Source organism: Arabidopsis thaliana, chromosome 5 (genome assembly GCF_000001735.4).
Source record: "Arabidopsis thaliana chromosome 5, partial sequence".
In the NCBI taxonomy this organism is placed as follows: Eukaryota; Viridiplantae; Streptophyta; class Magnoliopsida; order Brassicales; family Brassicaceae; genus Arabidopsis; species Arabidopsis thaliana.
Genome location: NC_003076.8, coordinates 10,972,948 through 11,194,537, shown reverse-complemented (window position 1 = coordinate 11,194,537; position 221,590 = coordinate 10,972,948). Strand labels below are relative to the sequence as shown.

The 221,590-nt window shown below is 39.3% G+C and overlaps 8 protein-coding genes and 41 pseudogenes across 52 annotated transcripts; 27 read left to right on the top strand and 22 right to left on the bottom strand.

The window, feature by feature from the left end:
- Positions 1-2,570: 2,570 nt before the first annotated feature.
- On the top strand, positions 2,571-4,124 carry AT5G29560 (caleosin-related family protein). The gene is made up of 6 exons (NM_001344085.1): positions 2,571-2,686; positions 3,044-3,193; positions 3,282-3,367; positions 3,471-3,565; positions 3,644-3,770; positions 3,845-4,124. The coding sequence occupies exons 1-5, from the start codon at positions 2,575-2,577 to the stop codon at positions 3,741-3,743; spliced, it is 543 nt and encodes a 180-aa protein (NP_001318671.1). The 5' UTR covers positions 2,571-2,574; the 3' UTR covers positions 3,744-3,770; positions 3,845-4,124.
- Positions 4,125-10,023: 5,899 nt separating this feature from the next.
- On the top strand, positions 10,024-11,832 carry AT5G29550 (annotated as a pseudogene; the record flags this gene model as incomplete). The annotated part of the gene is made up of 1 exon: positions 10,024-11,832.
- Positions 11,833-13,146: 1,314 nt separating this feature from the next.
- On the top strand, positions 13,147-16,161 carry AT5G29465 (annotated as a pseudogene; the record flags this gene model as incomplete). Its single annotated transcript has 1 exon — positions 13,147-16,161.
- Positions 16,162-17,871: 1,710 nt separating this feature from the next.
- AT5G29436 lies at positions 17,872-18,861 on the top strand (annotated as a pseudogene; the record flags this gene model as incomplete). The annotated part of the gene is made up of 1 exon: positions 17,872-18,861.
- A 1,624-nt stretch (positions 18,862-20,485) lies between these two features.
- On the top strand, positions 20,486-23,038 carry AT5G29408 (annotated as a pseudogene; the record flags this gene model as incomplete). Its single annotated transcript has 1 exon — positions 20,486-23,038.
- Positions 23,039-24,198: 1,160 nt separating this feature from the next.
- AT5G29380 lies at positions 24,199-28,533 on the top strand (annotated as a pseudogene; the record flags this gene model as incomplete). The annotated part of the gene is made up of 1 exon: positions 24,199-28,533.
- Positions 28,534-30,619: 2,086 nt separating this feature from the next.
- AT5G29337 lies at positions 30,620-33,403 on the bottom strand (annotated as a pseudogene; the record flags this gene model as incomplete). The annotated part of the gene is made up of 1 exon: positions 30,620-33,403.
- Positions 33,404-35,117: 1,714 nt separating this feature from the next.
- AT5G29295 lies at positions 35,118-36,131 on the top strand (annotated as a pseudogene; the record flags this gene model as incomplete). Its single annotated transcript has 1 exon — positions 35,118-36,131.
- A 4,461-nt stretch (positions 36,132-40,592) lies between these two features.
- On the top strand, positions 40,593-41,072 carry AT5G29210 (uncharacterized protein; the record flags this gene model as incomplete). Its single annotated transcript, NM_122795.1, has 1 exon — positions 40,593-41,072. The coding sequence occupies one exon, from the start codon at positions 40,593-40,595 to the stop codon at positions 41,070-41,072; it is 480 nt and encodes a 159-aa protein (NP_198263.1).
- A 620-nt stretch (positions 41,073-41,692) lies between these two features.
- On the top strand, positions 41,693-43,861 carry AT5G29100 (annotated as a pseudogene; the record flags this gene model as incomplete). Its single annotated transcript has 1 exon — positions 41,693-43,861.
- Positions 43,862-43,997: 136 nt separating this feature from the next.
- AT5G29090 lies at positions 43,998-44,916 on the bottom strand (annotated as a pseudogene; the record flags this gene model as incomplete). Its single annotated transcript has 2 exons — positions 43,998-44,428; positions 44,760-44,916.
- Positions 44,917-47,886: 2,970 nt separating this feature from the next.
- On the top strand, positions 47,887-58,389 carry AT5G29075 (annotated as a pseudogene; the record flags this gene model as incomplete). The annotated part of the gene is made up of 1 exon: positions 47,887-58,389.
- A 2,632-nt stretch (positions 58,390-61,021) lies between these two features.
- Positions 61,022-62,363, top strand: AT5G29070 (uncharacterized protein; the record flags this gene model as incomplete). The annotated part of the gene is made up of 6 exons (NM_122791.1): positions 61,022-61,256; positions 61,343-61,439; positions 61,538-61,654; positions 61,714-61,911; positions 61,953-62,010; positions 62,145-62,363. The coding sequence occupies 6 exons, from the start codon at positions 61,022-61,024 to the stop codon at positions 62,361-62,363; spliced, it is 924 nt and encodes a 307-aa protein (NP_198259.1).
- A 2,637-nt stretch (positions 62,364-65,000) lies between these two features.
- AT5G29060 lies at positions 65,001-66,068 on the top strand (annotated as a pseudogene; the record flags this gene model as incomplete). The annotated part of the gene is made up of 1 exon: positions 65,001-66,068.
- Positions 66,069-71,707: 5,639 nt separating this feature from the next.
- Positions 71,708-72,217, bottom strand: AT5G29058 (annotated as a pseudogene; the record flags this gene model as incomplete). The annotated part of the gene is made up of 1 exon: positions 71,708-72,217.
- Positions 72,218-73,125: 908 nt separating this feature from the next.
- Positions 73,126-76,929, bottom strand: AT5G29056 (annotated as a pseudogene; the record flags this gene model as incomplete). The annotated part of the gene is made up of 1 exon: positions 73,126-76,929.
- Positions 76,930-77,523: 594 nt separating this feature from the next.
- AT5G29054 (Gag-Pol polyprotein/retrotransposon) lies at positions 77,524-77,625 on the top strand (the record flags this gene model as incomplete). The annotated part of the gene is made up of 1 exon (NM_001125829.1): positions 77,524-77,625. One exon carries the CDS (start codon positions 77,524-77,526, stop codon positions 77,623-77,625), a length of 102 nt encoding a protein of 33 aa, NP_001119301.1.
- Positions 77,626-77,662: 37 nt separating this feature from the next.
- Positions 77,663-81,998, top strand: AT5G29053 (annotated as a pseudogene; the record flags this gene model as incomplete). The annotated part of the gene is made up of 1 exon: positions 77,663-81,998.
- Positions 81,999-82,254: 256 nt separating this feature from the next.
- Positions 82,255-82,846, bottom strand: AT5G29050 (hypothetical protein (DUF3287); the record flags this gene model as incomplete). The annotated part of the gene is made up of 2 exons (NM_122789.1): positions 82,255-82,697; positions 82,801-82,846. 2 exons carry the CDS (start codon positions 82,844-82,846, stop codon positions 82,255-82,257), a joined length of 489 nt encoding a protein of 162 aa, NP_198257.1.
- Positions 82,847-84,908: 2,062 nt separating this feature from the next.
- Positions 84,909-86,762, bottom strand: AT5G29046 (annotated as a pseudogene; the record flags this gene model as incomplete). The annotated part of the gene is made up of 1 exon: positions 84,909-86,762.
- Positions 86,763-87,888: 1,126 nt separating this feature from the next.
- Positions 87,889-91,843, bottom strand: AT5G29043 (annotated as a pseudogene; the record flags this gene model as incomplete). Its single annotated transcript has 1 exon — positions 87,889-91,843.
- Positions 91,844-93,160: 1,317 nt separating this feature from the next.
- On the top strand, positions 93,161-94,333 carry AT5G29041 (annotated as a pseudogene; the record flags this gene model as incomplete). The annotated part of the gene is made up of 1 exon: positions 93,161-94,333.
- A 1,867-nt stretch (positions 94,334-96,200) lies between these two features.
- AT5G29040 lies at positions 96,201-99,633 on the top strand (annotated as a pseudogene). The gene has a single exon.
- Positions 99,634-101,837: 2,204 nt separating this feature from the next.
- On the bottom strand, positions 101,838-107,414 carry AT5G29037 (annotated as a pseudogene; the record flags this gene model as incomplete). The annotated part of the gene is made up of 1 exon: positions 101,838-107,414.
- Positions 107,415-108,280: 866 nt separating this feature from the next.
- AT5G29034 lies at positions 108,281-108,967 on the bottom strand (annotated as a pseudogene; the record flags this gene model as incomplete). Its single annotated transcript has 1 exon — positions 108,281-108,967.
- Positions 108,968-110,794: 1,827 nt separating this feature from the next.
- On the bottom strand, positions 110,795-114,399 carry AT5G29032 (annotated as a pseudogene; the record flags this gene model as incomplete). Its single annotated transcript has 1 exon — positions 110,795-114,399.
- A 1,131-nt stretch (positions 114,400-115,530) lies between these two features.
- On the bottom strand, positions 115,531-116,142 carry AT5G29036 (annotated as a pseudogene; the record flags this gene model as incomplete). Its single annotated transcript has 1 exon — positions 115,531-116,142.
- Positions 116,143-116,460: 318 nt separating this feature from the next.
- Positions 116,461-118,308, top strand: AT5G29035 (annotated as a pseudogene; the record flags this gene model as incomplete). Its single annotated transcript has 1 exon — positions 116,461-118,308.
- A 2,212-nt stretch (positions 118,309-120,520) lies between these two features.
- AT5G29033 lies at positions 120,521-120,949 on the bottom strand (annotated as a pseudogene; the record flags this gene model as incomplete). Its single annotated transcript has 1 exon — positions 120,521-120,949.
- Positions 120,950-122,032: 1,083 nt separating this feature from the next.
- Positions 122,033-126,280, bottom strand: AT5G29030 (annotated as a pseudogene). Its single transcript has one exon.
- Positions 126,281-127,547: 1,267 nt separating this feature from the next.
- AT5G29031 lies at positions 127,548-128,012 on the top strand (annotated as a pseudogene; the record flags this gene model as incomplete). The annotated part of the gene is made up of 1 exon: positions 127,548-128,012.
- A 2,544-nt stretch (positions 128,013-130,556) lies between these two features.
- AT5G29029 lies at positions 130,557-132,014 on the top strand (annotated as a pseudogene; the record flags this gene model as incomplete). Its single annotated transcript has 1 exon — positions 130,557-132,014.
- A 382-nt stretch (positions 132,015-132,396) lies between these two features.
- AT5G29028 lies at positions 132,397-133,891 on the bottom strand (annotated as a pseudogene; the record flags this gene model as incomplete). The annotated part of the gene is made up of 1 exon: positions 132,397-133,891.
- A 1,605-nt stretch (positions 133,892-135,496) lies between these two features.
- On the bottom strand, positions 135,497-136,752 carry AT5G29026 (annotated as a pseudogene; the record flags this gene model as incomplete). Its single annotated transcript has 1 exon — positions 135,497-136,752.
- A 973-nt stretch (positions 136,753-137,725) lies between these two features.
- On the top strand, positions 137,726-139,841 carry AT5G29024 (annotated as a pseudogene; the record flags this gene model as incomplete). Its single annotated transcript has 1 exon — positions 137,726-139,841.
- A 3,787-nt stretch (positions 139,842-143,628) lies between these two features.
- AT5G29022 lies at positions 143,629-147,339 on the top strand (annotated as a pseudogene; the record flags this gene model as incomplete). Its single annotated transcript has 1 exon — positions 143,629-147,339.
- A 696-nt stretch (positions 147,340-148,035) lies between these two features.
- On the bottom strand, positions 148,036-152,587 carry AT5G29020 (annotated as a pseudogene; the record flags this gene model as incomplete). Its single annotated transcript has 15 exons — positions 148,036-148,359; positions 148,404-148,614; positions 148,636-148,709; positions 148,815-148,955; positions 149,051-149,254; positions 149,344-149,442; positions 149,561-149,688; positions 149,804-149,888; positions 149,999-150,130; positions 150,175-150,594; positions 150,827-150,916; positions 151,034-151,103; positions 151,161-151,250; positions 151,958-152,138; positions 152,293-152,587.
- A 3,133-nt stretch (positions 152,588-155,720) lies between these two features.
- On the bottom strand, positions 155,721-162,839 carry AT5G29015 (annotated as a pseudogene; the record flags this gene model as incomplete). Its single annotated transcript has 1 exon — positions 155,721-162,839.
- Positions 162,840-169,559: 6,720 nt separating this feature from the next.
- Positions 169,560-172,558, top strand: PHL1 (Homeodomain-like superfamily protein). Of its 4 annotated transcripts, none has more exons than NM_180759.4 (8): positions 169,560-169,659; positions 170,427-170,878; positions 170,965-171,160; positions 171,250-171,326; positions 171,433-171,478; positions 171,614-171,674; positions 171,789-171,858; positions 171,981-172,558. In NM_180759.4, the coding sequence occupies exons 2-8, from the start codon at positions 170,438-170,440 to the stop codon at positions 172,200-172,202; spliced, it is 1,113 nt and encodes a 370-aa protein (NP_851090.1). In that variant the 5' UTR covers positions 169,560-169,659; positions 170,427-170,437; the 3' UTR covers positions 172,203-172,558. The 4 variants fall into 4 exon arrangements, with proteins under 4 accessions (NP_851090.1, NP_001078629.1, NP_568512.3 ...); NM_001085160.2 differs by having other exon boundaries at positions 169,639-169,840; positions 171,981-172,478; NM_122784.5 differs by lacking the exon at positions 169,560-169,659 and having other exon boundaries at positions 169,673-170,878.
- Positions 172,559-173,749: 1,191 nt separating this feature from the next.
- Positions 173,750-174,001, top strand: AT5G28996 (annotated as a pseudogene). The gene has a single exon.
- Positions 174,002-177,298: 3,297 nt separating this feature from the next.
- On the top strand, positions 177,299-180,001 carry AT5G28993 (annotated as a pseudogene; the record flags this gene model as incomplete). Its single annotated transcript has 1 exon — positions 177,299-180,001.
- Positions 180,002-181,029: 1,028 nt separating this feature from the next.
- Positions 181,030-181,671, bottom strand: AT5G28990 (annotated as a pseudogene; the record flags this gene model as incomplete). Its single annotated transcript has 1 exon — positions 181,030-181,671.
- Positions 181,672-182,345: 674 nt separating this feature from the next.
- On the bottom strand, positions 182,346-184,609 carry AT5G28980 (annotated as a pseudogene; the record flags this gene model as incomplete). Its single annotated transcript has 5 exons — positions 182,346-182,776; positions 183,701-183,828; positions 183,929-184,031; positions 184,118-184,382; positions 184,472-184,609.
- Positions 184,610-185,240: 631 nt separating this feature from the next.
- Positions 185,241-192,508, bottom strand: AT5G28970 (annotated as a pseudogene; the record flags this gene model as incomplete). The annotated part of the gene is made up of 22 exons: positions 185,241-185,594; positions 187,098-187,347; positions 187,401-187,729; positions 187,811-187,895; positions 187,976-188,208; positions 188,315-188,422; positions 188,506-188,571; positions 188,710-188,775; positions 188,998-189,102; positions 189,219-189,302; positions 189,391-189,456; positions 189,580-189,663; positions 189,779-189,862; positions 189,960-190,025; positions 190,113-190,214; positions 190,303-190,368; positions 190,506-190,571; positions 190,663-190,812; positions 190,881-191,012; positions 191,098-191,154; positions 191,255-191,742; positions 192,031-192,508.
- Positions 192,509-195,636: 3,128 nt separating this feature from the next.
- AT5G28960 (alpha-(1,6)-fucosyltransferase) lies at positions 195,637-198,014 on the bottom strand. The gene is made up of 4 exons (NM_122780.3): positions 197,725-198,014; positions 197,397-197,647; positions 197,077-197,326; positions 195,637-196,641 (listed from the first exon to the last, which is right to left on the bottom strand). Exons 1-4 carry the CDS (start codon positions 197,945-197,947, stop codon positions 195,755-195,757), a joined length of 1,611 nt encoding a protein of 536 aa, NP_198248.2. The 5' UTR covers positions 197,948-198,014; the 3' UTR covers positions 195,637-195,754.
- A 3,088-nt stretch (positions 198,015-201,102) lies between these two features.
- AT5G28950 (nuclease) lies at positions 201,103-202,033 on the bottom strand (the record flags this gene model as incomplete). Its single annotated transcript, NM_122779.1, has 3 exons — positions 201,103-201,251; positions 201,663-201,891; positions 201,965-202,033. 3 exons carry the CDS (start codon positions 202,031-202,033, stop codon positions 201,103-201,105), a joined length of 447 nt encoding a protein of 148 aa, NP_198247.1.
- A 4,904-nt stretch (positions 202,034-206,937) lies between these two features.
- AT5G28940 lies at positions 206,938-209,250 on the top strand (annotated as a pseudogene; the record flags this gene model as incomplete). Its single annotated transcript has 11 exons — positions 206,938-206,958; positions 207,047-207,311; positions 207,400-207,496; positions 207,576-207,700; positions 207,802-207,886; positions 207,975-208,104; positions 208,191-208,384; positions 208,475-208,601; positions 208,697-208,903; positions 208,982-209,057; positions 209,120-209,250.
- A 1,143-nt stretch (positions 209,251-210,393) lies between these two features.
- Positions 210,394-212,724, top strand: AT5G28937 (annotated as a pseudogene; the record flags this gene model as incomplete). Its single annotated transcript has 1 exon — positions 210,394-212,724.
- Positions 212,725-214,912: 2,188 nt separating this feature from the next.
- AT5G28935 lies at positions 214,913-220,066 on the top strand (annotated as a pseudogene; the record flags this gene model as incomplete). The annotated part of the gene is made up of 1 exon: positions 214,913-220,066.
- Between the last annotated feature and the right edge of the window lie 1,524 nt (positions 220,067-221,590).

Genomic DNA, 221,590 nt, shown 5'->3' with positions numbered 1-221,590 from the left:
AAGGAAAAAAAAGTTTTGTTTTAGGNNAGGTACTNATGTTCTGTCCAGCCAGGATTGATGCTANNAGNATCCCCCCTTGTATTTTTATCACTCTTTAGTTTTTAAATCGGTATTTATTTTATATTGTACGGGTTTCAAACTGATAAGACTTAGTCCGAGTCGACACAACATTTGGGTGAAGTGAGGGTTGGCAAGCCTAAATGGATCCTAGGTGTGAAAATTGGAGATCTTGAGTGGGCTAAGGGTAGGGATGTGTTCTTGAACCTCGGCTACTTAATGAGAACTCATTTCCATTGTGGCGTCTCCGGGCCGTATCGGACTGGCCGAGTTCTAGTACGGTCTGGGTGCGTTACAAATGATGGATCTAAGCCGCCGACAAAAAATAAAACTTAGAAAAATATTCTAATGAGAATAAAGACTAAGGGCGGAACTACTTACCTATTATCTGACTAACTCAACTCTCGACCACGGCTTCTCCGAGAAGCTTCACAACCTAACTAGTCTAAATGTGATTTTTCGTGGTTTAGAGAGCAAATGGCGAGCTGAGCGATTTATAGGGGTGGGAAAACGTGGGGAGCAAGCAACGGAAGCACGAGGTGGCGGATAAACATTATCTAAAACCTTATCCTTATCTGATTTCAAGCTTACCCTTATCTAAACTCGTCTTTGTCCACTCTTGATCCTATCCTTATCCTAAACGTGTGCCAACACACGCCAAGCTTGCGACGGAGCTCCTTCCACCACAAGCACCTCCACGACATGGCCGCAAAATCCCGCAAACGACTATACAGCCAAAAATTTAAGTAATGTGGCATGTCCTCGGCCACTTACTCTATTTAACCACTCCAATAAACCTTGATAATTTTGATTACCACTCCGCTTGATCACCAATAGCTTGTTCCAGTCCAAAAATATTTTTCTCGGCAAAAATCTAGTTTTCTCCAATAAAAACTGGTCTTCAGTACTTCCTTTATTTTTTCTTTGGTAGCCTTGATCTTTCCCTCGACCAAATTGCCTAAAATAAAATCCCTTTTTAAAACCTTAATTTTTATCATTGATGGTTTGATCGGGTCCTTCGATCAAATGAACAATAACTTCGTCGATAGCATGTCAACCACATTGCCGTCATTATTGATTTTGTTCGATCATGTCCTCATGATTGAACTACCAATGTCCTCTATAGCCTAACTGTCTAATGCCGGTAATAGCCGATCCTTAACTTCTTGACTCTTAGAAATAGCCGATAAATCTCAACTCAATCCCGGTTGCTCTTGAACTTCTTCGATAAGCCTCCTTTAATCTATGATCACTTTGGGTGATCACTTTACGAAAAAATTTCAAAGTCACGATCGTACTTCTACGTTTGCGACCTTCCGTCTGATTGCCAGTCATCGTCAGGGGTATTACAACTACAATATTAAGTTATCCCATCCTTAGAAATTTCTCACCTAATTGATTTCTCTGTTTACTTACCTGCTTCATTCACTTGCTATTGAATTTTAGTTATTTCATGTTTTCAACAATTCTACTCGATCACACTCTGCTATTAGTAGTGAGTCTATGTGATAGAGTAAACAGGTCCATTTTCTGCAATTTTACTCTATGGTAGCCGTTTGTACTCGTTCACAAGGTCCCTTCTGGCAGTCGACTATGCAGCCGAGTATATCAGTCATTTTTGTGACTTTTTACTGTTATCTGCATCAAACACTAGGACTGTTCGAAAAATAACCAAATTTTGTGTGGTTTGACTTAGCAACTTCTGATCATATCTCATCTGTTCGCATCACACCCATTTGGATTGACACCTAAAATATTACAACGACAGGATATTGTTCTAGGATAATTGATTAAAAGCCTACTATCAGAATCATCCATGAAAAGATTGGATAGGGGAGATGAAGCTAGCATCAAGAAGTCATATCATACATGATAGAGTAAGCTTTGTTTCCCTCTACATAGTATCAAAAAGTTATGAACAAGTCTTAGTCCAAAATTTAATGAGTCTCTCTTGTGCAGATGGAATAGAAGATACTAGTTATTTGTTTCAAAATTACTAAATTAACTAGTGTGTGTAAGATATATTAAATCAAATAACAACTTACTAGGAAATGAATAAATTGTTGTGGCATGCTGGTAACACGTAAGTTTAAACACCCATCGAACTTGGATTCAAGACCAACTGACTTTAGATTTTCTACAAAGAAAAAAACTTATTAGGAATCCATCTATGTTATTTTTTCTCAAAAACCAAAAAGCATTTTTTGGTATTCGTAAAACAAAAATCTAATAGCAAAATTTAAACAAAAATCTACAATCCAAAAACTAAACATCAAATCCAAAAACTGAACTAAAAACAGCATCTATTTATAGCCTAACTCTTATTTAAAAAGCGATGTTAAAAAAAGAAGCAAAAATCCTTAGTCATAGGAACACGTGTCAACAAAAGAGTTCTTGTTCAATGGCGAAGCAACTCCCGCGACTTCTTTGGAATCAGTTAAGAACACTCTCTCACATCTCTTTATAAAAGAAAAATCTCTCTCCATTATCCACAATTACGCAACAAGGAAAAACAAAATGTCGACAGATCACGCAAGAGCAGATTCGATTGCTACGGTGGCTGAGAAAGCCCCTGTCACAGCGGAGAGGAGAGTCCGTACTGATCTCGATGATCGTCTCCCTAAACCATGTTCATACACTCTCTCTCTCTTTTCATCTTGGTCTTTTTCTAACAGTTTTTGTATATGTTTCCAAATTTAGAATCATATTTATGACTTTTGTCCGAATCTCTCTCTCTTTCAAGATTTTCTCAAAATTATTAACTTGATTCACAAGCTATGAAATGTTTTTGTTTGGCTACTACACAAATACAAAGTTTTGTTGAAAACAATATCCATAATTTCTCTTTAGTGGTTTGAAATGGTTTTATCATTTTGTTAGTGGTGCCTTTATTGTGAACACAATTGTAATTTGTAAATTGCATTTTTTTTTTAATTAAACGTTGCGTTTAGTTTTGACTAGGTTGTTTGGTGTTTGATCAAAATAGATGTGCCTCGAGCAATGGTTGCACCAGACATGGAAAACGTTAACGGGACAAGAGGACACAAGCACCGGGACATGTCGGTTCTTCAGCAACACATTGCTTTCTTTGACCAGGATGGTGATGGTATCATCTACCCATCAGAGACATTTAGAGGTATCTATGAAAATCATCTTTATAACAATTAATTAATGAAAAATAAAAAATGATGACTTCCTTATATAGTCTCTTTTGGATTGCTCAGGATTTAGAGCACTTGGTTTCAACTTGGTTTCTAGTATCTTTCTAACAATCATTGTGCATCTTACAATGAGTTATGCTACATTGCCTGTAAGTTCATTTCTCATGAACATCTCAATTATGATGTTGTGTTACGTTAGTGTCCTTTATATCTTTTGGTTCTCCTCAAGATGTCTTCTTTTTTTAAAACTAGACTTGGATGCCTTCTCCTACCTTCCCGATTTACATCAAGAACATCCATAGAGCCAAACATGGAAGCGACACTTCAACTTACGACACAGAAGGAAGGTTTGTCTCTCAGTTACGTTAACATTTCTCTATGATGATATTTATTGAATATGTGGTTATAAATATCAAAATTTTCAGGTACATTCCTGCAAATCTTGAGAACATGTTTAGTAAGTATGCCCGTACAGTGCCTGACAAGCTAACTCTGTTACGAGCTGTGGCAAATGACGGAAGCTAACCGCAACGCATTCGATTTCTTTGGCTGGTCAATCCCCTCTTTGTCTCTCTTTCGTATGGCCTTTTTTTGTCTCTCTCTTAATGGTGTGAAAATAAAAACAGGGCAGCGAGTAAAATGGAGTGGGGAGTACTCTACTTCCTTGCCAAAGACGAGAATGGTCACTTATCGAAAGAAGCGGTCAGGAGATGCTTTGACGGGAGCTTGTTCGACTACTGCGCCAAGGCGAGAGCTTCGACTAAAAAGACTGAATGATGGATGACACACGTACGGGTTTCTTACTCTCTATGCAGTTAAATGTCTTAAGTAACCTTTATCGAGTCTCTTAATCAAAGCACGCATTAGATCATATAAATTCAGATCGTAATGTTTTGCTTCTTAAGTTTCTCATCTTGTTATATTGTTCTTTTAGTTGCTAAATTTAGATGACTCCTTTGCTTGAGGGATATCATACAAGATGCTGAATGTGTCACCATGTTATATGTCTTACGATATTTTAAGAGACGGAAGCCTTGTTTGTTTCATCATCTGGCATTTCCATCCAAATGATCTATCTAAATGTTCCATCTAAATGCTTCATCTGAATGTTGTTCGTTTTAATTTTTGGATATTCATTTGGATGGATCATCTCAATAAATTTTTGTTTGTTTGCTTAATTTATATAAATCTTCATCTCCATCTAGATGACTTTAACAAGAAAATTACTAAAATATCCATACTTTAATCTATTTATATTTGTAATCTTAGTCTTAGCTATATTAATTTAATTCTTGCTCTAAATATATTTACAACTAAATAATTTTCATTTTATTATTTTAAATATATAAATTCATTTTTTGGGTTTTGCCAAAAAATGTGATTTTGTGGTTTTTACAGAAAACATGATTTAATGGAAAGTATGATTTTCCGGTTATGGCGGAAAATATGATATTGCAGTTTTGGTAAGAAAACATGATGTTACGGTTTTGGTAAAAAGAATGTAATTCTTTGATTGTTTTAATTTTGGCGGGAAACACAATTCCGTAATTTTTCCGCAAAAATCGTGATTGTATAGTTTTGGCAGGAAATTACTATCTTACGGTTTTGGCAAAAATTACGATTTTAGGGGTTTTGACAAAAAACTCAATTCTCAGATTTTTCTGGTCTTGACAGAAATCAATTTGGTAATTTTTCCGCCAAAATCGTTGTTTTTTTTTTGAAATGTTATTTTGCAAATTTTCCGCAAAATCATAATTAGGCAAAAACAATGATGAGAAAAAAGTAATTTTAATTTTCATAAAAAACGTAAGTTTGCAATTTTGACAGAAAATGATAATTTGTTATTTACGATATTAAAAAAAAGTTAGTGGAAATATGTAATTTTTAAATATAAAATGAGAAATTAACAATATTTTATATATATTGTAATTGAGAATAATTTGGACATTTGCAAATTTTTGCAGAATTATCTCCATCTGACTGTACCATTTAAACTAACACATTTTTGGATGTTTTTCGGATGAGTTTGACAAATACATCTAGGTGGTCCATTTGGATAATGTGTTTAAGTGCACTAAACGAAATCACCTGAACATAAAAATTAACGAACATCACAAGTATAGGAAAGTCTCTAAGACGTAAACTCCATTGTGTTAATGAGAGTTTGTCTAAACATTGACGAAGAAAGTACAAATAGCATGCAACCTGGTTTGCAAAAAAAAAATGAAAGAAGAAAAAGAAGAAGTATGCAGCCTAGTTTGAGACAAATTTAGTTCTAAGGTGAGGCAAAAGAGAGAGATATAGGAGATTTTCAACTCTCTCGATCAACTACAAGAACCATAGTAATAGCACGTCATCCATTGGATTATGAAACCTACATAAAAGAGGGATGCAACACGAGGACTTCCCGGGAGGTCACCCATCCTAATACTACTCTCGCCCAAGCACGCTTAACTGCGGAGTTCTGATGGGATCCGGTGCATTAGTGCTAGTATGATCGCATCAGTTAGTATATGCAATGCAATCGTATATATTCTTTTTTGAAGACTTGATGAACCATTCGCCGTGGGTCCCACCCGCTATGTAGGGATACACCATCTAGTCTTAACGAGCTTTGATGCATGAAAAAATTCGAAAACAATGCTTGAACAAGTAATTTTGGGTCCGTAATATAGCCCAAATCACGAAAATGCCCGAAAAAATACTTAAAGGTCAAAATTTGGGGTCGACAAAAAGTCAATGGAAAAGTTCCATTGTCCTGCTTCTTTCGTCGGAGGGCTGTCTTTGGCCTTTCCGAAAAGGTATCACATGCCAAGTTTGGCCTCACGGTATAAAAGTTATGGAGTCATAAAGTTTTAACCAAAAAAAAAAAGGTTAAACATAAAAGAGGGATGCAACACGAGGACTTCCCGGGAGGTCACCCATCCTAGTACTACTCTCGCCCAAGCACGCTTAACTACGGAGTTCTGATGGGATCCGATGCATTAGTGCTGGTATGATCGCATCCGTTAGTATATGCAATGCAATCGTATATATTCTTTTTTGAAGACTTGATGAACCATTCGCCGTGGGTCCCACCCGCTATGTAGGGATACCCCATCTAGTCTTAACGAGCTTTGATGCATGAAAAAATTCGAAAACAATGCTTGAACAAGTAATTTGGGGTCCGTAATATAGCCCAAATCACGAAAATGCCCGAAAAAGTACTTAAAGGTCAAAATTTGGGGTCGTCAAAAAGTCAATGGAAAAGTTCCATTGTCCTGCTTCTTTCGTCGGAGGGCTGTCTTTGCCCTTTCCGAAAAGGTATCACATGCCAAGTTTGGCCTCACGGTATAAAAGTTATGGAGTCATAAAGTTTTACCCCAAAAAAAAAAAAGGTTAAACATAAAAGAGGGATGCAACACGAGGACTTCCCGGGAGGTCACCCATCCTAGTACTACTCTCGCCCAAGCACGCTTGACTGCGGAGTTCTGATGGGATCCGGTGCATTAGTGCTGGCATGATCGCATCCGTTAGTATATGCAATGCAATCGTATATATTCTTTTTTGAAGACTTGATGAACCATTCGCCGTGGGTCCCACCCGCTATGTAGGGATACACCATCTAGTCTTAACGAGCTTTGATGCATGAAAAAATTCGAAAACAATGCTTGAACAAGTAATTTTGGGTCCGTAATATAGCCCAAATCACGAAAATGCCCGAAAAAATACTTAAAGGTCAAAATTTGGGGTCGACAAAAAGTCAATGGAAAAGTTCCATTGTCCTGCTTCTTTCGTCGGAGGGCTGTCTTTGGGCTTTCCGAAAAGGTATCACATGCCAAGTTTGGCCTCACGGTATAAAAGTTATGGAGTCATAAAGTTTTAACCAAAAAAAAAAAGGTTAAACATAAAAGAGGGATGCAACACGAGGACTTCCCGGGAGGTCACCCATCCTAGTACTACTCTCGCCCAAGCACGCTTGACTGCGGAGTTCTGATGGGATCCGGTGCATTAGTGCTGGCATGATCGCATCCGTTAGTATATGCAATGCAATCGTATATATTCTTTTTTGAAGACTTGATGAACCATTCGCCGTGGGTCCCACCCGCTATGTAGGGATACACCATCTAGTCTTAACGAGCTTTGATGCATGAAAAAATTCGAAAACAATGCTTGAACAAGTAATTTTGGGTCCGTAATATAGCCCAAATCACGAAAATGCCCGAAAAAATACTTAAAGGTCAAAATTTGGGGTCGACAAAAAGTCAATGGAAAAGTTCCATTGTCCTGCTTCTTTCGTCGGAGGGCTGTCTTTGGGCTTTCCGAAAAGGTATCACATGCCAAGTTTGGCCTCACGGTATAAAAGTTATGGAGTCATAAAGTTTTAACCAAAAAAAAAAAGGTTAAACATAAAAGAGGGATGCAACACGAGGACTTCCCGGGAGGTCACCCATCCTAGTACTACTCTCGCCCAAGCACGCTTGACTGCGGAGTTCTGATGGGATCCGGTGCATTAGTGCTGGTATAATCGCTCCCGTTAGTATATGCAATGCAATCGTATATATTCTTTTTTGAAGACATGATGAACCATTCGCCGTGGGTCCCACCCCGCTATGTAGGGATCCCCCATCTAGTCTTAACGAGCTTTGATGCATGAAAAAATTCGAAAACAATGCTTGAACAAGTAATTTTGGGTCCGTAATATAGCCCAAATCACGAAAATGCCCGAAAAAGTACTTAAAGGTCAAAATTTGGGGTCGACAAAACGTCAATGGAGAAGTTCCATTGTCCTGCTTCTTTCGTCGGAGGGCTGTCTTTGGGCTTTCCGAAAAGGTATCACATGCCAAGTTTGGCCTCACGGTCTAAAAGTTATGGAGTCATAAAGTTTTAACCAAAAAAAAAAAGGTTAAACATAAAAGAGGGATGCAACACGAGGACTTCCCGGGAGGTCACCCATCCTAGTACTACTCTCGCCCAAGCACGCTTAACTGCGGAGTTCTGATGGGATCCGGTGCATTAGTGCTGGTATGATCGCATCCGTTAGTATATGCAATGCAATCGTATATATTCTTTTTTGAAGACTTGATGAACCATTCGCCGTGGGTCCCACCCGCTATGTAGGGATCCCCCATCTAGTCTTAACGAGCTTTGATGCATGAAAAAATTCGAAAACAATGCTTGAACAAGTAATTTTGGGTCCGTAATATAGCCCAAATCACGAAAATGCCCGAAAAAGTACTTAAAGGTCAAAATTTGGGGTCGACAAAACGTCAATGGAGATCTTCCATTGTCCTGCTTCTTTCGTCGGAGGGCTGTCTTTGGGCTTTCCGAAAAGGTATCACATGCCAAGTTTGGCCTCACGGTCTAAAAGTTATGGAGTCATAAAGTTTTAACCAAAAAAAAAAAGGTTAAACATAAAAGAGGGATGCAACACGAGGACTTCCCGGGAGGTCACCCATCCTAGTACTACTCTCGCCCAAGCACGCTTAACTGCGGAGTTCTGATGGGATCCGGTGCATTAGTGCTGGTATGATCGCATCCGTTAGTATATGCAATGCAATCGTATATATTCTTTTTTGAAGACTTGATGAACCATTCGCCGTGGGTCCCACCCGCTATGTAGGGATACCCCATCTAGTCTTAACGAGCTTTGATGCATGAAAAAATTCGAAAACAATGCTTGAACAAGTAATTTTGGGTCCGTAATATAGCCCAAATCACGAAAATGCCCGAAAAAGTACTTAAAGGTCAAAATTTGGGGTCGACAAAACGTCAATGGAGAAGTTCCATTGTCCTGCTTCTTTCGTCGGAGGGCTGTCTTTGGGCTTTCCGAAAAGGTATCACATGCCAAGTTTGGCCTCACGGTCTAAAAGTTATGGAGTCATAAAATTTTAACCAAAAAAAAAAAGGTTAAACATAAAAGAGGGATGCAACACGAGGACTTCCCGGGAGGTCACCCATCCTAGTACTACTCTCGCCCAAGCACGCTTAAAAGCGGAGTTCTGATGGGATCCGGTGCATTAGTGCTGGTATGATCGCATCCGTTAGTATATGCAATGCAATCGTATATATTCTTTTTTGAAGACTTGATGAACCATTCGCCGTGGGTCCCACCCGCTATGTAGGGATCCCCCATCTAGTCTTAACGAGCTTTGATGCATGAAAAAATTCGAAAACAATGCTTGAACAAGTAATTTTGGGTCCGTAATATAGCCCAAATCACGAAAATGCCCGAAAAAGTACTTAAAGGTCAAAATTTGGGGTCGACAAAAAGTCAATGGAAAAGTTCCATTGTCCTGCTTCTTTCGTCGGAGGGCTGTCTTTGGGCTTTCCGAAAAGGTATCACATGCCAAGTTTGGCCTCACGGTCTAAAAGTTATGGAGTCATCAAGTTTTAACCAAAAAAAAAAAGGTTAAACATAAAAGAGGGATGCAACACGAGGACTTCCCGGGAGGTCACCCATCCTAGTACTACTCTCGCCCAAGCACGCTTGACTGCGGAGTTCTGATGGGATCCGGTGCATTAGTGCTGGTATGATCGCATCCGTTAGTATATGCAATGCAATCGTATATATTCTTTTTTGAAGACATGATGAACCATTCGCCGTGGGTCCCACCCGCTATGTAGGGATACCCCATCTAGTCTTAACGAGCTTTGATGCATGAAAAAATTCGAAAACAATGCTTGAACAAGTAATTTTGGGTCCGTAATATAGCCCAAATCACGAAAATGCCCGAAAAAGTACTTAAAGGTCAAAATTTGGGGTCGACAAAACGTCAATGGAGAAGTTACATTGTCCTGCTTTTTCGCGGAGGGTTTTCAGAATTCAGACATAATGACTGTGCTCTAGCAGCTCATTCAAGGACAAGCCACAGGAGCAATGGAAATCGCTAAGAAGCTGTCTGAAGTAAACAACAAAGTCGACCGATAAGGCATCAAACTTAACAGCAAGTTCGAATCAATGAGCACTAGGATGAGATATGTGGAAGGCATCCTCGCTTCACCATCTGTTAACAACAACCCATGCCAGCTTCCAAGGAAAGCAATCCAGAATCCAAAGGAGTATGCCACTGCCCATGCCATCACTATCACACATGATCGCGAGCTGCCAACTCGATATGTCCCTACATCAAACACTGAGGAAAGTGTAATTCTAGAGGGGGAGGATTTTTATCAAGATGATGTGTTGGCTGACAACCTAATCGAAGAGCCCATACTCACCAGTCAACCCACTCGACCACAAGCTCCCCTAGCTACTCCCTTTGTTGAAAAACTGGAAGCTACAAAGACCAAAGACACAGTCTTCGTGCCACTGCCTTACAAACCTCTGCTTCCATTCCCTGGTCGTTTCAAGAAAGTTCTGGTTGCAAAATACAGAGCCCTCCTGGAAAAACACATAAAGGATATGCCTTTAGTGGACTGTCTCGCGCTAATACCTGACGAGCACAAGTACGTGAAAGACTTGATTACAGAAAGGATCAAAGAAGTCCAAGGAATGGTGGTGTTAAGTCATGAGTGCAGTGCAATCACTCAGAAGAAGATTGTTCAAGAAAAGTTGGAAGATCCACGATCTTTTACTCTACCATGCTCCATTAGGCAATTGACTTTCAACAATTGTCTATGTGATCTAGGAGCCTCAGTCAGCTTAATGCCACTCTCTGTTGTAAAGAAGCTGGGATTCGTTCAATACAAGCCTTGTGACCTAACCTTGATTCTTGCTGATAGGACTTCAAAGAGACCTTTTGGCCTTTTAGAGGACGTGTAAGTAATGATTAATGGAGTAGAGGTGCCTACTGATTTTGTTGTGCTTGAGATGGATGAAAAATCTTAGGATCCTCTGATCTTAGGAAGACCTTTCTTGGCTTCAGTTGGAGCAGTAATAGATGTTAAGTAGGGAAAAATTAATCTTAATCTGGGAGAGGATGTCAAAATGAAGTTTGACATCAGGGACGCTATGAAGAAGCCAACAATAGAAGGACAAACCTTCTTAGTTGAGGAAATGGATCAGCTAGGTAATGAACTGCTAGAGGAGATTGTTGACAGAGATCACCTTCAAACTACTTTAACCAAAAGTAGTGAAACTGGATTTCTCTCCAGTGAGACCTTGAGCTATGAGATGTCATTAGACTCACACAACGAAGTACCAGGATCAGAGATATTTAAAGGTGACATTGCGTCAGAAACAGAGGATGTTACATTGAACGAGGAAGGCTCAACTGATACTCGACTAGAATGCTCAACCAAACAGCTAGAGTCAAGCGTGAGGGCATCAAATGATTGGTTAGAACTCAAGGAGAGGTCAAAATGGCACGACAAAGCTATAATAGAGCTAACACACAATGTGAAAGAGTTGAAGGATCAAGTCAAAGAGCTCGATGGGAAAGCCAACCAAGCTCCACTCGACATCAAGGACGTCCCAAATGATGAAGTTATTCCTATGGTTAGAAAAGAAGGATGTGAATTCACATCAAAACAGTCCAGAAAAGATGACTATCAAGATGATGAAAAAGGAGCTTACCAAGAAAGGGCCATTGAGTACTCACTTACAGACTTGTCACGAGAGCATGCTGAATTTGATGTTGTATCTACTAAGGAAGGAGAGGAGACGTCAATTCTACTCTATTACCCTCCTTGAGCCTAATGAGTGTGAGGAGTCAAGCTAGAGACTTAAAACAAGCTCACTTGGGAGGAAGTCCCATGCCTATCACTCGATCACTAGGAAGCTCATTTCAGCTCGTGAGATGCCAATGACACATTCGGTCGCAGGATCATGACGTGAAGATTCGCTATATATTTAGTTTCCTTATTTGTTTCATTTCTCGCTTATATAAATTGCCTCTTAGGGTTTTCCCTAGGGCATCCGCTATTATCCATAATTATCTCGCTTTTACATTTTCGCAACTTTGATAGCCGGAGTTTTTCTCTTGCGACTTTGTATTTTCACTTTCAAGTATTTGTAATTCAGTTTTTGTTTAAGTCTTTCGTCATTTCTGTTATCATGTTTTCAATTGTTGCTTTGCTATTGTCTTTGATTATGTTTGAGTAGTGAAATGTATTTCTGAGGATGGGATAGAATAGTTGTGGTTTACTTGGTCGTTTTAGGTGGTTGAGTTTAGAATACTAGAATCCCTTCTAGATTAGTTGCGCTTATTGCTTGTTTCACTGGCTAATCTGGAGTATGAGTCCAGACGTCCAGCGCTCAGAAGGCGTTTAATGGGCGTTGGATCCTATTAATTCTAGAGATATCTGACTCTACCCCAAGGGATTGGCTGAAGAGAGGGTATTAACTTTAACATGTTGATTCGATAATGCCTGCTTAGTTAGAGATCGCTAAAGAGATTTAGGTCAGTGTCTAGCTTTGCTTGAGGATTTCTATCACGGGAGTGAATTAATCTGTTGTTGAACTTGTTGTCTAGGGATAGCTTCTGTGAAGTTTTGTCAACCGCCTGAATAGATCAAGTAGACCACGCTATACGATTACCCCATCCTTAGGAATCGTTTATCCATTTGATTGCCTGTTATCATTTCTGCTTTGTCATTCACTTGCCTGCTATTGTCATTTCTGCTTTTAGTTTCATTTCATTTCTGTTATTGCATACTAGGACTGTTAGAACCAACCAACTCTCTGCTTGGCTTGACTTAGAGCTTTCTGATCATATCTCATATGTTTGCATCACACCGGATTGGATTGACATCCTAAAATACTACAACGACAGGATAGTGTTTTAGGATTAATTGAGTAAAAATCCTAGTATCAATTTGGCGCCGTTTCCAGTTCGGTGTTTGTTTGCTATATTTGAGATCATTAGAAACGTTAAGATCAAGTTCGTTTTTGTTACTGAAGTTACTAACATTGTGCCTTTTCTGTCTTTGTGTTTCAGGTACCTTGTAACCTGCTTTCCAAACGCATCTCTGATTCGTCGATTATAGCCCTGCTGCCATCTGTTGCATGCATACACGGTCACAAGGAAATCAGAACCTCCTATTCAACGATAACATCGACCGTATTGCTTGCCAACTGAGAGAACAGACAGACACAGACACAATGGCTAACGTTGTAGATGAGCAACAGCAACCTACCAACATTGGTGCTGGTGATTTCCCTCACAACCACAACCAGCGTCATGGAATTGTCCCACCTCCAGTACAGAACAACAACTTTGAGATCAAAAGCGGTCTCATTGCAATGGTTCAGGGGAACAAGTTTCATGGCCTGCCAATGGAGGATCCGCTAGATCATCTTGACGAGTTCGAAAGGCTCTGTGGCCTTACTAAAATCCATGGAGTTAGTGAAGATGGTTTCAAGCTTCGCTTGTTTCCTTTTTCACTTGGAGATGAAGCCCATCTGTGGGAAAAGACGCTAGCCCAGAATTCAATCACGACCTGGGATGAGTGCAAAAAGGCCTTCTTGGCAAAATTCTTCTCCAACTCTAGAACTGCAAGACTCCGGAATGAGATATCCGGATTCACTCAGAAGCAAAATGAAAGCTTCTATGAAGCTTGGGAGCGCTTTAAGGGTTATCAAACCAAATGCCCTCATCACGGATTTACCCAAGCTTCTCTTCTCAACACACTTTACAGAGGCGTCCTGCCTAAGATACGTATGCTCCTTGACACCGCTTCAAATGGAAATTTTCTGAAGAAGGATGTTGAAGAAGGATGGGAGCTAGTTGAAAACTTTGCTCAATCGGATGGCAATTACAATGAAGACTATGACAGAAGCATCTACACCAGTTCTGACACTGATGACAAGCACCATAGAGAGATGAAACCTCTCAATGACAAACTTGACAAAATCATCCAAATGCAACAGAAACATGTTCACTTCATCTCTAAAGATGAACCATTCCAAGTACAAGAGGGGGAGAATGATCAGTGTGCTGAAATCAGATATATTCATAATCAAGGTGGCTACAACAAGGGGTACAATAACTATAGACTCAACCCAAATCTGTCATACAGAAGCACCAATGTCGCCAACCCTCAGGACCAAGTCTAGACTCAGCAGCAGCAGCAGAACCAATCCAAACCGTTTGTTCCTTACAACCAAAGCCAAGGGTTCGTTCCAAAGCAGCAGTTTCAAGGAGGATATCAACAACAACAACCACCACCTGGTTTCACACCACATCAACAACAAGCACCTGCGCCTCAGAATTCAGACATAATGACTGTGCTCTACCAGCTCATTCAAGGACAAGCCACAGGAGCAATGGAAATCGCTAAGAAGCTGTCTGAAGTAAACAACAAAGTCGACCGATAAGGCATCAAACTTAACAGCAAGTTCGAATCAATGAGCACTAGGATGAGATATGTGGAAGGCATCCTCGCTTCACCATCTGTTAACAACAACCCATGCCAGCTTCCAAGGAAAGCAATCCAGAATCCAAAGGAGTATGCCACTGCCCATGCCATCACTATCACACATGATCGCGAGCTGCCAACTCGATATGTCCCTACATCAAACACTGAGGAAAGTGTAATTCTAGAGGGGGAGGATTTTTATCAAGATGATGTGTTGGCTGACAACCTAATCGAAGAGCCCATACTCACCAGTCAACCCACTCGACCACAAGCTCCCCTAGCTACTCCCTTTGTTGAAAAACTGGAAGCTACAAAGACCAAAGACACAGTCTTCGTGCCACTGCCTTACAAACCTCTGCTTCCATTCCCTGGTCGTTTCAAGAAAGTTCTGGTTGCAAAATACAGAGCCCTCCTGGAAAAACACATAAAGGATATGCCTTTAGTGGACTGTCTCGCGCTAATACCTGACGAGCACAAGTACGTGAAAGACTTGATTACAGAAAGGATCAAAGAAGTCCAAGGAATGGTGGTGTTAAGTCATGAGTGCAGTGCAATCACTCAGAAGAAGATTGTTCAAGAAAAGTTGGAAGATCCACGATCTTTTACTCTACCATGCTCCATTAGGCAATTGACTTTCAACAATTGTCTATGTGATCTAGGAGCCTCAGTCAGCTTAATGCCACTCTCTGTTGTAAAGAAGCTGGGATTCGTTCAATACAAGCCTTGTGACCTAACCTTGATTCTTGCTGATAGGACTTCAAAGAGACCTTTTGGCCTTTTAGAGGACGTGTAAGTAATGATTAATGGAGTAGAGGTGCCTACTGATTTTGTTGTGCTTGAGATGGATGAAAAATCTAAGGATCCTCTGATCTTAGGAAGACCTTTCTTGGCTTCAGTTGGAGCAGTAATAGATGTTAAGTAGGGAAAAATTAATCTTAATCTGGGAGAGGATGTCAAAATGAAGTTTGACATCAGGGACGCTATGAAGAAGCCAACAATAGAAGGACAAACCTTCTTAGTTGAGGAAATGGATCAGCTAGGTAATGAACTGCTAGAGGAGATTGTTGACAGAGATCACCTTCAAACTACTTTAACCAAAAGTAGTGAAACTGGATTTCTCTCCAGTGAGACCTTGAGCTATGAGATGTCATTAGACTCACACAACGAAGTACCAGGATCAGAGATATTTAAAGGTGACATTGCGTCAGAAACAAAGGATGTTACATTGAACGAGGAAGGCTCAACTGATACTCGACTAGAATGCTCAACCAAACAGCTAGAGTCAAGCGTGAGGGCATCAAATGATTGGTTAGAACTCAAGGAGAGGTCAAAATGGCACGACAAAGCTATAATAGAGCTAACACACAATGTGAAAGAGTTGAAGGATCAAGTCAAAGAGCTCGATGGGAAAGCCAACCAAGCTCCACTCGACATCAAGGACGTCCCAAATGATGAAGTTATTCCTATGGTTAGAAAAGAAGGATGTGAATTCACATCAAAACAGTCCAGAAAAGACGACTATCAAGATGATGAAAAAGGAGCTTACCAAGAAAGGGCCATTGAGTACTCACTTACAGACTTGTCACGAGAGCATGCTGAATTTGATGTTGTATCTACTAAGGAAGGAGAGGAGACGTCAATTCTACTCTATTACCCTCCTTGAGCCTAATGAGTGTGAGGAGTCAAGCTAGAGATTTAAAACAAGCTCACTTGGGAGGAAGTCCCATGCCTATCACTCGATCACTAGGAAGCTCATTTCAGCCCGTGAGATGCCAATGACACATTCGGTCGCAAGATCATGACGTGAAGATTCGCTATATATTTAGTTTCCTTATTTGTTTTATTTCTCGCTTATATAAATTGCCTCTTAGGGTTTTCCCTAGGGCATCCGCTATTATCCATAATTATCTCGCTTTTACATTTTCGCAACTTTGATAGCCGGAGTTTTTCTCTTGCGACTTTGTATTTTCACTTTCAAATATTTGTTATTCAGTTTTTGTTTAAGTCTTTCGTCATTTCTGTTATCATGTTTTCAATTGTTGCTTTGCTATTGTCTTTGATTATGTTTGAGTAGTGAAATGTATTTCTGAGGATGGGATAGAATAGTTGTGGTTTACTTGGTCGTTTTAGGTGGTTGAGTTTAGAATACTAGAATCCCTTCTGGATTAGTTGCGCTTATTGCTTGTTTCACTGGCTAATGTGGAGTATGAGTCTAGACGTCCAGCGCTCAGAAGGCGTTTAATGGGCGTTGGATCCTATTAATTCCAGAGATATCTGACTCTACCCCAAGGGATTGGCTGAAGAGAGGGTATTAACTTTAACATGTTGATTCGATAGTGCCTGCTTAGTTAGAGATCGCTAAAGGGATTTAGGTCAGTGTCTAGCTTTGCTTGAGGATTTCTATCACGGAAGTGGATTAATCTGTTGTTGACCTTGTTGTCTAGGGATAGCTTCTGTGAAGTTTTGTCAACCGCCTGAATAGATTAAGTAGACCACGCTATTCGATTACCCTATCCTTAGGAATCGTTTATCCATTTGATTTCCTGTTATCATTTATGCTTTGTCATTCACTTGCCTACTATTGCCATTTCTGCTTTTAGTTTCATTTCATTTCTGTTATTGCATACTAGGACTGTTAGAACCAACCAACTCTCTGCTTGGCTTGACTTAGAGCTTTCTGATCATATCTCATCTGTTTGCATCACACCGGATTGGATTGACATCCTAAAATACTACAACGACAGGATAGTGTTTTAGGATTAATTGAGTAAAAATCCTACTATCACATATTTAGGTTGATAATTTCTCGGCTTCTCCAGTTATTCTTAGCTATAGATATAGGGAGTTTTGCAGAACGCCACCTGTTATTCCATAATTAGAGTTTGAGTTTAAAAATGGTTCGATAACAACCTAGCTTTCATTAGATCTACTAACCAATAGTTTCCTGAGAATATCTTGTTCCTAGCAATTTATTTAATCGTTTACAACACAATCATGCTACTGTTTTCTTACTTTGTGTACTTATTATTTTAATCATCACCTGCTAGCTTAATCTCGACATTCAACTCACTGTTTGAACAAAAGAACTCTGTGAATTCGATCCTTAAATACTGCAATTGATCTCTTATTTTAGAGTAGTTCTAGGTAATTTGAACCATATCAAATTTAGCGTCGTTGCCGAAGTTCTTGGGAATCATTCATTGAGTTTAGTTTAGAGATTTTGTCTAGCTTTTACTTTTATTTTGTTACTCACGCTTTTCTTGTTTTCTTCTTTTCTGTGTTTCAGGTGTATGGCTAGGCAAACAAGGAGCACACAATAGAAGGAGCTTATCAACTTGTCTATTTTGGACTTGGGAAAACTTAGAGATTAGCAATGGCTGAAAGAGTCATAGGAGCTGATGAGGATGGGCAAGCCTACAATGAGGCTGGTCAAAGATTGGATTATCATGGAATCATCCTACTTGAGGACGTCGATGCAAATTAGGCGCGCCTCAACGCGCAATTAGCTGCCAGAGATGCAGTAGGGCTCGTTGTCGATCGACACCCTCGGGAGAAGAATGACGATGCGATTGATGTCGAACGAAACAACATAGGTGTCGATCAACACCAACACCAGATTCCTGCAGCTATTCCTTCAGCTGCGAAACCACGTCGTACTCTTGGGGATTTCAACTGGCCTGACCTGTTCTTTGCTAATCGATCAGCGATCGTACCCACACCCTTCCAGAGGAACGACTATGAGCTGAAGCCTGGCTACTTTGCTTTAGTTGGCCAGCATCCTTTCCATGGCTTATCTCATGAGCAGGCAATGGACCATATAGAGCGCTTTGAGGACCTTGTTCTGAGCATCAAGGCTAATGGAGTCTCAGAGGACTACCTACTGTGCAAGCTTTTTCCTTATTCACTTGTTGGGGAAGCAGCTTCTTGGCTGAAATAACTTAAAGCAGGTTCCCTCAAGACTTGGAGAAGCATCAAGATAGCCTTTTTGAACAATTTTTACGATGATGCTAAGTATGAGGAGTTGAGAAACAAGTTGTCTACCATCACACAGGGTCCAACTGAAGCTTTTAAGGCTGCTTGGGTTCGTTTCAAGGAGTACCAACGAGACTGCCCACATCATGTAACATGATATGTCCTGGTTTTTACTGATTTCTAACATAGTTTTAGAATGGTTTTTAGAGTCTTTGTAGCCTTTTTCGTATGTTTTGAGTCATTTTAGGTACACTTACACATCTGGGAACTATGGAGCACAATAAGGAATTTTGGAAGCTTTTCAGCAACGAAGATCTTGAACGACGTTTTTCAGAAGCTGGTGTCGATCGACACCACACCTGTGTCGATCGACACTCTTATTGCTGCCTAAGGAATTTTCGTTTTCGACCAAGTATTTGAGAAGCCCTGAAGTCTTGCTTATTTGCAAAGTAGTCCCTGCACGTTTTTAGTCACGAATATACCTAATTGTTTGGTCATTGTTAGACCTAAGTTTTGTTTTAGTTTTTGTTACACATTTTTGAGAGAAGAATCCAATTCTTTTAGAGAGGATTCTGATCTCTTTTACTATTATTCTTAATTCATCAATGCAAACTATTCAGATTATGATTTGTGTTTCTATTATCGTGTCTAGGTTATCACCTTGTTGGGTTTAGGAAGTCTCAATAGGGATTTAGATGGATTAGTAGATCGAAAACCCCTTTGGATTATTCTTAGAGTTCTTCATCTTGATTATTCTTATTGCTAGTTTAAGATTGATCACCTAGAACTTGATATTAGATAATAGGTATGCCCGCCATAGGTACTTGTTATTTGAACTATCATACATGAGCCTAGGCATTTAACACTACAAGAAAACAGTCGTTTTGCGAGGAACAAATTTGTGAGGGAATTGCAGGTATTTTGCTAGACCACGGACGCACGTTGCAAATCCCTCGCAAATCTTGCGAGAAACTGCTTCCTCGCAAATGTGCGAGGAAAGTACGAGTACTTTGCAATGAACTATATCATCCCTCGCAAACCACCCGCAAAAATCTCGCAAATCTTTACCCTAAACCCTAAAATACATAGAAGTGATATGGGATCTTTGATTTTCATTTATAAATGTAAATCTAAATGACTGTATAATCATACAAGTTGATTATATGGTGATGCACAAAAACATATTGTATATGTTTCAATATTAACATTTCATTTTGAAAATGTTAAACACTTATGATTCAAATTATTGAAAACACATAAGTTCATCATTGATATCTTTGGCGAAAATGCACATTTGAAGTTTTTGAGATGAAATTAGATTCTAATGTAGATATTTAACTTCCTAATGATTCAGAATAACGAATCCGAATGATTTTAAGTAAAGTTTTCTTGTATTTTTTCAAATTGATTCAACAATGCGAGGTCTCTGCGAGGGATTTGCAAGGCTGTCGTAGCACTTCCCTCGCAAATATTTACCCTAAACCTTAAATTATTTAAAATATTTAGTCATGTTTTTATTTGCTGAGAGTCTTATTCGAAATAAGAGAATCTAAATCAGATCTGAGTCAAACACTGAATCAAAATGGTGGAGTTAATTGGTTTAAGGATTGCGAGGGAATTGCTAGACGCACTCGCACTTCCCTCGCAAATATTACCCTAAATCCTAAATTATTTAAAATCAAAGGTTGCGAGGGACTTGCTAGAAGATCTCGCAATTCCCTCGCAGTATGTGGTGCATTTTAATTGGTTTAAAAATCTTCCTCGCAATTTCAAAGCAATCTATGCGAGGGTTTTGCGAGGAAATATATATCTATATATACTCGAAGACCTAGTTTGAGCAAAGCTCAAACCAGCCGCATCAAACCCTAACCCTAAAATTCTTCTTCGATTCTCTTTTTCTTCTCTGATCTCTTCGGCGCCGGATCTCTTCTTCTCCGATCTGATTCCGTCAGCGCATCTCTTCTTCTTCTCTAATCTGTTATACTCATTGCCGCCTCTCTTCTTCTCCGATCAGTATGCAATCACCGTCGCGTCTCTTCTTCTCTGACTCGATCTATTTTGCCTCAAAGGTAACCTCTGTTTCTCCGATCTAAGTTCTTCTCTCAAATCTAACTTCTTCTTCTTCTCCAATCTTACTTCTTTTTCCCAAATCTAACTCTTGATTTGTTTTTTGTGCAAGATGCCGTCGGATAATACTTATGTACGGTTTAGACAACATCAGCGTGACCTGTTGCATGTCAATTCTTCTGTTAGTGGTGGGAATATCTCAGAGGTTCCAGGTTCAGGTTCCACCAATCCACCATCGCCTCCAACGCCAACGACTCAGCCTTATGTCAATCATTCTGATGCTCAAGTTGACCGTCTCAACAATCTGACACTGGAAGAGCTCCTCGATAGTCCTGGTCGTGCTGGCTTGACAAGATAAGACCCAAAGCGTCCTACGGGAACTCTCTGGTAAGGTTAAATTCATAGTCTCTAGATTTAGGTCTTGTAAGGTTGTTGGTTCTGCCTTAGAACTTTGGTTCTCCCTTAGAAGTCTCTGGATTTAGGTTGGTTCTGCCTTAAAAGTTTGGTCCTGCCTTAGAAGTCTCTGGAATTAGGTTGGTTATGCCTTAGAAGTTTGTTTCTGCCTTAGAAGTCTCTGGAATTAGCTTGGTTGTACTTAGCATTGTAGTTTCTTAGAAGTATAAAGACATAGAGATCCTTATGTGTTTTGTTGTTGTTGTTGTAGGTTTGACGATGTCCTCGTCATAGAGATCCTTATGTGAAAGAGATTTCAAAGAGATTTTTTAGAAGAGGTTTCAAAGAGATTTCTTAGAAGTACAAACATTTCCAGAGACTTCTAAAGACATAGAGATCCTTATGTGAAAAAGATTTCAAAGAGCCTCATGCCAATTGGTCACAGACATCAAAGGCTACAATCGATCGATGGTATGAAACGTTTGCGGTAAGTTATGTGCTCTTTTGATGTTTATGCTTGTTTTGTTGTTTGGTTTCATAGTTTGATGTTTGCTTTGTCTGTTTTGTAGCAAGTATATAACTGGGACCGTTCAATTAACAAAAGAGTAAGGGTTGAGTTTGAAGCAAAGCTAAAGTCTAGGATGTCTGATCAAGTGTCACGATGGAAGGGAAATTGGAAGGAGAAGGGTGATGAAGCCAAGCCAAAATGGATTGATCCTGATGTGTGGAAAGGTCTAGTACAGTTTTGGCAAGATCCTAAGTCAGAAAAAAAGAGTACCAACAGCAGAAATGCTAGATATCATGATCCGGAAGGCAAGGGCATATATAAACACCGTTCAGGCCAGACCTCATACAAAGCTCGTGCAAGAAAACGGGTAAGATAAGTAGTCTTCTCTCCTTACCATTACTTAATCTACAATGTTATGAATCTAACTTGTTTATCTCTTTGTGTTTCAGTGTGAGAAACTGGAGAAACAACTCCTGATTTCCTTGAGCTGCTAGATGAGACACACAGAAAAGCGGATGGAACTTTCATCGATGGGAAGTCAGAGGAGATCTACAAGCAAGTGACATCTAGGATAGAAGAGGAAGAGTCTCATATGTGCTCACTGGACAATCCGGAGAGCACTGGATCAGGTGGATTATCTTTTCATGCCAAGAACAAGATTTTTACTGAGGTAAATTTTCTGTGCTTTTTCTTGGCAGCTTGTTGTGTTGTGTACTTGTCTGAATTCTGTTGTGTACTTGTCTGAATTTTGTTGTGTACTTGGCAGCTGAATTCTGTCCTGTTGTGTACTTGTATACTTGTCTGAATTCTGTTGTGTACTTGTCTGAAATGTTTGTGTTGTGTACTTGTCTGAAATGTTTGTGTTGTGTCTCTAGTGCTTGATATCAAGTTCTCGTAATCTTGGCAGCTTATTCATTATACTTTGTGTCAGAATTCTTTGTGTTGTGTACTTGTCTGATTTTGTTGTGTACTTGTGTGAATTATGTTGTGTACTTGGCAGTTGAATTCTGTTCTGTTGTGTACTTCTGTACTTTTCTGAATTATGTTGTGTACTTGTCTGAAGTGTTTGTGTTGTGTACTTGTCTGAAATGTTTGTGTTGTGTCTCTAGTGTTTGATATAAAGTTCTCGTAATCTTGGCAGCTTATTCATTATACTTTGTGTCTGAATTCTTTTGAACTTTGTTTCTCATGGTTTTTTTGTTGTGTCCTTGTAAGTTTTTGTAATCTTTGCAGGTTGCTCCACGAAAGAAAGAAAGGATTTATGGGGTTGGATCTCTGCAGTTTGAAGCATCCTCAGCCCATAGTGGTCCAACGCTTCCTAGTGATGATCCGGTTATACTTTCTCAGAAGCTGGCTGCCGCTGAAGCATGCATTCAATCTCAGGCTGAGAGGATCAATAGCTTCGACATCCTGTTTGACTATCTTGCTGATAAAGATCCTGCTTTAGCTGCAATTCTTCGACGTGGTTCCTCGACACAGACAGGACAGGCCAACGCAAATGCTCCACCTGTGGCTACTGCTCCAGAACAGCAGGTGGCTAATGAGGAGACAACAGTTGCTGCCCTAGCTAACCTTGCAATAGGATCCTCTCCTCCATCAACTGTATTTTGAAAACATTGTCTTTCTTTTTTGCCTTCTTATCTCTTTCTTTAGAACAAGTTCTTATGGTTTCAAACAATTTAGTATACATTTTTTACTTATGCAATTTCAGCTTCAATTGTGTGTTTTATCTCTTTAGAACAAGTTTTTTTATGAAATTTCAGCTTTGAATTGCATACAAAATCATCTCTAATTAACAACTAATTAACTAGGTAATTAGAGGCTAATCAGACACTAATCAAGTCTTAATATATCAGAAAACATTGCAGAACGCTTGCAAATCCATCACAAATTCTGCTAGAGATTTGCTAGGCGAAAAAAAAGAATTGCAAATCCGTCGCAGTAATTGCGAGGGAAGTACTAGTACGATAATTGCGTGTGATTTGCGAGGAAAACAGTTCCTCGCAAAATATGCGAGGGAATTGCGATATTTTACCATTTGCGAGAAGCGATTTGCGAGGAACTTGTTTTCCTCACAAATCCCTTGCTTTTAGCTGTTTGCGAGGGATTAGCGAGTAATTCTTCCCTTGCAAATCGACTGTTTTCTTGTAGTGTTTAAGAAAGAACAGGTAGGCTCATAGAAGGGCTCTGGTTTAGATACTAGGTGAATTAATCAAGCTTATTAACAATGCATACTTTAGCATAGGATTTATCGGCTTCTCTAGTTATCTTAGCTTTAAGTATAGAGAGTTTCGCGGAACGCCACCGGTTACTCTAGAATCATAGTTTGAGTTTGAGAATCGTGCGATTACAATCCTGATATTAGCTAGATCTACAATTTATATATCTCCCGAGACAATTCCTTAGACTCGATGCTTTAATCACTTGAATCTACAACTCATTTACTTGCTTATTTGTCTTTTACATTCAATTACTTCATTTAGCTTATTAAACAACATCATAAGTCCATTGTGTGAGCATCGAGAGCTCAGTGGAATTCGACCCTTAAGTGCTAAAGACGATCTTTTATTTGAGGGAGTAAGCTTAAGGCAATTTGAGCTATATCAAATTTGGCGTCGTTGCCGAAGTTCTCTTTTAGTTCACCATTAGACTAGGTGTCATATTAAGTCTAGATACTACTTTTCTACCACCTATTCACGTGTTTCTTTGTCTTTTGGTCTCTTGTATTTCAGGTACCTTCAGATTGAGAATCACGTTCCCATGGCAGACTTTCACGGTTATGTCGACCAACACCATCAGGGTGTCGATCTACACCCTCTGCAGAACCAGACTGCTACAATAGGCGATTTTAACAGAATTGACCTCTTCTACACAAACCGATCAGCATTCAAGCTACCTCCATTAGAAAGAGATGACTTTGCTATACACCCTGCCTATTATGATATTGTATCAAGAGGAAAGTTTAGAGGAGCTCCCGACGAATCACCATTAGATCATTTGGAAGTCTTCGTAGACATCGTTTCCTCTATTAAAGCAGAAGGGTTACCATGCTGATGACCTTCTTTGCAAACTCTTCCCCCACTCTCTCGCGAGCAGAGGAATATCATGGTTGCGTCAACTGGAACCAGGTTCATTAACCAATTGGACTGATACAAAGAATGCATTCATGAATCACTTCTTCGATGAATCCATGACAGAGGCAATTCGTTTGCAAATCTCTTCATTCACTCAGGCACCAACAGAGTCCCTTAGAGCATCTTGGCTCCGTTTCAGGTCTTATCAGCTTGAATGTCCCTAACATGGCTTCCAAGAGACCCAACTCATCAACCTATTCTACAAAGGAATAGACAAGCCATACCAGAATCAAATTGATGTAGCGAGCTACTGTAACTTCATGACAAGAACTACTAGTGAAGCATTACTCCTCATCACCAATGCTTTAACTTGTCTTTCGATGCAGGGATTTGACAAAGAACGAAGAATTTCAGCTGAGAAAGCTATCAAGAGCAAAGAGACTCCTGTTTTCGCAATTTCTACTCCTATCCAAGCCCCGCCTCCACCCTCATCAGAGACCAGAATGGAGTCTATGCTTGTGCATCTTCTTGCAGGCCTAACAAAGCTTGATAGCAAATATGATTCTCTCTCCACAAAGCTTGATATCAACTATGATTCTCTCTCCACAGATCTCAATAGCAAGATTGACAATCTATGCTCTCAATTCTACAATCTTTCACCTACATCAACTTCTATCAATGCAGTCACACTACGTAGTGGAAAGCAGCTCAACCCAATACTTCAGCGCGAATGATCAGCTCAGCCTTCATCTTTTCCAATTGCATACAATGAATCAGTGCCGATCGATACACCAGGGTGTCGATCGACACCAATTACTCTAGAAGACTCTGTTTTTCCTTTGTCGAATGGAATCGACAATTTCGCGCAGGAGGAGGAAACTATTCCCGATGGTGTCGATCGACACTTAGCTCTTGTCGATCGACACCCAGCTCGTTCAGACAATGTCTAAATTCCAGCTGCAACCAAGTCAGCAAATCGGCGAATTCCCTTCCCCAAAAGTCCTAAAAAGTCAAGACAAGCCTTAGATGATGTCAGATGCAAAGTTATGATTGATAAACTGATTGTTGAGATGGCTCTAGTTGAAGCTATTCATCTATCTCCCACAATTAGAAGGTATGTTAAGCCAATGGTCACTAAGAATTTGACGAAAGAATGCAGTGCTATGATGATTTCAGAGCAGGGGCAGCGACATCATTCAGGAACGAATCCCAAGAAAGCTACGTGATCCTGGAACTTTTGTACTTAGTGTCACCATCAATCACGATCCTTTCCAAGAACTTTATGTGATCTCGGTTCTAGTGTGAATCTGATGCCTCGTTCAGTTGCTATGCGTCTTGGGTATTCCAATCTTGAGCCTACCTTTATCACTCTTGTGTTGGTAGATCGTTCTACCCGGATTCCAGATGGAATTCTTATTGATGTTCCCGGGATGATTGGAAAGAGCATGATTCCTATAGACTTCGTAGTCTTGCCTTATGAGAAGGAACCTAAGGATCCATTAATCTTTGGGAGATCCTTCTTGCACACTGCTGGAGCAATCATAGATGTTCGACAAGGGAGGATAGGGCTGAATGTTGGCAATCTTACTATGCAGTTCAATATGAACACTTTGGTCAAGAAACCGATCATAGAAGGAAAAACCTTCTTGATAGATTCTTTCACTTCATCAGCTTCAGATAGTATTTCACAGATGGAATTAGAAGACCCACTAGAGCGAGTTTTGGTCTCTTCCATAGTGGATAGTGCAGATTTGGACAGTGAAACTTCTACATATACTAAGCTGCAAGATGAGACAGAACATGTGATGCAACTTACGGTTGAAGAAGCTCTTCCATCTGTGATTCCAACACCGACTATTAATTCAGATTGGGATCCAGCAAAGGCTCCTCAAATCGATTTGAAACCACTTCCAGCAGGGCTAAGGTACGCTTTTCTTGGTGAAAATTCTACTTATCATGTTATTGTGAATGTTTCTCTTAATCCCGCAGAGCTCACCTTATTGCTAAGCAAGCTGCGCAATCATCGCAAAGCTCTTGGCTATTCTCTTGATGACATTGCAGGTATATCTCCAGATGTATGCATGCATAGGATTCACCTTGAGGATGAGTCTAAGTCTTCGTTGAACATCAGAGAAGGCTGAATCCGAATCTGAAAGAAGTGGTTAAGAAGGAGATTATGAAACTGTCGGAAGAAGGAATTATCTATCCAATTTCAGATAGCAGTTGGGTTAGTCGAGTTCATGTAGTTCCTAAGAAGAGAGATGTTACAGTAGTCAAGAATGAGAAAGACGAGCTAATTCCTACTCGGACAATCACAGGTCATCAGATGTGCATCGATTATAGAAAGCTGAATGTTGCTACCATGAAAGACCATTTCCCCTTACCATTTATTGATCAGATGTTGGAGAGGTTAGCAAATCATACGTACTATTGCTTCCTTGATGGATACTCAGGATTCTTTCAGATCCCGATTCATCCAGATGACCAGGAGAAAACGACTTTCACCTGCCCCTATGGTACATTTGCTTATCGGAGAATGCCCTTCGGTCTTTGTAATGCTCCTACAACATTTCAGAGAGGTATGATGTCTATCTTCACAGACATGATTGAGGATATCATGGAAGTTTTCATGGATGATTTTTTAGTTTATGGATCATCGTTTGAGGATTGCTTAGAGAATCTCTACAAAGTGTTGGCAAGATGTGAGGAGAAACATCTAGTTTTGAATTGGAAGAAATGTCACTTTATGGTGCAGGATGAGATAATTCTCGGACACAGAATTTCTGAGCATGTTATAGAAGTTGATAGAGCTAATATCGAAGTTATGACAAGTCTTCAAGCGCCTGATAATGTTAAAGCAGTGAGGAGTTTCCTTGGCAATGCTGGTTTCTACAGGAGATTCATCAAAGACTTTAGCAAAATCGCAAGACCGATGACTGCTTTACTCTGTAAAGAAGTCAAATTCGAGTTTACACAAGAGTTTTACGATGCCTTTCAGCAGATAAAACTAGCCTTGATCAGCGCACCAATTGTTCAGCCACCAGATTGGGATCTACCTTTTGAGGTAATGTGTGATGCGAGTGATTTTGCAGTTGGAGCTGTTCTAGGACAGAGAAAGGATAAGAAACTTCATGCTATCTACTATGCAAGTAGAACTCTTGATGATGCTCAAAGGAATTATGCAACTACAGAGAAGGAGTTCTTAGCTGTGCTATTTGCTTTCGAGAAATTCAGATCTTATCTTGTTGGATCCAAGGTTTGTTAACACAGATCATGCTGCCTTGAAGTATTTGATGCAAAAGAAAGATGCTAAGCCAAGACTTTTGAGATGGATTTTGCTTCTTCAGGAATTTGACATTGAGGTTAGAGATAAGAAAGGAGTTGAGAATGGTGTAGCAGATCATTTATCACGCATTAGGATCGATGATGATGTCCCTATAAACGATTTCTTGCCTGAAGAGAACTTATACATGATTGATACAACTGAAGAAGATGACTGCAAACGTGATAGCTTCAGTGTTGATCGACACTCTTACTATGTCGATCGACACTCACATTTCAGAGGAAGTAGACATTCGAAGTTGCGCGATGGTGTCGATCGACACCACTACACTTGTCGATCGACACCACTACACTTGTCGATCGACACCCTTCTAAATCGACAAGAAATTGGTCACCAACTGAGAATTGCACCATCACAGCGATCGAGAAGGATAACCCATGGTATGGTGATATTATTAATTACCTAGCTGCAGATGTGGAACCGGATAATTTCACAGATTACAACAAGAAGAGATTCCTAAGAGAAATTAGGCGATATTATTGGGATGAACCTTATCTCTATAAGCATTGTTCTGATGGAGTTTATAGGAGATGCATTGCTGCAACAGAGGTTCCTGGTATACTGATATGGTTCAAATTACCTAAAACTACTCTCTCAAATAGGAGATCAATTGCAGTATTTTAGGATTGAATTCACGAAGTTCTTTTGTTCAAACAGTGAGTTGAATGTCGAGATTAAGCTAGCAGGGTAATAGTGAAAATAAAAGAGAACAAAGTAAAAAGACAGCAGATTGATTTTGTTGTAACCGATTTAATAAAGAGCTAGGAATAGGGTATTCTCAAGAAACTATTGGTTAGTAGATCTAATCAAAGCTAGGTTGTTATCGAACCATTCTTAAACTCAAACTCTAATTATGGAATAACCGGTGGGCGTGCCGCGAAACTCCCTATATTTATAGCTAATAATAACCGGAGAAGCCGAGAAACTATCAACCTAAATATGCATTCTTAACGAGTTCAATTGTTCATCTTAGTAGATAGGCCGATTCTTATTACGTACCTATAAACCAGACTCATCAAATAATAGATCCAACTACAGATACCTATGGCGGGCATATCTATTGTCTGGATTCAAGATCTAGTTAATTACTCCAGATCTAGCATTATGCATAATTAAAGATGAAGAATTCTACAGATAACCTAACAAGGGGGACAATCTACTAAACCATATGAATCCCTAATGAGAAACCCTATTCCTAACAAGAAGATTACTCAGACATACTGGATGAAGCAAACAACATATTTGAGTGTGAAAGCAAAAACACAGTAAATAGAGAAGGGGAAAGAATGGATCTCTTCACTGTATATAGATCTCAATAAAACTCTGAAAACAATCGACGACTGGTTTATGTCTCTCAGTAATATGGTTTGTAGAAAACTTGATAAAAGACTTGATAAAAGAAACTTAGGTCTAAAAACAATATATATAGACCCTAAAAACGTCAAGGGACTAATAATGCTAATAGGGAAATCTTCTGGGGCAAACTTGATCTTTTGTAAACTCGAAGGCGTCTAGGGTTTTTGCTGGGCCGAAACTGGTGTCGATCGACACCAAGAGTGTGTCGATCGACACTCCTCGCTGATTCCTGAACCAAAATCGTCCTTAGCTTCCTTTTCCTTAGCTTTTGCTCCAAAATGTCTCCTTATCTCCATTGTTGTCCCATTGCATAGAATACCTTAAAAGACACTAAAAAGACTCGAGAAATAACATAAAGACTCAAAATCTTATACCTAATATGTAGATAAAATCAGTGAAAATTAGGTTATATCAACTCCCCCACACTTAGCTTTTGCTTGCCCTCAAGCAAAACACAAAAGCCAAACCCGTGGAAGAGGTTTTGAAAACAAAGGAACTCCCAACATTCTCTAGCCTCTTGCCATGATCATCCAAACTAAGTCCATATGCCTAACAAGTTTAATCAAATCCTAACCAACATGTACTTCTCTGCAAGCTTACACAACATTCTAGATTCCATGCCTAAGTTCCACAACTATACCCACCAGGCTTTCATCGTTGGGTCTCATCAAACAAGCCAACATTCAAGATCTTTCTAGACTCATTCCTGTACTATACCATGATAAATTGACCATTCTTTATATATTTTTTTCTTTTTCGGTGTTCTTTCTCTCCCCAGACTTATTCTTTTTAGAGAGTAAACAAAGGGGAACTCGCATACTGGATCGACACCCTCGACATTTTTCCAACCTTTGTAATTGATTATTCCAAATAATGTATAAAAACGGGGTCATAGGAAACATTCCTACCCCTATACACTATCTGAAAGTTGTCTCAATCTCTCATTATATTTTTCTTTTTATAAGGGGAGAGGAACATATTCTTTTTATCACATTGGTCTCAATATCTGGTATTCTTTGCCATCTAGATTTTCCAATAGTCGGATTGACACAAACCTGCAGCACTCATCAATCAAGCAATAAACAAGAGAGAGATATAGATCATGATTCCTAACTAAACTAAAGAAAAGGTTTTTTTTTTTTTTTCCTGGAAAGAAGGGAAAGAAATAACCAAATGAACTGCAAAATAAGAAACAAAAATAAAAGCATCATTAGTAAGAACCTCCCCCAGACTTAAACGACACTGTCCCCAGTGACATTCAAATCCAGAGAAGGCGGTAAAAATAAATAAAATAAATAAAATAAAATAAAAGAAAGGGAAAAGAAAAATCAAACTAGTGGGTTGCCTCCCACTAAGCGCTTGTTTTGAGTCAATCGCTTGACTTGGCGGAGTTCAGGATGTGGGTGGAGTGGTAGTGGAGGATTGTTGCTGCCTCCTCGCCTTCCAAGGCGGTGTGTAAACGGATCTGGTTGGAGCAGCTTCTAGTGTCGATCAACACTCAGGGGTGTGTCGATCGACAGTCTTCTCGTCACCTGCAAAAGCAACAGGAGAAACAAGCTTTGAAGGAACTCTAGGCTTGTTATCTTGTGAAGCAGTCTTTGAATAATCCAAAGAATTAATCAAAGATAAACAGGAGAAGAGAGAGAAGAGAACTTATCACATAGGTCCATGAGTGGTGTGGGTTGAAGAGAATGTGCAGAATTTTTCGTCTATGAAACCCGAGGGTGTCGATCGACAGGGGTAGTGGTATCGATCAACACCGTTGCTCTGCAACTCTCATTAACGAGCTCAACGTGTTGGAGCGTTGTGTGTGGCTCTGTGGTGGGATTCTGATCAGTCTAAGGAGGTGTGTCTATGCTGGACGCAATGCAACTAATAGGCTTAGTAAGTTCTGAACCATCCATGCCAAACTCCATCTCCGAATCACAAACCTTGAGAGAGATTCTCCCTCTCTTCACATCAAACCTAGCACCAGCTGTAGCTAGGAATGCTCTTCCAAGGATAAGGGGATCCTTGGGTTCCTTCTCATAGTCCAGGACCACAAAATCAGCACGGATAACAGAGTTACCAATCTTAACAGGAACATCTTCAAGGATTCCTTCAAGGATTCGCTTGGAACGATCCGCGAAAGGAAGAGTGATGCGAGTAGGTCTGTAGTGAGTCATGCCTAGTCTCTCAGCAACAGACTTAAGCATGACGTTGATGCTGGATCCCAGATCACACAAAGAGCGGCTGAACCTGCTTGTGGAGATAGAGCAATCAAGAACAAAGCTACCCGGATCTGGAACCTTCTCAGTGGGCTGTCCAGGAGTAATGGTGCGGATGTACTCAGCTATGTCTACTCTTTGTGCCTTCTCCTTCTTGGCCTTAGGCGGCATGATTGCACTGATGTCTCTGGTAAGAAGCTTAGCTTCATCCGAGCTAATTCTATTGTCAACAAGTCGCTTGACATACCTATTGAATGAAACATAGATGTCTCAGAAGCATCCTTAGGAAGAGTATGGAGGATCTTCTCCATTATGGTTGTGCACTTACCAGCATGAATCTCCTGCTTAGAACGACGCCTCCTTGGATACGAGACAAGAGGAGTATAGACAGACTCGGGCTGCATAGGTACCTGCACCTCACAAGGTGTAGTCCGGATCCAATGTCGATCGACACTGGATGGGTATCGATCGACACCGTCGTATTGAGTCGTCTCTGAGAAAAGGGTCCCGTATGGTGTCGATCAACACTGGAGGTTGTCGGTCGACACCATCTATGCAACTTCGAGCTCCAACTCGTCTTAAGTGTCCAATTCCTCCCACACATCATCTCTTTCTCTGATGAAGATGGCATTGCAGCTCTTCCTTGGGTTAGCATCAGGATTACCAGGAAGAAAGCCCTCTTGTCTCTTGATAGATTGTGCAGTTTGAGCTACCTATACATCTAGCTTCTTCAAGTGAGAGCTCAGATTATGGATCTTCCCATTAATATCTGTATAGACAACATCAAACTTCCCAATAAACTCCATAACAAGCTTTGTTTGGCTCTCCAGAATCTGCTCAAGCATCGATTCCATTCTTGTCTCTGCTGAAGGTGGAGGGGGGGGGGGGGCTTGGTAAGTTGAATTACCATAGTTCCTCTGAAAGTTGCTTTGAGGAAAGGTCTTCTGGAAAGCAAGCTTTGGAGTGTAGTTGGAGGAACCCTGGTTCCTTGTTAACCTGTTGCCACTGAAGTTGCCCTGTGGCTGCCCAAACTTCCTGTATCCCTGACCATCTATGTAGAAGACTCCTTCCTCTGACTTAGGCTAAGGCTCAATAGTCTCTTCTTCAGCTGCAAAGTGGGCATGCTTCTTCCTTGTGAGCAAGTTATGAACCGAATCCAGCTTAGCATTAACCTCTGCCATCTGATTTCCTGAAATAGCTCCGGCAATCTTCTTCCTCTCAAAATCAGCATTCTTGGTATTGTTGCGACAAGCAAGCTTCTCTATCACGGCTGTAGCATCAGCTGGGTAACGTGTATTGAAGTTACCATTACTCGCTGCATCTAGAGCCATCTGGTATCTCCAATCAACTCCTCTGAAAAAGGTACCTAGAAGTTGTACCTCACTGAAACCATGATGTGGACAATCTCGTTGGTACTCCTTGAAACAAATCCAAGCAGCCTTGAAAGTTGGACCTTGTGTGAAGGTAGACAGCTTGTTTCTCAACTCCTCAGACTTAGCATCATCGTAGAAATTGTTCAAAAAGACTATCTTGATGCTTCTCCAAGTCTTGAGGGAACCTGCTTTAAGTTGCTTCAGCCAAGAAGCTGCTTCCCCAACAAGTGAATAAGGGAAAAACTTGCACAGTAGGTAGTCCTCTGAGACTCCATTAGCCTTGATGCTCAGAACAAGGTCCTCAAATCGCTCGATATGATCCATTGGCTGCTCATGAGATAAGCCATGGAAAGGATGCTAGCCAACTAAAGCAAAGTAGCCAGGCTTCAGCTCATAGTCGTTTCTCTGGAATGTGGGGGTACAATCGCTGATCGATTAGCATAGAACAGGTCTGGTCTGTTGAAATCCCCAAGAGTACGACGAGGTTCCGCAGATGGAAGAATAGCTGCAGGAATCTGGTGTTGGTGTCGATCGACACCTCTGTTGTGTCGTTCGATACCGATTGCATCCGCGTGCTGCTCCCGATGGTGTCGATCGACACCTAGTTGGTGTCGCTCACCACCGAGCCCTGCTACATCTCTAGCAGCTAACTGCGCATTGAGGCGCGCTTGATCCTCATTGGCGTCCTCAAGTAGGATGAGTCCATGATCATCCAATCTCTGACCAGCCTCATTGTAAGCTTGCCCATCCTCATCTCTCAAAACTCCTTCTGCATCAGCTCTGATGACTTTTTCAGCCATTGCTAATTTCTGAGTTTTTCGGTTGGTGCGTTCAAGTTTTCCCAAGTCCAGAACAGACAAGTTGATAAGCTCCTTCTGTTTTGTGCTCCTTGTTTGCCTAGGCATACACCTGAAACTTAGAAAAGAAGAAAACAAGAAACACGTGTGTAACAAAATAGAAGTAAAAACTAAACGAAATCTCTAAACAAAACTCAATGTTGATTCTCAAGAACTTCGGCGACGGCGCCAAATTTGATATGGTTCAAATTACCTAGAACTACTCTTTCAAATAAGAGATCAATTGTAGTATTTTAGGATCGAATTCACGGAGTTCTTTTGTTCAAACAGTGAGTTGAATGTCGAGATTAAGCTAGCATGGTAATAGTGAAAATAAAAGAGAACAAAGTAAAAAGACAGCAGATTGATTGTGTTGTAAACGATTTAATAAAGAGCTAGGAACAGGGTATTCTCAGGGTAACTATTAGTTAGTAGATCTAATGAAAGCAAGGTTGTTATCGAACCATTCTTAAACTCAAACTCTAATTATGGAATAACCGGTGGGCGTGCTGCAAAACTCCCTATATCTATAGCTTATAATAACCAGAGAAGCCGAGAAACTATCAACCTAAATATGCATTCTTAACGAGTTCAATTGTTCATTTTAGTAGATAGGCCGATTCTTATTACACACCTATAAACCAGACTCATCAAATAATAGATCCAACTACAGATACCTATGGCGGGCATATCTATTGTCTGGATTCAAGATCTAGTTAATTACTCCAGATCTAGCATTATGCATAGTTAAAGATGAAAAATTCTACAGATAACCTAACAAGGGGGACAATCTACTAAACCATATGAATCCCTAATGAGAAACCCTATTCCTAACAAGAAGATTACTCAGACATATTGGATGAAGCAAACAACATATTTGAGTGTGAAAGCATAAACACAGTAAATAGAGAAGGGGAAAGAATGGATCTCTTCACTATATATAGATCTGAATAAAACTCTGAAAACAATCGACGACTGGTTTATGTCTCTCAGTAATAGGGTTTGTAGAAAACTTGATAAAAGACTTGATAAAAGAAACTTAGGTCTAAAACTAATATATATATACCCTAAAAACATCAAGGGACTAATAACGCAAATAGGGAAATCTACTGGGGCATACTTGATCTTCTGTAAACTCGGAGGCATCTAGGGTTTTTTCTGGGCCGAAACTGGTGTCGATCGACACCAAGAGTGTGTCGATCGACACTCCTCGCTGATTCCTGAACCAAAATCGTCCTAAGCTTCCTTTTTCATAACTTTTGCTCCAAAATGTCTCATTATCTCCATTGTTGTCCCATTTCATAGAATACCTAAAAAGACACAAAAAAGACTCGAGAAATAACATAAAGACTCAAAATCTTATACCTAACACGTAGATAAAATCAGTGAAAATCGGGTTATTTCATATACTATCGCATTGTCACAGCTCTAGCTATGGTGGTCATTTCACAGTATCCAAAGTTCTTCAAGCAGGCTTTTGGTGGCCTACAATGTTTCGGGATGCTCAGAAGTTCATATCGCAATGTGACCCTTGTCAGAGAAGGGGAAAGATCAGCAAGCGTAATGAGATGCCTCAGAAATTTATACTCGAAGTCGAAGTCTTTAATTGTTGGGGTATAGATTTCATGGGAGCCTTCCCGCAATCCAACAAGAATCTCTACACCCTAGTAGCTGTGGATTATGTCTCCAAATGGGTAGAAGCTATAGCTAGTCCAAAGAACGATTTAGCGATTGTCATGAAACTCTTCAAGTTAATCATCTTCCCTCGTTTTGGAGTGCCACGCATAGTCATTAGTGACAAAGGTAAGCATTTCATTAACAAGATTCTAGCGAAATTGCTTTTACAGTATGGAGTTCAGCATCGGGTTGCTACTCCCTACCATCCACAAACGAGCGGCCAAGTTGAAGTTTGCAACAGGCAAATCAAAGAGATTCTTGAGAAAACAGTGGGTAAAGCGAAAAAGGAGTGGTCCTACAAGTTAGATGATGCACTGTGGGCCTACAAGATAGTTTTCAAAACTCCGCTTGGGACCACACATTTTCATCTTCTATATGGTAAAGCTTGTCATCTTTTAGTGAAATTAGAGCACAAAGCAGCTTGGGTAGTCAAGATGATGAATTTCGACATCAAATCAACTGGAGAAAGGAGTCTTATTCAGTTGAATGAGCTTGATGAATTATGAATTCACGCCTTAGACAACTCGAAGCTCTACAAGGAACACACAAAAGCTTACCACAACAAGAAGATCCTCACTCGGACCTTTGAGCCTAATGACCAGGTACTTCTTTATGATTCTAGATTGACAATATTTCCTGGAAAATTGTGTTCTCGTTGGACAGATCCCTTCATAGTCCACTCGGTTAGGCCATATGGAATAGTCATTCTCAAAAACAACAATGAAAAACCATTTGCTGTGAATGGACATAGAGTCAAACACTACTGGGCTGAAGCCAAGATTCCAGTAGAAAAGCCTTTGGATCTTCAGGATCCACCTGTTGATTAAGCAACTACAGAGTCAACCTATTTACTCAAAACAAGCGCTTAGTGGGAGGCAACCCACAAGTTTGATTTTTCTTTTCCCTTTCTTTTATTTTCTTTCATTTTTGATTTATTTTTCCCGATTTCTCTGGATTTTAATACCACTGGGGAGGTTCTTACTAATATTGGTTTTATTTTTGATTCTTATTATTTTCCGTTTTTGAGTTTATTGGGTCTTAAAAAATAAACGTTTTCTTTAGTTTAGTTAGGAGTCATGATCTATATTTCTCTTGATTATTGCTTGATTGATAAGTACTGCAAGTTCGAGTCAATCCGACTATTGGAAACTTGCCCACGATTGAAAAACTCTGCCCGTGACTGAGATTTTTTTACTGTGAGTGAAGAAATCATGTCTGTGATCGAGAATTCCTGCCCATGAGCGAGAAATCCAAGCTGTTTTCCTGTCCGATCGAGAACCTTCCGAGGAACCCGTCTTTATTCGGAGTAAAGCTTCATGAATCAAGGCTGCTTCTATCAAGAGGTGTTAGATTAAGATGAGGAGAGTTAAATTGAGCTGGGATCAAGATTGGGAAGCCATCGAATGTCCGAGAATCGTTGAAGCTAACCTTAAACCTTCAACCGAATCTCTGTGAGTCTTGAAGCGTGTGATATGGCACATGATAGGTTTGAGTGTTTATTTGGGTGATTGATTGCTTGTTTGGTTGCATGATTGCTTGTTTGGTTGCATGATCATATACTCTTGCATTCATTGATTTATTTCATGAATTATATGAGTATTAATTAATGGTACTAAGCCGCATATGAGGTTTTTTTAGATTCTTATGCTTAAGGCTTATGTTTGGGAGGTTGTGGTGAGTAAGAATATTGATGATTCTATGATTTTGAGTAACCATATGTCTCATAATATGTTAAATATGGGTCTTGATACGTGGTGCTCGTGGTAGGAGGAAGAGACCATAAGCGTATCAAGATCGTGGTATGTCTGACCTTCGTAGTGAACCGTGATATTGTGGGGTCTTGTAACTATGTTACTTGATCGCCATGAAGTGTGAAGAATTCGGAGAGACGGGGCTAGCTACCCTGGCCGAGTGTCTACACGACGGTGTAGCGTTTGTTAGTGATGCTCCGGTTACATACCTTTGTGGTTGTAACGCGGGAGATCACGGGAGTGTGTGTTTGGCGTTGGGTTTGATGTTTTGCATATCGGGCCCTTTTAAAAACTTAATAAAACAGGAGTCTTAGTTGCATGTGCATATTTTTGGTAGATGCTTCGGCAAGCTACCTTTTGTTGTTATTCTCTGTTGCGTGTTTCGTATTATGATAGTGGGATGGGGAACTAATATCTGTTGCAGGTAGACCGAGCTCACTAAGTAATCTTAGATTTCTTATGACTCCATTTTGTTTTGCAGGAAACCTTAGTGGGAACCATTAGAGGGATGCTCAAGACGTAGGAAAGCCGGTATATAGTTTGTTGTTTTTTGCAAAATTTAATGATTATGATTTTTGTTGGATTTGAGCGTGTATGCTCAAGGGCCCATTGTTGAAACGTTTTGGATACTTGGTTGTCTGAGAAATTTATATATTATAAAAGATTATTTTCATATAAAGAGTGTGTTTCATGCGATATTAGTCTTGTCGGGACTGACATAACTCACGATCATGGCAAGGGTTGAAAAGCCTAAACCGCGTTCGTGAGGGATGTTCATGTGGATAATCTGGCTAAGGGTCTAAAGCCATTTGGAACCTAAGTTGGGTTGTCCGTGTGAGTTATCAATGTGGCGTTTCCGGGTTGCCCTTGGCTTGTCAGGCCATAGAGCGATTCGAGGGCGTTTTGGTATCAGAGCATGGTTCATGATGCTCACGGGACACACGTTTTCTAAAAGTTTTATCGAGTAAATGAGTCGCAAAAGCAACTAGGTAAACTTGTATGTCCTGAGTTAGTGGGGAATGGGTTAGGTATTGCCCTTGTTGTTGTTGTAGTTGTACGTTTGGATTGGATTGAGAATGGATGGTCGTGGGGGACCGCAACCAAGATTTAAAGTGTTGAAGAATCCTGGTCGAGCTCAGTAACAAGGGCTTGTAACTCAAGTGAGAGCAAAAGGGGAAGCAGGTAAGTTGTTTCGGAGAAAACTAAGAAATAGTGAAGGAGAAGTTGAGGAGATTTTTAGAGAAAGAGTAAGAGCCAAGGTGGGTGATGAGATGCGAGTTGCAGAGGACAAGAGCCGAAGGTGTAAAGATCATTTCTAAGGAAGGAGGAAAACGGAAGATGAATGAAATCATTTGGAAGAATGATGAGCAAGACTTATTAATCGGAGAAAGGCATGAGGGAAGTGATGAAGCTGAGAAGAAGTAAGTGATTAGAAGGAAAGTTATTGGAGATCACTTAAATGAAGAGTAAGCAGCACATCGAAGTAGTGGGTGAAGAAGAGATTGAGTATTGGGGGAGCAAAACCATTTAAGAGACATAGGTGGTGATCACAAATCAATATATGGTGAGTAACGATGGAGTTCGAGAAAGGAGATGGAGTATATTTTTGGGATCATTATAAAGGGAAAAAGGAGGCGTAGTAAGACAAGGTGAGGTGAATCAAAAACTGAGAAGGTGAAGTTTGATCAAAGGAATATCGTTATCGGAGGGATGTGGGAAGAAAACTGCGTCTAAGGATCAAATGGTAATGTTCGAAGAAGGATACATGATCAGAGAGTAAACGGGTGTAAGCGGGATGATCAAGATAGAGATAATGCAAAAAGATTATCGAGCGAGTAAAGGTGCAAGGTATGAAAGATCCAAAACTTAAAGGAGAAAGTCGGTAAAGAAGAGTGATGAGTTAAGTAGTTCAACTGAAGCCGCTAAAGGGAGAAGTGTACAAAATATGAGGAGGTTGTAGATTCAAAGAAGATGATCAGTTAAACGAAGTTAAGATTGGAGGTATCGTAAAGGTAAATATGAGAACGAAAGGAAGTCGTACCGAAAAGGAAAACAATCGAATGTAAGCATTAAAGGAGTAGAGAGACAATGATCCACGGAATCAAGTCTTGGAGTTAATATCGGAGGATGATATATGAAGAATGATCCAAGTCATTAAAGGAAATGGCAAAGTTAAAATGATGGGGACAAATCAAAGTACCTGAGAAGAAACCAGAGAAAAGTTGGTTATGGGAAGAATAGTCAGAGGAGTTAAGGAAGTGTTTGAGAACTTATGAATGGGTCAAGTCTTTTTGTTGAAAAAGATGAAGGAGTCATCAACGGTCCGTCACCCCGGCCAGTCTATCGATCGGGAAGTCATGAAGGTATCAAGTTACTGAGTGAGAGTTAAACCATAGAAATAGATTTACCCTAAGCCTTCTTGACCTTAAGAGTCTCAGATAAGGTACGTATGGGTTTTATTTATTCTCTTGAATGTGATTGTGTGATTGTGTGAATAGTTGGTAGATTAGTTGCTTAATTTAAATTATGCATGCATCCGTGTTGAGTGGGGTCGACTCCGGAGTGTTGAGTGATCCCAAGTTTTTGTGTGTAATTGTTGAGGGTGCCTTCCTAATTGGAGTAGTCATTAGATTGAACTGTTCCCTGAAGCCGAACCCTTGTTGTGGAGAAGCGAGTAGTTGAAGTATCTGTGGTAAACATCGAAGAATCTCTTTACCGGTCAGATAAATGTTCAAGTAGTGAGAATTCAGTTGGGAAATGGCTTGAGTCATGGTACATTAAGGAAGTAACCTTCGTACCCCAAGAAGTTAAAAAATATAAGAGAGTCAGAAGATGCTAGAGATGAAGAAGCTTTCCTAATCACTCCAACTTAAGCTTTTATGATTTAAGGATTTCTCAGAATGGAGTAGTTTGTGGTATCAAATATTGACAAAGCAAGAAACTTGTGGGAAGAGTTATCTCTACCTTCGGATAAGATATTACCATCAAGACGAGAATAGAAGTTTTCAATAGCTGAAATTATGTAAAGAGCGATTCAGCCAAATGAAAGACTAGGGATTGGTGAAAACTGTGGCGAGACGAATTCAAGAGAAGGTGGAATAATAATAAGCAATGAGTGATAGTGAAGATAATCAAGTTGTCCAAGGTGGCGAGAAGGAGCATTACATGGAGAAGGACTTAAGAATCTTATGAGCGAGTGTCAGGAGAAACCTAAGAAGAAGGAGATGCCCAAAAGATAAAATTTGGGGACAAATTCCTTTAAGGGGGGGGGAGGGGTAGAATGTAATGACCCTCGCTAAGGGGTAAACGCCCAAGCGGAAAAACATCGAGGAACATCTGAGGATGACCTGAAAGAGAAAATAAATAGTTAAGGAACGAAATCCAAAGAGACGATCAAGGCAAGAATGAATATGGTTAACTCTAGTTCGAGATGGGGTCATCCGGGAGAAAGTTGCCCTGGGTACATGGTCGATTCCCATATGTGCCCAAAAAGTGTTAAACCATCAAAGGGCAAAAGATATTACTATTTGGGCAATAATGGGCAAAGATGGGCAAGATTGGGCAATACGGGCGTTCCACGGGCGAAAATTTGCCCTGTCGGGCATTGACCGCCCTTTGACCGCGCCATGGACACGTGGACTGGCTTACTTGGAGCCCAAGAAAGTTGCTTGGAGCCAAAATTATGAGGATTGGAGCCGAAGTTTCCCCTTCCACGTGTCATCGTCCCATTCCTGCAGCATATGTGTCTTCACGGGCGGGCGACATGTGTCCCGCAAGGTGTCACCACCAGATGACATGCGTTTGCTTGGAGCCCAAGCTGTTCCACCTATAAATGCTTGGCCAAACTCGAGCCATTTGATGGGAGAATGGAGAGTGATCCGAATGGCTGCCCGACTCATAAAAATCGCCCGTAATCGAGAGAAAACTTGCCCACAATTGAAAAACTCTGCCCGTGACTGCGATTCTTTGACCGTGAGTGAAGAAATCATGTCCGTGATCGAGAATTCCTGCCCATGAGCGAGAAATCCATGCTGTTATCCTGTCCGATCGAGAACCTTCCGAGGAACCCGTCCCATAAATGTGTGTTCAGAGTAAAGCTTCATGAATCAAGGTTGCTTCTATCAAGAGATGTTAGATCAAGATGAAGAGAGGTAAATTGAGCTGGGATCAAGATTGGGAAGCCATGGAATGTCCGAGAATCGTTGAAGCTAACCTTAAACCTTCAACCGAATCTCTGTGAGTCTCGAAGCGTGTGATATGGCAAATGATAGGTTTGAGTGTTTATTTGGGTGATTGATTGCTTGTTTGGTTGCATGATCATATACTCTTGCATTCATTGATTTATTTCATGAATTATATGAGTATTAACTAATGGTGTGATGGTACTAAGCCGCATATGAGATCTTTTAGATTCTTATGCTTAAGGGTTAGGTTTGGGAGGTTGTGATGAGTAAGAATATTGATGATTCTATGAGTTTGAGTAACCATATGTCTCATAATATCTTAAATGTTGGGTCTTAGTACGTGGTGCTCTTGGTAGGAGGTAGAGACCATAAGCGTATCAAGATTGTGGTATGTCTGACCTTCGTAGTGAACCGTGCTATTCTGGGGTCTTGTAACGTTGTTACTTGATCGCCATGAAGTACGGAGAACTTGGAGAGACGGGCCTAACTACCCTGGCCGAGTGTCTACACGATGGTGTAGCGTTTGGTAGTGATGTTCCGGTTGCATACCTTTGTGGTTGTAACGCGGGAGATCACGGGAGTGTGTGTGTTTGGCGTTGGGTTTGAAGGCAGCATATAAGGCCCTTTTAAAAACTTAATAAAACTGGAGTCTTAGTTGCATGTGCATATTTTTGGTAGATGCTTCGGTAAGTTGCCTTTTGTTGTTATTCTCTGTTGCATGTTTCGGGTTATGATAATGGGATGGGGAACTAATATCTGTTGCAGGTAGACCGAGCTCACTAAGTAATCTTAGATTACTTATGATTCCATTTTGTTTTGCAGGAAACCTTAGTGGGAACCATTAGAGGGATGCTCAGGACGTAGGAAAGCCAGTATAGAGTTTGTAACTTTTTGAAAAACTTAATGATTATGATTTTTGTTGGATTTGAGCGTGTATGCTGAAGGGCCCATTGTTGAAACGTTTTGGATAGTTGAGTGTGTTTCATGCGATATTAGTCTTGTCTAGACTGACATAACTCACGATCATGGCAAGGGTTGAAAAGCCTAAACCGTGTTCGTGAGGGATGTTCATGTGGATAATCTGGCTAAGGGTCTAAAGCCATTTGGAACCTAAGTTGGGTTGTCCGTGTGAGCTATCAATGTGGCGTTTTCGGGTTGCCCTTGGCTTGTCCGGCCATAGAGCGATTCGGGGGCGTTACAGTTTCTATGAGGAACAAAGGAGGATGCTGGTCTAAGCTACCGGCAAAACCTATTTCACGAAACCTTGTCAGAAAAGACCATCCTTGCCGCGGGCGGGGATGATCTTGAACCGAGAGACAAACGTGAGTTGTCACCTCGCCCAGGTGAAGAATTCTCTTCAATTAGCCAAGATGACCTAAGGAGAATCCAATCCAGGATGGAAGGCGTCGATGATAGCAGATGGAGGCTTCAAACGCGCATTAATCGACTAGAAGATAATGACGCGAAAGAAGATGTGGCTTTGGAGGACGTGATAAGAAGACAAGGTGAAGTTGAGGAGAACCAAGTCAAGAACGTTGATGATCAATCAAGGATACAGGCATCACTTAGGATAGTGACGATGGAATCCTCAAGGAAATACGTGGAATTGCTTGATAGAATTCTTGATTTGGACCAGAAAGTTGATAACCTAATAACATGCATAGAAGGGCATGAACCAATGGAGAGCGAAGAAGAAGACTCTAGCCCCCATGTGCTTTGCGATGCGGCTACAACTTACCGAGATCCTCACGACCTTAAAGAAGATGAAATCGACAAAAGGAATGAAGATCCTCCCGGGAGGACAAGCGTTTACAACCAGTCACTCTCCTAGAAGACCAGTGGCATCCACGCATGATAAGCTTGAGAAGACTTGGAGACTTTAACCGAGCCGTTTCTAAGCTACCTCGAGGTATCCCTTTCTCTAAAGCTTGTTCGGTTTACCATATTGACCATTTCTTTCTTGAGAGTTGCGAAACAAGGAGAGAGATGAAGGAATTGTACGAGGAAGCCTTACACCACTTGAAACCGTTCAACACTCTTCGAAAGATAGAGAGCCCGAGAAGATTCCTTGTGACTTGTTCTATACGATGTGTTGAATTCAAGGATGCCCTATGTGATTTTGGATCATGCATCAACATTATGACAAAGGAGACATCGAAGGATCTTAGAATCAAGGAGCTACAACCTTTGGATGTGCGAATTGGACTTGCAGACTCGTCTTTCATGGTTCCCGAAGGGATAGTCTGCAACGTCTATGTTCGGGTTGGAAGGTGCAATGTGCCGACCAATTTCCATGTCATAAAGGTCGAGAAAGGAAGACCCTCTCAACTCATACTAGGAGGTGGGTTCCTAGCCACAGCGGTCACTATAATGGATTGGCTTAATCAAACAGTATTCTTCGCCAACATCGATGATGAAGTGTTCCACAAGATGGTGCCGTTTACCCCGGGCTCAAAAAGGAGAAGGAGGTCAAATGGCGAGAGCACGGAAGAACCTCCCAAGGAGTTTCAATCAAAGAAAGGTCGCCTAGGGCGAAACAACCTATCTTACCACGCCTAGTAAGACCCAACCGTCGAGCCAACGACGTTAAACAAGCGCGCTAAGTGGGAGGCAACCCTTTAGGTAGCTACTTTTCCCTTGGGATTTTTATTTTGCTTTTAGTTTTAACCTTTCTAGTATTTGTTTCAGATTTTATAAAATAAACAAAAATAGAAAAATAGAAAACAGAAAAACCCAAAAAGAAGAGAAGGAAGAAGGGTCACTTGGACCAGTCACTAGGCACCGTGACAACAGGCCCATCTACTCGCCCGAGTAACCGGTGCCGCCAGGAAAAGCCGGCCCAGCCATGCCAAGTCTTAGCCAGAGCACGCTGATTTGCGCCATCACTTGGCCAGAGTTTGCCAATGCGCCCCGACCACCCGCCGGACCTCGCCGGAGTGTGCCACGCCTTTGCCAGACTTGCCCCACCTGGCAGCCCGGGCAACAACTTGCCCACCGGTCCGGCCGAATGCAAACTCATCCGGGCAAGACTTGGCCAACTCGGGCAAACACGTGAATGGACAAGGGGAGTTTCACCACCACGACCGATCGGTCCGCCAATGGATTCGTTTAACACATGACCATTCTGCCCATCGCAACGCCCGGCGACCCCATCCAACACCCGGACGTTACTTGCCCACCCACTCCACCCTTTCGGCCAAGCCCGCAACTGCCCACCATCCATTCACACCATCCGTCACCACGAATTTGATCTTATTTGTTGTCGTATAAACTACAACAATATCAATTTATCTTAGGTATGTTTTTATTTATTTTGTTTCGTTAAAGCTATTAGTGGTTTTAGGTTTTTGTTTCAAGGAAGAAGCGAATGGAGATCAATATCATGGAATTCGACCTCACTAAGCCGAGTATGGCCGATGTTAAGCAAGGAGAAAGACCATCCGGTTAGTCACCACATACAAGGTGACATTGATTATAACTTATCTTTCTCACGTATTCATCCCAATGCTTATTCTCACACCGGGGACTGTAACGCCCCCGAGATGCTCTATGACCGGACAAGTCACGGGCTCCCCAAAAATGCCACATTGAGATTGATCATCAATATCCAACCGAGGTTCGAGAACCAATCCCAACCCTTGGCCAGTGTATAGACGACCACTCTCCCACTTAAACATCGTTTATGCTTGCCAACCCTCGCGATATTTAAGTGTTGTGCCGACTAGGATTAAGTCATTATCAGTCATTACGACACAACATGTTACCAAACATTTATAAATTTCATGGCTAGGGCCTATGTAGTGACCCCCATAAGGGCATCAGGCACGGCCAAAGGACCAAATGAGAAACTTTTGCCCGAATGCAAAGCCAATTGACCGCGTGTGTCCAAACGGTGCCAAAACATCAAAGGGCAAGAATGGGCACGAATGGGCAAAGATGGGAAAAGAAGGGCGTGCCACGGTGAAGTTTGCCCCACCGGCCGCGGAACCGACATGAGTAGGACACCTCACTCGCGGTGCCTTGCGGCTCAAGTTACCAACCTTGGAGCCGAAGTCAGCTGAGTCTTGGAGACGAAGTCAGCTGAGTCTTGGAGCCGAAGTTGATGGGTGGTGGAGTGACACTCGTTGCCACCTGTCACCACGCTGTCGTTCGAGACACCTGTCGCCTGTGGGCGCGGCAGCTGTCCGGACTTGTGGCAGCGGGCGGTAATGCATGGCCAACCTTGGGCGGATTATAAATAGAGCTCTCTCCGCCTAGTTTCATTTTTGAAGGCAAGAGAGAGAGACTAAAAGGCTGTCCGATTAAAAACTCGACCGAAACTAAGAAAAACTTGCCTGAATCGATAAAACCTTGCACATGGTCGAGGAAACATTGTTTCAGACTAGAGATATTTTACGTTGCTTCTGCAAAATAACTTGTTTCAGACTAGAGATATTTTACGTTGCTTCTGCAATAGGATATTTTACGTTGCTTCTGCAAAATTACTTGTTATTATGTAAATTTTAACAAGGATCCGATATAAAGATATATTTTTGGGTAACTCTTTGCCAAGTATAAGCTATATACTATGCATAAAATGTTTTCTTAAAGGCAGCCGAGTGTTTAATGATATAAGACCTAGTCCGGGTCGCTCAACACTATAATATCACGAGGGTTGGCAAGCCTAAGTGGTGTTCCTAGTGGGTGGAAGGTCGATTATAATTTGGTTAAAGAACCGGATTCATCTGGAACCTCTACTAAGTTGTGATCGATCAACTTCACTGTAGCGTAACTGTGTCACCCGTGGCTTGTCTAGCCATAGGGCAATTCGGGGGCGTTACAATTTTTGTTATCAGAGCATGGTTATGCGATGCTCGTGGACACTTGGGTTTTCGATGATTTTATCGAGTAAATTTAAGTCGCAGAATGCAACATTAGATTCCGGTTGTTCGTCTTTTAGATGGCTAAGTGGGGGATAGGTTTACCTCGTTTTGCAGATGTTGTCTAGCAAAGGAAGCAACACAGTCAGTTCGTTGCACGGTCTTAATGTGCCCAACCCCGAAAACTTTGCTCCGCCGAGCAGTACGGACGATGACAGTTTGTCTGTGGCCATGAATGATCAAATTATGGCCGAAGATAGTAAATCTACTAAGTCCGATATGTCAATTGAATCTGATCCGTCTGAATGTTCGGAGAATGATGATGATCATCATGACCCGTTATCTAGTGAAGAAGCGAACCATGTTGAGTGGATGATCACCGATGATGGCAATTTATTTCTGGTACCAACCGAGAATGCGACCGAAGAACAAGCGAACGATAGTCTTAACAACATGCTATCAATAACCCGATTTTCACCGATTTTATCTATGTTTTAGGTATAAGATTTTGAGTCTTTATGTTATTTCTCGAGTCTTTTTAGTCTCTTTTTAAGTATTCTATGTAATGGGACAACAATGGAGATAAGGAGACATTTTGGAGCAAAAGCTAAGGAAAAGGAAGCTAAGGACGATTTTGGTTCAGAAATCAGCGAGGAGTGTCGATCGAATCACTCTTTGTGTCGATCGACACCAGTTTCGGCCCAGCAAAAACCCTAGACGCTTTCGAGTTTACAGAAGCTCAAATTTGCCCAGAAGACTTCCCTATGTGCATTATTAGTCCCTGGACGTTTTTAGGGTCTATATATATTGTTTTTAGACCTAAGTTTTGTAAATAAAGTCTTTTATCAAGTTCTTTGCAAAACCCTATTGTGAGAGACATAAGCTATTCATCCATTGTTCTTGAGAGATTCTAGTTTTTAATACAATGAAGAGATCCTTTTTTTCCCCTTCTCTATTTATTGTGTTTATGCTTTCTATCTCAATTATGTCGTTTGTTTCATTCAATATGTATGAGTAGTCTGCTTGTTAGGAATAGGGTTTCTCATTAGGGATTCATATGGTTTAGTAGATTGCCCCCTTTGCTAGGTTATCTGTAATTCTTCATCTTTGATTATGCTTAATGCTTGATCTAGAGTAATTAACTAGATCTTGAATACAGACAATAGATATGCCCGCCATAGGTATCTGTATATGGATCTATTATTTGATGAGTCTGGTTTATAGGTGTGTAATAAGAATCGGCCTATTTACTAAGATGAACAATTGAACTCGTTAAGAATGCATATTTAGGTTGATAGTTTCTCGGCTTCTCCGGTTATTATTGGCTCTAGATATAGGGAGTTTCGCGGCACGCCCACTGGTTATTCCATAATTAGAGTTTGAGTTTAAGAATGGTTCGATAACAACCTAGCTTTTATTAGATCTACTAACCAATCGTTTCCTGAGAATACCCTGTTCCTAGCTCTTTTCCTAATCGTTTACAACCCAATCAATCTGCTGTCTTTTTACTTTGTTTACTTACTATTTCACTCATACCCTCCTAGCTTAATCTCAACATTTAACTCATTGTTTGAACAAAAGAACTCCGTGAATTCGATCCTAAAATACTGCAAATGATCTCTTATTTGAGAGAGTAGTTCTACGTAATTTGAACCATATCAAACTTGGCGCCGTTGTTGGAGTTCTTGGGAATCATCATTGAGTTTTGTTTAGTGAATTTGTCTAGTTTTTACTTCTATTTTGTTACTCACGCGTTTCTTGTTTTCTTCTTTTCTGTGTTTCAGGTGTATGCCTAGGCAAACAAGGAGCACAAAACAGAAGGAGCATATCAACTTGTCTGTTCTGGACTTGGGAAAACTTGAACGCACCAACCGAAAAACTCAGAAATTAGCAATGGCTGACAGGGTCATCAGAGCTGCAGAAGGAGTTTTGAGAGATGAGGATGGGTGAGCCTACAATGAGGCTGGTCAGAGATTGGATGATCATGGACTCATCCTACCTGAGGACGCCAATGAGGATCAAGCGCGCCTCAATGCGCAGTTAGCTGCTTGAGATGGAGAAGGGCACGGTGTCGAGCGACACCAACTGGGTGTCGATCGACACCATCGGGAGCAGCACGCCGATGCAGTCGGTGTCGAATGACACAACAGAGGTGTCGATCGACACCAACACCAGATTCCTGCACCTATTCCTTCAGCTGCGGAACCACGTCGTACTCTTGGGGATTTCAACAGGTCATACCTGTTCTATGCTAATTGATCAGCGATTGTACCCCCACCATTCTAGAGGAACGATTATGAGCTGAAGCCTGGCTACTTTGCTTTAGTTGGCCAGCGTCCTTTCCATGGCTTATCTCATGAGCAGCCAATGGATCATATCGAGAGATTTGAGGACCTTGTTCTGAGCATCCAGGCTAATGGAGTCTCAGAGGACTACCTTCTGTGCAAGCTCTTCCCTTATTCACTTGCTGGGGAAGCAGCTTCTTGGCTGAAGCAACTTAAAGCAGGGTCCCTCAAGACTTGGAGAAGCATCAAGATAGCCTTCTTGAACAATTTCTACGATGATGCTAAGTCTGAGGAGTTGAGAAACAAGCTGTCTACCTTCACACAAGGTCCAGCTGAAGCTTTCAAGGCTGCTTGGGTTCGTTTCAAGGAATACCAACGAGATTGTCCACATAATGGTTTCAGTGAGGTACAACTTCTAGGTACCTTTTTCAGAGGAGTTGATTGGAGATACCAGATGGCTTTAGATGCAGCAAGCAATGGTAACTTCAACACACGTTACCCAGCTAATGCTACAGCCCTGATAGAGAACCTTGCTTGCAGCAACAGCACCAAGAATGCTGATTTTGAGAGGAAGAAGATTGCTAGAGCTATTTCAGGAAATCAGATCGCAGAGGTGAATGCTAAGCTGGATTCAGTTCATACTTGCTCACATGGAAGAAGCATGTCTAATTTGCTGCTGAGGAAGAAACTATTGAGCCTGACCATGAGTCAGAGGAATGAGTCTTCTACATAGATGGTGAGGGATACAGGAAGTTTGGGCAGCCACATGGCAACTTCAGTGGCAACAGGTTTACAGGGAACCAGGTTTCCTCCAACTACACTCCAAAGCCTGCTTTCTAGAAGACTTTTCCTCAAAGCAGCTTTTAGAGGAACTTTAACGCCCGCGATCCTCAATAGGATCGCTGGCTAGGACTTGGTCCGAGAGAAGAAGGTGGAGTCTCGGACAAGTGAGAAGGAGCTGGCCATAAGCTCGGACAAAGGAGAAATCATGCAGGCTAAGCTAGGATCGTAAAGAAATCAGTTGGGTCAGCTCGCCCAAAGCTCAAGCTCAGCTGGAAGGAGTGACGGTTACTCAGGTCGAGTGACAGTCCAGCTCGGGCAGCTGGACGAGTGACGGTTGAGCTCGAGGTAGCTGGACGAGTGACGGACGAGCTCGAGGTAGCTGGACGAGTGATGGACGAGCTCGAGGTAACTGGACGAGTGACGGACTAGCTGGGCGGTTATGGGCGAAGAGATACAACTCTTCGGAAAGGCGCAACTCTTCGGAAAGGTGCAACTCTTTGGAAAGGTGCAAGGAACGGATGTGTTGATTCGGGAAGCATCCACTCACCACAACACACCGAAAACACAAGAAACTCACCATTAAAACTCTCTCCCTCTTGGGAGAATAAATAGTCTTAGGATTCGGTAGCCGGGCTGTGGCCGACAATAAAGAAGGAGGGTCGGATCGACCTAACCTCGAGAAGGAAGGTAAGGGATCCTAGACTTTGAGTCTAAGGGTTCTAGGATGTGAGTTAGTAGCCGGATCCTTGAAAGGATCGACTAGAGGGCTGGGTAGTTTCCGGGTCATGTGCATCCTACACAAGACTCGGTCCGGGTAGGGATCGGCTGAGCCGGGACGCGGCTCGGCGGAGGACCGGCGGGTCTTAACTGACCTGCCGAGAATCGGCCAGACTGATGCGCGATCTTCCCCTCTCTGAATTCTCTCCACGGATCCGAGTAGTGTATGGCATATAGAGCATTGCATGGACTTGCATATGATTAAGTAAATGAGATTACTTATGGCTCTATGACTTTCAGGAACGAATGGTGATCGTGGGAAGGACTTGGCTTAAGCGCGAGAGACTCAAGGCCAGGATGATGGGTGGTGATAGTTCGGATAGTCTAGGGATCGATTATATTACTTGTAATAGCTTATATGCAAACTCATAGGTTGTATCGAATCCTTTGCTTAATCAATAAAGTATTTGATTGGTTGTTTACTCTATTCGCGTCATATATTGAATCACGGAATCATATGGAACGGATTAGACTAGGAAAGAACCTCATAAACGGTTAGGGCCGAGTCACTTAGTGGCTTGGGTCGAGAGAACTCGTCCGGACTTTAGGCAGTCTGGATTGGGGCCTTTCAAGTTGGTATCAGAGCATGCTTGGTTCTAGGACTAGGTGTTGGGTTAAGGGGTATCACCCCTTGTCGGCTTGAGAATCTCGCGATAGTTGTTCTCGAACATATCTCAAGGCTGGGCACGAGACACTTCATGGGCAGTACGGACCCGATTGTAGCCGATGAGTGGAGGAGTAGACTCAAGAGGAACTTCAAGTCTACCCGCTGCCTTGAGGATTACCAAAGGGACATTGTGGTCCACTTCCTTGAAGGAGACGCCCATAACTGGTGGTTAACCGTCGAGAAACGCAGAGGGGACGAGGTCCGGTCCTTTGCGGATTTCAAACACGAGTTTAACAAGAAGTACTTTCCATCGGAGGCTTGGGATAGGCTTGAATGTGCGTACCTCGACCTAGTTCAAGGGAACCGCACGGTGCGTGAATATGATGAGGAATTTAACCGCCTAAGGCGTTATGTGGGACGTGAACTTGAGGAGAAACAAGCTCAAGTGCGTCGATTTATCCGTGGACTAAGGATAGAGATCCGCAACCATTGTTTGGTCCGGACATTCAACTCGGTTTCCGAATTGGTTGAAAGGGCAGCAATGATTGAGGAAGGGATCGAGGAGGAGAGGTACTTGAACCGGGAGAAAGCACCGATCCGGAACAATCAATCCACCAAACCCGCGGATAAGAAAAGGAAATTTAACAAGGTGGATAACACCAAGTCCGATGCTAAGACCGGGGAATGCGTGACCTGTGGTAAGAGCCACAGCGGAACTTGCTGGAAGGCCATAGGTGCATGTGGCCGGTGTGGAAGCAAGGACCATGCGATCCAAAGTTGCCCGAGAATGGAACCAGGACAGTCCAAGGTTCTCGGTGAAGAGACAAGGACTTGTTTCTATTGCGGAAAGACTGGACATCTAAAGCGAGAGTGCCCTAAGTTGACTGCGGAGAAGCAGGCCGGACAAAGGGACAATCGCGGGGGAAATGGACTGCCGCCTCCCCCAAAGCGGCAAGCCGTGGCACCGCGAGTTTATGAGTTGTCGGAGGAAGCTAACGATGCCGGAAACTTCAGGGCGATCACTGGTACGTTCTCACAACTCCCTATTCATTATTTCAATAACTGCATTTGCATTGCATCATACATATGGGAAAGGGGAGGTACTCAGCATTCTAAGGGAATGTGTAGGGACCTTGAGAGGTGGTGACGTAGTAACGCACACTCTATTTGATTCTGGGGCTACACATTGTTTTGTTAGTCCAGAATTGGTTGAAACAGGTGGGTTCAGGAAAGAACCAAACACCGATTATGGAATGGTACGAGCGGCCGGCGGACAGGCAATGTATCCGACCGGACTTGTTCGGGGCATCTCGGTTGTAGTGAACGGTGTCAATATGCCCGCGGACCTAATCATTGTCCCACTAAAGAAACATGATGTTATCTTAGGGATGGACTGGTTGGGGAAGTACAAGGCTCACATAGATTGTCACCGAGGACGGATACAATTCGAGAGGGACGAGGGTATGTTAAAATTCCAAGGAATAAGAACAACCTCGGGAAGCTTGGTAATCTCGACAATCCAGGCTGAAAGGATGCTCGGGAAAGGTTGTGAGGCATATTTAGCCACGATCACAACCAAGGAAGTGGGGGCGAGTGCGGAGTTGAAAGACATTCCGATCGTCAACGAGTTCTCGGACGTGTTTGCGGCTGTTAGTGGTGTACCACCGGACCGGTCAGACCCGTTCACGATAGAACTCGAGCCCGGGACAACCCCCATATCTAAAGCTCCGTACCGGATGGCACCAGCGGAAATGGCGGAGCTAAAGAAACAGTTGGAGGAGTTGTTGGATAAAGGATTCATCAGGCCGAGTAGCTCACCATGGGGTGCGCCGGTTCTGTTTGTGAAAAAGAAAGATGGTAGCTTTAGGCTATGCATCGACTATTGGGGATTGAATAAAGTTACTGTGAAAAACAAATATCCTTTACCCCGGATAGATGAGTTGATGGATCAACTTGGAGGTGCACAGTGGTTTTCAAAAATCGACTTGGCCTCAAGATATCACCAAATTCCCATAGCGCCAACGGACGTGAGGAAAACGGCTTTCCGGACAAGGTACGACCACTTTGAGTTTGTGGTCATGCCATTCGGATTGACCAATGCACCAGCAGCCTTCATGAAAATGATGAATGGGGTATTCCGGGATTTCTTAGACGAGTTTGTTATCATCTTCATTGACGATATCCTTGTTTACTCGAAATCTTGGGAAGCTCACCAAGAACATCTAAGGGCGGTGCTGGAACGGCTAAGGGAACATGAGCTATTTGGGAAGTTAAGTAAATGCTCATTTTGGCAAAGGAGCGTTGGTTTTCTTGGTCATGTTATCTCGGACCAAGGAGTATCGGTTGATCCGGAGAAAATACGGTCAATAAAGGAGTGGCCACGACCACGGAATGCCACCGAGATTAGGAGTTTTCTCGGACTAGCGGGGTATTACCGAAGGTTCGTAATGAGTTTTGCGAGCATGGCCCAACCCTTGACTCGACTGACCGGAAAAGACCCCGCATTCAACTGGTCGGATGAGTGCGAGAAAAGCTTCCTGGAGTTAAAGGCCATGTTGACTAATGCACCGGTATTGGTCTTACCGGAGGAAGGTGAGCCCTATACGGTTTATACGGACGCATCCATAGTGGGACTAGGATGCGTACTGATGCAAAAGGGGAGTGTTATCGCATACGCATCAAGGCAATTGCGAAAACATGAGAAGAATTACCCTACGCATGATTTGGAAATGGCCGCGGTAGTATTTGCCTTGAAGATTTGGCGATCATACTTGTATGGTGCTAAAGTTCAAATCTATACTGACCACAAAATCCTAAAGTACATATTCACTCAGCCGGAGTTGAATCTAAGGCAAAGAAGGTGGATGGAACTTGTGGCGGATTACGACTTGGATATAGCGTACCATCCGTGCAATGCCAACCAAGTCACCGACGCCCTGAGTAGGAGGCGCTCGGAAGTTGAGGCGGAACGGGACGGTCAGGCCGACTTGCTTAGTAGGATCCGGCTGGCTCAGGAACGGGACGAGGAGATAAAAGGATGGGCACTAAACAACAAGACCGAGTACCAAACCTCGAACAATGGTACAATCGTGGTGAACGATCGAGTATGTGTGCCGAACGATAGGGCATTAAAGGAGGAGATCCTAAGAGAGGCGCATCAATCGAAGTTCTCAATCCATCCTGGGTCGAACAAGATGTACCGCGACCTTAAAAGGTACTACCATTGGGTAGGAATGAAGAAAGACGTGGCCAGATGGGTGGCCAAGTGCCCGACTTGTCAAATGGTCAAGGCGGAGCATCAAGTACCAAGTGGGTTGTTACAAAACCTACCTATACCGGAATGGAAGTGGGACCACATAACGATGGACTTCGTCACTGGACTGCCAACGGGGATCAAATCCAAACACAATGCGGTATGGGTTGTGGTAGACCGATTGACTAAGTCTGCGCACTTCATGGCGATCTTGGATAAGGATGGAGCGGAAATCATTGCCGAGAAGTATATAGACGAGATCGTGCGGTTACATGGGATTCCGGTTAGTATAGTGTCAGACCGAGACTCAAGGTTCACGTCAAAGTTTTGGAAGGCTTTCCAAAAGGCCTTAGGAACTCGAGCGAACCTAAGTACTGCCTACCACCCACAGACAGACGGACAGTCCAAACGAACGATTCAAACCCTTGAGGACATGTTGAGGGCATGCGTCTTGGATTGGGGAGGAAACTGGGAGAAATTTCTAAGGTTAGTAGAGTTTGCATACAATAATAGTTTTCAAGCTAGTATTGGTATGTCTCCCTATGTGGCGTTGTATGGTCGAGCTTGTAGAACACCGTTGTGTTAGACGCCTGTGGGCGAACGTCGGTTGTTTGGACCTACGATCGTGGATGAAACCACGGAGAGAATGAAGTTCTTAAAAATCAAGTTAAAGGAAGCCCAAGATCGACAGAAAAGCTACGCCAACAAACATCGAAAGGAATTGGAATTCCAAGTAGGAGATTTGGTGTACTTAAAGGCGATGACCTACAAAGGGGCAGGGCGATTCACCTCAAGGAAAAAGTTAAGCCCAAGGTATGTTGGCCCGTACAAGGCGATCGAACGAGTAGGGGCGGTGGCATACAAACTTGACCTTCCTCCAAAACTAAATGCGTTTCACAACGTCTTCCATGTGTCACAATTACGGAAGTGTTTAAGTGATCAAGAAGAAAGCGTGGAAGATATACCTCCCGGGTTAAAGGAGAACATGACGGTGGAAGCATGGCCGGTACGGATCATGGACCGGATGACGAAAGGGACTCGGGGAAAATCAAGGGATTTGTTAAAAGTCTTGTGGAATTGTGGAGGCCGTGAAGAATACACTTGGAAAACCGAGAATAAGATGAAGGCCAATTTTCCGGAGTGATTCAAGGAGATGGGTAAAGATCAACTTGATGCGGATTCGAGGACAAATCCAATTCAAGGGGGGGGAGACTTGTAACGCCCGCGATCCTCAATAGGATCGTTGGCTAGGACTTGGTCCGAGAGAAGAAGGTGTAGTCTCAGACAAGTGAGAAGGAGCTGGCCATAAGCTCGGACAAAGGAGAAATCATGCAGGCTAAGCTAGGATCGTAAAGAAATCAGTTGGGTCAGCTCGCCCAAAGCTCAAGCTCAGCTGGAAGGAGTGACGGTTACTCAGGTCGAGTGACAGTCCAGCTCGGGCAGTTGGACGAGTGACGGTTGAGCTCGAGGTAGCTGGACGAGTGACGGACGAGCTCGAGGTAGCTGGACGAGTGACGGACGAGCTCGAGGTAACTGGACGAGTAACGGACTAGCTGGGTGGTTATGGGCGAAGAGATACAACTCTTCGGAAAGGCGCAACTCTTCGGAAAGGTGCAACTCTTTGGAAAGGTGCAAGGAACGGATGTGTTGATTCGGGAAGCATCCACTCACCACAACACACCGAAAACACAAGAAACTCACCATTAAAACTCTCTCCCTCTTGGGAGAATAAATAGTCTTAGGATTCGGTAGCCGGGCTGTGGCCGGCAATAAAGAAGGAGGGTCGGATCGACCTAACCTCGAGAAGGAAGGTAAGGGATCCTAGACTTTGAGTCTAAGGGTTCTAGGATGTGAGTTAGTAGTCGGATCCTTGAAAGGATCGACTAGAGGGCTGGGTAGTATCCGGGTCATGTGCATCCTACACAAGACTCGGTCCAGGTAGGGATCGGCTGAGGCAGGGACGCGGCTCGGCGGAGGACCGGCGGGTCTTAACTGACCTGCCGAGAATCGGCCGGACTGATGCGCGATCTTCCCCTCTCTGAATTCTCTCCACGTATCCGAGTAGTGTATGGCATATAGAGCATTGCATGGACTTGCATATGATTAAGTAAATGAGATTACTTATGGCTCTATGACTTTCAGGAACAAATGGTGATCGTGGGAAGGACTTGGCTTAAGCGCGAGAGACTCAAGGCCGGGCTGATGGGTGGTGATAGTTCGGATAGTCTAGGGATCGATTATATGACTTGTAATAGCTTATATGCAAACTCATAGGTTGTATCGAATCCTTTGCTTAATCAATAAAGTATCCGATTGGTTGTTTACTCTATTCGTCTCATATATTGAATCACGGAATCATATGGAACGGATTAGACTAGGAAAGAACCTCATAAACGGTTAGGGCCGAGTCACTTAGTGGCTTGGGTCGAGAGAACTCGTCCGGACTTTAGGCAGTCTGGATCGGGGCCTTTCAGGAACTATGGTAATTCAACTTACCAAGCCCCCCCCCCCCACCCTCATCAGAGACAAGAGTGGAATCGATGCTTGAGCAGATTCTGGAGAGCCAAACAAAGCTTGTTGTGGAATTTAATGGCAAGTTTGATGATGTCTACATAGATCTTAATGGGAAGATCGACAATCTAAGTTCTCACTTGAAGAAGCTAGATGTACATGTAGCTCAAACTGCACAATCTATCAAGAGACAAGAGGGTTTTCTTCCTGGTTACCCTGATGCTAACCCAAAGAAGAGCTGCAATGCCATCTTGATCAGAGAAGGAGAAGATGTGTGTGAGGAATTGGACATTGAAGACGAGTTGGAGCTCGCAGTTGCAGAGATGGTGTCGATCGACACCATACGGGACCCTTTTCTCAGAGACGACTCAATACGACGGTGTCGATCGATACCCCTCTACTGTCGATCGACACTGGATCCGGACTCCACCCTGTGAGGTGCAAATACCTATGCATCCCGAGTTTGTCTACACTCCTCCTATCCCTTATCCGAGGAGGCGTTGTTCTAAGCAGAAGCTTCATGCTGCCAAGTGCACAGCCATAATGGAGAAGATCCTCCATACTCTTCCTAAGGATGTTTCAGAGACATCTTCCGCCTCACTCAACAGGTATGTCAAGCGACTTGTTGACATTGGAATTAGTTCAGATGAAGCTAAGCTGCTTACCAGAGATATCAGTGCAATCATGCTGCCTAAGGCCAAGAAGGAGAAGGCATAGAGAGTAGACATAGCTGAGTACATCCGCACCATTACTCCTGGTTAGACAATTGAGAAGATTCCAGATCCAGGTAGCTTTGTTCTTGATTGCTCTATCTCCACAAGCAGATTCAGCTGCTCTTTGTGTGATCTAGGATCAAGCATCAACCTCATGCCCAAGTCTGTTGCTGAGAGACTAGGCATGACTCACTACAGGCCTACTAGCATCACTCATCTCTTCGCGGATCGTTCCAAGCGAAGCCCTGAAGGAATCCTTGAAGATGTTCATGTTAAGGTTGGTAACTCCATAATCCCTGCTGATTTCGTGGTCCTGGACTATGAGAAGGAACCCAAGGATCCCCTTATCCTTGGAAGAGCATCCTTAGTTACAGCTGGTACTAGGTTTGATGTGAAGAGAGGGAGAATCTCTCTCAAGGTTTGTAATTCAGAGATGGAGTTTGGCATGGATGGTTCAGAGCTTACTAAGCCTATCAGTTGCATTGCCTCCAGCACAGACACACCTCCCTAGATTGATCAGAATCCCACCACAGAGCCACACACAACGCTCCAAACCCGTTCAGCTCGCCAATGAGAGTTGTAGAGGAACGGTGTCGATCGACACCACTACCCCTGTCGATCGACACCCTCGGGTTTCACAGACAGAGGATTCTGCACATTCTCTTCAGCCCACACCAATTGAGGACCTATGTGATAAGTTCTCATCTTTCTCTTCTCCTGTTTTATCTTTGATTAATTCTTTAGATTATTCGAAGACTGCTTCACTAGATAACAAGCCTAGAGTTCCTCGAAAGCTTGTTTCTCTTATTGTTCTTGCAGGTGACGAGAAGAGTGTCGATTAACACACCACTGAGTGTCGATCGACACCAGAAGCTGCTACAACCAGATCCGTTTACACACCACCTTGGAAGGCGAGGCGGCAGATGCAATCCTCCACCACTCCACCCACATCCTGAACTCCGCCAAGTCAAGCTATTGACTCAAAACAAGCGCTTAGTGGGAGGCAACCCACTGGTTTGATTTTTCTTTTCCCTTTCTTTTATTTTCTTTTATTTTTGATTTATTTTTCCCGCTTTCTCTGGATTTGAATGCCACTGGGGACTGTGTCGTCTAAGTCTGGGGGAGGTTCTTACTATTGATGCTTTTATTTTTGTTTCTTATTATTTTTCGTTTTGCAGTTCATTTGGTTACTTCTTTTATTTCCCTTCCCAAAAAAAAAAAAAAACGTTTTCTTTAGTTTAGTTAGGAATCATGATCTATATTTCTCTTGTTTATTGCCTGATTTATGAGTGCTGCAGGTTCGAGCCAATCCGACTATTGGAAAATCTAGATGGCAAACCAACAGACTAGAGGATATCCTAGTTTCCAACTCAACCACTAAGGCTGGAGCTAATCTCACTACTCTTCCTTTTACCTCTTCAAACGGTTAGTATTCATAGATCTTGATTCCTCGTTCATACCTGATATTGAGACCAATGTGATAAAAAGAATATGTTCCTCTCCCCTTATAAAATGAAAAAAATATATATAATGAGAGATTGAGACGACTTTCGGATAGTGTATAGGGGTAGGAATGTTTCCTATGACCCCATTATTATACATTTTTTGGAATAATCAATTACAAAGGTTGGAAAATGCCGAGGGTGTCGATCTAGTATGCGAGTTCCCCTTTGTTTACTCTCAAAAAAGAATAAGTCAGGGGGAGAGAAAGAACACTGAAAAAGAAAAAAATATATAAAGAATGGTTAATTTATCATGGTATAGTACATGAATGAGTCTAGAAGGATCTTGAATGGTGGCTTGTTTGATGAGACCCAGCGATGAAAGCCTGGTGGATATAGTTGTGGAACTTAGGTATGGAATCTAGAATGTTGTGTAAGCTTGCAGAGAAGTACATGTTGGTTAGGATTTGATTAGACTTGTTAGGCATATGGACTTAGTTTGAATGATCATGGTAATAGGCTAGAGAATGTTGGGAGTTCCTTTGTTTTCAAAACCTCTTCCACGGGTTCGGCTTTTGTGTTTTGCTTGAGGGCAAGCAAAAGCTAAGTCTGGGGGAGTTGATATAACCCGATTTTCACCAATTTTATCTATGTTTTACGTATAGGATTTTGAGTCTTTAAGTTATTTCTCGAGTATTTTTAGTGTCTTTTCAGGTATTCAATTCAATGGGACAACAATGGAGATAAGGAGACATTTTGGAGCAAAAGCTAAGGAAAAGGAAGCTAAGGACGATTTTGGTTCAGAAATCAGCGAGGAGTGTCGATCGACACATTCTTGGTGTCGATCGACACCAATTTTGGCCCAGCAAAAACCCTAGACGCTTTTGAGTTTATAAAAGATCAAATTTGCCCCAAAAGACTTCCCTATTTGCATTAGTAGTCCCTGGACGTTTTTAGGGTCTATATATATTGTTTTAGACCTAAGTTTCGTAAATAAAGTCTTTTATCAAGTTCTTTGCAAAACCCTATTGTGAGAGACATAAGCTATTCATCCATTGTTCTTGAGAGATTCATTCTAGTTTTTAATACAGTGAAGAGATCCTTTCTTTCCCCTTCTCTGTTTACTGTGTTTATGCTTTCTATCTCAATTATGTTGTTTGTTTCATTCAATATGTCTGAATAGTCTGCTTGTTAGGAATATGGTTTCTCATTAGGGATTCATATGGTTTAGTAGATTGCCCCCTTTGCTAGGTTATCTGTAGAATTCTTCATCTTTAATTATGCTTAATGCTAGATCTAGAGTAATTAACTAGATCTTGAATCTAGACAATAGATATGCCCGCCATAGGTATCTATAGTTGGATCTATTATTTGATGAGTCTGGTTTATAGGTGTGTAATAAGAATCGGCCTATTTACTAAGATGAAAAATTGAACTCGTTAAGAATGCATATTTAGGTTGATAGTTTCTCGGCTTCTCCGGTTATTATTGGCTATAGATATAGGGAGTTTCGCGGCACGCCCCCCGGTTATTCCATAATTAGAGTTTGAGTTTAAGAATGGTTCGATAACAACCTAGCTTTTATTAAATCTACTAACTAATAGTTTCCTGAGGATACCATGTTCCTAGCTCTTTTCCTAATCGTTTACAACCCAATCAATCTGCTGTCTTTTTACTTTGTTTACTTACTATTTCACTCATACCCTGCTAGCTTAATCTTGACATTTAACTCATTGTTTGAACAAAAGAACTTTGAGAATTCGATCCTAAAATACTGCAATTGATCTCTTATTTGAGAGAGTAGTTCTAGGTAATTTGAACCATATCACACGCGTGTAACACCCCCGAACCGTCCTAAAACTAAGGACAAATTCGGAAGCATCACGTTAGACCCTTGTAGTTAGTCAACCAGGTGTCCGGAACACGACCGTTCACATAGTCGACCAACCGTGAGAAACTTTTCGTCGTGTTCGTGGCCTAAGGCTTTTCAACCCGTTCCGAGAACACGAGTTGTGTTAGTCTTGGACTAGACTAATAATATTATCGATTCAACCATCAATTCCATTATAAAAAGGGTTAAATCATTACATTATATATATACGAATAAAACGTTACCAAAACTCGTATATAGGGCGGATCCTTATTAATTTTCATAGGAAATCATATATAATAAACATTATCAGTATTTGCAAGAGCTGTAAAATCTAAGCTGGTTGGCCTAATGATCATCGCGCCGTTTATAGATTCCCCGCTAAGGTTTCGTGTAAACAAAAAGGTAGCATCATGAGTAACCTAGTATTACTCAATTAGACCGGGATCTCTAGGGTTTCACCTATACCGCTATCGGAACACCTAACTATACCAAGCAATTTACAATCAACAAGCAAGACTCAATCGACAATGTTGTCAGAACTTGGGTAGCACAACGTTTATACTACACTTTAACATTATGCAATCACAACAAAAGACAATGCATCACACAATAATTATCACTTAGTATGATTTACTAACCTCCTAGGCAATTATAAGTAAATAAAATTAAACACCTAAACATGTGCTACTTCACATGTCCGAGACTTACTGGTGATCCACGCATCCTCGGGAAACGGCCATACCTACCCCCTCGAATCCATTGGTTCCTTCTCTTACTCGGTTATCTAGCAATCCACAACCTAACTCTATTAAGTACTAATCTGCGGTTACTAAAAGCAACTAAGGTCGGAAAACTTACCGACTTCCAAATTGGGTCTTTTCGCGGGTTCTCCTCTGGTTTACTAGTGGCCGAAGGTACTTATAGTGGGTTTTTATTCGAGGTGTAAGTTCTAAGGATCAGGAATGAGGGCTATTTATAGGTTTTCGGGGAAGTTGGTTAGCTAAGGTGCTTGGGGAGACTTGTTACGGCCGTCACCACCAAGCCACGCTCGATAGGCGACCCACGGACTGGACACGCTGTGGGAGCGACACCCAGCCGTGAGTCACCGGAGTCTCGCCACTAATCGCATCCTGCCCGGCGACACATGGCGCTGAGTCACCACCCAAGACACTCAGCACATCCCGCTAGTCGACAGCCGTCCATGGGCTACTCAAGGGGCGACAACCGGCCCTGAGTCATCACCCACCTGTCGTCCAACCGGATCCTGCTCGGTGGCCGCTCCGCAGCCACAGAATTTTGGCAGATCGACATGGTCGATTCTCAGCCACAAAACACCAAGCAGCTTACCCACCTGCTCGCAGCCTTAAGCAGGTCGATGACATGGTCCATGGTCCAGCACACGCCCATCTCGGCCAAACTTAGGCCAGCGCGGGTCGCTCACACTGCCTACTGCGGGCACACTGCAGGCGTACCACGGGCATACTACGGGCACACTGCGGGCACACTACGGGCGAACTGGGGCATACTGGGGCAAACTGCGGGCGCATCACGGGCAAAGTCATACTCAAGGTGAGGGTCATTACAACGCAATTGATCAGTTAATTGTCGAGTGTGCTCAAGACTATGGTCCGAATGGGGAAGAAGGAGGAGAAAATGGGAACGATGGGGGTGATTCCTAGTCGGACTCATTTGAATCCTTAACGCCAGAACCTAAGAGTCCGAGTGTGATCAACATCTCCTTGGACAGTTTGAAAGCTATCTTGATAATATTGAACCCTAGCGAGGCGGATTCATGCTGGGAGGATGAAATGTTTAAAGGGAATGAACCGAGTGATGATGAAGGAAATGGGAGGTGGGATCCGATGCTACTTGAAAAGGAACTGAATCAGAAGTCTTTGATGAATCGTTTAAGACTTGATGAAGAAAGGTCCAAAGGAAAGATGGTTGATAAGGAGGGAGAAGATGAGAGGCAGAAGGGAAAGAGAGCGGCAGAATTGGAAATGGGATCAGAGAAGGCTTAGGACCAGCGGATCGTTCAAATAAACCTGCATCCACTTGGGATCGTATATGGGATTAACTCCAAGGTTAAACACATAATACGAGCAGCAGCGAGGAAGTCAATTGGGGAGAAGTTGGCCACACCAGCTAAGCGTCCGTGCAAAATATGTGGTCATACCGATCATCTGACCGAAGAGTGCTTGTATCCACCACCGACTATGTCCTATATGGATAACTATACCAAGTGCTATTGTTGCGGAGGACTGGGGCATGTGTCCATGTACTGCCTGATGTTGTGCCAAATGCGGGCGAAGGATCTTCGAGAGGAATCGGGCCATTAATGACTACGGCGGAGGAGGAGAAGTGTTTGAATGAAGGGATGCCCTCATTTTTATGGGTAAGGTGTGAGTGTCCTAAGTGTAGGAACCCTTGACAGATGGTCCGTAAGATCATCTAGGAAGAATATAGTTAACTTTTCGCGTAAGTATAGAATCGGCTGAGTCATAGCGAAATTTTGTTTGTAAATATGCTAAGGCTTAGAACTTGTTGAATAATATATAAAGACTAAGACTAAAATTCGATACTTATAACTTGTATGAACCTTTTGAATGTATAATAAGTTAAGTATTTTCTTGCTTTTGTGTGGCCGACCATTATATGAGTGAGAAATAACTTCTATAAGCATCAGATGAGTTCGAAACCCCATCGGAAGTGCCTCACCAACGTTCGGCCAAATGAAGAATCAGAGAAAAGAAATTGAACTTAGTTGGGCTCAAGATAAGTCTAGATCGGGCATACTTCAGGGAAATAAGCAAAAGAAAGGAAGTTCGGTTCGAGGAGCAGGCAATTGTATAATTAGAACAAGGAAATTCAAAGCCCTTGTAAAAATGTTGGGAGAATTCATGGAAGTTGGAAATGACCGAAGGTTAGAATTTGAGGGCAAATTCTATTAAGGAGGGGAGAATGTAGTGACCCGCATAAGGGCATCGGGCACGGCCAAAGGACCGAATGAGAAACTTTTGCCCGAATGCAAAGCCAATTGACCGCGTGTGTCCAAACGGTGCCAAAACATCAAAGGGCAAGAATGGCTATGAATGGGCAAAGATGGAAAAAGTTCGGCGTGCTGCATCGAAGTTTGTCCCGCCGGTCGCGAAACTGACATGAGTAGGACACCTCAAGTTACCAACCTTGGAGCCAAAGTCAGCTAATTCTTGGAGCCGAAGTTGATGGGGCGGTGGAGTGACACCCGTCGCCACCTATCACCACGCTGTCGTCTGAGACACTTGTCGCCTATGGGCGCGGCAGCTGTCCGGACATGTGGCAGCGGGCGGTGCTGCATGGCCGACCTTGGGCGGATTAGAAATAGAGCTCTCTCCGCCTAGTTTCATTTTTGAAAGCAAGAGAGAGAGACTGAAAGGCTGTCTGATTAAAAACTCGACTGAAAGGCTACATGACTAGATTAAATGAATATGGACTTAAATAAGTTTACTTGATGAATTGAGATATGATTCGAGGGCTTACTTACCTTGTTAGATTGTTATACTTAAATGAGATATGCTATGAGGTTGTGAATAAATCCTTGCTATATTATGAATATATATTGATACATGATTTGATGCTTGATTGTCTATACTAGTTTGGGGCATGGTAAACTACTTATATATAGTACTGCATGAGGTTATTGTGTCTAAGTGGTATTCAAGGTTTACCCGATACCATCATGTTTAGAGTAAGCTTCTGTCTCCCTTTTTGTGTTGTGATTGTGATAGTAAGTCTTGATCCTGAGTGGTCACTTACATGATGGCACAAGACTCGGAGCGTATGCCGAGTAATGCATGACGATGCATTAAAGTGATGATCTGGTTATAAGCCTTTGTGGCTATAGCTCGGGTGTTCACAATTGTGTACGTACGTGTGGTGTGGGTGTGCACGTACGTGTGTGTGGTAGCATACGCGTGGAGAACACATATACACGTATGCAGGAGTTTGTGTTGATGTTGTGGTGCACCTTTTTGGTAAGGTTGGTAGTATGCTGGGCCCAAGGTTCATTCATGTGTCTAGTTTGGCTGCATATTCTGGTATTATTATAAGTATATGATAATACGTTTATTACGTACTCTGTGATCTCTGATGGATAACTTTACCTATTAAGTTGATTAAACCCTAGAGATTTATTTGTGCATAGACCCAGCTCACTGAGTAATCTTAGATTACTCATGAGTCTACTTGTCTTACAGGTAACCATAGTAGGATGACCATAGCGGGGAGACGAACACTAGGAAATGCCGGAAATAGGATGCTTTACGTTGCTTTTGCAAAATTACTTATTATTATGTAAATTTTAACAAGGATCCGATAAAATGATATATTTTTGGGTAACTCTTTGCCAAGTATAAGCTATATACTATGCATAAAGTGTTTTCTTAAATGATATAAGACCTACTCCGGGTCGCTCAACACTAGAATATCATGAAGATTAGCAAGCCAAAGTGGTGTTCCTAGTGGGAGGAGGGTCGATTATAATTTCGTTAAAGAACCAGATTCAACTGGAAACTCTACTAAGTTGTGATCGATCATTTTCACTGTAGCGTAACTAGGTCTGTAACGACCGCGTCCCGCTTTCATAAAGAGGCCGGTTTATTTTAGGAGAAAACTAGATCATGGTCGAGGAACGGACCAAAATACTTAGTAGGAAGAACGAGAAAGTTCAAGTTGAACCAGCTAGGTGAGCTGGACAAGCTGGATGAACTAGCTAGCTAAGCTAGGTGAGCTAAACCAGCTGGAAGACTAGCTAGCTCAGCTAGGTGAGCTGACCGACAGCTCGACTGAGCTCGGTGAGCTGATCGAGTACTGACCCAGCTGGGTGGTCCGGTCAGCTGACACTCGAGCTGATGGACTGTGGTAGCTCACGGGTGAAGAGGTGTCTCGGCCAAAAGGTGTAAAGTCGAGCGGGTACCAATGAACATTTGCAACGCCCAAAGGATGCAAGGAACGGATGTGACCTTTCGGAAGGGTTCAAGGAACGGATGTGACCTTTCGGAAGGGTGCAAGGAACGGATGTGACCTTTCGGAAGGGTGCAAGGAACGGATGTGATGCTTCGGGAAGCATCTATTCGCCCCCTATATAAGGGAGGACGCCCAAGGCATCTCACACATCATCCATACACCACAAAACATTCTTAAAAGTGTCCCAACACATCCCGAAGTTGTTGGTCGGAAAGGGGGTGCGGCTCGGCGAGTATAACTCGACCGAACTGATGCGCATGCTACCTCCCGGTCCAACGGTTCGATGGAGTGTAGAGGATGGAGAGGGTAGACCGTTCGTCTTAGAGACGAATCGAATCTGGTAGACCGATCGTCGGACGGATCGGGTCGGACAGACCGATCATCGGATGGGATGGATCAAGAAAAGTGTTCGAGGAAGCACAAGGATAAGTGCATCCGAACACACTCAAGGGTCGCCCATGGATGCAATCTCACCGATAAAGGGAGAAAGCACCAAGAATGGGTAAGGAACGTGATTCACCATATAGGATCAATATCGCGGCCGCCTTCATGTATCTATCTCCTCAGCCATGGTGAAACGGATCAGAGATCGGTAAGACCAAAGGGTGACTCGACTGATAACCAACAGGAAAGTCCACGGTGGGAACCGATGGACAAAACGGACGTTGGACCCGCGAGCAAACCTAAGGCCGACGGAAGAAGGATTTCATAGTCTAGCCTACGATGATCTGATAGATGAATCCACGGACCCTTGGGTGTGTTAAGAATATCGTTCGGATCGTAAGGATGGATCGATAAGACGAAAGCTTTATCGACCACCATAGACCAGACGGATAAACAGTTAGTAAACCATGGGCGGTCGTAGTAAACGACCAGATCGAAACATGGATGGTTCGATAAGCTGAGTGCTGAATCATCCACCATGGAACCGAAGGGGCGTACGTTTGGAGGACGGATGGACGAATGAGCCAAGAGCTTGATTCGGCCATCGTGAACCAAGGGAATCGTATGATCCCCAATCTCTATCGTAGTACTTAGACCAGTGGGGTTGGTTGGTTGTATGGCTAAGTAACGATAGAGATTGGTTCATCAATTCACGATCGGATACGAGTCGTTGAACGAATGGAGTAAAGCGACAAACGGGCTAAGGAATCAAATCTGCATAGTGGCCAAGGTATGTAACGATCTAGCTTACTAGTTAGGATAGACGTTTGGGAATTGACCGTGAAAATAGGACAAAGGAATATGCGATTGTTAGGCCTAGAATGGTTAGCGAACAATATGCATGTCTTGACCGAGTAAAGGATCGATCTAAGTCTAAGGGACAAAGACGATGAAACCGGTACAAGAGTTGGTTAGAATTAAACCAAGGTTAGAAAGACTTCCGCTGTGTAATAAGAAAGCGATTATAGAATTTAGCCTCGTAAAGGCCATTCTATGGTTAATCGCAAAAAATTAAGAGGTTCGGTCGGGAAGAGGCGCGAACTTGAGTACACGGTCGCCGGACGCCGAGACGTCCGGGACTGGGTCTCACAAGTTGGTATCAGTGCCAGGTCGCCCATGGCTAGTCCGGCTATAGGGCAATTCGGGGGCGTTACAGCCTAGTGCCAAAAGCACGGTACATAATAGAAACATACTTGTTTTACAAAAGGCACAAAACTACTCCGGGTTTCCTATTGTCCACCACGCCCTCTACTTCCCACTACGGGTTTTCTACAAAACTAGTAGAATCATGAGTAATCTAAGATTACTCAGTGAGCTCGGGATTCCCTGCAGCAGACATTAGTTTACCCCAACCCAAATACCCAACATGAAACACGCAACAGATAATGGCAACGAACAGTAGCTTGCCGAAGCAACTACATAAATATGCAATGCATTAAGACTCCAGTTTTAGTAAGTTTGGTCTGATATGCTGCTTTCAAACCCAACAACAAACACGCACACTCCCGTGATCTCCCGCGTTACAACCACAAATGTATGCAACGAGAGCATTAATACCAAACGCTACACCGTCGTGTACACACTCACCAACGGTAGCTAGCCTCGTCTCTCCGAGTTCTTCGCACCTCATGGCGATCAAGTAACAATGTTACAAGACCCCACGATAGCACGGTTCACTACGAAGGCCAGACATATCAAGATCTTGGCACGCTTATGGTCTTTGCCTCCTACCACAAGCACCACGTATAACTCACGAAATCAATCAAGAATGCATGAGAATATGATTATGAAACTTAAACCATTATCCAGAACTCACTCAGTAACCAACGAAAAGCTTCCAACGATTCGGGCTGAGTTTTCGGCTACAGGACTTTAACTTGAATCAAACGGACGGTTTAAACTCGGCAGCCTCTCACTTCCGCTCAATTTCTCTTCACAAAACAATTGGGGTCGAGTTGGGATTATATAGGCAAGGGAATGGCGAGTCAATATGTCCACGTGTCATGAGTATGGGCGAGTCACCAATCCACATGTCATCCACCCGCGATGACATGCTCGCCGCTCTAGCGGATGAGTAACACGTGGCCGCCCAAACTTCGACTCCAAGCAACTAAAATTCGGCTCCAAGCAACTTTTCTTGGGCCCCAAGTTAGCCAAGCCACGCGTCCTTGGTGCGGTCAACTGTCGGTCAACGCCCGGCGGGGCAAACTTTGCCCGCGGCACGCTTGTTCTTGCCTTAACTTGCCCATTCGAGCCCATTCTTGCCCAAACTTGCCCTTTGATAGTCTATTGTGTTTTGAGCACCTAAGGTCAATTGGCCATGCATTCGGGCAACTTTCAAAAATTCGTACTCTTGCTCGTGGCCGATGTCCTTACGCGGGTCACTTAAGTGACGGTGTGAAGTAAGTCTGGGGGTTAATGAATCTGTTACTACTAATGCTATTATCTATTTTGTTGACTTGAAACATTTTTCCATTTTTTACACCGATATTTTGTAATAAAGCAAAAAGTTTTTCTTATTTATCGAGTAATGTTTTTTTGAGTCAAAACCAGTAGAGAACCAAGACCTTGTTATATGATGATTATTGACCATTATGTGTTGAGAATTGTTTCTTGAGGAACACTTACATGGTCGCAAGGAACAGGCAACCTTGAACACTACGCCCGGACCGTCCCCCGGAAGCTTAACCCCGCGGAAATTTCTGTTGGTTCCGACGTCAACTCTACCCTATATTGGACGATTAACCTGAACTTAATTCTTTCTCATGAAGAGGTGTTAGATCGAGGAAACGAGCATATACATTTAGGACTTCTTTTCCCTTTTTACCACTCTCTGCTGATCCTGAATGGCCACTCACTTTTAGTGGTTCCTACCCTTAAACCCTATCCTCTTTTCAAGCCTCATGCATTCTGTTTTCCTTTTTCATTTAGTAGATATGTGCATAAACGTCGGAGAGAAAAGAACAACATAGTTTCTCGCCACAAAGACGGAAGAAGGAAGTAAAAGAAGGGATTGCAACAAACGGCCCAAGAGTTTATTTTTCCTTGGAACCAATTCAAAAGGTATGCTCAATAGACTTAGTGTTTAGAAGTTCTGTTTCCCCTTCCATAAAAAAACAAAAAAGAGAAAAAAAAAGGAAAAGAAAAGAAAAGAAAAATAAATAAAAATAATAATAAAAAAAGGAAGGAAAGGAAATAGTACAACCAAGAGAGTCTAGTGGCATAGCTCCAAGGAAAGACATTGAAACATAAAGGAGAGATGAGCCAATTACAAAAGAGAGCCCCCTTGGAAAAACCTAAGTCTGGGGGAACCGAAAGTAAGAAAGAAGTAAAGCAGAAGAAGGTGTTTAAAAGACGAAGTGCTTGGAAACTGTGGACCTCAACCGATCCGTTCTCTCTTGCTGTTTTGCAACATATCCTGCATTCGAGACTATACGGTAACCCTAAACACTTTAACTCCACCACTTAAAACCAAAATCCCCTTTCATACCAAGCGCCGTCTACCCCGAATGACACCTTCTAATGAGAAAGTCCACGCCAAAACATTTAAAGAATGTAAAGAGTTGATTGACATGAATTCAGAGTTCTGCAGGATCAAGGCATATGGACAAGGACGAGAAAGGCATAAGACTATTGAGCGTCCGTTCTAACGCAACTTTTGTTTAATGTGGTCTGTAGGATATATTCAAGACATGGTCACTGATAACAGGAGAGTTCCCGCGATTTTCAAACCTCTCCACCAGATTTGTTCTTTTGTTTGCTTGAGGACAAGCAAAGTCTAAGTCTAGGGGAGTTGATAACACGGCTTTTTAGCCCATTTTAGCTATTGTTTTCTTATGCTTCAGAGATCATTTGGTGCCATTCTAGAGCCAGTAAGAGGAGAAACACGTATTCTAGGTGCCAAGAAGGTTTTAAGAGTTTTGAAGCTAAAAGTATCAAAAGACGATCATTCCAGTGCTTCGGAAGTTTAGCATCCGGCCAAGGTCTTCCCAGATTCGAAATGATGATATTTCGGTATGGATGGAAAGCTAGAAGCAATCCATAAAGCCGTTTAGAAGATATGGCGCAAAGAGTGAAGACATGTCAAGAACCAGCCATTTGGAAATAATAAGTCTAAAACACATCTGGCCGATGAGACTTGACCCCGGGCAGCTCCTAGTAGCTCACCACCGACCATTAGGTCACACCCAAGTCTTTCCCTCTTTGCGTCGCCACCTTTAGGCTCTTGCCTTGAAGCCCACTTCTCGGCCCGATCACTTACTTATCCAGCGGAATGACGTTCTTACCCCTAAACCTAATTCTTGGGCCTCAAGTATAAATACTTGTCCTTAGCCCTAACCCTAGGTGTGCCTTCATCACCAGCAAACCCTAGCCGTCACCAAGAGCTGCCTCCTTGCCGCCGTACCTCTTGAAGCTTGAAGAACACCATCTCTCTCTTTCTCTTTCTCGGTTTCGTGTAAGACTCAAGGTGGAGCTTTGCCTCTTGTATTCTCCATTCAAAGAAGTAATCTCTAAACCCCTTTTAAGTTTTATTCATCTTTTAGTTATGGTTTACTCAACCCAACTTTGATTAGCCCCTTTGCCATAGCGAGTAGTTCTCTAGTTGGGTTTGAGGGGGTTTTCAAAGGAGAATTCATGGGGACCAATAGATCAAACATCTAGGTTGGTGGTTTCTATGGCTTTGTTTGATCGTTTACACTATTCCTTCTAGTTGAGTTTATTCTTAATGCTTGTATGTCCGGAACGCCACCTAGTACTTGCCCTTAGGTATTTCATTCTTTGGCAAAATCTCGTTTAAATGCTTGACCTAACTCAACTGAATAAAGAACTATAACTGTTGCACGCCCGCCGAGTGATAGGGACTTATGAACTAGAATCGAATTTGAACTTAATGCTTTGATCTTGTATTTTGAAACCATGTTAGCACCTATATCCGATAGGGCAACTGCGTACACAATATACTAGTGATAATAGCCAGTTTTCACCTATTAGCCGTTAGGGTTAACTAGTCTTGATAGAGTTTCGTATGTTCGGGAATTTGGAAGTAAACAAACCTAGCCATGTTATCACCTAGATTGAGATCTATACCTTATTATTGAACCATGAACATCCGGAGAAACCCCCGATGACGTAACGCTTCTCTCTTATAGTTTATCGTTTAGTTTAGTTAGTAGTCTTTTAGTTTAGTTACTCATAGCATACATCAACCCCCTCTCTTTATTTTGGTCCTAGCTTCACTCTCTTCTTAAGGATTTCTCTGAACTCCTTCTCTCCTTGTGGATTCGATCCTAAAATACTACTCCGATATACTGTGCACTTGTAGTAGTCGTGTGGTCTTTTAGGTAAAAGTCTGAAATGAAATAAAACACTCATCAGCAAGCCACCACAACAGAACACAAGTATTGCTAGACATGACCACTTCACAGAAGATAGCAAGCGTTCACAAGAGAGCAAGCCACCACAACAGAACACAAGATAGCAAGCGAACACAAGAGAGCAAGCCACCACAATAGAACACAAGATAGCAAGCCACCACAACAGAACACAAGCGGTTCTAGACATGACCACTATGTTCACACAAGATAGCAAGCAACCATAATCTTACACAAGCTAATCAAGACAAGATCTATGTTCACACAAAATAGGTCACACAAGATAGCAAGCGAACACAAGAGAGCAAGAAGCCAATCCAATGAAACAATCTAATACAAGAAAATCAAGACACAATCTATGTTCACAACAAATTAACGAAGCGGACACAAGAGCAATCCACCACAATCTAACACAAGCTAATCAAGACACAACCTAACACAAGCTAATCAAGACACAACCTAACACAAGCTAATCATTGCTGCAACCTAACACAAGCTAATAGACAATCTAAAAAATCTAATAGGGTTGAGGAAGAGCACATACCATTCAGTCTTCGGCTTGGGAATAGGAGACAATATAGTGGTCCACATTTCCCTTCCGAGAACCATAAGTATGTCATTGAGAGCCCTCCCCGAGTCTTCTTGTAGCTCCGACAACAATTGAGGAGCTCCCTCTTGAAAGTTGTTGCCTTGAGAAGATGGATGGTTGTGTGCCTGAGAGTTGGGAATTGGAGACTCCGGTTGATCTTGGTTTAGAGGAGCTTCTGGCAGTGGATTAAACTGCACCTCTTCAGATCGCGGCGGCGGCGGATCTACACACGGAGTGGTGGAGCTCTGGAATAGTTGATGCAGCGGCAGATAGTTGCGGTAGTGGGGGGCTGACGTTGAGGCTCTGGCGGCTGCGTCTGAGGAAATTGAGGCACCGACACCGGAGTGAAGTCGTACTGCTGAGGCAGCGAAGCGGGTTTTCCAAGCGGTGTTGACCCTCCGGCTCTCTGAGTAACATTGGGGGTTATCTCCCGCTTTCGTGAACCTCCACGACCGGCGTTAGGCATCGATGAAGAGAGACGAAGAGATCGAAGAACTGAAGAAAGCGAAGAGATCAAAGAGTAGAAGAAAGCGAAGAGATCGAAGATGATTCGAATCGAATGAGATCTAAGAAGAAGAAGAAGAACTCGATTGGGTTTATGTAGAGATGAGACGAAGAACAGATCGAATAACAGATAGAAGAAGGAGAAGTCAATTCAAAATGGATCGAAGAAGAAGTTGAAGAAGAAGATCGAAGAAGAGTGTTGTTTGGACGAAATGAGAAGTGAATCGATCGAATTAGGGTTTTCTTTATACAGGTAGTCGCAATTTAGTCGTATTTTCGTCACTAAATAATTGGGTTTGGGCCACGAAATTTAAAAGCCCAACTATAAAGACAATTGTCGCCAAATAGTCGTTGGATACTCGTTCATTTTTATTGGGTTTGGGCTTCAGAATTTAAAAGCCCAACAAATTAATAGTGTGTCGCATGTTAGTCGTACTATCGTCGTTAACATTATTAGGTTTGGGCTTTGGAATTTAATAGCCCAACTAATAAAACGTTTGTCGCACGTTAGTCGTTAATTCTTTTGGGTTTGGGCTCGAAATTTGAAAGCCCAATATAATTAAACGTCTGTCGTCTGTTAATCGTAATTTCGTCGTTAAGTTTATTGGGTTTAGGCTTGGGCTTGGGATGTTGACAGCCCAACAAATTAATAATACTTATAAATATTCATGAAAATTATAAGGTTTATGTAATATTTATTCAAATAATTAAACATTATATGATATATTCTTAAACAGCATTTTTCAAATAAATATACATATAAAGCACACATTTAGTACTCTTCATCATCTTCGACTGAAGACGATAAATTACATCGGAATTCATCTTCTTGTTCAGCATCTCCGACATTGTAATCGAGTATGATTGGGTTTAAGCTTTCTACCGGATTGTCTATTACCAAATCTTCAATTGTAGTCAGCAACACAGCTTCATCATTTTCTGTTTGCAAAAGAGTCGGAACATTGTTTTCATATTCTCCAGAAATGTTTCCCCGAGGATTAACTTTTAAAACATTTAGCCAAATGTTTTTTGGTTTCTTTGTATATGGATACGAAATACAACAAACTTGATCTCCTTGAGATGGTGCATACGCAAGTTATACATATTAATAGATATACAAAATTATTTAATAATTAACAGAGAACTTAATGTATTCTTAATTACGTACCTAGAATAAATGGCTCGTAGTTATTGTATTTCCTAGATGATAGAACGTCTACAACGTCACCATGGCTTCGCCGAGTGCCTCTACCAATCACAGGGTCATACCACTTACACTTAAAAAGTGTGATTTTCAAATTGACGATGCCCTCATACTCGAGTTCTATGATATCAGTTAAGGTACCGTAGAAATCCGCTTCATCAGATGAATCCGCATAATTTTCTCCTTTAACACGTACCCCATAGTTACATGTTTTTCGTCCAGCGCCATGATTTTTCGTATGAAAAAAATATCCTCGTGTGAAATACATTGGCCAAGTTTTAACCTTGTTCAAAGGCCCATGCACAATCTCTTGAACCCAAGTAGGAAATGGAGAAGTAGGGTTCCAATATGTTACCGACATAATATATAAACAATATCAATTTCAACATAATTTAAATGATCACTTTTCAAAATTACTAAAATGATGTAGACTTACATATTCTTTAACCCATAGATAATATTCTTCAGCTCTTTTCGCGTAGAGTTCTTTTTCGGACAAGGTTGGATATTTCACAGAAAGAAAATCCTCGAACATACTATATTTACAACCAAAGATAAATAAATCAAAGTTATCATAATGGAAATTTTAAATTAAGGAGTGATTAAAAATACCTCTCAAGTGGTTGAAAATAGTCACAATTTCTTAAAACATATGCATGTGCGCTTTGGTAGTCTTTCTCTGAAAGCCATTCCACGTGCATTTCACCACTTGGACGACCGACGTGCATAAATATGTTAGGTACTCCAAGGACATGATATACAGGAACTTTTCCTTCATCGAATCTTGTTAACCTGATCCATGTAATTGGTTTTAATTCTGAAGTATAGCTTGCGCATCGTAAAATAAATAATTATATTTACCTTGATTTTGTTTGTATATGATCGACAAAGTAGTGCTCTGAAAAATAAGCAATCTTGTCATTGATATATGACTCAACAATTGATCCTGCCGCATATCTTTTGTTCTTTACTTTTCCTTTCAACTTTTTGAAAAACCTCTCAAATGGGTACATCCACCGATATTGGACACTGGACAGGACCTCCCAATTCAGCTTCGTATGGGAGATGGATAGGTAGGTGTTCCATAACATCAAAAAATGATGGTGGAAAGATTTTTTCCAAGTTACAGATTATTAAAACTATGTTCTGTTTGAGAATTTGAACCACATTTTTCTGTAAAGTTCTCGAACATAAGTCCCGGAAAAATGCTCCAATTCCTAAAATATATATATATATATATATATATATATATATATATATATGTTTAAGTTAAATCAGAGGTTAAAAAAGTGTGGCAACTTAGACAACATTTATTGTACCTGATAATGCAAGGTGGACATTCCGATCAAGGAGTTCAACAAAGATAAATGACAGTAGTCGCTCCATAAAAACATGACAATCATGACTCTTCATGCCTGAAAACTTTCGATTCTCCATGTATACACAACTAGCCAAATCTGAAGAATAACCATCTGGGAATTTAACCTCATGTTTGACACATGACAATAAACTCTGTTTGGCTTCTTGTGTTAATGTATACGCTGGAAATGGAGCTTTACCCTTACTATCAATATGTAACTCTGACCGAGAACAAAAAATTTCAATATCCAATATTGACATGATATTATCTTTTGATTTACCCTTAACACTCATGAGAGTGTTCATGATGTTGTCAAGAAAATTCTTCTATGTATGCATCACATCAATATTATGGCGAAGATTGGGGTCCTTGCAGTAAGACAACTCCCACAAAATGCTTTCCTTGTGCCAATTATGTTCCTTTCCGTAGCGTGGCATCTTCTTTTCATGGCCGTTCCCACCAACGTCCTTTGTTTTTGCTGGATTTACACTAGCCAACCGCTCGTAATAAACTTGCTCCCCTGTCAAAGACTCGGGTGGATACTCGCTAGAAGCGTCTCTTCCCCCTCAGAAAGTCTTTCTTGTTCCTACGGGATGGATGACCATGAGGAAGAAATCTACGATGACAATCAAACCAACATGTCTTCCGTCCATTGGGTAGATAAAAAGACTTTGTACTTTCCATACAAATTGGAAAAGACAATTTACCATGAGTAGTCCATCCTGATAACATGCTACGCCGAAAAGTCGCTTATCGTCCACAGTCGCACTGCTTTTAGATTAAAATTCTGACTCAATGATACATCGTACGCATTGACTCCAGTAGACCACAACTCTTTTAGCTCCTCAATAAGAGGTTGGAGGAAGACATCAAGACTAGCTCGAGGATGATTTGGCCCAAAATTCAAAATTGTAAGAAATAAGTACTTTGTATTCATGCACATACCAGGGGGTAAATTATATGGAGTCAGGATCACAGGCCACAACGAATGATTACGAGACATGCCAAACGGATTGAACCCATCAGTACACAACCCGAGATAAACGTTACAAGGTTCTTCAGCAAACCGGGGATGTAACTCTTGGAAATATCTCCACTCTATCGCATCTGAAAGATGATTCATTTCTCCCTCCTTTGATTGGTGCTCAGCATGCCATCGCATTGCTGCAGCTGTCTTGTGGCTCTGATACATTCTTTTTAACCGGTCTCCAATAGGTAGATACCACATACGACTATATGGTACTTTGGTTCTTCGACGGTCATCTTTAGGCTTCCATCTTTGTGCGCCACAAAATCGACAATGATCTTCTTTTTCGGCTTCTTTCCAGAAAAGCATACAATTGTTCGAGCAAACATCAATCGTATGATATGGAAGTCCTAAATTGTGCATCAACTTTTCGGTTTGGTAATGTGAACTAGTAGCCTGGTTTCCTTCTGGTAAAAAATCTGTAAACATTTCGCAAACGGTATCCACCAACTTTTCACTCATATTATACTCCGCCTTGTTCTGCATGAGTCGAGATGCTAAGGATAAATGCGACTGGCCATCACGACAACCATCGTACAATGGAGTATTTGCACCTTCTAACAAGTCGTAGAATTTCTTTGAATGGTTACGGACCAGTTCTTCCACATTCTGATAAGTACCATCCTGATGATAACTATCCTGATGATAGTTATCATCAAACCCCACGTTAAAATTAAATGCATCGTTCACCATATCCACATATGGATCTTCTACAACATTACCCACTTCTTCATGATTCTCACTAAAATATGTCCTATCCTTGTAACTAGTTCCTCTATCCATATTCAGTTCTTCTCCATGCTTATACCAAGCATAATAATCCAGCATGAATCCTTGACTAAACAAATGACTACTAACTCTTTTACTTGAGATGGTGTGTTTTTCATTCTTGCATACACTACAAGGACAATGAAATTTACCTCGACTACTCTGTACTATAGGCTGACTACTAGCGAATGTCATGAACTCCTCTACTCCTCTGACATATTCGGCAGACAAAATTCCCGTTACTTTATCAAATCTCTTATACATCCAATCTCGATATAAACCGCCACCACCGCCATAATTGTAGTTTACCGCCATTATACCATAAACTAAACTTATATTTTTTTCTTTGAAATCTTTTTTTTTTCTTTTGATGTTGTTTTGATTTGTTGGTGAATGAGAATGAAGAGTGTCGTGCATTATATAGAGGATTTTTACGACTATTTTACGACTACACACTGTAGTCGCTACAAAATTAGGTATACCTACCCAACAACGCGAAAAACATTTTCCAACCATATTATACGATAATTATGCGACTATTTGACGACAAACAAAAGGTAGTCGTATTATTGTCGCCTTTTTTGCGACTTAATATTAAAGTCAGAAGTGTAGTCGTCAATGTACGTACGACTACTTTACGACTACTTATTTCCTTCAGTAATGTCGTCGTCAAATAGTCGTATTTGGACGACCATTGACCGACTAATTTTTGTAGTCGCTAAAATACGACTACGGAATGACCAATTTATATGTTGCCGTAACGTCGTCCATCAGTCGTAAAGTAGTTGCACAAAAGGACGACTACATTGTTAGTCGCCTTTCGTAGTCGTCGTTTGCCTGTTTTCTTTTAGTGTAATATTTCACAAACCGGACACAATTCAAGATGCACTTTTTCGAGCAAACAATTGGATGGAAGTAGAAGACAAAAAAGAAATCTTTGCAAAAAGGAATAAGCCAGCAAAACCGGCGGTCACTTTCCCTACTAAGAAATTCGAGCCCAGGGAAAACTAAGGGCCAAGGAAGTTTGGGTCGCAACCTTTCAATAACAATGTCGGGAAGCAGTTCCAAGGAAAAGGAAAGTCAAACACTTGGGTCTGAGACGAAAGTCTATACTGCAACATGCATAGGGTAACATGACATCTAACCAAAGATTGTAGTGTCCTTAAAAGGCATCTCGCAGAGCTATGGGCCAGTGGAGATCTCTCCAGTTCAAAACTCGAAAAGGCCAAGATTGACCAACAAAGAAGAACCAAGGAGTTCGAAGGGGAAGATCAATGTGATCCTTGGAGGCTCCAAACTTTGCCGAGATTCTATTAGTGCTATTTAAAAGCATAGGCAAAATGTTCTACTGAAATCAAGCTTGAGAGAAGAAGTTAATTACCAAGGCACTTCAATATCATTTGACGAGGAAGAAACGCGGCACCTCGAAAGATCTCATGATGATGCTCTAGTCATTACGCTCGACGTGGCTAACTTTGAAGTGTCAAGAATTCTCGTCGATACGGGTAGTTCGGTTGATTTAATCTTTCTAGGTACATTGGAAAGAATGAGAATTAGTCGGGCAAACATAGTGGGACCTCCATCTCCTTTGGTGGTTTTCACGAGCGAATCAGCCATGTCTCTTGGAACAATCAAGCTACGAGTTCTAGCTGGAAAGATGTCGAAAATTGTGGACTTTGTCGTTTTTGATAAACCGACAACTTACAACATCATCCTCGGGACTCCCTGGATTTATCAAATGAAGGCGGTCCCCTCTACGTATCATCAATGCATCAAATTTCCAACTCCAAGTGGAGTAGAAACCATTCAGGGAGATCAAGAAGCTTTGCGCACATGTTATCTAGTCAGCCATCGTCTGAAGATCCAATAGCAATTAACAAAGCCCGCGAAGAAAGGAATAATCCCAAGATTTCTGAGTGGGCAGAAAGTGGATATTGTGGTGATCGAAGTAATGTTAGAGGAGGATAAACCAGATTGGAAAGTTCGAATTGGAGCCACTCTAACCGGCAAAATAAAAGAAGTCCTAATAGAACTCTTGAAGAAAAATAAAGCATCGTTTGCGTGCTCAGCAGCGGATATGTATGGCATAGATCCAAGCATAATCTACCACGAGCTAAACGTGGATCCAAGCTTTAAACCTGTAAAACAAAAAAATAAGAAAACTCAGAGTGGAACAAGCAAAGGCGGTAAATGACGAAGTGGACAAGCTTTTAAAGATAGGATCTATAAGGGAGGTGCAATACCCGGATTGGATGGCAAACAACGTCGTGGTCAAAAAGAAGAATGGAAAGGATAGGGTATGCATCGACTTTACGGACCTCAATAAAGCTTGCCCGAAGGATAGTTTCCCACTTTCGCATATAGATCGTCTTGTGGAATCAACCACTGGGAACGAGTTACTAACTTTCATGGACGCCTTCTCTGGTTATAATCAAATAATGATGAATCCCGAAGATCAAGAGAAGACATCATTTATCAACGATAGAGATATTTATTGTTATAAGGTAATGCATTTTGGTTTTAAAATGCAGGAGCTACTTATCAACGATTGGTCAACAAAATGTGCCACGAATATCTTGGGAAGACGATGGAAGTTTACATAGATGATATGTTGGTCAAGTCGTTGAAGAAAAAGGACCACGTTAAGCATTTAGAAGAATGTTTTGAGATTCTCAATCAATACAAAATGAAGCTGAACCCGGCGAAATGCACCGGGGAATTCCTTGGTTATATTGTGACGAAAAGAGGAATTGAAGCCAATCTGAATCAAATCAATGCCTTTCTCAACATGTCGTCTCCAAGAAACTTCGAAGAAGTACAACGGTTAACTGGTCGGATTGTAGCTTTAAACTGTTTTATTTCAAGATCAACAAATAAATCTTTACCCTTCTATCAATTTCTAAAGGGAAACAAAGGATTTCTTTGGGATGAGAAGTGTGAAGAGGCATTTGGACAGCTTAAGGCGTACTTAACCACACCACCCGTATTGTCCAAACCCGAAGTGGATGAAAAGCTCGACTTATACGTTTCTGTATCAAACCATGCAGTAAGCGGAGTCTTGATACGGGAGGATCGTGGAGAACAAAAACCAATTTACTACATGACAGATCCAGAAACCAGATATACAATGATGGAAAATCTCACACTTGCGGTTGTAACCTCTGCCCAGAAGCTGCGTTCGTATTTCTAGTCTCATCAAATCGAAGTTTGAACCAACCAGCCACTTCAAAAAATTCTTCATAGTCCAAGTCAGTCCGGAATATTAGCGAAGTGGGAAGTGGAGTTAAGTGAGTATAATATAGAGTAAAAGAGCCGAGTCGCCATGAAGGCCCAAGTTTTAGCAGATTTCTTGACCGAATTATCAGTACTTGGCGCACTAGAGCAACCGGAGAGTCAAACTTGGAAATTGCATGTAGACGGATCTTCATCAAAAGAAGGGTCCGGAGTGGGAATAATTTCGAATCTCCAACATTGGAAATTCTTGAACAAGCATTCCGATTTTATTTAACGCTACTAACAACGAGGCAGAATATGAAGCTTTAATCGCAGGACTTAGGCTAGCACAAGGAATTGGAGCCGAAGTAGTACTCGCTTATTGTGATTCGCAACTAGTTGTTAACCAGTTCAATGTTCAATGGAGATTATGAAGCCAAAGATTCAAGAATGGAAGCATATCTCAATGTAGTTAAAGATCTGACTAAAAGCTTCAAAAAGTTCGAACTCATTCGCATACCTCGTGGAGAAAATATGACTACGGATGCACTTGCTGCTTTAGCATCAACATCGGATCCTAAGGTTAAAAGAGTCATCCCGGTGGAATGTATTTCAGAGTAAGCATTAAAGAGAAAAAAAGAAGCCCTCGTCATTTCAAAGCAGCTATACGTGATCATGGTGAACCCGAGATAGAGTTGCCACCTGTCAAATGAAGAAAGTCAAATGGTTCAACCATACCCGGGCCCGGCGTGTCAAAAGAAAATAGTAGCGAGGAGCCCATCAATCCGACAGAAGATGCAGTTCCAGAAACAATTATAAGAACCGAGCCACTAATCGAGGAAGATATCCTTGAGCCAAATGAGCATCCCGAACCAGAACTATGAATATTCCACGAGATCGACCAAATTCTGGCTAAAGATTGGAGGGCTGATTGGAGGGAGCCAATAAAGTAGTACATTGTGACAGGCAAGCTCCCAAAAAATAAGTGGCAAGCTAGGAAAATGAGAATCGTTAGCGCAAAATTTTGTCTTTCAAAGGATGCTTTGTATAGACGAGGTGTCAGCGATCCTTATCTATTGGGCATTTTTGGGCTCGAAGTCGAGATCGTCATGAGCGAAGTACACGAAGGTTTGTGTGGCATTCATTCGTTAGGAAGGGCCATGGCTTTCAAGATTAAAAGAATGGGGTATTACTGGCTCACTATGATCACAGATTGTGTTAAGTACGCCCAACGATGTAAAGGTTGCCAACTTCATGCACCTCTTATCCATCAGCCTTCGGAGTTATTCTCCTCCATCTCTGCCCCATACCTGTTCATGAGGTGGTCGATGGATATCATTGGACCATTGCACAGGTCAACCCGAGGCGTGCAATATCTTTTGGTCTTAACTGACTACTTTTCAAAATGGATTGAGACTGAAGCATACATGAGCATCAAGGACTCGGCGGTAAAAACCTTCATTTGGAAAAACATTATATGTCGACACAGTGTCCCATACGAGATAATTACAGACAACGGACCACAATTCATTTCACACAAATTCGAAGCTTTCTGTTTGGATTGGGGAATCAAAGTTAGTTACTCTACTCCACCGTACCCACAAGGAAATGGCCAAGCCGAAGCCGTAAACAAGACAATCCTACGTAACCTAAAAAAGCGCCTAAGTCATTTGAAGGGAGGATGGTACGATGAGCTCCAACCGGTTTTATTGGCTTACTGCACAACTCTTAGGCGTTCTACCGAGGAAACTCCATTTTCTTTGGTGTACAGGATGAAGGCAGTGGTTCCGGCCGAGCTCAACGTGCCTGGACTTCGCCGAACAGAGGCTCCCCTAAACGAAAAGGAAAACTCAGCGATGCTCGATGATTCGTTAGATACTATCAATGAAAGGTGAGATCAAGCCTTAATCCGGATTCAAAACTATCAGCAAGCAGCAGCTCGGCATTACAATACCAAAGTTAAAAGCAGGCCTTTCTTTGTAGGAGATTTCGTGCTAAAGCGTGTTTTTGACAATAAGAAGGAAGAAGGACCAGGCAAGCTCGGCATTAATTGGGAAGGACCTTATATTGTTACCGAAGTGGTTCAGAATGGTGTTTACAGATTAAAGGATTGAGAAGACAGGCCAGTCCAACGTTCTTGGAATGTGGTGAACTTAAAGAAGTTTTATGTTCAAATTAACTCGCGTTTTTGTTATGTACATGAACTACGGTGTGGCTTGATCCGAAATTGGTACGTAGGCAGCTCGGAAACGAGTTCAGCTACTAATAAAATTTTGTTTTATTCATTAAAAGGGAAAGGAGTTTGATTATGCGAACAAACAAAGAAAAGTAAAGTTCGACTGTGCGAATATACAAATACAGGATATAAAACGACATTTATTCAAGCAATAAGCAAAAAGATGAGTTTCACCACGTATACATTTCGAGTTAAGAAACCCTTCTCGACGTACAAAACACTTGGACTCCTTGGCCAGCAAGATAGATGATCGGCATCATACAATCCGGGATGCGAGCGAATTCGGAGATTCCAAGTTCGATCCAATCCCCGAGATGAGAGTTGAGGTTGTGAAGTTCCCTTGATATTACGGTGACTATACGTAACATTCGGTTAATCTTTTTTCGGAGCTTCCTCTTTTCCAACGAACGCTTCTGATGCTGAACCGTAAGAGCTTTGATGAATGCCATCGCGATTTCTTGGTCTCTGTCCAAAAGTCCCTTGATCAGTGCACATGGACCTCGGATTTGGGACCTGAAGAAGCTGCGAGGTGGTGAAGGCCCACTTCCTGGCACATTTGGGATATCTTCATCCATCATTCCGACCCTAGAAAAGTCTGGCATGAACTCCGAGCATCGAAGGTTAAACTCCAATGCTGCAAAAAAGGAAAAGAAGGGGTAGATAGAAAGTAAGGAAAACTTGGAACCACAATTTATAGGGATTTTGTAACCCTAGGAGATCGCAATTCCATTTAAGACTGGAGTGATTCGCAGAAAGACTCACGCCTTCCAGTAAGCCCTGCATTTAAAGCATATCTCCAAAATGAATATTTCGAGATCAAGGAGAGTAGCAAATTTTCCACAAATTAAATGGGCCGGAGCCCATAACGAGTTCAAAAGAAAATAAAAAATAAGCAGCGAATTCGGGGGACATTTATTGAAGAGGCTCCGGAACAGCCTCCTTCATCGTCGGTTCAGTGTTAGAAGTTGATAGTAGGATTTTACTCAATTAATCCTAAAACACTATCATGTCGTTGTAGTATTTTAGGTTGTCAATCAAGTCCGGTGTGATGCAAACATATGAGATATGATTAACAGGCTCTAAGTCAAGCCAAGCAGAGAGTTGGTTGGTATTAACAGTCCTATTATGCAATAACAGAAATGAAATGAAACTAAATGCAGAAATGGCAATAACAGGTAGGTGAATAACAAAGCAGAAATGATAACAGGCAGTCAAATGGATAAACGATTCCTAAGGATGGGGTAATCGAATAGTGTCGCCTCCTAAATATATTCAGGCGGTTGACAAAACTTCACAGAAGCTATCCCTAGACAACAAGTTCAACAACAGATTAATTCACTCCTTTGATAGAAATCCTCAAGCAAAGCTAGACACTGATCTAATTCTCATTAGCGATCTCTAACTAAGTAGGCAATATCGAATCAAATTGTTAAAGCCAATACCATCTCTACAAGCCAATCCCTTCGGGGTAGAGGCAAATATCTCTGGAATTAATAGATCCAACGTCCATTAAACGCCTTTTGAGCGTTGGACGTCTGGATTCATATTCCACATTAGCCAGTGAAACAAGCAATAAGCGCAACTACTGACAGGTTATGAGACAAAGATGGTCCCTTTTAAGTGGTTCAGATTTTAATAGCAGGGGACTCTCAATTAAAAAGGACTGGGCTTTAGAAGATTGCCAAAGGTAAGTGCCAACCTATGTATACAAGAATAGCACCCCATCTACCCAATGACATAAACCGTGAATAACAAGTAGATGGTCATATCTCTAAACTTAATGATGATCCTAAGTCTACCCTTTTGCACTAAAGGCATATTTCGATTTTTTTTTGGATCAATGTTTCCTTTCTTTTCTTTGACTTTTGTTCTTAAGGAGAAGCTTTTCTTAAACTCTATGAGTCTAGTCTAGTGAATTGAGTTTTTCTTAAACTCTTATGGCTCTTATAATTTTTTTTCTTTTCTGTTTTGTTGCCATATTTTTTTTTAGAGCATATCTTAAGAATTCTGTGCTTCCCAAACATTCACGAGACCTCAATATGATTTTCAGCTTCCTTCTCCTAAAGACTCTAACCCATTTTTTTCTTCCTTTTTCTCTTCACACTCAATCTCAATCCCCAAATAAGTTCCCACCTAGTCCTACCAAGTCCGAAAACGCGGATTGGAACTACATGAGATACTACTCTTGTCGGCTCAAACCTAACACGTTCTACCAAGCTCAATCCTGAAAATAGGCCTCACATGCTCTCACAAAATAACATGGCTTGAAAGAAGGATTGGTTAAGGGTGGGGGAACTACTCCAATAATAGAAGCAGCTACTTGGATTAACAAGAGTGGTGAATAAGTGAAAGAAAATCCAAATATGTATTCTATCCACGAGTTCAAAAACGATGCAAACATGATAATTATAAGTCAGATTCAAGTTCAAATTGACAGGAAAAGGTGTCATGACATGCATTCAAATGCCTCAAAGAACTAATAACTCATTTTAGTGAATCATCATGCTTACAAGGCTATTTCCTCATTATCCCCTATGCATATGCAACAATCCTTTATGAAACACTCGAGACTCGATCCTAAATGTAATGCAACTAAATGATCACTCTTTTTTTTGGAATTTATTTTCAAAAAATTTCAATTTTTGTTTTTATTTTTTCTATGACTTAGATGATATTTAGACTCAAAAGATATTCACAAAAAAAACAAGTCAAATACGTCTTGAACCCTCCCCCAAACTTAAATTAACTGTCCCTTGTGTAATCAAAATTTGTGAAAGAATTCAAGATAAACATATAAACAAAAACAAAAGCGGTATTTACAAAGGGTTTTGGTGTGTTACCTCAGTAGAATGTGCTGAGATGTAGTCATCCATATATGCTTGAGTGTACTCCGCATGCATGACCGGTTCTTGATGTGGCTCAGCCATCTCCTCGTAGTTATGCTCGATCGCAACCCCAGTAGGTTGTGGAGCACGACACTCTGGCCCGACATTATCCGACCCTTGCTTCATGATCCGACCATCCTAGCGCTTTTCCTCCTCTTGTGCTCCCTGACCTCGTGAGACGAGTGTTGTGCGGGTTCTTGCCGGGCAGCGAGTTCTCTCTGTTGATAAGCAGATTGCCTTGGCGGAGCAATGTCATGACGCCTGGATGGCATGTCTTCTAGCGAGTTGTCTCTGGTGATCGCACTGGTGGATGTGGTGCAGTTGAGTGCCTTCTGCATGTTGTCAATGGCTTTGACACACTTATGGATGATCTTATCTTGAAACTTGCACCACCTTTGGGTTAGACTGAGCTTCCGGTGTGCTTCAGCGAGACTCTTGCTTTCTCGTGAAGGGGGCTTGTGTTCTTCAATGTGGTACCAGCTAGTGTCATAGTTCTCATAGTTGGTCTCCTCATTGTCACTCTGACCTTCTACTTTTTCAATATTGCGGGACGCGGATCCTCCAATCACAGCATGGAGGATTTCTTGTGATGACGAGAAGTCGATGTTGTCTCTCACCGTGATGGTTGTCATTTCACTGAATGGGAGAAGAATAGTTGCTTCTCCTGTTGATGGGTGATCAAACTTGAAAGCGTACCTCCTGTCATAGACCTTATGCTCGATCACATGGGCAAGCTTGAGATGGACGATATCCATCCAACGTGGTGGGATTAGATCCGGTCGCAGCGGGACATCGCACGATAGGAGGATTGGTGTGACCACTTCTCCAATGCAAAGGGCTCCTTTTGCGTTCTTCTTGTCATTGGCCAGCGCCCACCCTCTATAGCTGCATAGGTGATTGAGGAGATACATTGACGGGGGTGTGTCATTGGCATCTCCTTTCATCGTTTTCCTGTCTTTGGTGTAACAGAGGAAACTCAGCAGCGCTAGGTCTAACGTATCCATGTCTTGATTCATCACAGTGGCGGATATCTCCCTAGCGTAAGGGACATTGGCCATGGTTCTCTGAAAATAGCGAATGGCGGGATTGCGATTGGAGTTGCTCTTGGATCTAGCGGAGTTGAAGCTGGTGGTGTCTTCGATCGTGTTCCACAAAGATTTTAATTCTTCTCGGGCAAACCTCGGTTTCATTCCCGTGCAACTGGGAAACCCGAACATGGTTTCCAGAGTCTTGATCGCCATGATATAGTCGCGGTCGTCGATAGTGAAGCTTAAGTAACCAAGCCCTTCTTCTCTTAACTCAGCAGCTGACAACCCCTCAAACAATTCCACTTGAAGTGATGAAAGGAATTGAAGTGTGTCATCCTCATAGGTAGGATAGGGATGAGACATGAGTGTTGTCATGTGGCATTTCTCGAACAAGAGCTGAACGTCCTCCAGGATGCCTAACTCCGCTATTGTCTCCGGGTGAGGATATCTTGTTCTCCAAAATGGATTTCTTTTGAGAACCTTGTAGTAGTCTCCCGGGGTCAGCTTGTCTTTTTTCATCAAAGACTTGGTGGTCTTACGGGTTTGCTCCAGAATTTACTCCGCGTCATCTTCCATCTCTTCATCGATTGGCTCATAATTCTCTGTCATTGACCTCTTCCCTCTGGCTATCTCTTCTCTTCTCCTGTCATTGGCAGCGGCTCGCTCCGTTTCTTCTCGGAAACGTTGGTATTCCTTCGCTTCTCTCTCTGGTCTTGTTGACCATGACTCTGCCTCATCACCGTTGAAATCAGCATCCATTGGATAATCATAATTGTATGAGGTCATTGTTCCTGAAATTGATTCAAAACTCACAACTAAACTTTATCAAATCTAAGGAAGAGGAGTGAGAGAAGTGACTTCCTGAACTTCGGCGGTAGTGTGATCGAGTGAAAGAGGTGGACTTGAGCTCAGAGTGGTTACGATCGAGTAAAAGAGGGAGAGAAACAAACGTGGAGACGTTGCGGGTTTGTGATCGAGTGGAAAGAGGTGAGAATCGGGTGTCTTGAGCTTGTGATCGAGTGAACTTGACGAGGATGGCTTAAGATCTTCTAAGTGAGATGTTGGGGGCGGTTGAGCGTCACAGGGTTGTGACCAAGTGAAAGAGGGCGAGGCGTCGGGAGCTTGCGATCGAGTGAAGTAAACTTCCAAGGGTGGAGAGGCTTGCGATCGAGTGAAGGCATCGCTTAAAGACAGAGAAGCTTGCGATTGAGTATGAGAGAGAGAGAGATGTTGTTGTGTGTGATTAACATTGGATGAGGAGATTGGTATTTATAGGAATAGGAGGAGGTAGATGCGCTCCTTACGTAGGTGAGGTACGTAGGTGAGGAGAGCTCTTCCCTTGGCAAAAACGTGATGAGAGGTGGGTGGTAAGAACTATAGAATTGTTGACATTTTTGTCATGGGGGACAAGGTGGGCTTCACCGGTTTTGTCATTGGGAAGTGATGGCCTGATTTCGCCCACTCCACGTACTCAATCACACCTTGGACTTGACCGAAAACGTGCAGTGACCCGTTATCAAAATTTTCGAACTGTTACTTCCCTGGAAATAAATCACTCGATCGAAAAGTTTGAAAATCGTCTTGACTTCGTGATTGAGTGACTCCACTATTCACCTTGTAATTCACTATTCACCTTGTAGATCACTATTCACCCTGTAGATCACTATTCATCCTGTAATTGATTTTGTCACTTACTTTCCTAAGATTAAAACACCACCAAAGTGAGTTAGAAAACAATAAGAAAGTTTAAATTATATACAAAGATAGTCATGGAATTTCCTCCCAAGTGAGCTTGTTTAGAGTCTCTAGCTTGACTCCTCACGCTTATTGGGGGTTGGGTGGCTCTTCCAGTGGAACAGAAGTTCCTTCTGGAATTGTTTGGTCTGTCATATATTTCTTTAGTCTTTGGTCGTTAACTGTGAAGTCTTCACCTTTTCCAGACAACGTGATAGCTCCATATGGTCTTACTGCACTAACATTGAAGGGGCCAGACCACCTAGACATGAGTTTTCTAGGAAAAAGCTTCAAGCGAGAATTGAATAGCAACACTTGATCTTCTACTCTAAAATATTTTGAAGTTATTTTCTTGTTATGAAACGACTTGGTACTTTCCTTAAGCTGTCATATGCTTCTACACGGAGCTCATCGAGGTCGTTAAGCTGTATCAATCTTTTCTCTTCAGCAGTCTTGATGTCGAAATTTAAAAGTTTCACTGCCCACATAGCTTTGTACTCCAGTTCAACAGGTAAGTGACAGGATTTCCCATAAAGAAGATTGAACAGGGTTGTGCCAATGGGGGTCTTGAAAGCTGTTCTGTACACCCATAACGCATCATCGAGCTTTACAGACCAATCTCTCCTGGTGTTCCCAACAGCTTTCTCTAGAATCGATTTTATCTCCCTGTTAGAGATTTCCACCTGGGCACTTGTCTATGGGTGGTAAGGAGTCGCTACCTTGTGTTTAACCCCATTCTTCCTCAGTAAACTCTCGAAAACTTTGTTGACAAAGTGCGTGCCTCCATCACTAATGACTATTCTAGGAACTCCAAATCTTGGGAAGATGATGCTCTTGAATAACTTCAGGACGACTCTAGCATCATTCGTAGGGCTGGCTATTGCTTCCACCCATTTTGACACATAGTCTACTGCAACCAATATATACTTATTCCCATACAAGGACGGAAACGAACCCATGAAATCAATTCCCCATACGTCAAAAATCTCAACCTCTAAAGTCGGGTTATGAGGGATCTCATTTCTTCTGCTTATGTTTCCCCTTCTCTGACACGAATCGCATTTTGAAATGAACTCTTGACCGTCTTTGAACATGGTTGGCCACCAAAATTCTGCTTGTAAAATTTTAGATACTGTCTTGAATGTTGCGAAATGGCCGCCATAGCTGGAACCATGACAGTGCTGCAAGATACCTTCTATTTCATCTTCTGAGACACATCTCCAATAGATTTTATCTTTGCAGAGAGTGTAGAGGTAATGCTCATCCCAGTAAAAGCGATTTATGTCTTTGAAGAACTTCTTTCTTTCGTACCTTGAAAGATTTGGAGGCTCTTCACCACATGATAAATAGTTGACATAATCAGCATACCACGGAAGTTTCTCCTCTACTTCAAGCATCTCATCCCAAAACTGGCTGCTTTTGAATTTTTTGTTCACTTCCTGGATGACCATAAGCTGTTCCTCAGGGATGGTATCGTCAATAGGGACTGCATCTTCAATTTTCATTCGTGATAAGTGATCAGCTACACCATTTTTGATCCCCTTTTTATCCACTATCTCCATATCGAATTCTTGGAGCAGCAGAATCCATCTTAGCAACCTCGGCTTGGTATCTTTCTTTGCATAGATGTGCCTTAGAGTAGCATGATTAGTGTAGACTGTCACTTATAGTTCCTAAACTTTTCGAATGCAAAGACCACAACTTATAGTTCTTTCTACGTAGTGGCATACCTTACTTGTGTATCATCCATCGTTCTACTAGCGTAGTAGATGACATGCAACTTCTTATCGATCCTTTGTCCTAGAACTGCTCCCACAGCGTAATCCGAAGCATCACACATGATTTCAAAAGGGTGATCCCAATTAGGTGCTTGGACTATTGGAGCAGAGATCAATGATTCTTTTGATCAATTTGAAAGCAACCAGACATTCTTCATCAAACGTGAACTCAGCCTCTTTGCATAGCAGCCTGGTGAGTGGTCTAGCCAACTTAGAGAAATCCTTGATGAATCTCCTGTAGAACCCAGCATGTCCGAGAAAACTTCTGATGTCTTTCACAGTCTTTAGTGGCTGCAACTGCACCATGACATTAACTTTTGCCTTATCAACTTCTATCCCATTTTCTGATATTTTGTGCCCCAAGACGATTCCTTCTATGACCATGAAGTGACATTTTTCCAATTTCAGCACCAGGTTTGTCTCTTCGCATCTCTTAAGTACCCTGCACAAATTAAGCAAACATAAGGAGAAAGAAGAGCCATACACAGAAAAATCATTCATGAATATCTCGACCATCTCCTCTATCAAATCGGAGAAAATAGAAGTCATGCACTGCTGAAAAGTGGCGGGTGCATTATAAAGTCCAAAAGGCATTCGTTTATAAGCAAAAGTCACATAGGGACACGTGAATGTAGTTTTCTCTTGGTCATTTGGGTGGATAGGAATTTGAAAAAAGCTGCTATAAGTTTTATATTTATCAAAACCAAGTTTCTAGGCTACGGAGAGAGGCATCAGACTGACCGAAGCACCTAAATCGCATAAGCATCTTGTGAATGCTAAAGGGCCTAGTGAGCATGGTAGAGTGAATGAGCCTGGATCTTCCAATTTCTTAGGTATGACCTTCTATTGGATAATTGCACTGTACTCATGACTTAATACCACCATTCCTTGGACTTCTTTGATCCTTTCTGTGATTAGGTCTTTCACGTATTTGTGACAGTCAGGTATCAGCGCGAAATAATCTACCAAGGGCATAGTGACATCAAGATCGTTTATCTCTTTTTCCAAAAAAGCACGGTAATTTGCAATCAGAACTTTTTTGAAACGACCAGGGAATGGAAGCGGCGGTTTGTAGGGCGGTGGTACAAAGACTGTGTCTTTGGTCTTTGCAGCTACCAGTTTTTCAACAGAGGGAGTAGCTGGTGGGACTCGTGGTTGAGTGGGTTGACTGGTGAGAGTGGGCTCTTCGATTGTTTTGTCAGCCAAAACATCGTCTTGATAAAAATCCTCCCCCTCTTGAACCACATTGTCCTCAGTGTTGGGGTTAGGCTCTCCTTTTGGTGGCAACGCTCGTCCTCTTCTTAGAGTGATTGAGTGGGCATACTCCTTTGAATTATGTATTGGTTATCCTGTGATGTATCCTGGTGTGGCTGATGTAGAAGCGGTTGTGCCTTCTATATGTCGTACCCTTTTGCTCAATGATTCGATCCCGCTACTCATTTCAACGAACTGTTTGTCAATTTTGTTGTGTAAGTCAGCCAGCTTCTTAGCATTTTCCATTACTTCTGCGGCTTGGCCTTGCATTATTTGCTGGAGCATATTCTTCATGTCTGATTCCTGAAGTGCTGGTGCTGGATGTTGCTGTTAATACCCTCCGTGGAACTGTTGCTTATGAACGAACCCTTGGCTTTGGTTGTAAGGAACAAACGGTTTTGGTTTGTTCTGCCGCTGCTGCTTCTGAGGGTAAACTTGGTCCTGAGGATTAGCGACATTTGTGCTTCTGTATGACAGATTTGGGTTGGGTCTGTAACTGTTGTACCCTTTGTTGTAGCCGCCTTGGTTTCGAACATAACTGATTTCAGCGCACTGATCATTCTCCCCCTCTTGGATTTGGAATACTTCATCCTCAGAGGCGAAGTGAACATGCTTCTGTTGCACTCGGAGGAGTTTGTCGATTTTGTCATTGAGAGCTTTAATCTCTCGATGGTTCTTGTCATCAGATTCAGAGTTGGTGTGGATGCTTCTGTCATAATCCTCGTTGTAATTGCCATCCGACTGAGCCAAGTTTTCAACTAGCTCCCATGCGTCTTCGACATCTTTGTTCAGGATATTCCCATTGGATGCGGTGTCAAGGAGCATACGTATATTAGGCAGGACGCCTCTGTAAAGTGTGCTGAGAAGGGAAGCTTCCTTAAATCCGTGATGAGGGCATTTGGTTTGATAACCCTTAAAGCGTTCCCAAGCTTCATAGAAGCTTTCATTTTGCTTCTGAGTGAATCCCGAGATCTCATTCTGGAGTCTTGCAGTCCTGGAGTTGGAGAAGAATTTTGCCAAGAAGGCCTTTTTGCAGTCATCCTAGGTCGTGATTGATCGCTCGGGTAGCGTCTTTTCCCACAGATGGGTGATATAACCCAATTTTCACTGATTTTATCTATGTTTTAGGTATATGATTTTAAGTCTTTATGTTATTTCTCGAGTCTTTTTAGTGTTTTTTCAGGTATTCTATGCAATGGGACAACAATGGAGATAAGGAGACATTTTGGAGTAATAGCTAAGGAAAAGGAAACTAAGGACGATTTTGGTTTAGGAATCAGCGAGGAGTGTCGATCAACACACTCTTGGTGTTGATCGACACCAGTTTTGGCCCTGCAGAAGTCCATGACACTTTCAAGTTTACAGAAGAGGAAATTTGCCCTAGAAAACTTTCCTATTTGCATTATTAGTCCCTGAACGTTTTTAGGGTTTTATATATTGTTTTTAGACCTATGTTTCTTTTATCAAGTCTTTTATCAAGCTTTTGCAAAACCCTGTGACTGAGAGACATAAGCTATTCATCCATTGTTCTTGAGAGACTCATTCCAGTTTTTAATACAGTGAAGAGATCTTTTCTAACTCTTATCTCTATTGTTGTGTTTATGCTTTCTATCTCAATTATGTTGTTTGTTTCATTCAATATGTCTGAGTAGTCTGCTTGTTAGGAATAGGGTTTCTCATTAGGGATTCATATGGTTTAGTAAATTGCCCCCTTTGCTAGGTTATCTGTAGAATTCTTCATCTTTAATTATGTTTAATGCTAGATCTAGAGTAATTAACTAGATCTTGAATCCAGACAATTGATATGCCCGCCATATGTATCTGTAGTTGGATCTATTATTTGATGAGTCAAGTTTATAGGTGTGTAATAAGAATCGGCCTATCTACTAAGATGAACAATTGAACTCGCTAAGAATGCATATTTAGGTTGATAGTTTCTCGGCTTCTCCGGTTATTATTAGCTATAGATATAGGGAGTTTCGCGGCACGCCCACCGGTTATTCCATAATAAGAGTTTGAGTTTAACAATGGTTCGATAACAACCTAGCTTTCATTAGATCTACTAACCAATAGTTTCCTGAGAATACCCTGTTCCTAGGTCTTTATTAAATCGTTCACAACACAATCATCCTGCTGTCTTTTTACTTTGTTTTCTTTTATTTTCACTATTACCCTGCTAGCTTAATGTCGACATTCAACTTACTGTTTGAACAAAATAACTCCGTGAATTCGATCCTTAAATACTGAAATTGATCTCTTATTTGAGAGAGTAATTCTAGGTAATTTGAATCATATCAAATTTGGCGCCGTTGCCGAAGTTCTTCGGAATCATCATTGAGTTTTGTTTAGAGATTTCGTCTAGTTTTTACTTCTATTTTGTTACTCACGCGTTTCTTGTTTTCTTCTTTTCTGCGTTTCATGTCTATGCCTTGGCAAACAAGGAGCAGAAAACAGAAGGAGCTTATCAACTTGTCTGTTCTGGACTTTGGAAAACTTGAACGCACAAACCAAAAAACTCAGAAATTAGCAATGGCTGACAGAGTCATCAGAGCTGATGCAGAAGGAGTTTTGAGAGATGTGGATGGGCAAGCCTACAATGAAGTTGGTCAGAGATTGGATGATCATGGACTTATCCTACATGAGAACGCCAATGAGGATCAAGCGCGCCTCAATGCGCAATTAGCTGCAAGAGATGCAGCAGGGCTCGGTGTCGGGCGACACCAACTGGGTGTCGAACGACACAACAGAGGTGTCGATCGACACCAACACCAGATTCCTTCAGCTATTCCTCCAGCTGCGGAACCACGTCGTACTCTTGGGGATTTCAACAGGCCAGACTTGTTCTATGCTAATCGTTTAGCGATTGTACCCCCACCATTCCAGAGGAACGACTATGAGTTCAAGCCTGGCTACTTTGCTTTAGTTGGCCAGCATCCTTTCCATGGCTTATCTCATGAGCAGCCAATGGATCATATCGAGAGATTTGAGGACCTTGTTCTGAGCATCAAGGCTAATGGAGTCTCAGAGGACTACCTACTTTGCAAGCTCTTCCCTTATTCATTTGCTGGGGAAGCAGCTACTTGGCTGAAACAACTTAAAGTAGGTTCCCTCAAGACTTGGAGAAGCATCAAGATAGCCTTCTTGAAGAATTTCTACAATGATGCTAAGTCTGAGGAGTTGAGAAACAAGCTGTGTACCTTCACACAAGGTCCAGCTGAAGCTTTCAAGGCTGCTTGGGTTCGTTACAAGCAGTACCAACGAGATTGTCCACATCATGGTTTCAGTGAGGTACAACTTCTAAGTACCTTCTTCAGAGGAGTTGATTGGAGATACCAGATGGCTCTAAATGTAGCGAGCAATGGTAACTTCAACACACGTTACCCAGTTGACGTACAACCCTAATAGAGAACCTCGCTTGTAGCAACAGTACCAAGAATGCTGATTTTGAGAGGAAGAAGATTGCTGGAGCTATTGATAATAGGTTTTTAAAATCAATTATCCTAAAACACCAATCATGTCGTTGTAGTATTTTAGGTTGTCAATCCAAATGGGTGTGATGCTAACAATCAAGATGTGATCAGAAGTCACTAAGTCAAGCCAAGCAATAACAGGTTTTGGTGTGTTCTAGCAGTTCTAAGTGAACATGCAGAAAACAAAAATTCAAGCAGAAACAATAAAACACTCCACCAACACAGCTCTTTGCAGAGCACTGGGTGAGGTCGAGTGATAGGTCGACTAACAGACAGAAAGTATGACACAGATCCTCGACTGCACAGTCTGCTGCCAAACAACTAGGTGGTCGAGTATAAGGTCGAGTAACAAAAAAGAATTACAGAAACTAAGCAGCAGATGACAGGATACAGTAAACAGCAGTGGAGTAAACAATAAAATCAATCAAATAAAGAATTCCCGAGGATGGGGTAATTGAGTAGTTTCGTTTCCTCAGTTTACAGGTGACTGACATGCTCAATAAATTATCCCTAGACAACAAGTTCATTACCCAAATCTAAGTGCCACCGCAACAGAGACCTTCAAGTTAACCTAGTCCCAGACTCAATCACCATTGACGAGAGCTAACTTAACAGGCATTACGAATCAACAAGTTATAGCCAAATCGCTCCTTGCAACCAATACCTTGGTACATGGCCACGAATCTCTGGAATTAGTGGTTCAGACATTTCATCGAACACCTTTTGGGCGCGGAAATGTCTGGGCTCAAATTCCAGTTGATCAGAAAGCAATAGGCATTAAGAACAACTTATCCAGAAGGGATCTATCAATCCATACTCAACCACCTAGCAAACTGAGAATTCTACACTACTCTAACCCATCCTTAGAAACCTATTCACTACTCATACATCATTGCAGAGAACATAAACGTTGAACAGGATGAAAACATGATAACAAAAGTGTAATAGCAAAACGATAACAGGATGAACAACAGTAAACGAAATCAAGAACAAATACTGAATGCTGAATACTGAATAGATAAAGAGAAATCCGGATTACAAAAGGTCTAGAACACAGTGTCTGCGGAATAAAACTAGATAAAAAACTTGTTCTCGAAAATGTAGAGTACATGCTACTTATTGTGGATGTCGGATTCACACACTTAAGTATTTATTTATTTAGTGAGAAGGATTATTCTTGAGGACAAATATACTAGAAAATAGATAGATGATTATAGAGAAAACTATGAGTTTTGTAGAGAAAATGTGTATAGCTAATTTGCACAAAAATGTGTGTGTCTTTACATGGTCTTTGACCCATAATTTATACCCAAAGAATACATTTAATCCTCATTTACACACAATTATTCTACCTTAAATGTATCCGTTTCTAGTCTTTGAATTAATTATTCAACGTTCGAATTTGAAACCACTCCGGGCCTCCTGGACTTCACCCTTCGGCCCATTTGTCTTCTTCAATTCGAGTAGTCCTAACTTTGATGTTGCACCCACTTCGCCAATCAACATCTCGCCCATACTCTTACTTCGAAGAATCTTACGGGCCTTTCATCTTATGGGCCTCCCTTACTTGTGTAGCAATCTTTGGCCGGTCTTGAGTCCATGGTGCAGGATCCGATACCAACAATTAGCCCCCCAAGTCTTTCGAAATGATACTCCAGTTCGGAGGACTTTAATGTTCCAGAAGCAAAGATTGCGCCAAATGACTCTCTGATTTCCCGCCTAAATCACGTTATTGCTTTGATCTCGGAAACTCCTACAATTACTCGCGTTACATCTGTCACAATTATGACCGTATATTGTTTATTAACTATTAAAGCGGGGAAACTCTTCCACTTCCTCCACGACTCCCAAGACGGTTCCATCATCATCACTGGCAAACGTAAAGGTAAATTCACTTTACTCTTTCCTTGTTATTTTTCACGCTTTCACTCTCAAAGCAAAGTTCTTTTTTCTCTCTCCGAACCTTCAATCCCCTTATTCACTACACGATGAATTCTGAAATTGAAAGACCTGAATCCTCCTCTTTCGATGATGTCGGCTCTAGTAACGACCTTTGCATCCGGCCAAATGACATCGCCAGTCCCCACTATCAAACCACATGCACTCTCCAATCTCTTAATCGATTGGGAGATCTCTGTCGGATTCCGGCTGAAGTTATGAAGGACTCGCAAATGCCGGAGCCCACTGAGTCGCCGGAGAACCACCGTCCCGGGTTCTTTTGCGTATACGAGATCTATTTCAAGGGTTGCGGCTTGACTTCTCCCCTTCCCGAAGCCCTCGTTCGATACTTGTCAGCCCTTGAAATCGCCTTGCCCCAATTAACCCCCAACCTCCTCCGGACTATTATGGGGATTATCACTGTCGCGGAGGAAGCCAGATATGTCATCGGGGTTCCCGAACTGATTGAACTTCTCAGTGTGAGGAGTTCTTCAAAGAAGGTAGGATACTTCTCGGCCTATCTGAACGCCAACAGGAACCTCATCTCGCATCTCCCTAATAAGGACGAGAACTGGCATCACTCGTGGTTCTTAATCAAAAAGAGCCATGCTTCGATTGGAAACCTTTCGGACTTGCTCTCCTCGAAGTGGACTACTAAGCCCGATAGATGTTAGGTCATGCATATGACCCTTATTTACTTCTTGCCTTATCTGACCAACTCTTAATTTTCAATTCGCAGCTTTCATCGCACCGACCCTTCCGACTGTTGAATTCGCCGAAGGGGAAACTCTCTGGAACTCTCTGGAACTCCTTTACTCTCGACCGATTCGTAGAGGCGAACCACAAGCTAAGCATGAGCCCCCCTGGACATCTTCTCCAACTGCCATTGCCCCCTCCCTTACCTCAAGGGACTTCTGCTCGGGTCATCGCAGCTCGACGCAAGACGCTATCCAAGTCGATCGTGGAGGCTTGCAAAACGAACAAATCATTCCTTCAATCCGCAGTCGACAAGAAAGAATATAGCAGAACCTTGCTAGTTGACAATGGCAGCGCCGAAGGGGCAAAATCTGCTGGTGCCTACAGACCCATTCCTCACCGCGAAGGCCATAGCGGCCAGTCATCCCGCAGAGAACGATCACCGCGCCGCGAATCACCTCGGCCTGCCTCCCGAACTAGACTAAGCAGCGAGCCGCTTGCTGACCTGATTCGGAAATAGAGAGACAGATCAACCCGGGGTAGCTCCTCCCCCAAAAGAGATAAGACGAGAGCCCGAACTGATCGCTCTCCTCGGCCATCGCCACCACCCCGCTCTATGGGCCCTCGTCCTCCAGTCACCGTATCTCCTTTGTCTGGATCCAGAGGTGAAAAGGACGATCAGAGTGCAAACCCCCGGTGAGAAGAAGCTGAGGTCCGAGATGCCGGAACTAAGGCTGTTTTTGTTCCTCAGACCAAGTCGTTCACGGGTTAGAAATTACCTTTTATTTTTTTTTCCGGCCTTATCATTTCGATTAATTGACTTAACGCTCCTTGCCTGGTCCAACCCTTTCTTTATTCTAACAGCGATGAAAACAGAGGGAAACGTCTTTCGGTGCTTCAAAACTTGAAAAGACACCATCCTGCCAGCCTTTGATAGGTGGCGTCCTGCAATTCGCAAGCAATTCCTACTCCATGCCCATCACTCATCTCGGGTTAGTTCTCTTCACCCATAATAATTCTTTAAACTTTAATCCTCCACTTAGATGCTAACTCTTTTTTGTTACCACTTGGTTCAGGCAAACGGCGAACTCAATGACATGATTGAGTACTACGAGAGACTGTTGCTAGACAGGGAAAAGGAGGTTATGACGTGGAAAGACAAATCTTCGTCCCTTGAGTTCGATCTCCGTTCTTAAATGATGCCAGGTTTAGATTGGGCTGGTACATTCCTAAACTTTTGAAACCAATACACAGCGAATTACTCTTGTATTTTTCCTAATCCGAGATAATTGCCTCAGGTGCTAGCGATCCCGTGGAGCTCGAAGCATCCATCGTGCCGACGACAATTCCGGAGGCGGTAACCACCCCGCCAGAGATTCCTCCATCCACGAACTCGGAGACAGTGGTCATCGAGGACGATGATGGTTCAGATTCCAAGGTTCCTAGCGAGCAGCCTACTACTGGCGAGCCGGGTGAGACTGAGATAGCTGCCGCCGATTTAGTTGATCCTGAGTCAGCTCAACCCGAACTCGAGGTGCCTGAGAACCTGTAGTGGCTGTGTCCACTTAATGGGGATTGTCCCTTTTTGTTAACAGACTAAAAGTTTACTATTACTATTTTACCTGCCTAAGTAGGCTAAACAAATACTTGGCCTGAGGAGGCTTTTAAATCTTTATTATTATTTTTTAAGACTATGAACCCAAGAGGGTTTTCTTTGCGCTCGATTCAAGTATGGATTGGCAAACTCCACCTTTTATATAGCATTTTTGTTTAACCATGTTGTCAAGTCACGAGATTCGTAGGTTGATCAGACCTATCTCTAAGAAATGCGGACTTGAATCCGCGAACTCCCCAACTCGGGTTTAGTCTGTTCGACTTATTTACTGGGCTTCAGCCTTTGTTAATATATATATATTTTCTTTATTTAATGATCCGCTTGTCTTAAATGCGATGGCTGCCATTTCCTTCCTCGCAAACCAAGAAAAGTGTCACGCCTCCAAGGCAATAATTGCCTTTTCCTCGAATCCCAAAAATGGTTAAATCCATTCGGACACGCCACTATTATTAATTTTGTGGTTTCGAGTAAACCCTAAACCACTATAAATAAGAACATAAACTTTCACAACTCTCTCAAAATATGATCTCAGAAATTTACTTGGTAAACACCTCTAGAATAGAAAACGAAAGAGCCTCCACCGTCTGTCCCTTTGATCCCGGAAGTCCATTGTTTCTATCCGGCAATGGCTTCGAGCCCGCCGGTGTTCTCTTTCCTCAAGCCTGCTGCCCCTTCCCCTCGAAAGACAAAAAGGAGGCGTACGATTTTATGGATAAGGTAAATCCTCCTTCCTTCTTTTTTCCGGAAAAACTTTACTCGTATTTAACCAGTTCGCATTCTAGGTCGTTGACAAGCATCGCCGCTTATGCGATGAAAGGCAACGTTTGGGCCTCAAGAGGCAAACGCTCAAGGCCCGAATTGCCCATATTGAAAGGAAGGTAAGGGCTATGGAGAGCGACCATTTTTAATGGGAGTGGAGGAACTTCGACTGCGTGGCAAAGATCCCGCACATGCTCCGGATGTACTTTTGTGCTCGAGGTCAAGTACCTGGTCCTGTAAACGCTCCGGTCCAAGTGATCCTGTTTGACAGTGAGGACTGTGACGACGACGTGGAGGATAGCAACCCTTGGAAGCGCGTGAATAATGAACCCGACGTGAATGTTAAAAACGAGGCGTCCACTTCGAACCCCGAACCGGCGATAAAGGAGCCTGTTCCTGAGCCCCTTCCCTAAATGTTCCCTGAAACTTAAACTCTTTTTATTTTCGCATGGACTTACCTACTAGGCTTCGGCCCATTTTATTTAAGGAAACTTTCCAACTTTCCTTGATTCATCAAATATTCGTTTTGGAGATACTCTTTGAATGCTGGGCGAACAAGGCGACGTGAATGCTTCCGCGAATCACTCCGGCTTTAAATGGAATCGCATCTTTGAAAGCTAAGAAACCTCCCTATAAATTACCCCTCTAGGTTTTTCTTCATTCCTCACTAAAAGTATTGTCCTTTTCTTGTGCAGTTATGGCCTTCAACCTACGATGCTCAGAATCCATGCCAGACTTTTCGAGGATCAAGATGATCGACGAGGACATTAATCAACTTCCGATGCTCCCCACTTCACAACTTTAGATCCCAGATCCGAGCTCCAGGTGCATTAATCAAGGACCTTTCGAGCAGAGATCAAGATATCGCGATGGCCTTTATCAAAGCTCTCGCAGCTCAACACAAAAAACGTTCAACGGAAAAGAAGAAACTTCGAAAGAAAATCAACCAAATGTTGCGGAGGGTCATTGTAACAACGAAATAGAAGCGGTATGTTAGACGCCCGCAGTCGGTCAACCCACGTTTCCAAAACAAATTCGTATGCCCGAGTCGTCCAACCACAAGAGTCTAGCTTCCCGCCCGTGGCCTAATGCTTTTCAACCCGTACTGCGGACGTGAGTTGTGTTAGTCCGGACAAGACTAATAATATCAGTGAGTATAACCATATAACTTTAGAAATCCGAATCTTATACTTATATATATATCATACGAGAAATGGTTACCAAAACATATATAGTTTTCGGATCCTCTTTAAAAACCATACATAATATACTTAGTAAGATCTTACAAAAAGCCGTAAAATCTACATTGGTTTGTCCTAAGTCACGAGCGGCCTCTACAAGGTTGGTTAACTAAGGTTTCCTGCACAAAAAGTAGCATCATAAGTAATCTAGTATTACTTAATGAGCCCCGGATCTAGACAGAACTACCCTAATACCTCTACCCTAAGCAGCATCGACAGATACTAATACTACGACCTAAGAAGAATAAATACGAATAATGCAAATAACACAAAGACAAAGAAAACACGCAACAAGCAAGACATAATGGACAAAGAAAAATGCATGCAGACTCGATTTCCTAATATGCAATGGACAACTAATGCAAGTATGCTTCTAAAAACCTAGGTAAGGCCTTCTAAGAATCCATGATCTCCCAGGACATGCCTCCATCTCTTAGACACAAAGTCTACAAGAGACATAGCATTCCTTAATACTACATCGTCATGTAGCGCCCGGTCGGTAGCGATCCAGCCCCTAGCCTTCGTATGCCATAACGGAACGGGGTTACACGCAACGCACAACATACGGACGGGATCCTCATGGTTCGTCTAATGTTAGTCATCTAATTAAAGACTACTAAAATGACAACAGACTCATATACTATTATGCAACTATCCTATATGCAAAACTATACTAATCAAACAATTAATCGTACTTAATTACCACTAATCGCGGTTAGTTCCCCTAATCTAGGTTTAACTAGTCCTAATCATGCTTAGAGAATACTAATCCTAATTAGGCATCACTAATCCTAATTAAATATTACTAAACCTAATTAACTATCCTAATCAGGTTTTAAGCGAATAATTAAGCTAACTAATCCTAATTAACCTCCTAAGCTATATTAAGGAAATAAACGAATACACTATCCTATTCACGTGATACTTCACGTGACTCAAGTACTCACAGGGATTTCCGAGAGGTTTGGCTTCTAAGGTCTTCTCCCGCGAGCTAGGCGTTTTCTAGTGGATTTTGGGTCTGAGGAACAAATGGGACGAAGTGGACTATTTATAGGGTCTTAAGTCGGTCAAAAGGTCGGCCAAAACAAGTAGGAGGTGGCCCGGACCAATCAAAATTCGATAAATGTCACTCCACGGACGCTCCGGGACACTAATCGGTCTCCGATTGGTTTCCTCCATTTTTTCCGGATAAACATCATCCAAAATGGATAAGCTCGACCCTAAAGGATAAGGATGACCAGAATTATGGATAAGCTTGAGCCTTAACGGATAAACATGAGCCACAGTTCAATCCTGGCCGTCCGTTTCTTCATTCCGGCGAAACCCACGATCTGTCACTGGACCGCAAGAGCATTGATAGGGGTCACTCCATCTCCAATGTCTCATGATGCTCCATGACATAAATCAAGGCTTCCTTAGGTCTATAACACGTTCCATGCCATAATTAACCAAGTAAGCTCGTTATCGTCACTTATCCGCATTCTTCGATCAATACCTTGACCATTCACGACCCATACTCATATCCCACTGCCCAAATGGATTCCCCTATGGTCTCCTAGTCCTTCTAAGGTTTCCTAGTCCTTCTAAGGTTTCCTAAAACTAAGGTTTTCTTAAGCTATCCTAGGTCTAAGGGCTAGCTTAATGGTTTCGAGGTTTACCGATAGTCGCATCGTAGCTAAGCTTAGTCCGTCTGTTGGAGAGTCATTCCTTTACCCGTAGACTTGATCCATTGCAATGCTCCTTACCCATGACTTGCCACATCAAATGGCCAAACTGATCTTGCCTTTTCTTGGCTTGATCTCGCATTTTACTCGATAGACTGCACGTCCGGCCGTATAGTCAAGGTCAGGGGCATTACAGTCAATGTGATATCAAAGGAGTTACACACCCTCAACTCTCACCCCGGAGATTGGATCAAACTTGGAATCGCTGAATTTGCCCGCATCCCGGATTGTATGATGCCCATTCTTGATCTCGCCAGTCAAGGGATCAAAGTGTTCTGCAAGATGAGAAGGATTTCCTAATCCGAAGTGTTTCTAAGATTTCAGCGTCTTTTCTTTGTTTTCTCTTTGAATAAATTTATCCTTGCTTCCTGCTTTGTATGTTCGCATAGTCGAACTCCTTATTTTTATTCGTACGTATAATCGAACTATTCTTCAACATGAATAAAACAAATTTTATTAATAGCTGAACTCGTTTCCGAGATGCCTACATACCCATTTCGAGATCAAGCCACACCGTAGTTCATGTACAAAGAATGCGTGTGTGTTTTTAAACATAAAATTTCTTCAAGTTCACCACATTCCAAGGACGTTGGACTGTCTGTCTTCTAAATCTTTCAATTTGTAAACACCATTCCAGACCACCTCGATAACAATGTAGGGACCTTCCCAATTAATGCCGAGTTTGCCTGCTCCTTCCTCTTTCTTGTTATCGAACACACGTTTCAAAACATAATCGCCCACAAAGAAAGGTCTGCTTTTGACTTTTGAATTGTAATACCGAGCTTCCGCATGTTGATAATTCTGAATTCGGATCAAGGCCTGATCTCGCCTCTCGTTGATGGTATCCAGCGAGTCGTGGAGCATCGCAGAATTCTCTTCTTCATTTAGAGGAGCTTATGTTCGACGAAGTCCTGGTACATTGAGCTCAGCTGGAACAACTGCCTCCATCCTGTACACCAATGAAAACGGGGTTTCTCCGGTCGAGCGCCTAGGAGTTGTGCGATATGCCCATAAAAATGGCTGAAGTTCGTCATACCAGCCCCCTTTTAAATGACTTAGACGTTTCTTAAGATTGCTTAAAATTGTCTTGTTTGCAGCTTCAGCCTGACCGTTCCCTTGTGGATACCGTGGAGTGGAATAACTAACCTTAATCCCCAAATCCGAGCAAAATGCTTCAAACTCGTGTGAGATAAATTGTGGTCCGTTGTCAGTAACTATCTCGTATGGAACGCCAAACCTGCATATGATATTCTGCCAAATGAAAGTCTTTACCGCCGAATCTTTAATGTTTACATACGCTTCAACTTCAAACCACTTCGAAAAGAATTCTTCGATAGACAAAATTTTGCGCTAACGATTCTCATTTTTCCTAGCTTGCCATCTATTTTTTGGGAGCTCGCCTGTAACGATGTAATGCTTTATTGGCTCCCTCCAATCAGCCCCCAATCTTTAGTCGGAATTTGGTCGATTTCGTGAAATATCCGAGCTTCTGGTTCGGGATGCTCATTTGGCGCTAGTATGTCTTCATCAACCCACGGTTCGGTTCTAGCTTCGACTGTGGTGTCCGAGGTGATTTCTTCTATTGGTTCGTCATTTTCTTCGAGTCCACTATCTTCTTGCACAGTAGGCTTAGGTATGGTTGTCTCTTTTGACTTTCGCCTTTTGACAGGTGGTAATTCAATAACAGGTTCGCCGCGATCTCGGGCTGCAGCTCAGGACCTTGTGACGACGAATGCCTCCTTTTCGTCCTTAATGCTCCTTTCTGAAATACACTCTACTGGAATGATTCTTTTGACTTCGGGATCAGATGTTGATGCCAGGGCTGCTAGTGCATCTGCAGTAGTGTTTTCTCCCCGTGGTATGCGAATGAGTTTGAACTTCTTATAGTTTTTAGCCAAGTCTTTGACCACCTCAAGATATGCCTCCATTCGTGATTCTTTTGCTTCATAGTCACCATTGAACTGGTTAACAACTAGTTGCGAGTCACAGTAGGCGACCAACTCATCGGCCCCAACTCCTTGTGCCAACCTATGTCCAGCAATCAATGCTTCGTACTCTGCCTCATTGTTAGATACAGTAAATAACAATCGAAATGACTGCTCAAGGATTTCCGAAGTGGGAGATTCTAATTTGATTCCCAACCCGGATCCATTTTTTGATGACGATCCATCAACATGCAACTTCCAAGTCTGATTTGGCGGTTGCTCCTGCCCTCCGAGTACCGGTAACTCTGTTAAAAAATCGGCAAGGACTTGAGCTTTCATGGCAACTCGGCTCTTGTACTCTATATCATACTCACTTAATTCCACCGCCCATTTCGCCAATCTACCGGACTGGTTCGGGCTATGGAGAATAGTTCGATGTGGTTGATTTGATAATACTTCGATTGGATGGGATTGAAAATATGGTCGAAGCTTCCGAGCTGAGGTTACTATTGCAAGTGCAAGGTTTTCCATCATCGTATACCTTATCTCAGGATCCGTCATAGATTTACTTATGTAGTAAATTGGTTTTTGCTCTCCCCGGTCTTCTCGGATTAAGACTCCGCTAACCGCATGGTCCGAAACTGAGACATATAGATAGAGTTTTTCGTCTACCTCTGGTTTGGACAATACGGGTGGAGAAGTCAGATACGCCTTTAGCTGTCTGAACGCTTCTTCACACTTCTCATCCCAAAGAAATTCCTTGTTTCCCTTTAGGATTTGATAGAAGGGTAAAGATTTATCGGTCGACCTCGAAATAAAACGATTCAATGCTGCAATCCGACCAGTTAGCCGTTGTACTTCCTTAAAATTTTTTGGAGATGACATGTTGAGAAAAGCGTTGATTTGATTTGGATTTGCCTCAATTCCTCTCTTTCTGACAATGTAGCTAAGAAATTCCCCGGATGGGACTCCAAATGTACACTTCGCCGGATTCAACTTCATTTGATATTGGTTAAGAATCGCAAAACACTCTTCTAGATGTTTCACGTGATCTTCCTTTTTTAATGATTTGACTAGCATATAATCGATGTAGACTTCCATTGTTTTTCCTAGATGTTCGTTGAACATCTTGTTAACCAGCCGTTGATAAGTTGCTCCTGCGTTCTTCAACCCGAATGGCATAACTTTGTAACAATAAATGCCCCTATCCGTGATAAACGAAGTTTTCTCTTGATCTTCCGGATTCATCATGATTTGGTTATATCCCGATAAAGCATCCATAAAGGACAACAACTCATTTCCGGCGGTTGATTCCACAAGATTATCTATGTGTGGAAGTGGGAAACTATCTTTTGGACAAGCTTTGTTGAGATCTGTAAAGTCAATGCACACTATTCTTTCCATTCTTCTTTTTGACCACAACGGTGTTTGCTAACCAATCCGGATATTGCACCTCCCTTATAGACCCAATCTTTAGGAGTTTATCCACTTCGTCGTTTACTGCTTTTGCTCTCTCCAATCCGAGTTTTCTTCCTTTTTGTTTTACCGGTTTGAAGCTCGGATCCACATTCAACTCGTGACAAATTATATTTGGATCTATGCCGGGCATATCTGCTGCCGACCAAGCAAATGATTTCTTGTTCCTTTTTAACAGTTCAACTAAGGCTTCCTTCACCTCGCCAGATAAGGTAGCTCCGTTTCGAACTTTCTGATCCGGTTTGTCTGCTTCTAGAATTACTTCGACCACGACATCATCCACTTTCTGCCCGCTAGGGAATCTCGGGACTACTCCTTTCTTTGCGGGCTTCGTTAATTGCTATTGAATTTTTAATCGGTGGCTAGCTAAATAACAAGTTCTCGAAGCTTCTTGATCTCCCTGAATTGTTTCCACTCCGCTCGGAGTTGGGAATTTGAGGCATTGGTGATAAGTAGAGGGGACCGCTTTCATTTGGTAGATCCATAGAGTTCCAAGAATGATGTTATAGGCTGCTGGTTTATCAAAAACGACAAAATCCACAATCTTCGAGATCTTTCCAGCCAAAACTGGTAGCTTGATTGTTCCGAGAGACATTAGCGATTCGCTTGTAAAAGCCACTAAGGGGGATGGCGGTCCTACCACGTCGGCCCTGCTTATCCCCATCCTTTCCAAAGTGCTAAGAAAAATTAGATCGACCGAACTACCGGTATCAATGAGGATCCTCGATACTTCGAATCCAACGTAATTACAAGTGCATCATCATGAGGTCTTTCGAGATGCTGTGTCTCCTTTTCCTCGAATAATATCGAAGTGCCTTGAAAGTCTACTTCTTCACTTAAGCTTGATTTCAGATGAACATTGCGTCTATGTTTCTTGATTGCGCTAATGGAATCACGGCAGAGTTTAGATCCTCCAAGAATTACGTTTATTTTACCATTTAAAGTTCTTGGTTCCTCTTTGCCAGCCGGTCTTGGTCTTTTAGAGTTTTGAGCCTCTGAGTTATCCCTTGATTCATGATATTGCTTGACAAAGTTCTCCATGTTGAATTTTGAAATGTCTCCACTGGCCCATAATTCTGCGATATGCCTTTTAAGGATACTGCAGTCTTTGGTCAGATGTCTTGTGACTCTATGTATATCGCAGTACGAGGTTTCATCTCGGACCCAGGTATTTGACCTTCCTTTCCCCTGAAACTGCTTTCCGACGTTGTTATTGAATGGTTGTGAACCAAACTTCCTTGGTCCCTGATTTTCCCGAGGTTCGAACTTCTTTGGTGGAAAAGTGACCGCTAGTTTTGCTTGCTTATTTCTTTTTGCGAAAATTTCTTTTTCATCTTCGACTTCCATCCAATTGTTTGCTCGAAACAATGCATCCTGAATAGTATCAGGCTTATGAAGTATTAGATCTTCCTTAAACCTCGAATCATGACATAGTCCTTTTTGCAAAGCCGATAGAGCCGACTGTTGTGAGATCCTTGGGAGCTTTGAAAGCACGTTTTTAAATTTGGTGATAAAAGCCCGAAGTGTCTCATTCGGCCCTTGAGATAGATTCCAGAGGTCGGTATCGAAATGCTCTTATCCATCAGAATTGAGTATTGTTTTAAAAATACTGCCGATAGTTCGTTGAAATTTCTAATCGATCCTGGTTCCAACTGAGTGAACCACATCAGGGCTAGCCCACATAGATTTTTAGAGAAAAGCTTGCAATACCCTGCGTCTTCATCGGCTTCGTTTAGATCAACTCGCCCAGCGGCTATTAGAAAAGCTGCGAGATAGCCTTTCGGGTCTTCCAAACCATTATATGGTTCTAAGTTGAGTTTTTGATAATCTCTGATTCTCAAACTCGCAATTCGCGGGTGAACGGTGTTCGCCTAGCCTCCTCGATAACTTGGTTGATGTCTGGCTCCGAACTTGTAGCTTGATGGAATTTCGACCTCATTTCTTTGAGTTCCCGACTTACTTCTCTCATGGTTTCGAGCTGATCAAAGTTTTCTTGCTCGTGCTGATCATCGAACTGGTTATCATCTTTAGGATGCGTTTCTCCATATTCCGGTTGACTATTCGCGTTTGTACCATCCAGGGTCGTTTGATCGCTTGTTGCATTTCGTGGAAGGGAGTTTGGGGATCCGAAGATAGTCCTTCGAACTCTAGTAGAATTTCCCGCATTTAAAGAACGGACATGAGACGGAATGGTACTAACATTTTGGCTAAGCGATACCTGGGTTGTTTGCAGTGTTTCGACGGTTTTTTCCACGTTTGAAAACTTCTGCGCCATATCCCATAGTTTGTTGCATGGTCTTGAGGGTTTCGGCTATCGAAGCGTTGGTAGCATCCTCTCCATACATTGCGGCTTACTTCGGTTATGTAATACACAGAAGAAATCTGACGACTCAAGAATCCTCCGTCCCCACAGACGGCGCCAAAATGTGGATGTTAGATTCACATACTCAAGTATTTATTTATTTAGTGAGAAGGATTATTCTTGAGGACAAATATACTAGAAAATAGATAGATGATTATAGAGAAAACTGTGAGTTTTGTAGAGAAAATGTGTATAGCTAATTTGCACAAAAATGTGTGTGTCTTTACATAGTCTTTGACCCATAATTTATACCCAAAGAATACATTTAATCCTCATTTACACACAATTATTCTACCTTAAATGTATCCGTTTCTAGTCTTTGAATTAATTATTCAACGTTCGAATTTGAAACCACTCCGGGCCTCCTGGACTTCACCCTTCGGCCCATTTGTCTTCTTCAATTCGAGTAGTCCTAACTTCGATGTTGCACCCACTTCGCCAATCGACATCTCACCCATACTCTTACTTTGAAGAATCTTACGGGCTTTTCATCTTATGGGCCTCCCATACTTGTGTAGCAATCTTTGGCCGGTCCCGAGCCCATGGTGCGGGATCCGACACCAACACTTATAGCAAAATATTCCGAAACCCTAATACTTAAAACGACGCAGTATTGGGACGGATTAAGAACTGTACTCGACCCAGGTGGTCGAGTGGGAGGTCGAGTGAATAGATGGAGTCTTCTTTTCTTCCTTATGCTCGAGTGTCGGGTTGAGTGCGGAATGAAGAAGACTCTGAAGCTTGCCATCAAGTATGTAGTCGAGTGGTGGTGATGGTGATACTCGAGTTCCAGGTAGAGTGGTGTGATCGAGTGGTGATCTGGTGACGGAGATGAAGACACTCGACCTTGGGGTCGAGTGAGGTGATCGAGTGGTGGTCAGGTGATGGAGATGAAGACACTCGACCTCGAGGTAGAGTGATATGATGAAATCGAGAAGTCCTCTACTCGACCAGGGGGTCGAGTGGTCTCTTGAGGTCTTGAAGCTTCTACTCAACCTCGGGGTCGAGTGGTTTGACATGATTAGGTCCGCTTCTTCCAGTTAGCTCGTTAACAGCTCCAACTCACCTGAAATCAATACAAATATGCAACATGCATGCAAACCTATCCTAAACATGCAAAATGATGAGAAATGGTATAAAACAGTGATGATATGGTGCTAAAGTGATGACAAATGGATGCTCAAAACATGCAAAATACACACTTATCAACTCCCCCAAACTTAGTCTTTGCTTGCCCTTAAGCAAACAATCAAGAACAAGCTAGAGGCGATGTTTGAAAGCGGGGACTCAGAACCAAAGCACCATATAAACAAGATGAAATCAATGTCCAAGTTGATAGTTCTAAGCTTCGATATGGTCGAATTCTACTCAAAAACATTAGCCATGCCTTATTATCAATCAATCCGACTCATATGCTCGACCTACACATGTTTTAAAATCTACCAATCCGTTTAACATTCATTAGTTCTCGAACGTGATTCAAACAATGCATCATCAATGAACTCATTTGGCTAAGGCAAAAGGTCAAGAGACAAAGATGGTCCCTTACAGAATAGGCTTCAGTAACAGGGGATCTCTCAAAAATTGATTAAGCTTTAGTAGAATGCTAAAGGTAAGTCCCAAGCTATGCATACAGAGATAAGATCCCATCTACCCAGAGTATATCAAATGAAGGTCTAATGGTAATCCCAATATAAGACCCTAACTCTACCCTTTGCATTCATGAATCCTTTAAGCCCTTTTTCTAATCATTCTTTTCTTTTCTTTTAACTCTAGGAGAAGCTTTCTCAATACTTTGATACATCTAGCGGATTTGGATTTCTTTAACAACTAAGGTTCCTATTTTTAACATTTTAAAACCGAGGGCTTTTGCCCATCTTCAATAGCTAACAAGAACTCTTTCTTTTCTTTACAAATCCCAAAACCTTTACTAGACTTTTTCTGCTTCTTTAGCTTACTTCACCTAGAGTCTTTTACCTTTTATCATCAATGAATCAACCCCTTCTCTTCTTTTAAACACATCCCAACCCAAAGTATAAGCGCCCACCTAGTCATATCTAGTCTGAAAAATGTGAACTAGAACTACATGAGACACTATCTCTATCGTTACGAACCTAACACTTTCTACCAAGCTTAATCGGAATACGACCTCACAAACACTCACAAGTGATACATGGCTTGAAAGAAAGTCTAAGTTTGGGTTTGGGTTAACTGCTCTCATAAGAAGAGTCAGCTACTTGGATTAACAAGAGTGATCAAAATGAATAAGAAAATCCAAGTATTTTAGGGTATCCATGAGTTCAAATTTGATGCAGACATGATAATTAAAGATCAGATTCAGGTTCAAATTGATAGGGAATGGTATCAGATCATGACAGTGTGGTCGAGTAGAGCAATCTAGGCATGGTTCAGTTTTATTTCAAATTCATTGACTACGCAACAAACAACTAGCAATGAAGGAACTGAGTTTATCCGGTGAACCAAAATGCTTACAAGGCTATCTCATCATTATCCCCTATGCATATGCAACAATCCTAAATGAAACACTCTAGACTCGATCCTAAATGTAATGCAACTATATGAACACTCTTTTTTTGTGAAATCATTTTCTGAAATTTTTCAATTTTTTTTTTTTTTGGTTTTTCTATGCCTTATAGATGAATGCAGACTCAAAAATATACACAATGCAACATACACTTCCTGAGCCCTCCCCCAAACTTAAATCACACAGTCCACTGTGTGAATAAACTTGGAAGAGAGTACTCAGGACAAATCTAATCACAGAAACAAAATAAAGAACAAATCACAACAAATGATATAATACAATGGTGAAGTGAGGCGCTTACCTCAGTCGAAGAATGAACGGAGTTGGTCGTCAATGGCTGCCTGTGATTGATCCCAGGCCATAGATGAGCCGCCCTGTTCTGTATCAGCTCCAGCAGGTGGGTACTCGACCTCATCAGCTCTATGGCGGCCAGCACCGCCCTGAGTATACTAGACCTCCCTTCTTCTGCTGCGGCCAGCACCGCGGTCGAGTGACCTCCTGGCGTGGATAAGCTAAAACATGGTCTAGTATTTTTCATTGCTTTATGGTCGAGTATACTGCTTTACTCGTAGAGTCATAATCCATTTCACTCGGCTCTTTATACTTATCTCCTGAATACACTAACCAAATGCATCAAAATCAACAAGGAAAAATAAAGATATGTACAAAGATAGACATGGGATTTCCTCCCAAGTGAGCTTGTTTTAAGTCTCTAAGCTTGACTTCTCATACTCATTAGGCTTAGGGTGGGTTGCAGAGAGGAAATGTGGTCTCCTCTCCTTCTTGAGTAGAGTGATCATCATACTCATTAGGGTTTCTTGACAGGTCTGCAATTGGGTACTCAAAGGCTATGTCCTCACAGTAAGCTTCATTTTTATCAAGATAGTCTTCTCCTCTACACCATTCCGATGTGAATTCACATCCTTCTTTGCTGACAAGAATAGTGGCTCCATCGTGAGGGGCATCCTTGATGTTGAGTGGTACTTGGTTGGCTTTTCCATTGAGCTCCTTGATTTGATCCTTCAGCTCTTTCACAATATGTGTTAGCTCTTGTATGGCTTTGTCTTGCCATTTAGATCTCTCCTTGAGTTCTAACCAATCATCTGACGTATGAGTGCTTGCCATGAGTTGTTTGGTCGAGCATGAGCTTTCATGGCAAGTTGGAGGCTTCTTCGAGTTGTTGGTGGAATCAGTTGGTCGAGCATGTGTTGAACTTACTTCATTAGCTTTCATAACCTTTGTGTCAGACCCCATCAAGCCCTTGTAAACCTTTGAGCCAACTGTTGCCTTGTGTGAGTCTAATGACTTCTCAGAACTCAAAGTTTCACTAGGGAGATACCCAGCTTTACCACTCTTGGTGAAAACAGTTTTTGAGTTATTTGCTTCTTTAAGTTCCACTAGAAGTTCATCAACTAGCAGATCCTTTTCCTCAACTAAGAAGGTCTGTCCTTCTATTGTCGGCTTCTTCATAGCATCATTGATGTCAAACTTCATTTTAAAATCCTTTCCCATATTAAGATCAATCTTTCCTTGCTTAACATCTATGATTGCTCCAGCTGTAGCCAAAAAGGGCCTTCCTAAGATCAAGGGATCTTTTGGTTCTTCATCCATGTTCAACACTATGAAGTCTGTAGGCACCTCCACATTTCCAATCTTGATAAGCAAATCTTCTAATAACCCATGAGGTTGTCTAACCGACCCATCAGCCAAAATCAAGGAGATATTGCAATATTTATATTTGTTAAAACCTAACCTCTTAGCTACTGAGAGTGGCATTAGACTTACTGATGTTCCTAGGTCACAAAGGCATTTATTGAATGTCAATGAACCTAGGGAGCATGGTAGAGTGAATGAACCAGGGTCTCCTAGCTTCTCTGGTTCATCTTTCTCATGTATGATGGCACTACACTCATGGCTCATAACTGTTGTTTTCTGAACCTCTTGAATTCTCTCCATGATCAAGTCTTTAAAGAATTTTTCGGAATCCGGGATACGCGTGAGAGCATCAACAAGAGGTATCCTGGCTTCAACTTGTTTTATGTTCTTTGCAATAATAGCTCTGTACTTATTTTCTAACTCTTTCTTGTGTCGGCCAGGAAATGGAAGTGGGGGCTTGTAAGGATGAGGAATGAAGACTTTTTCTTTGTTTTTGACAACAACTGGTTTCAGAGCAGTTGGTGATGTTGCTGGGAATGTCGGTTGAGTAAAGTGGTCGAGTGGCAGCTCGAGTGACTGGTCGAGTGGCTGCTCGAGTGACTGGTCGAGTGGCTGGTCGAGTGGTTGCTCGAGTGGCTGCTCAAGTGACTGGTCGAGTGGCTGGTCAGCTTGATCTTTATTGAGACTGAAATCCTCCCCATCTTGGTATGCACTGTCCTCAGTGACTGACTTGGGTCTCTCTTTAGTGAATAACTCACTTCCACTCCTTATGTTGATAGCATGAACATTAGCATACTCCTGGGGATTTTGAATTGACTTCCCTGGAAGTCCCATAACTTTGGGAGGAGAGGTAGATGCGGATTGTCCTTCTAAGTATCTGACTTTGGTATTCAACGCCTCCACTTTGGCATTCAGGTCATTGTAGCTGCAGTTCATCTTCTAATGCAATTCAGATAACTTCTTAGCAATTTCCGTGGAGCTAGATGCTTGTCCCTGTAGCAGCTGTTGTACCATCTGTTTCATTTCAGCATCAGGTACAACAGGACCTTGGTTTTGCCGAGGTGCAAACCCAGGTGGTGGTTGCTGCTGGTAGTTCCCTTCAAATTGCTGCTGGGGAACAAAATCTTGATTGTAGGGAACAAAAGGTTTGTTCTGACCTTGTTGTTGTTGTGGAGGATACACTTGATCCTGAGGATTAGCAACGTTGGTGCTAGGGTAAGAGAGGTTAGGGTTGTTCATCTTGAAGTTGTTGTACCCTTTGTAGCCACCTTGATTGTTGATGTAGCTAACTTCTTCTAACTGGTTACCCTCCTCATCTTGGACTTGATACTGCTCGTCATCAACAAGGAAGTGCACATGCTTCTACTGGCTAAGAAGAATCCTGTCCAGCTTGTCATTCAGCGCTTTGATCTCCTTCTTGTATTTGTTATCAGAGTCAGTTGTGCCTCTGATAGTTCTGTCGTAGTCCTCGTTGTAATTACCATCTGATTGAGCAAGGTTCTCAACCAATTCCCAGCCTTCTTCAACATCTTTGTTCTAGAAATTCCCATTGTTGGCGGTATCCAGAAGCATTCTGATCCGTGGTAGAACTCCTCTGTATAGAGTGCTGAGCAGAGAAGCTTTCTTGAAGCCACGATGAGGGCATTGGTTGGTGTAACCCTTGAAACGCTCACATGCTTCACAGAAGCTTTCACCAGTCTTTTGTAAAAAGCCAGAAATCTCATTTCTGAGTCCTGCAGTTCTGGCATTGGAGAAGAACTTTGCTAAAAAAGCCTTTTTGCAATCATCCCAGGTGGTGACTGAGTCACGGGGCAGATTCTTTTCCCAGATGTGTGCTTTGTCGCCCAAGGAGAATGGAAACAAACGGAGCTTGAATCCGTCTTCACTGACACCATTGATTTTTGTTAGGTTGAAGAGCCTATCAAATTCATCCATGTGGTCGAGTGGATCCTCCATTGGCAGACCATGGAATTTATTCCCCTCAATCATCAAGATGAGACCACTCTTAATCTCGAAGTTGTTGTTCTGGATAGCAGGAGGTGCAATTCCTTTCCTCTGATGGTGGTCCCGTGGTGCATCTCCAGCACCAATGTTTGCAGGGCCATTCTGTTGATTTTGTTCGTCAGCCATTTCGAGTGGTTGTTGAGGTATAAGGTTGACTGTGTTTCTCCTTTCTCTGAGTTCACGAGCTAGGCGGCTGATGTTATCGTTGAAAAGGAGGTTCTGGTTGCCTGTTGATCGAGTTTGAATATAGCAGAGGTGTACCTCAACCGAGAAGACAACAAGAAAAACACACAGTCAGTAACTGAAATAAAAATTGAAAAAGAACTCTATCTAAGCAAGTCTGAAATCTCAAATGTAACAAACAAACACCCAATTGGCAACGGCGCCAAATTGATAATAGGTTTTTAAGATCAATTATCCTAAAACACCAATCATGTCGTTGTAGTATTTTAGGTTGTCAATCCAAATTGGTGTGATGCTAACAATCAAGATGTGATTAGAAGTCACTAAGTCAAGCCAAGCAATAACAGGTTTTAGTGTGTTCTAGCAGTTCTAAGTGAACATGCAGAAACCAGAAATTCAAGCAGAAACAATAAAACACTTGACCAACACAGCTCTTTGCAGAGCACTGGGTGAGGTCTAGTGATAGGTCGAGTAACAGACAGACAGTATGACACAGATAATTGACTGCACAGTCTGTTGCCAGACAACTGGGTGGTCGAGTATAAGGTCGAGTAACAAAAAAGAATTGTAGAAACTAAGCAGCAGATGACAGGATACAGTAAACAGCAGTGGAGTAAACAATAAAATCAATCGGATAAAGAATTCTCGAGGATGGGGTAATTGAGTAGTTTCGTTTCCTCAGTTTACAGGTGACTGACATGCTCAATAAATTATCCCTAAACAACAAGTTCATTAACCAAATCTAAGTGCCACCGCAACAGAGACCCTCAAGTTAACCTAGTCCCAGACTCAATCACCATTGACGAGAGCTAACCTAACAGGCATTACGAATCAACAAGTTAAAGCCAAAACGCTCCTTGCAACCAATACCTTGGTACAGGGCCACGAATCTCTAGAATTAATGGTTCAGACATTTCATCGAACACCTTTTGGGCGCAGAAATATCTGGGCTCAAATTCCAGTTGATCAGAAAGCAATAGGCATTAAGAACAACTAATCCAGAAGGGATCTATCAATCAATACTTAACCACCTAGCATACTGAGAATTCTACACTACTCTAACCCATCCTCAGAAACCTATTCACTACTCAGACATCATTGTAGAGAACATAAACGTTGAACAGGATGAAAACACGATAACAACAGTGTAATAGCAAAACGATAACAGGATGAACAACAGTAAACGAAATCAAGAACAAATACTGAATGCTAAATACTGAATAGATAAAGAGAAATCCGGATTACAAAAGGTCTAGAACACAGTGTCTGCGGAATAAAACTAGATAAAAAAAACTTGTTCTCGAAAATGTAGGGTACATGCTACTTATAGCAAAATATTCCGAAACCCTAATACTTAAAACGACGCAGTATTGGGACGGATTAAGAACTGTACTCGACCTAGGTGGTCGAGTGGGAGGTCGAGTGAATAGCTGGAGTCTTCTTTTCTTTCTTATGCTTGAATGTCTGGTTGAGTGCGGAATGAAGAAGACTCTGAAGCTTGCCATCGAGTATGTAGTCGAGTGGTGGTGATGGTGATACTCGACTTCCCGGTAGAGAGGTGTGATCGCGGTGGTGATCTGGTGATGGAGATGAAGACACTCGACCTTGGGGTCAAGTGAGGTGATCGAGTGGTGGTCAGGTGATGGAGATGATGACACTCGACCTCAGGGTCGAGTGATATGATGAAATCGAGAAGTCCTCTACTCGACCAGGGGGTCGAGTGGTCTCTTGAGGTCTTGAAGCTTCTACTCGACCTCGGGGTCGAGTGGTTTGACATGATCAGGTCCGCTTCTTCCAATTAGCTCGTCAACAGCTCCAAATCACCTCAAATCAACACAAATATGCAACATGCATGCAAACCTATCCTAAACATGCAAAGTGATGACAAATGATGAGAAATGGTATAAAACAGTAATGATATGGTGCTAAAATGATGACAAAGGGATGCTCAAAACATGCAAAATACATACTTATCAGCTATTTCAAGAAATCAGATAGTAGAGGTGAATGCTAAGCTGGATTCAGTTCATAACTTGCTCACAGGGAAGAAGCATGTCTACTTTGCAGCTGAGGAAGAGACTATTGAGCCTGAGCCTAAGTTAGAGGAAGGAGTCTTCTACATAAATGGTCAGGGATACAGGAAGTTTGGGCAAACACAGGGCAACTTCAGTGGCAACAGGTTTACAGGGAACCAGGGTTCCTCCAACTACACTCCAAATCCTGCTTTCCAGAAGACCTTTCCTCAAAGAAGCTTTCACAGGACCTATGGTAATTCAGCTTACCAAGCCCCCCTCCCCTCCACCCTCAGCAGAGACAAGAATGGAATCGATGCTTGAGCAAATTCTAGAGAGCCAAACAAAGCTTGTTGTGGAGTTTAATGGCAAGTTTGATGCTGTCTACACAGATCTTAATGGGAAGATCGACAATCTGAGCTCTCACTTGAAGAAGCTAGATGTACAGGTAGCTCGAACTGCACAATCTATCAAGAGACAATAGGGTTTTCTTCCTGGTAATCCTGATGCTAACCCAAGGAAGAGCTGCAATGCCATCATGATTAGAGAAGGAGATGATGTGTGGGAGGAATTGGACTCTAAAGACGAGTTGGAGCTCGCAGTTGCAGAGAGGGTGTCGATCGACACCCTCCTGTGTCGATCGACACCATATGGGACGCTCTTATCAGAGACGACTCAATACGACGGTGTCGATCGATACCCCTCTTGTGTCGATCGACATTGGATCCGGACTGCACCCTGTAAGGTGCAAATACCTATGTAGCCCGAGCCTGTCTACACTCCTCCTGTCGCGTATCCGAAGAGGCGTCGTTCTAAGCAGGAGCTTCATGCTGCCAAGTGCAAAGCCATAATGGAGAAGATCTTCCATACTCTTCCTAAGGATGCTTCTGAGACATCTGCTTCCTCACTCAACAGGTATGTCAAGCGACTTGTTGACAATGGAATTAGCTTAGATGAAGCTAAGCTGCTTACCAGGGACATCAGTGCAATCATGCTGCCTAAGGCCAAGAAGGAGAAGGCATAGAGAGTAGACATAGCCGAGTACATCCGCACCATTACTCCTGGTCAGACCACTGAGTAGCTTGTAGATCCATGTAGCTTTGTTCTTAATTGCTCTATCTCCAGAAGCAGGTTTAGCCGCTTTTTGTGTGATATGGGATCCATCATCAACCTCATGCCTAAGTCTGTTTGCTGAGAGACTAGGCATGACTCACTACAGACCTACTCGCATCACTCTTCTCTTCGCGGATCGTTCCAAGCGAATCCCTGAAGGAATCCTTGAAGATGTTCATGTTAAGGTTGGTAACTCTGTTATCCCTGCTGATTTCGTGGTCCTGGACTATGAGAAGGAACCCAAGGATCCTCTTATCCTTGGAAGAGCATTCCTAGCTACAACTGGTGCTAGGTTTGATGTGAAGAAAGAGAGAATCTCTCTCAAGGTTTGTGATTTGGAGATGGAGTTTGGCATGGATGGTTCAGAGCTTACTAAGCCTATCAGTTGCATTGCTTCAAGCATAGATACACCTCCTCAGACTGATCATCCCACCACAGAGCCACACAAAATGCTCCAACCCGCTCAGCTCGCCAATGAGAGTTGCAGAGCAACGGTGTCGATCGATACTACTACCCCCTGTCGATCGATACCCTCGGGTTTCACAGACAGAGGATTCTGCACACTCTCTTCAACCAACACCACTTAAGGACCTATGTGATAAATTCTCTTCTCTCTCTTCTCCTGCTTTACCTTTGATTAATTCTTTAGATAATTCGAAGATTGCTTCACAAGATAACAAGCCTAGATTCCTCGAAAGCTTGTTTCTCCTGTTGTTCTTGCAGGTGACGAGATGAGTGTCGATCGACACATCCCTGATTGTCGATCGAAACCTGCAGCTGCCCCAGCCAGATCCGTTTACACACCGCCTTGGAAGGCGAGGAGGCAGCATCAATCCTCCACCACTCCACCCACATCTTGAACTCCACCAAGTCAAGCTATTGACTCAAAACGAGCGCTTAGTGGGAGGCAACCCACTGGTTTGATTTTTCTTTTCACTTTCTTTTATTTTCTTTTATTTTTGTTTCATTTTCCCCTCTTTCTCTGGATTTGAATGCCACTGGGGACAATGTCGTTTAAGTCTGGGGGGGGGGGGTTCATACTAATATGGCTTTTATTTTTGTTTCTTATCATTTTTCATTTTGCAGTTCATTTGGTTATTTCTTTTATTTCCTTTTCTAAATTTTTTTAAAAAAAACGTTTTGTTTAGTTTAGTTAGGAATCATGATCTATATTTGTCTTGTTCGAGTCAATCTGACTATTGGAAAATCTAGATGGCAAACCAACAGACTTAAGGATATCCTAGTTTCCAACTCAGCCACTAAGGCTGGAGCTAATCTCACTGCTCTTCCTTTTACCTCTTCAAGTAGTTAGTATTCATAAATCTTGACTCCTTGTTGATACCTGATATTGAGACCAATGTGATAAAAAGAATATGTTCCTCTCCCCTTATAAAAAGAAAAATATAATGAGAGATGGAGATGACTTTCAAATAGTGTATATGGGTAGGAATGTTTCCTATGACCTCATTATTATACCTTAATTGGAATGATCAATTATAAAGGTTGGAAAAATGTCGAGGGTGTCGATCCAGTATGCGAGTTCCCCTTTGTTTACTCTCTAAAAATAATAAGTCTGGGGGAGAGAAAGAACATCGAAAAAGAAAAACAAATATATAAAGAATGGTCTTGAATGTCAGCTTGTTTGATGAGACCCAGCTATGAAAGCCTGGTGGATATAGTTCTGGAACTTAGGTATGGAATCTAGAATGTTGTGTAAGCTTGTAGAGAAGTACATGTTGGTTAGGATTTGATTAGACTTATTAGGCATATGGACTTAGTTTGAATGATCATGGCAATAGGCTAGAGAATGTTGGCAGTTCCTTTGTTTTCAAAACCTCTTCCAAGGGTTCGGCTTTTGTGTTATGCTTGAGGGCAAGCAAAAGCTAAGTCTGGGGGAGTTGATATAACCCGATTTTCACTGATTTTATCTATGTTTTAGGTATAGGATTTTAAGCCTTTATGTTATTTCTCGAGTCTTTTTAGTGTCTTTTCAGGTATTCTATGCAATGGGATAACAATAGAGATAAGGAGACATTTTAGAGCAAAAGCTAAGGACGATTTTGGTTCAGGAATCAGCGAGGAGTGTCGATCGACACACTCTTTGTGTCGATCGACACCAGTTTCGGCCCAGCAGAAGTCCACGACGCTTTCAAGTTTACAGAAGAGGAAATTTGCCCCAGCAGACTTCCCTATTTGCATTATTAGTCTCTGGACGTTTTTAGGGTTTTATATATTGTTTTTAGACCTAAGTTTCTTTTATCGAGTCTTTTATCAAGCTTTTGCAAAACCCTGTGACTGAGAGACAAAAGCTATTCATCCATTGTTCTTGAGACACTCATTCCAGTTTTAAATACCGTGAAGAAATCTTTTCTAACTCTTATCTCTATTGCTGTGTTTATGCTTTCTATCTCAATTATGTTGTTTGTTTCATTCAATATGTCTTAGTAGTCTGCTTGTTAGGAATAGGGTATCTCATTAGGGATTCATATGGTTTAGTAGATTGCCCCCTTTGCTAGATTATCTGTAGAATTCTTCATCTTTAATTATGTTTAATGCTAGATCTAGAGTAATTAACTAGATCTTGAATCGAGACAATTGATATGCCCGCCATAGGTATCTGTAGATTGATTTATTATTTGATGAGTCTGGTTTATAGGTGTGTAATAAGAATCGGCCTATCTACTAAGATGAACAATTGAACTCGCTAAGAATGCATATTTAGGTTGATAGTTTCTCGGCTTCTCCGGTTATTATTAGCTATAGATATAGGGAGTTTCGCGGTACGCCCACCGGTTATTCCATAATAAGAGTTTGAGTTTAAGAATGGTTCGATAACAACCTAGCTTTCATTAGATCTACTGACCAATAGTTTCCAGAGAATACCCTGTTCCTAGCTCTTTATTAAATCGTTCACAACACAATCATCCCGCTGTCTTTTTACTTTGTTCTCTTTTATTTTCACTATTACCCGGCTAGCTTAATCTTGACATTCAACTCATTGTTTGAACAAAAGAACTCCGTGTATTTGATCCTAAAATACTGCAATTAATCTCTTATTTGAGAGAGTAGTTCAAGGTAATTTGAACCATATCAATGGGCTTTATCTCCAAGTGAGAATGGAAACAAGCGAAGCTTAAACCATCTTCACTAACTCCATTGATTTTAGTAAGGCCACAGAGTCTTTCAAACTCGTCAAGATGATCTAGCGGATCTTCCATTGGCAGGCCATGAAACTTGTTCCCCCGAACCATTGAAATGAGACCGCTTTTGATCTCAAAGTTGTTGTTCTGTACTAGAGGTGGAACAATTCCATGACGCTGGTTGTGGTTGTGAGGGAAGTCACCAGCACCAATGTTGGTAGGTTGCTCTTGCTCATCTACAACGTCAGCCACTGTGTCGGTTTCTGTCTGTTCTCTCAGTTGGCGAGCAATACGATCGATGTTATCATTGAATAGGACGTTCTGATTTTCTTGTGACCTTGTATACATGCAACAGATAGCAGCCGGGCTATAACAGACGAATCAGAGATGCGTCTATAAAGCGGGTTGCAAGGTACCTGAAAAACAAAGACAGAAAGGGCACAATGTTAGTAACTTGTGTAACAAAAACGAACTTGATCTTAATGCTTATAATGATCTCAAATATAGCAAACAAACACCAAATTGGCAACGGCGCCAAATTGATATTAAGATTTTACTCAATTAATCCTAAAACACTATCCTGTTGTTGTAGTATTTTAGGTTGTCAATCCAATCCGATGTGATGTAAACAGATGAGATATGATTAGAAAGCTCTAATTCAAGTCAAGCAGAGAGTTGGTTGGTTCTAACAGTCCTAGTATGCAATAACAGAAATGAAATGAAACTAAAAGCAGAAATGGCAATTAGAGGCAGGTGAATAACAAATCAAATGATAACAGGCTGTCAAATGGATAAACGATTCCTAAGGATGGGGTAATCGAATAGTGTGGCCTCCTTAATCTATTCAGGCGGTGGACAAAACTTCACAGAAGCTATCCCTAGACAACAAGTTCAACAACAGATTAATTCACTCCCGTGATAGAAATCCTCAAGAAAAGCTAGACACTGACCTAATTCTAATTAGCGATCTCTAACTAAGCAGGCAATATCAAATCAACTCGTTAAAGCCAATACCCTCTCTACAAGCTAATCCCTTGGGGTGAGGCAAATATCTCTGAAATTAATAGATCCAACGTCCAGTAAACGCCTTCTGAGCGCTGGACGTCTGGATTCATATTCCACATTAGCCAGTGAAAAAAGCAATAAGCGCAACTAATCTATAAGGGATTCTAGTATTCTAAACTCAATCACCTAAAACGACCAAGTAAACCACAACTACTCTATCCCATCCTCAAAAATACGGTTCACTACTCAGACATAATCAAAGACAATAGCAAAGCAACGATTGAAAACATGATAATAGAAATGATGAAAGACTTAAACAAAAACTGAATATCAAATACTTGAAAGTGAAAATACAAAGTCGCAGGAGAAACACTGCGGCTATGAAAGCTGCGAAATGTAAAAGTTGGATGAAAAACGGGATGCCCTAGGGAAAACCCTAAGAGGCTACTTATATAAGGGAAAATAAAACAAATAAGGAAACTAGATAGATAGCGAATCTTCACGTCATGACCCTTGCGATCGAGTGAGATGCAGTGAAGACGAGATTGAATGGTCCAACGACCCTGTGATCGAGTGCGATCGAGTGGTGATCGAGTGGTTGCTTTGGCTTCTCTTCTCTTCTTCGTTCTCAGCTTGTCTGGTTGAGTGCAGAACGAGCAAATAGGCCTCCTGGTGATTTGCCCTGGCATGGCTCCGAGGCTGCGATAGAGTACTTTTGCTGAAGGCGTCATTGGGCATTCTGACTTTCTCTTCTGTTTCTCCTCTGTTTGAACTCCAAAAGCATCCAAAGTACCTGAAAACAACCAAATATGCAATACACATGCAATCCTAATGCAAAATCATCCTAAGTATGCAAAACACACCAAAACAACTCCTAATGAGATGAAATGTGGATGAAACAATGACAAAGTGGTGAAGAATGAATGCCTAAATCATGCAAAATATTGACATATCAGAAGAGGACGCTTCGTTTTTGTCGTCCACCTCGGGTTCATTCTGGACGCGCTTCCAGGGGTTGTTGTCCCCCTCTTCGTCGTCATCCTCGCTGTCGGATGGGACCACCTCGACCTGAGCATTTACGGGGCCAGGAACTTGACCACGAGTACGGAGATACATCCGAAGCCTAGTCGGGATCCTGGCTACGCAGTCGAAGTTCCTCCACTCCCATTGGAAGGTATCACTTTCCATGGCCCTCACCTTCATCTCCACTCGAGCGATACGGGCCTCGAGAGTCTGCCTTTTGAGGCCTAGCCGCTGCCTCTCATCGCACAAGTGGTGATAATTATCAACAACCTAAATATAGAAACTGACAAGCGTAAAGAGAGGAAGAAGAAGAAGCATAGTAGAGGAAAGAGGAATGGATTTCGACCTTGTCCATGAAGTCGTACGCCTCTTTTTTTCCTTTCGAAGGAAAGTGGAAAGTGGCATGGGGAAAGAGAACACTGGTCGGTTCGAAACCATCGCCGGACAGAAACAGTGGGCTACCGGGGTCGAGAGAACAGACCGTGGAGGCTTCTTCGTTTTCCATTCTTGTAGTGTTTACCAAGTAAATTTTTGAAATCATACTTGGAGAATTCGGCGGCAGATAAGCTTTTATTTATAGAGGGTTAGGTTTTGTCTTGGAACCAAAAAATCAATAATTATGGCGTATCTGAATGGTTTAAACCATTTTTGGAAATGGAGAAAAGGTAATTATTGCATCAAAGGCGTGAAGCTTTTTCCTGTTTCTCGAGGAACGGGAAGGGAAATGGCAACCGTCGCATTTAAGACGAAAATCCCATTAAATACAAAGTAAAATAGTTAAGCCCAAGCCCAACAAGTTTACCGAATTGACTAAACCCGAGGTGGGGAATTTGCATTAAAACCGAGCTCAGATCTCGCATTCTGAGAGAAAGGTCTGATCAACCAAAGAATCTCCAAACTTAGCCACATGGTCAAAAGCATTTAAGAGCGGAATTTGCAAACCCGCACTCTATTTTTAGCAAGACCCTCTAGGGATTAAAGTGAAAAAGGTTTAAAAGCCTCCTTAGGCATAAATCTTGTTCAAACAAAAAGCCTCTTTAAGCCAAAAAACATACTTATCCTAATAATAAATTTCAAATTCTTAAAAGTTTGAGACAACCCCCAATTTCAAAGTGGACGCAGCGACTAGGGATCCATAACCATCTCTAGCTTAACGTCAGTCGGCTCGGTTTCATTCGGTTCAGTGGTAGGGACTTGCTCGGAAGGAGCATCCGGCTCATGCCCGACATCACATTCATCATCCGGGATGATCACCGTCTCATTGTTCACGACCAGAGGAGCTTCCTGCAAAACATGATCAGGTTGAGCAATCCCTATCGGTATGGTAGACACCTCGGTTGCAGCAATATCAACCGACCCACTCGAGCTTGGTGAAAACAGCTCAAGTCAATCAAAACATAGGAAAAAAGTATAAGTAAAACCTATAGGTAAAGAGCTTTAATAAGGGAATTTACCAGCCCAATCAAAACTAGATTCACTCAAAGGGGGTGACTCGGTGAAGAACTCCTCAAAGTGTTGAGGGTTGGAGGATGAAGCGGGAAGAGCAGCAAGGCGACTTCGTTTCTCAGATAAAACAGCTTTCAGTTCGGACCTTTCCTGCTCCTCAGAGAAATCCTCCTCGTGGGTTTGGTCCAGTAAGAGCAAGTTGCTTTCGTGATCCTTGATGTCCGATTCCAGCTCCGATCTTGTCTTCTCGGTCTGAATGAAAAGGATAGCCCCCTGAATCAACTCCGTTCCGCGACATTTCACCTCCTTTATGGCTTTTGACTCTGACTTAGCCAACTTGGCATCTCGAAGCTTGACAATTGCTTTATACTTTGCCTCAAGTTCAGTGAATTGGTTGTTCAAAGCATAAGCGGCTGATTCAGATTCGGAAAGCCTGCCTTGGGCAACCGAGAGTTCCTTTTGAAGTTTCTCGTGTCTGCTGTATTTATCTTGCAGTTTGCAGTTTGACTTCATGAGTTTGGAAGAGAGATGGTTGACTTGATCCTCTAACTTTTGCTTAGAACTAGAGGGGAGTGGATTTCGGCTTCAAGGGTAGAAAACTTGCCCTTCCATGCGTTGATGTCCTGTTCTCTACTAAGCAGCAACCCATCGTAATGCTCAACCATGTCGTTGAGTTCGATGTTTGCCTGACTTTAAGCAAGTCAGCTCATGAAGGAATAGCAAAATTAAAAAGCATGAAAGAAGCAATACTAACCCGAGACGAGTGATAAACATGAAGTAGGAAGCGTTCACGGATTGCAGGACGCCATCTATCAAAAGTTGGCAAGATAGCGTCTTTTCGGGTTTTGAAGCACCAAAAAACATTACCCTCTGTTTCCATTGCTATAAAAGAAGAGGGGATAAAAATGTGTTATTTAGAGTACGAACAATGCAAAAGTAAAGAAAGAAGAAGAAGAGGGCCATTTATCAAACCTGAGAGTGATTTGGTTTGAGGCACAAGAACGGTTTTTGATTTCAGGGGAGCATCCCGAGACTCAGCATCTTCCTGTCGAGGAGTTACACCTCGGTTAGTCTTCTCGCCACTAAGTTGAGGAGGGGGAGATGTGACCACAGGGGGAGGAGGACCCATCAATCGAGGTGGAGGAGATGACCTAGGAGAACGATCAGTTCGAGCCTTTGATTTCTCTCTCCTTGGAGAAGAGCTACCTCGGGCTGGTCTGTCTCTCTTTTTGCGAATTAAGTCAGCGACTGGTTCGCTACTCAATCCACCTCGGGGAGAGGACAAGGAGAGCCGCGACGAGGAGATTGTTTCTTCGAGGCGAACGGCCACCATGACGTTCAGCGGATCTGGCCCCCTCGGCGCTGCTATCGTCGACTAGCAAGGTCCTACTATACTCTTTTTTGTCGATGGTGGACATGAGAAATGTCTTATTTGCCTCACAGGCCTCAGCCCTCGGTTTGGAAAACGTTTTGCGCCAGGAAGCAAGGGCCCGAGCTGACGTTCCTTGAGGTAAAGGAGGAGGCAATGGAAGTTGGAGGAGCTGTCCAAGTGGACTCATTTTGAGCTTGCGATTAGCCTCTATAAACCAATCAAGGGTGAATGAGTTCCAGAGGGTTTCCCCTTCAAGGACGATTTTGAAGAATTTTATGAATTCCTCGGTCGGGAGAGTTTGAGCGATGAAAGCTACGAAGTGAAACAACAGATTTGGTCAGTAAAAATAAAGGTGAATAGAGAAGGTATGTGTGACCTAATTTCTACCAGGCTTCACAGACCACTTCGATGGGAGTGCATCGGAAAGATTTCTGATTGAAGTAGGGGTTTTCTTAATCAAAAACCAAGGATGATGTTAGTTTTCATCCTTGTTCAGGAGATGCTAGATGAGGTTTCTATTAGCGTTTGGGTACGCCGAGAAATACCCCGTTTTGTTCGATGAACTTCTCACGCTGAGAAGCTCGTTCAGTTCGGGGACCCCGATAACATATCTGGCTTCCGCCGCAATAGTTATGATTCCCAAGATAGTTTTAGAGAAGGTTGGGGGTTAGCTGCTGTAGGGCAATTCCAAGAGCCTCTAGGTAACGAACTAGGGCTTCGGGAAGAGGAAAGGTCAACCCGCAGCCCTTAAAATAGATCTCATAAACGCAATAATAACCGGGGAGATGGTCCTCCAGGGACTCTAAGGGGTAAGGCATCTTCGATTCCACCATAATCTCAAGCGGAATCCGGCAGAGATCCTTCAGTCGTTCTAGGGATTGAAGGGTGCAAGTAGATATATAGTGTGGACCGGAGATATTGTTCGGGCGAGTGCATATGTCGCTGCTAGAACCCCCTCATCGAAGGACATGGAAGAGAGTGGAAAAATCGAGCACTTGAAGAAGAGAAGGTTTGCAGAGAAAAAAGAGAGAAAATTTTCTTTCTAAAGGCAAAGCGTAAAAGTAAGAAAGAAATAAAATGAATTTACCTCACGCAAGATGGTGGTGATGATGAAATCGCCTCGGGAGTTGTGGGGGAAATGGAAGAGTTTTCCCGCTTTAATAGTAGTACTGAAGATGCGGTCATAATGGTGATAGATGTCATACGGGTAAATACGGACAATGCCGGAATCAAAGGAGTAAAAAAGGTTTTGGTGGGAAATAAAAAAGTCATTTAGCGCAATCTTTGTCCATTAAGATAATAAAGTCTTCCGAATTGGACAAGCACTTCGAGAAGACTTGGGGGCTAATTGTTGGTGTCGGATCCCGCACCGAAGTTTGGGACCTACGAAAGATTGCCACGTAGATGAAAAGTAAGCCCACAAGGAGTAAGGCCCATAAGATACTTGGGAAGAAGGCGAGTTATGGGCGAAATGATCACACCGCGAGGTGGGGGCAAAGTCGAAGTCAAGGATGGGCTGGGCTTTGTCGGTTAAAAGGCGAGGCCCATGAAGATCAGAGTCAATTCAAATTCAAACGTTTGAGCAATGAATTCGAAGACCGAAACGGACGCATTTAAGAGAGTATAATTGTGTGTAATAAGGAATTTAATGTCATTTGTGAGTATAAGTATTAGGGCAAGAAGCCATGGAAGACACACACATTTTTGTTAAAACTTACCATACACATTTTTCATACCAACTCATAGTTTTTTCCATAATACTTAGCTCTTTCTATTCAATTTTTGTCCTCAAGAATAATCCTTCTCACTAAACAAATAAATATTTGAGTATGTGAATCCGACATTCACATGTACTGTTGTTTTGTTTCCTTTATTTTCAGCTACTTAGCTTTTTATTTTTACTCTTAATGTTCACCAGTTATGCCCTCTGATACTTGCCAAAGCCCATAATCAATATGAGGGAAAACTATTTGGCTAAGGATCATGATTTATCCATTTAGAATAACTCTTTTCCGTTAGGATTTTTAATATAAAATACATACAAATTATTGGAATGCTACAAGTATTATATACGAGCTCTGAGGAGTAATGCGTCTTACTTTTTCTCTATACAAACTCATAAAAGTATTTATACATAATCTCGAACAACTATAAGTACATGCTGGCGCAGAAGGAAAAGCTCACCAAATTAAGTTGCTTCCTTTTTTGGCTGAAAATTACCAGAGTAAATTTGGCACGTCAATAGTAAAAATATCTCATTGATTTAGTTCAATGATGATTTGGTGTGCAAGGGTCATATTCCACCGCGTCGAGAAGAAGAAAAAAAGTTGGAAATGATATTCGAGGTACTTCAGAAGAAAGGTTTATGCTTCAATATTCCTATATGATCATGTTAAAGAAGATGAATCCTGTTACAATTTTATATGTTGGAAGTTGATGAGAAACTATAGTTTAAGTAATTGTTCTTTGTATTGGAGTTTCCATTAAAGGCTTCCGAGTCATTAAAAAGTGATCATTATGGATTGAATCCACCTTAAGATTGCATATGGTGGAATGCTAATTATTACTACTTATATATTCCTATTTTTACTGTTTTTAGCTATGTTTTCGATATAGGTTTTTGAGTTTTTTTGTTATTTATATAGTTCTTATAGAGTCTTTTCACGTATTCTATGGAGAGGGACAATAATGTAAATATGAAAACATTTTGGAGCAAAACCTGAAGAAATTAAGCCAAAAGACGAATTCACTTTCAGATCAAGTCGAGAGTGTCGATCGACACCAGTTTCGGCCAGGAAAAGTCCATGACACCAGTTGAAGATATGAAAATTTGCCCCAGAAGACGATTCTATTTCATAATTAGTCCCTACACGTTTTTATGTCAATATATATAATTTTAAAGGTCATTGTTTAGACCAAAGTTCTTTTCTAACAACCAAGTTTTATTCTAAAAAGCTATAGAGTATTTTCATAAGCTATTCATCCCTTGTTTTCAGAGATTTCAATAACAGTTAAGAGATCTTTTCTAACTCTTTTCTCTATTGACTTGTTTCTGCTTTCTCACTCATACATGTTGTTTGTTTCATCCATCATGTCTAAGTAGTCTTCTTGTTAGGGTTAGGGTTTCTCACTAGGGATTCATATGATTTAGTAGATTGCCCTTTTGCTAGGTTATATGTAGGATTCTTCATCTTTGGTTGTTCTTAATGCTAGTTCTAGAGTAGCTAACTAGAACTTGATTTTAGGTAGTAGGCCCACCATAGGTACTTGTTACTGGAACTACTATTTGATGAACCAACGTTTATAGGCGTCTCGAATAAGATCGGTTTATATCCTTTGGTGAAACTATCAAATTCATTTAGAATGCATGTTTAGTTATAGGATTTCACGACACATCATCGAAAATCTTAGATCTATGCATAGTGAGTAGCACGGCACACCACCGGTTATTCGATAATTAGGGTCTGAGTTTAAGAACGGTTCAATAATAACTTAGCTATTTCTAGATCTACTAATCATTTGTGTACTGAGAATACCTTAAACCTGACGTTTTATTATCTTGATTTACAACCAACTGACTTGCTTTTTGCTTACTTTGTTTTCTTTTATTTTATTTTACTCATCTAGCTTAATCTTGACACTTTAGTTTATTGTGTGAACAAAATAACTTTGTGGAATCCGACCCTTAAGTACTATCGACGATCTCTTATTTGAGAGAGTGGTCTTGAGACAATTTGAACCATATCAGCTACAGTTCAGGATCTCGATCATCACTATTATACGATAGCTTTTGTATAATTGATGGTGAGAAAGATGCAAAGTGGACTTGATTTGAAAAAGCTCAAATCTCTTATACAAAATAGTATAAACCAAATTCTTATCAAGGCAATAGCTATGGTCAATCATTTGTCTCACCATGAGCAATATTTTCAAGAAAGGGTTTACACATATTTCTCTGTTTACTCCAAAAACCCTCATTCATAATTACTAACGTAAGACCTTAGTCCATTAACAAAACAAGTTTACTAACCTAATGAGCATAAAAACCAAACAAATTTACAAAACTACAATTTTTTAATTTAAATTGAGATTTCACAACAATTAATTTCATTAGGTAATTTTATATCTAATAAAATTCTTGTCACATTGCTAATTTAGAGAATATGGAAATATTACTTTGAAATGAGCTTTAATGGTAGATAAACACGATGGAAAAGAAAAAGAGAATAGATATGGAAGATTCAATATCGAAACTGAAGAAGAAGTGAGGAGACGAGATCTAAAATCTCCAAATTATGTTTGTTGAATAGGAAAGAGGAGAGGGAGTGTTTGTTATTGGTTACTTTTATTTGTTAATTTCTTAATTTAATTGTTTGTTTTAAAAATAAAATTTCTTATAAAAAGAAGAAAGGAATTTTTGAAAATGGATTTAGAGCAAAATGGCTGGAGATATTAAAATTCGACAACCAATAATAGACGTTTTCATAGCACATTAAAAAATTAGCGCACCATACAAAAATTGTTTTAATATTTGAAATATCACTCTAATGTGTATAGAGCACTCTAATGTGTATATAGCACTCTAAGACCATCTAGCACTTTGATCTTATCACTATATCACTTCATCACCAAGTGACTTCCTCCCCAAGTCTTTCTTTCTTATATATATGTTGCTTCATTGTAAAAACTACAAGTAGAGAAAGAAGTAAACGTTGGCAAGAGAGACTAGAAGACGAAGAGAGTTATTATAAGTGTTTCTACTTCTATTACTTTGTTCCCCGTATTCTCTTGTCTCTCTCTACCATTCTTTCCCAAATCATATAATAACATAATAATAATTTGTTTGCGTTATATTTTATCATACGTTATTTGCACGATCGTCTTTTCGTATGATTGTTTAACGGACCGATCGTCTATTTGTTCAAGCATCTTTTGAGGTAACATTTGAATTATGTTAAATTCATTTGATATCATTTATATAATATTATATGCATGATATTTTTGGAGTATGAGGCTATGCATCTTCCTTAATCGAATGGTAGGTCACGCCTCTTCAAAATGCCATAAATGGCTTATTAATTGAATGATTATTTATTTATTTATATAATTATGTCAAGGCTTCCTAAGCTCGATGTCGTTTCTCTTGATTTATCTAGCAAAAATTACATGACATGGACATCCGATGTAAGAACTCATCAGAGATCAATTGGGCTTTTTAATACCAAAGATGCATCTGAAATGACATCATATAATAGCAAAGCAGCTAAAGTCATGGTATTCCTACATTATCATCTCCACGATAGTTTAAAAAATGAATACATCACGAGAGAAGAGCATGTGGATCTATGGCAATCACTTAAAATCGTTTTGATCATAAAAAAATTTAATTTTGCCAAAAGCTAGATATTAATAGCTAAATCTCTGGTTTTTGGATTACAAAAGTGTTGGTGATTATAATTCCGCCATGTTCGGAATCACCTTTAAGATGATATTATGTGGTGAAAAAGTGAGGGATTATGATATGATTGAAAAGACGCTCTCCAACTTTTATCCTGGAAATGTAATCCTTCAACAACAATACCGGACCAAAGGATATACTCGTTATTCTGAGTTGATGCAAGTCTTTTGGTTGCTGAGCAAAATAATTAGCTCTTGATGATGATTCATTTATCTCGCCCACTTGGATCAACTCCACTTTTAGAAGTGAATGTTGATACATCTAGTGATGATAATTGGTGAGGACACGGGCCTTGGCTAGGTTGTGGTTGTAGTTGTGGGAAAGGTCGTGGCCGTTGTCGTGGCCGAGTAAAAGAAAGAAGTTCTCATCCCAATGATTTGAACACGGAAAAAACTAACAGAAATCTTCAAGTGCATGATGTTGGCCATGTTAAGAAAAGACATGTTGAAAGCATTTGCCACATATGCGTCATAAAAGGACACTGGTACAAAATGTGTCGTATACCATAACATTTAGCCAATATGTATCAAGTCTCAAAAAGGCAAAATAAAGGAACGTTGAAACTAATCTCATATGTGATGAGCCGGGACCTCCCTTTAAAGGCCAAAATGATGATACTCATCTTGATAAGACAGATTTTCTCGATTGATCATGACAACGAAAAGTCAATGTAATAGATTTAGCTATATGTATGATCATGTTATGTATGACAAGCATTATAGATGCTTTTATTTTATGGGATAATGTTGTTATTATCATATACTACGACATATAAATAGTCTATGTCAAAGTTTTAGTGAATAAATATTTTATCCCAGAAAAATGTCAAAAAATAAGATTGAGGATGAAGATATTTGTCTGGCGAATAGTGTTTCTACGCGCACAATCTTTAAAGATAAAAAGTACTTCTTCTCTCTTGAAATAAAAGACTCAGCTAGAAGTGTGAGTAGTATATATGGCCATGGAAAGATTATAATTGATTTTAGCGAAGCCAATTTTACAATGCCAAGGGGAACTCATTTTAAACTAAATGATGCATTATATTCTCCTAAGTCTCATAGAAACTTGAAAAGTTTCAAAGATATCCAAAGTAATGGATATCATATATCCACACAATATAAACGTTGCAAAGTACACGCAATTTTGCGATGAAATAGCATCAAATTTTTCCGACGCAATGTTGCGTCGAATTAGCATCGAACGTTTCCTTGCAACTTCGTTGCTAGTTAGTGATGAATACGCAAGTAAGTGTGTCATGCAGAGCAAGGAATTTGCGAGGGATAGTTCAAGAATCCAGTTTAAACCCTGTTTCACAAATTTGGTTTTCTGTTTGAATTTTAGAGGCTAAGACCAATCGGAAAAAAAAAACTGAAATCAATAGGAAATATGAATTCTGATTAAAACTGAAATTGTTTGATGTTCTAATAAAGAAATGCATAGAAATATTTAGGTTTTGATTACAACAAAAGAAAGCAAAATAAGTAGATCATATTATGCTTGAGGAGATGGTTGAACTGCTGCTAGTTCAGATTGTGTTTGGTCTCGTGGTTCCTCTCTTTGCTCTTGTGCTCCTTGTGTTGTAGATCTTTGAGTTCTAAGTGTTGTTGCTATAGCTGGACAATCTTCAGCAATAAGGTCAAAGAAATAATCATACCCTTGGATCCGTTTTAGAAGTTTGTCGTTCCGTTTCTTCTCCGCTTCATAGGTCTCCTGATCAACAAAATCATCCCCAGCATGTCGATCAACAAAAGCAGATGGGATAATTGGAATAGAACCTACACCATAATACCGTCCCTTTTTATTCTTTGGAGTAGCCTGAATAATCAAACAAAAACAGATGCATATCACAAACCACATAACATTTCAAAGAACTATACTTAAAAATTCACCAAACCCATCATCACCAAACCCATCATCAAACAATTGATCTTAATAGCTCAAAAGGTTCAATGATGCAACTTATATTCAATGATGCAATTGAATAAGACTTAAAAACTCAAACAAGATTGAAAAAAGAAGGGAAAACGTGAACAACTAGCATGTTGCAGTTTAATAGGCTGAGACAGTTCAAAAATAATACCTCGAACAGGATTTGATCCTTTGATGCTGTTGATAAGCCACCAGGCTGGCCAGAATCACCTGGAGAAAGCTGAGACTCCTGCTCTAAGATCTTGGCTGAAACTTCCTTGCAAATTTGCTCTACAAAACCATCAATGAAATCTCCATTCTTTCTCTTGTGAGTCTGCTCCATGATCTGGACAATTGGAGGGAGTTGACCTCCATTCTTCTTAGCCTAACATGAAAGTTAAAATAGTAATCATCATCATGAAGCTGGGAAAATGAGAAGAAAAAGTGAAAAGCATAAATTACTTACACTTTCTAATGCACGTTTAGCGTATGTCTTTTGACCTGAGGTGTGTCTACTCGGACCATGACCGGCCACACTAGTGTTGCGAGATTTTGAACACTTACCACTTTATTTTCAGACTATGGATCAAGCCAAAAAACTTTGAGGCCCTTCCATACCTCAGGATTCATCCACATAGGCATTGCTTTATCACCTGTTTCCTTCTACTTACTTTTCCACTTGCGAACAATATCACACAAGCGGATTCCTGCCTTAATTGTAAATTGCCTCTTAACCAATTCGTTAATTGAGTTGTCCCAATTATATTGTTGTTGTGTCAAGGAAATAAAAGTAATTAATACCGCAAACCTACTTCTACAAATCAAAAACAGAAATCTAATCAATTACCGCAAAAATGTGAAACCAAGTGTCAACAATCTTCTTAGGTGCCTGTGAGATGTTAGCGTGAGGTTCAGTGAAGTATCATTTGATGTAGTTAGAGACCACCTTCCCAACTTCATTATCAACCTCAAACCTACAACAGACTTTAGTAACTTAATGATGTCATTGAATTGAAAAATACACATTATACAATTAAAGGAGTTACCAATGTGTTCTTGGAGGACGTTTAGGGTCTAGTTTTGTAAGTCCAAACCCATTTGATATTGAGCTTGACCTTCAGGTGGAGAAGGAGTGTGAGTAGAATTCTGAAATGTCTCTTGAATAGGAGTGTTATGTGGTGAAAGAGATGGGATGCGTTGCACCGGTTCAGTTATCTGAGGACAGGCTCTTGTTGTCGAATGAGGAGAGGACTGTGAACTCCAAGCAGCAGTAGACCCATTAGACCGTTGTCCTCTATTACTCGTAAAGTTTCTATAATGACTCATTCCTTGCATCTACAATTATAAACACCAAGAGATATGAAATTTTAGCTATTAAGTTTCTAAATTCAATATTCAGAAAGAGGAACAATCGTTTAATAATGAACCAAGGCGTTGAAGTCAAAGTAATAAATCAAAAATAAAAGTGAAACCAAAAAGACAGCTCTAAGCCTTTACTAGTACCATGAGTGAATGAAACAAGTTACACAACAGAACTAAAAACCTAGGAATCAAACTTACAAGAGAGCGTTAAACAACCAAACAAAAACATAAAGATTTTCAATTTCTCAATCCATAAGCACAAAAAGAAGCCTAGACATAAAACAACAAAAAAGAAGCATCAGACAATCGATTGACCATGAGTGAATGAAATATCTAGAAACCTTGATTCTAACACATAAAGAGCCACAAGACTGAACTTTATATAGGCCTTGCAATAATTCTAGAAATCTAAACAATGGCAGAACGGTCACCGGACTACAAGAAAACAAGCCATTTGCGACTCCAATAAACGTCCCCAGACGGTCGCAAACACCTTAGTAAAGACTACTTTGGGACTACTTTAATTGGTCGTTAAAAAACGGTCGCAAAATCTTTCGGTTTTAATATAGTCGCCAATTTGTGACAATTTCCTGACAATACATAACAGTCATAAATACGCGACTAATATGTGCCTCAGTTATAAGTTACTCTTTTCCGACGTAAATGCAACTAGTTTTGTACGTCTATGAAAAAAGAACCATGGTCCCAAAGTATTCGCAAATGAGTATTGGTTTTGTTGCGACTAACTGTAGACTCTTTTTGCGGTCACATTTTAGTCTCGTATTTCTAAATGTTTAACCTCGAATTTGGTCACACTGTTCTAATTGGTTTGGTCATAATTTAGTGACAGGTTTTGGCTAATCATAAACCTAATTAATTACCAAATTTGAAATTTTAGTAATCAAACTCCAATTACAAAGATTAAAACCCAATATAACTTAGCATTATCATCTTAAACAGACAAAAGATTATCATCCTACAATAAGTTTACAACATAACAATATATGAAAATAGTTCATGAGTTTCAGAAAGCATTAGACAAAGGGGATGAGTTTAATTCGCTGCCTGCTGGTATGGTGGCTGAAGGTGTGGAGCTTGCTGGTATGGTGTTGGTGGCTGCCGGTGTGGTGCCTGTTGGTATGGTGTTGGTGGCTGAAGGTGGTGTAGAAGAGGCCAGAAAAGCTACTAATTCTGGATCTTTATCTTTCATGTACAGAACAAGCATCTCGAAGCCTGAGATCCGCTTATGAGATTATCGTTGGTCCTCATCCCGTCTTGCATTCTCAGTGTCGTGCTCAGCTATCTTGCGGCGTAGTTGTTCTTAAAGTTTCAAAGCTATTGATGAAGAAGAGCTTGCATAACTTTCTTTCATTTTCCCTTTGCTAAGTGTCTGCACAAGTGATCCAAGACCAAAATGGTTGCCCTTTTGATCTTTTTCAGTACACTAAAACAAAGAGAAACCAATGCAAAGTCAATCAACATAACAGGCTAACAACAAAGTATTAAAATTAGATAATCCTATGATGCGATATAAAGTGAATGATTCACATACAAATTAAGGGTGTCATAGAAACTATACCTGGAGAAAGATCTCATTCTTTTCTTCAATACAGAGGTCACGATGAGTTGACTGTTCAGAGGAATTCACTGAATTTTCTGGACCATCATCATCTATTTCTATCAGTCGCTCTTCACATGTCTTCTTATAAATCTCAGGTACTTTTTCAGCTTTTGCATCAACATATGACCCGTCAGCTCGAGTGTGTGTTTTCATAAACACTTCCCCAAATGCTACAGGGCGCCCATATAGTTCCTCCTACAATGAAATTGAAACACATTAAAATCATGTAACTAATATAAGAAAATAGTGAATTGTTTGGATGACTATTAGAGGAATGTTACCAATTCTTGGTGAACTTGCACAAATGATTTCTGACCGGATACATGTTTGTGTGGACCAAGACCGCCACGACCGGAGTTTCTACACTGTGAAGCACTTTCACTCCTCACCATTGCCTGACTGGTGTTCCAATGAACCCACATCTGATTCCAAAGTTTATCACGAATCAAAAGAGGTTGTGAACCACTCCTCTTAGCTTGACTAATAATGCCCTTCATCCGCTTCTGGGCTATCACTTCGAACCCCGCTCTAACAGCCTCAGTAAGCCCATGATCCCAATAGAACATCCGCTACATAGTACAAATAAAAGAGATAAGTTAGCACATATACTTAGTAAATGAGTAACAATATATATTTGAAAGATAAAACTGAAAATTTTACCAGGAAACTCCTGAAATATCTCTCTCGGATGTTCAAAGGAGTGACCTTCCAAATGAAGTATGGACCATCAAATTTCCTCCTAAATACTCCAGCAATCGCCCTAGATAGTTTACCTTTATGCCTGTTAAACCTGTAAAAAAACAGAGAAGAGAACTAATCTCTGTAAAGACAAGAAAAAGATGCATCTCTAGCAAAAACAGAGAAGAGAACTAGTCTCTATAAAGACAAGAAAAAGATGCATCTCTAGCAAAAACATAGAAGATAACTAGTCTCTATAAAGACAAGAATTCATCCATCTCTAGCAGTAACTAGTTTACCTTTAATGCTAACTTTTTAAACTCTAGAACACATGACAAATCACAAGAACTAAAGTAACTAGAGATTGCTCTAAACTCTAACAGTCGTAAAATGTTTGTAAGCGCTAAATGTTTTTATGTTTTGTTGGGGTCGGATTTCACCCAAGTACCTGAGCCGGTCAAATGGATACCATCAGCACTTCGGGAGCTAGGCTTGGTGTTGTTCCGGTTCGGGTGTTACTCAAGGAAACACACCCTAAGCCGGGTGCGATGAAACATTGTGACCCAGGGGAACACCTTAGATAAACGATACTTGGCTCGGGTGTTATTCCAGAAAACACACCTGAGCCGAGCTCAACTATATCTCGGGGATCGCTTCGGTTCGAGCCCAAGGTAGAATATCCACCCGAGGAGGATACTTATACAAATTCAGTGAAGGGTCAAGATATCATTTCCGAAAAATCCGGTGAAGCATATCAAAAAATCTTTGGGATATTATCGAATATGGAAGTTTTCCGAAACTCCCAAAGAATAAGGAAGATTTCCATATAGAAAATATCCCCTATCGCCGACCCGGAGATAACTGGAAATCTTCCGAGGAATATCGCGAGAGGCGGGTTACCAAGGTCCTATATAAAGCGCCTCGAGGAACGAACAAAGGGGACACGCATAAAGACGCTCTCAACTTCAGGCTATCAAAACGCTCTGACTTTGAAGGCAAAACACCTATTTTTTACTTTTCTAAACACTTGTACGATCGAATCATCATCTTTTCAGTAATAAGATCAAGAGCACCGTCCACGGTAATCAAATAATTCTGTTGTTCTTTGAGAGTCTCACAAAGATCTGTTCTTTGAAGAAACCCTAAATACAATTTGACTATGTGAGTTTCGACTCGCACAATTCGGCGCTAGAAGGAGGGGAAAGAGATTTCTCTTACTCCAAGAACACAGAACCGATCGATCGAGCAACGATGACCAACAACCAGATCCCCGCTACCACCGTTGACATGGAGGGAAACCCTGTTCCTCCAATCCAGACAAATGCTCCCGAAGTCGCCGCTCCCGCAGTCCTAGCAGGACTGAGAAGCATGATGGCACAACTCCAGAAGAAGGGGAACGACCAAGAGCAAGCAAACCGATTCTTGGCCCAACAGCTCAAAGCGGCTACTTCTCAAGGACAGGTCAGGACCAATCGCTTCGGCGCACGACACTTTCCTGATCGGCGAGCAGCGGCAGATCTCAATCCAACAAGACTTGTGTTCAACACACCAGGTAACACAACGAGGCCATTTCGGCAAACTCCTTCAGGGCTCGGCGAAACCCGAGCAGAACCAGTAGCCTCGGGAGAGAATATGATGGATTAAGGGAAAGAAGCCGACCCGCGGGATCCAATTCCCCGAGCCGAAGTTGACGAGGTTGACCAGATCGAAGTCTCCGATGGCGAAGATTTGGAAGAAAACGTTAGATGGGCTGAGGAATACGCTAGGAAGCTGGAAATAACGCCATCAAACTCTCCCTAGCCAAGGCGGAAACCGAGATGAAGCTCGTACGATCACAGATGCACAACGCAGTCTCCTCAGCCCCAAATATCGACTGCATCCTAGTGGAATCCCACAACACGCCTTTCACTCGCAAGATCTCTAACGCGATAATTTCAGACCCAGGAAAGCTAAGGATCGAGTACTTCAACGGGTCATCCGACCTGAAGGGGCATTTGAAGTCTTTCATAATCTCTATAGCCCGAGCCAAGTTACGGCTTGAGGAAAGAGACACCGGTCTCTGTTATATGTTCGTTAAACATTTGAAAGGACCAGCCCTAGATTGGTTCTCAAGACTCGAAGGAAATTCTGTCAACAGTTTTCAGGAGCTATCGACGCTCTTCCTCAAGCAATACTCGGTGCTAATCGATCCGGGCACGTCTGATGCCGACCTTTGGTCGCTATCTCAACAGCTGAACGAGACACTTAGGGATTTCCTAACAAAGTTCTGATCCACCCTAGCAAAAGTCGAGGGAATCAATGACGTCGCGACTCTCTCTGCTCTGAAGAAGGGATGTGGTACAAGTCCGAATTCCGAAAGGAGTTAAATTTGTCCAAACCACAAAAAATCTTGGACGCCTTGCACCTGAGCCTCGAATTATGTTCTCATGAGGAAGAAATAGAATGGCTGTCGAAAAGGCACGAGCCGCCGAACCAAACGCCTCGTGGCGAAAAATCCCAACCAAGCGCTCCAAGCCATAAAAAGGGCGCTCAAGGCGGGACATTCGTACACCATGAAGGGCGAAACTTCTCCGGAGCCCACAATCACAAGCCGATACACCCCTAGGTCGAGGGTGAGACCATGGCCAAGGACGTGGATGAAGGATCAACCCACGGGAAATGAGCAGGAGTACTACAAGTTGCACAAGAGCTACGGCCATCACACTTCTAGATGTCGTAGCCTCGGTGCAAAATTGGCAGCCAAGTTCCTAACTGGTGAAATTGGCGGGGGCTTAACCATTGAAGACATGGAACCAGAGAATGTGAACGTTAAGCAGGTAAACACCGTGGCAAACCCTGAACAGGCAGTGTAGTGACCCTCGCTAAAGGGTAAGCGGCCAAACGGGAAAACATCAAGGAACGACCGAGGAAGAATTAGAAGAGAAAGAAATAGTTAAGGAACGAAAGCCAAAGAGATGGGCAAGGTAAAAATGAACTTGGCCAATTCTAGTTCAAAGTTGGGTCATCTAGGCGAAGCCAAAACGAGAGGAAGTTGCCCCGCGTACATGGTCAATTCCCATATGTGCCCAAAAGGTGTTAAACCATCAAAGGGAAAACAAAATTACTATTTGGGCAAAAATGGGCAAAGATGGGCAAGAATGGGCAAGATTGGGCAATACGGGCGTGCCGCGGGCAAAGTTTGCCCAGACGGGCGTTGACCGCCCTTTGACCACGCCATGGACACGTGGGCTGGCTTACTTGGAGCCCAATCAAAGTTGCTTGAAGCCAAATTTAAGAGGATTGGAGCCGAAGTTTCCTTTTCCACGTGTCATCGTCCCATTTCTACAGCATATGTGTCTCCACGGGCGGGCGACATGTGTCCCGCAAGGTGTCACCACGAGATGACATGCGTTTGCTTGGTGGCCAAGCTGTCCCATTTATAAATACTTGACCAAACTCGAGCCATTTGATGAGAGAAAGGAGATAGAACCGAAAGGCTGCCCGACTCATAAAAATTGCCTTTAACCGAGAGAAAACTTGCCCACAATTGAAAAACTCTGCCCGTGACTAAGATTCTTTGACCGTGAGGGAAGAAATCATGTCCGTGATCGAGAACTCCTGCCCATGAGCGAGAAATCCATGCTGTTATTCTGTCCGATCAAGAACCTTCCGAGGAACCCGTCCCATAAATGTTTATTCGGAGTAAAGCTTCATGAATCAAGGCTGCTTCTATCAAGAGGTGTTAGATCAAGATGAGGAGAGTTAAATTTAGCTGGGATCAAGATTGGGAAGCCATGGAATGTCCGAGAATCGTTGAAGCTAACCTTAAACCTTCAACCGAATCTCTGTGAGTCTCGAAGCGTGTGATATGGCGCATGATAGGTTTGAGTGTTTGTTTGGGTGATTGATTGATTTTTTGGTTGCATGATCATATACTCTTGCATTCATTGATTTATTTCATGAATTATATGAGTATTGATTAATGGTGTGATGGTACTAAGCCGCATATTAGATCGTTTAAATTCTTATGCTTTAAGGCTTATGTTTGGGAGGTTGTGGTGAGTAAGAATATTGATGATTCTATGAGTTTGAGTAACAATATGTCTCATAATATCTTAAATGTTGGGTCTTGATACGTGGTGCTCGTGGTACGAGGCAGAGATCATAAGCTTATCAAGATCGTGGTATGTCTGACCTTCGTAGTGAACCGTGCTATTGTGGGATCTTGTTAACGTTGTTACTTGATCGCCACTTAGTGCAAAGGGCTCGGAGAGACGGGGCTAGCTACCCTGGCCGAGTTGTCTACACGACGGTGTAGCGTTAGGTAGGGATGCTCTGGTTATATGCCTTTGTGGTTGTAAAGCGAGAGATCCCGAGAGTTTGTGTTTTTGGTGTGGGAGTGTTTGAAGGCAACATATCGGGCCCTATTTAAAAGACTTAATAAAACTTGAGTCTTAGTTGCATGTGCATATTTTTGGTAGATGCTTCGGCAAGCTACCTTTTGTTGTTATTCTCTGTTGCGTGTTTCGTGTTATGATAATGGGATGGGGAACTAATATCTGTTGCAGGTAGACCGGGCTCACTAAGTAATCTTAGATTACTTATGACTCCATTTTGTTTCGCAGAAAACCTTAGTGGGAACCATTAAAGGGATGCTCACGTAGGAACGCCGGTATAGAGTTTGTTGCTTTTTGCAAAACTTATGATTATGATTTTTGTTGGATTTGAGCGTGTATGCTCAAGGGCCCATTGTTGAAACGTTTTGGATACTTGGTTGTCTGAGAAATTTCTATATTATAAAAAATTATTTTCATATAAAGAGTGTGTTTCATGCGATATTAGTCTTGTTCGGACTGACATAACTCACGATCATGGCAAGGGTTGAAAAGCCTAAACCGCGTTCGTGAGGGATGTTCATGTGGATAATCTGGCTAAGGGTCTAAAGCCATTTGGAACCTAAGTTGGGTTGTCCGTGTTAGCTATCAATGTAGCGTTTCTGGGTTGCCCTTGGCTTGTCCGGCCATAGAGCGATTCGGGGTACAATTTTTGGTATCAGAGCATGGTTCATGATGCTCACGGGACACACGTTTTCTAAAAGTTTTATCGAGTAAATGAGTCGTAAAAGCAACTAGGTAAACCGGTATGTCCTGAGTTAGTGGGGAATGGGTTAGGTATTACCCTTGTCGTTCTTGCAATTGTACATTTAGATTGGACCGAGAATGGATGGCCGTGGGGAACCGCAACCAAAATTATGAAAGAGGTGAAGCATTGTGGCCGAGTTCAGTAACAAGGGCTTGTAACTCAAGTGAGGTCAAGTGGAGAAGCGAGTGAGTGGTTTTGGAGAAAACTAAAGAATAGTGAAAGAGAAGTTGAGTAGAAGTTTTGGATAAAGAGTAAGAGCCAAGGTGGGTGATGAGATGCGAATTGTAGAGGACAAGAGCCGAAGGTGGAAAGATCATTTCTAAGGAAGGAGGAAAATGGAAGATGAATGAAATCATTTGGAAGAATGATGAGTAAGACTTATTAATCAGATTTAGGCATGAGGGAAGTGATGAAGCTGAGAAGAAGTAAGTGATTAGAAGGAAAGAGATCATTTAAATGAAGAGTAAGGAGCATAACAAAGAAGTGGGTGAAGAAGAGATTGAGTACTGGGGGAGCAAAACAATTTAAGAGACATAAGTGGTGATCACAAATCAATATATGGTGAGTAACGATGAAGCTCAAGAAAGGAGATGGAGTATATTTTTGGGATCATTATAAAGGGAAAAAGGAGGCGTAATAAGACAAGGTGAGGTGAATTAAAAAATCGAGAAGGTGAAGTTTGATCAAAGTAATATCGTTATCGGAGGGATGTGGGAAGAAAACTGAGCCTAAGAATCAAATGGTAATGTTCGAAGAAGGATACATGATCAGAGAGTAAACGGGTGTAAGCGGGATGATCAAGATAGAGATAATGCAAGAGGATTATCGAGCGAGTAAAGGTGCAAGGTATGAAAGATCCAAAACTTAAAGGAGAAAGTCGGTACAGAAGAGTGATGAGTTAAGTAGTTCAACTGAAGCCGCTAAAGGGAGAAGTGTACAAAATAAGAGGAGGTTGTAGATTCAAAGAAGATGATGAGTTAAACGAAGTTAAGATTGGAAGCATCGTAAAGGTAAATATGAGAACGAAAGGACGTAGTACCGAAAAGCGTATCAAGATCGTGGTATGTCTGACCTTCGTAGTGAATCGTGCTATTGTGGGATCTTGTTAACGTTGTTACCTTACTGCCACTTAGTGCGAAGGGCTCGGAGAGACGGGGCTAGCTACCCTAGCCGAGTTGTCTACACGATGGTGTAGCGTTTGGTAGGGATGCTCTGGTTACATGCCTTTGTGGTTGTAAAGCGAGAGATCCCGGGAGTTTGTGTTTTTGGTGTGGGGTGTTTGAAGGCAGCATATCGGGCCCTATTTAAAAGAGTTAATAAAAATGGAGTCTTAGTTGCATAGACCGAGCTCACTAAGTAATCTTAGATTACGTATGACTCCATTTTGTTTTGTAGGAAACCTTAGTGGGAACCATTAGAGGGATGCTCAGGACGTAGGAAAGCCGGTATAGAGTTTGTTGCTTTTTGCAAAACTTAATAATTATGATTTTTGTTGGATTTGAGAGTGTATGCTCAAGGGGCCATTGTTGAAACATTTTGGATACTTGGTTGTCTGAGAAATTTATATATTATAAAAGATTATTTTCATATAAAGAGTGTGTTTCATGCGATATTAGTCTTGTCCGGACTGACATAACTCACGGTCATGGCAAGGGTTGAAAAGCCTAAACCGCGTTCGTGAGGGATGTTCATGTGGATAATCTGGCTAAAGGTCTAAAGCCATTTGGAACCTAAGTTGGGTTGTCCGTGTTAGCTATCAATGTGGCATTTCCGGGTTGCCCTTGGCTTGTCTGGCCATAGAGCGATTCGGGGGCGTTATAGGCAGCCCCCACGGCGAACCTTGAAGGGCCCAAGAGAGGCGAGGCAACCGCGAGGTGGATGATGACGAGCCAGAAGCTGCTCGAGGGAGAATCTTCACGATTTTGGGAGATTCAGCTTTTTGTCAAGACACAACGGATTCAATCAAAGCTTATCAGAGGAAGGCCGGTTCAAACTGTAACTGGACGCGGTCATTTAACGGACCAGACGACGAAGTCACTTTCCATGAGAGCGATACTAACGGCCTGTATCGGCCGCACAATGATCCCTTGGTCATTACAATGACTATCAGAGATTTCAATGTCGAGCAAATTTTAGTCGATACAGGGAGCACGCTGGACATCATTTTTCTGACGACCTTGCGAGAAATGAAGATCGATATGGCGCAAGTCGTACCGACTCCACGACCTGTGCTCGGATTCTCTTGAGAGACCACCATGACCCCAGCACCATCAAATTACCAGTCCGAGCCAAAGGAATAACAAAAATCGTCGATTTCTCCGTTACTGACCAGCCAACCGTTTATAACGCAATTATCAGAACGCCATGGCTAAATCAAATTCGAGCCGTCGCCTCAACTTATCATCTCTGCCTGAACTTTCCCACAAGCAACGTCGTGAAGACCATCTGGAGAAATCAGAAAAGTGCCCGAATTCGCTTCATGGCAGCACACAAACTTAGAAACCCCGTCACCGAATCAACAGCCGACGCAAATCACAAGAAGGCTAAGTTGGGACGAGCCGAAGAAAAAGCAATCTCCGAGCAGTTATAGCAACTAAAGATCCGGGAATCAACGAGACCAGTTTCTGACCCAGTAATATATGTTTGTCTTGATGAGGAGAACCTCGAACGATGCGTGGAAATTGGCGGAGATTTGGGCGAAGAGGTGACGACCGAGCTAACTTCTTTCCTCAGGGAAAACGTCAACACCTTCGCCTGGTCCTCGGAAAACTTGCCTGGAGTAAGCGTCAAAATCGTAGAGCACGAGCTCAACGTCGACCTAATGTTTAAACCTGTTAAGCAGAAGAGGAGAAAGTTAGGTCGGGGGCTGTGAGAGCCGAGGTAGAGAAACTGCTAAGGATCGGCTCCATCACCGAGGCGAAATATCCCGACTAGCTTGCAAATCTGGTCGTGGTGAAAAAGAAGAACGACAAGTGGAGAGTGTGCTTCGACTTCACCGACCTGAACAAAGCCTGCCCAAAGGACAGTTTCCCACTACCGCATATCGATCGCCTCGTGGAATAAACCTCTGGGAACAAATTGCTATCATTCATGGACGCTTTCGCTGGATACAACCAGATCATGATGAACCCCAAAGACCAAAGACCGATTTCTACACAGAGCAAAGAATTTTTTGTTACCGAGTGATGCCATTCGGACTTAGCAACGCCAGGGCAACTTACCAGCGTTTCGTCAACAAAATCTTCACACTACAGATCGGAAAAACAATGGAAGTGTACATCGACGATATGCTGGTAAAATCCATGGAAGAGGAAGAACACATAGCCCATTTACGCGAATGTTTCCAGCAGCTTAACCTCTACAACGTTAAGTTTAATCCAACCAAATGTCGCTTCGGAGTAAGATTCCTCGGATATCTAGTTACGCATTGCGGCATCGAGGCAAATCCGAAGCAAATCGAGGCGTTATTGGGAATGGCATCGCCTCAAAACAAACGCGAAGTGCAGCATCTAACTGGAAGAGTCGCAGCCCTTAATTGATTCATCTCCCGATCCACCGACAAATGCTTGGCTTTTTACGACGTGCTTCGGGGAAATAAAAAGTTCGAATGGACAACCCGATGCGAGGAGGCTTTCCAGAAACTCAAGAAGTACCAAGCGACCCCACCGATCCTCGCGAAATCTGTAATCGGAGAACCACTCTATTTGTATGTCGCTGTATCGGATTCTGCGTTCAGCGGAGTTTTAGTCTGAGATGACAGAGGCGAATAGAAGCCGATCTTTTACGTCTCACAAACATTTACTGGCGCAGAATCTCACTACCTGCAAATGGAAAAACTTGCGTTAGCAGTCGTAATGTCAGCTCGAAAGCTGCGACCCTATTTCCAATCCCACTCCATCGTGGTAATGGGATCCATGCCGCTCCGCGCTGTCTTGCGTAGTCCGAGCCAATAGGGTCGTCTGGCTAAGTGGGCTATCGAGCTCAGCGAGTATGACATCAGTATCGGAACAAAATGTGTGCAAAATCCCAGGTCCTAGACGACTTTATCGTCGAACAAAGGAAGCTAGGGAGAATCCGCTCGATACAACTTGACAACTACACGTGGACGGCTCGTCATCAAAATAAGGTTCGAGCGTGGATCTCCGTCTCACCTCACCCACGGGCGAGGTTCTCGAGCAGTCATTCAGACTGAATTTCGAGGCAACCAACAACGTGGCCGAATACGAAGCACTCGTGGCTGGGCTTAATCTAGCTCGGGGACTGAAGATCATGAAAATCTGAGCTTTTTGCTCCTCCTAGCTCGTCGCGAATCAGTTCAACGGATAGTACACGGCTCGAGACGAACGAATGGAAGCCTATCATGCTCATGTACAAGATCGGGTGAAACAGTTCGACGAGTTCGAGTTGACAAGGATTCCTGAGGGGAAAGTACGTCGGCCGACGCCCTAGCTGCTCTGGCCTCAACATCCGACCCAAACCTGAGGAGATTCATCCCAGTGGAGTTTATCGAAAAGCCAAGCATCGAGCTTGACAAAGAGGAACATGCCTTCCCCGTACAGGTTGTCGCGGGTTGCGAAGATGCTTCAGATGACAGGTCGGACCTTGGTTGCAATTCAGAATGGATAGAACCCATCAGAAGCTACATATCTGAAGGAAAAGTGCCCTCGAACAAGTGGGAAGCTCGGAAGCTGAAAGATCAGGCTGCGCGTTTCGTTCTGGTCGAGGAGAAACTCTTCAAGTGGCGGTTATCAGGACCCTTAATGACTTGCGTGGAAAAAGAAGCAGCTCGCAAAGTCATGAAAGAAGTTCACGGAGGCTTGTGTGGAAATCATTCCGGGGAAGAGCCCTAGCTATAAAGATAAAACGCCACGGTTATTTCTGGCCAGCGATGATCAAGGATTGCGAAAAGTTCTCCAAACGATGCGAAAAATGCCAAAGGCACGCACCAACGATCCATCCACCGGCCGAGCTTTATCAATCGCCTCACCATATCCATTTATGCGTTGGTCGATGGACATAATCAGCCCGATGCACGCCTCGAAGTAAAAGAAGTTAGTTTTTGTCTTAACCGATTACTTCTCTAAATGGATAGAGGCCGAATCGTACGCCAGCATCAAGGACGCTCAAGTCGAAAAGTTTTGTGTGGAAACACATCCTATGTCACCACGGTATCCCTTACGAGATCGTTACAGACAACGGCTCGCAATTCATATCGACCCGCTTCCAAGGTTTTTGCGATAAGTGGGGAATCCGTCTTAGCAAGTCAACACCACGGTATCCCCAAGGGAACGGTCAAGCCGAGGCCGCAAACAAGACGATCCTTGACGGCTTGAAAAAGCGACTCACCGCCAAGAAGGGCTCGTGGGCCGACGAACTCAAAGGTGTTCTATGGTCACATCGAACAACGCCTCGTCGAGCCACAGGGGAAACCCCATTCACATTAGTCTATAGAACGGAATGTGTGATTCCAGCCGAAATGACAGTACCGTGTCTGCGGCGGAGCCTGTCTCCCGAGCGCGAACCAGATAATACTCAAAGGATAATCGACGAGCTAGATCTAATCGATGAACGAAGAGATTCAGCCCTAGTGCGAATACAGAATTACCGACAGCGAAGATTTCATGAAGGAGACCGAGTTCTCCGAAAAATCTTTCAAAACACCGACGAGCCGAACGCTAGGAAGCTTGGGGCGAACTGGGAAGGACTATACCTGATCTCTAAAGTCGTCAGACCCGCGTTTATGAACTTGCCGATCTAAGCGGCAAAGCCATTCCAAGATCTTGGAATGCAATGCACCTAAGGATATACTACAACTAAATCCGAGGTGACTAAACTTGAACTACGAGGTGGCTTGATCCCTGAAAAGGGTACGTAGGCAGCTCGTCTTGGGATGAGTTCAGCTACCCCCCCCCCAAATAAAAAAAGGGGGGAGAGGGTCCGTATATCCATACTCCCATTCATTATTTATTTTGTAAGTTTCCGACTTCTGCATAAATAAAAATCCATTTCCCATTTCTAAACGCTTCGGTTAATACGATGAGCGACGGCTCGGAGTATCTTTTATGCTTGCTCGGCTATAGCGCACTATATAAGTACGAGATAAAATCTGTCAGATTACTTCTAAACATAATTCTTTTATCTTCAGAAACCTGGTTATACTCTAAACACTGGTACCCCAGCACATTTCTAAACGCTGGTTAAGAAGTGAATCGGATCAGATCACAACCGAGAAGTTTCACTCAAAAGTCCTGTTCTTTCACACTAGCCCCAGTCAATAAAACGCTTCGGGAACGAATCAGTTTTTAAAACATTCAAGCAAAAAAAAATCCCAAGCATAAGTTCTACAATAATAAGTGGATAAAGCCATCCAGACATAGGTTCTATAGAAATACGGATAAAGCTGTCCAGGCGCAAAGTCTAAAGAAAAACGCCACGGGTATCTACTCAAGCTTTTCAGTCGGGAGAGTCCCAGCGGCAAGCAGATACGATCCAGACTGATCGGTGACCCCCACTTCATCTGCGAGAGTCTCGACCGATCTATGACCTCCAGGGCTTAGAGGAGCAAGCTCAGGAGCAGGGGCTTTGAGCTCTTCCTTCAACTCAGACGGGAGACGAATGAGATTCACCTCCGCATCAGCGAAATCCCTGAGCCAATCCTCAACCTGCTTCTTCTCGGTCGCCAAGGATCCACCATCTTCAAGCGCCTTAATGAGCTGTGCATTGGCCCCCGCTTGGGACAAATACATAAACTGATCGTTAGCGTCCTCGAAGAGCGACATTTTCTCCTCCACCTCGCCGTTTGCGCGACCCGAGCCACTTCGCTGTCCTTGAGCCCTTTCGCTTCGACGAGCAGTCGCTTGCAACGAACAACCTCAGAGTCCATCTTCATGTTGCGCTCGGCCACCCTGATCGCATTCTCCTTATTGACAAAGGCCTCTTTCTCAGCCCTTTCTCTCGCCAGTTTTGCCTCAGTGGCCTCGGCGATCGCCGCGTCTCTCGCCTTTTCGGCCTCTTTCGCCCTGGCCTAAGCCTCAGCCAACCTATTAATCGCCTCTAGATTGTTCCGCATGGCCGTATCATAAGATTGGACCATCCGGTTCATCGAGCCAACAACCTGATACATAAAAACAGGCATCCACGATCATAACAGCTCGGAGAACACGCCAAGCATCTAAAATGAATAACATACTTACCCTTAGAAAATATAAAGCAGTCTCACGTACTTTCTAGACTCTAGCAGAGTATCTGGAGGCGGGAGCAGGCGACCGGCGCACTTCCCGACGAGATTCACCAAAGTAGCCTTATCTTCGAAAATGGGAGGCTCGTCATCCTTTTTGCTACCTTCTTCTTCTTCTTCTTTCTCTTCTTCTCCTCGGAATCGTCGACCTGTGGACGCTTCCCCGAAACCTTTTCACCAGCTGGAAGTGCGACGATTGCTTGCTTGCCCGCTTATACCGACAGATCTGTCAGAACCGCATCAATGCCATCCGCCTCAGCGGGCTCCGATGCGGCGGGCACAACAGTTTCAGGGGCACCTTCCCGATCCTCGACTGCATCGGGATCGACACTCTCACCCTCAGCAGCGCGTTTATCATCTGAAATACGCTTCTCCTTGGCCGCATGTTTCTTCTCGGCTGCAAGCCTCTTCCTTTCATAAACCTCCCTTATGGTAGGTTTGCTGGTGTGCATATCGACAAGGAATTGGGTTCGCTGATTTGAAGATTCCGAGCTGGAAGGGCAAGAAACACCATGAAATAATCGAAGCGCCCGTTCAACTCGCTCTCAAGAGAAGTGCTTTGTCCAATGGCACTTCCGGGCCAACAACTCTTGATGACACGAGACGAGATCTACGGGACACAGCTCGAGGAATCGAATTGGGCGATCTGCGATAAAGAAAATTGTGTAAGCAAAGGGTCGTAACAATCACCTCAGGCACGAATGAATAAACCATAAAATCTAAACTACCCAAAGTCTCCATTTCGTCAGAACTTTCCCGAGGAGATCATCAAGAATGACATCCTCTAAGGCCACAAAGAAGAAGTGATCGGTGTAGGCGTCATCTTTGCTCAGGAAGCCTTCGATAATTTTCCTACCTTTAGCAGGAGAAATATAATATCGGTCCACCACGGACTTCGAGACTCGCCGGATCTCCAGATAATTCCTCAGATTGGCAAACGTAACCTCGGTTTCGGTCTCATAACCATGCACCAGTATCCCAATGAGATGCCTCAAAGACCAGGCCGTTATCTAAGAGAGAGCTATCTGATACCAAGTCACGTTCTCTTGGATTAGCCTTGGAACTGGCAACCAGAGAAAGCAAAGATAAAAGAATCCCTCGTATAGAGTGAAGAAACCTCTGGAGGATTGTCAACGCTCATCTGGGCTCGGAACGCGAAGAGTAACCCCATCGCCAAAGTCGAACCGAGCTCTTAAGTCCGACAGTGACCGCTCAGTGCATAAAGACGAGCCAGGAGGATTTGGTCTCACCACCTTTCTATTTTTCTTCCTTTTCTTCTTCTCGGCCTTCTCGAAGGCCTTCCGCTCAAACGCTCGCACGATGTTTTCCGTCTCGTCCGGACCAAAGTAAAGATGCTCCTCGACCTTAACTTGGGGGAAGAACAGCTCAGGCACATGTTGCCAATTCGATGCTCCGGCCTCGTTAACAGCTGAAGCGCGGTTCTGCGGATGAGAGATGGCTCAGGATCTTCAGGTAAATCTAACTCCGGAGCGATGTCAGCTGTAGCATCCTCCCGAGCCAAAAAGGGCACTGCCGCCTCGGAAGCATTAGAAGATGACGCTGCGTTAGTCTCGGAACCCTCAGATGAAGTCCAGACCATCCTTCGCTTGTAAATTGGGGGAAGATCATTTCGGTGATTTGACTCACTAGAGTCGCCGAGAAGATCACTGGGGGACGAAAGAGAGGCGTTAGAATGTGACGAACTCATGCTCGGCTCGAAACTGTCTGACGAAATGAGGATCAGAAAACGTAAATTCTCTAACTGGAGAAATAAAAAACAACTAAAAAGCGGCGGAGATCTACCAGAAAAGAAAGACCGTTATAAGAAAATCAAGATCAGAGAAGAGAGACCAAACCTCAAATTTTTCTTCAGAAACTTCAAGTGAACGATCTCAGAGGAAGAGCTCGATATATATAGAGGTATAAAGGTGCGTCGGGTCCAAAAGAGTTAGTAGAATGCGTCAACGGCGCGTGAGCTCGGGAGGATATAGCACGTCCGCGTGAATCTCGGGAACAAGCGAAACGCTTCCGCTTCTCGAGGAAAAAGGCGGCCACACGCAATAGAAGTTTGACCGTCCCGGAAACTGGAACGCCAAGAGTCACGAGTAAGAAGACGTACAATCAGTCCGGTTAACTTATCCTTCTGGTCAAAAACAACGAGCAGGGGGGCAAACTGTTGGGGTCGGATTTCACCCCAGTACCCGAGCCGGTCGGATGGATACCATCAGCATTTCAGGAGCTAGGCTCAGCGCTGTTCCGGTTCGGGTGTTACTCCAGGAAACACACACCCAGCCGGGTGCGATGAAACATTGTGACCCAGGGGAACACCTCAAATAAACTATACTTGGCTCGGGTGTTATTCCAGAAAACACACCCGAGCCAAGCTCAACTATATCTCGGGGATCGCTTGGGCTCGGCCTGGAAGGCGCGGCATTCGGTCCGAGCCCAAGGTAGAATATCCACCCGAGGAGGATACTTATACAAATTCAGTGAAGGGTCAAGATATCATTTCAAAAATATCTCTGGGATATTATCGGTTATGGAAGTTTCCCGAAACTCCCGAAGAATAAGGAAGATTTCCATATAGAAAAGAACCCCTATCGCCGACTCGGAGATAACTGGAAATCTTCCGAGAATATCGCGAGAGGCGGTTTACCAAGGTCCTATATAAAGCGCCTCAAGGAACGAACAAAGGGGACATGCATAAAGACGCTCTCAACTTCAGACTATCAAAACGCTCCGACTTTGAAGACAAAACACCTATTTTTTACTTTTCTAAACACTTGTACGATCGAATCATCATCTTTTCAATAATAAGATCAAGAACACCGTCCACGGTAATCAAATAATTCTGTTGTTCTTTGAGAGTCTCACAAAGATCTGTTCTTTGAAGAAACCCTAAATACAATTCGACTGTGTGAGTTTTGACTCTCACATGTTTAATGCTAACTTTTTAAACTCTAGAACAATTACACTTGACAAATCACAAGAACTAAAGTAACACATCACAAATAACACTCTAGCACAATCACAATCATAAATCACAAATCAATCTCTAGCTGCTCTAAACACATCACTAATAAGATGAAAAGGAGAGAGATAGATTGACAGAGAGCTTCTATTACCAGAGAGTTTCAATGCATGGGATAGGAACCTTGGACAAAACAGGTAAATGTTGTCGGCCTGCAAGATTAAGCAAACCATCTAACAGCTCTTCGTAGTCTAGGTCTGGATTTTCTTCTTCATCATCATCTTCTTCGATTGGTATGTTGTTGTCGTCGTCATCTGTTTCTTCGTCATCTTCCTCTTCGTCATTTTGAGGAGCAAGAGGCGGTTATTGAATAACAGGAGACCGTGGTTGACGAGCAGGAAGAGGTTGTGTCCTCGGCGGGTACTGGGATGGAAGAGTTCTATGAGATTGTCTCTGATGGATTAGAGGAGTGAGAAGACACTCCGACACCACTCCTTCCTCCTCTCCTCCCACCTCCGCCACTATTATTCATAGTCCGACTCACACTTGGATTCGATGGAGGTTGAATCAAAACACCGCTTGGATCTGTTGGATTTGGACTCAAGCCTCTGCTTGGTTTCGGAGGATCTGCCCTTTTACGCTTACCAGTGGTTGGATACGGAGGATTCACCGGTAATGTCCTACTACCACATGGCTTCGCCGGATTTGACCCAGTGAAGACCCTCAGACGTGATTGAGATTTGCCACCGCGACCCCTTGTAGACTTTCCTCCCTTCGGCGACATTAGATTGAGGGGAGATTGAGAAGAGATCAAGGAAAGATTGAGAAGAGACTGAGAGAGATTGAGGAGAGAAATCGATTTGAGAAGAGAAGAGAGTTGAGAAGTTTTGAGAGTGAAACCCTAAATGGAGAAAGAGAAGCCGCATAATAAAAAATCGACTAAGTGTTTACATAGTAAATAACGAAGAGGAGTCCTTAATCTGTCGCAAACGAGTCACAACAGAAACGAAATTGGAGGCAAAATTCATCTCCCAAACCAAAGCCCAATTCCATTAAAATAAAAGCCCAAAATTCATCTTCAAAAATTGCGAGTATCAAAAGAGTCCGAATACAGTCGCATATTGTTACTCTTTTGTGACTCCTTGGTTTAAGTCACAAATTGATTTTTTAGATTCAAGGCATTACAGATCAAAACTATTGATACCAATCACTAAAAACAAACATAACTGTAATCTAGAGTATCCCTATTAGTATAAGAGTTTAAAACATTGATTTGATAACTTTATTTTGATATTTACAAAAAAATCAAATCCTTCTTCTAAACAAACATGTTAAACTTAAGAATGATTTAGAATTAATGATATTATTGTGTTCAAACAATGTGATTTAAAGCTTTTAGAAACTTTTATAGTGATTAAGTTTTATTCAATCAAAGTATATATGTATATATAACAATTCTCTAAGGTGATTTTCCAAATTCAAAAAATCGCGAGTATCAAAGGAGTCTGAATGTAGTCACAAAGTGTTACTGTCTTGTGACTCCTATGTTTAAGTCACAAATTTTTTTTTTGGATTCTAGGCATTACAGTTCAAAACTATTGATTCCAATCACTAAAAAACAAGCATAACTGTATACTAGAGTATCCCTATTAGTATAAGAGTTTAAAACATTGATTTGATAACTTTATTTTGAAATTTGCAAAAATTCAAATCCTTCTTCTAAACAAACATGTTAAACTTAAGAATGATTTAGAATTAATGAAATTATTGTGTTCAAATAATGTGATTTAAAGCTTTTAGAAACTTATAGTGATTATAGTTTACTCAATCAACGTATATATATATATATATATATATATATATATAACAGTTTTCTTATGTGATCTTTCGAATTCCAAAAATCGCGAGTATCAAATACGTCCGAAAGTACAAATCGCGACCTTTTGTTTATAGGCAGAAATTAGTCGGAATGTAGTCATGAAATAGAGACTATATTGTGACATATTGTTTGCGTCCTAAAATGGTGACGTAATTGCTTTTGTATTTCGTCTAGTAGCGAACTAGTCGTAAATGAATGACAAAGTAGTCGCTCCGTGTTGTGACCAAACATAACGTCGCAAAATATGTATTGAAAGAGCCTTAACCTAGACATATTGTATATCAAAACTTCAAAGGATATAGTAGTCACATAAGCAACATAAGTATGCTTCACGAGAAAAAATCTTGAATGATTAAAAAAAAAACGAATCTTGAGACTTGGCACTTGCAGCAATCAAAAGATTACTAAGTTCCATCAAAATTCACAAGTGAGGAAGACAATGTATCAATGACCACTTTGTCTAAACCAAAATATGAAAATAGATATTAGAGGAAATGCATAACGATTAAGCTAAGCTTGGTACAGAAACAGAGAATACAAAATCCCAATTTACGCAGAATTATGTTAAAGGAATTAGCAGTAAAAATCATCGTTTTAAGCTATGCAATAAATTACGCAGGAATCATAAACCTTAAAACTGCTGATCTAAACGTGAGATCAAGAAAGTAATGAAGATCCAAGGTTGCTAATAGAAGAAGTACGAAAACAGAGTTTCATAAGATATATTGACAAAACAGAGTTTCATCAATGTGATCTTACCTTGAAGAAAACTGATCTTCTTCTCACCTACAAGTATGAACACAATGCTATCTAAATTACTGAAAAGATACCTCAAGGGAAATAGTATAACTAAAGGAAAGCACTATGTGGTTGTGTAACTTACAGCCCTTGTGCTCGTTTAGATCTTTATCGCAGCTGCAAAATCTGCAGAAGATAAGGAAACATGTAGATATATAGAACAAAATGCATAATCTTAAACAAACAAGTTACAAAACAGACATATAAACATAGGAATCAAACATAAAACAGAGCGTCAAACAACAAAAAAGAAACGATTAAAGTTCTATCTCTTAATCCATAACCAGAAAAAGAAGTCTAGACATAAAACAACAAAAAAGAAGCATCAGACAATCGATTGACCATAAAATTAGCACCAAAGAACATAAATTTCTAGCAAAAATAGATAATAGAGGGCGATTTCAATTTCACAACCTTAATATCATGCAAACAAACAAACCCTAACTCTTATTGTTCAACAAAACCTATTGATAGGCAAACACATTTAGAAAAGAAGAGACAGACCATGAGCTTATGATGATGCTTTCGCCAACAGAAGATCCGAAGTTTCCCAACACGAAGAGAAGAGAAAGAGAAACTGAGAAGAAAAGAGAAAGAAATGGAAGGGAAACTGAGAAGTTTCCCGAACATAAATAAGAATGACCTAAATTTTGGCCAATTATTTAGCGCGTGTTTTCTCTCAATTTAATTGCGAGCGATGTCGCTAATTTGTCGCTATTAAATTACGAGTTCCGTTGCAAATTCGACGCAAACTCGTTGCAATGTAATGAGTGTTGGACTCAAACTATGATTAATATCTAAATTCGAATTGAGGAACCAGAGATTGAGACTAGAAGAGAAAGTGAAGAAGATTGAGAAGAGAAGACGTAAGAAGAAGAAGCGTGAAAGAGGGAGAAGAAGAAGATGACTTCGGTTTAAGTGTGAAAGGGCTTTCGGGCCACAAATGTACATAAGGCCCAACTAGTAAGTGGGTTTAGAAGTTTGCACAAAACCATAGATTATATGGTAAGTTTATTATTCATAATAAATATAAATATAAATTAAAATTATATTCAAGCTTTATTATTCAGAATAAATTAAAATACAAATTAAAATTATATTCAACTTTATTATTGATAATAAATAAAAATACAAATTAAAATTATATTCAAACATTATTATTCATTATATATAAATATACAATCATTTTAATCCTGATATTCTTCTTCATTAGAACTATCATTTGACTTCATCTGAGTAATCACCAGGTTCTTCTAGTTGTCGATTGTCTTGATCAAGATGTACGACGCTTTCGAGTGTATGTTCTGGAACATGAATCTCTCCTTGTGTGTTTTGTAGTGGTACTTCATCAGAGACTCCAACAATACGACCTCTTGGTAAAATTTCAATGACAGATAACCAAGATACCGCAGTTTGCCGAATCTTGGGATATGGAATGAAACTGACTTGTTGAGCTTGAGCAGCAAGGATAAATGGTTGAAACCTTTGATATCTCTGAGAGTCATTAACATCTACAATGCCGAGATTGTGTTTCCTCACACCGCGCTTGATAACAGGATCATACCACTCACATTTGAATAATATGCATTTCAAATTAACCAATCCTGGATATTGTATTTCTATGATTTCTTGCAGCACTCCGTAATAATCTGTTTCACCACGTACTAAAATACCAAAGTTTGTTGTTGTCCGATGCTGACAGTGAGCTTGCACATGAAAAGCATATCCACGAGTGAAATACATGGATGCAGTAGTAATTATCGCAAGAGGACCTTGGATTAACTCGTGAAACCAAACGGGATGTCTCTGTCCCATAATGTACTTGTAAAATACAACATTACTAATTAGATAAACATATATAAGATAAAATGATAATAATTTGATATATAAGGATTATTAAGTTATTCTACATATTGTTTTAACCATCCCGCAAATTCCCTGTCTCTTAGCTTCGCTATTTCTTTCTCAGATATATCGGAAAATGTTTTTTTCACTTGTGTTATGAAATACTGCAATTAGAGAGGAACTAGTTAGCAATGATATTAAATTAATATATATATATATATATATATATATATATATATATATATATATATATTGTGTAAAAGATACCTTTCAAATGGTTGAACATATTCGCAATTTAGAAAAATATACGTGTGGGCACTTTGACGATCTTTATCGGACCACCAAATTTTTTTAACTTGTTCACTTAGTCTTCCAATTTGTGCAAATATATCAGGAACACCTGTAACAGGATATACAGGTGCCGCACCACCATCATCATACCGTCTTGGGGCCCTTTTCCGTGTTCCAACTATATGCGGAAAGTAGTAGGAAGAGAAATAAGACGTTTCTTCGGTCAAACTCCCTGCAATAATCGAGCCTTCAACTCTTGCAAGATTTTTAGCTTTTCTTTTTAGATGTTTTATGAATCGCTCAAATGGGTACATCCACCAAAATTGAACTGGACCTCCAAGGGATGCTTCATGTGGTAAATGGATGGGTAGATGTTCCATAACATCGAAAAATAAAAGAGAAAAAATTTTCTCGATGTTGCACAATAAGATCGCAATGCTATTATCTAGATGATCTATTCCGTCTTCCGTAAGAGTCCGTGTGCAAAGATCACAAAAGAAAGTTCCAATAATAGCAGATTATGAGTATAATTACATATATTGCTAACTAAATTAATTAAATTATCACACATACCTACAACTGCCTCATGAACATTTTTTGGTAATAGCTCTTTGAAAGCAAATGGTAATAGGCGTTGCGTAAAAACATGGCAGTCATGGCTTTTTCATACCCGAAAACTTTTTGCCTTGCTCAACATTCTTTGAAAGTTTAGACACATAATCATCTGGGAATTTGACATCAGATTTAACCCACTCAAAAAGCGCTGTCTTTGCTTCAGAGGATAATCTAAAAGTTGGAACGAGAACCTTCCCATCTCTCGTAAGATGCAAATCAGGTCGCGAACATATATCAGGCAAATCCAGTCTTGTTTTTAAGTTGTCTTTACTACGCCCCTGCACATTCAAAAGTGTATGCATCATGTTATCAAAAAAACTCATTTCGATATGCATTACATCAAGGTTGTGCCTCAACAGAAGATCCTTCCAGTAAGGAAGCTGCAAAAAAATGTTTTTCTTGTGGCAATTGTGATTAACCAGATATCAATCTGGCATATTGGCGGGGATGTGCCAATTATCCCCACATGAAATATCTTTTTAAGAATCCCAATAATCTATCTGCTCAAGCAAGGCTTCTCCAGAAACATAAGCTCCAAATGGTGATTGAGAAATTGAACCAACTGAATGAGATGAATAATTATAAGTTGAACAAATAAGTTGAATAATAAAAATGAGCTGAATAAGATGAATAAGCTGCAGAGAATTAAAAAGTATGTCAAATGGTGAGCATTTAGCTGAATAGTTAAATGTAGAGAAATATTGTTTAAAATAAAATCTAATGTTGCCGACGAGAACTACGTCGACTTGCAGACCACATTTGCTCAGCAATTTAATCACGGACGATCTTCATATAATTCCCATCTTGTGTTTCTTCTTCCACTCCAACACTTTGATCATCATTGGCATCATCACTCACATTTTGTTGCCCATGTGAATCTTCACTTTCTTTATTTGCTTCTTCAAAGTCAGCATCTTCAATGTTGTTCCGCCGAATAAAATTATGAAGTCCCATTGTAGCAAATATGGCACGTCTTTGTACTGCAATATTATATCTTGGAAATTCATTTAAAACCCTCCATTGTTTTTTCCAAACTCCGAATGTACGTTCAATAACTGAACGAAGGGATGCATGTCATCTGTTAAACATCTCCTTGCTATTCTTTGGCGGTTCACCATTGAAAAACTCTTGTAGATGATATCTTGTGCCAGTATTACTTTGTTTTCTATATGGAGCCAAATATCCACTTTTGTTGGCATAACCAGAATCTACAAGATAGTATTTACCTTCAGCGGGCGTAGGAAACATAGGATCATCTCGAATCGATGTTGATAACACACGTGCATCGTGTGCTGATGCCATACCAACAAAACAATATGTAAAAAGCATATCGAAGTCGCACATTGCCAAGAGATTGAGACTTGCATTTTCTTTCCGGTTCACAAATCGAATGGTTTCTTGTCCTGGAGGCATCATAACAGGTATACGAGTCCCGTCTAATGCTCCAATAAATCCACTAAAGTAAAGACAATATCTCTTATCTCTTTGTAGACGGTTTGCTATAGCTTCAAGTTCTTGGGTAGTTCTTGGCCGTATGTAGTCCACCGCCATACATTCCATTGCTCCAAACACTTCATGAAACTTCCGACATATTGTTTCTTGTGCATGACCAAATCTTAGACCAATGTCACCTTGAGTGTCATTCTGCCCACAAATCATAAGAAAGATCGCAACACTCTCATCAACAGACATATTTTGCGTGTCTTGTAAGCTATACCTCTCTTGTAATATTTCACACAAACGTTGAAATGCTACTGTACTCATCCATATCAGCTTTTGACATGCGATTTCATTGTCATAGATTTGATTTTGAATCATTCGCCATCCACTACCTATATCTTGTGTCACTGGTTCTTTACAAAAGAACTTGCCATAATATTCCATCAAAGGAGAGATGTGGGTGTCTAAGATTTCAGCTTCTTCAAGTAAAATCAGTTTTGCAATTTCTTCATCTGACAGATTTTCAATTCCTCGTAGATGTAGTTCTGCAATAGAGCTTCCTAAAAAAAAAAAAAAAAAAAAGATTTGTCATATTAAAATATAGACATGAACCTTAAATATTAAAATATAGACATCAGACATGATATACCAAAGACAAACACACGTACATACTCATCGTTTACCAAGAAGAAGTGTGAAACTAAGTCAAAAGCATTACACGTACGTACCCATACATGTTTCCTTAAACTGATATTATCACATGGAATACCATATCTATCAACGCCAACAAGCTTTTCCAAGAACTGAATTTTGATCTCTTCACTCCATAATTTCATAAATCCATCACGAACATCCTCGTCGTTCATCAGCAACCTGTTTGCTTCCCACCAAAACTTTTCCCATCGGTTCAACCGACAATATTTCTAGTTCAGCCAAAGCATCTCCAAATGTGGCTTTTTGATGATGTCGTGACCTTAAGACATCCAGTAAACCTGTACGAGACTCTTCAAGACGTTGAAACCATGTCTTAACTTGAGTCTCAAAGTTGTTTCTTCTATACTTTGTACGTCTAGTAGTCGTCTTTCGAACACCCAAATTTGATCTATTGGTACGGGACGGAGAACTTCGTCCTTGTTCATTAGTAGTGGGTATCGGTGATGGAGCAGCTCGTTGAAGATCCTCATCAGATGTTAGCTTTAGAGGAAATTGACTCCCATTATCATCTGAAGCTTCATCCACTTCTACGTCATCATCGCTAGGCCCTTCATTTTGACTTTGTTCGAGGTTTGTTCGTAGAGTATGCGGAGAATAATGATCATCCTGCTCCACATCATGTTGGCTATAAATTTGATCAAGTATCTTTTTGAATAGAATAGGCCTGTTTTGCAACACTCGCACATGTTTGCCATTTCTCCCAAATTCCTGAAATATAATGATAAAACTAATTATAAAATAGAATTATATGTAAATATAAATAGATATTATATGCTAATATGTTTTAAGAACTCACCTGAATTCTATCTTTCCACCAAACGTCGGGGCATATCTATCTTTCCTATTATCGAATTAATCGAAATACCAGTGCGGTCACTTAGTATTTTGTTACACTGCCACAAATTTCGCATATATTCGAGTCTATTTTTCATCTCTGGCTTCCTAGTTAATCTAACTCCCGTCAACTCAAAAAACTTTTCCTGAATTTTTGCTTTCCCCGGATTGTCCGGCACTCTTGTGAGATAGCTTTTCGATTTAAGCTTGGTGTTTACAAGTTGGAGAAAAATTTTGGTATATCTAGGACTCTATATATACTGATAATTTTAAAGCATATAAGCCAAACAAATATATGATGACATGTGTTTATATAAACAACGAGATAATACTTTAGGTTCCTCAGTAGCTTTTGCTTTGCCCTTTGCTTAACCCTTAGAATTTGATGATGGAGTACTAGTGCTTCCATTTTTGCTCTGTTTGTTTCTAATAAAAAAAAAAAAGAGACATTCAATAAACAAAAGTAAAATGAATGAGCTAGAAGCAAAATTATACAAGTGAATCAAATTATTGAAACTAAACAAATATGACCACGATTGTGTTTATAAGTAAATTGAAGTAGTATTACCTTTCACTCATGATTGAGTGCCAACGATTGGTTATGAAAGAAGAAAAGTGTTTAGTTCATTATATTTTTTGTGAAGATAAATCTTGATGGGAATACTATATTTATAGGAACAAATATTAGATGTTAGTAAAATAAAAAATGAATTATTCAAAATAAGCAAAGATTGAGCTGATTTATAGGAAAATATTATAGTTGTTGATTTATATTCGACAAAAACAAGATTACAAAATATTTAAAGATCGAACTGAATTAGTTTAGTATTTGAATTTCCTAGATTCTCTAAACAAATTAATTAATTTAAATATGATAAAAAAAATATTACAAATTTTTCTCACGTTCAATTCGTTTCTCTCCTATTTTGAGGCTGAACAATTTTCATCTAAAAAGTGTAAATTTTCAGCTTTATGGTGGGTCCCAAAAAAATTGGGTTGAATCTTTTTTTAAAGCAAATGGTGAATTTCTGGAGGAATAAAGTTGAACACACGATTCAACTCTTCCAACTTAGCAAATCTATGTATCCATTTGCAGCCATATACAGGTGGAGGTTCACATACCACTTTGTTCTTCTTAAAAAACTTTTTGTCCTTCCTGTACGGATGACTCATCAGAAGAAAACGACGATGGCAATCAAACCAGCTTGTCTTACGACCATGCTTCAGTTGAAATGCATCTGTCCGATGAATGCAATAAGGACAAGATAACCTGCCATGTGTAGTCCAACCTGATAGCATTCCGTATGCAGGAAAATCACTTATGGTCCACATAAGCATTGCATGCATTGTAAAGTTTTGTTGTTGTGAGTAATAAAATGTACGAACTCCGGTATACAAAAGCTGATGTAATTCATGGATCAAAGGTTGTAAGAAAACATCAAGAGAACGTTTAGGATGCTTAGGACGAGGGACTAAAATACTCAAGAATAAAAATTCTCGCTGCATACACATAGATGGAGGTAGATTGTATGGTATCACGATTACCGACCACAAAGAAAACTGTCGACTGGACATACCAAATGGACTGAACCCATCAGTGCATAGACCAAAATAAACATTTCTACTCTCCCTTGCAAAGTCAGAATGTACCGTGTTAAATGGTTGTCAAGCCTTCGCATCTGATGGATGTGTGACCTCTCCATCTTCACGTGAATGCTCAGCATGCCATCTCATTGATGCACATGTCCTTTCTGATTGATATAATCGCTTAAGCCTATCCATTTTTGGAAGGTACCACATATGTTGGTACGGGATCTTGGTTGTCCTGAACTTGGCTTATATCTTGGCTTCCCACAAAATCGACATTCCTGTAATTGACCATCTTCTTTCTAGAATATCATGCAATTATCAATGCAAACATCTATCATCTCTGATGGCAACCCAAGACTATATACCACTTATGTATCTCATAATATGACTCAGGAGCAAAATTATCCTCTGGCAAAATATCGTTAATTAATTGAGCCCATGAATCCATGCAAATCTCAAGTAAGTTGTTATTTGTTTTAATGTTCATCATTCTAGATGCAACTGATAATCTAGACATTCCTTCTCTACATCCATCGTAGATCGGTTGATTTGCAGCATCTAACATATCATAAAATTGTCAAGCATCTAAATTAGGTTCCTCATGGTTATCGATGATTGTTGTTGTTTCAAGAAATGCATCATGGACCATAAACTATTATGATTTTGTTGACTATAATCAAATTGTTGAGGCTCAAAATTGATATTAGGTTCCTCTTCATGTTGAAAACTAGAGTTACTAGACGATGCATTCACCATATTTTCCTCACCATGCCAAAACCAAATATAATAATTTGCCATGAATCCTCTATTATATAACTGCTTTCATACTGTTTTGAAAGAAAATAGCGACCATTTTTGCACTTTCGACATGGACAAGACATATTACAATTTCTTGCGTGAGTGGCAATTGATTTTCGTTTATCATGAATTCTTCTAGCCCATCTGCAAACTCTATTGTCATTGATCCATTAACATCTTTGTGCTTATACATCCATTCCCGTCGGATATAAATCTCGTCACACGCCAACATATTATATATTATTTTGAAAATAAAAGAAATATAAATTTGAGAAGAAAAGATTTGAAAGAGAGATTTAAAGAATTATGTTCCTTACTCATCCCAACGTGGCTTTATATAGGCACACAAATCTGTTTGCGAGGTATTTGCGACGAATTTTTGCGACTATATTGCGAGAATTTGTAAACTAGGTAGGTAGCACATTTTAAAACGTTTCTCACCTACCATATATATATTCGTCTCAAATGCGTCACACAATTGCGTCGAATTGATACACGCAAATTCCACGCCAAATGTGCATGTAGTTTGCGATGAATTTGATTGGAACTGTTGACTTCGACCCACATTCGTCGCTAATTTTACGCTTATCCGCCTCGAATTAGGGAGGAATTATTTCGAAGCATATTTGCGACGAAGTTGAGACGAATTACGCTATTCCATCCTAATTCGTCGCAAATTACATGCTTATCTGCCTCGAATTAGCAACGAAATTGTTCCAAGCAAATTAGCGACGAATGTGAGTCGAATCGTTAATGCGATGCTAAATCCACGCTAACTACATGCGAATTAGCGACGCATTTATTTTTACGCAATATTTCCACGCTACTCATATGTTTTCTTGTAGTAAAAGATAAAAATAAAAAATAACGAAAGTTCATGTCTTGCAACTTAAGTTTTTCGGTTTTAGTTTTGACTTTTGAATATAGTTTTTTAGGTTAAAAAATTATTTGATCCCTTAAAAATTTCAAGATTATCATTTTTTTTAATGAATTGAACAGAAATCCAAAAAGTCTACTTTTAAAATAATTAACTTTAATCATCATTCACATCTTTTCCATAAATCATTTTTATGAATATTTATCTTCAATGTAGCTTTCATAACAGAATAAACACTTAATTCATTGAACATGTGACAAAATTAAAAAATTATTATACTACTACATCATTTGACCAATAAAATATTCAAGAAAAGCCAAAAAAGTGAAAGAGTTATTTTAAAAAGAGTACTAAAACCCAAGTGACCTTTGAAAATAAGCACTCTACGTTATGGTGTTTTGAAATAAGCACTCTAACACTTCTCTCTCATGTTAAAATGACGCTTATGTCCTTTCTTTGGTGATGGTTTTACAAGAGTTTTTAATATTTTGAACAAAAATATTTTTTATTTATGGTGAAGAAAATAGATGTGAAATAATATATTGACAACTTATTTATCTTTTATTATAGAAAAAAAAAGATTGTGAATATAAGATATGTAAATTTTGTGTAGACAAGAAATCTTTTCTATTTTAACTATCTTTTTTGATGGACATATAATATAAATGTCTTTTTTATATGTACCATGATTATTTTTTATTATGTTAAAAAACTGATAAACTATTTAAATTTTTTAATTAGGTATACTATTTTAAAATGGTTTATGATATGCAACAAAACTTATTATTATAATTTTGGAGAACTCTGTAATCTAATTGAGTGAACATTTTTCAACTATGATCCATCGTTCTTTTTTTAATATTATCATCAGGTAAAATAGTTACAATAGTTACATTATTGTGTTAAGTTTCTCGTTTTTTTATTTTTTATTAATTTTGTGTCGTAACTATATTGGTTTGGGTTCACCAATTTTTGACTAGGGTTTAGTTTTTTCTTCTCAGTTTTAATATTGGCCATTTTCTAAGGTGATTAATGCATTGTGTTTGAGTTTATTTTTTTTATTAGGATTTAGCTTTCTCTTATTTAGAATATTGTAATCTCGTATAGTAGTTAACGAATTATGTTTGGGTTCCATTTTTACAACTTAGGGTTTAAATATTATGTATGAATGGTTTCTATTAATTTTCTTATTTTTTATTTTATTTTTTACTAGTTGTGTGCCGTAACTAAATCTGTTTTGGTTCACCAATTTTTGGCTAGGGTTTAGTTTTTTTCACATTTTCAATATTGGCCATCTTGCAATGTGATTAATGTGTTGTGTTTGAGTTCATCAATTTTGTTTTATTAGGATTTCGCTTTCTCTCATTTAGAATATTTCAATCTCGTAAAGTAGTTAATGAATTATGTTTGGATTCCGTTTTTACAACTTAGGGTTTAGATATTGTGTATGAATGGTTTCTATTAATTTTCTTGTTTTTTATTTTCTACTAGCTATGTGCTGTAACTAAATCAGTTTAGGTTCACCAATTTTTGGCAGGGTTTAATTTTTTTCATATTTATAATATTGGCCATCTTGCAAGATGATTAATGTGTTGTGTTTGAGTTCACCAATTTTTTTATTAGGATTTAGCTTTCTCTCATTTAGAATATTACAAACTCGTAAAGTAGTTAATGAATTGTGTTTGGGTTCCGTTTTTACAACTTAGGGTTTAGATATTATGTATGAATGATACACTGTAAAAGTAAATGTGGATTCACTAGGGTTTAAATTTCGTGTTTTTTATAATGTGTTAGAACATTGTGTTTGCGTTTTTAAATTACAGTTAAGAGTTTATCTTTTTCTATTTTTGATGTTTTATTTGAATGATGGGATAAATATTTGGCGGTTAGGATTTATGAGTCGTTGATTAGGGTGTATTATTATTTTATTTAAATTATTAAGATAGTTAAGTTATTGTATTTAATTTTTTTAAAAAAACTATTAAATAATTAAGTGAAAAAACAATAAGAAAATCATATTGAAAAAAGAAATGCATATTGCCCACATCATCTGATATTTGCACCAATATGAGGAAGGGTACAATGGTCAGCAACAATAAACTATTGCCTTTTTATTTTCATATTATATTTAATAGGGTCTTTTGCAGAAATAACCATTTTGAGAAAAGTAATTAAATTTTTAACACCATAATATGATAAATTAAGTAAGTAACATGAGTGGTTTTTAAAAAGTCTATTTTTTCCTTCTGATTTGGTGTAGGACGTGCGCGTGAAACACACACATAATGAAAGAATAAAGAAGAATAGAAGAAGAGAGAGAATAATGATGATACGACATTTTTTCCCAAGTGATTTGAATGTTAGATTAATTTCATAAAATTGACTAATTAAATCATCTAATAGTTTTTAATAAAACATAGATTTTTTCGGTTTATAACCTGATTTAAATTTTTGAAATCTGATACAAATTATTAAAATAGTAAATAATATTTGTCTAAAACACACCAATAAAATAGTATAAAATAAAACTAAATAGTATAGAACGAACAATAGACAAACAAATGATTGAGCTAAACCGATCTGATCCAAAAAAAACTATACCCTATGAGATACAACATTGGCAACCCAAGCAACCGAAGTAAATCGCAGTGGTAACGTTGACGATAGCGGTGGTAGTGTTAACAGTAGCGGTGGTGGTGATGACGACAATGGTACTAGTGGCACTAATAGTGATGTTGACGGTGATGATTGTGTCGATACAATTGTTGCAGTGATAGTGATAAATAATCGAGTTAAACCGATCTGATCCAAACAACTATATCCTCTGAGATACAATATTGGCAACTCAAATAATCGAGGTAAACCGTAGTAGTGACGTTAACGGTAGCGGTGGTGCTGGTGGTGACGATAGCAGTGGTAGTGGTGGCACTAACAATAACGTTGACAGTGGTGGTTGTGATGATACGGTTGTGGCAGTAACAATAATAAATAATCATTGTGACTTCGTGGTAGATGCGATAATGAAAGATAATTATAATAAGAATCTTATATATTTTTTGTTTTATTAAGATAGAATAGAAGGAGAAAAAACAAAGACTTAAAAAAAAATTAAAAAAAAAAAAAAGAAAAAGAACTATGTATCCTGCAATATGGACAAACTAGATTTTAACCCGCAGTAGACCGCGGAACGATTTATTTTTTAAAAATAATATATTAAAACTTGCAAATTTTATTTTTATAAAATATTTATATTTTACAGTTTATAATTGCTATTAAGTAACGCTATACCACGAATCCATGAGACAATTGTTAAAAAACTGAAGTTTTAACCCCTATTAAAACAGCATATTAATAATATTTTAAAATTTTCTAATATTGATTCAAATACATCCACCATACAACCCAATTCCAAAATAAAACCCGTTCTGTCATTTCTTTACCCGTCCCGTGATTTTTTTTTAAAGTAGTAATTTTTAAAATTTAAGAATTATTTTTTATATATAAAAGTTTTGTAAATTGTATCATTCTCTAATAAATTTATATTTTATAGTTTAATTTTATATATAGTAACATTATACATACCACATAACATTTTTGGTTTTATATAATCTTTTCTAAATTAGGATGATTTTATATGCTTAATATTAGTGGTCTTAAAAAATAATAAATTAAAGTTTTAACCCGTATTGAAACGGTGGATTAATTATATTTTACTTTTTTATTAATGTTGATTCAATAACCCGTCCCTCCAAATCCGTCTTGCAAAAAAGCCATTTATTTTATTAATATTAAGTTTATTAATGATATGACTCTGAGTTATAATCTAAACATTTTAGCTAATAACATAAGAGTGCACCATATTTATTTAATAGGGGAATGTACCATATGACCCGAATGCACTTTTACCCAAATCCACCAAAAAAGTCTTGCAAAAATACTATACTGATAAGAAACGATAGTCTGTTTTGATAGGTATAAGATTAGCAAATATATTAGTTAGCTTAAATTAGTTAAAGAATACAAATTGAAAAGGTATATTATACTTTATTCGAATATAGTATCAAAACTTATATAACATAGTGTTGTTGTTTATAGTTCTGATTCAATTTCATTGGTTTGATTGGTTTAATCAGACTAAGGACATTGGACCAGGCGGTTATCTCCGGTTTTGGGATGGCTGAGTAAACCGAAAGATGATGAAGTAAAGAGGAGTCTCTAACTGCAGTGGAGGGTCTTCGGTTCTCACGGGATAAGGTTTTAACCAACCCGAGTTTGTTATAAAGTCATCATCACTTTCTTCTTCCTTTGTAATTCTTGTTCTTAGAGAGAGAGAGTAACAGAGAGAGAATCCGCCATTGTTGTAAGCTCAAGTTTGAGCATAACTCTTCCTTTGATCTAGTGAATTTGCCGGATTGATTCGGCTCCGGACGTAGGTTAGATCACACCAATCTAGCTGAACCGGGTTAACAAATTGAGTCTTGTGTTCTTCTTTACTTGTTCGTTCGTGTTCTTGAGCTGAGTTCATTGTGAGAATCGGAGATTGAATCTATAACACATAGAGATTTGATAAATTTTTAATTGTTGAATTCTTTTTTTTGTGCTAATTTTTATGTGATTAAGATTTATTTGATTTCATATATAAAATACTAAATTGTTTTACGAACTTATTTGTTTATAATTTGGTAACAGATAGATATTCGAATATTCAATATATTTTGCTTCAGTTTAGAAAATCTTTGATGATCCGTCTTTAGATCCAATAAGCCCTATAATCTAGATATTAACCTGCAGTATACCGCAGATAGGTTTATATTTTAGTTAAACTAAAATTTTTTATTGTAAAGATGATTTAAAAATATATAATATTATTTTATTTTATTTTAAATGTATAGTAAACTGTGAGTTGTATATGTTTTGTTGATATTATCTATATTGTTTAATGTTTAAGATTATACACTTGTAGTTTGATTGTTAATTTAAGAGTTCCAACTGTAGTATACCATCTTGTATTAATATTGATCTAAACCGTCAATTCTAGGATTTTCCAGCTTGTATTAAAAATTGAATCACATCATACACATAAAAAAATCTAATATATTATTAATTATTGTAGTATATAAGATTATAAATTTTCAATATAATATGTATGAAATTGAATATAAATATCTCAAATTATGACCCGTTACTCAGTAGAAAGTTTTCTTAAATCTATTTTTCATCCGTTATAATATTTATTCATGTATTGAACAGTTTATATTCGTTTTTAAAAATTCAAATTATGCATATGCAAAAAAACTCTAATTCTTTTTTTTTTATAATGATGATATTATTTTTTCGCAAAAATAGAATCATATAAAGATGAGAAGTGAACTATAATAATTAATAAAAAATTAATATGATAATTTAGATATCAAATCTAATTTGTTGATTTTAATTGGTTATTTTTTTAAAAATTAATAATGTATTTCGTTTTTCTAATTAAATTAAATTAATTAAAATTTATATATCAAATCTTATATGTTGATTTTGATTGGTTATTATTTTTGGAAATTAATAATGTATTTCGTTCTTTAATTAAATTAGTATTTGACTTTCTAATCTTTAAAGAGATAAATTAATTTATTCTTTAAATTTTTATTTCTAATAGCATACCTATGTAATTACTTACAAAAATTAAGGTTACATTTAAAATGTACTTCCCAAATAATATAGTAGGATATGACATTATTATAAATTGTATTCTATTGTAATGATATGGTTAGAATAACTAGTTACTTAATTAAAGTTTTTTTTTGGTTATACACTCAAATTTCCGTATCTAATATGCCTAAATCCGAAGATCTTTACCAATTTGTGCCTATTTTAATAAGATACTCTTCAAACAAAACAACAATAAAAATGTAGGTCCCTTAATTCCTTAATTTTGCACTTTGCACAGCCACCAGTGAGGCAGAGATCTTCTACGACAGAGATAATACAACTTTCGTACTCAACAAAAATCTCAGTCGTTGATAAAATACACGTGTTAAAATCTAACGGTCTTGATAAATTAAAGGAAAAAACAAAAGCTGGAAACAACAGAGACGTAAAAACGATAGTTTAGGAAAACAAAACAAAAAAGTGTTCTTTGATCAATCAATAATCATTCATCAGGGCCCTGTGTTCTCTGAGTCAAGTAAGATTCTTTTCGACGATTCCATTTACTCTTTGATTAGGGTTTTATCATTCTCAATCAGGGTTTTAGTTTAAACATCGAATTAAGCACTGGATTAGCTGATTTTGTGTGATTTGATTTCAAAGTTCACAGCTTTTAGTTTCTCTGATCCTAATTTATGATTTGAAGTTTCTATCAAAAGGTTTGATTTTTATGTTGACTTTGTGATGATGTTAAACCCCATTTAGCTTTGGATCCTAGAATTGTCTTTAGGATTGTAAAGTTTTAGTTTTTATTGAATTTGATTCTGTTCATGGTAGCTTCTTCTTTAACACGTCTCTTTGGTTTCATCAAAAGCCATATTTAACTTTGCCTAAGTGGACATAAATTTCATTCTCTGAGTACTGATTCCATATCCTTTATGTAATGTCCTTTCACTATCCACATGTAGATGCTTCTCCATGTAGAGTTTGTGATCTAGAGCAAAACAAAAACGTTAGAAATATTCTTGAGAGATTGTTTCTTTTGACTAGATAGTAAGGGAATTGATTCAATGGTTCATCTCCTTTGCATAAAGTTATATTCTGTGTATTAGTGTCTCATTTCTCGTTGCCATTCAACACTCTGAATTAGGATACTGTGTGGTGTTTTGCAAAACTGCTCTTGTGCTATGACTCTGGCTAATGATTTCGGATATTCGACCGCTATGTCTTCATCTTATTCAGCTCTTCATACTAGTGTAGAAGACAGATACCACAAGTTGCCTAACTCTTTTTGGGTTTCATCAGGTCAGGAACTGATGAATAACCCTGTACCGTGTCAGTCGGTCTCTGGTGGCAATTCTGGTGGTTATTTGTTTCCTTCTTCCTCTGGATACTGCAATGTTTCAGCTGTCTTGCCTCATGGAAGGAATTTGCAAAACCAGCCACCTGTTTCCACCGTGCCTAGAGACAGATTGGCTATGCAGGATTGTCCTTTGATAGCTCAATCCTCGTTGATTAATCATCACCCTCAAGAGTTCATAGATCCACTTCATGAGTTCTTTGATTTCTCTGATCATGTTCCTGTTCAGAATCTACAAGCAGAGAGTAGTGGAGTAAGGGTGGACTCATCCGTGGAACTTCATAAGAAAAGTGAATGGCAAGATTGGGCAGATCAGCTGATTTCTGTTGACGATGGTTCTGAGCCAAATTGGTCTGAACTTCTTGGAGATTCAAGTTCCCACAATCCAAATTCAGAGGTTCAGTTTCTCTAGCCATATATGGTCTCTATGTTTGTTGGTTGTCCTTATGTTATTTAATCAGTGTTTTGCATAATTGGTATCAGATACCTACACCATTTTTGGATGTACCAAGGCTAGATATAACAGCTAACCAGCAGCAACAGATGGTTTCATCAGAGGACCAGCTCAGCGGCAGAAACTCATCATCTAGTGTAGCAACATCTAAACAACGTATGCGTTGGACACCAGAACTTCACGAGGCATTCGTTGAAGCTGTTAATCAGCTTGGTGGTAGTGAACGTGCGTAAGCTTTCTCCTTCTATTGTTCCTGAAAATAATTGCTCAAGGATGTTAACCGTACACTGATTCTTCTATAATTTCCATCATAGGAGCCACCCCTAAGGCTGTTTTGAAGCTCTTGAATAACCCTGGCTTGACCATTTATCATGTAAAAAGCCATTTGCAGGTTTGTTCTTATCCATATACTATTTTGTTATTGTATCTCATACTGCTTCTCTGCTAAGCTAATTTCTCATTTCTCACCGTCTTTCTGTTGAACTTCTTTTCTACAGAAATATAGAACGGCAAGGTATAAACCGGAGACTTCGGAAGTTACAGGTAAGGAGTTAAAATACTTTAACATAATACTACTGCACTTTTTCTAAGCTTTAAAGTATTGGTCACTCTCTAGAAGAACCTAAACTCTCGACAAACAGCTTACGAATGTATGAACTTTATTTATTTCTTGCACAGGAGAACCTCAAGAGAAGAAGATGACATCTATTGAAGATATCAAATCTCTTGACATGAAAACGTAAGAATCTTCAGTCTTCTGACTGCATAACAAACCAGTAATCTTTCTTCGTATTCTTCAGATATTCTTGTATGTATATTTTGCTAGATGATTATGTTACTATTTCTTTTCCAGGAGCGTTGAGATCACACAAGCTCTACGGTTACAAATGGAAGTGCAGAAACGTCTCCACGAGCAGCTCGAGGTAATGATTTTACATGCCTAACTGCTAAAAAACTATCCTTCTTTACCTGATTTCGAACTTAGATAGAGTAGTAGTTGTGAATATCATGAGTATTATCTGATTTTGTCTAAACCATATGCCAGATCCAACGGTCACTGCAGTTACAGATTGAAAAACAGGGCCGGTACCTACAGATGATGTTCGAGAAACAACAAAAGATACAAGACAACAAGAGCTCTTCTTCAGAAGCATCACCAAAGCAATGCAATGGTTCATTTGCAGAAGTTGAAGTTGGTCTTGAGACACTAACAGGGGACCAAAATGAATCTGCTTCAGCATCAAGGAAACGTGTCAGAGAAGATTAAAGCATGTTTAATTTGATCTCGTTTGACGAAACATGTTTATTGGGAATTAATTGTGGAAACCAACTCCAGTTTTGTTAAAAGAATCTGTTTCTTTCTTAGCTCTGTATTGTTCTAGTTTAGAAGCAGTTGATTTGGCCTTGCATGGCTGCAACACTAACTAAAGAGTAAAGACTAATTGTGTATATCTACATATACATTTTTGGGGACGATTTGTGTCGAAAAATCCTTTTTCAATTTTTGATATTGTATGTTTAGTCCCTACAAAATCAATCAGACAAGATATTTTCTTTAGGACAATGACCAAATTTTTGATTAACAATTAAGATATTGCACTAACTACTTACCTAAACATAGATATTGTTAATTACTACCCTAATAAATTGCACAAATCAATCCCTAAAACTATACCGAATTCATTAATGCTAAAATCCTAATTAACAAAATCCGGAAATCAATCATAACTAACCATATTTACAATTACTTGATTCGAAAATAATTTTAGTTTTAAATGCTAATGATATCTTACCAAAATTTATTCTTCTTTTATCAATTGCAACACAAAATCCGGTAAGTAACTATGCATTAATTTTTGTTACCTCAAATAAACATACAATATACTAGAGAAATCTGTATTTTTGTTCTTAATTGGCTTTATTCCTAAAAATATTTATACAAAATTTTGTTTTTGATTTGAAAATATATAAATCGTATATGTAGTTATAACAAAAAACTATTTTCAAATCAAATAGAATTCTAGAATAAACCGTAATAATATTTTAATGCCATATCTAAAAAACTCTATAAATTGATATATTGTTCTAACAAATCAATATTTAATAAGAATAAATTAATTTTATTCACGTTTTAATTTAATGCTAATAAAAAATAATTTATTCTAATGGTTTTTAGTTATGACATTAAAGATTTATTGCCAAAAATGAAATAATTCGAATGCTAACAATAAACATAAATGTGATCGAGTTCTTTCCTACAAAAATGGTAATCTTTAACATCTTCCATAGCTAATTTATATTTTTTCAAATTTTGAGTTCAAATTTTCCTTAATTTTCATCAATCGTTGTTAATATATTTTTTGACAAGATTTCTCTACAAAAAAGGAAACCACATTAACACTTGCGTATTGTTTTTGTTTAGATTTGTAATCTAACAACAAGCATATATTCTCAAGATATTCGAATATCAGAATATTACCTAAACTAAAATATCTAGAACATTCTAACGTAAATGTGTTAACAAAAATATTTTTATTGTTATATAATGATTCGCAATCTTCCCTTAAACATGTGAGTATCATTCTAATTTTTGATTTGTATCTATGATTTTTCTACTTGCTCTCCAAAATATTCTCAAACCGTCAAACAGATGCAACCAAAACCTTAAGATTATCGTCTATAAATAACCATCTCATATCAAACAATTACCACAACCAATTTGCCTCAGTCTAAATTATCCCTCATAATTCTCATATAGCAAGGTATTTCTTATTCATAGCTCTAGATATGTTTTGCTATACAGAATATTTATCAATGCTTGTGAGACAAATTTAATAGATTGAGTTTGTGATTTTGTTGTTTGTTAAGCTTTATGAGCAAGCTATTAAGTATGAGAAAGGTTCGTTTATCATTTCTAATGGAGCTTTGGCGACGCTTTCTGGTGCTAAGACTGATCGAGAGATAAGCGTATTATTAAAGATGCAACTACTGAGGATGAGCTTTGGTGGGGAAAGTGAGTATTCTTAATCCTTAAAAACTAAAGTTTGTAATTTCATTTTATTTTAGTTTATGATTAAGGGAAATTGAAAAACAAAAGTCCTCTATATCCAAATTTCCCAAATAACTTTCTTCTTTCTAGATTCTCCCAAATAACTTTGGTAAAAAAAATTATTTTATCATTTCATTTAGTTTTCAAATTTTATTTTATTTTACACCACGGGTTAAATCCTATACCACATTTTTTGTTTGCATGCACTTTAAGTTATTTTACAATTTAGTTAAACTTACTTAATTTTGAACTTTATGATGGTAACTTAATAACATTAATCTTATTCATATAAATATTTAGCTATATAGTAAATGCCGAATAATACTATAATATAACTATAAGAGCTACATCTTATTAAATATCATATATTTTATAGTTTACAAAATCAAAAATTTATAAATTATAAAATAAAAGGAAAAGAATCAACCCGCAGAGTACCACTTAATATGTTGATATCCATAATATTTAGATTCTATAAAAAGTTTGTAATATTAATAATATTTGAACTCTAGAAAAAATAAATTTTTATACGATAAAAACCATTTGAAAGCAAAATTTTATATTGACTCAAATTACATGTAAAATAAAAGTACTACTAAAAATAAAAATAACAAAATTATGTTAAATTTCAAGGGACGAGGTTATATGGTGGGATGGGTTTGAGTTAGCCTAAATATGAGGCGGCATACCACATATAAAGTCCTAAAATATACAATCAAAATCCGATTATACAATTTTAAACACTAAAAAAAAATAGTAACAAAAAATACAACTTAAAATTTTAAAAATTATAGTTACAAAAAAGTAACCCGCAGTACACAATGGATCATAGCCATATGTTATTAATATTTTAAAAACACGTAATAACACACCATAAAAATAAACACTTATATATTAGTTAAGAAAACTATTTTAAGCGAAATACTTTTATTTTTAACAAAAAAAAATACTATATAACAAACACGTAATAACACACCAAAAAAATACACACCCTATATAATGATGCGTATAATAAACAGATTTCCTTAATTAAACAAAATCAAACCAAAGAAATACAAATATAATATCAAAAATAAATAGATATAAAAAGTAAGATGAGAAATTCAAAATATAACTTGATTATTTAAATATAGATGATGTAGAATTAAAAAAGATAATATAATTTCTATTGTAAATAATCAATCCGCGGTGTACCGCGGGTCAATATCTAGTGATAAAATGATTTCGATAACTAGTCCAGACACCCTCTGATATTTTCATTGTGTGGCTGGTCGGACCGGTCCAATTAATTGGTCCGGGTTTATATTTCTATTTTTGTCTCAAATACATATGAAGTAATAATTGGGTCTGGCTGAATCAGATGCATCTATGATGGATCTTTTGTCGATCCATCATTATTGGGCTGGATTACTTTTTTAGTTTTGATTTTTGAATAATTAAATGTTTGCAAGAAATCAAAATAACTAAAAAGTTTCTAAAATCTTTAAACATTTCTTGAATCCTAGATTCTGAATTTTTAGATTCATTTAAAAGTCCAAAAAAAACTTCAATATTCTTTGAAATTCTACAAATTAATAATTTATATTTTCAGATTTAAATATATGTAATATTATGGGAATTGGACATGTTTAGGCACTTGTACAAACTTTTATTCCTTTTGAGGCACTTCTCACGTACAAGGCACTTTTCCTTGTTTTTGAAAAATAAATGGACAATTATATCCCCACCCATCTAAATCAAAAATTTACTTAACCGGTTAGAAAGGTTTTGTTTTGATTTGGTTCCCTTCTAATATATCGACAGTTGATATTTACAGATGAGAAAAGGAAGTTACCTTCGCCGACTTAAATTATCTCACAATATCAATGTCGATGGTTGTTAATTTTTCCGACCAAGCAATTACTATGGAAAGTCTCGGAATCTCCGGGTCACTGTTTCTTGAATTGGTTAATATTACTGTGCAACGATCTCTCTCCCTTCAAACAAAACCTCTGAAACAATTTAAATTGAGTTGCCTCCGCCTTAACCAAGGCATTGTGACGATGTTTTTTGCAGCGAATTAACCGCCACTGTGATTGGAGAGATGACATAGAAGTCGATTAGGAATCTCCCCCTAAATTAGTATCGGCCTGCAATAGCCATTTTTTTACAGACTTTGAAAATCTTAATATGATGGAAGTTGTAGATATCTGAAAGGTTTAGAATAACTAGAGTGGCGGGTAGAGATATTTTGTTGCTCGATATTGTTGTTTCCTTCCAACACCCAGACTTTAGTCGGCTTTATATCATCACATGAGTTGATTAAAGAATTGTTTCAGGTAACTTTCCTGGTTGCTTTACCCACTGAAACATGAAATGAAGTGTTTTTTGTTGATAACTTGACATTGATGATTAAACAATTGTTTCAGGTAATTTTCTTGGTTGCTTTACCATGAAAAAGGTGATTGTTGCCATTTCTAATGCGTTATGCATCGTTTGCAGGAAAAATATAAAGATAACTATGTACATAAAGCATCTAAATCATAATGGGCTAGAAAATTCCAGTTGCGTTCATAAAATATGATAAATCGTATCAACCTTAGTAGAGTCCATGCTGGGGTTTGACTTGATCACCATTAAACAAGAAACTCGTATGAAAAAAATTTAAGAAATTGTTTCTGCAACTAAACTAGTATCCAACATATCAAGTCCAATAAAAGATAAACTGCAAAATATTAATGTCCACTTCTGTATGTCCAACTATTTTATCATATTTGTTCACTGATAATTGTCCAGTATCGTCGAATGTTTAAACTGTTATATTGATTATGTTTGATGTAAAGGGATGTAAATTATATCTTTCATGTTTTTGACCTTATTTCCTTCTTGGACTTTTTAGACAAACCCAAAAAATATAAAAAAGTAAACCATGATTTATATTGGTTAGTGATGTTGATGCTTCTAACCATGTTAGTAAAAAATATAAAAAAGAGGATTCCAAATAATTTTGTCTTCTATCATATTGATGCTTCTCCCAAAATGTTCAGCTCTACTTGCACCTCTGTGAGTGTATAATGCAAACAATGAATTGAAGATTTTTTTTGATTATTTAAAATTTTTTCCACAATGTTTTATGGTTTTTGGTTTGTTTTCTTTTTTGTTTACTGATTTTTAACTTTTCATTATACTGATTGTTTTCTATATATCCACAATATTATGTCCACAATATAATGTCCAATAAGTCAAAAAAAAAAACATGTACAATTGATGAGTGTTTCATACTTGTGTATTGTTGAGTGTCCAATATGATCAATCAATTAGTTAACCGGTTTTGGATATGTTCACAACAAAGGAGAAGACTCCTCCAGTTTTGGTTACAAGCGAGGTTGGCCTTCTGTACTATCTAAGTGCACTTAGAGAAAACAGAGGTCTTAATTTGTTTGTGAAGTTTGAAGAAATGGAGGAAGATTTACAAAGTTTTGATACACGAGGAGATAGTAGCACTAAACGACCGCGTCAAAGCAATTTGGAGGAAGAGTGTGGTTCAAAAACGCCTAAAAGTGGTGTCACAGCTGTTCGCGATATATCGTCTGTGGGTTCAAAAACTCCTACAATTGTGTTGACTCCTCGTGATGACGAATTCATGGAGGAATTGGAACAAGCAGAAGCAAACATAGGAAGTAACAGTGGGCATAAATCGTCACGGAATGATACTGATAACGAAGGTTTTAACAATGATGTTGAAAAGTTGTTTTTCGTTGATAACGATACAGAGGAAGTTGAAGCAGTCACGGAAAAACCTGAAGATAGTATGCCCTGTGGCGGTTATGATAAGGAGTTTTGGTCAAATTTCCTAACAGATGATTATGGTGGCTCCAATGCTAATGAGTTGATGGCAACAGGAGGTTTAGATGTAAGGTACGGGTCTAACAATAAGGTTGTGGGCTCCAATCCGGATGAAGTGGTTTTCTGTACTGGCAGCGGAGTCTTTGATCACGCTATATATGTGAATGGGGCTGGCGAAAGTATAAAGATAGAGCATACAAAAAAGACCCCACAAGTTATGAAAGGAAAGATGGTCGGTGGAGTTGGAAGCTCTCAGGGAACGAGGAATGAGGTCAAAAAGTTGGAGGAAGTGGATGACGAAGAGTTTGACATCCCACCTTTGTTTGAGGACATCGAGTATGAAATTGATAACTTACCTGATTTGGACATTGATGATGATGGTAAAGGTATATACCAGGGAAAAGTGTATGCGAGCAAAGAAGATTGCCAAATAGGATTGGCTATATTTGCGATAAAGAATCAGTTTCATTTCAAGCAAACGAGAACAAAATGGAATTGCTCAGATGAGAAATGTGATTGGAGAATATTGGCAACTGTAATGAATGGCACAAGTTACTATGAAATTAAGAAAGCGCAGCTTCAACACACATGTTCAGTTGAGACTAGAAGGCAGTACATGAAGAGAGCAACGTCAAAGGTGATTGCATCTGTATTTAAGGCAAAATACAGTGAAGCTTCTGCTGGTCCTGTTCCGATGGATCTTCAGCAACTTGTACTAGAAGATTTGAGGGTTTCTGCGTCATACAAAAAGTGTTGGAGAGCTAGGGAATCAGCTTTAATAGATGTTGGCGGGAGTGATGAAGAGTCTTATAGCAATTTGGCTGAATATTTGCATCTTCTGAAGTTAACAAATCCAGGGACGATAACACATATAGAAACCGAACCTGATATTGAAGATGAAAGGAAAGAGAGGTTTTTATATATGTTTTTAGCTTTTGGGGCTTCAATACAAGTTTTTAAGCATCTGAGAAGGGTTTTGGTTGTGGATGGAACACATTTGAAAGGAAAATACAAGGGGGTTTTACTCACAGCAAGTGGTCAAGATGCAAACTTCCAAGTGTATCCACTCGCATTTGCTGTGGTGGATAGCGAGAACGATGATGAATGGACTTGGTTCTTTACAAAGTTGGAGAGGATAATAGCTGACATCAACACACTCACTATATTATCAGATAGGCACGAATCGATAAAGGTAGGGGTGAAGAAGGTATTTCCGCAAGCACATCATGGTGCATGTATTATTCACCTATGTAGGAATATACAAGCAAGGTTCAAGAACAGAGGATTGACGCAGTTAGTGAAAAACGCTGGATATGAGTTTACGAGTGGAAAGTTTAAAACGCTTTATAATCAGATTAATGCCATTAACCCCCTTTGCATAAAGTATCTACACGACGTAGGGATGGCTCATTGGACAAGGCTATATTTCCCTGGCCAGCGTTTCAATCTGATGACTAGCAATATTGCTGAAACGTTAAACAAGGCGTTGTTCAAGGGGAGATCGTCACATATTGTGGAATTGCTAAGATTTATTAGGTCTATGATGACATGTTGGTTCAACGCGCGTCGGAAGAAGTCACAAGCACATTCAGGTCCAGTACCTCCGGAGGTTGACAAGCAAATTTCAAATAACTTGACAACATCAAGTGGAAGCAAGGTTGGGAGGGTAACCAGCTGGAGCTACGAGGTAGTTGGGAAGCTAGGTGGTAGCAATTTTGTTGATCTAGAAAAGAAGCAGTGCACCTGCAAGAGATATGATAAACTGAAGATACCATGTGGTCATGCTTTGGTGGCTGCCAATAGCATTAACCTCTCGTACAAGGCTTTAGTTGATGATTATTTCAAACCACACTCATGGGTTGCGAGTTACAAAGGAGCAGTATTCCCTGAAGCAAATGGCAAAGAAGAAGACATACCCGAAGAGCTCCCACACCGTTCCATGCTTCCACCATATACTCGGAGACCATCAGGGAGGCCTAAGGTAGCAAGCATACCATCAACAGGGGAATATAAGGTTAGATAAATATTTTGTAAATCTCGTACATTGTCTAAGCTTTTGAAAAACTAACCAAACTAATGCAACATGTTGGTTAACATGGTAAACGTAGAAACCTAAGACAGGAAGGACGCAGCAGAACAGGTGCTCACGCTGCAAAGGATTGGGTCATAACAGGACAAGTTGTTCTAATCCAATTTGAGAAATTGTGTTTTCGAATTTTAGTTGTTATTATATGTGTGATCTTTAACTAGTTGCTATGTTTTTGTAAAATATTTCAGTTCTTTTTGTAAAACTAGTTGCTATGTTTTTTGTAAAATATTTCAGTTCTTATAATTAGTTATTGCTGAAACATATCCTGATGGTATCGCAAACCTCTGCAATACCGTTTACTTATCCATAAAGACGTATCCATATGGAGATGTTTTTTTAAGAGGTAAAGTAGTTCTAATCCATTTTGAGTACTTGTAGTTTTTTTTTTTTAGATTGGGTCATTACAGGACAAGTTGATGTAATCCAATGAGAAATTGTATTTTTGAATTTAAGTTGTTAATAAATGTATGAACTTTAACTAGTTGCCATGTTTTTGTAAAATATTTCAGTTCTTATTGTAAGACATTCCCATAAATGTTTTTCCGTTTCTGTAAACCTAGTTCTTGATGTACCAAATATAAGTATTTATGTTTATTTATTGTGTTAAAATAGTCTATAATTAGCATATCTTGCTAAACCGCAAATCTGTGCAATCCCGTTTAACTATCCATAAACTCTTATCCATATGGAGATGATGTTTTAACAGGAAAAGTAGTTATAATCCATTTTGAGTAATTGTAGTTGTTTTTTTAGATTATTTTTTGTATAGTCATTAGTATATGTAATGATTAAAGGTATTTTTGTTGATTTGAATCAAAGTAAAGCTTGATTGCGCCAATTATTAATATATTTTATGATACAAATCTCTATTCAACGTAATTGTATACAGATAGAACTATCCAATTTTTTATTATCTTTTGGCTACTATGTAAGAGAAGGAGTTGTATCAGAAACTGGTAAAATAGGATTTACTAACATGTGAATAATTACAAGGGGTCTTAATTACGTGTGATTAGACTCGGATTCGAATTAGTAGAGATTACGAAAAACCAAACACATTAGACTAAACGAAAGATAAACGTGAAAGATGAAAACATAATAAAGCTGGAACAGGATGTGTATCTTACTAAACTAGGAAAGCAGAAGGATGTCTCGGAAGAGGTAGAAGTAGAGGCATTGTGAACATCTTTCTCCGTTAAATTCATTGTTAAGCTCATGTATTAGCCAGCAGTCAGGATATTCCTCGTAAAGAAAGGTCTCGGCGTAAGATCCGAAACATTTAGGTTCCGAAGCAGAAATGTGGCCGATAAGCTTGTTTGCCATCAAGGATACATCAAAGAAACACTTGTTCTCGCGATTGAAACTATTGAAATCATCAATGACTTCGATACCTGCGGAACGGTTTAGAGCAATGTTGAGTAGTTTGGCTAAAGGAAATCTATCTTTACAGGTACTCAAAATTGAAATGGCTCCACACAGGTCGAGGCAGCGAAATCCGAGACTCAAGCTATGGAGATACAATGCGTAGGGGTTCCTTTTTTCTAGACAATTGGAGTAGAAAGAGAAATAAAGAGAGTTAGAGGAAGACATGTAGATGAAGTGTGGGCTTTTGTCTAGACGCACTCGGGTTAGCGTTTCGTCAGAGAAAGCTGCTAATTTCCCAACCTGACCAGCTTTAATCCAATTTTTCAAAGCGTCTATTCCTTGTTCCGAAACGTAGCTAACGATTAGAGCAAGTATTGGTTCCGGAATATATAACCTGGAATTCTTCATTTTCTGCTAAAAGGGTCGATGATAAGTTAGAGGAATGATTAATTTAAGGAATAAGTAAAGGAAACATATTTGTTTGTTTAGTTGCGAACTAAAACCTGTTTTGCAGTGTGTCCACGATTTGGTACAACAACGATGGCAGCGGAAGGTGGATGGATGTATTACTGAGGAGGAAGATCTGGATCGGCGGGGTGGGGAGAATCTCTAATGTTTGTATTGAGCAGAACGGGTTATAAAGGGAGAAAGGAAATGAAAGTTTCTATAAAATATTTATATTCGAGAGGGATAAAGCTTAGTGGGGAGAATGGGTGCAGTTATAAAATTAGTTCCATAAAATGTTGGAGACGAGGTAACGGTCGAAGACTTGTTCTCTTTATAATTGTGAAAAATAGTGGACAAGTACTACTTAATTTAATTTAATATCGTCACATATGAAAAAACCGATAGGTAACTTCACATATAATAACTTCATATATAAATTCTCATAAAAAAAAACATAGATTCTTAAGTTTGCCGCAAATGTGAACAACAAAAAGAAGAACTGAACTGAAATTTACTTATGAAATAAGGGCTACTTCTTGGGAGAGGTAAAAGTAAATACATGTGTTACACCTCTGTCCCTCATACTCATTGAGGTTCTGATGGTCCGACCAACACTCACCGTAATCCTCAAACTCCTAGGAATTTTTGTATGTCCCTTGGCGACGTGGACCAACCTCGTTGATATGGAACATTAGCTTATCTGCGAATAAGTCGACTTCACTAAATTTGTAGTACCTTCGCTTGTACATCCTATAAAATTCCCACGGGATTGATCCAGCGCAACTATGGAGCATGATGTAAAGTAGACCAGCATGTGGGAACACGTCTTTAATACCATCCAAAATAGCAATTGCTTCCTGGAGCTCACACATATGAAACGCCAACATAAAATACCAAGATCTGTCAAGGCGGACACAACTTAGTGTTTCCTTGGAATAGACTGCCGCTTTAAATAACAGACCAGCCTTAACAAAGGATTTCAAAGAATCAACACCAGATTCTGCAACGTAGCTAACAATTTTAGCAAGCATCGGGGCCAGCAAGTAAACTTCTGGGATAGCAGCAACTGTTGAAAATAACGAAAGAGATTGTTAGTATTTTTATTAAAGTTGTAGTTAAAATTGTAGAATACTAAGTACTTTAGGTTTGGACGAACAACCATTTTAACATCTGAGGCAGATGATGTTTCATTGTTGCTTATCTTCGTAAACTTCTGCATAATTTCTCTGTTATTTGGTTTTAACTGAAGAAATGGGTAATGGGAAAAACATTAATGAATGTTGGGTGTTTATATAGATTATTAAGGAAAGAGTAGTTTAAGTTTTTCTGCGGTTATATTAAACAAGTTATAATCGGTGGTAAATTGTCCCGCTATAAATCAGTTTCTCAATGTTGAGGAGGGAACTAAAATCAGATGCGGAAAAAAGTAAGAGAATACATCGTTTATAATTAGGGTATAAAAGACAAGAAAGTAATTTATTAACCTATCCATAAACAACAATCCACGATAGTAATTGCTTATGGATTTCAACTAAAAGTTTCAACAATCCACCCTATCAGTCATGTAAACAAGTATATGTTGAGAAATTAGATATGTTGGGAAACAATATTTTCAGATCACCAATTATATTCCTTTTAAAACTCAAGCAATTTGCTAATTTCTGATAAAAAGATTGTAATCTTGATATAACCGATCGTTAGTAAGGTGCACTTAATTTATACACCTTATTACTACTGTACTATTTAATAAAATATTTGTTACAATTATTACATATGAGAAATTTTGAACAAAGAAATAACTTTTTTTATTAATATATCTTATCATTTATAAAAATATTACAACTTTGAAAAAAAATAAAAGAAGATGAGATAGTTCTAATCATCTTCTATTAGTCGACAACCATTTTGATTTCTTCAACTTCCTCAACATCAGGTTCTGGATACATGGTTGATATAGGTGCATAGTTAACAATCTTAAACCAGTTACAACCTGGATAAAATCTAAGAATCTTCCACCAAGCAAGAGCAATAACAACATTATTCTTGCGAAATGCTCGAAATCTTTTCTCCAAGTCCACTGCAATTTCTCCATAAGCCTCACATACCAATGTATCCTTGCTGAAAATATGTAAAAATATGAGATTATATACTTACTATAAAAATGTATAAACATGATATGTTTGAAAAAAACTGTAAATTGAGGTTTTAAGAAATGTACTTTTTATCCATGATCGTGAACGGCAATTTGAATCCGGCCATATCATTCTCGTTACTTGCGGTATTAGTCAGAATCCCAACATTAACGAGTGCCCCGATAAGATCTATAAGAGATATGTTGGAGATATCTTTTTAAAAAAGTAATGTTTTGAAAAAAGTGAATGAAGTTTATAAAGAAGCTATTACTTACCAACCAAGGTATCGTTGCCAACAACATCATCCACAATGTAGTCAAATGGAGTGAACTTGTTGAGTAAACCGGTTTCTCTTGGTGTGGAAGAAGTGACAATGGTGTGATCCATGAATAGAATGCGAAACTGATGAGGAGTTGTTTTTATTGCTTCGCAGTTAGGTCGAACGAGAAACGTAGTTATTGTTTTCCATTGATTCTCTTTGATCCTGTCAAAGTAGAAGGCAGAGAAACGAGGACCGATTGTTGCTTCTATTTGAGTGCCCTGTGAAAACAACATTTTAGGGGTAAGGGATACACTGAAAAAAAGAAAAATTCTGCAAATTGCAAAACAAATTAAGGAAAATTGTTTACCCATTCATCGGCCAAAACAAGACGTAGTTCGAAAGCGTTCAGGTTAAGAAATTTTTTGTAAATCCTCAAAACCATGACACAGATCGTCCAACCAGTAACCATCGGAGACAACTCGTACAAGTGGTGATGTTTAACCATCGTGAAAAGGAGAAGTGAAGAGTAACGAAAAACAGAGAATTATGGAAACGAAAATAGAGGATAGTGTTTTTCTTTTGCGATTGGGTTGTCTTGGTAGAGTCAAGTATAGGAGAGGTATTTATAGCAAGTGAAAGTGTTCCTCTGATTGAAGCCAAAACGGTGTAAGTTCGTCTGCGAGGAAAAGATGTAACTTTTAACATCCAAGGGATGCTTACTTGAACGATCCGTTGTCGTTATGCTCTATGACATATTTATTTGAGAATATTAAGTATTGAGTTGGTGGTGCTTGTAATATTAGATATATAATTCGTCTGCTGTGGTTTATAGTCGAGTTATTTATCTGTAATTGTTATGCTAAATATATGTTCTGTCCAGGAGAACAAGTCCAAAGAGAAATGTCCGTTTGAAATTTATTATAACGAGGTGACCAAACGTATATGACCTTAGAGGATTATCAATTGGAATTCATTTATGCTGAACGAACAAATTTGATGGGATTTGACTTTTCATAGGATTAAATAGTGTATAAATGATGTATTTTAACAAAAACAAAAGCAGAACATCAGAAATGAAAAAGGAACCACATTGTCTTTCAAAGTTTGGGACTATCTGTTCCATTCTTTGATTTGTATCATTCATGCTCTCCATACAGCTCCGCCCATAGGGTAGATCTATAGCATTCGGCAGCAAAATTCTCATATGCTATTGGTTTGTACATTACAGCTTTCAAAGCATGTAGATTTTTGGCTTCAAGACATTTTGTGAAGAAATGATAATAAATGGAATGCGGCATGGACCACCACATGAAATAACGAGATTTGTCTATGCGGACACAACTCAGTGTTTCCTTGGAATACACTGCAGCCTTAAATGCTGGACCAGCCATAACCAAGGGTTTCAAAGCATCCACGCCATCTTTGGCAACGTAGCTAACAATTTTAGCAAGTATTGGTGACGGGATGAAAATTTCAGGAAAAACAGCAACCTGAGATAAAAAAAAACAAACATATGCAGACTATAAGTTTTTGTTTACAATGAATATAAAACATAGAAAACTAAGTAGTTTTGTTTATGTTGAACAACCTTTTTGACACTAGATGGTATTTCATTCTTGTTGTCTTTTGCTAACTTGAGCATAATTTCTTTGTTTTCAAGTTGAAACGGATGGAATGGGGAATGGAAGAAACTTAAACAAATCGTGAGTGTTTAGTAACTGTATATAATTATGCTCAACACTGGATAATTATCTATAATAAACAATTATAATTAAAACTAAAAAAAATAAAACTAAAAAAAAAAGGATAATGCTCTAACTATAATTGTGCTCTAATCATAATGTCCCCGGATTTGTCTCGAACCATAATAATCCCAGTTTTAAACCTGATTGTGGAAATATTCCCGCTATACAACAGTATCTCAATATTTCCCGTAGAAGGAATTTTAGATTTGTCTTTCATGGTGAAAGAGAAAGATAATTGTTAATATATCCATATGAATCCATCCACAACATAACTGTATTAATTCGTTTGTCTGATTGAATAATTCACTATGACTTTTAGACATTTATATTAAGTTTTAACGTATTTGTAAACATAATTAGCTCGAATGATTTATAAAAGCAACAATAGTTCAAAATACTCAAAATTATTTATTTCTCTTGAAAAAATGGGGTTATGGATGGAACAAACAAATAATATGATACAAACCACTACAACATTCAACAGCAATATAGAGATAAGATTATTTTGTGGGAATGGGGAATGGAAGAAACTTAAAAAAATCGTGGGTCTTTAGTAACTGTATATAATTATACCTAACACTGGAGAGCTAACCATAATTATCTTCTCATAATAAAAGTGATAAATAAAAAAAAAAAAAAAGAATAATGCTCTAACTATAATTGTGCTCTAACCATAATGTCCCCGAATTATGCTCGAACCATAATAATCCCAGTTTTAAACCTGATGGTGGGAATATTCCCGCTATACAACAGTATCTCAATATTTCCGGTAGAAGGAATTTTAGATTTGTCATTCATGGTAAAAGAGAAAGATAATTGTTAATGTATCCATAAGAATCCATCCACAATATAACTGTATTAATTCGGTTGTCTGATTGGATAATTCATTATCACTGGATGACATTTATATTAAGTGTTAACGTATTTGTAAACATAATTAGCTCGAATGATTTACCAAATCAACAATAGTTCAAAATACGCAAAATTATTTATTTTTCTTCGCATTGTGAACTGATATCAAATGTTAGATGCACTTGAAAAAAATGGGGTTATGGATGGAACAAACAAATAATATGATACAAACCCCTAAAACATTCAACATCAATATAGAGATAAGATTATCGATATGGTTAAGAAAAACAAAAAACATATTTATAGAATCCAGAGTTATAAGCATTCAAAGAAGGGGGAATCAACATTTATATTACAACAGATTTGTAGGGTGGCATTCCATAACTAGTCAGAAACATTAGATGAATAGAGTGGGCAGACACATTGTTTATATATGTCCATGGCATATTGACGCCTAAACGCGTCGACGTGTTTGTCAGTAATTTCAGCCATTTTATCTGGGAGTTTATCACTTGCCTGGATCTCGAGGAACTTCATGGCAACCGGGCCACAGTCACCACTCCGCAAATTCTTGTAGATACCATCAATTCGACTCCAGCCAAACGGTTGAAGACCGTGATTCTGAGAAAACTCTGGCGTACAGTACCTTTGGATGAGGTGGGGCAAAAGATTGACTACTGGCTCAATGCATCTTTTTACCTTAGCGTCGTCGTAGAGGTCTGATTTGGGTCAAGAATTTCAACGCTCCATATGCCAAGATTGATTGAAAGACCAACCCAGTGGCAATCATTCCATATCATGGGTGCGTAAATTGTATCTATGTCCTTGAACCATTCAGTTTTGGATCCTTTGATGAAGCGCTGCATGTCCTCTGACCAACGAACACGTGATTTCACCTTCGCAGCGTTGAAGGCTCTGAATTTAGCTTGTAGATGGCTTGTGAACCATGGATCAACAAAAGCAGAACGATGATTCTCAAGTGTAGTTGTGAGCCTCCGAGAAAGTAATGACACCAAAACCTCCATGTGCTAGGAAATAAAACATTTACACATTAGTATCTCTTGTTAACAGGTTAATTTGTACTAAGGTAAATATAGTGGACTACATACCAGGGTTGAAACCCATTGCTGAGGTTTGGCAAGTTTGACGAAGAATTTGTTGGAAATAAGGAATCCACACTTGGTTAGATGTTCACTATGAGGTAAAAAAACAGCATTAGTGAAGAACTTGATGATAAATGTTGTGGAAATAGGAAAAATGAATGATAACCATACATATTTGGAGAGCTCGAGAGGGTTTTGACAAACTGTGAATACTCTGCTTTTTTTAGTGTTGGTAAAAGGGCTTGTGTCTCAAGTATTGGTTGCGATATGAACTCGGCTACGAGACGTGCTTCAGCTTGGGAGAGATTTGGTTTTTCTCTTTTATGCGCCGGGGATGAATCAGATAACTCAAAATATTGATCTGGTTCCTGGGCAAGTGAGTTAGAGTGTTCTGAGTTATTATCCTGTACAGGAAGATAATATATCAGACCAATAGGGACAAGCTGTTACAAAACTGAAAAATCATTCCCTAGTCATTATTAACAAAAGTCAGTATATGTTACGCAATACCTCGTTCCTTGTACCCACAATATTGGGACTATGTGTGGGAGATGATTGGGGCTCTTTGTCATCTTTGGAACTTGTATCAAATACAGGCTTCCCAAACACAACCATTGCCTGGAATAAGAAGATAATTTTAAAAACAATCCAAACAGAGCTGTCCATTAAAACATACCAGAAAATTATGATACATGTTATACCTTCATAGGATCAGTGTTGTCTTTACAAACTCCTGAATGAATTGCTGCAGCCGTCTCCATGGTGACCTGAATGTTTAGGGTTCACAAAGAGATGGTGAGAAAAACATAAGAATATATAACCTGCAAATTATCTCGAATCCACAAACTCCAATCCAATATAAAAGTGAACATGCAAGCCTAATTTAGTTTAGACATAAGGATGACCTTCTTTTTGGAGAACATTGCAAACCCAGACAATGAATGAGCTGCTGGAGGCGTCTCCATGGTGTCCTGAAAGTTGAAGTACACAAAAAGATGGTGAGAAAAACATAAGATAATATTATCTGCAAATGTTAAGGTATACACAAAATCATGTCGATTATAAAAGTGAACATGGGAGCATTTTTCTATAAATGTTTGTTGCATAATGCTTGAGAGATGCATCAAACCTCTACAATCTCCAATAAATCAAAGAATGTAAATCATTAGCTGAAACTAGTTAGAAATGTATACCTCCATAGGATCATTGCCAATCTTTTCTTCGGGTTGAGCCTCCGACACTGAATGCGATGATGCAGACATCTCCAAAGTAACCTGATTGTTGATGTAGACATGTAGCTAGTTAGAATAAATAAAAGAAATTTTGCCTACATTTTATGAAGTAACAAGAAAATCATGTCCAATTACACAAGAACCACAACACATAAAACTTGATGATGATTGTTACAGTATACCTTCATAGAATCACTGTCGATGTTGACTTCTGGTTGAGTCTCTAGCAATGAATGAGATGCTGCATTGCCCTGTTGAGAATTGGCCTATAAATGTTGTTTTGGAAAAGATCTGATAGAAGAAGCATCCCTCTCCAGTGTCAAATAAAGCAAGGAACTAGTTAAAAATGTATACCTCCATAGGGTCATCGGGTTGCGGTAGTTCCACTGAGTGAGATATTGCAGCTGACTCCAAAGTGACCTGAATGTTGAAGTACACTAGTAAGTATCCACAAAATCATGTCCACAATAACTATGCACAAGTGCCATTATTTATATTAAGGACAAAATCCAATGTGTTAAATCAAATTATGTATTAGCCTACCTCCGTCATATGATCATCGTCAATGTTTTCTTCGGGTTGCGTCTCCAACACTGAATGAAAAGTTTCAACCGTCTCCAAGGTTTCCTGAATTATGAATTACAGAGGAAGAAGAAGTAAGGACTGTGAAATTAATTTGGTTTAAGGAGTGGGATGCAGAAACCCTCTCCGATGTGTTCCAACAAATTATTTATTAGCTTACCCCCCTCATAGGATCATCGGCAATTTTAACTTCGGGTTGCGTCTCGAACACTGAAAGAGAAGCTTCAACCGTCTCCAAGGTGTCCTGCATGATGAATTACAAACAGATATGTCTTAAGGGCTGTGACAATAATTTGGTTTAATAAAGTTCTGACAATAATTTGGTTTATATATAAGCTTACCTCCATAATATTGTCTTGCTCGAGAGGAGATTGTTTTTTTTGGCTTAGGTTTGCACTTGAATCAAACTGATTGTAAAGTACAGTAGTCAATTGTGTCAGAATCTCTAACCTGTAAAATAAAGTGTTTGATGTGTTGTGTTTGTATTTTTGTACCTGGATTTTTCCCTCATCATCTGCTTCATGGCCATTTGGATCTTTTAGAATGTACTGAGATGCTGCATTGCCCTGTGGAGAATTACCGTCTGGAGAATTGGCCTGTAAATGTTTTTTTGGACAAGAACTGAGTGATGAAGCATCCCTCACCGGTGTCCAATAAATCAAGGAACTAGTTGAAAATGTATACCTCCATAGGGTCATCGGGTTGCGGCTCCACCACTGATTGAGATGCTTCATCCGCCTCCAAATTGACCTGAATGTTGAAGTACACTCGTAAGTATCCACAAAATCCTGTCCATAATAACTAAGCAGATGTGCAATTATTATGTTTACGGTCTGTGATGCACCAACCATTTCCGATGTGTTGCACCAAATGATGTATTAACTTACCTCCATAATATTGTTTTCCTCGAGAGGTGATTGTTTTTTGTTGCTTACGTTTGCACTTGAATCAAACTGATTGTAAAGTAGAATAGTCAAATGTGTCAGATCCTATAAACTGTTAAATAAAGTGTATGATGTGTTGTGTTTGTATTTATAAAAGTACCTGGATTTTTCCCTCATCATCTGGTTCATTGTCATTTGGATCTTTGGCACCAGTGTCATAAATTGGATTGTCCTCTGTTGCATCATCCTTATAAGAATCCTGTGATTCATGTGGAGTATGATTGACATCCATGGGGTCATCAGTAATCACCTGAAACAAAATATTTTGACGTAATCAATTCTACCAAAGAGATATTGGAAATTAAATATTACACTAACCGTGTTTGTCAAAGTTGTTCTATCAATGGATTCATCTTGAAACTTCTTGAATTCATCATCGTGGACTATCATAGAAGGGTGGGAAAGAGGAGGAGAAACATCCCATGAATCATCCTTTTGCTCAGATAGATGCTAGCAAGAGTGATAAAAATTGATTAAGTACATATAGATGTGGTAACAGAATAAACAATAAACACATAAGGTTAAAACAGCAGACCTCAATATCAAAATCCTCATTCTGTTCATCAGACATCGTGTGTGAATGAGATGGATTCTATGAGGAAAATAAAAGTTTTGTTATGCGTTAAAACTTGAAAAATGTATAAGTAGATGATAAAGTTCAAATATTATAAACTGTTTGAAATCTTGATTACCTCAGAGGCTTGAGATTGAGTAGGTACCTCCAATGACTTCTTGCGCTTTGAACTAGAAACAAATGGAACAAAACTGAAAGCCGGTTTTCTGGACCGCTTGAATCTGACAGTTTTTCTTTTCTTTTCAAGCTTCATTACACGATTTGATAGCTCTTCCATCTTGTTTTGTAGATCAACGAGCAACCTAGACTTCTCATCATCAGATAGCCTTACATTTTGATTAAAACGAGTTGAATACCTATGCTTGGATTTGGGAGGGTCAGACTTCACCCGTAGTCTCTTCTTACGATCCACAATATGCTTTTTGTGAACAACAGAAGACTTCTTCTTTGGGATTTTAATTGATGGCAATGTAGTATCACCTCCTGGCCAATCACTTTTTTTGAATTGATGAGCTGTCAGTATCAAACCATTCATGTAAGAAACTTTCCTGTCTTTCAGCTCGTCATCCCACTCTGCCCAACTTTGGTCAACATTAATATCTTCACCTATAAGCGGATCCACAGGTCTCTGTTGAAAAATAGAATGTTATTATTAGTTAATAAGACTGGATATATAGAAAGAGAATATTATAGAGACTATATAAAAACTTTTGGGTTAGAAAAAAACCTTAAGGTTGCTTTCTAAAGAGTGAATCTGATGAAGAGTAATTAGTTATGTTGGATGAGTTAAATTCTTCCAATGAAGGATTGTCAAGGAGGTGTCGTCAAACTTCAGCAAATCCACCATTCCAGGTATGTTTCGAAATGCTAAGAGCTGCAGGGCATGCGGGAAACCTTTAAGACGGAATGTGATCTGCTGGAGTTGCTTCACCAAATTCTGAATAGGATCGTTTGTGAGCTGTCTTTTACCGGTGCTCTTAGCGAGAATCCGTTTCTCGGGTGTCATCGCTTCAACCGTCTTCATAAACGACTCTCTACCCCAAGGAAACGAAAGGAATTTCTCTAAATCTGCCAACATCTCTACATATTTAAATGTAGGCCTACCGGTTTGGTTAGATGCTATGAGGACACCATCTACAATGAGTAGGAAAGCGAGCTTCAGTTTGTGGTCAGAAGACAGTTTACTGGGTTTCTTGGTTAGCATGGCAGATATATCCCCTAATGTAACCGTATTGTTTGGACCAATTAACTCATTCCAGTAGCTCTTCTTGCCATCATCATAAACCGGAGAATTTTCAGGGTCATACTCGTCAGGAAACTCCCCACAAGGCAAGCCAGTCACGGAAGCAAATTCTAGTAGTGAAAATCTCATTGGGTGTCCACCAAAAACTGTCCAAAACTCATACTTTTTCTTAGTAAGCAACTGTCTACATAACAAGGCATGAATGACCTTACCCGAAGTCGCAACCCTACTAACTGGCAAATGGAATAAAGGACCAAAGCAAGACTGAAGTATAAAATCTAATTCCTCTGTCCCATCAAAAACCTTCTTGATAAAGGATAGAATATCTGGTCTAGAGTATACGTTCAGCCTTCCCCTCGGATAATGATCGGTGGCGAAGAGTCTATTTGGAAAGTTTGAATCCCACTGAGAAGATGGTTCCTGAGATGTCGACCTTGTTCATTGGCAAGAAACCAGTTCAAGAGATAACGATTAGATTAACGAGTATTTGTACAAACTACTAAAACCACAAACGTCTGTGCTTAGCTACAAACAATTGGGAAACCTTTTTCGATTCAAAAAAAAATTGTAGAAACATTCAGCGAGAAGAGGATTTCTTCTTCTCAGTTAATTGGACCAAAATAAGATGATTGGAAACGATTTGTACCTTCCATTGAGTATTCCGATCAGTGAGAATCAACTGGAATGCTAATGAAATCTGGCTTACGAGAACAATAAATCGAAATCGAATTCGATTATTGCAGAGATTTGGGGGAAATGACTATTTGGTTTTTATTCAAAGAGTATAGAGTTGCCTGAGTGGCAGATTGATGGACAGCGACGGAGGAGTCGCCGGATTCGGAGCAGTCGCCGGATTCGCTGGAGTCGCGATGTGGAGAAACAGTAAATTAGGTTTTTTACTGGGTAAGCGTTTTTTTACGATCGTGGTTGGAATATGGAGTTAACCCAGACGGTTGATAAGACGTGGTTCAACCGGAACCAGTTTAAAGAAAACCGGCTATATTTGTTAGGTTTTGTTTAACCAACGATTTCAGGGTAAAGGGGTAATTCCGTTTGATTAAAGTGACTAATGCTTTTAAAGTGCCTATTTGTGGCCAAAGTTTCAAAATAGTGCCTCTACGTGTAATATTCTCTAATATTATTTACATGTATTATATCATTTAAGAACATGTTAATTTATTAAATAATATATATACATAAATAATTTGGTGCTATACTGAAATCTCTAAAAGATTTTTTTTTTGTTTAACAACAAATCAGTTATATTATATCACAAAAGTGTTACATAATACATGAAATCATTCGAACACAACCATCTAACGATTTTACGATTTTGGCGAGAAAATATGATTTTACGGTTTTGGCGGGAAAATATGATTTTGCGGTTTTGGCGGGAAAATATGATTTTTGCGGCTTTGGCGGAAAATATGATTTTGCGATTTTGGCGGGAAAAACAAATTATAATTTTGACGTAAAATGATAGTCTGTGATTTCACAATTTTTAGAGTTTTTTTAGTACAATAGGTAATTTTAAAAAATATATTAAATAAGAAATCTATCGAAAATTAACATTATTAAAAGAGGGTATATTTGTCATTTGTTTTTGGACTAAATCATCTCCATCCAAATGATTCTACCAAGTCCATCCAAATGAATTTCACAAATTAGCCTAAATTTACAAAGTCATTCAGATGGACCATCCAAATGGTTCATCCAAATGATCTGTTAATTTATCAAAAACAAACATCATTTTTCATCTCCATCCAAATAATCCATCTGGATAAAGAAACAAACAGAACCTAACTACAATATTTAGAATAATTTCGATGAATAAATGGAGTGATCTTACTTTTCCAATGAAAATCGTACATGCAACAAATAAAATATATTAAGTTTCCTTTTCATATAGTTTCCTTTTAAAAAATAAATTATATAGGACTTCTCCTCCACAATGTAACATAAAGAAATAATCATAGGATATGTAAAAATTGTTTATCACATAATAATTATTATGAAAAAGGAAGAAACGTAGATTGTAATAATTTAATCCATATTAAATCAAAAGGACATAATTTCTAATATAAGTATATATACAAATACTCCAATAAGCATCCAAAAATATAGAGCATGAAAGTATTGTATAACAGCCACGGTTGTTTATCGTACTCGATTTTTTTTTTATCGTCAACTTAACTTTCCATTAATAAAATTACGAGACATTGTACTCTATAATCCTAGGAGAATATTGTTGATAAAATATAATTTCAGACTCCTGTCGATATTTATAATTTAAAAACATAAGATTCCTTTTATCATGTGTTACCATGTGTTGAGATTGGGTTATAGAGCCGCCCTTCTACAAGGCAGAAGAAACTCTTGCTTTAGGCCATTAATTAATTACTGAACTAGGAAACGTACAAGAAAAAAATAAGAAACTAACTTTAGCACCAATAAAGATCATTTCAATAGTTTCAATGTTTCACTAACATTAACTTTAGCACCAATAAAGATCATTTCAATAGTTTCACTAACATTAGTATACTGTAGTATTGTTTCCAAAGTCTTATGATTTTATAACTTTATTTTTACATGTTCCTAAAAGATTTCAAATCAAAAACACTGTTAAAACTTAAAAGAGTGGGTTTGCAATTTAAAAAAATATATATATTCGAAGCTCTTAGAAAATTGAAGATTTGAGGCTTTAGCTGTTAATTCAACAAATGTTCATTGGACTTTTTTTGAAAACAATTTTATCTGAAATTGTAATACTTTCAATAATAATTAACACGACAAGTTAAATAACTCTACGTAAACATTTGTTTTCTATAATTAACACTATATCTCACGTAGAAAAAAATGTTTACGTAGAGTTTTTTTTTTTTTTTTTTTTTTAACACGATGTTTACGTAGAGTTATTTAAATTTTCGTGTGTTAATTATTACTGAAGTAGAACAATTTTTGTTTATATATTAATATGGATGTTTATGACGATAATCAAATTCAGATTATTAGTTGCATAATTATTGACAGAAAAGTGTTAAATGCTTTGCCAAAAAAAAAAAAAATGTTAGATGCTGCAATTTGTAAAGATAAGTATCCCTTTAGTGCATATTTTATCTTAATTTTAATTTCCTTATAAATAACACCAATGGCCAAGATTAGTTATTATTACTAACATTAGTACAATTTTCGTTTATATTAATATTTTTACATATAATTTGTTTTTCAATTAATATATAAAGGATATATATTGGATTTGGGGAAACATCCTAAACTTTTCATTGGTGAAGAAACTTAAAAAAAAAAATCACTACATTAAGAAAAAGAAATAAAAATAAGAGGAGTCTTGTTTTGTACATAGCATAACCAATAAAGTTACCAGAACCGATCTTTATTGACACTAAGATAACCGGACATGACTTTCCCACCAGTATTCCTCATACCATCGATGAGGAAACACCAAGTGGAACCCAAAGCTCCAACGAAAAAATCAGCTTCTGACGCCATTAAGAAGTTAACAAGAGGATAGTTCGTGCTTGTCTCTCTCCCAAGGCTAGCTTCATACTCAGCAATCGACTTATTACCAACTTGTCTCGCCACTTCCGTGTAATAGAATCTCCAATGATCATAATCTTTACTTTTGTCCACAACTTCCTTCATCTCTGTAGACAACCAGATCTTGTTAAGCTCCGGAAATCGATCTTTGATCCGATCAGCTAAATGCATGTACTCTTCTAAAGCCGCGACTCTCATCTCACACGCTTTGTCTCCCATCCGTACGTGCACACTTAGCATTGGCCTTGGAACCCACGGCTTGTGGTTCGACCATACTTGTTCCTCAATCTCTGTCTTAACCTTTTTCTTCTTGTTCTTTCTCCAATCTCCCGCTGAAAGAACAATCTCGGCAGCTTCTTTTCCAAACGCGGTGTTTCGAGCAGCGTTCATTAAACCGCAAGTGTATGCAGTTTGAAATCTCATCAAGTATCTCACTGCTTGTGCTCTCCACCATCTTCGATCCATTTTTCGGTGTTTAGAGATTAAACTTCCGTTGATTTCTGTAGTAGGCTTCATATAACTCCAAGGCTTACCCCATAGTTTTGGTATAGGTCCAGCCCATATCACCTTTGAGCTGTAGTTTTGTTTCCCTGTAACAGTACCACTCTCCCATGCTTCTTTCTCCCTTACAACCGCAAACGCGCGTTTCCGACACTCTTCCGACGTTTCAGGTAGAAAATAGCATGACCATCTTCCACGAGAAGAACCTGAAAAACCAAACAAATTAAATTCCAAGAATTTAGTTCTTTTTCACGGGAAAGTATAAACAATGAGACTTATCCGCCTACAACAATGTTTTACTCGCTCTCTTTTAATTTATTTGTAGTTTAAGAAAAAAAACTTTCTGTTGCTAAAATATTGTTTTCAAATTAAATATATTTAATAGTTTTGACCAAGTTATATCTAATATACCGTATATTTTTTAATTGGTTGAATTAGTTGTAACTAATAACATTTTTAGGTAAAAGAAGTAAATTAAATGAGATTTTTTATGATTTTTTAATTTATGTGTAAAAACCTTAAAACGACAAATAAATATTGAAATAAAGGAGTATTAAAAATAATTACGAAGACGGAAAATAACATGCTAGGTAATGTGTTAGCTGAGTAAGGCATATTGAAAAGAACAAAACATTGTATACCTCTGCAACCATCATGATCTGCTCGGTTATAATGATTTGCAACAAGCACTCGGTTTTCGTTTATAGCGATTGCGAGAAGACCAGTCATTTCAGTGATCTGAGCTCCGGATCCATAAATAGGAAGTGTTTCCCAATCAACTACAAGGAACTTGACAGTTTCGTTTTCGCAGTCCAAAGGATGTTGATGAATCCATATCTCACTTTGTACTATCCTAGTTAACGGATAGTTCTGTTCGTCTCCTCCAGTGATCTGAAACAAGCTTGGTTTTTAATAGTCATCATAGTTATTGTTTGATGACAAAGAAGAATAAGAAGCATACCCAAGTAGGAAACGACTGGTTCGCTATCCGTGTATCTAAACGCTCCCTAACTCGTGATATCACCTCACAATTCTCCAAATGTGGAGCGTTTGGTACATCGGATTTGTTCATCCCTAGTTTCTTCAAGAAGTCTTCATTGTTTAGTACTAAATTGTCCCAAGCAGAGACCAAAAGTTTTACTTGATCATCATTATCTCCTTTCTCAGCTTTGTTCGTCCATTTCAATTTCCGGTCCATGCTTGAAACCATATCTATATATCAACAATTTTCATTACACTAAAAATAAAACACAACAAGTTACAAAAATGCTAAATCTTTTGAGACTTACGGATAATGTGAGAAGTGGAATTGTAAGGAAGAAAAGCAGAGGAGGAGGCAGATAAAGAGAAGGCTGCGAGCTCGAAGGTGCCAAGGGAAGTAAGAGCTGCTAAGAAGAGTGAAGTGAAACAGATTCCACATAGAATCCCAACTACACAGATTTGACATGGAAATGAATTTCCAAGTTTTAATGCTTTCTCTGAAACCATTCTGTTCAATGACTTCATGCTCATACTAATCTATTGTCTAACTAAGAACGAAACCCACTTGTTGGTACATAAACATATGAAACGGATAGTGTACATAACTATGGAGATATTAAATGAGAGGAATACATTAAGGTTGATCATTTCTAAACGCAAATATTTTAAAACATGTTGTAAAAGAAAAATATTACCAAAGAAAAAAAACTGTAGAAAATCTATTTAAGTTTTTGAAAAATGTGAATTTCAAATTTAAAATGACACTTGCATCATAAAGAAAGATAGAACAACAAAAAGCCTGTTTACCAGCTTGTGTGAAATTATGGCAGAGAATCAAAACACAAATCCACTCGACATTGTTTACGTATAAATTTGTTTAAATTACTAATCAAAGTAATTAATTGAAGAAACCAAGAATATAATATTAATTTATGTTTTATGGAAAGGGAGAGAAAAGAGAAAAAGCATTGAGAGGTTAACCTCGAATCTCGGTTTCTTAGGACAAATAAGTGATTTAAGTAAGACTAAGACTTTGATGTGAGCGAGGTTGTGTGTTTGTTTTCTGTTAAAAAAGTAATATTATCATCACGTGGTTTATTACTAAACTATATCAAGTCGCTTCTACTTTTTCAAACACGCCAAACGAATTGTAAATAATGGCTACACTAGATACAAAAATTTGAAGTATATTAATTGATAAGTTGTAACACCTCAAATTTAAAGAAAATATAATCAATTTAAGGTTAAATTAATTAATTTAAAACTATTTGATTTCGAAGGAATTTCTGATCATTTCAAAAGTTTGACGCAAAATCGTAAATAGAGAAGTTCAGAGAGTAAAGTGCAAAAATGATCCTACTTAATTCTGAAGTTAAAGGAATAGTTTTTGGAATTTTAATCTCCATCTAAAGATTTGAAAGCCGATTCTCTCAACAAATAGAGGTTTTAGTGAGTTTTCGAGACCTTTCATATCATCTCGAATTTGAGTATTTTTGGGCAATTTGTGACCGGATTTTGTTATGACTTAGGTTGATCGTGCTTCTCCATATTACTGTCTTCATTCTGGTTTATGTTCTGCTTCGGTAGAAGAGTTTGGTAAGCCTTATCTTCTTCCTTCTTCAATTTTTCTCATAGAAGTGATGTTCAACCTCTTTAGTGGGGGATTTCTTTCCAGGAAGAATTAAAACTTAATATATACCTTGTTAATATCTCTTCAATATGAATCAACTGCCGCTGAGATCTCATCAAACGGAAATCGGAATTGATGGAAATCTGATTGATAAATATTGATTTTGTTGATTTATGGTCAAATCTGAATTTATATACACCGGTTCCTAAAGTTTTGAATTACAGTTTTGGGATGGCCATTCTATGTAATACTCGCTTGAAATTAAATTTTAAATTTGTTGAGTTTTAATTTTTAACTGAATAGTAATTTGGATCGGTTCAGCTTCTTTTAGACCGGTTTAGTAAACTCTGATACATGAATACGATTGCACTTGAATTTAGCTTTCGGATGATATATTGTACGTATTTTTCTGATTTGTGTTGAATTTAGGTGAATTAATTAGTGATTTGGGACATGTGTAGAATTGCCGTTAACACTCGTTAGGTCTGAAATTTTTTCCCAGGTTAGTTCAAACTCCCTTTTAGATATTATATAGTTGTAAAATATTTCAGGAGTGAGAAAATAAATAAATTAAATTAGTTGAATGATAAGTTGAAAAATAATAATTTGTTTGTTTGTTTAGATAATTAATATGAATATAATTTTTGGTAATAAGATTTGTTATTCTGTTTAGAAATAAAATATTATATTCTGTTACTACCGGTATCAGCATGCAATTCTGATTTAGCTAGCTCTGTTGAGCAATCTGTGACGGCCGACATCGCCAACAGCTATATTTTATGTTAGTCTGTAAGTGGTATTGAGGTCGGTTATTGATGTGTATCGTACTTCCTTATCACCTCGTTAGGAACCAACATCCTTATCGGTTATATTATGTATATATTCTGTTAGTAAATAGTTTGGATCGACCAAATCTGGAGTAGTACCATTTCAACATTGCATTGATGGATACCTGGTCAATCTATTCCGATGTTATTATTTTGTTCTGCTGATATTATTTTGTTCCGATGATTTGATCATGTATTTTGATAGTATAAGTTTTGATGTGTTTATTTTTTTTACAATTAATTGAAATTTATGTCTCTTAGTACCAACACGTGAATATTACCATGTGCTGGGATCAACCTATGTTGGCACTTGTTCGTAGGGTTTGTAATCTCACTCGGCGATTTTTGCTCACACAAGTTCTGATTCCGTCAGAGGGCATTGACGAGGAGCATTATAAAGCTGAGATTTAGAATTTGTTTTTTTGGTCGTAGAGCGAGTTTTGATAGTTTTTCCAAAGTTTGATTTATTTTGTTTTTAAGATTTGGAGTTTGATTTAGGCTCGATAAAATATTTGATAGATTCACTTCGATCTGGTATTCGACTCGATTCAGTTTGAAAAAATCATATATCCGTAAATTTACAAAGTAAATCAAATACTAAAAATAGAAATTTGTCAAAAGAGAATCAAATAACAAATACTATAATTTTCATAGGCAGATATTCGCTCCGCTCAGGAATACATACATATATATATATATATATATATATAGATAATTTGATATCTAAATTACAATTTTTTTTTAATGTGTTTTATAATTTTCTTATCATTTAAATAATCATTTGAACTACTAGTTCTAACAATTAAAGGAGATATATATATATATATAGATGACTGATAAAATATTAATATTTTCATAAAAGTTTATTATTTTGGATTAAATTTTAAATTATTGTATTTTTTATTTTTTAAAAGTAAATATTTAACGGATCTAATATCCGGCAAATAGTTTGGATTTTAATGGATGTTTGAACTGCTAAATAATCGGTCCCTATCAAAACAAATACGACTCGAAAAACTAGGGGGGTTATTGGATCATTGATTTGTATGGATTTGGAAATTCAAGTAACATTTGTAAATTCACACAGAATCCATTTGTTTTAAAAATCAAACAACGTGGATTTGAAAGTCAAATAAAGTGGAATTTAACTCAAATAAAGCAGATTTGAAATTCATACAAAAGGATTATAAACATTACAATCTTTAAGAAATAATCTGTCACGTTATGATCTATGAATTCTCAATTGAATTGTTCCACATGTTTGATGCTATTGTTTCTCTCCACTGATTGGCATATTCTCTCTGTTGATCTTGGGTTGTAAGAACTTCATCATTATTGTCATTAACTTCTTCGACAACTTCTTCTGCACTTTCGTCTTCTTCCAGAAAATTATCCGTTTGACAAAACTTTCGAAGAAAATTATGTAAACCAACACATGCAAGTACAATCTCTGTCTGCGTCTTATAAGGAAAAGGAGGTGCAGATTTAAAGATTAGAAATCGAGATTTAAAATACCAAATATTCTTTCAACCACGTTTCTTAAGGATGCATGATGATGGTTAATCAACTCTTTTGCATCCGTTGGTTGTGAATTTTGACCAGAATATTCTTGTAGGTGATATCTGACACCACGATACGGAGCTGAAAAGTTTCGACGATTTGGAAATCCACAATCTACTACATAAAACTTTCCAGAAATACAGTAATAATTTCTTATAAAAGATACAATAATATATAGCACTTGTCTTGTTGAAAAAAACATATTTACAATATAAAAACATGTACTTACCTTCTGGAACTGGTAGTCGATTACTGTTCCTTGTCAAAGCATCATTTAATACTTTTGAGTCATGAGCTGAACCTTCCCATCCACTAAGCACATACATGAATTCGACATCAAAATTACAAGCAGCCAACATATTTTGCGATATATCACCTTTTCTGTTACGAAAAGAAGGCATTTTTTTTTGTGATACCATTGCAAAGATATGTGTATCATCAATAGCTCCAACACAATCCTAAATAAACAAAAAATTTATATTCCATGAAAGATAATAAAAAAGCAAAGACATAACTTTATGAAAGATATACCTTAAAATACGGATAAAGCCTCGTACTTTCTCTAATTTTTCTAGGCACTGCAATCTCAGGCTTAGCCATTAAACTTGGAGCAATTTGATTAAGAGCCCGCAAAACTTTGTGAAAGTTCACGCTTGTTGCAAACGTTGACCTATTAAAAGTGTTTTTTGTATAACAATACCTTGAATTTTGGCCAACTACTAGAAGAAAAGTTGCAACCATTTCTTCAACACTAATATCTTTTGTATCGCATAAACTTGTCTGCTCCTGGAGTTGTTCACATAACTTCAAAAAACGTTTGCGGATACATTCGATACAACTGTCGAAAATGCATAGAGTTTTGCTTTTGCGCATTTTCTATATAGATTTCTCCGTCTCTTGTGATCGCACGACGAATAGAATATTGAAGTCCATGTCGTAGGCATTTCCTCAAATACAACATCCAAAAAGAAATCAAGAGCACCAACAAAATAATGTGAGCATCCCACTCGTCATCATGTAATGCATTATTTTCTCTTTCTTCAAGGAGTTCTTGATCTCTATAATGGGCTCGTTCCATGTTTGACGATGTACACCTGTGAAACAAAAATATAACTCGTAAAACTTTTCTTACAAGCAAATGACATGATAATTAAAAAATCAAGCAACAAAAAGGTGGAGACGTGTATTGAAATCTCACAACAAGAAAGTTGAAAAATATAATTAACATATAAAGTTAAGAAAATACACTTACAAATTTATCAATGGTGCGCCATCTCTTTTCAAGTCTCTTGTGTTCTTATAGATTTGTACTTTTATTATATGTATATTTTACATTTTTATTTTATGTAAATTTTACGTTTTACAAACACACATAATACCTTTTCTTTTATGTACATTTTACATTTTCAAAATGACAACTGTGAGATAAAAGAACACATAAATGCTCGTAGAGAAAGTGTATATACATATATATATATATATATATTGTGAGTCAATAAATTGTAAGATTTCTAATAAGATATGATAAATCACCATTTTCGTAAGAACTTTTAGGTGAACGAATTTTTTTGTGAGTCAAAAAATTGTAAGATTTGTCAAATCAGCATTTTTCGTAAGAACATTTTACATGGTAGCTTTCTAAAGTGGATTCATAGATACAGCTGTGATATATTACAAAAAAATTTGTGACTCAAGAAATTGTAAGATTTTCAAATTTTTTAATCGAAGATTTGTCAAATCACCATTTTTCATAAGAACCTTTAGGTTAACGAAAAGCCTATATTAACTAACTTTTTATACTAGTTTTTATGTAGCATTAATAAAATAACAATGAGCAAATCACAACAAGATCAAGAAAAAAATGCATACCTTCCATGGAGTCCACAAGAAACCAGAACTTTGATAGATTTACTTTTAGACGGTCTTGCTTCGGGTTGGCGTAATTCAAGTGGTGTGTTCAGCAAGTTTACAGTGGAAAGAAAAATACTGCCTATTGTTAATCGAAAACATGAGGATGACAAAACTCATAAACACTACCTAAACAGAATGAAGACCTTGAAGAGAAAATACGTAAGTGGTGTTGAACTTCTTAGTTGCAGCCCGGGTTTGGAGGGCATCCAAACACAAAACGGTTTACAGCATCAGATAAGGTGTGGAATAATTATATAAAGGTAAGCTTCACATACGTACATTAGCTTTTTCTTTTAGCTTTTTTAATACAATTTTAAATAGTACGTGGAAGGTTGCATCAATAAGATAATAAAAAAATAAATATTGAAATTTGTAATTATGCTAAAATATATATTTCTTTGAATTTTATGCGCATCCAAGTTACAAAAAATTCAAGAGATGAAACCTTTGAAGAATTTGATGATTTCAAGATGATATATGAGGACAACATAGCAACCGGTGGGAATGCTATTGGATTAGGTGATGATACGGATGCTCGAACATGTGAAATTGCTGGAAAAAAGCAAACAAGTTCTATTGAATCTTTTTTAATGGATGTCGAGGAAGATCATGAAACACCTTTGCCTTTTGTGGACAACAATTTAAGGGGCCCTTCAGAAAAACTTCCTATGAGAAAGAAGCGTAAAAGCAATACTAACCATGTAGGTGAACCAAAAACTCATAGTGAAGATTCAGAAGAAGTCCATACCGAGATGAATTCATTGACAACAGTAACTCATAAACTCTTCAATCTAATACAAGAAAGAGAAACAAGACAATAAAGAGAATCTGAACAAAGAGAGGCTGAGAAGAAGAAAAATAACGTATGAGAAGCTATCAAAGAAGTTCTTAATTTGGAAAACACAGTTCGTTACGATGCCGTTAAACTGATTCACCGATTGATGATCGTTATGGTTGGATTGTGCGTAACGTGATGGAGTGCTATAATAATTATCTTTTGTTTACAAGTATCATTGGTTTTCTATAATTTTTCTTCTAGTCTCATATGGTTTTCAAAAGCTTCTCTTTGTTTTCTAGTATTGTTGGTTTTTATTATATGATGGTGTTTCATGATCTTTATATTAGCAGTTTTTTTTCATGATTGATATGCTTGAAGGTTTTATTCTATTTGTTGTTCAAAACATTGCTATACAACAAGCGACCATACATTTTTTAACCGGATGAGATTAAAATATAATAAAATATTGTTTTCTTCCAAATCAACCCAAATAACTAGGTGGAACCCAAGGATTTCAATCACTCTATTTATAAGTAAAGCATATATTCAATTCCATTCAAATCTAATATGAAGTCAAATCCATACTCAAATCTTCAATATTGAATAAGGGGTGATTTTAAAAATTATTTGTAAATCATATAACCAATATCACATAATTTTTATAAAACATTTAAAATCAATGATTGAATAACACATGATTTTACTTGGATTTCCAAATCCATTCAAATCAATGATCTAACAACTCCCCCTAAGTATTTGGATCACGTAAATCGGATCACAAATATCACTAAAATCCCGGATATCCGCTCTGTGCCAAGTCCTAGTTCCTACGAGATTTTAATTTTACACTTTATAAAATTTTTAGTATTAAATTTAGTAAAGCTTCAAAGATTCTTTTGAATTTTCGGGGTGTTACATAAGTGAAAACTCACCGCATTCAACACTAGAGAAATTATATATGTATATGATTCAAAGTTGACGTAAACAATCATAATTACTCTAAATGAAAAAACCCTCAAATCTGATTTTCGATTTTTCTGGTGATGAAAAAATGATAAAATTGTCAGGATTTGCTTTATAATATAGAATGTTGGCTTTTTTTACAATACAAAAACACAAAAATAAAAATAAAAAAGACACAAAATAGAAAACCCATAAGTAAACCATAACATTCTCGCACGTAGGTGCGGATCAGGATCTAGTTACCTATGTAAGCAATATTGCTCAGTATTAGCTTATTTGAGTCAATCTAATAAAATTGTAAGAAAAAATTACGATTATTTCTGCTTTAGTTATACAAAAATCATTCTGATATTATATCGTAATCGGAGATTTCAAGAATTAGTTTATTCCATAACCGTTGTGACAAGAACGCATGTCAGGTTTGGCAAGGAGTGAACAATACTTATGCATAAACATATGATCATTTAAGTTAATATATTCTTACTGTCATTACAAAATATTGAACGAAATAGTAAAAACTTATATAAAGATCTGTTTAAAATTTAGATAAGTTTTAGATTTATAGTTTAGTATGAGTAAATCCGAATTGTATGTCTATAGACATTGATTTTCTTATAAATCACTTTCACAAATTTTCAAATTAGTAGCGGTATGCATAGATATTTTGTCATCTCCCATCGTGTTATAGATTAATATATTTGAATAAGGAGTACAAGCTTAAATTTGTTGACAAAATAATGACACAGTACCTGGGTTTTTTTTTTTAAATAAGGTTCATGTCACTATTTGTATTTGTTGTTCCCTAAATCATTAGTTCTTTTTTTTTACCGCCCTAAATCATCTCTACACTATTATTTCAGTAATGTTGAAAGAACTTTAACCTATCGTGATGTGTTATATTACATTACATGTCATCGTGATTTCACATAAACAAAAAAACAACTAGAGGGTCAAATACATAATTTGACAAATCAAGACACGCGGATCCTCTCCTGGAGCAGTGGACCATTCGACGTAGAGTTGAAATCTTTATGATCCAATCACCCACCCGAGACCTGTGTTGTAATAAGGCTTTTACTTTCAGTCTTCGGAGTCCAACCAGATAAACAAGCCCATTGTGGATTAATAAACATTTAAACATTTCAGTAGAGGCAAAATATGTTTTATTAGGTAATCAAGCTACATTTTCTGAACAAAGAAATCAAGTTTATCTTCACTTCGACTAGAAAAAGAGGTATCTATCTAGATTTCTTAAAATCTTATAAACAACCAAATCATATATCTAGATTCAATATCATAATTTAGCTTCATGTATTTAGCCTAATAAACGAGGTTTCTACATTATATCTTAAAACAGTTTCGATTCCATAGATTCCAGTTATGCAGATTTGTTTTCAGAATATTCTTAAATTCTATGACGATTATACAAGCTACTATTTCCTAAAATCTTATAAACTACCAAATCAGATATCTATCTTCATTATCATAAATCAGCTTGATGTACTTGGCCATATACACGGGATTTATACATTATATATCATAACAGTTTTGATTTCATATCTTCGAGTTATGCAGATTTGGTTCCAGAATATTCTTAAATTCTATTTTGATTATACCATTTTTCTAACCTAAACAATGTATGATTGAAAACTATAAATACTCACATAACTTACAACCCTAAACACATCACCCTACTGCAATTAAATAGCAACAAGTTATAAACAAAATGAATGGTGCAATGGCTACGACTTACCTTGCTGACCTGAAGCCCTTCAAAACCAGCTGGCGTGTGCAAGTGAAAATCCTCCATACCTGAAAACAATACACAGCTCAGTCAGGAGAAACACTCGAAATGGTACTAGCTGATCAGAGGGTACGTTCAATCTAAACATTTTTTACAAATTATGTGTCGAGCTGATTTATAGAATTTCGTTTTCTAATGTTATATAAGAACTTTCCAGGGATGCAAGATCCATGCAAGTGTGAAAAAGGCACTGGTGAAAAAGTATGAAAGGCACATTGCCCTTGATCAGTGGAGAATCATTGAGAACTTCTTTTTGGGTCAAGTCAGGGGACAATTCCGTGTGACAAATCATCAGTTCAAAATGGCATTTGTTAACAGTACATTTGTTTCACCATGTCCTACCGTGACTAATGATGCCTACCTGTCATTACCAACGTTTGAATCCATTATTGTTGGTGAATTGAATCTATTCTATTTGGTTGGTGAGTAGTAACAAACGATATTATTTTTGAGTATTTTGATTTCTGTCATCTATATGAAGTGAACCTAACACAACACTACTTATTGCAGATGTCCTTGGCCAAGTTGTCAATGTTGGCAAAGTTGAAGACATAGTTGTCAACAACGAATCAACCAAGAAGCTGGAATTTGAGCTTCGAAACGAAATGTATCATTACTTTTTTAGAATAATGGTAGTATATATAAACTATATTGATTAATAATTGTAAAATGGTTTGTGTTTTAAGGAATGATCGCCTGCCATGCACTTTGTGGGGGAAGTTTGCTGATCAGGTAATTCAGGAGTGTGAGAACTCAACTGGAGAGATTGTTGTGTGCCTTATTAGGTTTGCCAAAATCAATACCTTCAGAGGTAAAATCCTAAACCGTTATTTTAACTCTGAAGTTGCTATTACTATGATAGTGTACAGATTATCTCTGAAACGATTTACTTTTTGTTTTCGTTTATGTTAGGGGAGAACCAAATCACAAATGCTTTTGATGCTTCAGTTGTTACCATCAATCCAGAGTTCCCAGAAGTGGAACATTTCAAAAACAGGTAATCAAATACTATATTGTAGGTGTTTTGATTGCTAATAAATCATGGATATTAAGTTTGGGGTTTATTGGCTGATTGGTAACTACAGTTTGCCAAAAGATGGTCTTGCTCTCACCATTTCCGAGACTAATCCAAGACGTGAATTGTCATTCGGAAGTGATGGTTACTTTGACCAGTATCCCATAAAATCTATTTCCTGCTTACTTCATTTCTTAGAGGTAGCCATATTGAATAGGAATGTATAGAGTTTTAATACTGAAATCATATCCTAATAGTTGTTTGAAAAAATTGAGTATATTTTCAGGTTCAAAAATGCAAGGTCATGTGCAAGATACATACTATAGAAGGTGATTTTGGGTGGTTTTATGTTGCCTGCAAGAAGTGCAGCAAGAAAGTTGAGATGAACAATAAGGACAAGACCGCCATTGCCGATAAACCAACAAAGACTACATACTGGTGTCCAAAATGCAACCTTAACATCACACAAGTGGTTCCAAGGTATACCATTTCATTCCTTTTTATATAATTATATTATTGTATATGTAGTCTATGTGGATCACTCATTAAGATGATTTCTTTTGCTCCTAGGTTTAAGTTGCATGTTGGAGTCATTGATCAAACAGGAGATATCAAATGTATCATGTTTGATAGTGCTGCATCAAAGATGATTGGTCATTCAGCTTTTGACCTTCTTGATGGGGTTTATGATGATGATGTGAGTAATGACAATGGAAAAATATATCTGATTGGTTGGTTTTTCACTAATGATCTATCGATTCTTATAGACTATCATTGATAACACAGCTGCAGGATCCTGAAAGAATGCCTCCTTCTATCAAAAACTTGGTTGGGAAAACCTTTCAGCTACTTGTGTGTATTGAGAATGACAATTTGTCTGGAAGGAATGATACATACATGGTTGGTAAGGTCTGGCCAGGTGTTGATATTGTGATGATTGAGGATGCTGATGATTCAGAGAGAGCATCTAATCATTCTCACACCTTATCAAACATAGAGGTATGATTGTATTTTCCAACGTCTCTAAAATACTTAATGGCTGGAACATAATAATAAAACGTGATGTTTTTTTTGCAGGCCATGAAATTACTCACTCGCACCAGTGAAGTTAGTGAGATGTTAGTGTCTGACACTGCTACGCCTAAATCCAGAGGTCTATCGATGATATAACAGTGGAGGGATGCTCTACTACCAAGAAGATTTGTTTGAAACCAGTTAAATTGGAGAAACTAGATGAGAAGAATGATGAAATGGTCGGAAATGAAGAAGATGAGAAAAAGTCTGGGGTGAACAATGAAGTCAATGAGAATCCTGAGCCGGATTACTCAGAATACGCTGGCCTCTGATTATGTCCTTTTCAATACCTCATTGGAAAGAACCAGCATGCGAGGAGAAGATATTCATGTTTCTGTATTTTTTTTCTTTCATGTTGATCTAATAATGTCTACTTAGGAAATAGCAGAGTAAATGATTTACTCTGATTAGTAGTCAAGCTTTCCGTTTCATTTTTGTTTTTCAAATTTATCAATAAAATCTTCTCTTCTAAACATATTCGTTTTTAAGAACAACCATAAGACATGCAATAGGAAGAATTAACTAACCTTATTATACTGTCCTTGAAAATACTGTTTTTCTTTCATGTATCCCATTCTATGTTAATCTGCATATTAAAAAGAAATTTAAAAGAGTACTGAATTAAACATATACACGGAAAGAACTAAGTATACATATGACATAAATATATTACCAATTGATAGCCGAAGTGTATTGTCATATATATGCTTTATATAAGTTATACAATAAATAGGACAAAAGTATATGTCATATACTCATTTATGTGTGACATACTCGATCCGACTAAATTTAGTCCATCAATTCTACATTGAACACTAGGCCTATATGCATATTTATAAAATGAATATCTATTTATAAAAATATCAGATTACGTTTACAAAATTTAGTAATTTGCCTATTATTTTGCTAATATCAGAAGCACAATGAACATTTGAACATTTCAGTTGAGGGAAAAACAGTTTCATTAGATATGCAAGTAAAATCGAATAAACAACCAAATCAAATCTTTCTTCAATATCGCATATCAGCTTTCTTTGTACTTCTATTAAAAAACCATAAAAATTCGTTATATCTAATTTCAGTTATGATTTCTCGAAATCTCATAAACATCCAAATCATATGTCTATCTTCAATATCACAACTCAACTTGATGTATCTGGCCTAATAAACGAGCTTAATCCATTATATCTTATAACAGTTTCGATTCCATATCTTCAACTAATGCAGATTTTGTTCCAGAATATTCTTAAATTCTATTCGATTCTTGAAACAGAATTATACTATTATGCTAACCTAAACAGTTTATGCTTGGAAACTATAAATACACACATCATTTACAACCCTGAACACATCAGCCTACTCCATTTTAATAGCATAAAGTTCACTAGCAAGATCTAAACAAAATGAATGGGGCCATGGCTACAACTTACCTTGCTGATGTTAAACCCTTCAAGACTAGCTGGCGTGTGCAAGTGAAAATCCTCCACACCTGGAAACAATACACAGCCCAGTCAGGAGAAACACTCGAAATGGTACTAGCTGATCAGAGGGTACGTTCATGTTATGCAATATGATCAAAGTTTTTCTTAATTTCATATATATACTTCTTGATGATAAACTATAATCTTCTGTGACAGGGATCCAAGATCCATGCAAGTGTTAAAAAGAGTTTGGTGAATATGTATGAAAGGCACATTGCGCTTGACCAGTGGAGAGTTATTGAGAACTTCTCTTTGGGTCAAGTCAGGGGACATTTCCGGGTTACTGATCATCAGTTCAAGATGTCTTTTATTAGCCATACATTTGTCTCACCATGTGTTTCTATTTTTGATGATCCTTACATGGCATTACCCACATTTCAATCCATAATTGTTGGTGAACTGAATCCATGTTATTTCATTGGTAGGTATTTCATTAATATTATAGTGTGCTAAATTAAAACTTGAACACTTTATCGTTAAATATAAGACCAATTTTCAACGTGCAGATGTTCTTGGTCAAGTTGTCAATGTTGAGAACATTGACAACATGATTGTCAACAACAAATCAGCAAGGAAGCTCGAATTTGAGCTGAGGAACGAAATGTGCGTAAATAGAAAGATTTATTTCATTAGTTTAATTGTTACTTCTGTCAGAATGATCGATTGCCATGTACTTTGTGGGGGAAATTTGCTAATCAAGTAAGCCAGGCATGTGAGAATTCAATTGGTGGGATTGTTGTTTGCCTAATTAGGTTTGCCAAAATCAGTACTTTTAGAAGTAACTGATAAACCATTATCTTACTTATATTTACTAATGTTTATGAAGTACATTGTTTTGCCTTTACCATTATTTACAAATACATTTCATCTGTAATAGGGCAAAACCAGATTACAAATGCTTTTGATGCTTCAGTTGTCATCATTAATCCAGAGTATCCAGAGGTGGAAGTCTTTAAGAACACGTAATAACTAACCCTTTACTATGTTTTTCACTTATAAAATGTTATTCACTTATAAGTATACTTATAGTAGAGATTCTGAGTCTAATGCTAATTACAGTTTGCCAAAAGATGGTCTTGCACTCACAATTGCTGAGACTAAACCAAAGCTTGAATTGTCTGTTTGAAGTGATGATTACTTCGAACACTATCCTAAAAAATCAATATCCTGCTTACTTGATTTCACTGAGGTATAAAGTTTAATCATTATTGTATTTTGGTTCGTTACTCTGGAATTAATATCCTATTAGATGATTTACTAATACTCTTGCACCTATTCAAGCTCAGAAATGCAAGATCATGTGCACCATTTTTAAAATAGATGGTGACATGGGTTGGTTTTATGTTGGGTGCAAGAAATGTAGCAAGAAAGTTGAGTTGAAAAATAACGACACCTCCATTTCTGTTAAGCCTAAAGAACTCACATTTTGGTGTCCTAAATGCAACCTTAACATAACACAAGTGTTTCCAAGGTTCGTGTTCTCATTACTATATATATAATATATTCCTACACTTTATATATATTGATTAGTAAAATAAATAAGAAAATATTTGGTTATAGGTTCAAGTTGCATGTTGGAGTCATGGATCATACAGGAGATATCAAATGTATTCTGTTTGATGGAGCTGCCACCGAGATGATTGGTGATACAACATTTGATCTGCTTGATGGCGTGTATGATGATGATGTGAGTAATAACAATTCAGAATAAGATTAACAAATCAAAATTTTATCATTAAGTTCTTATATCGTGTCATTTATAATTCAGTTGCAGGATCCTGCAAAACCGCCTCCTTTTATCAAAAACTTGGTTGGAAAAACGTTTCAGCTACTTGTGTGTGTCGAGAATGACAATTTGTCTGGAAGTAATGACACTTACAGGATTGGTAAGATCTGGTCAGGTGTTGCCAATGTGAAGATTGAGGATCCTAATGACTCAGAGGGGACAATCAATCCTGATCATCTCATCTCAGGCAGTGAGGTTGAAATCTATATCGATTTTGTTTTCTACTACACATTATAACTATGAACTGAAACTTTTAATTATTCCAGGCAATGTATCTACTCACTAACAGTAGTGAAGGTAGTAAAATGTCAGTTTCTGGCATGACTACTCCATCTTCCAAGAGAACTGTGGAAGATACATCTTTGGAGAGATGTTCTACTACCAAGAAGACATGCTTGAAACCAATTAAGTTGGAGAAACTCGATGGCTTGACTGAGATTGGAAAGGAAGAAGACGAGAAGGAGGTTGGGGGAAAGTGATGTAGGAAAAGACAATTCTGTGTCCAATGAACAAGATTACACTGCACCAGATTGTTGCATTCCCAATAGATCATTGGAGTCAGACTAATGTCGGAGAGAAGATATTCATGTTTAGTTTTTTTCGATGTTTTTGTTCTTTTGTATTGGTTTAATAATGTTTACTTAGGGTATATCAGACTAAATGATTTACCCTTAGTAGTAGGCAATCTAGGTTCATTTTGTGTTTCTTTCTCGCTATCATCAATAAGATCTTCTCTTTTAAAAATATTATCTATTACTTTCATTTTTATAATATATGCTATATGAAGAATCAACTGACCTTTTAATTTCATAGACTCTGCCCACCTAATCCATATCTTATTCTGTAGATATTAACCTACAAATGAAAAAAACGATTATATTGCATCAGTAAAATCTATATATATACAAAATAGAGTTAATCAGTTTTCATGATTAGTGAAAAACAATTCTTTAAACTAAGTAGTTTAGTACAACTTAAGTTAGTATATTTGATTAATAAACTATCCCTTCTTCGGAGTTCAATCAGGTAAACAAGCCCACTGTTGATTAATACACATTTGTACATTTCGGTGGGGGAAAAAACTGTTTCATTGGATAATCAATAGAAATTTGCTGAACAACCAAATCAAGTATAACTTCAGTGAATCAATTCAGTTTGCTATGTACTTCGTCTAAAAAAACGATATTATTATACCTAATACCGGTTACGATTTCTTAAAATCTTATAAACAACCAAATCATATATTTAGATTCAATATCATAACTCATCTTAATGTACTTGGCCTAATAAACGAGGTTTCTACATTGGGTTAGTTACAATTGATATTTTGTGAGCTATATTTAAGCTAGCAAGTTATTATATCCTAACAATATATTCTAGCCAACAACTATATATTCTCAAAACATTATAAACGCGTCAGCCACAGTCAAGCAAATCTTATGATCTTTTTTCTAGATTACGGTGTCTTCCTAATTCTTACCTGAATCCTTGAAAGTTAAGAATTCACAAGCAATTTATAATATACTACATTCAATTCTTTGTGATTCTTATTTAAAGAGTTTCGCTAGCTTTTTCATTATTAACACAATTCCTTTTTTGTATACTGTAATGCAGGATGAGGAAGATAAAAGATGGTATGTCAAATGAGGATCCAAAGAATGGGTCTAACAAACGTTCTATGCCTGATTTTGATAATGAAAATTGCAATCCTAACCAGAGTGTCACCAGTATTCCAACCCATGTTCCAAACAAGCAAATTTTTGGAAGACTTTTCAATGATATTACAAACATACCTTCATCATCAAGTAGTCCGTTCCAGATTCCTTCTTCCCACAAGTTTCCTGTTAGCAGTACACAACAAAATATACATCATGGTAATATATATTGCAGTTCATTTATAAGTACTATAATTTGCAGATGATATCTTATAATATGTTTCTCATATGATTTCAATATTATTTAGCAGATTCAAGACAGAAACAAAATATAAATGACAGATGCTTTGATAACATATCGAAAACACTTACTCCAATCAATAAGTCAACTATAAATGAGAAAGTTTTACCTGCTTCTTCATTCGTTTCTCCACCAATCTCAAGATCATCCAAAACTTCGAATGCAAGCAATCATGACAACATTTTGGAATCTGCACTAGACAGCGAGAACTATGATCAATACTATTGTTCATCAGAAGGTTAGTTTCATTCATATACAATATGGCTTTTTGAACAGCTACACGCATTAAGTAATCAGACAATTTATTAATATGTGTTGCAGAAGAACAAGACGAACAAATATATGATTGTTCAAGTGCTGAAGAGGATACTGATGGACAGTCAGATGTTGAAATTGATGATACAAAAGTTTTAGAAGAAGTACAGAAAAAGCTGGACTATCTACATGCTGTGAAGAATAACTTCCAAAAAATCTTTGCTGATTTATGCTCATTCAAACCAAAAACTACTCAGACCAACCCAAATAAGTCTTAATCAAAAGCCACTGAAAACAAAACTGGTATTGACATAAAAAAAACTTGATGGTCTTCCTGTGTTCAATTTCAAGTATATATCTATATTTTATAAATACTAACTAAACGTTTGATATATTTTTTTAGAGTATATTGACCACGACGACCCAATTCATGAGTGTCAGGTTTGTAAAGCTTATATGTGGTATGATGAACGTATTAACAAGCAGTCAAAAGTAAGGACCCCTGTTTTTTCCTTATGTTGTGGTCAGGGGCAAGTTAAAATTTCATTCATACGCCAAACTCCTGAATTATTGGTTGCATTGCTAACAAACAATGATGAGCTAAGCAGACATTTTAGAGACAATGTCAGAGCTTATAACATGATTTTCTCCTTCACTTCACTGGGTGGGAAAGTTGATAGATGTGTCACACCAGGACGTGGTCCTCAAATGTTTCAAATCCAAGGAGAAAATTATCATTTAATGGGAAGTTTGAAGCCTCCAAATGGTAAACCCCCTAAGTTTCAACAGCTATATATTGTTGACACGGAAAATGAGGTTGATAATAGGCAAACAGTTATGAGGTGAGTTTTTCTATTATTAAAACATTTTTTGATATTTTTAATTTATTATGTTGACAATGTAATGTATAATCTAATAACTTTAACTAAACATGCAGCAAATCCAAGGACCCTCACAAATATAAGAAGAAACAACCACTAAGAAAAGAGCTAATCCAGAAGATCATCCAAATGTTGAATGAAGTCAACCCATAAGTTGAGAAATTTCGAACTGTCAGAGACAGATTCAACACTAATCCAGATGATACATTTCATATGAGGATTATCAGTAGTCGAGAGAAGGATGGCAGAACTTATAACGTGCCTACAGCTTCAGAAGTAGCTGCATTGATTCTAGGTGATTTTAATTTGAAAATGGATCATCATGACATTGTTTTGCAAGCAAAATCTAGTGAACTACAGAGGATAAAGGAAATACTTTTATCCTATCTTGCATTACAGTACCCTTTACTGTTTCCTTATGGCGAGGATGGGTACAAGATTGGAATTGAGAAAGGTCATGTTAAAGTTGGTAGGACTAAGAGTAAGAAGCCTCGAAAGCAAATCAGTATGAGGCAGTTCTTTGCTTTCCGTATTCAAGAAAGAAAAAGTGAGTCGCATACTCTTTTAAATTCTAGACGGCTCTTTCAACAATTTATGGTAGACGCTTATACCATGATTGAGAGTAACAGGCTTGGTTACATAAAGTGTAATCAGGCAAGTTTGCGGGTAGAAAATTACAACAACGTCAAAAAGGTAGCCCAAGGTGGGAATGTTGATATGAATAAACAAGGAAGGGAAATGTACTTGCCATCTTCCTTTACTGGTGGTCCTAGTTACATGAGACAAAACTACTTAGATGAAATGGCTATATCTAAGCATTTTGGATTTCCTGATCTGTTCATCACTTTCACATGTAATCCAAAGTGACCTGAGATTCAAAGGTATGTTGATGCCCGTAATTTAAAGTCTGAAGATCGTCCAGAAGTTATATGCAGAATTTTCAAGATGAAACTTGATTCATTGATGACAGATTTGACCAAAAGACACCTGTTGGGAAAGACTTCTACATGTAAGTTTTATTACAATTAACTTAATGTTTAGTTTGATTATTTTTCATATGTTTAACTTAACAATCAGCTTATTCCTGCAGCAATGTATACCATAGAATTTCAGAAAAGAGGGTTGCCACATGCTCATATTCTACTCTTCATGGATCCGAGTTATAAATTCCCCACTACAGAAGATATTGATAAAATTATATCAGCTGAAATCCCTGACAAAGAAGAGGAACCAGAACTATATCAAAATGTCAAGGACATGATGATTCATGGACCATGTGGTGCTGTGCACCTAAATTCTCCGTGTATGGTTAATAGAAAATGCTCTAAATACTTTCCGAAGCCATACCGTGAGGCAACTACTATTGATAAAGAAGGGTTTCCAGTTTACAGAAGAAGAACATCATCAAGATACATTGAGAAGAACGGATTTAAATGTGATAACAGATATGTTATTCCATACAACAAGCACCTTTTGTTACGCTACAGAGCACACATTAACGTGGAGTGGTGTAACCAGTCAGGTTCCGGAAGGTATTTGTTTAAATATGTTCACAAAGGACCTGACAAAATAACTGTTGTTGTTGAACCACCTCAGCAAGACAGAGTGGGTAATGATTCAGTACATGTTGAGGATACTATAAACCAAGAACAGCCAAAAAATGAAGTCCAAGACTATTTCGATTGCAGGTAAATTTTGTAATACTATATTTAGAATCGATGCCACTGTGTTGTAGAATCGATATAGTTGTTTATCTATCATTATTTCGATGCAAAAACACTATATTTAGAATCGATGCCACTGTGTTTTTATGATGTAGTTGTTTATCTATCATTATTTATAGGTATGTCTCTGCATGTGAAGCTGCATGGAGGATTCTTGGTTATGATATTCACTTTCGGGCTACACCAGTTGAAACTATCTTTCCATCTTCCTGGGGAGCAACTTATATATTTTAAGGGTGATGACGAAGTAGAAATTATTCTGAATCGTGATTCAGCAGAGCTTTCTATGTTAATAGCATGGATGAATTTGAACAAGGTCAGTGGTATTGCTAGGAAACTTACATATGCTGAGATTCCAAACAAATTCACTTATGATTCACAGGACAAGCAGTTTAATCTTAGACAAAGAGGGTTTTCAATCGGAAGAATAAACTATGTGCCTATGAAATACGAAGAAGGTTATTATCTCCGCGTTTTGTTGAATGAACAAAGAGGACCAAGAAGTTTTGATGAGATCAAGACAGTTGGGGGAGTTGTTTATGGAAGCTTCAAAGATGCGTGTGGTGCATTGAGATTGTTAGACGATGACAAAGAATACATAGAAGATTTAAAAAGAACATGTTATTGGCAAGGTGTGAGCTCTGTTCGACAATTGGAACAAAGATCTAGCTCGTGGCGATGTCTCAGTAGTGGCGCTTTGGTCAACAGACTCGACATTTAAGACACCAACGAATAGTATATGCTTCTCAAGTGAGGAGCTGATAGACGAAGATGAATTATCTAGCAACAATTGTCTTGCCAAGCTAGGTATGTTATCTTGTTAAGTGTAGCTTAGCAAATAATATATGTGTTCCTACTTAACACTAACGGAAACCAACTGAAAAATGGTCTTCTCCGTCATATAATCAGGTCAAGACGAGGTGGCACACTACTACTCAAACCCGGATAGACCACTCTGTATGGCACCTATAAATACTCCAAGGATGAGTAGAGTTAACAACCTTGTAAGGTAACTCAAGAACAAGGTATGGTGTTGGCAACCTAGATTAACCGAAAGATGGCAGATATCTATTTGAAAGAAACACCAGTACCAATAGTGTTGTATGACAAGGACGCCCCACCATATTTCGACGATCCGGGAGAAGAAGGTAAAACATGTTAGGATCTAATTCAAAGTTTAGAAACTAAATTTTAGTGTAGCATGTGTTTTTCTGGTATACTTATGAATATATTATTGTTATGAATCTTGTAGCTATCATGTAGCTACTATTCTATTTCGCTAGTAAAAGGTTAACATGTAACAAAAACTTTATCTAACAAATAGTACACCTATTGCAGATTACTTGCAGCGAGCCCTGAAAGATGCCGACTACGAAGGAGATGATCTATTCATTGGCAGATTGTTAAAAAATAAAGAAGATTGTGCGACTAAACTGACAATCCATGCAATACGGAGAAAGTTTCATTTCATTTACGCCAAATCTTACCCAAACATTCTCCTGGCCGTGTGCGTCAGCCATACTTTCCCATGGCGTGTTTATGCACCAAAACTGGAGACCAGTGAGCGTTTTGAGGCAAAATGTGCAACCCAACAACACACTTGTAGTGTAGACGTCAAGGGAGACTTTCACAAGCAGGCGTCTATAGCTGTGATTGTGAAATTAAGGAGAACAAAGTACTTGGGAGTTGGTAGGGGCCAAGGCCAAATGAGTTGAGGAAGATAATCCGTAATGAATTCAACCTAAATGTCTCGTACTGGAAGGCGTGGAGGGCTCGAGAAATAGCTATGGACAATGCCATGGGTTCTGCTATGGGAAGCTACACTTTGATTCAGCCTTATTTCAAACTTCTGCTAGAAACAAACTCTAACTCGCTAGTGGCCCTTGATACAGAAAAGATAACAATGGTGTGGAGCGGTTTAGGTACTTGTTTTTCGCCCTAGATGTTGTAGTCAAAGGTTATGCTTAAATGAGGAAGGTGATATTGATTGATGGGACTCATCTGAGGGGGCGATACGGCGGGTGCTTAATTGCTGCAAGCGCTCAGGATGCCAATTTCCAAGTTTTCCCTATTGCGTTTGGAATAGTGAACAGTGAGAATGACGATGCTTGGACATGGTTCATGGAGAGGCTAACAGACGCTATACCAGATGATCCAAATTTGGTCTTTGTTTCAGAAAGACACTTGTCAATATATGCAAGCATACGCATGGTAAATTATCGACATAAAAGTAATGTTATCTTCATAATTTACAATTATGAAAATGATAACACTAGTATCTTGCTAATAGTTAGATTAGTTGATACATGATTATCTATTATTAATAAACCCTAACACATGGTCATGCATCTCCAGGTCTATCACATGTCTTCACACGCCGCTTGCGTTGTCCATCTTAAGAGAAATTTTTTCTTAATATTCAAGTCAGAGGGTTTGAGTTTTTGGTAGCCAGTGCGGCCTGGGCTTACCGGCTAAACGACTTCAATCGCATATTTGCTGAGATTAGAGCAATGCACGGCCCGTGTGCTGATTACCTTACATGCATTGGGTTCAAACATTGGACGCGCTCACATTTTGTGGTAGATAGGTACAACTTCATGACGAGCAACATAGCGGAGTCGCTAAACAATGTCTTAACAATGGCAAGGGATTATCCAGTAATATCACTACTAGAGACTCTTCGAACAACTCTTATTACATGGTTTTCTCTTAGGCGAGAAGCTGCACAGCTCGAGGGGAATCATTAACCTCCAAAGGTGAATGAGATGGTCACAGAAAATTTTGAAAAGGGGCAGGTTATGTTGTACTTAAGATTGGTGATGTATTTTATGAAGTGCGAGACAAAGAAGATTCGGCATTTACGGTAAACCTTTGGGAGCGAACATGCACCTGCAGAGAATTTCAGCTCCTTACAATTCCATGTTCCCATGCTATAGAAGCCACGATCAAAGAAAGGATATGTGTAGAGACGATGGTTGGCGTCTACCACATAGTTCCATATCTGAGATTGGCGTACAAAGGTGTTATCATGCCTATCGCCGACATGGTTACACTGGCACCTTCCCCAAATGATGTCGGAGGTGGGAAGGTTGCACCACCTTAGGTGCGTAGGCCACCTGGATGGCCACAGAAAAGAAGACTTTTCTCAAGGGGAGAGTTCAAGGTAATGTTCGCTATAATGTTTATTAGTAACGTTATCGTTAACGGATATTCGTCATGTAAAGAATTCGATCTAACGAAATTATTATTCTTTCAGAGAGAACATCTACCAAACGTTGCTGAAGATGCAGGGCGATATGGCATAATAGCGCAACATGTAGAGGACCCATCGCGGTAACATATAAGTTAGCAATTAACAACTTCCTTAACAAGTAATATTAATTTACAACCAAGTAAATTGTTGTAGGGTCCTTAGCTGGGATAAGGAGACATTTTCCGGCGAGTGAAGGGACTTTTTTGGTAATGGAAGGTTTGATAGGATGGTGCCAGGAACGTTAGACCTTTGGAATGTGTGAAAATAATGAAGAAGGATGATCAGAAAAAATTTCAATGTATATACATACGGACTATGATCCTACAAATATAATATTACAATCGGGACGATCCCCATCAAACCTCCTTGTATCAATGTGGAAAAGTATGTTAAATCTTTTGTTAAATGATAACCTATCTTTTAGCATACATTGACAATCGATGAGCTCAGATCCACCAAATCACAAAAGGTTATGAGAAATTTGAAATCATTTGTTGTGAATCAGAGTTAGCACCTAATCATTCGTGTATGTTAATATTATGTTAAAGGATAACCTCTGCTTAGATCAAAACAACAAAAGTCGAAAAGTACAAAAACAACTTCAAATTACAAGGTAACATAATTGAGTGTGCGGTAATAAACATATTATCAAGTGTTTTTGTTAAATGATAACATATCTTTTAGCGCACATTGATAATTGATTGGCTCAGATCCACCAATCACAAAACGTTATGAGAAATTTGAAATCATATGTTGTAAATTAGAGTTAGCACCTTATTATTTGTGTATGTTATTACTTATGTTAAAGGATACCATCTGGTTAGATCAGAACAAAAAAAGCACAAAACCACAAAAATCAATGTCAAGTTACAAGGTAACATAATTGAGTCTGCGGTGATAAACATATTATCAAGTATTTTTTATTAGATCAAACCCACCAAAAGCACCAAGGGTTAGAGTTATGAGAAATTTGAAAGCGTACGTTTTAGTTTAATACATATGTTAATGGATAACATCTGGTTTAGTATGTGGATCAAAACATTACGGGTAAATTTCAGTAACGAAGGGTGTGTTAATAAAAATATTAGCAAGTACCGTGATAGATACATAGATAATTGACTAGACCTGAATAACCAAGCACAACGATTATGTTTTGTGTTAGAATATAATGCAAATGTTACGGTACAAAAAACCCAATGGTTGGATGGAAAAACATAACACTGTTGCATTGTTTGTTATCAACAAACAAAACATAAAAAAAGAGGTAACAACCTAG

Excerpts from the sequence above, each read along its gene's own strand:
- PHL1 (NM_122784.5), top strand. The coding sequence starts at position 170,309 with ATGACTCTGGCTAATGATTTCGGATATTCGACCGCTATGTCTTCATCT. Across the intron at positions 170,879-170,964 it reads CCCACAATCCAAATTCAGAG|ATACCTACACCATTTTTGGA; the intron begins GTTCAGTTTCTC and ends AATTGGTATCAG. Across the intron at positions 171,479-171,613 it reads GGAGACTTCGGAAGTTACAG|GAGAACCTCAAGAGAAGAAG; the intron begins GTAAGGAGTTAA and ends TTTCTTGCACAG.
- AT5G28960 (NM_122780.3), bottom strand. The coding sequence starts at position 197,947 with ATGAGCATGAAGTCATTGAACAGAATGGTTTCAGAGAAAGCATTAAAA. Across the intron at positions 197,327-197,396 it reads ACCAGTCGTTTCCTACTTGG|ATCACTGGAGGAGACGAACA; the intron begins GTATGCTTCTTA and ends AGCTTGTTTCAG. Across the intron at positions 196,642-197,076 it reads AGATCATGATGGTTGCAGAG|GTTCTTCTCGTGGAAGATGG; the intron begins GTATACAATGTT and ends TTGGTTTTTCAG.
- AT5G29560 (NM_001344085.1), top strand. The coding sequence starts at position 2,575 with ATGTCGACAGATCACGCAAGAGCAGATTCGATTGCTACGGTGGCTGAG. Across the intron at positions 2,687-3,043 it reads TGATCGTCTCCCTAAACCAT|ATGTGCCTCGAGCAATGGTT; the intron begins GTTCATACACTC and ends TGATCAAAATAG. Across the intron at positions 3,368-3,470 it reads TGAGTTATGCTACATTGCCT|ACTTGGATGCCTTCTCCTAC; the intron begins GTAAGTTCATTT and ends TTTTAAAACTAG.